Consider the following 288,358-nt stretch of genomic DNA (forward strand, 5'->3'; position numbering starts at 1 on the left):
TGGGCACGTATCCCCCCCCCCCCCCCCCCCCAATCCCCGCACTTGACCGTGGTTAGCATGGTAAGTTCCATGCTAGGTGTACTTTGCCACGATTTAAAAAAACAAATTGTTCCTGTGATTCTTAGCAGGTATCAGGCTAAAACGGGTGCCACGGTGAACATGTCCCCTGTTTCCCAGTTGTGTCCCCTCCCCTCAGAGAAATCCTATGGTTTTATTCCTGCTGAAAGATAATACAGGTGAACTGTCGCAGCAGAAAAATGAGGATCCTTGTACTTAAGAATTGAAGGGAAGGACGTAGTCCCTGTCCTCAAGGAACCTAGAAGTTATCAGAGACGAGAGAGAGGTTTAGGAATTGACACAAAAACATACATTTATAAACAGCTTTTCACAGCAGTGAGGGAAAACTTAATAGGTTAATATGAGAAGCACAAGTGTAGGGCAAAGTTAAAGCATCCTTTTCGCTCATTCCGGAACAGCAGGTAAGTGGCACAAGCCCAGGCTTAGGGGTAGGGGCTGATGAGCCTTCCAGAACCTGCCATAAGCAAGTCTGTTAGAATGGAGAACCTAAGCCAGGGCCCATTAGAAGGAAACGTGGGCAAGGCGAGCGTCTGTGTGTGTGCGTGTGTGTGAGGACGTTTATTTCCCACGGTGCCAGACGTTGATGTATTTTCTTTTTTAGTGCTCACGTTTTGTGCTGTGAGGTACGCAGAACGAAGCTTAGGTAGAGTAGATAATTCGATGGAAGTTTTTCAGTAGGAAGTGACATCGCACAAGTACAGGCCTGCGTCTGTGTTAATAGTTGGCCTCCTGCTGGCCTCCTTTATGACCGTCAATCCCGTGCTGCTCCACGGTGCCAAGTGACCTACCGTGGTGGGAACGACAGATGACGTCAGAAGGTAAAGCGAGGGGACGGGGGTGTTGAGTAAAGATCATGACACTAACACGCAGGTAAGCTTTGCTCCAGGATGTACCCTCAGGGAGGAACGTGGAGTAAAGTCACAGCTGGCTCGAGAGAAGGCTCAGCGTGTCTGGGACGGACTCTGGGCGCCTGTCGTTTTGGGGTCGTTTTCACTTCCTGAATTCTTATTTATTGTGGTAAAACATACATTTACCATTTTAACCATTTTTTAGGTGTACAGTTCAGAATATTGTAAAAATCGAAGTACAGTTGACCCGTCTCAGGTTGTCAGCAGGGCTCGACAATTCTGTGCGTGAGGAAGCGCCCGCTGGGGTACATGGCGTTACCGGCCTCCAGGCACCCGGTTCTCACGGTGCCGTTGCCCGTGTTCCCTGTGCTCTTCCCTCCATCCCCGTCACTGATGTTATGCCTACACGTTGGAACTCCCAGTCCTGCTACCTGTTTGCCTCTCCCGTCCCCCTCCCTTCTCTGTGCGTTTCTCTTTTCTGTTCACTTGTTTTATGTGTTAGATCCACATACACGTGGCACCATATGGTATCTGTCCCTGGCTCAGGCCACCTCGCAGAATACCCTCTGGGTCCCTAGATTTCCTTCTTTTTACGGCTGAGTAATATTCCTGTGTGAGTGTGAGTGTATGAGTGTGTGTGAGTGTGTGAGACGGATTCTTTATCCATTCGTCCATCCATGGATCCGTAGTTCCCTCCGTGGCTCAGCCGTCGTGGAGAATGCTGCAGTAAGCAGAGGTACATACGTTACTTCACAGGAGTGTCTTAGTTTTCCTTGGCTAAGTGGCAGCGCTGCAATTACTGGATCAGGCTACCTCTCGGTGTAGTTGTTGCAGGAGCCCGCACACCGCCTTCCGCGGCGGCTGCGCCGGTCTGCATCCCCACCAACAGAGCACAGGGGTCCTTTTCTCCCCACCTCCTCGCCAGCATTTGCTGTTTCTTGTCTCTCCGGTACTCGCCATTGTCACAGGTGTCAGGTGACGCCTCCTGGTCAGGTGATACCTCCGACTTGCATTTCCCTGATGCCGAGTACGTTTTCATGCGTTGTTGGCCATCTGTTTGTCATCTTTGGAAAAATGTCTGTGCAGGTCGTTAGCCCATTTTTTTCTTCAGAGTATGACTTTCTGGTGTTGGGTTGTATGGTCCCTCATTGATCTTGGATGTTAACCCCTTATCAGAGATGTCATTTGCATTGCAAGTATCTTCCTCATTCAGTAGTTTTCCCTTTGCTGATGGTTTCCTTTGCAAAGTGCAAAAGCTTCTTAGTCTGATACAGTCTCATTAGTTTATTTTTGCCTTTGTTTCCCTTGCCCAAGGAGACCCCTCCAGAAAAATGATGTCCCAGAGATGACTGCCTGTGTCCTCTTCTCGGAGTTTTGTGTTTCCTGGTGTCATTTAGGTCTTGAATCCATTTTGATTTTAGGCAGACGCTTGTCCCACTGACCCACCCAGGCATCCCTTGGCGTGATCCCTTCATCCTTACGTCATGACCTGTTTTCTATCTCTTGTTAGAGCCTTTGTTTTAATGTTTCTTTTATCTGATACGAGTATTCCTACCCTAGATTTTTTTTTTCACTTTCATTTACAACGTGTATATTTTTCAGTCCCTTCACCTTCTGCATGTGACTTTAGGTCTGAAGTGAGTCTTCTGTAGGCAGCATACAGATGGGTCCTGCTTTTTTTTTTAATCCATTCATTTATTCTGTGTCTTTTGATTGGAGCAGTTAGTGCATTTACATCTAAAGTAACTATTGATAGGTATGTTCATTGCCATTTTGTTAATTGTTTTCTAGTTTTTTTTTTTTCTTCTTCTCTTGCTTTTCCCATGTGGTTTGATGGCTATCTTTACTGTCATGCTGGATTCCAGTCCCTTGACCTTTTGTGTACGTTATCATAGGCTTTTGGTCTGTGGTTACCATGGGGTTCATATATAACATCCCCCGTGTATAGCTGTCTCTATGGAGTTGATGGTCAGTGAAGTTCAAATACACTGTTCAGCTTTTACTCCCTCCTCCATGTTGTATGTATGTCCTCTTGGACATGTTTTAATTTTGTGTGTCCCTTGACCAGAATGTGTGTATATACAGTTTAGCCTCCTTGCTAGTCTGGTATGTGAACACCGCACTGGGCGTACAGGGCACATGGTGCTGGGAGGTAGATGGAACGGCAGTGGACCGGCAGCGCTGGCTCCTAAAGCCTCTGGCTGCCTGAGGCCGGGGTCAGGGGCAGCAAGAAAAATAGCAGCAGCCAATACTTTTGTTCCCAGAGAACAAAAGAACTCTGCGGACTCCTGCCCCTCTGGCCCGCGTCCTAAAGTTAGTCAATAAAGCTTTACCTGTATCCCAAGTGCTTCCCAAACTCTGGCATCTGTGTGGTGTCTTGGGCCATTCTTTAGGGTGCTGGCTGTTGAAGGGCAGGGACCCCGTTTCCTTAGCTCTTTGGCTCCCCCTGAGGTGAGCCCCACTGTTGTTTTTAAAGGTTCTATTTACTTATTCCGGAGAGACCCAGAGAGAGGCCGAGACACAGGCAGAGGGAGAAGCAGCTCCCTGCGGGGAGTGGATGCGGGACTCGATCCCGGGACCCCGGGGTCAGGCCCTGGGCCCAAGGCAGCTGCTCAACCCGAGCCCCCCGGGCGCCCCTTCAGGTTGTGTTCAGAGTGAGCTGCAGCCTGTGTGTTGCTTCACCTCAGGGGAGAGGGGAGCTCAGGATGTTTTCGGCCCCCTACCTTCCTGCCCTCCATCCTGGAGTTTCTTAAATGCCCAGGTGATTCTGATGTGCGGAGGAATTTGGAAAAACAGTAGATTTAGACTTTGTCCCTCTGGTAGTGATGGTTCCAGGTGCGGTTGCCACCACAACGGGAGTGGGCCTGTTCTTTTTCAGCCGTACCGTATTCCTCCAGTGGATTTCTTGGAGGATTGTTACGTGCCAGATGCCATGCAAGGGGCTTGGGTGAGTCTCATTTTGAAATGTACCATTACTGTGAGCCAGAGTGCTGTGTTAAAAAATCAGAAATGAAACATATAAGGTTTTCAGGAATCAGACATGGTGGTGGTGCATAAAAATCCAAATTGTATATTGTTAGGATGAGAATAATCCCTTTTTTTTTTTAAAGACTTTATTTTTGGGAGAGCGAGTGAGGAAAGGGACTCTGCGCTCAGAGCAGAGCCCAACATGGGACTAGATCTCACACCCCGAGATGACCTGAAACCAGGAGTCGGCTGCTTAACCAACTGAGCCACCCTGGCACTCCCAGTTGAGAAAAATCTTTTAAGATTTTATTTATTGATTCAGGAAAGACACAGAGAGGCAGAGACACAGGCAGAGAGAGAAGCAGGCTCCCTGCGGGACTCAATCCCAGGATCCCAGTCCAAAGGCAGATGCCTAACCACTGAGCCACCCAGGTGCCCCTTGAGAAAAACCTTAATGATTCTTTTTCATTCTTGCATATTTCCACTGGTATTCAAAGAGTGGTTTTAAATTTAAATGTTGGGATCCCTGGGTGGCGCAGCGGTTTGGCGCCTGCCTTTGGCCCAGGGTGCGATCCCGCAGACCCGGGATCGAATCCCACATCAGGCTCCCGGTGCATGGAGCCTGCTTCTCCCTCTGCCTGTGTCTCTGCCTCTCTCTCTCTCTGTAACTATCATAAATAAATAAAAATTTAAAAAAATATTAAAAAAAATAAAATAAAAAATAAATTTAAATGTTTATTTTGAAGATGATGTATGTCCATATAGTGACAGCAGGTGAAAAGAAATTTAAAAAGCAGGTAAATTTGGTACAAGTGAAGTAAAAATAATCATTTATTCAATATTCAAATTTATTAGATCTGTCATCATGAGCTGGAACTAGTCTCAAAGGAGAAGAACAATTGATGCATTTATTCAACATGTACTGAGCATGCTAGGTGCTGGGAGCGTGTTGGGAACTAAACATAGGAATAGTGAGCTTTGCCCTCAGAGAGCTGATGGAAGATCGAGGGGATTACATTGGGAAGTGGTGACAGGAGAAAGAAGTACTCAGACAGAATGAGGGTGGAACTGGTGTAATGAGATCTGCAGCAGGAAAGGCAGAGAAAGGGAGAAGAGCAGTTAAGGCTTCACAGCAAGATGTGCAAAGGCCCTGGGGAGCCTTTACTTCCAGGAGCACCTTGTGTGTTACTGGAATCAACTTAGACACTGGAGTTGGGGGAAGGGTGGGCGGCGGTGCACCAGCACGAAGCTGCCCGAGGATTTTCAGTGCAGTGCAGAGGGCAGAAGAGATGGGAGGTAAGAGCCAGTGTACTTAACATTTTATTGGAGAGCAGACGTGAGATGATAATAAGAGGGAGGTGGTAAAAAAAAACACCCTGGCGGGCACGAAATGTCGACCAGCAAGAACAGGCAAGAGTTAAGGAGGATTGAAGTTTGAGGACCAGAGAGACAGGAGCAGCCTCGTCCTAACGATGTGTGGCTTGCCCAGGTCGGGTCTTCAGGGCACAGCTGCTTGGGTGCGAGCCTCATTCCTGGTTTTGGAAGGGGTAATCCTTGGACGACACAGAAGACACCGAGAGAGAACTTGACCTCGCATCTCTGTCTTTGTGAGTAAAGTACATGATGTGGTTCAGGTCCTGAAGTGCCTCGAGCTCTTCCTTCAGTTGCTGCTGCCTTTCTTCACAGCGATGGATCTTTCTCTGTATGGCTGCGGTAAGAAGAAACGCGACTGCAGTTTTACGAACAGGGTACCTCCCTAGCCCCTTCGGCCAGGAGCCTAGCACGTGTATGCCTTGCCGCCTCTTCTGGCTAGGGCAGTGCACCTCTGCATGTCTGAGAACTCAGAGCAGAGACTGTGTAAGCTTCAGGCAACACTGCCCCCCAGTTGTTGAGAGAGGGTAAGTGGAGGCAGCACGAGGTTAGAATATCAAGGATAAAGGCAAATCTTTCATTAAAATGCAGCCAATTTTTGATGTTACATAAAAGCTTTTGGTTTTATTCAGTAGCGGGAAAGCCTTTATTGTGGAAACTTAGGAAGAAGATCCTTAGGCTTTATAATAATGGTGCCACTCAGTGACAGTGTGGTTTTTTGAAGACCTCAAAGTTGAACAATATTAAATCATACATAAAATGTTCCTCTAGAATACCCGTAGTTAACTTTGTGGAACGTTGGAACGGAGCAACATTAAATTAGAAGCGTGTGTGTCAGTAGGGATGCCCCCTAGGGGTCTCAGTGTCTCCTCCTGACGCCCCACTGTGATGTGTATCTTCCTAGCTAACCTATGCACGGAGTGAAAACGCAACTTTTCACAGATGAAAGTCCCCTGCAAAGTAAGCCTTTTTAGAAAAAGACTATAAAAGTAGCTTTGAAAAAATATGTGGATGCTCCCCTCAGCAGTGTGCAGATATACTCAGGAGACTGTTAAAGGACAGGCCGTTTTTCCTGATAATAAATGTAATACAAAATCTGAATGGACAGTAGAGCACTGTGGTTGTGCAGTGCACAGCCTGTCCAGCTGTGTGGCAGCTGCATAGAGAAGCCACATCAGTCTCAGCCCTAAGTGGACATTTAGCCCGTTCTGAAAGCATCTTGGGGGCAGGACCTCCTCACTAAATGGGTGATTATTAATATACGGTGGTGTCATATTGGTTTCAGGTGAACAATGTGATGACTCAATAAAACCTTTCCATAAAATATCAACCACTTAAGTCTCTGCCCCACCAGGCTTGCTTCTGTTTCAAAATTGTCTTTAGAATCCATGAATTCCAGCCCTCCCTCCCCCAGTAAGATTTGAAGATGAATATTGGGAGAATTAAAATTTGTACACATCAAATCAAGGCGAGCAGCCATGCAGTAAGCTCCTGCTGAGTCCTGAACGTGTGGCCCAGCGACCTCCCACTTTGCAATCATTTAAAAAAAAGTAGAAACAAAAAATTGAGTCTCTTCCGATCACTAAGGTGTGATGTGTATGTAGAACATGTGGAAAATCGAAAGCAGCACTTGCAGCCACCTCCAGATAATGACCGTGTCCCCTCGGGTGTGAGGGAGGGATCTGAACATTCTTCTAAAATATGATTTCTATCACCTGAATAGTATTATATCCCTTGAGTATGTATAAATACTTGTGAACTATGCTGCTCACATACCTGCTTGAAAATTTACAAATGTGTCGTCAAACAACCTACAGTCAAAAAGTGAAGTCCCGATTTCTTCATAGTCTGTAGAGAGAAAAACATTTTGTTTTAATTTAAATGATTTACACAGGCAGATACCGCTCACAGAAAAACCCCAAATAAGGAAAAGTCACAGCACGGCACTGCGCGACCTCAGCATTAGACCGCAGGAACAGCCGTGTCCCTGGGGCCATGGTGGAAATGCAAATGCATGGCACCTCTACCCAATCAGAAGCTCCAGGGCCCGTCACAGGCTTTGACAAGCCCTCTGGGGATTCTGAGGGGCATGTTCAAGATTGAGAAGTGCTTAGTCTAACGTAAAGAAAAAATGAACATAAGAATATAATGAATGAATTTTTGGAAATGTTTGCTCTTAATTTCTCACTTTTGGGTTTTGCCCTCTAGAAAACCATCCCTTTCAAATGATCATATATTTGACCTCGTTGCCCACAGTATAGACCGTCAGGCTTTTTTCCTTGTAATGTAACTGTACTTAAACTCGTCGCGTAGGATCTACAAAGGCTAAGTGGCCACACACCTGCCTACACAAATGGAACTTCAGCTTCCCAAAGAGCTCTTTAGGAAAGGCCCCATTTAACTAAGGGAAACATCAGACCTTTTTTCTCCTGTAAACTGTGAGTTAACGTTATCAAAAAAGACATAAGGAACCGCATCTGAATCAAATCAAAACTGTAACAGAATATGCCATTCTCAGATGTTAGCGGCCAGGGGACAGGCATGTGGGTGCTAACCCTCCTGGTGTTTACTCTCAGCTCTGCACTTCTGCAAAGCACATCAAAACTTTGAGGGTGTCCGGGTGCTTTTCACTGAATTAATGAGTCTTAATTACCCACATCCTGTTGATGCGTAAGAGACTAGAGACCTGGAACAGTGAACTGTATTAAAGAATAAGATGAAAGAAATTGTATAGAAAGAGAACGTGTACTTTTGGTTTGTTTTATAAGTAGGTTTGCAAGAAGTCTCTACATGTAGGAATGTTGCTATTTCAGTACCTGAATCAGAAGCAGTGTCACCCATGAGTCTTTCCTGAATCAAATGAAGTTTGTCTAATATTTCTTCAAATAAATCATTAAGAAGCCCTGCTTCCTTACATTTCTTAAGAAAATCAATCTTCACAGTTGCATCTAAGAATTAGAAAAAAAACATTTTAGAAAGAAATGGTCTTAGGGCGGCTATCATAAATCCCTTTATGGTCACTTCTTCAGACCGTGCCTAGCGGTGGGTGGATGGACATAATCCGTAGGAAAACAAACACTGCACCTTTATCTTTTCATTGTAATTTCATCATACCTCGTGTTTTCCCAGCTGAAACAATGTTACAGAAAGTGAAAATAAAAACTTCTCGGCCTAGACTAAGTATCTGAATCAAGAGGATTCTCTAAAATGGAGCCCCCGGGATCCCTGGGTGGCGCAGCGGTTTGGCGCCTGCCTTTGGCCCAGGGCGCGGTCCTGGAGACCTGGGATCGAGTCCCACGTCAGGCTCCCGGTGCATGGAGCCTGCTTCTCCCTCTGCCTGTGTCTCTGCCTCTCTCTCTCTGTGCAACTATCATAAAAAAAAAAAAAAAAGATTTAAAATGGAGCCCCCATCGTTTTTTTCTGTCACAGTAACTGTGTGTCATTATGGAATGTACTATTTCCTTGACAGAAAGCTGGAGTTACTAGCTTCAGCTTCCTGGGGGTGGGTCATCGCCGTGTTCCGGGCTCAGGGAACCCTGGCTTCCAGGCCAGGACGTGTATCTGTCCTGGTACCAAAGGATAAGGGACTGTCCCCACCTAAAGTACCTTGATCTCCTGGGCTTAGGATAGAGTGGATAGTTAGGATAAAAGGTTTTTATTCTTATACTTACTACAAGTCTACAGGGATAAGGGGGAACCAACTTTGAAATCAATGGGTTATCATTTTTATGAGTATCGTAAGGTCATATTCAATACAAAATTTATAGCCAACCTGTGTGTCTGCCATCCTCATCCTTCATGTGTTTTAGGAGTCTATTCAGTGTCATCGCATTAGGTGGCTAGAGGGAGAGAAAAATCAAGATCACATCGGTTTTGTTGGCATTTGATATTGGGTAAAGCGAAAACAGTCTTTTGTTGCATTTGCCTGTGGTGAATATCATGCTGCGCATTTGTTTGTAGTTTACATGTAAATGTCACATTATTTTTGTATAACAAAACACCGAGAGGAATGGGCTTCTCCTGTGTAGACAGCAAGCGGAGAAGGTTGCTGGCATATATTAATTTAGCTCATATAAGCTGTGTAAAAACAGTTTCAAATCCCCAAAACATTTCATATACTTTACATACAATAGGAATGCACAAAATTTTTGAAAATCACGCATTCTGCAGGTCAGGTGTGGGCCGTGCAGCTGAGAAGCACTTGGCTGAGTCGGGATGCTCTACTGCCCCTCTGCCCCTCTTAGGGCCAGAAGCACACGGCGCTGACTTGGTACCAGGACACCCGTTACAGAGGCCACGGGACTGTCGCCTCCTGAAGGCTACGTGTTAGCACACCCAAGACACACCCAGCTTGTCTTTTACATTCATCATATTATGGTTCTGTTATCATTTCACCTGATGATCTTTAAATGGTTAAAATAAAGAAGAAACCGTGTAAATAACCAGAAAGCTGTAATAAAGTCAGATTACCTGTGCATGAATGCCTGTTGAGAGAGGTCTCTTTCCTCTTTTTCTTTTCACTCCTGAAAAATCAGTGGAAAATAGAAGTCATGTAGAAACTGGAATCCATAAAGGAAAAGACCGATTTTGACTACATAGAACAGAAAACTCTTACAGCAGACTTACACTACATGTTTGCAACATATGATAAAGCACCAGCTTCTAAAATACAAAAATCTTCTAGGTCAATATAAAAAAGACAGTTGAGTAGAAAAATTAGGAAAACAGGGAACCTTGTAGGACGAGTTGATTAGAAAAACAGGCTGGGTCACAGGACAACAAATATACCGCTTAAAAGATAGGGCAATACACTCAATTTTACTCCTAAGGAAAGACATGCAAAACAATAATTTTCACCTATCAGACTGGCAAAGATGGTGTTTAGCGTCTAATGTTGCAAGGATTGGGGTAATGGTGTGCTGCTGGTGCAGCCGCTGTGGGAGATGATGCGGTGGTTGTCATCACAACCACCTTGTGTATACTCTTGACCCAGCAATCTATAGTTTTCCAAATGGTACAGTCACATAAAGGCCCACAGACGAATGGAGAAAAGCGTGAACTCCGCTATTCAGTGCGATAGGAAAAAATGGAAATAACCTAAGTGTGCATCGTGCAGAGAGTAGTTCAGCTGTAACTCAGGCAACTGAACAGCACACAAGATGGAATGTAACGCAGCCTTTCAAAAATAAGGTAGATCCATTTGTACACGTACGGAAGGATCTCTGAGTGAAAGCAAAATGTAGTAGTAGGTCAGTTTGTATATACAGGAAATTTTTAGAAGAATTCAAATGAAACGGATAGTTTCTTCTGGGGCGAAGATTCCTAACAGTGTCATAATCTGCCTTTTAATACCAATACATTAAAAACTTTTTTTTTAATTTAAAAAGCTGGGGCACCTTGGTGGCTCAGTTGGTTGAGCGTCGAACTCCTGGTTTGAGTTCAGGTTGTGAGCTCAGGGTCATGAGACCCAGCCATATGTCAGGGCTCCTTGCTGGGTGTGGAGCCTGCTCGAGATTCTCTCCCTCCCCTTGTACCCCCACCCCTGCTTGTGTGCATGCTCCAAAAAAGAAAAAAAAATTTTTAATTAAAAAAAAATCCCTATTACATTATTGTTACCTTTCCCTATCAATAAATACTGATTGAAGCTATGTTTTTACAGTCATCCCTGATAAAAGAGTACTAAAAAAATGAGGGTAACAATATCGTTTAGAGAGTGCTATTTACCACTAAGACTGCAGTTGGCCTGATACGGAGCTAAGCCTTTTCCAGAGAGGTCCTGATTCCCGGCCCCGTGAGCCTTCCAGATTCAGTGCTGGTAAGACACTGCGGTTCAGGCAGTAAGCAGAGGCCACTCGTGGGGGACGGTCCATCCCGTAACCCCCGGTAGCAGGGCCCAGTCTCCCTTAATCAGAACCTAAGAGCTAGCCATGCGTTCTTAGGAAACATTCAGGGAACGTGTAGCAATTTATCAGTTTCTGTGCACTGGAAATCCTGATACTCTTTTAGAAGAGAGGCAGTCACAAGGCAAAGCTTTTTACCACGTCCTCGTTTGGTCCTCGGATTGTCCTGGGGATGGAAGGCAGCAGACAGAGAGTTTCCTGGGAGTAGGTCTAGTGTGCAAGGAAGAAAAATGCGTCCGTCACACGGCATAGAGAAACCAGCAATTTTCTAAGCATGTAAGAATGTGACTTGAAACTCTGTACTTAGGTCAGTGAGGCTGGTAAGTCAGACTCTCCCGTGTCAGTCCTATGCATGTGCCCAGCTCTGGACCCTCAGGACTAAACCTTGGAGACTTACCGTTAGCACTGCTCCCTGGAGCATGTTGTTGGCAGAACACTCTGAAAACAGGCAATTTCAAAGAACCGTTAAACATCTTTTACTTAGACTTTTATTTATTTCTTTAAGATTTATTTATTCATTCATGATAGACAGAGAGAGAGGCAGAGATACAGGCAGAGGGAGAAGCAGGCTCCACGCAGGGAGCCCGACGCAGGACTCGATCCCGGGACTCCAGGATCATGCCCTGGGCAAAAGGCAGGTGCTAAACCGCTAAGCCACCCAGGGATCCCCTTACTTAGACTTTTAAAATACCACACCTATGTTCTTATGATTTAAAAAGGAACTAGCCTGTTTCTCCTGATGGCTTCACCCTAGATATCTGCCCAAGGAAAATGCTGTCAACACCGCGAAGTGCCTGCCCCTCTCGCTGCCCCGGGGGCCCCCCCGCAGAGGCCTGTGGGCCCTGAGGGAGCAAGCGGTCATGTAGGGAGAGCTCAGGACCCAGCTCTAGGCCGGGTTTTCACCTGGCTGCACAAAGTCCTGCTGACTTTCAACAACGGCACACAACTGCGTGCATGGATTTCGGGGGAAGCTCATTTTCTGACTCAGCAGGCATCTCCCTGGACTGTAGAGCTGAACCGCGTGAATCCAGGATAGATCAGTGCCCTGGAACAGAAGGACGCAGCGCAGGCCAAGGAGGAGAACCGGAGACAGTGAACTCTGCAGAGCTTTTGTCCTCCTCAGGCCCAGCTACGTGCCCCTGGCTTTCCTTACGGTGCTGACCCCCAGGAGGCACAGTCCCTCTTGCCTGTGGGAATGCAGGAATGCTTTCTGTCTTACACACACACACACACACACACACACGTTTCCACCTCTCACGTGCAGTCTTCCTGGCAACCCATCCCCTGACCTGAGCAAAATTAATCTCCTCAATCTTTTGGATTCCAGGATCTGAGCACTTCTGTTTGCCAGGCACTTACTTTTTTTTTTTTTAAATTATGGAACATTTCAGACGCAAAAGTGGAGGCTCCCGACCCATCACCCAGTTCAACAGTTATCAACTCAAGACGAAGCCGGTTGTGTGTGAATCCCCTCCTGCTCCCATTATGCCATGTGCTTCTATTAGTCCCGGTCTTTCTGGTCCTTCCACATGGTGACAGGTTCCCTGAGATTCAGTCCATGTCTGTTCCTCTATATTCTTACCGCACCTAGCAAGGTATCTTGTCTGTCATGGGCACTCTTCACAAATGAATGTTTTTTTTTATTTGTTTGTTTTTTTCACAAATGAATGTTTAAGTAAATTTAAAAATGCATAGATGTTCACCTGATACCTGGTAATGACAAAAATGATTGTTTCATTGGGTCTCTATTAATTGGTTCTCCTGATTATACAAGATCAGTATTTTTGCAAACTTGGAGATGTAGCAGAAATTTGACTCCTTTTTGTTCATAGCTCTGCTAATAGTGTGTCGAGTGGGTGTTTGAGGTCATCGTGGAAGTCTTAATAAAATGAGCTCCTTGGGAAGGTAAAAAAATAAAAAATGAAAATTTTATAACCCACGAGCTTCTGAGCAAAGCAAATATAAAAAGTATGGTATAGGGATTCCTGATGGCTCAGTCAGTTGAGCGACTGCCTTTGGCTCAGATTGTGATCCCAGGATCCTGGGATCGAGTGCCGCATGGGGCTCCCTGCATGGAGCCTGCTTCTTCTCCCTCTGCCTGTGTCTCTGCCTCTTTCTGGGTCTTTCAGGAATAAATAAAATCTTAAAAAAAAAATAAAACTGTTCCATTATACATACTTATATATTCCTCGCAATCCATCAGTCTGTAGAACCGCATGGTCGTTCTTGGCACAGAAGAAGTGGTAACTCCTGTTACAGGCTTTTACGTCACATCCCACGGTAGCTCCCCTCCGATTACAGAAAGCACATGTCTACAGAAGAATGAATTTTACGAAAGTAAACACCTGCTTTTCATGATCTTTGTTAAAACATACAGACATCAAGTGTTATTTTTAAGCACAGCCACATCCTGCTGCTCATTTTGAAATTTCAGCAAAACCTCTCTTAGTAAACTGCTAGGTTGGCACTGACCTGTAATGATCTGATTAAAAGCAGAAAACCCTTCTTGCTTCAAAAAAATACAAAACCCCAAACCTTTTTACAGGAGATAACTAAAAAGAGATTTATCCTGCTGTAGGCAAGGGGTCCTATTAGGGACACTGGGGCTCACGGTGAGGGTGGTTGCTGATGGTGCCACTGAGCTGTGTGGTCCACCCGGCCCTCCCCTCTCCTAGACTCAGATCCCTCCCTGCAAATAACCCAAATAACCCTGCCTTTCAGGTCTTATAGTTTCTACTGAGGGCAGCGTGAGATTAAGCGAAACCTCTCTGGAGTCTATGTAGTAGGGCCAGGAATTTAAGATTAAAAAACAAAACCCTGAGTAGCAAATTTTTTTAAGTTCAATTTATTATTATTTTTTTAAAGATTTTGTTTATCCACGAGAGACAGAGACACAGGCAGAGGGAGAAGCAGGCTCCCTATGGGGAGCCCAATGCGGACTCGATCCCAGAACACCAAGATCATGCCCTGAGCAGATGAAGGCAGATGCTCAACTGCTGAGCCCCCAGGCGCCCCTTAAGTTCAGTTTATTTGCTTTCTCGCTTCTATATATTCGCCAATTGATCTGGTATTTTACGTATGAAGGTGGTGTGGAGATGGCTAGGACGGTGTGTGGCCACAGAAATCTAACTGGTTTAGGGGAGTCCAAGCCATGCCCAAAGTGATTTGATTTACATCATGCTCTGACTGAAGGGGAAGCTCGATGAAACCACCTTGCAGAACAGGAAGTAGCTCAAACAATATCCCAAAGTCAGCACAGGCAACCATACAAGTAAAGACAATTCAAACATGGGTAAGAAATTAGATTATGCTAAAAGTGGGATTTCAAATCAGAGCACAAAGAATGATCATTTAATTTGGAGGCCACCTGGCATTATGTGTAGAAAAAAAATAAAGTTAGTTGTATCCCTACCTCACACTGTATTCTCAAATTTCACATGGATTAAGATGTGAACTATGAGAAAAAGTTTTAAAGTTAGTAAAAATGTATAAAGTTAAAGTCAGGAAAGCTAAGCAAGGAAGGAAACTCAGAAGCCACAGAGAAAAAGACTGATGCTCTGACTACATAAAAAAATTTAAACTTCCATTTTTATGGTGACAGCTACCAGAAAAACAATGAAAATGTCTGAAAACAGAAACAGACTCATAAATACAAAGCATAAAGTGGTGGTAGGTGGAGTAGGTGAAGGGGATTAAGAGGTACAAACTTTTAGTTCTTAAAAAAGTAAAGCACAGGGATAGAATGCAGAGAATATAGTCAATAATACCAGAATTTGGTGACAGATGGTAATCAGGCTTATTGTAGTCATTTCATAATGTACATAAATGTCAAGTCATTGTGTTGGGATTCCTGAAATTAATATTGTATGTCAACCACATCAACAGAAAAAGAAAAATGTTTGCTGCGTAGTTGATAAAGGTTTAAGATGGATAAATGCAGAGAAAAATGGGAAGATGCAAACCACAGAAGAAATACAAATGGTTAATAAAATTTGATTCACTTGAAGACTACCGAGTAAGCATGATGCGGCGGGCAGTGTCCTGGGGGGACAAGGCACTCGCCCTTGTGGAGTGAACATTCAAATGGAGAGAGACCATGATCACATAAAGCAAACTCAAGAACACAGTGATAATACATGTGTGGTAAATGTCTGTACAACCTGGGGTTTGTGTCTTCTCTTTCTTTAATGATACCTCTTAATGAACATACGTTTAATTTTAACGACAACAACAAAGTAAATAAATACCTAACTCCAGTAATTATAGCAACACTAAGCCTACAGATGTCAACGTTTACCAAATGCTTAGTGCAAAGAACAAGCTAATAAAAATACATGAATTACCTTTTTTAAAAGACAGTGATGATACATGCCTTGTAAGAATTAAGGTGAGGTGACACTCACTGGGTCCCAACTTCAGATTGGGGATCCATAAAAGCCTCTCAGGAGGTGATGGAGAAGTTTAGATTTGAATAATAACCAGAGCTCCCAGTAGGCAACAACAACAACAAAAAGCAGGGGGAAGGATATTCTAGGCCGAAGGTTCTATGTTCCTATGGCAAGAGTGAGCTTCCCATTCATTGGCAAGCTGACTGGGAAGACGGGAAGGTGGGCTGATGCCTGAGAAGAGATGTGCTTCAGGGGAGAGTCAGAGGTTACAACCCAGGGGTAAGTAAGGGCTGGGTCCTGTAAGGGTTACAAACCAGGGTAAGGAGTTGGGGGTTTTGTCTTGGTACAACAGGAACATGAAGTGATCGATATTTTATTTTTTAAAAAAGATTTTATTCATCTGAAAGAGAGAATGAGCTGGGGGAGGGGCAAGGATGGAGGGAGAGGGAAAGAAGCCCAAGCAGACTCAGTGCAGAGTGTGGAGAGCAGAGCCTGGCGTGCAGCCCAGTCTCACAACCCTGACAACACGGCCTGGGATGAAATGAAGAGTCAGATGCTCAACTAGCTGAGCCACCCAGATGCCCCAAGATGGGTATTTTAAAGACACTACTGTGGCTGTGTGGAGAATGGGTGATGGTGAGGATGAGCCGGAGAGAGTGCAGAAAGAACACGCCTGGGTGACGTGAGCAACCATCCTTTACTGCCGTGGGTTAGTGACGGAAGCTGGGGGCCTGCAGGGGAGCACTGAGCGGATGCTGGGCTGGGAGCTTGACGAGAAGATGACGATGGATGAACGGTAGGCGGTTCACTGAGGTGAGGAGGGAAGCGTTTGGATGGAGTACGTGGGTGCAGGGGCTGGAACTGTGTTCTTTGGCCAATTTAATACGAGACACTAGTAGGTATTGACATACATCTGTCAGGTTGGTTATCACAGCGGGAGGAAAAGTATGGAATTGAAGCCATGGGAACTAGAAGAGGTCACACAGGAAAGAGGTTCAGGTGGAGGAAGGAGCCTGGGAGACTCCGGGGACTGCACACTTGGGAGATTCAGCAGACAAGGAAAAATAAGCCAAGGTGCCTGGGAAGAAGCAACCAGAAAGGTAAGACACACCAGCAGTGTGTGCAGTGAATCAAAGGAAGAAAGTGCTGGGGGCTGAGTTGCTTAAGCGCCTGCCTTCGGCTCAGGCCACAACCCAGGGTCCCAGGATCCAGCCCCATGTCAGGCTCCCCACCCTGCAGGGACTCTGCTTCTCCCTTCTCCCTGCCTCTCGGGCCACTTGTGCTCTCTCTTTCTGTGATAGATAGATAGATAGATAGATAGATAGATAGATAGATAGATAGATAGATAGATAGATGATAGATAGATAAAATCTTTAAAAGTAAATAATTTTTTAAAAAAGTGCAGGGCACGGACAACTGTGTGATAAATACTGATGAAAGGTCAGCTAAAGACAAAAGTGACATTGTAATGGACGGGCTTTCTGTGTACGAAGGAGGGTTTCAGATGATATATGCTGGAGGACCTAACCTGGGAGAGGGCGGCATAGGGAGGTGAATGGGGTAAAGGGAAAAATGTAAGAGGCTAGTCCTTAAGGACGGGCAGGTGATGACTTCAAAGTCATCAGTGGAGGGCAGCCCCGGTGGCTCAGTGGTTTAGCGCCACCTTCAGTCCAGGGCGTGATCCTGGATACCCGGGATCGAGTCCCACATTGGGCTCCCTGCATGGAGTCTGCTTCTCCCTCTGCCTGTGTCTCTGCCTCAGGAATAAATAAAATAAAATCTTAAAAACAAAACAAAACAAAATCCAGCCAAGTAAATCTGGCCATCTAGTTGGTTTCTTTTTTTAAAAGATTTGACTTATTTGACAGGGAGAGAGCACAAGCAGGAGAATGAGCAGGGGGAGGAGAAGCAGGCTCCCTGTTGAGCAGGGAGCCTGATAGGGGACGGGATTCTAGGTCCCACCTCTCTCCCCCCGCCCACCCCCCCCCCCCGCCTCCCCCCCTCCCCCCCGCTCTCTCTCTGTCTTTCATGAATAAATAAAAAAACAAAACAAAAAAACCCCCAAAGTCTAAGTGGAGGGTTGACTTTGACAACAGGTAGGCCCCAGAGTCTAGGAACAGAGGTGGATGGGCAGTGGTTTGGATGGTAGGACTTCCTGGCTAATGGCTTCCATTTCTCAGTAAAAATCACAAAGACAGGCACTGAGATGAACCCTGATGTAAACCACAGAGTGTGGGTGTTCTGACGACGTGCCAATGTAGGTTCGTTAGTTGTGACAAGGCACCACTCTGGTGGGGGAGGTTGATAAAAAGGTGGCCATGAACGTGTGGGTGCAGGAAGTACATGGGAATCTTTGTACTTTCCCCTCAAGTGTTCTGTGAACCTAAAACTGCTCTAAAAGAAGTCTATAAAAAAAATAAGGCACAGTCATCAACTTGGGGATGGACAGTTGAGGTCAGGAGATGTTTTAAAAAAGAGATGAGAGGATATGCAACAGTAAATGTAGACGGTGGAGGGTGACATGTGGAGATTCCTGTTGAGGTTTGTGGCCATGAATCTAAGATCAGTCAACGCATTTGTGGGGCTTTGTACAGTAGTTCGACTGTGAAAGTGCCAGTAGGACTCAGACAACAGACAGGTGCATTGCCCCGGGGCAGGGTGGTGGCAGGGGGGATTGGTTTACTAGGTGAGTAAGGAGACGTGCGCATGGACGGTGGGGACAGGGAGCCCAGGGTGTCTGCAGGACGGCGATGGTGGTGCTGGGCTGTGGCTGTGAGGTGGGGCCACTGACGGGCAAAGGCAGCACAGAGGAACCGTGGGGGCTGGGTGCGCCGGGAGGGAGGCAGGTGCCCGAGGAGAATGTTCACCCTCCTGAGCCATGAGAGAAGGCACACAGTAACAAGATTTGTGACATCGTTTCCGCCAAGGGCTGGGAAAAGCATTCCTTCATCCACAGAAGTATGAAGTGGCACAGCCTTCCTGGGCGACAGCTTACTAGCGTATTTCAGTATTATTAGGGGAACTGCCTTTGACTCAGCCGCTGCACTCCTAGCAATGGGCTTATGGCAGTGTTCAAACAAGCACACAGGACGTGTGCAAGAGGTCCGCAGCTTTAGTTGTTACAGTGAAAAATAAAAGTTGACTCATGATCTAATGAGAGCATGCTTTCATGCATTCTGGGGTATCCTGTGGAATTCCGTGCAGTCAGGAGATTGCCACAGTCATATGCCTATAGTTTTAGGAACACGGCATGTCTCTCCTGCCCTCCAAACTTCTGCACATCCTACTCCCTTTTGCTGGAGTTCCTCCTTCCCCATCTTCTTTACCCTCACTCCTCTCCAACCAGGAAGGCTTCCTGGGCCCCACCTGCACTATGGTGTTTTGTTTTTGTTTTTTTTTTAAAAAAAGATTTTATTTATTTATTCATGAAAGACACAGAGACACAGAGAGAGGCAGAGACACAGGCAGAGGGAGAAGCAGGCTCCATGCAGGGAGCCTGACGTGGGACTCGATCCTGGGACTCCAGGATCACGCCCTGGGCCAAAGGCAGAGGCTCAACCGCTGAGCCACCTGGGCATCGCAATGAAGGGCTTTTCATAGAGGAAGGCTACTGTAACAGAACCAATGGGGTAACTGCTCTATACTCTGTCTTCCCAAGGGGAGCCAACCCAGGTCCAAGGTGACTGATCCTGATTAATTATGTGCAAAAGTTTTCAGAAAGGCTCTTATTCCATGCCTGGGAAATGGACTCTTTCTCTTGCCAGACAGGAACAAGAAAGACTGACACTGCAGTTGTTGCCTGTGACCACCGTGTGAGCACAAGAGAACCAACTGATGTGGACAGGATGATAGGAAGGATGATGGGCTCCTGGGGACACCATTAAGTCACTAAATCAACTGACTCTGAAGCCAGTTTTCCCCCTGGCTAAGTGAGAAAATAAGCACCCTTTTCATTAAAACCAGTTTGAGTTGGGGGTTCCTTTTACTCACAGCCAAAAGCATTCTAACTCATATCTACTTTGCTGGCGAAGCGTGTTGTAGTTTATTTTAAAATAGTAAATGTTCATTTGAATCTAAGTTTCCAGTACAGGTCCTATGTATTTCAGCTCCCCAAGATGTGTTTCTATCCCTGGTTTACCAATCAAATCGACCTCCTTTTGGAAACATCCCCTTCAAGATCTGTTCAACTTGTAGGAGTAATAAAATCATTTATACTTACCAACTTCCTCCCTCTGTGGATTTCTTTTTTTACTGATTCCACATCAAAATTTCTATCTTGATTACGTGGATCATGATCCTCACATTCCACAAGTGCTGAAGAATATAGCTACGGATTGGGAAAAGAAAAAATTCAGAGTATGTACAAAGTACCGCTGAAAGCTACAAATCAGAAAATGGTATCATGAGGTACTTACCAGGAGTGGAAGATGGATTGGGGGTATAACAGTGACCACCTTCTGGGGTATGTAAGCAGATCACAAGCCACCCTGCTTTTCTTTGGAAGTGGCCCCGATTCCCAGACATATTTTATACTGCATAACCCTGACCCCCAGTGGTTAACTGGACCTGGTTGGGTCCCTGACCCAAAGCTGAATCAACTGGACTCCCTCTCCTGAGGGAGTGGAATAGACTCTGAGCCACAAAGTAGAGAGCAAGCCAGTATACAGAGAGGAATATGGAAACGAAGGCCAGGGAGGACAAGATGGGTCCCTGATGGCTTCCTAGCTACTGTTCTTAGACCTGCCTGCATGCCTGCCTTCAGGAGCCATGAAATGCCCCTGCAGTCTGATTAAAAATCCACTTTTATGTTTACGTTGGCTCAAGTTTCTATGTGTTACCTGAAACCAAAAGAATCCAGCCTCTCTCTGAACTGAATGTCAACATTACACAATGCAATCACAAAGCTATCTGCAGATTCAATGCAATCTCTATCAAAATGCCAATAGCAGTCTTCAGAGAACTAGAACAAATAATACTAAAATTTGTATGGAACCACAAAAGACCCCAAATAGCCAAAGTAGTCTTGAGAAAGAAGAACAAAGCTAGAAGTATCACAACCTCAGATTTAAGGATACACTATAAAGCTGTAATAAAACAGTCTGGTACTGGCACAAAAACAGACATATAGATCAATGGAACAGAACAGAAACTCCAAAAATAAACCCATGATTGTATGGCCAACTAATCTTCAACAAAGGAGACAAAAATATACAATGGGGGAAAAGACAGTCTCTTCAATAAATGGTGCTGGAGGGCAGCCCAGGTGGCTCAGCGGTTTAGCGCCGCCTTCAGTCCAGGGCGTGATCCTGGAGACCCAGGATCGAGTCCCATGTCCAGCTCCCTGCATGGGGCCTGCTTCTCCCTCTGCCTCCCCCCCGCCCTTTCTCTGTCAATCATGAATAAAAATATAAATAAATAAATAAATAAATAAATAAATAAATAAATAAATAAATAAATAAATGGTGTTGGAAAACAACACACACATGCAAAAGGATGAAACTGGACCACTTTCTTATATCATACACAAAAATGAACTTAAAATGGATTAAAGTCCTAAATGTGAGACCTGAAACCATAAAACTTCCAGAAGAAAACATAGGCAGTAACCTCTTAGACGTCAGCCATAACATTTTTCTAGATCTATCTCCTCAGACAAGGGAAACAAAAGTAAAAATACATTATTGGGACCACACCAAAATAAAGCTTTCGCACAGCAAAGGAAACCATCAATAAAATGAAAAGGCAACCTGCTGACTAGCAGAGGATATCTGCAAATGATATACCTGATAAGGGATTAATATCCCAAACAGATACAGAACTCCTGTGACTCAACACTAAAAAAACCAAATAATCTGATTAAAAATGGGCAGAAGACCTGAAAAAATATTTTTCCAAAGAAGATGTACAGATGGCCAACAGACACATGAAAAGATGCTCAGCATCACTTAACATCAGAGAAAAGTAAATCAAAACCACAATGAGATGTCACCTCACACCTGTGAGCATGGCTGGTATCCAAAAGGCGAGAAATAAGTGTTGGTGAGGATGTGGAGAAAAAGGAACTCGCATGCACTGCTGGGGGGAATGTAAATTGCTAAGCTACTGTGGAAAACACTATCAAGTTTCCTCAAACAACTAAAAATAGAAATACCATAGGATTCAGTAATTCCACCACTGGGTATTTGCCCAAAGAAAATGAAAACACTGATTCTGGGACGCCTGGGTGGCTCAGTGGTTAAGCTCTGCCTTCGGCTCAGGGTGTGATCCTGGAGTCCCGGGATCGAGTTCCGCATTGGGCTTCCTGCATGGAGCCTGCTTCTCCCTCTGCCCGTGTCTCTGCCTCTCTCTGGGTCTCTCATGAATAAATAAATAATATCTTAAAAAAAAAAAACCACATTGATTCAAAAAGATACACTACCCTGTGACACTCACTGTGTTTACTGCAGCATTATTTATATGAGCCAAGATATGGAAGCAATCCAAGTATCCATTGGTAGATGAATAGAAAAAAGAAGGTGGTGTGTGTGTGTAATATATATAGTATATATTAAAAATATAATATAATATTATAAAATATTTATAAAAATATAAAATGGAATATTACTCAGTCATAAAAAAATGATATCTTGCCATTTGCAACAACATGGATGGACCTGGAGGGAATCATGCTAAGTGAAATGACAGAGGAAGACAAATACCATATGGTTTCACTTATATGAGGAAACTAAAAATAAATGAGAAAAAAAAAAAAAAAAAAAGGAAGAAACAGACAATAAACTGGTGGTTGCCAGAGAGGAGGGTGGGAGGGTATGGGCAAAAAGGGTGAAGGGGGGCAGCCTGGGTGGCTCAGTGGTTAAGCTCTGCCTTCGGCCCAGGGCGTGATCCTGGAGACCAGGGATCGAGTCCCACATTGGGCTCCCTGCATGGAGCCTGTTTCTCCCTCTGCCTGTGTCTCTGCACCCTCCCCCCACCGTCTCTCATGAATAAATAAATAAAATCTTAAAAAAAAAAAAATGGGTGAAGGGGAATGGGCGGTATAAGCTTCCAGTCATGGGATGAGTTAGCCACAGCGTAGGGAATACAGCCAGTGGTATTGTAGGTATTGTAACTGCACTGTATGGTGACAGACAGTGACCTGGATGGTGAGCATAGCACAACTTACAGAGTAATAGAATTACTTGATATGTCTATACCTGACCCATGTAACATTGTGTGTCAACTACAATTGTTTTTATACTTCAGTTAAAAATATATATATTAGAAAAAGGTGATGAAACAAATAAACCAACAGCAACAACAACAACAACAAAACAACCCAAGAAAAAGCTTATTAATTCAAAGTTCTAGACCTCTATGGAAAAAAAATTACTGAACATTCCTGAAATCCATAAAAGATATGAATTGCTGGAGACAGACTCTGTTGATGCATAGAAGCACTCATATCATTCCCCCCCCGCCCCAATTTCACCTAAAAATTCACTGGAATTCCAGTTAAAATTCCAATAGAAATTTGTGTGAAACCTTGTGAACTGATCCTAAAATTCAAAGCACCAAAAAATAGCTATAGCTTATCATAAAATCACAGTGATTAAGACAATGTTATACCAGCTCCGGGATAGACAAAGTGATCAATGGAAGAGAATAGAGCCAGAAACAGATCTGTGCACAAATGTTATATTGTTAGCACACCGGATTAACAGCGAGTTCCAGAAGGAGACAGACAGCCTGGGTAAGAATCCTGACTCCATCACTTAGAGCTGTGTGACCATGGGCAAGTGATTTAACTTCTCTGTGCCTCAGTTGTTTCATCTTTAGCTTGGGCATAGTAACGATACCTACCTCTTAGGGTTGCTGTAAGGATTAACAGTTTAATGCAGGTTAAGCTCCCAGAACAGTACCTTACACCTGGCAAACACTAAATAATAATGGGAGTTACCATTATTATCACTATAAGTCAATGAGAAAAGAACTGATTAGTCTATAAATAATGCTGGGAAAAGTGGTTACTCATAAGAAAAAAAAAAAAGAGGTCCCTACTTTACAGAGTAGTCTAAATAAATTCCTGTTGGATTAATAAACTAAATGAGAATGCCAAATTTTAAAATTTTTGGGAAAAAAGATAGAACCTCAGTAAAGGAAAGAATTTCTTAGGGGAAAAAAAATCCTACAAATTATAAAGGAAAATAATGACAAATTTAAGTACATTATAAGTCTCTGACAGGAAACACCATAAATGAAAAGCCAACATACGTAATAAAGCATTAGAATCGATTTATATACATAAATACATGTAAGCAAAATCAGGATCTCAAAGACAAAATGCAGTCTACAAACACAAGTCACAGAAGCAAGAAACAACTGTGCAAAAGCACAGCCAAATGAGGTACAATCGCCCTAATGATCTAAGGAATTGCAAATGCAAGCAAGAGACCATTTTATTTCACATACATTCATTGGAGGAAAAAAATTAAAATTTCATCGTATTATGTACATTAAGGAGAGAAACAAATTCTGAAACAGTGCATCAGTCATACTTGCTGCGATCTTTTTGGAGAGCAATTTGGCACATGCAGTGAGGTGCAAAACGCTCCCTGTGTCCAGCAATTCTGGTTTTAGCGATGTGCCCTATACCTGAGAAATTCTCCCATGAATCAGGAGACCTATACAAAGATGTTCATGACCGCTGGTTAGTTATATGAAAAAAGGTATAGAAACCTAAAAATGCTCATTCAGATGACAATAGTTTAGTAGTGACAGTCGCAAAATGGAATTCTGTAACATTTAAAATGAAAGATGTAGGAGTTAAATTTATCACATGGATAAATCTCAACAGTCACAGAACTTGATTGAAATTATACAAAGACCAAGAACATATAAAACAGTATCATAACGCACGTAAATATGCATGGTAAGAACATAATAAGATATTAAGAAACAGCACATCGGTGATGGCAATTATATTTCAAGAGGGATCGTGGAAGGGGAACAGAGAGAATTAGAGAATCCTTAACTATCTGTGTTTTATTTCTTTAAAAAAAAACTCAAGCTAAAGCAAATACAGTAAACTTTTACAAATCTGGGTGCAATGTCTAGAGGTACTGGTTATATTTGAAATATCTCATTAAGATATCTTCAAAGAAGATAATTGTGTTTCATCATAATTGTGTTTGATCAGTTCATCATAATTGTGTTTGATCAGTTATAAATAAAGCTAAAATGGAATAAGATGGTAAGATCTGAAACAGTTTAAAAAGTTAGAAAAATATGCTCCCCAAATCCCCACTTAAAAGCCTAAATCATGGCCAACTCATCATTGTCTGCAAAGCAATTTTTATCTATTTGGGTATGTCCTTCTCTAAAAGGACTCATGAGTTTTCAAGTAACTTACCAAACAATTTTCATGAGCAGCTATATTCTCTGATTGTGCAAAGTATAGGACACTATACTCGATGTCTTTGGGGCAGAGTGCACATGTCCTTTTTTCCATCTTTTCTGCAACCTGAAAGACACCTATAAGTAACATCCCTGATGAGAAATGGAAAAGTGGAACTTCTTGGTCTCCATAACTCCTCCACCAGTCTCAAAGTAGAAGGCAGAGCACTTGTTTTTATGAGAGATTCTCAACTTTCAGAGAAAGAAAAAAAAATTGGTACCCAAGTGGAGAAGCAATTTATTGTGTATTTCTTAAATGGCTTAATGAAAGGAAGGATCATAAATTAATGAATTCATTTAAAATGTCTAAACATGTGCCTCTTTATTCAAGAAGCACAATGAGGGGCTGCCTGGCGGGCTCAGTCAGAAGAGCATGTCACTCTTGATGTGGGGAACGGGAGTTTGAACCCCGTGTTGGGTACAGAGATTACTGAAAGAAAAAGACAGACAATCTGGACTTTAAACATAGAGCTCTCAAAACACTGCCTTGGCAATACTAAGCTCTCAATAATTATTATTATTGCCAATATAAATCAAGAAAACAATGATGTGCTCAATAAATAGCACTCTGGTTAACTGCCTGTAAAAATAATTTTAGATCTCTATGTCAAACTATATTCAAAGATATATTCTGAGTGAATTAAAGAAGTAAATGAGCAATGTGCTTTAATTTAAATGCACTTTAATCTAGCATTATAAGAACTTAGGAGAGCAAGATACAAAAAGGCAGGAAATTGATTTTTTTTTTTTTTTTTAAAGAAAGGGATGGAAGAAAGGAGAGGAACCTAAGAGGAGGAGAGGTAAGAAGAATAGGGAAGAGACAGAGAGGAAGAAAGAAGCCATTGGTTTCCGAAACCCCATGGGCAGGACTGTGAAGGGTAACTTTCTCTAACCTATGAGTTTGCTATTATTTTGGCCATAAATATCCATTTAACAATTTTTTTTTTTTTTTTTTTTTTTTTGCCCTTTCCAATGCTTATCCTCTTATTGATTTGGTTTTCTGCAGGACATACTTGTTTTTAATCTTCAAGTTTTAGTTTTGAAACAAAGATTTATTTTACCATTTAATGGTGAGAATGTTAAATTTAGATGAGGTTAACCAGTTAAGGTGTTCCTAAAAATTCTTATTATTCAAACGTGTAAGACCTTAAGACCTCTTGGTGTCTCTCTGAAATTAGATCTTACATTTCACAAAGTCAGAAGATTGCACTTTGGAGAGGCATTTATCTCACATTTGGATGGGTTTCTTTTTTCTTAAGATTTTATTTACTTGAGAGAGAGAGAGCACGAGCACAAGCACAGAGAGGGAGCACTGAGGAACACAGAGGGAGAGGGGGAAGCAGACTCCCTGCTGAGCAAGGAGCCAAAAGCGGGGCTCCATCCCAGGACCCTGAGATCATGACCTGAGCCAAAGGCAGACGCTTAACCCACTGGGCCACCCAGGTGCTCCTCAGGTGAGTTTCTTTAATTAATTTATGTTTCCTAGATTTGGGTCCTAATTAGTAGGGATACACATTTATAGTACCGCTACTCCTTACCAAGAAAAAGGAGGCAGGACTAAGAGAAAAATCCTTAAATGGAATGGAACAGGCCAGCTGCCTCTTCTCATTCATTTCAAACCACCACCAATTTGGGAGCACCTTTTGTAGGAAGAGTCATTTTGCTGGGCACTCCAGACCAGTACTGTCCAACAGAAGCATAATGGGAGCCACAGCTGAAAAATTTCTAGGGGCCTTGTGAAAAGAAGCAAAAGAAACAGGTGAAATTAATTTTAATAACATGCTTTATTCAAATATATCCAAAATATTATCCTTTCAACATTTGATCAATATAAAAAATTTATTCAGGAATGCCTGGGCAGATGCTCCGGCCCCGTTGAGCATCTGCCTTCAGCTCAGGGCGTGACCCCGGGGTCTCAGGATCGAGTCCCGCATTGGGCTCCCCACAGGGAGCCTGATTCTCCCTCTGCCTGTTTCTCTGCCTCTCTTTCTGTGTCTCTCATGAATAAATAAAATCTTAAAAAAAAAAATCCATTCTTTAGTACTGGGTCTTTGAAACCCAGTGTATTTTGCAGTTATAGTGTCTTAACTGAATAAACCACATTTTAATTGCTCCACAGCCATGGGTAGGGAACAGCACAGCAGAGGATATAAAGAAATAGGTGACAGAATTGTTGCCTGCAAGAAGCTAACAAAACAAAATAACAGAACAAATGCCATAAAGTAGTATACTGCTGAGTGGAGAAACAATACATGCTATGGATCCAGGGGAGAAAGTGGTTCCTTTGTCAAGAACAATGGGCCTGGAGCTGGTACTACCTGGGGGGGGGGGGGGGGGGGGGGGGGGGCAGGCAGGAGGGCCTGGAGACAGAAGTAGCGATGTAGGGAAAAGCTGAGAGGTTTGACCAAGGAGGCAAAAAACCAGCCAGCCTGAAGGAGGTCTCTGTGCAGAGGAAGCTGGAAAAGAATTTGAGAAACAGATGGGGAAAGCCTGGCAGGAGGGATGCTTGAACAGGGAAATAACATGATGAAAGAATTGTTTTAAACAACTAAACTTCAATAAAAAAAGAAACAAAAACACAACGGGGGTGGGGTGGGGGGGGAAGGATATTACAAAGTTGCCAAACAAAGAGACAATCAATGTGAATGCTTTTCTTGGTCTGAGTAAATAATTACAATGGGGGTGGGGGGGGGAGTTGTTATAAGCTCCATCACAATGCATGGAGAGAAATACTATGCTCCTGTCAGTTGTTCCCCAAACAAGTGTTAGGTTTGATGTCATTTCAATTTAAATCCCAAGAATGTTAAAGAACTTGAGAAAAATAAAGAAAAGATTATTTGCAGGGATAGACATGGACTTGGAGAAAACTTTGAAAAAAAAACCCAAACAAGAGTAGAGTATCTGCCTACCTAATTTAAAACCATATTATAATTTTTTAAAATTTATTTTTATTTATATATGATAGTCACAGAGAGAGAGAGAGAGAGAGAGAGAGAGAGAGGCAGAGACATAGGCAGAGGGAGAAGCAGGCTCCATGCACTGGGAGCCTGATGTGGGATTCGATCCAGGGTCTCCAGGATCATGCCCTGGGCCAAAGGCAGGCGCCAAACAGCTGTGCCACCCAGGGATCCCTAAAACCATATTATAAAGATACAACTAGGACAGAAGAGTATCTGACTACATGAAAAGAAAGGACAACAAAGTGCAGAGAGAAATAGAACGTAATCTTTGTGCCTTTAATATACCATAAGGAGGGATTTGCATTTCTTCTCTGGTACTGATGTCCTCAGCCCGTTTTCTATTAGGTTATTCACTATATTCTTATTGATTTAGGAGCTTGTCATGTATTCAGTATGACCCTTTGTTATTTATGTGGTCTTTTAACTGTTTCTAAGGTTCTATGACATAAAGAATGTTTGAATGTTTTATTTGATGGAATTATATCTTTTATGGTTTCTACTTTTGCGTGCAGACATAACTTAGAAAACACCCCTACTGTCTTCTAAAATGTTAAATTATTTTTATATTACATATTAATGTGAAATTTATTATAAAGTATGAGATGGAGATCTAACTTATTTTTATAGTGGTTAGCTCTGATTTAAATCTCCTTTTCATATAATTATTACATATGTTTGGGTTGTTCTTGTATTTCTATTTTGCTCCTTTGATTTGTCACTTCCTCCTCCAATATGACACTTCATAATTTTCAATGCTTTAGAATATATTTTAATATTTAACAACATAATACCCTATCCTAGATGAAAATGGGGGGGGGGGGGGGGGAGAATTCCAATATTTTAGTCACCTCAGGCCCAAAATCTATTTTGATTAAATTCTGTATTCTTATTTAAAAAAAGGACACAAATTGGACATGAAATTTTGTAAAGCACAGGCTTAAAAAAAAAAAAAAGAAAAAAGAAAAAGCATCAAGCAGTTAGGAGGATGGAATAAAAAGCACTAATAAAATAATGTAACATGGGATCCCTGGGTGGCGCAGCGGTTTGGCGCCTGCCTTTGGCCCAGGGCGTGATCCTGAAGACCCGGGATCGAATCCCACGTCGGGCTCCCGGTGCATGGAGCCTGCTTCTCCCTCTGCCTGTGTCTCTGCCTCTCTCTCTCTCTCTCTCTCTCTCTCTCTCTGTGACTATTATAAATAAATAAAAATTAAAAAAATAAAATCTTTAAAAAAAAATAATGTAACATGATAGGCATGCAGTGCTCCTTGTTGTGTAAGAGCTAGACATTTTTTTTTTTCACTGTTACCCTTTTCTTGTGAAAAGCAGGATGTACAGACAGGGCCAATGTAATGTGGCTGAGCTGTCAGGCCATGGATACCTGAACATGGCCCCCCTGTTTGCTCTGGGGACTCTGCCCATCTGAGTTGCACTCCTAAATTCACAGGCTTCTAGGGTTTTGGCACCTGGGAAGGCCTTTTGACCTAGAGTACCCCCCCCATCCCCCATGGAAAGAACCCCAAAGTGGGACACACAGGCTCCCCCTAATGGCTTTTCCTTGGTAAAACATCTCCTCATCATAGTTTCCTAAAAGACCTTGGCTCTCACTTGTCCATGCTTCCAGACTGGAAGCATTCCAGACGTATGTAACTGTCTGCAGGTGGGGCAATCACCTGAGAGGCTTTTACATAGACAGACATCCCCCCGCTGATCTGAACACTGCTACGTGCTATCTGAAACTCCAGGACCAAATACATTTGGATCTCACCTGAATTCAGTAACTGTATAGATTCAGACAGTGAGGGATAGGTGTCTTATGGGGGCTGGGGCATTTTAGGGAAGAGTCTATTGGTCTCTAGCAGCAGCTGACACAGGAATAATGGACAGCAGGGCTCCCCAACGTCCTTCTACTGTGTCTAGCAGACCTAAGGACTCAGAGACTAATCTAACAAGAATTCTCAAAAGATGAAACTGATGGCCAAGAAAAGTTCTACTGAATGAAGTTGCAGAGAAATGATAAGCCAGGGACACATGAACTGTGACTAACTCAAACCAACACAGTGAATCTCAGTCTCTCCAGGTCCACCTCACCTGGGAAGGGATTGCTAAGCCCACAGCCTCTGCAGGAGTGTCAGGGATATCTTCTAAATGTTCCCCTTACCAGGCATGGTCTTAAAGCCCACCAGACAAAGGCAATCCAGTCAGAGGACAGAATCTGGGATAGCCAGATAGGATAGCCAAGAAACACATTTAACCATTACATGAGTGGATGATAGAATGAGAGTCACTAATCCTATTAATTCCATTTACAACCCCCTTCTGGTAGGGTATGATTTATGTTCTGGACATGCCAACAATTTATGGTGCTGGCTTGGACATTTCTTCCTCTTTTCTTCTTTTGGATCAACTTAATTTTTATTGCAGCTTACTATTTTAGTTCTTTCCATTAGATATCAGTTTTGTGGGAGAAGTCAATTTTAATCACTGAGTCCAGGGACTGCACACCTGAAGTAGATAAAGACCAAAACAGAAGAGTAAACATTACCTAGAGGCTTGGTAATGAACTTGGAAAATAAATGGCTTCATTGGATTGCCCCTGGATGATGTGACTAGATATAACTTTGGGATGAGTATGTATTTGGGAGAGCCAGAAAGCATTACTGGGGACAGCTTTAGAACGTACAAACAAGAATAAGGATGTGTGTGTTGCAGGAGAGGGGTGGTGGACAGCCAAGGAGTAGGACGTTCAGTGGACTTCTTTACAATTATCTAACTTAGTCACACACAGGGATGATCCTCAACAGACAGGTTTGTACTATGTGACTTGATTTCCCTGGGCACAGTTGACAGTCCCAGAGGACCTACCTGCCCAACTCTCAGATATACAGAATTCAGACAAGTTTTTACTTCGGATTGGGCTGGTTTCCCTCTCGTGAAAGACATTCTCTATCACCAAGAGAAGAGAAGCCAAGCTAATTCTTAGTGGTACATACAAGCCCACTCATGCCTTCAACAAAGTCTTAGTAAGAACCTATTATGCACTGTCTTAGGCACTACAAATAAAACAGAGAATGAGAGTTTCAACTTTCATGGAACTTATATGCTAGTAGTAGAGACAGCTAAGTATTTTTCCTGCTAGCAATAAGGGCTATGAAAAAAATAGAGCAGGGAAAGAGGTAGAGAGTCATGAGGGTGCTGGGGTGCTCTCTTAAACAGGAAAGGCATGCAAAGCTGCAGAGGATACACTTGAGAGAGACTTGAATTATGGTGGGGAAGTGAGAAATGGGAGACAAAAAGAAAGACACTGAAGCAGGGATGGGTTTGGCGGCTTGGAGGACCCACAGGGCAGTGAGGGGTGGCAGAGGCATCAAGATGGCCGGGGGACAGGATCAGACCAGGACATGGGGTACACTGTAGGCCACACTAAGAGATTATTCTGAAGGCAATGAGAGACTATTGAAGGCCTGGGGAGAATCACATCTGCTTTTTGTTTTTTAAAGATCCTCTTGGCTGCTGTGCAGCTTGTTTCTCTGAAAGGTTACAGTAGGAGTGAGGCCAATACTCCAGGCAGGTCAGGAGATGATGGTGCACTGGGGCTGGGATGGTTGCGCAGGTGAGAAGCAGTCAGGCTCATGATACATTCTGAAAACAGAATAGACTGGTCTGATGAATGCATTAGATGGGAAGTGAAGAAGAAAGAGTGTCACTGAGGGCAGTCTGGACCAGAAGGGGGGGAAGGCAGGCTGGTGGTTGAACAGGTTTGGAATATGTGAGTATATGCAGAGAAACAAGAATTCTCTTTGAGACATACTCAGTTTGACACCATCCTAGGCACTGATGAAGTTGGTTCTACAAATCTGGAGTTTAGGGAAAAGGTCAGGTTGGAACCTCATCTCCAAGAACATTCTATAGATAACACCAGCTGAATAAATAAATCCAACGGCTGGAGTTGTGGTTGCCACATGACCTTCTGGGCCGGTCCTTTGTTGTGTCATCACCTCTGTATGGTACACCCTTTCAACCTACCTCTGGTTGATCCTTGCCCTTTAAAACTATGGGCATCCTGGTCTCCATAAAGCTCTCCCTGAACACGGGGCTGAGTAAGGAACCCCTCATTTGGGCCTTTGTGACTGTCTACGGCAGGGTCTGCTTAACTCCTCTCTGTGTCCCAGGATCTAGCCGGCAGCCCTGCACACAGGAGGGGCGCTACACCTGAGAATGAAGGGAAGGAGCAGACTCACAAGACAAGCTGTCTTACTCACAGGGCCGCCGAGGAGCTGAACTACTAAGTGGGAAGGAGTGGCTGGTTCCAAAGAATCAAAGTCTCTGCAAGAACCTTCCCAACTGCTCCCGGAGACCCAGCTGACCACTGCTCTTCAAGGAAGGGCCCACCTCCCGCCTACTTCTAGGGCACCAGCCTTTCAGGGCTGGATGGGCTGCCCGCGGAGAGTGGCCGTTGGTCTCCCTCCAAGCCTCCTCTGTTCCCAGGGCAGCAGGGCGGTAGCAAGGGGAGGGGGAAGAGGAAGACGCACCTCCCACAGGTGGAGCTCCAGGCGGTGGACTTTGCCCCCCAGGGCCGCCTAAGAGGCGAAGAGGCGGCGGCCAGGCCTCGGAGCCCCGCGGGCGGGGGCGCAGCGCTCCGAGCAGGCCCTGGGGCCCGCCCTGCGCCGCCGGGCCTGCACCCTCCCTGCGCCGCCAGCCCGGTACTCACCGGTGGGGTGCGGGAGCTGGTCGCGGCCGTCCCGGGCCTCGGCCCTGCTGGCTCCGTGGGGTGACCTGGCCACCGCCGGGTCCATGGTGCACCGTCCGCAGCCGCCCGCCCGCTGCACGCAGCGCTTCCGGAAGTTCACGGGCAGCGCCAGAGTTTCGTTTTCGCAAAAGCTACGATGACTGATTTCCTCTGCCTAGGGGGAAATTCTGGGCGGGAGATACAAAGGGTTTTCCGCAAAGGGTTTCCCAGACGGAGTTTTCATTCAAAGGGGAACTCGCATCTTCTACAGATCCGAGTACGAATCTCTTTTTAATTTGCAGGTGAGGTGCTCCCCACCCTGCCCAGACGTTTTCCTCTTCAGATGGGGAAGAGAGGTGTCCTCCCAAACCCCCGGGATCAGCTGGAGAAGTGATTGCTCTTCTGAGGGATTATCCATTTCTTCTAGAAACTATGCAACACCAAGTTTGGCCTAAATAGATAGGTCATAAATGTAGGCACAATTAATCAATTGTAATTCCAGTTGCAAGTCAAGTCTTTATTTAGCACCCATGGGGTACACAGCACCATTCAAGAAGAGGTTTTCAGTGCATGTAACAAATACACATGTAGAGAACACAAATGTGTAAACTTAAATTACAGATTAAAAAAGTTGTTTCGGAAAAAAGCTTGTAATGGTGGCTTGCTCAGGAATTAAAGGAAAACTTCTGGAGGTCGTGCATTTTGAGGTTTTATTATATTTTTGCATTTTTGAGGTTTTAAAGAGAAGAGAGGCAAATTGGGGACAGCAGAAAATATTTAAAAAGATAACTTGGATAGTCTTGACAAATACAGAAATTACAGAAGAATAGGACTCAAAGGGGAATAAAAGCAGACTCTGGCAGCCAAGATTCTGCCCTTCAATCAGCCCAAAACAAAGCATTAAGGAGACAATTAGAGACTGATCTAGCCCAGCTAGGTCGTGATGTGGCACTTGAAGAGACCCATCCCCCACTCCAGCTTTCAATCTCAGCCTTTTAGTGTTCTCCTCTTAAGTGTGAATAGACTGCCAGGATCACAAACTGAGGAAAGCCTGTAACAGGAAAGACAAAAACCAAAGGCAATATACAGGGAAAACAAGAAATAAACCTTCAAAGTCACAAAATATGCAGGAAAAATACAGATATGAATGCATATGTGTATACACACATAAATCTATAAAATATACATCGTGGTATTTTTAAAGAAATAAGATACTGCAACCATGAAGCCAAAATAGGATACTATTTAAAGAAATCCAAAGAAAAGGGAGCTCTAGAAATTAAAAATACAACACCAGAAAAATAAAGCACAATGGACATATTGCAAGATTTAAATTGGGAAAATTTCCCAGAAAGTACAGCAAAAAGATAGCTGAAAATAAAGAGAAAAGAAAATTTGGAGCACCTGGTTGGTTCAGCTGGAGGAACATGAAACTCTTGATCTCAGGGTTTTAAGTTTGAGCCCCACATTGGGTATAAAGATTACTTACATAACTTGAAAAAAAAATCAAAAGTCTCTAAAAAAAGAGAGAAAAAATTTGAGAGCCAATCCTGGAGGTCTAACATCTGAATAACAAGAATTCTATAAAGAAAGAATAAACAGATGAGGAATCATTAAGGAAATGGTTCAAGATAATTTCCCTGAAGGACAAAGAATTCAGACTGGAAGATCCCACCAAGCACCCAGGATGAAGGATGAAAATGGACCTTACCAGAAACTGAATACTGGGATAAAGATAATTCTGTCAGCTTCAAGAGATAAAAACTGGTCATATATATAAAAGATAAGGAACAGAATGACATAGGACTTCAGTAGTCACCATGGAAGGAAGCAGCAGCTTTCAAAATTGTGAATGGAGGTTGCTCAAGAATTCTATACTCTGAAAAAATAGCAATCAAGTGTAAGAGTAAAAGAACACGTTCAAACATGCAAGGTCTCAAAATATTCACCTCTCAATTTTCCTTTCCAAAAACAACTGGAAGGTGTCCTTTCACCAATGTATGGGAATAGACCAAGGAAAAGGGAAATAATGGGAATTTAACTGGGAACAGATCTGACGTAAGAGAGACAGAGGGCATCTTTAGGACATGGATGGAAGACAACAGTTGTTAAGTAGATCAAGATGTCAGGATTTCTGCACAAAAATATTTCCCATACTTCTCAAGTATCTTCACTTTCAATGTACTGCCTGAAATTCCTACCTCTTTACTGTGAATAAATGGACTTAACTTTCCTTGTCTGTCTCCAGGATGTTAGACTGTAACTTTGCTCCTTTTCCTAGTTGCCTAGTTTTCCACTCTCAAAAACCATTTCAAGTTAAATTTTCATCTAGTTCAATGTTTTTAAGCAATTAAATTGAATCCAAACTTAAGAGTTTTATTTGAATAGTGACCAAACTAAACCCAGAATCAACTACAGGAAAAAAAGAAAAAGACATAAAACCTCTCAAAAACCAAAACTACTTTTAATTACTCCATTTTGAGCTACTATTCCTATTCTGGTTCCAAGGATAAGTTCGCGGCAGCCAAATGTACAACTTTGTTATGGATAAAATTAGTTTTGACTCTTGGAGATTCCCAGTCCCTTTCCACTCTGCAATCAGGGCTGGGTAACCAACCTGAAGAATAGCAGAATATAACCCCTTTTTCTCTACAAAAGCAATTTGCACATCACAGCCAGGAGAATCCAAGAAGCTGTTCCAGACATTACAACTCAGTAGAATTGATTTGTTTTGCTTTGTTAAGTGAAATTCTTGCCCAGCACAATCCCGTTTGGCCTAAATAAGCCAAATCTGACTAGTTTCTAAGTTTTCTTTTCTTATGGCTTTCCTCTACCTAGAACAAAAAATATACCAATTCCTCCAGGTTTTTATTCCCTTTTCTTATCTCTGTACTGAGGAGTAAAGAGAATCTATGGAAAAAAAAGTTCCATCTCAGGTTTGCTCCAAGGAGCTTTCCCCTTAGCATTCAAATGGTTTGATGAGTCAGAAGTACATGCAGCCAGAGCTTCTCCAACTAGTCTTAAAATACTTGGAAGTAATATGTGTAAAGTTCTTACATATTCCTCAGGCTGTGTTGCCCACCTTATGGCTCATACTGGTAAATTATTTGCCAAGAAATAAACATAAATTTTGTAGGTAAAGATGTGAAATTTGGCCCTTTAGGGCATGAACTCAAAGATAATAATCACAAAAGCAAATAACTGAATTCTACTGACATTTGTTTCTCTTAATATATAATTTACAAATAAGTTACAAACTGTATAATGGTATTTCATATAAAATATACACTTCCATCCCACTCGTCAAGTTGAACAGCAGAGAATAAAGAGAGAGCCTGTGCATATGAAAATGTCCTTATTTTGTTCCAAGCATTTCTAGGTCATACAAATGATTCCCCTGACAAGGGTAAACTGCATTCTTTTGATGGACCATAACCTAAGTTAATTCCACTGATGACTGAAGGTTCTCTTGCATGCCTCTCACTGCAACATGATAAGCTAATCTCATCAATAAGCATTAGCTACAGATTTATAATATTTTCTTTCTACACTTGTTAACCCCACATTGGCAGAGGATTTCTTTTTCAGGCATAGTCCCAGCTTCATACCCATAATCCCATGTTAGTTCTGTTCTTGCTTTCACATGCCTAGAAAGTAGAAATTAAAAAGTAAACATAAATTATAATCAATTTCTTATTAACATCATTAAAAATCTTCAAAAATCTGGTCTATTCTGTCACTCCAACACCTAATTAGGAATGCTTTTATTAAGAATAATCATTTGAGTTTTATTTTAAATCTACCAAAATCCTAAGTAAGAAGAAACTTGTCAATACCCATGAGAAAGGAAGTGTTTTGCAAACATGTGGAACCCAGTGACGTGATGAGGTCTGTAGTGTGATAGCTGGAGGCAATTCTGACTCACAGGAGATGTAGCATTAATACATCATTTATTCCCTAAACTGAACTGGTCAGAACTACCATCTTTAGCCCTTCAGGCATTAATTGTCACAGGAAGTAAGGATTGAAAATTTAACTGTTTAAAATTTTATTGACTAGGAACAGTTTGGGATAAATGAATATTCTAGGGTAGCAGATATTAGGGGCTATCGCACGTATTTTTATATTGTTATTTTGCACAATTTCAAAATTAAATCACATAAAAGAAATTTCAAACCTGTTGGTGAAGAACGCCACCAATGGAAAATTTCTGTCACGTGTTTCTACAAAAACATTCTGTACCAAAAGATTTGGGCAACAACTATGCTGTTAAAATAAATACATAAATAAACACAGGTTAGATAAAGAGTTTGATACCTTGTTTTTGAAGCATTAGAATACTATTGTTTCTAACAAATCTCATTTATTTTCGTTTCTTTCCCTTTCTTGCTGACCTATATGTAAAATATCATAGATTGTAATATTTTAATAGTAGGAAACCAATCAGAAAAGCCCTGTTCTGACATTCTTATCTTACTGGTAGAAATGCAAAATAGTATAAGCTTCTATAGAAGATAATTTGTCAATTTTATATTATTATAAGTGCATTTATCCTTTGATTCAGCAATCCCATATCTGGGAATGTATTCCACAGATGCATCTGTATGTATCTATGTGTATGATTATTAAGTACTGTTTTTAATAGTAAAACATTACTATTCTAAACATGGTTTAAGAACAACCCAAATATTTAAAGAAGACCAGTTAAATAAACTTTGGTATATCCATACAATGGAATTCTATGTAGCCATAAACAAAAACAAAATGAGGAGTTCTCTCTGTGTACTGATATGGAAAGATTTCCAGAGTATATTGTTAATTTAAAAAACAAGGCACAGAACAGTGAATATAATATGCTTTTATGTAAAAAAAGGGGGAAACAATATAATTTCTTATTTCCACAAAGAAACAATATAAGAACAAACAAAAAGTAGTAAAAATGATTTTACTATATAAACAAGGTCAAAAAGAAAAAAAAAGAAAAAAGAAAATAAAGTATAAGGTCAGTAAAGGCATAGTTACTTTTTAGGATTTTTTTTTTTACAGAAGAAAAAAGGTTAATAGGAAAAATGTATGTGACTGGTTTTACATCATTGTCTAACAGACCCTCTGGAAAGGGGACATATGTAAGCAATTGATGTCTGCTGAACACTATTAGTGATCCTTGTTCAAGGCTTCTAAATCTAACATGATATGATCTTATCCAATTACCACCATTCCAATACTGTTGTATTGCCCACTAGCTCCCATCTCCACACATTCATCTACTGCCAGATTCATAAAGGAACCAAATCCCTGCAATACTGCTTAGCCATGTTTGCCACTATTCAATTTCAGTGATAACTCCCTGTCTATACTTTTTTTTTCAATTGGGCTGGTAACCTTTACTCATGGTGCCTATGTGGCAGGCTTGGACCTACCCTGAAATACAATTTTGTTTGGCTGATGTATGTATTCTGTATGGCTATTTATTTATTTATTTATACAATTTTATTGCATTTATTAATTTTATTTCCATTTTTGAATCATGAATGTATTTTCTACGTAAAAAAAACTAAAGAAGAAAGGAAGGAAAGGAGAAAGAAAAGAAAGGAAGAAAGGAAGAGAAAGAAAGAAAAAGAAAGAAAGAAAGAAAGAAAGAAAGGAAGGAAGGAAGGAAGGAAGGAAGGAAGGAAGGAAGGAAGGAAAGAAAGGGAGAAAGAAAAAAGGAAGGAGGGAGGGAAGGGCAGTTCTGTTTTTTTCCTCCTCCAAATAAAACAGGAGCCCAGGTGGTGTGCTGGTTGGGAGAGTAAAACCAACCATACTGTTCTGATATACCCACTTTCAATGTAACTGATGGGAAATAAAGCCATGACAGTTCTTTGCTGCGGATCTTTCTTTAATGACTCTCCAGACATGTTTGGTATTAGTATAGAAGTAGTCAAAGTGGAATAAAGAAGAGCAGTTGGGGGACAGAGGAAGAGAGGAAAGGATTCTATTTCTTGTTAACCACGAATCCACCTAACTAGGGGAAAAGGAAACAAACCAAATAGATCATCTAGCAAGGAAAAAGTTCTTTGTTTTTAAAGCTTTTCTGACTTCAGGTAGGGAGGTGGATGAATATTGAGGGCATTGGGTGTTGTATATAAGTGATGAAACACTAAATTCTATACCTGATACTAATATTGCACTGTATGTTAACTGGGAATTTAAATAAAAACTTGAAGAAGAAAACAAGACTCTGTGACTTCAGAATCGTTTTCTCTTTTGATGGTAGGTGAATTACATGACTGCACAAAAATTTCAAACCATTCAAAGCAGCACAGAAAAATAGTTGTTTAGAAATGTGAATTTCAGCCCATATACTCACATTAAGGAAGCGGCCCACATTCCCTTCTTTTGTGGCATCCAATAAAAACACATTCCCTTTACTGAACTTCTTTAGGGAATTAGGTGAAATATTCTTGGCTTCACTTGGGAACTCTTTATCACAAAAGACCTGATGATTTCGATACGCTGGAGATCTTTCCTCTTGGGGCTTTTGCACTTGAGCTTTGAACTCCTTTATAATATTTTGTTTATCCAGTGTGGTTGCTTGGTTACATCTGCCCCCTGATGGAGATTCTTCTCTACATTTAGTTATATCTATCACATCTGATTCAATCAGCAGATTGTCTTCAGAGTCTTTAACTTGGTAGGAGCTTGAATCCTCTAATAAACATTTTGGAAGGAAGTGTCAGCAAATATACTTGGCTGATCAACAGTCCTGAGATTAACATACTAATTAAATACTAGTTGCTTTAATTATTGCTAATCCTTACAATGTACGAAGGTAGACAGTACTCCGATTTTACAAATGAAAACTTTGAGCCTCTGAGAGGGTAAGAGATTCACCTGACCTGCAATATAATGAGAAGTGGGGTAAGAAACCCAGAAGTGTCTCAAATGTTTGAGAAATGTCTGGCTCCAGGGCTGCCTTCTTTCTACCATCTTTTTACTAATGTTCTGTGGCCTCCTGTTATGACTATATTTAATCTCTCTTCATAAGCTGACTTCCCTCTCTTCAACCCTGGAATCTGCATTTAAGTATATTCTGAATACCTGTAACAGAGTGGGTGGTTAGGGAGTACTTGAGGCCTTTAGGATACCAATGAAAGGTCTGGGAAGACCCTGTTTGGCATCACCCACCACAAGTGACAAGATAACAACTGTACTGGTATGGGTTTCGCACACATTAGTGTTTGGTGGATTTGCTACAAGACCACTCAATATTTACACTTTTACAAACAGTAATACTTTAGAATAAGATGAACTGCCTTAATCATTTTTCTTATCCAGTAATGGAAATAATTTTTTTTAGAATATCCAAAAGTATGAATGCTTGTCAAATGGAATAGGTAAAATCGTTTATTTTTAAAAAGTCACTTGTGCCACCTAGCTGAGTGGTGTATTTCTCTAATGTTCTTGATTTAATCATTATTGCTATTGGCTGCTGTTCCTACATGTTCTCACATTTTAATTATGGGTTACTTGTAAAGGATAATAATATATAACTGGCATATATATATTACTGTAGCAATTAACAAGGATGCTGAGCATCCCTGCAAACACTGTTGGCTGGAGTACTGCAGAATGATGTATCTGTACTTTTAAAAGAGCCCCTAACAAAGAGTGAGAAAATGGCTGCTTTGGACAATGCTTCCAAAGCCACAGATAACACTGGACTGTTCACAGACTCAGAGTTGTCTACCCCACTTCTTCCTGCCACACCTCAGGTGACTGCTGGCATATGGATCAAGGGTTGGCAAACTTCTTCTGCAAGGGGCCAAGAAAGAAGTATTTTAAGCTTTCTGTTTGATCTCTGTGGGGACTATTCAGCTCTCCTGACAGGGTCTGAAAGCCTTCGGAGAGAATATGTAACTTAATAACTGTGGCTATGCTCTAATAAAACTTTGTTTATTGACACCAAAATATAATTTTATATAATTTTTAAGTGTCACAAAATTTACTCATCTTCTTTTTTTTAGGTACTTAAAAATGTAAAAGTTACCTTAGCTCATGGGCCATACATAAATAGATGGTGGGCCAGATTTGGTTCACAACCTAGTTTGCCAACGTCTAATCTAGACACGTAGTAACTTTTATAATGAATGCAACTTGTTTGTTCTAAATCTGACAAAATAAGCCATAGGTAGTGAGCAAGACAGACATAAAGGCAGAAGAGGCAGGCTATCACAGAGTGAAACAAAGCCTACTTTTCATTTCCTTGGTATTGGAGTTCAGATGTACTTGAGTTGGTTTAAATCCATCATTATCTTCTGAGGTGACAGACTCTGAGGAAGCAAATCCCTTAAAAGAGAACAGGTAAGATGTCTTTACTTTCTAGGTCAGGAAAAAAAATTTAATGTAGCAGTTATTTAATGTAGCAGTCTTTGGTCAAGTGTCAATCTTCATAGGCTGTAGCTTAGTTTTGGAAGCCTCAAAGCTGGTATCATAAGGAGTCTCTGGAGTGATGGAGAACTTTTTGCTGTGTTCTACTTCTAGGTTCTTTAGTAAGCCACAGCTATAAAGACTTTATTTATCAAGACCGTCAAGACATTCTTTAGGCATTAAAATTTAAAATAAAATTCAAAGACATCTGTCTGTATCTCTCTATTCTGATACCAGATTACAAATTTGGCTTCAACTAAAATATGTGCAAATACGAAAAAAAAAACAACTTTAGTTTTTACTTCAAAGAGGTTAAAGGAGTTGTCTATCTTTACGAACTGTGGACACTGCAATCACTTTATATGGTAATGATAACTTCTGAAAAGGTTATAAGCTTAACACCACACCTGGCACTCAACTAACTGCTCAATAAGTGTTGACATTATTAATATTATACAGGTTACTTAAATGGTCAATATTTTTTGAGCACTTGAGTGTAAAGCATTGTGCTACACAAAGTTTCTGAGGCTTATTTCATTTAATCCTCTTAACTCAGACAGATACCATTATCCTCGTTTTACAGATAGAGGAATGCAGACGTGGAGATGTCACCCAGGTCTAAGCAGCAGAGCCAAAGGTCAAACCCAGGTCTGTGTGGTCTAATGGCCTAACCTCTTCATCACTATGTGATCCTGAGGAGGTACTTACTATACGTACATTACTACACAGACGGCAACTATTTGCACATCACCTAGGGCAGAGTTTTTATTTCTCATCAACAAGCCCTACTGTGAACTACCTTTATGTCCTCCTCTGTTCTTTTTCCTGTATCTTTCTTTTCTTCTAAGTTAGTCTCTGCCTAGTTATTCTTAGTAAAGACTGAAAAATGCACCTTCAAAAGCTATCATGTAAAATGGTGTTTTCTGAATGATTCTTTCATTGGGATGTCTTCTCTTTCTTACATCTCACAACCTTATCTCCTCAACCTAAATTACTCCATCTTTTTTCTTATTGTGTATCACCATCAACTCTGGAATACTTTAGCTTTTCTATAAATTAGCAGAACTGGACAGCTCTCAGTCTCAGTGGAACACATTGTCAGATCAGGACCAACACTCTCTTTAGTATCAAAGCTGGGAATATGCCAATGACCATAGAGGACACTAAGTAAATAAAACATGGTCCTGACACTTAAAGAGTACACCAATTCCAAATAATAAAAGAAATCCTACACATTAAGTTACACAAACAATTGGAACTAAAAGATAGAAGTAAAAGAAAGATGAGATCACAGCTAATGTTCTCAGAAGAGCCCCATCTACATTTTGCGTTTTTTACCATCCTTTTCCCATTGCGCTGAATAATGACTGTCTTCACTTTAGGACTTCTAATGACTGAATGATATTGAATTCTTGAAATACTGTTACATTTCATATCTCTGAAAAGGAAAAAAAAATTATTCTATGTATCACTAAAAATCCTCTTTATTGGACCCTAAAATATAGATATCAGTGTTTACAAAGTATCCATTAGAAATTAATCTAACAACATCTATATCTCCCACTAAAGAAGGAAATATATTTTAAAGTCAATCATTTTCTAAATATGTTTAAAAGATAATCTGTGAAAAGCATTGTCAAAAAAAGGATGAAAAATAAAAAAGACAGCAAAATTTATGACATCCATAAAACTCTGATTAAAGTCATATGTCTTAAAGGGTAAAACTCCAGAAATGGAACATTGAGGAAATAAAGTATGTTGGCTAGATTTTAAAATATAAGCGTTCTAGATTTCTCAGTGTTAAACTTATAGCCACGAAGCAAATTGATACATAGGAGTTACACAGGAGTAGATGGGAAAGTCAGAAACAAAGAGAACCAACCATTCTTGATCAATAATACAGGTCCATCTTGACTGGGTTCCTATGATCTTACTTACGTAACAGGCTCTTTTATATTATTATTGAATACAGGTGGACACTCCTCAGTCGCAGCACTTCTATTATGTGTTTCCAGGTCTAATGGGATAACTTCAACCTCACAATCTGCAACTTCTATTTTCCTCTTTTTTGAAAACATATTTTTCATAATATAATCTTTTCCGTTTTCATCAGTAGCAGCACCAGGTTTCTCCACATTAGATCTGCTTAATAATCTTCCTAAAAGAAAAAAATAAGACTTTAGTAAGACAAAATATAATTGCTAAGCAACAAAAGAACACCTCTATTTTGCTCCATTATTAAAGAACTCTGAAATGTGCCACATTTCTAGAATAAAAATAAACACATTAACTCATCCTAGAAAACTCTTGTAAGAAACATTAAACAAAACACCAATAAGAGATTTCATATCTTCCAGTATATGAAAAAGCATGTGTCTGTTCTGGTATAACATGAAAGAGAACAGATTTAGCTACAATAATAAAAAACAAAAATATAAATCTGAAAGCATTCTAGAAAATTAGGTGAACTGATAAAATGCTTTATCAGTTAAAACTTATAAAAGTGATCTATTTAAATCTGAGTTAATATGTGCCTGTTCTCATATTAAGTTCTAGTGTAATACTGAAATCTTAAAGTTCATGCATTTTCTTTTAAGAGACTCGAAACTATAGTTACCGAGTCAAAATTAGCAGCTGAATCAGAGAGATACCTTAGATACATTTTCTAGTAATGCAGATAAAGCCAACGATATGTTCTGGACATCATGTGGCACTTTGTAAGGCAGCTGACTTTTATCAAACAGTGATCTTGAGAAATATGAGAGATGAATGTGTAGGCAAATTGTGTAGTATGTGACAAGGAATCAAATGTGGCTGTTATGAATTATACTAAAATTTTTGCCCTCACTGAAGTGACTGTGGAATTTCCGATGAGGATGGTTACTCTGGTCTCTGCTGCATTGCTGCCAAGACTTGGTCCAGCACATTTCCTTTAGACTGGCTCCAGAGCCATGCTTCCTCAACCTTTCTCATTTCATGGTACACACAGAAAGTAAGGATTTTGGTCTGATACTCTGGGGTAAATGGCTGAGACTGTGGGAGACTGATGTGTCTGGCCTAGAGGATGTGACCAAAAAAAAAAAAAAAATCAGTAATGCACAACACCGGTTGGGAAGTTTTGCTCAGAGTGAGGGCAACTCTCTGGAGTTCCTGAGATGGAGTGAGCTGCTTAAAGTCACTGCCTGAATCATCCTATGCAGGTATTTATTACCTTAACTTGTTAAATTCTAACAGTTCAAATCACTGAACAAGAGTCTTTGATAGATAATCTTTACCTTAGCAAGTCAGTCATTTAGTTTTTTTTTGTTTTTTTTTTTTAATTTTTTATTTATTTATGATAGTCACAGAGAGAGAGAGAGAGAGGCAGAGACACAGGCAGAGGGAGAAGCAGGCTCCATGCACCGGGAGCCCGACGTGGGACTCGATCCCGAGTCTCCAGGATCGCGCCCTGGGCCAAAGGCAGGCGCCAAACCGCTGCGCCACCCAGGGATCCCAGTCATTTAGTTTACTTATTCAAAAAGTCTTCTTAGCTTACCCTAAAGCGTATGTAGCCATGGAGACAAAAAAATATATGCCTCACATAATTTTATCTCTGAGCCTTTCTTTTCTGAAATATCTGGTGTTTCCTCATTTCAGCGCTCAATTTCCCAGTCACTTGCCTCACTCTAATGCTCCTCCTATATATTGTTGCTCCTGTCCTTGCTATAAGATCTAGTAAAATGGAGATTCAGAAATGCAGACCTTACTATACGATAATTTGAATAATTAACCATTGCTTTACCTGAATAAATGCAAACAAATGTCCCTCTGTCAATGTCATCTAGGCAGCGTACTCCCCATCCCTTTTTCTCAGTTTTGAACACCTGTAGCCTCACTTGAGGTCCATGCTGGACAACTCGATTTTGACATATCCGTCTATTACACTTGCACAACAGGCTGCATTCATAAATGCTGTTGATAAAATAGGCAAGAAAAAAAATCAATTAGATAGCCTAAGCTAAAAGCAAAAGCATTTTATTCTGCTACCTCACTAATAATTACCATGGGAGGCAGACTAAGTGTGAAGGCTCCTAAAGCTAGACTGCCTGGATTCTCATCACAGCTCCAGCCATTTACTAACTGTATGATGCTGGATGAGTTATTTAACCTCTCTGGGTTTAAGTTTTCCATTTTTTAAAATGGGGATATATGATAGTACCTATCTTAAAGAGTGGTTTCATGATTAAATGAGTCAGTATTTATAAGGTGCTTAAAGCAATGCCTGGCACATTGCAAATGTTAGCTTTTAAAAGATGTCTAGGAATGTCTAGGAAGAAAGCTTTTCTGTTTCTATTTCTTTTTTAACAACAACAATTTTGAAAGTTTGGAAAATCCCAATTCTTAGATGAGCTTTGCTAGTTCCATTTCCTAATGGGGAAACAGCTGCCCCAAACAGTCTAACTCTAGAGGGTAAGAGACTCAAAGCAGATAGGTGTTTAAGTATACACTCTGCATGCTATGTGTGTGCTCTCTGACTTCCATTTCTATTTTTTTTCTTTCTGACTTCCACTTCCAAGAACAATATATAAGTTTGGGGTTTTTTATTCCTTAATATAGATTTCTGGTATATAAAATTAATATTTAATGAGATATTAAGTCTACAGACCACAACAAAGTACCCACCTTCAAAAATACAAATACCCTGTAACAAATCCTCAAGGTATCTTACCCAGAAGGTATTTGTCTCTGTAGTCTTTTATATTTATATCCAGTGGTTATTTTATTACTTGACAAGGGGCAAGTCTTGGCATTCCTTGCTGTCAATTGAAGACATGCGCATTTTGTTCTAAAGGGAAAGGAATAGATGGAGAAGTTAGAATAAAAAAGCACCAACTCAAGAGAGCCTTGATAAAAGCGTAAATGATATAGTAAAGGATGCAACTGTATTTAAGAGTCACTTAGCTCATGGACAGTTGGACTTCTTCCCTAACAGCATAGGTCTCTTTACAAGACAAAAACTACCAAAAATTTTTATAAAGTGCCCTATACCTCTATTTGCTCATGAAATAAATACTTAAATGTATGAATTTTAATTTTTTAAAATGAATTCCTTTCATTTCCTATTCAGCAGAAGCTAGTTTGTGAAAATTCTCCTAGGTCCTCTCTACTACAATAAATAAATTTATGTGTGTCACACTTGAAAGGGCATAGGTAGTTTTGCAGGCATCTTAAATTCTCTTTCCTTCCAATGACATGAAAACAAATTGGGGAGATGGATACTGGCCATCTTTCATAATATTGCTAAGCAGAAGACCTGCAACCATAGATTTTTTCTCATCCAAGATGGCAATGTGTGAAGACTCTGAACTCACCTCCTCCATGGACACACTATATCTACCTATTTATAGAACAATGCTTCCTGAAGAACTGAGGGCTGACTGAATAGCTTCTGCACAAAAAATGAGCAGAGAGACAGAGACACAGTAACAAAGGGAACCACCACCTCCTCTGATGCTTTGAACTGCAGTGGGGAGGGACTGGTGAGCAGTTTTGTCTGCCCTAGGGCACAGGAAAAAAAAGCTATGGGTTAAAATGACAACTAGAATATAAAGGAACTAGCAAGGAACTAGCCCTAGAACCCTGCCAATTGACAGGGGAGCTGCTAGAACTCTGAGTCAAAGGGGCTGGTGAGCACCATGGTTGATATTCCTCCTCTACTTTGATACTGCAGCCAGGAAAAGGGTCCAGGTAGCCTTGTGGGCCTACTGCTGCCGTGAACCCTAGGCCCCTAACCCACACACCAGCCCTAGCTATCCCATCAAAGTGGCCCCAGTGCAGCCAACACCGCACACCTCTGGTCAGCACTCACTACAGTTCCAGTCATCTTGTCAAGGTGACACAGGTGCAAAGTATCCTGGAACACTCCAGGCTCACACCACTCTGGCTCCAGATGATGTTAGCCTATCCTTGGTACACAGCTTCCTAGGACCTCCTGACCCATGCCTTACCTCAGCCCCAGTCCCCAGAGCCCCCTGAATAAAGAACTATGGGGATCCCTGGACTCACCCACTTAACCTTCAACTGTACTCCCAGAGTGCCCTCTCCATAAAGAGCCTTGGGAACACCCCAATCCATGCCCACTTCAGCTTCAGCTGTCTGGCCAATGTGCCATCTACACTGAGAGCCCTAGGACTGCCCATCCCACACCAATTTCATCTTCAGGCATCCCACTAACACAGTCCCAGCACAGAGTCCCCTAGGACCTCCAGCCCACAATAGCCACAGCTCTGGGCAGCCAAGTCACCAGGCACACAGTTTCCAAAGACAAAACTATGCATAAGATCATTCCTTCTAGTTTAGAAAAAGTAGCCATTCTGTCTAATTCATAGAAACAAAGAAAGTCAAATAAATTGAGACAGGAATACCCTCCAAACAAAAACTACAAAAAACCTCAGAAAATAAACTAAATGAAATGAAGATAAGCACTATGCTTTACAGAGAGTTCAAAGTAACGATCATGAAGATGTTGACCAGATTGCAGAGAAGACTGGAGGAACTCTGAAAACTTCAACAAAGAGATAGAAAATATAAAGAAGAATCAGAGTTGAAGAATATAACTGAAATGAAAAATACACTAAAGGGGGCAGCCCTGGTGGCTCAGCGGTTTAGTGCCGCCTTCAGTCCAGGGCCTGATCCTGGAGATCCGGGATCAAGTCCCACGTCAGGCTCCCTGCATGGAGCCTGCTTCTCCCTCTGCCTGTGTCTGTGTCTCTGCCTCTCTCTCTCTCTCTCTCTCTCTCTCTCTCTCTCTCTGTGTATATCATGAATAAATAAATAAAATCTTAAAAAAAAAGTTTTTAAAAAATACACTAGAGGGAATCAACAAATTAGAGGATGTATGAAAACATATTAGCAATCTAGAGGACAGGGTGTAACAAAGCCCCCAAGCTGAATAAAGGGAAGATAACAGAATTTTTTAAAAAGAGGATAGGTTAAGGGATCTCTTGGACGATATCAAGTGAACAAACATTTGCATTATAGGGGTCCTAGAAGTAGAAGACAAAGAGAAAAGGGCAGAAAACTTATTTGAAGAATAACTGAATACTTTCCTAACCTAGGGAGGGAAAGAGACATCCAGGTTCAGAAGCATGTGAGCACAGGAGTGGGGGTGGGGTGGGGAGGAGAGATGACTGGGAGAAACAAACTCCCTGCTTAGCAGGGAGACTGACAGGTCTCAATCCCAGCACCCTGAGATCGTGACCTGAGCTGAAGGCAGACGATTAACTGATAAACCTCATGGTAACCACAAACCAAAAACCTATAATACAGACACAAAAGATAAAGAAAAGGGAAGCCAAGCCTAACACTAAAGAAAGTAATCAATCTTAAGGAAACAGAACAAGAGAAGGAATGGAAAGAACTACAAAAACATCCAGAACATAATTAACAAAATGGCAAGAAGCACATATCTATTAATAAGTATGCTAAATGTAAATGGACTAAATGCTTCAATCAAAAGACAGAGTGACTGGGGCACCTGGGTGGCTCAGTCAGTTAAGCATCCAACTCTTGATTTTGGCTCAGGGTTGTGAAATTGAGCCCCATGTCAGGCTCTGTGCTGGGCTTGGAGCCTGCTTAAGATTCTCTTTCTCCCTCCAGTCCTCCCTTCCCTCTCTAAAAAAAAACAAAAAACAGAAAACAAAAAAACCAAGACCCATCTATATGCTGCCTACAAGAGACTTGCCACAGACCTAAAGACACATACAGACTGAAAGTGAAGAGATGGAAAAAGATATTCCATGCAAATGGAAGTAAAAAAACAAACCTCTACAATAGTAATGCTTGTATCAGACAAAACAGACTTCAAAACCAAGACTGTACTGAGACAAGTAGACTATATAATGATAAAGGGATCAATCCAACAATAGGATATATAGCACTGTAAGTATCTAGGCACCCAACACTGGAGCACCTAAATGTATAACGCAAATTTTAACAGACATAAGGGGAGAAACGGACAGTAATACAATAATAGTGGAGGACTTTAACATCCTACTAATACCAATGGATAGATAGATAACCCAGCAGAAAATCACTAAAATAGTGTCTGTGAACAACACATTAGACCAGATGGACTTGAGATATATGGAGATATATAGAGAACATTCTAGCCAGAAACAACAGAATACACATTCTTTTAAAACGCACATGGAGGGGATCCGGGGTGGCTCAGCGGTTTAGTGCCCTGCCTTCGGCCCAGGGCATGATCCTGGAGTCCTGGGATCAAGTCCCGCATCAGGCTCCCTACATGGAGCCTGCTTCTCCCTCTGCCTGTGTTTCTGCCTCTCTGTGTGTCTCTCACGAGTAAATAAATTAAAAAGAAAATCTTTAAAATAGATCTTGATCACAGAGTCATAAGTTCAGACCCCACATTAGGCTCCAGCATGGAGCCTACTTTAAATAAATAAATAAACAAACAAACAAATGTTTCTTAAAACACTAGTAAAAATCAAAAGCAAAAAAAAAAAAAAACAAAAAACAAAAAAAAATCAAAAGCAAAGGAAACATAGTATTTCATGTAATGGATCTGCCTCTCTCTGTCTCTCACGAATAAAAACAAATAAAAAAAATGAATAAATAAATAAATAATGCACATGGAACATTCTACAGGATGGATCACATATCCCAATAAACAAGTCTCAATAAATTTAAGAAAACTGAAATCATATCAAGCATCTTTTCTGACTACAACAGAATGAAATTAGAAATCAATTAATTACAAGAAAAAAAGTGGAAAAGCTATAAACATGTGGAGGCTGAACAATATGCTACTAAACAACCAATGGGCCAATGAAGAAATCAAACAGAAAATTAAAAAATAACTCGAAACAAAGGAAACCAGATGGTCTAAAATTTTTGGGATGCGGCAAAAGCGGATCTAAGAGGTAAATGTATTGTGACCTCAAGAAACAAGAAAAATCTCAAACAATATAAGCTTACACCTAAAGGAACTAGAAAAAGACCCAAAACTAGTAGAGGAAAGGAAATAATAAAGATCAAAGCAGAAATAATATAATAGAGACTAAGAAAAAAATAGAAAACGTCAACGAAACCAAGAACCAGATCTTTGAAAAGAAAAACAAAATTGGTAAACCTTTAGTCAGATTCATCAAGAGAGGATCCAAATAAATAAAATCAGAAATGAAGGGGGTAAGTAACCACTGACACCACAGAAATAGAAAGAATTACTATGAAAAATTACATGCCAATAAATTAGTGCAGAAGAAATAGATAAATTAACAGAAACATATAATCTTCCAAAAATATGTCAAGAAAAAGTAGAAAAACTGAATAAGGTGATTTCTAGTAACAAAACTGAATTGGTAATAAACAGAAGACATGAACAGACATTTCTCCAAAAAATAAATACAGATGGCCGACAGATACATGAAAAAATGCTCGTCATCATTTATCAGCAGGGAAACAAAATCAAAACAATAAGATATCACCTCACACCTGTCAGAATGGCTAAAATCAACGACACAAGAAACAACAAGTACTAGTGAGGATGTGGAGAAAAAGGAACCCCCTTGCACTGTTAGTGGGAATGCAAACTGGTGCAGTCAGTGAGGAAAACCATATGGAGTTTCCTCATAAAGTTAAAAATAGAACTAACCCCTCCCCAAAAAAGAACTATTTAGTAATTACCCAGCTGGGTATTTACCAAAATAGTAAAAAAAGTATCAATTTGAAAGGATATATGCACCCCTATGTTTATTTCAGCATTATATACAATACACAAATTATTGAAGCAATCCAAGTGTCCAATGATAGATGAATAAAGAAGAAGGTGGCATATATATACAATGGAATATTATTCAGCCATAAGAAAGAATAAAATCTTGCCTTTTTTTTTTTTTAAGATTCATTTATTTATCTGAGAGAGAGAGAGAGAAAACTCATGGTGGGGGATGGGAAGGGCAGAGGGACAGGGAGAGGGAGTTCCTAAGTGCACACTGCACTGAGCGCAGAACCCAAGGCTGGGCTTGATCTCACAACCCCGAGATCATAACCTGAGCCAAAACCAAGGGTCACTCAACCAACTATACCCACCCAAGTGTTCCCCCCTCTTTTAAAGATTTGTTTACTTAGGAGAAAGAGAGCATGGGGGGGGGAGGGATCTTGCCATTTATAACAACATGGATGGAGTTAAGAGAAATATAATGGTAAGTGAAATAAGTCAAAGAAAAGCAAATACCATACGATTTCAGTCACATGTGGAATTTAAGAAACAAAACAAATGAGCAAAGGAATAAAAAAAAGAGAGACAAATCAATAAAGAGACTTTACAGAGAACACACTGATGGTTACTACAGGGGAGGTGGGTGGGGGGAATGGGTCAAACAGCTGATGGGAATTAATAGTACACTTATCATGATAAGCACTGAGAAATGTGTAGAACTGTTGAATCACTATGCTGTATACCTGAAACTAACACTGTAAACTTTTAATTTACTGGAATTAAAATAAAAATCTTAATAATAAAACACAAAACAAAAAAACCCCACCCAAAATCTCTTGCATTTCTATACATTAACAAAGTAATACAGAAATTAACAAAAAACCCACCTATTTACAATTGCACCAAAAGGAATAAAATACCTAGGAATAAACTTAACCAAGAAGATAAAAAAACTTATACTCTGAAAACTATAAAACACTCATGAAAGGGGCACCTGGGTGCCTCAGTCAGTTAAGTGTCCAACTTTTGATCTCAGCTCAGGTCTTGATCTCAGGGCTGTGCATTCAGACCCCACAGTGGGCTCCATGTTGGGTGTGGGGCCTACTTAAAATAAAAAATAAAAAATAAAACCGTATCTGGGGGCATCACAATGCCAGATTTCAGGTTGTACTACAAAGCTGTGGTCATCAAGACAGTGTGGTACTGGCACAAAAACAGACACACAGATCAATGGAACAGAATAGAGAATCCAGAAGTGGACCCTCAACTTTATGGTCAGCTAATATTCGATAAAGGAGGAAAGACTATCCACTGGAGAAAGACAGTCCCTTCAATAAATGGTGCTGGGAAAATTGGACATCCACATGCAGAAGAATGAAACTAGACCACTCTCTTTCACCAGACACAAAGATAAACTCAAAATGGATGAAAGATCTAAATGTGAGACAAGATTCCATCAAAATCCTAGAGGAGAACACAGGCAACACCCTTTTTGACCTTGGCCACAGCAACTTCTTGCAAGATACATCCATGAAGGCAAGAGAAACAAAAGCAAAAATGAACTATTGGGACTTCATCAAGATAAGAAGCTTTTGCACAGCAAAGGATACAGTCAACAAAACTAAAAGACAACCTACAGAATGGGAGAAGATATTTGCAAATGACGTATCAGATAAAGGGCTAGTTTCCAAGATCTATAAAGAACTTATTCAACTCAACACCAAAGAAACAAACAATCCAATCATGAAATGGGCAAAAGACATGAAGAGAAATCTCACAGAGGAAGACACAGGCATGGCCAACATGCACATGAGAAAATGCTCTGCATCACTTGCCATCAGGGAAATACAAATCAAAACCACAATGAGATACCACCTCACTCCAGTGAGAATGGGGAAAACTAACAAGGCAGGAAACCAAAAATGTTGGAGAGGATGCGGAGAAAAGGGAACCCTCTTACACTGTCGGTGGGAATGTGAACTGGTGCAGCCACTCTGGAAAACTGTGTGGAGGTTCCTCAGAGAGTTAAAAATAGACCTGCCCTACGACCTAGCAATTACACTGCTGGGGATTTACCCCAAAGATACAGATGCAATGAAAAGCCGGGACACCTGCACCCCGATATTTCTAGCAGCAATGGCCACAATAGCCAAACTGTGGAAGGAGCTTCGGTGTCCATCGAAAGATGAATAGATAAAGAAGATGTGGTTTATGTATACAATGGAATATTACTCAGTCATTAGAAATGAAAATACCCACCATTTGCTTCAACGTGGATGGAACTGGATGGTATTAGCTGAGTGAAATGAATCAATTGGAGAACGACAAACATTATATGGTCTCATTCATTTGGGGAATATAAATAATAGTGAAAGGGAATAGAAAGAAAGGGAGAAGAAATGGGTAGGAAATATCAGAAAGGGAGACAGAACATAAAGACTCCTAACTCTGGGAAACGAACTAGGGGTGGTGGAAGGGGAGGAGGGCGGGGGGTGAGGGTGAATGGGTGACGGGCACTGAGGGGGGCACTTGATGGGATGAGCACTGGGTGTTATTCTGTATGTTGGCAAACTGAACACCAATAAAAAATAAATTTATTATTTAAAAAAACGTTGCTTCTAGTTTTCAATATTACAAACAATACTGCAGTGAACAGCTTATTCTTATGTGTATGTGTTAGCACCTCTAGAGTAGGATGTCTCAAATATTTTTGACTATGACCCACAGTAAGAAATACATTTTCTTTATGACCCTATATAGGCATACATATTTCTCTATGTATATGTATAAACTGAAACCCTTATCATGTATGATATACTTGGGCATTTTTTAAAAAGATTTTATTGCTTTTATTTTTTTAAAATTTGAGAGCGAGTGCGTGCATGAGCAACAGGGGCAGAGGGAGAGAGAGAGGGAGAGAGAATTTCCAGCAGATCCTGTGCTGAGCGTGGAGCCTAATGCAGGGCTTGATCCATGACCCCAAGATCAAGACCTGAGCTGATACCAAGAATTAGACACTTGACTGTGCCAACCAGGCACCCCTGAAGATTTTATAAATTTTTTATTTATTTTTTTTTATTTAGGATAGTCACAGAGAGAGAGAGAGAGACATAGGCAGAGGGAGAAGCAGACTCCATGCACCGAGAGCCCGATGTGGGATTCGATCCCGGGTCTGCCAGGATCGCTCCCTGGGCCTAAGGCAGGCGCTAAACCGCTGCACCACCCAGGGATCCCACCCCTGAAGATTTTAAGTAATTTCTATACCAAATATGGGGCTCAAACTTAACCCTGAGATTAAGAGTCACATGCTCTACTAAGTGAGCCAGCCAGGTGCCCCGTGGGTATTTTACTCTTTATTTTTAAAATTCTAGTTACAACCACTTTAATGATTTTACATCCCATTAAATCTGTAGCTTGGAAAACCATGCTCTACATATACTTAAAAGCAGAGCACTTGGGTGGCTCAGTAGTTGAGCATCTGCCTTTGGCTCAGGTCATGATCCCAGGGTCCTGGGATCAAGGCCTGCAACACCTGGGTTCCCTGCAGGGAGCCTGCTCCTCTCTGCCTGGATCTCTCAGGAATAAATAAATAATCTTTAAATAAATAAATAAAGTTAAAAGTACTATTGCTACAAAGTATGTATGAATGTCCTCAATTGCTATGTAATTGTTTGAATTTGTCAAATGACTGGTCTGGCCTGGTATAGAATTCCAGTTTTACATTTATTTTCCTTTGACATTTTAAGCTAATATGCTTCTTTTGTCTTCTTTATTTCTGATGAGAACTGTGTTGTTAATCTTTTTTCTGATAGTGTTTGAGATTTATTCTCTACCTTAGATACTTTATAAATTTTTAGCTATTAGCTCTTTGACTATTGCTCTTCTCTCCTCAGATACATTCTGGTGTTTCTCATTTTATCTTCTGTAGTTTTTAACCTATAAATTATTTTCTCCATGTGTTTATCTCTTTTCATTCTGGAAGATCTCTTTCATTTTGCCTTGCAATTGACTAATACTGTTTCCAGCTGTATGAACTCTACCATTAAGTTCATCTATTCAATTTTTATTTCAATCACACAGGTTTTATTTCCATGTTTCCAAATGTTTTTTTTCCATATATACACCCCCTCCCCCCAATATCCTTTTCTTATTTCACGGATGCTAATATCTTAATCTCTCTGAACATTTTAAACATTTTAAAGTCTCTTTTTGGGGCATCCGGGTGCCTGGGTCAGTTGAGTGTCTGACTCTTGAATTCAGCTTGCGTCAGGCTCCGCACTCAGTTCAGAGTCTGTTTGTCCTTCTCCTGCTCCTCCAGGCCCTCCCCTATGCTCTCTCTTCCTCTCTTCAATCAATCAATCAATCTTTTATTTTTTTTTAATTTTTTTTTTAAAGATTTTATTTATTCATGAGAAACACAGAGAGAGAGAGAGAGGCAGAGACACAGGCAGAGGGAGAAGCAGATTCCCCTCAGGGAGCCTGATGTGGGACTGGATCCCCTGACTCCAGGATCATGCCCTGGGCCAAAGGCAGGTGCTATACCACTAGACCACCTGGGATTCCCTCAATCAATCTTTTAAAAAAATAAAGGCTCTTAATCGGATTCTGTATTTATCTATGATTCTTCAGGTGTGAATTCTCCCATTTATTAGGACTCATGCTGTCTTCATGGCTCCTAAACATTTTTGTGTGCTTTGACTGACATCGTACCTTTCTGTGGGGTTTACTCCTGGGTGGTCCTTTATGTCGACTCTTTTCCTTATTGCTCTGGCTGTGACTATGAGTTTCATTGCTCTAAAACAAGTTGTTAATCCCATTCCAGGCTGTGTGACATAATTAGCCTACTTCTCAGTCCTGTAGAAGTCCTGGTTTCTATTCTCTAGAGAACTCAGTGCCTACTCTACTATGCATGGGACATGTTTAATTCTCATTCTTCTAAGAGTTAAAATCCCTAGCCACAATGCCTGTATTCATTTCCAGATCCTAGTGGGTTTCAGCTTCTGCTTTTGTGATTTCTCTTATAATTTCTGACCAACAGATGAAAATATGTATATTGGTGGTATATATTATATAAAGGTTAGTGCCTACAGTGTTAAAGTGAAAATCATATATAGTTGGGGTGCCTGAGTGTTCCAGTGGGCTAATCATCTGACTCTTGATTTTGGTTCTAACCCTAAGTTTTCGATCTTAGGGTCATGAGATTGAGCCCAGCACTGGGTTCCATGCAGGATGCGGAGGCTGCTTGAGATTCTTTCTCTCTCCCCCTCTCAAAAAAAAAAAAAAAAAAAAATCATTTATAGTCAAGATTCAAAAAAAAAAAAATCTTATAAATTGACCATTAAGCAAACATTGTCCATTTTTTTCCTCCAGCACTGACAGACTAGACTTTGCCACATGTAAATTATATATAGACAAAATGTTAAAAAAAAAAAAAAAACAATCCAAACCTTTATTTTTAAAGAGAAAAAACCTGACACTGTGAGAGATTTCCTCTATGACAGGCCTAAAAGAACTGAGCCAAATTGACATAACGGTAGATTTAAGTCCTCTCATACTTCAACGGAGAAGATGGTGAAACTATTTAAATTCTTTCTTTCTTTCTTTTTCCTTTGCCTAGTACAGGTAGATAAATCTACACTAAATTAAATGTATATAATGCAAATCCACTCTACATATGCCTACCTACAAGTATATATATCTTATATATCCTTAAAATTTTTAAATTCTTAATGTATTAGAACAAGTTTTTTTAATGGAATGTCAACATTATGAGAATATGAATTATAAGCACCTTTAATTTTATAAAGAAGTAGCAAGGAAAATTTATAAAAGTAAAACAAGACATATAACATAATAGTAAAGAACACGAATTCAAACCCTGACTCTTCAATTTGTCTGCCCTGTGACCTTAAAATTGGCTTCTTGGCTTCCTCATTTCTAACACAGAAGTAATATTACCGACCTCATGGGGGGTTTTGTGAGGATTAAATTTAAAAAGTGTACATAAAGCACATGTTACAATGTCTGGCACTGTTACATGACACTAGCTGGACTTGTTGCTATTATGATTGTGATACTAGATTAAAGGAAATACTCATCTTCAGAAGAAATAATTTTCAAATCATTATAATATTTGGGAAAGATTTTCCTTTCTATTGCTAGTGAGAGAGTATATCTTTCCACTGTTGATTTTTGGTGAACAGAGTTTAGACAGACAAATTGATACATAGCAGGACTTCCTGACAAGAACCCTTTTGTTCAGAAGATTTTTTTAAATGCCATATTTTCTACTCACATGTCTATGCAGCCCTCAGAACAGTCACATGAATCAGTAAACATGTTGGAAAAGCTGGTTAGATAATATGCACGTGGCCACACAGTCCTTCTGTACTTAAAATGTGGAAGCTTTCTATTGTCAATTTCATTACAGAAAGAAATGGGTACCGATTCCACTCCATTGCTTATATCCACATCAGAAACAATTTCTTCTTGTTTTGGGTAATTCCGAGTCAACTGAACATAGGTATTGAAAGAAAAATTATCTGTAAATAAATAGTTGCACTCTGTCTCAAGCAGGTAACGAAAAACTTCTTCCACGTTTCGTAGACTCCTTCCACAAGGGGTTTTATAACTCACATGGAGTGCTGAAGAATGAGAGTTTGTCTTTGCATGTCGTCTTTGGAAGTGGCATTTGATTGGTAGCTGCAGAGGGTTTTCTCCCTTGAAGGTCAGTGGTGTTTTCATCAGACAAGTTCGAGAGCAGTCATGACTTCGGTAAGGTAGATTAAAAAATGATTTCTTTTCTCTAATGTAGGCAACTTTATTTTCCAAAGGAGGAATTTCCTTATTTTTTGCAGATCTGCTTAAAATTAAGAATTCATTAGTATCTCAACATATACAATTCCCCATTTTTAAAAAACACTGCACACTAATGTGTAAATTAGTTCCCATTAATTTCTTTCTAGACATCACTAAAATAAGCCAAACTCTGAAATAAGCATTTTACTTATTATATTCTATAACGATATAAAAGTCATACTTTAAAGGATTTTTTTCCCCTCTGGACACCAAAAACATGGTGTTTTTCTCCTAGTTCCACATCTTCAACTGGGTGCCCAATAATTCAGTTCAATTCTGACACTACCTACCTGGAGTTAGCATCAGATACGAGAAGTTAAAAGGTCTCATCCCACAAGACTGTCCCCACTTCACGTGTCAAACACAAGTTCCAGGCCACCCAAACTTCTGACCAACCTAGGGGTTTCCACATGCCCTCCTCAGGCTTGTGAATTTGCTAGAAAGACTCACTTTAATTACTACTACAGTAATATTACTAATTATCACTTTAATCACTATTACCAGTTTAAATAAAAGATACAACTCAGAGATGGCCAAACGTAGGGCAAGGTAAGTGCGAAAGGGCACGGAGTTGGCCTGCCACCCTCCCAGCACCTCAAAACCTTCACCAACCAGGAAGCGGACAGAAAGAACCCTGTCCACTTAGAGGTTTTTATGGATACTTCACTATGTAAACATGATTGATTAAATCATTTGCCATTGGAGATGATCTCAATTTCCAGCCCTTCTCCCCTCCCTTCAAGCTTCTAATGGAGGTTTAATCTTTGGTGACCAGCATCCACCCTGAAACTAACTGGCAGTCCTTCACCCAAGTCATTTCATTAGCAGGTTGAAGACACACATTCTTCAGGAAACTCCACAGGTTTTAGAAGCTAAATGAAGGACCAGGACAAAGACCAAGTATTCCTCCTATTGTACCACAACCTAATTTCAGAATATCCCAGAAAGTAGTGATTATACCTTTAACTCTGTGCTACAGCACCTACCAACTTTAGAGTTGATTTAGAGCATGCACTTTGAGGAATGTTACTTCTTCAGGCATGTTTGGTTCAAAATTTTTGCTTGTAAGAAACAAGAAAGACTACTGAAAAAAAAAAAAACTAATTCATCAAGAATCCTTCAATAATTATACTAACTGGACTTTTTCTGTAATATGTATTCCACGTGGCACATTGACATATATTAAAACAATGAGCTGACAGGAGAAAATGGAGAGGTTACTGATTTTAAGGAAAAAAAAAAAAAAAAAAAACCATGAACTAACTCTGCTTCTGTGTGTGTCTCTCATGAACAAATAAAATCTTAAAAAAAAAAAGGGCAGCCCCAGTGGCACAGTGATTTGGCGCTGCCGGCCCAGGGTGTGATCCTGGAAACCCGGGATCAAGTCCCATGTCGGGCTCCCTGCATGGAGCCTGCTTCTCCCCCTGCCTGTGTCTCTGCCTTTCTCTCTCTCTCTGTGTGTCTCTCATGAATAAGGAAATGAAATCTTAAAAAAAAAAAAAAAAAAAAATTCCATGAAAAGATTCCATGTGTATAGATAGAACTTGGGTTTTAATCTTTCACAAAGTACCTAGACTTTGTTTTACCTAATATTTTCTATTTATCTAGGTACCTGTTATTTATTTTATGCAAGTTATATAGGTATTCTGGGGATATTTTTATGCTCACTATATAAAGCAGCACTATATTGATAGAAATAGTCCATATCTGTCCTGCTCAGTTTGGTAGCTCCACTGGCCACATGTGGCTATTGAGCACTTTTAAACATATAGTAGAACACCCAGTGCTCATCCCATCAAGTGCCCTCCTCAGTGCCCATCACTCAGTTACCCCATCCCCCTGCCCACCTCCCCTTTTGCCTCCTTTTGTTTCCTAGAATTAGGAGTCTCTCATAATTTGTCTCCCTCTCTAATTTTTCCCACTCAGTTCCCCTCCTTTCCCTTATAATCCCTTTCACTATTTCTTATATCCCACATATGAGTGAAACCATATGATGTTTGTCCTTCTCCAACTGATTTATTTCATTCAGGATAATACCCTCCAGTTCCATCCACACTGAAAAAAACCCTGAATTTTAAACTAAATTTAATTTTGATCGATTCAAATTTAATTTTAATTCAAATAATTCAAACATAAATAGTCACATGTAGTACGTGGATGCTATACTGAATGCACAGATATGAGGTTCCCCATTCCTTTTCCAGCTATAAAGCACTCCTCTGCATAAATTCCACATTTTAGGGCAGCCCAGGTGGCTCAGCGGTTTAGCGCCACCTTCAGTCCAGGGCATGATCCTGGAGACCAGGGATTGAGTCCCGCGTCAGGCTCCCTGCATTGGAGCCTGCTTCTTCCCCTCTGTGTCTCTGCCTCTCTCTCTCTCTCTGTGTATGTGTCTCTCTCATGAATAAACAAAATCTTAAAAAAAAAAAAAATCCACATTTTACTAGTCTTCTACTGTTTCCAATCTTTTGCTATCACAATCATGATGTAACAAGTAACTTTGTGCATAACAATTTCATACAATTAGTGTTTCACTTTGGAATAGGTTTCCAGAAGTGGGAGTCCTAGTTCACAGGTAAATGAATCAGTAACTCTGTTAAGACTGCCAAACTCTTCTCCATGGGGGTCAGTCATTCCAGCAATTTATGAGAGTGCTTGCTTTTGCAGCAGAGCCTCATCAATGGCTCTTGATGCTTTGTAATTTCTGACAATGTAATAGATTAAAGGATGTACTATAATTTATTTATAAATCTATTAACATTGAAAACATTTGTTTCCAATTTTCCAGTAGGTTACTGCTTTGATGAACATCCTCATACATAAATCCTTGACCAAATTCCTGATTACCTTAGGATACATGCCTTTAAGACAAATTACTAGGTAACAAGAATACACACTTCAAAATAATCTTATTAATAAAACTTGCATACTTAACACATACTTGTGTATTTTTTTTTTCATTAAAAAATCTGCTATATTGGACCCCCACATACTTTTAAGGACTGTAGCACTCTCAGCACATGACGACTCCATCCAAACCTATGCACTAAAACCAAACTCTGGCAAGGCTTTTAGCAGCCTATGGCCATGTCTCTGGGAGGACCCAAGTCCCCCAGTAAAGTGCCTGCCTGCAAAAGCCCAAGGCAGTCAGCAAGTTTAAGGTTACCCCTAGCCAACACCCAAAGATGAACCCCTCACCTTCCTTTCTTAGAGCATTTACTAAAAAGGGCTTACAATTGTGAATCTTGTCCTCCATTCATCAAAGATGTGTATTTAATTCCTACAACCCTCAGGAGCACCTTTCTCTAGGTCCTAAAGGCCCTTCCCTTGAAAGTTAATCATCAGGAAACATAGGGCCTCTGTCTTACCATCTCTGTTGGAGGAGAGATTCTAACTTTGACAATTTCTGGCTAGCCCCCACAGCTGGTCTCAGAGGCATTCACATGGACTCTGTAATTTCTCACTTGGGTTCCCCTCTTCCTTTATCTCTTTTCTCTCATTCACCTTTAAAATATCAGTTACTCCAGCACAAATTGGAATGGAGCTCAGCTTTTCCTCCTCCTGTCAGTAGTTACTGAATAAAATCAGTTTTCATCACTTAATGTCTGGTGTAATCTTTGACACTTGTTACCAATCAATTTAGGCGAGGGGGAAGGGTGTTCTATATCTTCCTTTCACTTAATAGTTTTGTTATTCATTCATGATCATTGTCTAGGCCAGTGCTACTCAAGGTGTGGTGGCTGTCAGCCCCCAGTGGTTTGTTACCAATTCATAAGAAGTACAAAAATATAAAGATGCAGAAGTTTATAAACTTTTACATCAGTTTAATATTGCTGCAACATCTCACTGCATTTTATAAGTGTATTCCTCCTCAATAAATTTGAAATTTAAAACAAAACACAGCACCTGTTCTTAACCACCATTAGTTTGACAGCACTGGCCTAAGGCCACGGTTTCTTTGGGAATGGGGGAAGTTGTAAAAATAACAATCTTCCAATTCTACCATTTCTACTGCATTTTCTGGCTGGAATTCTTTGATAAAGAAGAAATTTTCCGCATCAACTCTTGGGTTATCTGAAATACAGTTAATATAGGAAAGAGAAGATAAATACTTGATTCTTTCTCTTTATTTACTAGAATTCAGAATGGTGAGTTGTATCCCAACATCTACCACAGTCACTGATTCTTAAAATGTTATCGTGAACCCATGGATTTTTATATATTTAATGTGATTTAATCAATCACAGTGATTATTCCTTTAGATGTTCAAATTGTGCCATTTTTGGCCAGTGGGAACTTCTTCAAGTTTGCTCCTATATTTAACACATTTGGCAGTCTATTTTGATAGCTTTCTTGCTTTTTGTCTTGAGAAGTCACAGATCTAGAATCAGCCATTCCTCTAAAGGTCTATGGTTCATTCTGCTTAATGAGAAATAACTTTTAGAGATCATAATCATGATGCTAGGAGGTACACACATTATTAACCAATATGGACTACCAAATTGCTTTCCAAAAAGGCTAGACTAATTTACACCATATGAATGTTGATATAATTATCAATTAAAAAATTTTTAACCAGTTTGATAAATGAAAACCAGTACTTTATTATCTCCTTAATGTTTTTCTCTAAGAGAGAGTTTGAACATAATTTCATGTTTACTGGTCTTTTTTTTCCTTTGGTTACCTATCTGTTCATATGTTTTGTTCAACTTCCTATTTGTTCGTTCATTCATTCATATTTCTTGAGTGCCTGCTATATACCAGGTGCTATGAAAACAATGAGAGCTCCTTGATCTCAAGGAGCTTAGGTTCTAGACAGACAATTAAGTATCTACAATAAAATGTAAGTAATGCTATGAATAAAGCCACGATGCATAGTGTCATGGAAAAACATCTAATCTTTATTAATATTTTTATTAGGGCTCTAAATTTATAATTAATTGTTTCATGAGTTGGGAGTGCAATTTCATCTGGAATTTATTCAGATGTACCATGAAGATCTAAACTCAAATTTTCCAAATGATATCCAGTTCTTCCAGAGTCAATTACTGAATAAGTCTTTTACTGTGTAACTTTTGACTCGCTAGTTTAATCATGTTCTTGCAAATACATAAAATGTTCTATTATTTTCTAGCCTTATTCTGTCTGGATGCAACTGTTACCAGTTGATATGAACCAACACCAATGTGGTTTTTTTCCCACAGGTTGATGATATATATTGAGATTTATCAGGGCAAGTCCTCTGTCACTATTTTTCCTTTTGAACATGTTCTGTTTTCTTTGCCTTTTGAAATTAAATTTATAGTATTTGCCAACTTAAAAAATCCAAGTGCCTGGATCTCATATTAAATTAAATCTACACATTTATTTGCAAAGAATTACATTTTTATAATATATAGCTTTCCCATCAAGGAACACAGTACATTTACCCATTTATTAAAAGATTTAAGTTTAATTATCTTCATGTATACATTTCTTGTGATTATTTACTTTTTAGTACTGTGAATGGGGACTTTATTCTGTATTTTCTAACGGTATAGATTTCCACATTTTTATTTTATATGACTATTATTTAACCCTCTTTTTAACTTATTAATTTTACACATGGCTCTTAATTTACACATTTTCTAGGTAGATAAGATCATCTACAACTAATTTTACAGTGTGCATTTCAATAAGCATATTTTCTTTGATATTCAACTATACTATCTAGAATTTCTAGGAAAATATTGAATAATTATGATAGCAGGCATTTCTGATTAATCTTAAAGAAAATACATCTAGAGTTTCATCAATACATAAGATATAAAAAAATACATAAGATATAGATGTTAGAGAAATATATCCTCCCTCTATCACATTAAAGACAATTTTTTTTTTAATTTTTATTTTTATTTATGATAGTCACAGAGAGAGAGAGAGAGAGAGAGAGAGAGGCAGAGACACAGGCAGAGGGAGAAGCAGGCTCCATGCACCGGGAGCCCGACATGGGATTCGATCCCAGGTCTCCAGGATCGCGCCCTGGGCCAAAGGCAGGCGCCAAACCGCTGCGCCACCCAGGGATCCCAAAGACAATTCTTCTATTGGTAATTGTTGGCATTGAATTTTTAAGGTCTTTTGGCACCTGTTAAGTTTTTCTTCCTATGCTCTACTTTGGTAAAATAATGAATTTTCTAATACTAAATCATTCTTGCTTGACTAGTATAAATTCCACTTGGTCATCTCACTCTTTTAATATGTCTCTGGATTAAAAATTCTAAAATTGTAAGATCCATATATCCCTAATAGTGGCATTTAAACTTTTAGGACCATGAATCCTTTTTGCAATCTCATGAAAACTATGAACTCTCTCCCTAGAAATAACCATTAACATAAAATTTTGCATACCATCAAGGGACTCCATGGCCCCGAGTTTAAGGACTCCTATTTATTATAGTTAACTTCATATTTAGATAGTTTCCATGCCACTGACATATCTTAAATACTATGTTCTCCCCAATCCTAATTTCTACATTCGGATTCATCTTTTGGTCAACAAGAGGATATATGAGAAAATTTTCCAGAAGGCATATGGTTGGCATGTTTTCTGAGCATCTGCAGGGATTAAGTCTGGTGCTAACCTGATTATTTTGTTTTTTTGCTTTTGTCTCAATACTTCCAACATACTTATATTTTAATAAATACTAAAACTTCTTTTTTAATGAGTATCTATCTTGGTAAAGTCTTTTACCTCAAGACTTGATATTTTCTTTTCTTTCTTTTTAAAGATTTTATTTATTTATTCATGAGAGACATGGAGAGAGAGGCAGAGACCCAGGAAGGGGGAGGAGAAGCAGGCTCCATGCAGAGAGAGCCTGATGTGGGACTCGATCCTGGGACTCCTGGGACTCGGGATCACGCCCTTAGCCAAAGGCAGATGCTCAACTGCTGAGCCACCCAGGAGTCCTAAGACTAGATATTTTCTTATACTCAGAAGTTATCTCCTTTGTTGTTTTTGTTTATTCTAGTTTCTGTTTTAGTTCACAACAAAATACGGTAGATTTTTCCATAAGCAATGCTTTTGTAATGTAGATTGACATTAACTATCTTTTAGTATACTGAAAATATCTACATTTCATATTTTTATAATTACCAAATTTATAAATGGAAAAGGCATGCATTTTTATTTTCAGAGTTGTCAGAGAAATTCTGAGTTCTAGTTTACATGGGATTTTCTTCGCCATGAGCAGCAGCACATTGACCCTAATCCTACCACTTTGGCTTGAAATGCATACATTTTCTAAAGAACACTGCAACATAGGGATAATCCTGAAAGCATTTCTATGGCATTAACTGGAGTTACTGGTTTTCTGTTAGTAGGACAGAAATTTTTAGGACAGTAATTATTCGTCATTCTCTTTGTTTTCTCATCCATTTGACCTTTTCTCTTACATTCTGTATAATCTTACACGTTCCAGATCACATCTTTGATCTCCTTAATAAGAGATTTTTATAATGAATACTTTCTTAAAAGAAAGACTAGCATAAAACTGATCACACTATTTATAAATAGGAAATATCTGAAACCAATCGAATTACCCATCCTTGAAGGAATAAATAAAATTTATATTTCACATTATGAAAAAACAAGAGTTAAAAAGGAATGAATCAGATCTATACACAGCAATACGACTAGCTCTCAATGCTGAGAAAATCAAGATGATACATGTATGAGTATTTCCATGATATTTTAAAACTACAATAGTACTATATATCGTTTGTGGCTATATAAATATTAAAAAATTAACTAGAGAAATAACTGATGATAGTGATGCTCCTGGGAAGGTAGAAAGGGGAATAAAACTTGTCACTGCAAGAAGTTAGGTAAGGTTCAAAGAGGCCCCACCCTCATATATACATACCTATACCTATACATTTATTTATTTGTTTAAGGAAACTGGAAGCAAATACAATGAAATGTTAATAGCTGTTAATTCTAAATTGTGCTTGGGTTTTGCTGTATTCCTTTATGTTGTTAATCTTTTAAACTTCTTGAAAAGATAGTAAAAAAAATACCGGATGAGAATATAGCTAGAATAAGGCAAATCCAACGAGGAGGAAAAGAACAGAAGAATCTTGAGGAAACAACTAATTTCAATCTGTTTTAGTATTTTTGAATAATGCTGGGGGCATATTCTATAGCAAGAAATAAATTCTATAATACACCTTTTGCTTTACTCCTCTGTTTAACTTGTATCTTCTTTAGCCTAGTCTACACCTTAGTTTTGCTTTTATTCATTTATTTATTTTGGTATCCAATATTTTCTTGTTTTTTAAAGCATGTGCCTGGAATTGCTTCTCTCTTATTAAGTGCCACCTTCCTTCCTATCACTCTTTCTTACAAAGCATAGTACACTCCAAACTCTGAGCACTTCTATTTGTCTACCTGAGAACCTTCATTCCTCTTATTTCATTCAGTGTTCACTGTAATAAATTCTCTTAGCCTCTCATGGCTTTCTTCTTTACAGGTTATAACCTATACTGGGTAACGGATAGAGGTTACCCACTCTCAAGTGACTTTATTTATATGCCTACAGAGTTGTATAACCAGTAAACCAAATATTTCATTTTCCTTTTCAACTTGCCTTAACCAAATAAATTATGTTTCAGATTCTCTTCTGTGGCATCCTTTTCTCCAAATCTTTTTATTTGATTTCCTCTATTTCAACTATGATCTTCTTTTGTTCCTGTTTTGCTTCTTTGGGGAAAGGGAGATATGGAATACTAACTTGATGACTCAAAAGGTTCTTCTCTGAATATGAAATTGATTAATTCAGGGTATATGTGAGAGAGAAAGTCTCTGGGTTACCCTGAGTTCTTAAATAATAACTAATGTTTGTACCGTAGTTTATAGTTTACAGTGTACTTTTACATAATCTCCTCATGTGGCAATAAGTACAGTTCCAAGTTAGTCATTATAGGAACAATACACAATTAGACCTACTTAGGACTAATATTCATAATAGTAAACATGCTAGTAAAACTGATAATTTGGAATTTAAGATTTCAAAAACATTAGCCAACCTGGCTTAAAAGTTCTCTCCTGGTGATTAATAAATACTAAGAGGTAGAAGGCTTGAGTTATTAGGCAATTAACAAAGGGAGAAGTACCATTTATACTGAAGCAGAGCTAGGAAACAAGAAGCAGAAAAACATGAAAATGAAACACTGATAAGAACCTCAGAAATTATTCTTTTCTTATCTGTGCCTCATTTCATATAGTAAGTGAAAGCAAACCAATTTACTACAAAGCTCCAGAAGTAACCAGCTCAATCCCATTTTATGGGGAGAAAGGTTAACTTTCTTATACATATAAAGATACATTACTAGAAAAAAACAAAAACAAAAATTAAAAGACCCAATCCTATAGTGTTGTGAACCTAGTTATAGACCGCCCGGCCCCTCCCCCCAAACAGGAAAACACTGGAGGTAAACAAAGGATAAATAGGTAAGTACGGTATTGTCTGCGCCTGTTTGCTAGGTTCTGGATAAGGAATGCTCAGTTTGGATGTGGATTGAGAACTGTTTTGTTATTAGACACCTTAAGCTACAAGGCCCCAGGGACTTGTCAACAAACTCCCTGGCTTTTGGCAAGCCTGAGGTAAAAAGTCATTCTATCCTTGATGGCCACTGAAGGAGCATATTTTTTAAAAAAAAACCTATGTAAACTACATTTATCTTAAAGACTATAAGATACATTTGTTTTCTGCTCAGTCCTTTCTTTGGACATCCTCTTCTAAAAGGTGGCCCTTTTAATTTCACTGTACTCAAAGCTATTGGGTCATGTATTCACACTGGGCTATTCATCGTCTCTCTCAAGAATTTGTATCAATACGTAAAAAAATATACCATGACCTGACACTAGCACTAGCAGGTCATACATACAGTGCTTAGCTGGGACAGCTATGTGGGAACAGAAGAACCAGTTGAGAACAGATGAAGAGAAGCAGAGCTAAAAAATGCCAACCTTGACCTCAGGTACTGACTCCCCAGTTTCAATTCTAGTCCCTATATACCATGCTGTGTTGTGTTTTCTGTTCTTGGACAGCTCACTTTATTTATGTGTGTGTATGTGTAGATTAGGGGTGTGTGTGTCTGCATGTGCATCCAGTTAAAAAACCTCTTTGGGTGTTTGTATGCATGTCATGTGAAAAGCCAAATGACTTAAATTCACATCTCTGTCTTTCACAGTGGAACAAGCCTACTTCTACCATGTTAGTCAAAGCTCTATGTCTGGCATATCTCTAATAAATTCTACTACTTAAACTGGCTTGAGTAGGTTTGTGTTCCTGACACACCAAAGTACCTACCTAAGAAAAAAAATTAAGCCAGGTTTCCTAACATCACAAAAATAGATACCTTTTAATTATCACCAGAATTTTTGTTTTTACGTTTACCTGTCATAGCTCAATTATAAGAAGAAATTCAATTCAACTGTAGAATAAAATATAGAAGGCCAGTTTTTTATTAGACCTAAGATTTTCACTCTGGTTTTGCCACTGACAAACTGTATGACCTTGAGCAATTCAGCTGGGAGTGAGAATCCTTGGCTTAAGTTATTCCCCATTAAGTTTGCCTGTCTCCCTATGTAACTAATGGCGTGCTAGAGGTTTAATTACTGAAAGCAAAACAAGTAATAAGCTAATGATCTACAGAGGAAAAACAAAAGGAATTATTTAAACACAATTTTGATCATGGATGAAACATGGCCTTGAAATTCTTAATGGCAAAGAAAGAAAACTCTGAGCTAATTAGAAATGTCCTTTCACATTTGAAAAGACCTCACAAAGTTCAACTCAAAGTTAAGTATGATCTCATAGACAAAACCTCTAAGTGGAAATATAGCACAAGAAGAGTTACAGGTTCTAAGGAAATGAAATTCTGATTATGTAATCACAAATAATCCTAATGAGATGAGAAAACAGAGAAACTAGTTTCTTTGGGAAGCTCAGATTTTTTTTTTATTTTTTAAAATCTTATTTAAATTCAACTCAGATTTTTAAAAGAACATGTACAAAAGAAAAAAAGAAGACCAATTATCAATACAAATCTTGATGTGAACGTATAAGGAAAGTCTCACAAAGGTTCAAGCCTACTTAGAACTTAGGTTCCCCAAAATGCTAGTAAAACAGCAACAAAAACTTTAAAGCTATGTTTGTAACAAGTAGTTTGTTAGGGGAAAGAGCACAAGGCTGATAACAGAAAGAAGAGCTCAAAAACAATTGTGCCTTCATCTTTTCCATCTGTAAGTACTGCCCCAACTTGCAAAGACCAGACAAAAATAAAGAAACTAAAGTCTGTGATAATTTAAAAGGAGTCCTACAACGCCAGTTCATTTAAACATATTTAAAATTCTAGGCCCAAACAAATTATATCTCAAGGTCTTGAAAAAACTTAATATGAATAAAAAATGAGTAAATGCTGCCCTGATTTTTAAAAATAGGTAAAAAGGGAACATTCCAGACAGCAAAGAATGATTAGCTTAAAAATGATCTCGAAACAATTTCTAGAAGAGAGAATCAAGCATGTGACTTTTAAGTACGTAGAATTTGAAAAGCCAAAATGGATTAAGAAAAGTACAAATTAAACTAATTTTATTTTTTTTCAAGATTTTATTGTGGGGCGCCTGGGTGGCTCAGCAGATTAAGCATCTGTCTTCTGTCAAACAGAGAGCACACACACAAGCAGGCAGGCAAAGGAGAAGGGAGATGCAGGCTGGATCACAGGACCCCAGGATCATGACCTGGCAGACACCTGGCTGAGCCACCCAGGTGCCCCTGATTTTCCTTTTTAATCGAGGCTTGATAATGTCTGGCAATTATATAGAATGCTATTTCAGTGAATCTTGATTTCCTCTAATAGTCTTGTCAGTTAAGATAGAGAAATGGAGGTGGGATAATCGTAGAGATAAGTAAATTCAGTTAGGCCAACAATTCTTTCTGAAGAGTAATGAAGGGACAGTGAGCCAGCAAGGTTTTTTTGTTTTTTTTTTTTTAATAAATTTTTATTTATTTATGATAGTCACACAGAGAGAGAGAGAGAGAGGCAGAGACACAGGCAGAGGGAGAAGCAGGCTCCATGCACCGGGAGCCCGACGTGGGATTCGATCCCGGGTCTCCAGGATCGCGCCCTGGGCCAAAGGCAGGTGCCAAACCGCTGCGCCACCCAGGGATCCCCAGCAAGGGTTTTATCTTTGGTCCTGTCCTATCCGATATCGTTTTCAGTGAATATATTAAAGACTAGAAAACTCATTTAATATATTGTGGAAGAAAAAAAACTAAAAGGGAAAGAAAATATAAAAGGAGATTCAAAATTCAAAAAGATTCTGATAAGCTAGGAAAATGAAAAAAAAAAAAGAGATACTTAATAAATCCACTTCTGCATTCAGGCTTAAAATTTTTAGTAAAATAAATAGAAGATGGAAGACTGGTGGTAATTTACATGAAAACGAATCTTATATTTGTGATTTAAAGTGATTTTGTGATTTAAAATGATTAAATTTGTTTTTAGAAGGTAATGAAATTTTGTTATATATCAAAAGACCAGAATTTCTAGATTTCTGAAAATATTATGTTTTATGAATCATTTAGACTCAAACTGTAATAACACCTCTAATATGTGCAAATGCATATCATATGTAAAATAGGGTCTATCTAAAACTCTCATAAAACAACAAATAGAATTCTACATTGACAATTTTTCAATATATTGCTGAAAAGACAAAATAAGGCAACTGACATAAGAACTCCCTCTATAAAGACACTTTTTGTTTCTGAAATTCTGTTCCTTGGCCTAGCTCAAAATACTTTCAGAAACTTCCTTTACACTAGTTCTTGAAAGTTTTAGTAATGCTATTACCTACTAAAATTAAAGACCATGTGTCAGAATGTCATATTTCCTTTTATACAATTTTACTTTATGCTAAGGAATCTACAAAATGGTACTGAAATGGTAAAAGGAGAAAGAAAAGGTCAGAAAAAATTAGCCTATTCTCATAAGCTTTCTGGTACTAATTTAGAACTGTTAAACTATTTGAAAAGCTGAACTGATAGTGAAAGAAATACTGTTTACACCTTTCCAATACTCTAAATGAAATAATCCAGGGGTACCTGGCTGGCTCAGTTGGTACAGCATCTGACTCTTAATCTCAGGGGGTGTAAGTTTAAGCCCCACATTGGGTGTAGAGATTACTTAAAAAATAAAATTTTAAAAAATAATGAAAAATAAAGAAGTAATCAAGGAAAAATAATTTTTTAGTTAAATTGCCAGTTTGATAGATTTCAGTACATTAACTAATTTATACAATTTTTTTTCAAAGGTTTATTTATTTGAGAGAGTACACCCACATGCAAGTGGAGGGAGGGGCAGACGAAAAGAAGACAGAGAATTGCAAGTAGACTCCTCGCTGAGAGCAGAGCTCAACATTCTGATTCCACAACCCATGAGATCATGACCTGAGTTGAAATGAAGAGTTGGATACTCAATTGAATGAGCCACTCATGCACCCCTATACAAAGAAAACTTTTTTTTTAAGGATTTTATTTATTTACTCATGAGAGACACAGAGAGAGAGAGAGAGAGAGAGAGAGGCAGACACACAGGCAGAGAGAGAAGCAGGCTCCATGCAGGGAGCCTGATTGGCACTTGATCCTCAGACTCCAGGATTGCGCCCTGGGCCCAAGGCAGGCACCAAACCACTGAGCCACCCAGGGATCCCCTACACAAAGAAATCTTAAACTAAATTTTATTGAAAGACTTGATTACCTAGAGATATTAATAAGTAAACAGCTTGTTAAATGACATATGTATGAAACTTTATCCTACATAAAATCTACAACTTTTAAAGCTTTGGACGGGGAAAAAAATTTTTATATATTCTATCTATTCTTACATCAAATGATTAAAAAGAGTAAATCTCTTCCTAGTAGCAAAAGTATTAACAACAAATAAATGTAACCTGTATACATACAGAGATGTACAGTCTTCTGGAAAGGAGTCTTCATATGATGTAGAGGGCAATGAACCTGATTTATTTTCCTGTTCATTCTGAGTCACAGATATATGATCTACGTGAAGAAAATACAAATGTTTGAGTAACAAGTATACCAAGTTAAAAATCATTTACTGTAAAATCTAAATAATATCTTTAGTGATTAGAGGTATCTGGAGCCCTTCAATCTACAAATATAGTAAGACTTTAAAATTAAGCCAAAAAATTAGGTGTCAATATTTTCAAAAACACTAAGAAAATAAGATAGGATAAAGTAAAAGACTTAGGATAGAGAGACTTCTATCGGAGAAAATCTAGTTTGGCCTGAACTTAATCTGAATTTTAATCAACCTTTATTTATTTATCTTAAACGTTTTATAAAAAAATTTTATTTATTTATTAATGAGAGAGAGAAGCAGGCTCCCTACAGGGAGCCTGATGTGAGACTCGATCCCGGGACTCCAGAATCACACCCTGGGCCAAAGGCAGGCGCTAAACTGCTGAGCCACCCAGGGATCCCCTTAATCAACTTTAAGGTGATCATTTACTATCCTTATCTGTTTGCATTTTAAAAAAAATAACATAACTCTTGCTAAAAGGTCACAAAATGGAAAGTTTATGTATCTCTTACTTTTCTCATTTTTCAACTGCTACCTTCATTTTTGGAGGGTGGGGTATCTGGTTACCTCTTTTAATATTTCCATTTGACTTTTCATATTACTCATTCTATCTCTCTGTGCTTAATTTTATGTCTTGTCTCTTCTTTTTCCATGTCACCTAGTCTTACTAACACGACTACAATAAACTGTGTATTTAACGAGAAGTTACAGATTTCCTGTTTTTATTTTGAAAAATGGATGTATGAAATATTCTATGGTTTAAAGACATATGTGTATATATACACACATATACGTATGTCTTCCCCCACCCTCGTTTTTTAGGGAAAGCATGCTTGTGAGGGGTGAGGGCAGGGGGAGGAAGAGAGGACCTTAAGCAGACTCCTTACCCTGTGTAGAGCCTGACACGGGGCTCAACCTCATGACCTGAGATGATGGCCTGAGCTAAAATCAAAAGTCAGATGCTTAACTGACTAAGCCACTCAGGTGCCCCTAAAGGTATTTTTTAAATGTGTTCTTTTCTATGCATTAATGGACTTTAAGAAAAAAAGTGATTCTCATCCTGCCTTAGATTATTAACTTGCAAATGTCCTTTAGTGCAGAAAAAAAAAGTGTTTGAAAAGTTTAAGTAAATAAAAGAATAGCTTAAGTTATAAAAAGAGAACACTATTTGGCTACTTGGAAAATAATTATTCCTCTTTAATTATCAAGGTAAAGAAAACTTTAAAATCTGATAGTTGATAAGGACTATAATTCTGGATTAAAAATTAAGTTTTACAAATTAAGAATTTGATTTTTCCTAATTTCTTTGTATGAGTCACATAAAACCAAACTAACAAATATGAATAAATGTATATAAACATAATTAGAAATAAGACTTACTGAAAAAAATGATTTTAAAATTAATCATTAGATAAAGGAGGAAAGGGGAAATAATAATTCCTCTCAAGAAAACAGTATCCAATCCTTTGGGGACACAGCACATATTTACAGTTATACACAAGCAAGGAAAATAAAGGTAATTACTGGTTTGGGCAATCCAGGTTCTATCTGGGACAGCTTGTTTTGACACCAAGTCTTTTTGTTTCTCTCAGTCTCACTATTCTTTTTTTTTTCCCCCACTATTCTTTTTAAAATAAATACTAACATGAAATTTTATTCCTAGGAAGTTCTTAATCCTTGTATTTGTCAATAATATTAATTATACAACTCCCCAGTTACTTAGTTACAAATATTGCTCTACATTGGCAAACATATACTTGTATTTTGATAAATTCATATTTCAAATGAACTATATAAAAATAGGAAATTACAAAAAAAACCCTAAACCAAAACCCAATTTACTTTCATATAGTAAGAAATAATTTGTTTCAGAAAAAAAAAAAAAAACCCACTTATTTCCTCTTACCTCCTCTCACATTTTAAAGCCCCTCTTGCAAAACTAGTGTAATCTCTTGAGTATGTTGATTCCAAGTGCTACTGAAAGATACTGACAAAAGCTGTTTTCTTAAAGAATCCACCCTTCTAAAACTATACATTAACTACTGAAATAGAGAGTACTTTTGAATACCATAAAGTTTTTTAAAAAATAGACTGATGATGCTAGTTATATTTTCAGAGATTTAAAACCTTAATGCTACAAATTATGCAGTTAAAATTACTCTAATTTGTTAACAATATTTAGCAATATTAATTAAAATTCAGTAAAGCACTTTCTTAAGATTTTAGATAATTAGACACAAAGATTTATAGGAGAGTGATTCTGATAAAAAAAACTTTTTAATTTTTCTTTTCTCAGTTCTGGGATATTATCTTTGATCAATCCCTTCTAAAATGAATTTGTTTACAGTTTGCAAGACTAATGGTCTAATAATAATCTAGAAATAAAAAATCCTTACACTAACTTATATCTATGCTGGAATATACCTTTCTAGTACTGTTTTTCTCACAAAGTGGGTTTATAATAGTTTGCAGTCTTAGAATGTTCTGAAGAAGAGATACATTTGCTTACTCTTTCCCTAGGACATTCAGAAGAATGTGCATTTCCTATCTCTGGATGGGTAGGACTTTTCATTTAATAGGGAAATTGACTTATATAATTTGCCAATATAGATCTTATATTTCTTTTTTTTTTTTTTTTTTAAATCTTACCAATTTATTCATGACAGACAGAGAGGCAGAGACACAGGCAGAGAGAGAAGCAGGCTCCATGCAGCGAGCCGGATGTGGGACCTGATCCCGGTCCCCAGGATCACACCCTAGGCCAAAAGCGGCACTAAACCGCTGGGCCACCGCGGATGCCCTAGATCTTACATTTCATTTTAACTTATCTTTAGGTAATCTGACATACTTAAGTCAATTAAGCCTGCTTCGAGTCAAGAAAATAAAAGAAAACTCAAGGTTAGGATTAGAAATGCACATACCCTTTATCAATGTGGAATTGTTACTTATGGTTGCTTCATTCACTAGAATCATTGCTTGAATATATTCTGTTAAGGAAAATAAAAAAGTATGAAAACAATCAGCAGCAGCATCACTTTCATTCATGGTGGCAGCTACTGTGCTAAACAATTTACAAACTATCTTATTTAATCTTCATTAACTCCTCTAAGAGGTTCTTATGACAATTACCAGCATTAGAAACAAAAACTGAGTCTTAGGTTAAACTATTTATACCAAGGTGCCTAGGTGGCTAAGCCAGCTAAGCACCCAACTCTTGATTTCAGCTCAGGTCATCATCTCAGGGTTGTGAGATCGAGCCCTGTGTTAGGCTCTGCATTGGGTGTGAGGCCTGCTTACAATTCTCTTCCTCCTGTTCCCTCTGCCCCCCTCTCTCCCTCTCTAAACAAAACAAAAAAACAAAAACAACCCCCCAAAACATTATATATTCCAGGTCAAATCAGCAAGGAAGTGGTAGAACTAGATTCAAAACTAGATCTGACTCCTGAAAGGAATGAAAAAGAATATTAAAATGAAAAACAATGGGATGCCCCGGTGGCTCAGGGGTTGAGTTCGGCCCAGGGCATTGATTAAAAGTCCTGGGTTCGAGTCCCACCTCAGGCTCCCTGCAGGGAGCCTGCATCTCCCTCTGCTGTGTCTCTGCCTCTTTCTCTGTGTCTCTAATGAATAAGTAAATAAAAAATAATAAAATAAAACAAAATGAAAAACAATACTATTTTTGGACAAGCAAACAAAATATTAATGTCTATAAGAATATCCAAAAAATATTAAGAATGGTCTAAAAGACAATTTGCTTGAAAATCTTACATCCTGAGGCAAAGAAGGAGGTTTCTACATAAAAGTCTAAGGCTCTCCAACCAGGGTTGAAAACTAAGAGACAGGAAAAATAAAAATTTGGCTGACTGAGCTAGCTGTCTATGTAGAGTGCAGTTCTGCTTTCAGAAGACTAGTAAGGCAAATTCTGTTTAAAGCAGGCAAAATATAGTCAAATGTGCTTTCATATTTTAAAAGACACTAGGTGTCTGAGTGATGCAGTGATGGGTAATTTGTCATATTTTTCCAAATGTACTAAATGTTGTATAATGAGCAGATACTACTCCTGCAATGCCCACCCCGCCTCAAAAAGAATTACAGAGAAAAAGAAAACATGGACAGCAAAGTAGCCTGAGAGAAAAAGAGATAAATTCACAGCAGCTGTTGTTCAAAGTAATCATCTTTACCCATTTTTACTAAGTGTCTATAATATATGGTAAAATCAAGTGTTTACAGAAGCAGAGCACAAACACAAAAGAAACAGAATGCATGGTAGGCTCTTAGAAAACAAAAAAAAAATTTTGACTTTTAAAATGAATAATAGTGGACATAGAATTGTACTATATTGCCATTGGTTAATATTTAGCATTAAATGTATTTAATGTTTTTTGTACTCCATACCTTTATTTGTGGCAGACCCATCTTTGATCTTTTGTTTCAGTGATTGCAGCACATTTTGCACTTGTTCAAATATGAAGTCCACTTTTCCATCATCTTCCAGATCCATCCAGAAAGTTTTTGCATCACCTAAAATAAAAATAAGTGAATAGCTTGAGTGCTCAATAGAAATGTACTATAATTTCCCTAAGGCACATGTTACATAGAATCCACTTGGTTTCTAAATAATATTAAAATTTAATTGGTCTTCATTTACCTTGAGGGAAAAAAATTTTGATCATTATTTCCTTATAAGAACTATAAACAAAGAATATGACCTAAGTATTTCACTTATTTCTGCCAACAAAAATACGTTAAAAATTTCAGTGATACTATTTCTGGTGTCCCTGGAAAACAAAAGGAACAGCTTCATTTTAAGGTGGTGGTAGACATATATAAACACATAAGCATTTTAAAAGTTTCAGGGATATAATCTCCACTGAATATGGAAGTGGACAGTTATAGAATGAAACATCTCAACAGGGACGCCTGGGTGGCTCAGTGGCTGAGCATCTGCCTTCAGCTCAGGGCTTGATCCCAAGGTCCTGGGATCGAGTCCCACATCGGGCTCCCTGCAGGGAGCCCGCTTCTCCCTTTGCCTGTGTCGATGCCTCTCTCTGTGTTTCTCATGAGTAAATAAATAAAATCTTTTAAAAAAAGAAAAAAAAAAAAAAAAGAAACATCTCAACAATTGCTGTGTATGTCCAACAATGTTTTTAAAAATCTTTATATTTTTAAAATAATTATATGAAGCAAAATAATGTTTAAACTTTTTATAGGTAGCTATATAGATGAGGCAATATTTCAGATGCTCAGCAAGTGAACACCTTCATCAAAAATTCCTAAAGATAAGTGCCTTGCTGGCTGAGTCAGCAGCGCATGCAACTCTTGAGTTCAACCTGCATGCTGGGGGTAGAGCTTACTTAAAAAAATTTTCCTGGAAGAAATAATTCAAAGTTGAAAACAAATATGAGAAAGACAATTAAACTGGAAAAAGCAAATCTCACATTTCTACCATGTTTAAAAGTAACAAAAATACCTAAAATGTTAAAATTCATTTATATGTTAAAGTGTTAAAATACATAAGATGTTCAAAACTAATGAATAGAGCTTTAAACAAAAGAGGGACATAACAACTATTGTACTTCAGAAAGATCACTTGAGTAGCCACTGGGACAATTAATAAGCAGAGAGCCTAGTAAGTTCACAAAAACATACATTTTTCTTAATAAAAATTAAACCCTGAACCTCTTAAGTTTGGCAGCAAGGTGAGAATCTTTATAAAAGGCTTGGGTATAGTTCTAAGTCTCCCTGACAAAGTCACCTTACCCAAAAGGGATCTCTCACTAATTAGGGATGATGCCGCCACAGCAGCCTCAGAAGGGGTGTTGGTTCCCTGTTGACACCTTGGCTTGATGCCTACATGAGACCAAGCCTACTTTTAAACTCCCCATAGCACATCTCAGACAAGGTTTCAAGGTCTGAAATAAGCACAATATAAGAGGACAAAAGGGATAAGGAATGATGCTTCAGAAGTAGAGGGACCGGGACACCTGGGTGGCTCAGCGGTTGAGAGTCTGCCTTCAGCTCAGGGAGTGATCCTGGAGTCCGGGGATCGAGTCCCACATTGGGCTCCCTGCATGGAGCCTGCTTCTCCCTCTGCCTGTGTCTCTGCCTCTCTCTGGGTCTTTCATAAATAAATGAATAAAATCTTTAAAAAAAAAAAAAAAAAAAAAAGTAGAGGAACCATGACATGGAGAGCTTTTCATGCCATGCTAAGCAACTCCATTTTTAAGTTTTATTTATTTTTAGTATTTTACTTAAGTTCAATTTGCCAACATATAGTATAACACCCAGTGCTCATCCCATCAGGTGCCCTCCTCGGTGCCCATCACCCAGTTACTCCAACCGCCATACCCTCCTCTTCTGCAACCCTTTGTCTTCCAATTAGAGGAGTATCTTATGGTTTGTCTTCCTCTCTAAGTTTTCCCCAGTTTCCGTCCCTTCCACTATTTCTTATATCCCTCATATGAGTGAAAACATGTATTTGTCTTTCTCCAATTGACTTATTTCACTCAGCAGAAGAGAGCAACTCTCTTTTTATATGAAAGACTATGGGATCCACTCAAAAAGTTTAAGCATCTTCTGATGTGGTTAGTTTTTTAGAAAGGTTATTAAGTTTCTGACTTGGGCATAGTAATGGTACTCATAGAGATAAGGAATAAAGATGGGACAAGTGAGAAATTTAAGTAGTGTTAAGTACACTGGATACACAGGCTCCAGAGTAAGATCTGGTCCAATTACATGGATTTTGGAGTCAATGGCACACAAATGCTTGCTTAAATCACAGAGTAGATGTGATTAGGGAGAATGTATACAATGAGAAGAGGGTCTCCGATATACGAGCAATGAATGTAAGAAAAGAGAATCATGGAAACCAAGAAGGAGCAAACAGGTGGAAAGAAAACCAGGAGGGTAGCCCAGGTGGCTCAGCGGTTTAGCGCCGCCTTCGGCCAAGGGCGTGATCCTGGAGACCCGGGATCAAGTCCTGCGTCGGGCTCCCTGCACGGAGCCTGCTTCTCCCTCTGCCTGTGTCTCTGCCTCTCTCTCTCTCCTCTCTGTGTATTCTCATGAATAAATAAATAAAATATTAAAAAAAAAAAAAAGAATGAAAACCAGGAGTCAGCACAAAAACAGAAGTGGTGATTAACAACCTAGACTTTGGAGTTCAGATGCATTTGTGTTTGAATCCCAGCACTGCTAGTCGTTAAGCTGTTGGACCATATCTATGAAATGGGAATAACATCTACTTAATGGAGTTGGATGTGTGGATAAGCATGTGGCTTTTAGCATAAAATTACTACATAGAGTAAATATATATGTAGTATATATGTATACGTACATATATATACACACACAGTACACACTAAATACAAATTTTAAAGATGTAAAAGTAAAATTTACCATATACAATTAAACAGGGAATACAGTCTTCAGTGAAAGAAATTAATTTCTAATTGTGGAATTTTAGATATCATTCAGCTAAGTGGGCAAGTATTTTTTGAAGGACCTTCCAGAATCCTTAAAATCATTAAGTTTTTCACTGACAGGTAATGAATAAAAATCACTGGTTTTAGATAAAACTATTTGTGAAAGCACTTAAATGGTTGTTAACATGTTTCTTGAATCAATGTTCCATACTAGGGATTTATCTTTATTTGAGGTAGATATCTAGATGGGAAGATTTTGAAAAGCACCAAGTGAACCTACCATCTGAAGTTCAATATCGACAGCATTTGTTGCTAATGATAAAATTTACATTACCAAGCTAAAATTGGAAATTTGTAAACCTTGCATATACCATAGTAAGCCTCATAGCTTCTCTATAATTAATCACTTTTTGATGATATTGGTAGCAATATTAACAAATGTGACTTTTAAATATTATATGATGGGAACCCTGGGTGGCGCAGCGGTTTAGCGCCTGCTTTTGGCCCAGGGCGCGATCCTGGAGACCCGGGATCGAATCCCACGTCGGGCTCCCGGTGCATGGAGCCTGCTTCTCCCTCTGCCTATGTCTCTGCCTCTCTCTCTCTGTGTGTGACTATCATAAATAAATAAAAATTTAAAAAAATAAAAATAAATAAATAAATAAATAAATAAATAAATAAATATTATATGATGAAATGTGTCAACATCTGGAAAATCTGCGTAATTTACTGATCCAATTATTTTCCAAGTGGCTAATGTATATTATAAAATCATAAAAGATCTATTCAATGTGCAAGAAGGACCAATGGACCTTAACGTAAGAGTGTAATAAAACTCAGATATGCATTCAGATTTCACACTACAATTGACTCTGATCCACAAGAGAGAAATGTTATGTTGATAACAAATACCTTTGATGTGATTACCTCTATGCTCTTCTTCCCAAAAACCTATAACCTTGCTCTAATCATGAGAAAAAAAAATCAATTAATAATTCCAATAAGAGGGGCATCCTACAAAATACTTGGCTACAAAATACTACAAAATAAAACACAAGTCTGAGAAACTATTATACCCAAGAGAACCCTTTGGAGACATGACAAATAAATATAATGTGACATCCTGGAACAGAAAAAGACATCAGGTACGAACTACAAAAATATGAATAAACTATGCACTTTAATTATGCATATTATGGTTCATGAATTGCAAAAAATGTACCAGCCAAATGTAAGATGTTAATCATAAGTAAAACTGGATGTAGAAGATAGGGGAATTTTCTGTACTGTCAACTTTTCTTTAAAAAGTGAATCTAAAGGTTTTCTAAAAGAATAAAGTGTATTTTGTAAAAAGTAAAAAAGTACATTAAAGAACTTAGGTTTATATATACAATTAATTATAAAGACTCAAAATTGTTGACTACATGAGAATAAGTCCTAAATTCCTTCAAATGTTTAACAGTCACTTGCAGCGAAAAACCTTGGAAGTTCCACAATTCAGCTTCATTAAGTAGTCTATACACTTTAAAATATAATGTTTAACAATGGTTTCCAAACTTACCATTTTTTTCTCCCATCTTCTGGCGTCGTCCATAAACATAAAACTCTTCAAAATTAACTTTCAAAGGACTGAATCACTTTGATTGAAGAATATAATTGGAATCCAACTGGCATCCAACTATGGTCTCTATGAAATTTGCAGTCCTCAGAGAAAATACATCATTATGCCAATTCTAAACCCAATATTCTTGGACGCTTGAATTTTCAAATAGTAACTGTGGTTGAAGAAACTTTAAAAAATGACCACTAGTCCCATCTGATGCCAAGTCCATGCAACTTCAGATCATTGATAATATCTTTTTAAAAATAAAAACCAACTCCATCTTTTGGTCCATGGATGCATGAAACATTCTGTAAAGAAAACAATAAAGATTGGTAAGTATATGCAAAGAATAAAATACATAAGAAAAAAAGATTATTTTAACAACAGCTTTATCTTTTAAAATAACATACACTGTTATAGAAACAAGAATACATATTAAATGGAAAAATGTGTAAAATATCAAAATTACAAAGTTACAGAGAAATTAAGAATCATCCATATTTAAAATATTAATTCACATAAACTATCCCCATTTTATAAATATTTTTAAGCTTTTCTTATTTTTTATAAATACTTTACAACAACTTTTACAATGGGGATGGTAACGCTAACTACCTCAAAGGGTTGTTGTGAAGATTTAATTACTTAGAACAGTGGCTGGCACATACAAAAGACTCCATAAATATTAGCAATTATTATAGTTCTTTCAGTATATATACTTTTATTTTATTTTTTTAAAAGATTTTATTTATTCATTCATAGAGACACAGAGAGAGAGAGAGGCAGAGACACAGGCAGAGGGAGAAGCAGGCTCCATGCAGGGAAAACGACGTGGGACTCGATCCCGGGTCTCCAGGATCACACCTCGGGCTGCAAGCGGGGCTAAACCGCTAAGCTACCAGGGTTGCCCTCAGTATATATACTTTAAAATAAAATTTGGATTTTAGTGTACACAATTTTTTAATAATCTTTTATTGGTAACGTATCTTGCACTTTCCACCCTCATTAATATTTTTCTATAATATGACTTTTAAGTGGCTGTTATAATGTACTTTGTTCAATAATCAATCCATGTATTAAAGTACACCAAAGAATCTTAATTAAATTTTCATAAATTATTAATTAGTATTGTAAATAAACCTCTATATTGGACATTTAAATTATCTCTATTTTTTTCAATATAATGAATAATGCTGGAATATATTTTATGCATATGTCTGATTATTTCCATAAGATATACACTTAGAGGTGGAACTATACGTCACAAATATCAAGAATTCTCAGTCTCAAGATGTTAGCCAACATATGATAAATTCTTCTCCCAATCACACACCAAACCACAGAAACATTAGAAGATTTTTTTTAATTAAAAAATATAGTCATGTTAAAAACAAAAAGGGAACTCTCTATGGACCAAGCTGTGAGACCTCTCTAGGGAAAGGACACAGATGGGAAGCTGAAGACATAATGCCAACCACAATCAGAACACAGCAAAAGAAAGAGCAAATTTTCTCACAGAAGATGAGCACACAACTCAAAGTCATTAAATATCTGAGGAAAGCTACACCATAAAAGAAAGAGACTTAAGCAAGCCCACCAAAGGATGGACTTACAGTCAACAGAACAGAACATCCTGAAAATAATTTTAAAACAAATGTTATTGTATTTAATATCCTCAAAGAGCTAAAGAAGGAAACATCCATACAATAACATGATTTTGAAAAACAATCATTAAGGCATCTTGGATATAAAAATAGTTGTTAAATAAACTCAATAGATGACTGAATTAATGAATGGCATAAACTCAGATGAAGAGCCAGCAGTAAGCTAGAAGACTGAGCTGAGTAATTCATTAGAACACAGAAGAAAGAAATAAGAATAGAATGAAAAAGAGGCAATAAATACCAAGAATTTCTCAAAACTGTAAAACACATAAACCAATTAAGGGTCACTGAGTACCAAGCAAGATAAAGATACATGCTACTAGACAAATTGTGTATAAGCTTTAAAATATAAAAAATATGAAGTCTTAGAAGCTTCCAGAAAATCTAGATTATCTAAAAGAAACACATATCGGACTAGTAATCAGACTTCTCATCAGAAATACCAGATGCAGCAAGTTAAGGCAAAAAGTAAGTCTGACCCCAGAATGCCATTTCAGCCGAGCTATCTTTCAATAGTGGAAGGGAAGAGACTTTGAGACATTCAAAAAGCCACTTAGGGACTCTCTGAAAGAAGAAAGTACCCAAAACTTTGTGAAAAAAACTAACACACACAGAAGTACTCAGATATAAGAAGCAAAAATGAGAAAATGACTAAAACACATTAATGCTAAAGACTGATTAAAAATGGGTTTTAATAACAAATGAACAAAAATAATACAAATAAATGTGGGAAATTATACAAGGGAAATGGAAGGGGATTATTGCTAGATTGGTATAAGTTAAGTAGAAGCAGGTCAAGTTCTTCATAGGGAGGATATCAACACTAAATTTAGATTGTTAAGAAAACAAATTTAAGAACTACGTTGAAAATGCAAAGGTGGGATCCCTGGGTGGCACAGCGGTTTAGCGCCTGCCTTTGGCCCAGGGCACGATCCTGGAGACCCGGGATCGAGTCCCACGTCGGGCTCCCTGCATGGAGCCTGCTTCTCCCTCTGCCTATGTCTCTGCCTCTCTCTCTGTGTGTGACTATCATAAATAAATAAAAATTAAAAAAAAAAAAAAAAAAAAAGAAAATGCAAAGGTATTATATTTTTTAAAATATGGAGAACAAAGAAAACTTGGGGCCAACCTCAATTAAAAAGAGAAATGGAGGGGCGCCTGGGGGGGGCTCAGTGGTTGAACGTCTGCCTTCAGCTCAGGGCGTGATCCTGGAATCCTGAGATTGAGTCCTTCATCGGCACTCCCTGCATGGAGCCTGCTTCTCCCTCTGCCTGTGTCTCTGCCTCTCTCTCTCTCTGTGTCTCTCATGAATAAATGAAATCTTAAAAAAAAAAAAAAAAAGAGAGAGAGAAATGGAAAAATAAAAGATACAAGAGAAAAGCACAGTAAATAAGAGGACAAAAGGACACACTGTTAATAATCACAAAAAAGGTGAATGTGTTAATCTAACTTCGTAAAGGACTCTCAAAAAACTGGATTGCAAGCAAAATCTAGCTATGACATTTTAATGTAAAATACCCACTTAAATCACACAAAATGTCATCAAAAGGTTGAAATTACAGTACGTGAAAAAGACATACCAGCAAATAGAAACATTCATATCAAACAAAATAGAATTTTATATGAAAACCAATAGAAGAAGCAAAGAGAAACACTTTACAGAATAATTCACATGAACTTCAAATTGAAAAGCAAAGGTATTATATTTTTTAAAATATCGAGAACAAAGAAAACTTGTGGCGAACCTCAATTAAAAAGAGAAAATGGAGGGGCACCTGGGGGGCTCAGTGGTTGAACGTCTGCCTTCAGCTCAGGGCGTGAAGCTGTAACACTTCATCTGTAAACACTTTACAGAACAATTCACATGAATTTCAAATTGAAATTATTGACTTAATATCAGAGAGGCTCAAGTAGTAGAAATCCCAATTAAAGGCAAAAGTATAAAAAAAAATGTCTAAACAAAAGTTAGACTCGGGGCTGTGAGATCAAGCTCCTTGTCAGGCTCTGTGCTCAGGAGTCAGCTTGAGATCCTCTCTCCCTCATCCTCTGCCTCATCTGCTCGTGCTATTTCTCTCTCAAGTAAATAAATAAATTAAAAAAAAATAACGTTCATAACTTAAAACCAACCTATCCCACTTTCTGGTATCTATCCCTGAGAATTGCACATGTGCACAATAAAATACATACCAGGATTTCCCTGCAGCATGGTCTAGAAGTTGAAAAACTGGTAATATCAGAGAGGCTCAAGTAGTAGAAATCCCAATTAAAGGCAAAAGTATAAAAAAAAAGTTTAAACAAAAGTTAGACTCGGGGCTGTGAGATCAAGCTCCTTGTCAGGCTCTGTGCTCAGGAGTCAGCTTGAGATCCTCTCTCCCTCATCCTCTGCCTCATCTGCTCGTGCTATTTCTCTCTCAAGTAAATAAATAAATTAAAAAAAATAACGTTCATAACTTAAAACCAACCTATCCCACTTTCTGGTATCTATCTCTGAGAATCGCACATGTGCACAATAAAATACATACCAGGATTTCCCTGCAGCATTGTCTAGAAGTTGAAAAACTGGGAACAACCAACGTCCATCAAAAAGAGAATCGCAAATAAAATGCACTATATAGTACCTATCAAACAAGAAAGAATTTAATATAAAACCAATAAAAGAGACAAAAATAAATGTTTTACATTAGCAGAACTCAGCCATACACTGGAACACTATCCAGCAGGTATAAAAAAAAAAGAGAGCCATAAATACATATGCAGCTATAAATTAACTTGTATATACTTCAAAAACACTGTCAAATAGAATTAGAAAATTATACAGTATGATACTGGTCACCATTTTTTTTAAGATTATTTATTTATTTATTCATGAGAGACAGAGACAGAGAGAGAGAGAGAGAGAGAGAGAGAGAAGCAGGCTCCATGCAGGGAGCCTGATGCGGGACTCGATCCTGGGACTCCAGGATCGCGTCCTGGGCCAAAGGCAGGCGCTCAACTGCTGAGCCACCCAGGGATTCCCCTGGTCACCATTTTTAAAAATTACAAATGCATATATGAACCCATTGAGAATATGTAAGTGTAAAAAAAAAAAAGATTTAAAGGTTCTGCAGCAAGATCTTTAGTGTGGGTTTGGGGGGAACAAGGGGGGGGGACTCAGGGACTGAATTGTGCGTGGTATCTGCAGGGTTCTTTTTTTTTTTTTTTTTTAATTTATTCACAAGAGACACACAGAGAGAGGCAGAGACACAGGCAGAGGGAGAAGCAGACTCCATGCAGGGAGCCCCATGCGGGACTCGATCCTAGGACCCCAGAGTCACACCCTGGGCTGAAAGCAGGCGCCAAACCGCTGAGCCACCCAGGGATCCCCTATCTGCAGGTTCTAAGTGTGTAAAAAGGGAATGTAATAGTGCACTTAGTTTAAGACTTAAGTGTATAATTTTCAAAAAAAAAAAAAAAAAGCATTGACCATTTTGAAGGCTTGTGGAGCACACCCCCAAAGTGCTTTTCTAGAAAGATTCTACCAATGCGTATTTCCACCTACAGCAGGCCAGCCTATACTAATCACTTTTTAAAGAAAACGCTCACAGGGGTTATTCCTATCTTCCGAAACTTTACAAGTAAGGGAACGGTACCCCCATGTTTACTGAAGACACTCTGCAAAATAACAGCCAAGCCTAAGGAAGAAAAGTTACACCTCTCATAGCCTCATCATCCATCCAGAGACAACGGGCTTAATATTTTGGAATGAAACAGCATTTTTTCAATTTGTTCCTATCCCACCAACCTACCCACCCTCCCTCGCCCTCAACTCTCCAAACCCCCACACTTTTTCACTTTGGAGAAGAGCAGCTGGTGTGTGTGGAGCTTCCATTTACGGTTGCTTTCGTTTTTTTTTTTTTTGGAAAACTGGCTCTTTATGAGACTGACCATCACTTACTTCTCATGTTTTTGTTTTTTTTAAGATTTTATTTATTCCTGAGAGACACACACACAGAAAGAGAGGGAGAGAGAAAGAGAGAGAGGCAGAGACACAGGCAGAGGGAGAAGCAGGCTCCATGCGGGGAGCCCGACGCGCTGAGAGCAACGAACGTTTCCGGAGTACCCATCACGTGTCGGGCACGCTCCGGCCGGTTCGGAAGCGGAACCGGCCCGTTCTTACCGATCTGTGTGGCAATCATGAGAGGAAATTAGCATTCCCGTTTTTCTGAGAAGGAAGCTCCGAGGGGGGGAGAGTGTCACACCGTTAAGTGCCAGTGACCAAAAAAAAAAAAAAAAAAAAAATCAGGAAGGAACCAGGTAGGATGATTTCAGGGACACCCCGTCTTTAATAATAATAAAATTAAAAAAAAAAAAAGAAAGAAAAAGAAAAAAAAAAAACTCCACCTTTTCAAAAACCCCCTCTCCGCCTCACAGGGAACTCCCGGCAGGTGTGCACTTACCTCAGAGCACAGCCCCCTACACCCGGACCGGGCCGCGGTCCACGGGGGTCCGGTGCCCTCACTGTCGCCTCCCGGCTCCGCCACCTCGGGACAAACGTTTTTTACTTTACTTAGGACTCGTGTTAAGTCTTACCTGAGACACGGGTCAGCGGCTACACCTCCCAGTTGTGCTTCGGGATTGTTACGCCGCAGTCCCCTTCCCGCAGCTCCCTTGACAGCCTCGGGTTCCCGGCTGCTGAGGAAATCATCCCCTCCCGTTACGTGGACGCGCCCCCCTCCCTTCCCTCCCCCCTCCCCGAGACCGGAAGTGAGACGCGGGGCTGGGACCTCGGGACGCCCGCGGGCCCTCCTACAGCCACCTGGGGCTGCAGGTGCGTCAAAGGGAAAGGGCGGGGGGCGTGAAGCGCTGGGGTCCGCGCGGCCCAGGGCGCTAGGAAGCGTCAGGCGGCCGCACCACGGCTCTTCCCACGCCGCCCGCCTACCTCGCTCCGTCAGCGAGGCTGGGTTCCCCCCCCCGCGGGTCGGCTCCTCTCCGACTCCACGCCACGGGACCTCACGGCCGCAGACGACCCCCCGGCCGGGAAGCCCCTCAGCATTTGCCTAGACCCGGCCCCAGCTCCCCCGTCCAGGCCTACCTAACGCCAATCCTGCGGGGGACAGCTGGACGCCCGCCGATCCCACTACTTGGCCGGGAGCCCATTGGTTGGACGCCTCACCAGGTCCACGCCTCAGAGGCTCCGCGCGCGTCGCGCCGGCAGCGCGGCGGCGCCGGATCGGCGCGCCGCCTCCCGATTGGCTGGTGGCGCTCTCGCCTAGTCTCGCGCTCTCTGGCCGGGCCAATGGGGACCCTCGCAGTCGTCAGAGGCCGGCATCGCTGGAGTGGTGGCGCCGCTGTTTCCTCTGGTAGGTGTTGCGCTGCCATCTTGTGTGTGGCCGGGACCGGGGTTCTCGGCGGTGGGACCCTGCTCAGGGGGCTCCCCGCTCGGAGGAGTCCTGCGGGGGGCGGGGGCGGGGACACACACCTGCACCTGGTGCCTTCTTGCTTACCGGGCGCGGGAGGTTTTCTTGGGCTGAGACGGCCCTGGCTAGAGAGGGTGATGGATGGCGGGGAGGAGGACCCCCGGTGGTTTCGGTTCGTCGGGGTTGTGAGGGCTCAGTGGGGGCTCTGACGGACGCCCCGGAACTCGGCCTCGGGACGTCGGGCGGCAGCCCCGCTGGGGAGGCGGTCCGGTGGACAGCCGGATGCGGAAGGGAGCAAGGTGGCGGCTGTCGATGCAGCGGCAGCGGGGGGTGCGTCGCCGCGGCCTCGGGTCGCACGGGACCGTCGTTTGCCGCCGTGGGCGACGGGCAGGCCGCTGCGGGGCTGGCTCCCCACCCAGCCGAGCACCTGATGAGCGCGGGGACTGGCTCTGCGCGGGGAGCGCGCCTGTGCGTTAGGATGCAGCCCGCGTGCCGGCGGTGGTCTCACCACCCCCCCCCCCCGCCCCCGTTCTCCCAAGCGGTGGTGTCTGCAGAAACGGTGCAGGGAGGACGGACGTTGGCAGAAGCGTTTGTTTCCCTGGTGACGACCTGTTGAAGATGGAGAAGTTTCTGTGTCCGTCCCGACTTGCTCGGTGGCTTCCTCAGGGCCCAGGGGAGGCACTTGTAAGGGAAAGTTCTCCTGAGCTCTCTCTGGGATGGAGGGAGGAAGGAATTACCTCCTGTTCTTACTCCTCGGGTTTGTGTTTTATTATTTTATTATTTTAATTTTATTTTATTGCTATTATTTTATTTATTATTTTAATTTTTTAAAATTTTTATTTTAATTTATTTTTAGATTTATTTTTAATTTTATTTTAATTTAATTTTTATTTTTAATTTATTATATTATTTTATTTTTATTTACTTATTTTTATTTCGTATTTTTAATATTTATATTACTTATATTTTACGTTTAGTTTACTTATTTTTTTTTTTATTTTTATTTTTAAATTTTATTTTTTGTTTTTTTTTTATTTTATTTTTTTTTTAATTTATTATTTTTTTTTTTTTTATTTTTATTTTTTTATTTTTCCTTTAAGTTTTCTTTATCTTTCTTTATTTTATTTATTTTTATTTTATTTTATTTATTTAACTTATTTAATTTTTTTATTTTTATTTTATTTTTTATTTATTTTTTATTTTTTATTTTTAAATTTTATTTTTAATTATTATTTATTTATTTATTTATTTTTAATTTTATATCGAAGGAGACGGCACGCTTTCTTTCATTTGGTAGGAGATTGTATCGGATCTGAAAACCCAGCAGATAAAAGGCCGATATTTTGTGATTAGGATTTTTGATACGCATTGGACGAAAGCACAGATAAAGATACTTGCCTCGAGTTGAGTTTTTAGCTATCCAGGTTGTTAACCGACAGCTCGACCTGGTCCGGAGGACCATGTGTTCTGTGGCAGGAGTGTCAGAGAAACAGCAGGAATCGAACGATTACAAATTTAATTTTCTTTTTAAAATTTGCCTTCTGAATCATTGAGCCTTAGAAGGCCTAAGTTGCAAGAGTTCAAGTATCAATATAACTCAGCGTTGAGTTGATTGGCGAAGGTGTCTGTGACCTTCGTAAAGGAAGAGATCTTTGGTTAAGAAAGCACATAATAGCTCAGGAGACGTTCGCCAAAACGTTTGTGTAGCATTCTGTAATGATGCTTGGCATATGTTTGAAAGTGCAACTGTTGAACGAATAAATAAAATGACGCAGTGATTGGAAGGTGTGGCTCTCATTTCTTTCTCGCGAAACTGAATAAAAAGAATTTTTTGAAACCTGCTTTCTAGAAACCTAGGCTTTCATTTCCTTTGCACCAAGTTTATTTGTTGCTTCCAGTTTCTACATACACATAATGTTCTAGATAGGTTCATAATCCCCCCCCCCCTTTTTTTGGGTAAGGTCTTTTTATGAAATCATCATACAGAAAAACTGAGATAATGAAGGTGAACCCTCAAGTAATAATGCTGTATTTGCCATATTTTCCTTGAAAGCATACAGTTTCAGTAAATGAATACCAAACTTGTCAATGCCTTGCATCTCTTCTGAAGAAAAATTTATCACTTTTCTAGTTTCTTTTTAACCCTGCTTAAAGTCAAAATACTGCAACTTTAAGTTTACTATATTGCATAAATATCTTCTGTAATTTTAAATAACTAATATTTAAATAATAGGCTAGGTAAACCCGAGATTTTTTCCTTTGAAAAATACTGTTCTCTAGATTTCATAATGTATAATCTGAAGATCCTTACAGAATATTTAAATATTACTTTTGCATGAACAATGTTAAGTGACTAAATAAAAATGATTTAACATTGGTCTGTTAAGGATTATTTTTCATTGCAGTCTCATAATACAGAAGTTTAGATTTTTTTCCCCTTATCAATTGATGTATGCTGTTTAAAATTAGAAAAAATTTGATGACACCTTTGAATTGAATGTGGTATTTTGTGGCCGAATGTCGATTAAAATCTATTTACCTTCATAAAAAATAAAAAATGCTCTCATCTTACTTGCAGTTCTTTATCTGATATTTTAAGACTCTAAATGATTTTATTAGTGAAGATTTTAATGAAGCATTTTTTAATTAAAAAACACGTTTAATAGCTGATAGGTGTTTCCCACCTCATGAACTGAAAAACCAAATTTGTGTATAATAATCATTCCCTTTTTTAAAATTATTTTTGAAGTACTAGGAATATCTCCTCACCTTGCTTTGCTTTGTAGTAATTTTGATCATATAAATGTTACTTTGGGGGAACATTTTGAAATTAATAGGAATATTTCTGTATTCCTCATTAATTAGTGCATTTTGCCATCACTTTTCCAGTCTTTAACAAATACAGTTCATCATAGGGATAAATTAAATAATATGACTAAAGATAAAAAATGATTTAAAACTATGAAGACCAAAATTACCATTGGCCGTTTGTGGTGTTCTGTTAATCAATGAAATTGATTGAATGCCTGAGTCATGAGAGTGTCCGTTAACTACAGAAAATTCTTGTGAGATAAACATGTGGGACATTCAGATTATTTCACTTAAAGAGAAAATGTCTGAGGTATTATATATTAAGCTTTTTTTTTAAAGACAGATATCGAAAAACTAATTTTCCCTTTACTATGACTTCTCCCTTTGTAATGATCTCATTTGTTCTTGCCACTTAAACTATACCTTTTGTGCAAATAAGCCCTAATTTTATGTCAAGTTCTGCTCTTGTAAGCCCTTAACACTCGTTTCTCACAGTCTTTGGGACAGTTGGATCCACTCAATTTGTATGCAACTCTCCATCTTTTACGTTTCCTATGTTGATTAACAGTATAGGTATCTTCTGAGTGGCTCAGATTTATAACTTCAAACTCTTACTTCTCCCATTTGCCCAACTGTATAATATGTAGCTTCAGCCTCCAAAACGGCTTTCCTTTTCATTTTTCTGTGTTCATTGCCACCGCCTGACTTAAGCCCTCTTTTTCATTTTCTTGACGTTTTATATGCCACTGTATTGTTGACAAAACCCCCATTTCTCTCACCTTTGACTTTTTGGTAAAGATACAGGTTTGGCAACTGTGATAACTAAAAAAATAATTGCCATCTCCTCAATTTAAAAAAATGTACTTATTTATTTTGAGAGAGAGAGAGGGTACACACAAGCCTGAAGGGCAGAGGGGGAAAGAGAATCCCAAGCGGACTCCGTGCGGAGCTTGGAGCCGGATGTGGGGCTCTGGCTCATAACCGACTGTGCCACCCAGGTGCCCCACGGCTTCCCCTTCCCAATTTTTTCAAATAAAATTTAAAAACTCCTTCCTAAGTAAAAATATGAACCAATTAGGTAGTTTTGCTGCAAAACGTTGTCAGCAGCCCCCAGGCTCCTAACGTGTTTCTCTGCCATCGCAGCACCAGCCGCCTGTTACCGGCGGAGCTGGCTGCTTCACCTCCTGCCAGTGTTTATGCCTCGTGCTCAAGTTAAAGGCCCAAATACATCATGGTAGGAAGCGCTTGCAAGTGGTGGTAGGAGTAGGGTTCTATTCTCTACCTTAATTTTTAAAAAGTTGTATTATCACAAAAAAGATCTTTAACAATTTCATTTCTGTGAGGTTGTCATGAACTTTTGATGATTCTATTAGGTTACTACAGTTAGATTTGGGAGGAGTAAGGTGCATAGCTTGTGACCCTCAAATACTATGTTTGTGGCCTATATTACTTGCAGACCTAGGGACTACCTTGTTTTATGCTTTTCGCTCTATAGTGGTTCTCACTGCCCACAGTTAACTTTGAAAGTAATTGATGCCTAGCTCAACTTCCTCTTTGAAGTATAGACAAGTTTAACTTAATCACAACCTCCTCTTGCCCTATACTCAGATTTCTTCATTTAAGCATATCTTATGTTACCTTGTTTCTCGCAGGCTATGACAAACAAAATAATTCCCTGGAAGGCAAGATGCCTTCCTGAGTCCTGAACAAGTTTGCATGCAGTTGGTATTGGATGCATGTTTGCTCATTTGAAATACATTTCATATTTCAAGTTAGATCTATACCTTTGGAGAGCGTATTTGTCTCTTATAAATCAAGTAAGAACAGCAGTACCCTAACAGAAAATGAGCAAAGAACATGATCTCATGATCACAAAAAGAACAGGCACAATGATTTAAGTGAAAAGTATTTAACTTGTGATTAAAGAAATAAACATTTAATCAGGCAATTTATCTCAGAATGCAGCAAGAGACAAAACTATGTATACTCTTTGACCCTTTGTAAGGAAACTTCTATTGAAATGGGAGATGGGAGTCAAAGCTTTATGATCACAGTGTAATTTTATATTTAGGAATAATTGGCAATAAAAAATAACCAATGGTAGAAGAATGATTTTATAAATTATTACACATGCATCATAATAGACTATATTTCAGCCTGTTAAAAGGAATATTTTCAAAAGCTGTTCAGTGATACAGCTATAAATGAAACTGGGGAAAGGTCACCATTATGTGTTAAACGAGAAAAATATAGAATAGTAATTGAAATGAAATGAGATACCACCATACACAACCTCTTAGAATGCGCCGTGCCCCCCCCCCCCCCAAAAAAAAAGAAAGGAGGAAAAAAATATGAAGTTCTGGCCGCTATGCAAAGCTACTGGATTCATGTCTTGCTGGTGGGAATGCAAATACCACAGGCCTTTGGCAGACAGTTTGATGGTTTTTTATAAAATTAAACATAACCTTTATCATGTGACCTAACAATCTCACTCCTAGGTTGAAGTTTACTAGCAAGGTAAGAGAGCTCCACTAGCTTCTCTTTTATGCCAGTTGTTTTTGTTTTAGTTTTAGCCATTAAATGGGATATGTAATGGCATCTCATTGTGATTTTAATTTGCATTTTCCCAAGGACTATTACATGCTTTTCTCATGAAAAGTGAAATGAAACCTATAATCACTTCCCTGTAGATATTTATAGCAGTTGTATTTGTAATCACCAAAAACTGGAAACAACCGAGATGTCTTTTAATTGGGGGATGAGTTTTTTAAAACTGCAGTCCATCCATGCAATGTAAAACAAAACAAGTCTCTTCCTAGTCAAGGAGAGCATAAATACTTGGTGAAATGGACGATGATATAACTACATACTAAGTTGTTGTAAGGAAAAAAACCATAAAAATGAGCCATGCAACATTACATTACATAATGGAAACACAGCAGAAAAAATGTGACCATAAAGCAGATGAAAATGCTAATCTAAATATTTAAAAGTAAGTCAAGGGACAATAAGGAAAAGACACCTTTGAAAGAACCACACAAATCAGAAATAAAAGGAGTTCAGAAATGAGATGACTAGGCTGTACAGGGATGTGAAGTGAGAGCTGACAACTCAAGAAAGAATTGGGGGGATCTCTGGGTGGCTCAGCTGTTAAGTGCCTGCCTTTGGCCCCGGTGCGTGATCCTGGGGTCCCGGGATCCAGTCCCATGTCGGGCTCCCTGCATGGAGCCTGCTTTCCCTCTGCCTTTGTCTCTGCCTATGTGTGTGTGTGTGTGTGTCGTGAGTGAATAAATAAAATCTTTTAAAAAAAATCAAGAAAGAATTAGGAGAAAGAATATTTTTAAATGATGATTAAGTGAAAGAAAACAAGAGTGACCATACATCACAGAAAGCAGTAAGTGAATAGAAAGGAGAAAATTAAAGGAAATCAAACATTTTCAAGGAGTGAAGAGAAAGCAACAAGATAGGCAGAGAACCAAAATGTATATATAAGTAAATGTAAACCAAAGTACAGTGGTGATGATTATGTAACATTTGAATATACTTTATGCCATTTGGTTGTATACTTGAAAATGATTAAAATGGCAAATTTTATGTTGTTTGTTTTACCACCATAAAAAATATGAACTGTGGCAATGGAACAGAGAACTATTAGAATTGAATTCAAGAGCACTTAACCAATAAATAATGTTTAAGTCTATATATATTGAAAGGCATACTGTGAATCTGGGGAATTCAACCCAGAACAGTTAACACAAAAATGTACTCATACAGAAATTGTTAGATTTTAAAAATAAGGTAAAAAAAATTTTTTTTGCTTCCATGGAAACAAAGACGGGGTCCACTTGGAAAGAAAATCAAATTGGATTAGTTTTTTTCTTTTTTTTTTTTAGCAGCAACCTTTTATGGCAGATAAAAACAAAACATTTTTTATAAATATCCAAGGAAATAAATATTTCGTATCTCACAAAACTATCTTTCAAGAAGTCAGGACATCAACAAACCTTTATAAACATGAAACAACTCAAGGAAGGTTGTTTCTATGAATCCTTCCTGAAGAATATTCCAGAAAACAAATTTCAGACAACCAAGAAATGATTGGAGAAACTTCAACATCAGGTCAGGTGGTAAGCATTGAATATATTTCACGTAGGGCTACAGTTAGAAGATGGGAATAATGGTGATAGAATGGTATGTAAATGTTATATAGTCTGACAGTGTAGAAATATATAACCCACAAAAAAAAATGGGGGAAGAAAGGAAGAGTAAATAGAAAGTAGAATAAGGTGATTGTTTGCCCTGTTGGAATTAGCTATGAAGAAAGGATAGCACAGGAAGCTGAGTGATGGAAGTTTAAACATATAGGTAAATATACATACTTAGATGTATGAAACACTAATAATAATACCTGTGATCAAAACTAGATGGTAGAGGAGAAGGACGAGTAGAGGAAATTGCTAATTTTGTTACTACTAATAGGGAATTAATATCTTTAAAATAAGGGAGGAGAATAAAGAGTGTTATATAAAGATAATACTACAGAGTTAACCCCAAAAACAAAATATAGAAAAGTTTCCTAAATACTAAAATATGTTCTTTAAAAAGAACAAACAGACCACATAGTGATATGCACACATTTTCTATATGTATTTGCGTGTACAAATATACAAAATGTATAAAGCATGAAAAGTTACCAATAACACCAAAAATAATCAGCTATATTAGTCAATATATGGGCTCAATCTGATGAAAAAGATTTTCAGATTACTGTATACAAAGGTACACCTATATAAATTATTAAAAATGGAATTAATGAATAATTTAAGGGAAGATCGAAATATTTCAGATAAATGCAAATTTTAAAAACAATTAAAAAAAATAAAAATAAAAAAATAAAAACAGAATTATCTTGGTATCAGACAAGGCAGCATTTAGTTCAAGAAGCACTAAAATAAAGGATATTTTTAAGCTAAGGGCTACACTCACAATCAAGATTTTTAAAAAATGTCAAACAGCAGCTTTCATGAAGTAAAAACTACAAGGGATGTGACAAAAAATAGAAACCTGCTAATAGAGAACTTTAACACACATCTCTCAACATAAGTACTATTAAGTATATTGTAAGGTAGATTTTCTAGATTTATATCAAAGTTTGAGTTCACTAATGGAGAATACATCTTTTCAAGTGCACAGGGGACAGTGTAAAAAATCTGTTCTATATTAGACCACGAAGAAAACCTCAGATCCAAAAAATGAAGGTCAAACTTTTGATCAGATGCAGTAAAGCTAGAAAATAATTCTTAAAAAATAACTGAAAAACCTGACTTCAGGTGTTCATAGGACTATGGTAACTGTCTAAATCCAGATCTCACCATACGTTCTTTTAAAAACCATATAGATCTGTAAAGAAAGCAAATTAAACTACTGCCAACCTTGTCTAACTAAGATAATTTCAAATTATGGGTGTGTAGGGAAGTAAACCCTGAAATGCAGGAGAGTGAGCTCTGGACCCCGTGCTAAAGTGGCAAGTGAGATTGAGACTCTTAAAACGAGAGTGGGAAGCAGGACGTTGAGTGAAGAGAATGCAGATAAAATAATTCCAGAAAGTGAAAGCCCCACCCTAAGAAGGGAAATACTAAGAAGTTTGAGACCTGTTAGATAGAAGGAAGGGACTTGAAAGTGCATGGGACCAAAGAGCAGTCTGAGAAAGGTACTGCTTTTGAGATAAGAGGATGACTTGGAAGGGACACCATTTACCTGCAGGCTTGGTGATAAGAGAAAGAGGAAATAGTAGAAATTAGGTATCTTGGTGTGAAAGAATGGAAGGTACATCAACCACTCTTACCCAAAAAGGAATAATTGAGGGATTCCTGGGTGGCGCAGCGGTTTAGCGCCTGCCTCTGGCCCAGGGCGTGATCCTGGAGACCCGGGATCGAATCCTGGTGCATGGAGCCTGCTTCTCCCTCTGCCTATGTCTCTGCTTCTCTCTCTCTCTCTCTGTGACTATCATAAGTAAATTTTAAAAATTTAAAAAAAAAAGGAGTAATTGATTTAAAAAAAACTGTAACTTATTAAACTGATTGAACTTCTGTTGAACTAAGAAATCCAGTGAATTTTCAAAATCCCTCATTCCTGTCTATATGCTTTTGGTATCTGGTTTAGGAAAATTAAGACACTTCAAAATGAGCAGATACCGCCACACCACACCCATATAAAATTACTATAAGTAGAAAACATAAAATGAGAGTCAAAATAGTTCAGTTCATGAAAAGTCTCCCCCAAAACATTCAACTACAGAGCTAAAGAAAACCACAGCATAATATCTTTAAACAAGCATTTGCAGAAATAAGGTCTCAAATACAAATTCAGAACCCAAAGTAAATGAACAAAAAGAAGGTATGAAAAGAAAATTCACCAAACTCAGGAAATAAAATGAAAAATCATCTTTGAAAATGAAGCTAACATCCAAGATACCTAAGGGAGAATAAATTTACTGAATGTAAGAGATAACAAGGAAAGACTTGAAGATAGCCAAAACAAAGGAAATTAAGAAAAGGTAAAAGAGAGAAGAAGCAAATGACACAGATGATATGTAAAAATTAGAGTTCCTGAGAAGAGAAAAACAATAGCCAAGCTAGTATTTAAATGTAATCCATGAAAACATTCTGGAAATAAAAGACTCAAATCTGTACTTTGAAAAGGCTCATTATGTACTGTAAAAATTGATCTAGAATGGTCCAGTTCAAGTCCTATCTTAGTAAAACTACTAGACATCCAAGATAATGAGAAATTCCTCTGGGTTGTCAGGTAGGCAGACAGACAATTGGGAACAAATTTCTCAACAGCAACACACAAAGCAGAGCAGCCGTGGAACAACATATTTAAAGCCCAAGAAATTGTAAGCCAAGGATTTTAGCACTATGACTCCATCCCAGAAAAAAACTGAAACCATGACGCATTCCAATATAGTAAAAAAAAGTTTACATGATGAGAAGTGCCATGAGCAAAGCAAAAAGACCAAGGACAAGGGAGGAAAGAAATATTTGAACTTCTTTCATGAAGAGCTAATCTCCTTAATGAAAATAACCTAGAAGTCAAAGCAAATGACCCAATAGAAAACCAAATGACCAAAGCAACCCAATAGAAAAATAGGACAAAGAAATGAGAGTTCACAGAAAAAAAAATGCAGATAGACGTATGAAAATATGTTTAACTTAAGTCACACAAAGAGAAACACAAAGCTATCCTAAAGGGACACCTGGGTGGCTCAATCAGTTAAGCATCTGCCTTCCCTTCAAGTCATGATCCTCGTGTTGGGCTCCCCGCTCAGTAGGGAGTCTGCTTCTCCCTCTACCCTTTGCCCCTGCTTGTGATCGCTTTCTCTCATGCTCTCTCTTTCAAATAAATACAATCTTTAAAAAAATAATAAAGCTATACTAAAAATTATAGCCACACTCAAACTTTCTAGCCAAAATCCAAAATTACATGATATACTCTGTGGACTATGGGGAAACAGGCACTTTGATGCATTGGTGGCAGGGATACAAAAGCACAAAGCTTGAGAGAGAATTTGGTAGTATCCAACAAGTTAGTTATGTGTTTACTTTTTGACCTAGGCACCTAACTTCTAGGAATCTGTTCTAAAGACATATTGAGATAAAAAGATAAACTAGCATTTCTATGAAGTTACTCACAGCAGCATTACTTGTATTAGCAGACGATTGGCAACAACCTAGGGGACGAGTTAACCGAAGTACATCCAACAGTGACATAATCTCCATTCCGCTTCCAAGTCACTCTTTTCCCCAGAAATCATGAAAGAAAATGTAGAAAGTTTGCATGTACCAACGACATTGAATGATCTGCAGACTATATTATGAAGTGGGAGAAAACCAAAAACATGGAATGACACATAGAATAATCTATAGTTAGAAGGAGGGAAAGGTGCCAACAGTTGAAGAGAGATTTCTCTGTAACTTATTAATATTGTTTTGACCTTTGAATCATGTATGTTTACTTATTCAAAAGTCAAATTTAAAAAGTAGAATAAGGGAACCCTGGGTGGCGCAGCGGTTTAGCGCCTGCCTTTGGCCCAGGGCGCGATCCTGGAGACCCGGGATCGAATCCCACATCGGGCTCCCGGTGCATGGAGCCTGCTTCTCCCTCTGCCTGTGTCTCTGCCTCTCTCTCTCTCTGTGTGTGTGACTATCATAAATAAATAAAAATTTAAAAAATAAATAAATAAAAAGTAGAATAAAAAGAAAAATCTAAAAAGGAACGGAAACAAATTTACATAAGTGAATATAGCATTTTGGTGTCATAACCATACAAGAAAAGGAATAATTTCTGGTAACGCTGAAACCTAGATTTGGGACTGTATTTTCTTAGCAGGGTGTATTCAGCATTATTGTTGTTAGACTAATATATTTAAAGTATTTTATGTATATAGCTGGGCAAAATAGATGTTACAAAGTGTTGATAATTGTTGAACAAAAGCACAGAAGTTCATCAAGTCTATAAATTAAGAAAATACAGCTTGGAAAATTCTTTGACAGAGTGAAGTCGAAGTGAAGTACAAAAATACACAGGACAGCTGTATAACAGTGCATGTTATATGGCACTGTGTCAGGCATTGTATATATAAATATCATTTAACTCTTGCAGGTACCCATTGAGACTCTGATATTTTATTCTTGAGAGGTTAAGTAATTTGCTTCAGATTAGACAGTCATTGAGTGGGAGGTTGAGATTTAAACCCAGATCTACGGGATTCCAGAGCCTGTCCTTTTTCTACTACGTTACTGCAGGATTTACATCAATATTGAGAAGAAAGAACATCAAGAGTTAAGTGTTCTATTTAAGCCAGTAGTTGCTCCTCAGAAAATACATAAATATACAGACCCTAAGTCAGTGGTTTATATTTTCTTCATGTAAGAGCAAGGCACTAAAGGAGAGAAGTATAAATTTTCTCTTATTTCTGATGGGGAAATGGAAACACACATACACAAATATCCTTATATGGATGTTGGAGATAAAAATTTCACCAAGTTGCCACTGATGACGGAAATTCATAAAAGATACAAACTGAAAGTATGGCAAAACAGGAAAGAAAATCTGGTAGGCATGGGTTTTCATGATGCTGTGAAAAGCAAAAACAAAAACAAAAGTACCTTCAAAGCTTCCATTTATGATACTTAAAAGCTCTTCTAAGCTTTGCATAGCCTTTTTATAAAAATTGGCCTTTAAGATACTAGTTTAAATAAGCTGAGGGCTTATGGAGATTCTGGGGGTGCTAGGGCTCCCCTCACTCAAGCCATCCCTTCACTCTGCTACTGGTTTTCCCAGTGATAGAATATTTTCATTCAGTTCACTACTCTCTAAAAGTTCTGGTACTTGAAGTAACTGGCGTAGAGGGATTTTCCTGTTTTAATTTGGTTTATCTATATATGATTATGATAGAGATTTAATTTTTAATTCTATGTACCTGATAGTAAAAAAAATATATTGGATTTGCTATAAAATTTTTAAAAATTAATTTTGAAGCTTTTCTTTTTGTCAGAAGCTGTGTTTATCAGGGACTTTGGTGAAGGCTAAGAAAGTTGAAATAAATTTGCAGATGATGTACAACTTCTAAGGTAAGCTAATAAAACAACTCAAGGAAGAATATAAATGTTCTTGATAGACTCGTAGGTTACAGTAGTAACACACTAAAATAAAACTTACCGGGAATAAATACAATATCCTGATTAAAATTTCACAAAGCCATTGCAGAAATATTAAATAGACTTTCATTTCTGGCAGCATGGTAGGTAAGAGTTCTTGAATCCCTCCCTCCACCAAATATCTCAAACACTAGATTTAGCATTTAAAGAATTCTATTATAGGGATCCCTGGGTGGCGCAGCAGTTTAGCGCCTGCCTTTGGCCCAGGGCGCGATCCTGGAGACCCAGGATCGAATCCCACGTCAGGCTCCTGGTGCATGAAGCCTGCTTCTCCCTCTGCCTATGTCTCTGCCTCTCTCTCTCACTGTGTGCCTATCATAAATAAATAAAATTAAAAAAAAAAAAGAATTCTATTATGAACGGATAAATCTGTAAGAAAATAAAGGAGACTTTTGGGGACTTGAAACAGAACAAGTACATCCTGTGGGGTAAGCAAGTGCTGAAGGCACGGAGTACTTTGGGGGTAGTACGCACGGCTTTCTGTTGGCATAGAAACTTGGGTAGGGAGGGGTATCGGGACTGGCAAAATTCTTGGGTTTGCAAAAGGTAGAGAGCCTGATCGGAGACCGGAGACCCTCTCGGAGAGGCAGATGGCTCTGGGTGGAGCTAAAATCTCTTCCACTGGAGTGCCTGGTGGGCTCAGTCAGAAGAGCATGCAGCTCTTGATCTTGGGGTTGTGAGTTCAAGTCCCATGTTGGGCATAGCGATTACTAAATAAAATAAATAAAGTAGACTTAACAAAATAAATAAGTAAACTTAACAAAAATAAAATAAAGTCTCTACTAATTCCTGGTTACCAGCTCACATTCACTTGGGTTTGAGGCCTTAATTTACACTATTTTCCTGGTCCCTAAGTACCTATTTTCGTGGTTTCCCACAAATGGAGAATTTTAATTTAAAATGGACCAGGGTCTCCAACACTTTTTAGTACTGGGCAGAAACCATTAAAAACCATCCATGGAGGGAGTTACCAACCCAGTTGTCAAAGTATCGTTGTTAAAATTCTTTTTCTTTTTTTTTCTTTTTTTTTTTTTAAGATTTTATTTATTCATTCATGACAAACACAGAGAGAGAGAGGGAAAGGCAGAGACATAGGCAGAGGGAGAAGCAGGCTCCATGCAGGGAGCCCGACATGGGACTCGATCCCGGGTCTCCAGGATCACATCCTGGGCCAAAGGTAGCGCTAAACTGCTGGACCACCAGGGCTGCCCTCGTTGTTAAAATTCTAACAAATAACCTCCTAATCATTTTTTAAAAATCACAGAACATAACAAGGGGAAAAAATCAAAATGTTATGAGCAAAGAGCAGAAATTATAAACAACTAAAAACAGATCTACAGAGGTTTCTGCTATTAGAAATATCCAATACATAAAATAAATATTTAATATTTAATAAATACGAGAGGGATTCTAAAACATAAGGAATAATAGAACTTAAAAGTGACCAGGAACGTTAAAATAAGAACCAGTTACAATATCAGAAATGAAAGTATGGCAAAGCAGGAAAGAAAATCTGGTGGATATGGGTTTTCATGATACTGTGAAAATTGTAACAGAACTTAAAGATTAAATGGTGTGTTAAACCACTATATGAGGCACAGTTAAAAAGAGAATACGATAGAAAACCATCCATGGAGAAAAAAGTTATTGAAAATAAAAGATTGTGAGGTGGTCTAATCAAGAGTTCCAAAAATAAAACTTAGAATAGGATTGAGGCAATATTCATAATTGCCATTAAAATTCTGCCATAATTGATGAAAGACTCAATTGTCAGATTTAAGGAACCCAGCGAATTGCAGTCAGGGTACATAAAGAGAGCTACATCTTACTAATGTTCAGCTGTAGAATGCCAAGCATGGAGAAACCAGTAGGTCGCAACCTACACTTTAAAAAATATTGTTCTGAAAGGGATACCCCGAGAAGGAAAACACTCCTAAAAGGAAGGTATGAAATAAAAGAAGAAATAGAGCGTAAAGAAAACATGAGTAAATCTAAGCCAACACTGGTGAAAGGAAACAGCAATGATAATGTAGTAGTCCCCCTCTCTCTTTTTTAAGATTTTTATTTTCAGTAAATCTCTACATCCAGCATGGGGCTCAAACTCACGACAGCATGATCAAGAGTTGCACACTGCGCTGACTGAGCCTGCCAGGTGCCCCTACTCTAGTTCCCTCTTACCTGTGGTTCTACTTCCATGGGTTCAGTTCCCTCTGGTCAGCTACAGTCCAAAAGCAGATGGTCCTCCTCCTGATTTATCCTCAGAAGGTCATTAGTGGTGTAATTACGTCACAATACCTACATCATTCACCTCTCTTCATCTGATCATGTAGGCATTTCATTATCTCACATCATTGCAAGAAGGAAAATAAGATATTTTGAGAGAGAAAGAGAGTGAGAGAGACATCACATTGATGTAGCTTTTTAATACAGTATATTGTTATAATTATTCTATTTTATTAGTATTCTTATTAATCTTACTGTGGCTAATATCATCGGTAGGTATGTATGTAGAGACAAAAGATAGTGTGTTGACCCCTGAACAGCATAGGTCTAAAGTGTGTAGGTTCACTCAGTATACAGATTTTATACAATACTGTAAATGTGTTTTCTCTAACTTTACAGTTTTCTTAATGTCTTTTTCTAGCTCACTTTATTGTAAGAATGCGGTATGTAATATATATGTGTTGATCGACTTTATGTTATCAGTAAAGCTTCCAGTCAAAAATAGGCTATTCGTAGTTAAGTTTTTAGCAAGTCAAAAGTTACACGTGGATTTTCGACTGCATGGGTTGCTGGCACTCCCCAAACCCCCCATGGTTCAAGGGTACCCTCTTCTACAGTGGTTATCGGCGGTAAGATGAATAACCAGGTTGGGGTGTATCTATACAGTGGAATACTACTCAGCGTGTACTTCCAACAAAATGGATGAATCTCAGAACAACCGTGCTGCATAAAAGAAGCCAGACAAAAGAATACACGTTATTTGATTCTACTTATTAAAAATGTAGAAAATGTAACTAACGTATAGGGGCAGAATGTCCATCAAACGTGGTGGATTGCAGAAAGGGACTCTATGAAAACGGGGTGAACACATATGACATTCTAAATATTAAACAACAGGATTGGGACACCCGGGGGGCTCAGTGGTGGAGCGCCTGCCTTCGACTCAGGGTGTGATCCTGGGTCCTGGGATCGAGTCCCGCGTCGGGCTCCCGTGAGGAGCCTGCCTGCTTCTCCCTCTGCCTGTGTCTCTGCCTCTCTCTGGGTCTCTCATGAATGAATAAATAAAATCTTTCCTAAAAAAACGCCCCAGGATTTATTAATTAGCATTAAGCTATTTCATAGCATCAGGCAAAGATAGCCCTGGGCAGCCATCTCTACACTAACCTCCTTTGTATAGTAGAAATACACCGGCCCCCTGCTACCAGACTGTTCTCCTCAACTGTACGCAAATAGGCCTTGCCAAATATAACCTTTTCCTCTCACGGTACATCCCAGTGGCTAACCAGTGTCTCTTCTGAATGATGTGTTCATCTTTTAAAATATTTACGTTAACAGTTTCAGTTGGGCTATAGCCAAGTTATGTGGGCCTCGAAGCCATTTTGTCTTTTTAGGTAACGTTATACATGTCTACTGGTTTTCTGGGGTAGATTTTACAGTTGAATTTGTTGTATACAGACTATGTACAGTATCTCCACAGTATTTGAGTTACCTTACTCTCTTCTGCCCCTGACTATGTGTACCATAAAAAATCCAATCTTATTTCCCATCAGTTAGCAGTGTGAGACAGGGCATGTCTAGCTTAGTACGAATTACTAATTCAACAATGAGATACCACCTCACACCAGTGAGAATGGTGAAAATTAACAAATTACTAATTCTATAACTAAATTTAAATTGATATCCTAAGGGTGCCTGGGTGGTTCTGTTGATTAAACATATGACTCTTGATCTTAGCCCAGGTCTTGATCTCAGGGTCATGAGTTCAAGCCCCGCATTGGGCACCATGCGGCATTCCTACTTAAAAAAAATTAACATCATAGATGAAAATAAACTCCAGACCAATTAAAAAGAAAATAAGCATTACAGTCAGTACCATATTTATCAACTTTGTGGGCAACTAGTAGCTTTCTCAGCTTTAGAATTAAAAATAATAATAAAACTGAAGAGCAATTTATAGATTTTAATAACTGTATAAGATTTTTTGTACAAATGAATGTTAGTAAAACCAAAATGAAAGAAACAAAGAGATTAGGAGAAATATTTGAGCCAAGTAACAAAGATCAATATTTATAACAAATTTAAAGACCTTATTAAATTTTATTACAGAAATCTCAGTATCCTGGTGAATAAATGAAATACCAGTATGAACTTAAAGTTCTCATAAGAAGAAATTAAAAACACAAATATTCAATCTCGCAAGTGATCAAACAAATGCAAATTAAAGGTATGAGAGAACATTGTATATCTCTCTAAATAAGGATTCAGAAAGGTAGTTGGAGATGGTGAGGTTTGTGTGAATCTCATATTGGCAGCATTTTTAATTGGCTTAATGCTTTCAGAAATTACTAATATATACCAAAGCCCTTAAATTACATATTTTGACTGAGTAGAACTACATGAGAGACTTTGTCCTGAGAAAATAACACAAACAAGAAAGGGGAAAAAATCGCAAGAAACATTTTTGACAGGATTAACCATAAGAGCCTAAATGTCAGCATTGGTGGGTAAATTATAAAATTTAATTTAAATTATAAAATTTATAAATTATAGGTTAATACTGTGGTATTAAAAATAACTTTTCCCAAAATGTCTATATAGAAATATGGTTAATGTTTTATATAGTTAACAAAACATTGGCAAAATGTTTTTTGGCAAAATTTTATACTATTACTACAGTTATATGAAATGTATGTGTATACATATGTATATATATGAAACAAAACATTAGGAAATATTCGGAAATAAAAATAGCTTTTGAAAAAAAATAGCTTTTGTGTTAACAGGTTGAGATTTTATGTGTGTTATTTTCCCTAAATTTTTAAAAATGAATTTTCAGTGGGAAAAAATACAACTTAAAAGAATTAAGTGAATGAATACTTACTAACTTAGAACTGGGGTGGGGGGGTATATAATTTTCTTAGAATTAATTGCAGTCCCAAGTTAAATTAATTCTCAGATATTCAACAGTTTTAAAATGAGATCACATTTTACTTTGCCTGTTCTAGTTTTCTATCACTAGTATTTAGGAATGTCATTAATTTGATTGGGATAGGTGCTATATTTTGTTAATTTGCTGAGCAAATTGTATTTAAATCAAAGAGCCTGTTTATTTGAGTTCTCATTAAGCCACATGAGATCACTTACCATAATTTGGTTAAGTACAAGTCTTTTAGAGAGCTGAAAGTCCTCTCTTTAGGGTTTTTTTTTTTTTTTTTAAGATTTATTATTTATTTTTGACAGACAGAGAGAGAGAGAGAGAGAGAGAGAGAGAGGCAGACACAGGCAGAGGGAGAAGCAGGCTCCATGCAGGGAGCCCAATGTGGGACTCCATCCCAGGTCTCCAGGATGACACCCTGGGCTGAAGGCGGCGTTAAACTGCTGGGCCACCGGGGCTGCCCTTTCTTTAGGGTTTTTGAGTTCTTTTTATCTCAGTTATTAGAACTGTGTGTCTTCTTTTGAAAAATATCGATTCAGATCCTCTGTTCCATTGTTTTTCTAAGTAGGCTCCACACCCAACATGGAGCCCAACACAAGCCTTGAACTCATGACCTCAAGATGGAGACCTGAGCTGAGATCAAGAGACAGATGCTTAACCAACTGAGCCACCTAGGCACCCCTGTCCATTTTTTAATTGATTGATTGGGGGTTTTATTTGCTATTGAGTTGAATGGGTTCTTTATATTTTTGGGACTTAACCTCTGTCAGATATAAAAAGTTTTTAAAATTGTAGCCAAGAGGGGCTTAGGATATTCAAATAAAAAATAGAACTTTTTAATGGAGAAACATGTCTCTTTGAAAACACTAAATATTTAATAAAAGAATTAAATGATGACCCTAAATGACCTTTATTTTTGCCATAACTTACCATCCCTCTATTTTGCAATAAAAGTATTTTGCAGACTTCTGAATTGTGCTTTTGAAATGGAAAATCAGAAAGTATTACGAGTTTAGTTGTAATTATAACTCTTTTTTTCATAATTTTTTCTCGTACCATTTTTACCCTCTGCTAAGTAATTTAGAACTAGAGCTACGTATCACATTCTTAGCTTGAAATCGGCTTTCTCATGATACTGGACTTAATAGTAATTTAAAAAAAAAGATTTACTTATTTATTTATTTGACACAGATAGAGCAAGCATATGTATGAGGAGGGACAGAGGGAGAGGGGAGAAGCAGACTCCCTGAAGAGCCGGGAGCCAGACTCCCAGGTCCCAGGGATCATGACCTGAACTGAAAGCAGATGCTTACCTGACTGACCCCCCCAGACTCTCCAATTTAATAGTAATTAATCCCATCTTAAATTATACCATGTTGCCTTTCTAGGTTTTCTGTCAAAAGATTTAGGGTAGGAGAAACTGAGGCAAGAAGCCATGGATTGTGACCACAGGAGTGACAGCAAGACAGTGCAGGTTAGATGAAGAGAAGTATTGAAAACTGAACTGGGAACTGATGCCCAGAACAGAGTGGGTGATGGTGTTTGGGATATGAACCAGTAACGTCTCACATTAAAGACATGGAAGGAAGAAAATAAACACGAGTGGTCTTTAAGGCCAAACTTACCATGTAATCTATATTAAGAAAATTTTTAGAAATGAGCACAAAGATTTACTTAGAGGATAATGTGTGGCATTATTTGCGGTAGAGAGAAAGGAAACTATCGAAACTATAATAGTAGCTTTATTAAATGTGATACATTTATTTAGTGGAATGGTATGCATCCATTAAGATGCAGACTTCATAATGAGAAACAGAAAGAAGTAATGGGGAGATTGATTTTATTTTAATGGGACTGTCTCTGGCTAGAATGGTGTCTTTCAGCATTCAGGGGAATTGATAATGTAGTTGAAAGTACCTAGCATGGTACCTGGGACATAGAAAACATTTGGGAAATGGTAATTGCTTTGGGATGTCGGCTAAGTACTCAAGAACTGGATTTGTTGTCAAGTGTGTCTCAAGGGACTTGAAAAAGAAAAAGACTTGGAGAATGGTGGGAAACCCAGGCAGCCTCAGTCCTGGACACGTAGCCCTGGCTACTTCAGATAAATGGAGGCCTTTTGTGTTTTAGCAAGTGGGAGAGGAAGGTTGACAGAAGTATGAGGAAAGAAGAAAGAACTGAACATTAAATCGTACACATTACCCTTGATGCTGTGAATTTTTTTAAAAGATTTTATTTATTTATTCATGAGAGACACAGAGAGAGAGGCAGAGACCCAGGCAGAGGGAGAAGCAGGTTCCATGCGGGGAGCCCGACGTGGGACTGGATCCTGGGTCTCCGGGGTCACGCCCTGGGCTGAAGGTGGTGCTAAACTGCTGAGCCACCTGGGCTGCCCTGATGCTGTGAATTGATGCTAGTATAACCAAATATCAACATAATGCATGTATTTTGCAATTTAAAAGAATTTGCAAAATCTTCTGTTGGTTGTATAAACTGGTTATATTCATGACACCATGTGTATTTCATAATGTGAATATCAATAAATACTGTTTAAAGTATTGTTATTTGGGTTTATTTTTTAGCTCTTTATTTGACAATAATTTATGGCTTATTTAATATTACCTGCTTATATCCAAAAAGTTAAAGGAACATTTCAAAATATTCGTTTTATCCCTGTATTTATCAATAGAAACAAGAGTAATTTGAGGAGGAAAATTTTGTGAAAGATTATTTTTTCCATGAAATATCCCTGGCTCCCTTTTACCCTAAATTGAATCAAAGATGTTGTCATCTTATAGAAATATCATTTGCATCTAATTTACTAAGCAGCTAAGAAAGAAAACAAATTGTAAGAAATAAGAGAAAATAGATGTGGGGCCTCATGCTCCCAGAGCTGGGCCAGGCCACGTGACCACAGGACTTCTCTCTCCCGCCTCTCAAGCAGACACTGGTGGCGCAACAGTCCTTTCCAAAACTTTGCCCATCTTTCAGTGTGGAATGGAACCTTTGAAACTCAAATATGGCATCAACAAAGTCAAATATAGCGGCATCGGTCGGGGATAACAGGAATGCCCGTATACTCCTCCTAACTCCACACAGGAAAAGGCAAAAGGAAGAGAGTGGAGATGTGTCCATAAGAACAGACCCAGATGCTATGAAGAAAGAAAAGTATATCAGAGAAATGAGGAAAATGATTGGCATTTCAGTTATTTTCCTCTCCATTAGTACAGAACCTAATTGCCTTTCAGTCATTCCTCAACTATGAAGAATTACAAGCTTTCCATCTAAAAACCCAGAAGATTCCAAATCACTAGATTTCTGCTAACATTTGTTGCTAGAAAGGCCCAATGATTTGCAGTATATGAAGAGGATCGTGAGAGAATATGACAGTTAATAGGTTGTGGAGCCAACGCAGACTAAGATCAAGCAACTTTCCGAAAGAGGCAAGTATAACTAAGAGAATTATTAAATGATAACTATTATAAATGGAAAATGGAAAAAAAATAGCACTTGTTAGATAATATCACCATTCAGTCCAACCAGTCACCCAGCAAAAACATTCAGCCCATTCAGGTAGTTGTGTGATATCTCAAAATAAATTCCATGTACTTGTCAGAAAAAGGAAAAAAAATGGAAGGAGAAATAATATCCAAAATATGAAGAATTGTGAGGATTTCATTTTATAACAGTGCACAATTAACAATGTTGAGCATATATGGGGGATCCCTGGGTGGCTCAGCGGTTTGGTGCCGCCTTCAGCCCAGGGTGTGATCCTGGAGTTTCAGGATCGAGTCCCACGTCGGGCTCCCTGCATGGAGCCTGCTTCTCCCTCTGCCTGGGTCTCTGCCTCTCTCTCTCTCTCTCTCTGTCTCTCATGAATAAATAAAATCTTAAAAAAAGAAAAGAAAAAAGAAGTCTAAAAAAAGAACTTTGATTTGTGGGAGGGAAAGAATTCCTTTTTGTTGTCAGAGAAATGGTTATTAAAAATAACTTTTAAAGCAATCTTTATGCCAAAATACTTGATAATTCTTGATTGTGGGAGTTAACCAAAAATGAATTAAAGCTATTCATAGACTCATCTATTCAGAAAATGTCTTGTAGTGCACATATCTTCACAAAATAATCTCTTCTAGTAATGGGATTTTTTAAGTACAAAAGATCAAAATTGCAGGAATTTTGAAATCACAATTAACCAAATGTTATTTCAAATATAATGCTGTGCAAAGCCAAATAGCTGATATTAGTAGAAATGCCACAGGGATTTGAACTTTGGGTATACCACTGACAAGCTGGCTGCCCAAGTCAAACATTTTAACCTTTCAGTTTCAGTTTTTTTGGTCTGAATCTGCTGTAGTCATAACATTGGTTTTATATTTCTTGTCTGTAAAGTAGAGCTACTATAATAATATTTCCTTCAAGGGATCCCTGGGTGGCTCAACAGTTTGGCGCCTGCCTCCAGCCCAGGGTGTGACCCCGGGGTCCCCGGATCGAGTCCCATGTCGGGCTCCCTGCAGGGAGCCTGCTTCTCCCTCTGCCTGTGTCTCTGCCTCTCTCTCCCTCTCTCTGTGTATCTCATGAGTAAATAAATAAAATCTTTTTTAAAAAAGTTTTAAAATATTTCCTTCGTGTTCTTTTCAAAGCTTATGTAAAGAACATATATATATGAACATTTTTTGAAATTATAAAATGCTGTGTAGATAATGATGAATATTAATTTCAAAGGTTTGTTTATTTTTTTCAAGGGTTTATTTAAACTTAAAAACAACTGTGCAAACATCTTTGAGGCAAGCCATTTAATTTCTGATATTTAGGAATATGTATTTCTAAAGCATAGTTGTAATCAGTAATTTATATATCTTTACTATGCTTTTTCCTTAACTTTTTGTAGTTAACGTCATACCAAACCTCCCACTTTCATGCCTTCTTCCCATGATTGAGGCTGAAAATGCCAGATACTCATTTTTTCTAGCCTCCTTTGCACATAGGGGCAGAGGGGGTCAGGTGGGCAGATACTTCATTTTAGCCTTTTCAGGCCGAAATGTGGAAATTTGGGAGGGGGGATTTCCTGAACAATGTTTTCCTCTTAACCATGATTTTTTTCTCCCTTTTTCCTAGTTCTCTTTCCAATTCCTTCCTTCCTTCCTTCCTTCCTTCCTTCCTTCCTTCCTTCCTTCCTTCCTTCCTTCCTTCCTCCCTCCCTCCCTCCCTCCCTCCCTCTTTCTGTCTGTCTTCAAGTTTTTGCTAAAACATTTCCTCTTGCTGGAAATACCCTCCCTCCCCCACTATCTATCTTACTATCCAAATCCTAGTACTTTTTGAAAGTGCATCTAAATTCTCATTTCTTCCATTAACCCTTTACCTTTTCTCTTCTCACTAGGTAATATCTATATTTTACCTTATGATACTTGGTCCCATGATTATTTCCTCTTCCTTTTACATTTTCTTCAGTCTTTATATTTTGGTATAATTATTTCATACAGATAACTATATTTTTTTTCCCCAAAAGTTGTAAGCTCCTCAAAGGCAGTGATTTTGTTACAGACTTCTTTTGAATTCTTTGGAGAACTTGGTACTACAGTAGGCTTGTAAAAATATCGATAAAGACTTGTTAAATGGGGATGGCCCAGGGCGCGATCCTGGAGACCCGGGATCGAATCCCACGTCTGGCTCCCGGTGCTTGGAGCCTGTTTCTCTCTCTGCCTGTGTCTCTGCCTCTCTCTCTGTGTGTGACTATCATAAATAAATAAAAATTAAAAAAAAAAGACTTGTTAAATGTAATTGCATAGTAGAGAATTAGGCTATAAATATGTAGTTGGTTTGAAAACCAGTTATGTGTCTAAGTCTTCAGAATTACCAATAACATTGTATCGAAGATGGTGACCACCTTTTTGTGTATGTTTACCAGCTATGAAAAGCCAAGATCTTTATTTAAAGTGAAAAAAAAAGTTCATTATTATTAGATGGTCATTTTATAGCTTCCTTCAAAGGAGAACTAGCATCATGATTTTTTTTAAGATTTTTTTTTTTTTAAATTCATGATAGACACACACAGAGAGAGAGAGAGAGAGGCAGAGACACAGGCAGAGGGAGAAGCAGGCTCCACGCCGGGAGCCCGACACAGGACTCGATCCCGGGACTCCAGGACCACGCCCTGGGCCAAAGGCAGGCGCCAAACCACCAAGCCACCCAGGGATCCCCCCGCACCCATCCTGATTTTTTAATCCTAATTTATGTTTACATTATCCCTGAATAAGTTTTAAAAAGAGTATAAAATAGGAGAGGAAAAAAATGAAGCAGCATCAACCTGTCTACATATAGAGAAATGGTTAAATAAACTGTGGTGCACCAATATTAAGAAACACCACACAGCTTCTCAAAAAGAATGAAGTTCTGCTAAATCTGTCATGTAAGGAAAACAGGATCTACTACTAAGAAGCAAAAATAACTTGTAAAGCAGAATGTGTGATATGAAACTAGTTTTTAAAACCAGGTATGTATTTAAACAAATTATGTTTGTGTATATATGGAAAAAGTGAAAGAACAGAAATAAACTGTTAACAGTGGTTAACTTTGGCGAGTGGAATTAGAGACAAGGAAGGCAGGAGATTTTCAAGCAATAGAGAAACATGTAAAATAAAAAAATATTTTTTTCTTCAATGAGCACTTGTTTTTTTTCAAATAGTATATTTCCTTTTTTAAATTTATTCCTTTTTTAAAAAAGATATTTATTCTTGAGAGAGACAGAGAGAGAGGCAGAGACACAGGCAGAGGGAGAAGCAGGCTCCATCCTGGGAGCCCGACGTGGGACTCGATCCCAGGGTCCCCGGGATCACTCCCCGGCCGAAGGCAGGTGCTAAACCCCTGAGCCTCCTGGGCTGCCCAATGAGCACTTATTTTGAAATCAAAATGCAAAAAGATAAATTTTGAAAGAAAAAAAAAGGCAAGAAAAGCACACATTTGTGAAACAAGATGCAATTTTGTGTTTGTATTTCTTAAAGATTTTTTTTTTATTCTTAGTTGTTAATAGACCATAATAGATCCTACTCCAGGTCATGTTTTATTAGTCTTCAGAGTAATGGCAATGGAATCCAACTATAATTACTGAACTAATTCCATCGATATTGTTCCATTCAATAAATTACCTGAATATGCTTTAGTATAAATGCTATATGTTTGTTTGCCATAAATGGCTGTGTTTGAATCTGAAAATTAAATATCTTGTCTAAAAGTACTTTCCATCATTAACAAGCTTCGTAAGCACGTAGAGATACTTAGAGACTAGTTACCCTTGATATTTTAAACTGAATAATTTATAACTCAAGGTTTTCTGTTCCTCTACTCAGTCTACTTCTTTCTTTGTACTTTTTGGCGTTCTTTTTAGATCTTGTTTTTCTTGTTGGCTCCAGAGCATTAGCTCATGAATTGTACTTTTAAAGACTTATAACAGGTATATAAAGCGATTTTCCAACAGAACATTTTTGTTAGTTGATTTCAATAATTTGTAAAAAAGTGAGAGTTTGTAAAAAAAATGGGAAAATTGGAAGATGACATACCTTATAAATAGAGGATGTGCTTTATTTCTCAAAGGGATGAAGGTTGTTCTTTTAATAGAAGGTATATTGTGTTCTTAACTTATTCAAGCAAGAACTTTTCACAGAAGTATCAACTATTGTGATACAGCAAAAAAGAGAAACAGATCCAGCAAAAAAGGACAGAGTAATACGAGAATTATTACTATCTAACTGTGGTGATAGCACTAAGCCCATTTTTGTTGGTTATGATGCTAGTTATATATTGACTCTTAAGATTCCATTAATTCTTTCTTATCTCATTCTTTGTTATGCCTTAAATTGAGAAGTTGGAAGAAAATCATAGCATGTATTTGATTTAGTGCAGTTATATCTTTTTGAAAGAAGTGAAATTGTAACTTTTTTTTAAGATTTTATTTATTTATTCATTCTTGAGATACACAGAGAGAGAGAGGCAGAGACCCAGGCAGGAGAAGCAGGCTCCATGTAGGGAGCCCCATGTGGGACTCGATCCCAGGTCTCCAGGAGCAGGCCCTGGGCTGAAAGCGGTGTTAAACCGCTGAGCCACCAGGGCTGCCCTGGAATTGTAACTCTTAAACTTAGAATTTGGAATACATAAATTATAGCCTTTAGCTTTTATTCTTACTGTAATTATGTGGGGTTTTTGATAAGGTCAATTTTTACTCTGCTCAAAGGCACATTTTATTACTCTACCTTCATTCTCGAAAGATGACCTTGAGTCCTTTCCTGAGAAAATTAAAGCAAATTTGTGCTCCCTAACATCATTCCTCTTTACTTTGACAGTTTCTTTATTCAAACTTTATCTTTCCTTCTCATTTTAGAAAAATATGTATCATTCTTCTTGGACATTCAACTTTTCACTTTCATTCCTGATCCTTTCTTCCATTGTGAGCTCAAAAATCTCACCCCATTGAAGCCAGGCTGGAACCACCATAGCCTACCGCAGTACTGCAGACATAAAGCAGGGAGAGGACTCTAGGGCAGTCGTCCCTGGGAAACTGGTAATATTGGTTCTGATCCAGGTAGCATGGCTCAACTACCATGCCTTGAAGACTGAATGAGAGGTTGCAGTCTTAGTAGTGCAATCAAGGACAAAATTAGGAATGTAGGAGGTTAAGGATTGAAGGCACAAGCATATAATACTGTTTCCAGGTGTCTGATAAGGAATGGAAGGAGAACCTAAGGGCTAAAAAAGGGGGGTTTTGTTTGCTTTTTTTAAATTTTAAATTCTCAGTAGATTGAGTGGGACAGATACGAGGAAGATGTAAGATGAGAAGGGGATAATCAATGGGGTGAGATTACTATTATTCACGTAGCATTTGCGTCTGAAAACTAAATTGTTTGGTATTTATATCTTGCACTTCTAATCCCGTTTCTATTTCCACATGACCAAACCATACCCGTCATTCACGACTGACTTCTAGTGCCACCTTCTCTATGGAACATTCTTCTGAATTTTTAGGGTATTTCATTAATCTTTTCCTTTGTGATTCATAACTTTTTGTCTAACATTATAGTTATTTTTGGTACCTGTCTTATATCCCCTATTAGAATATAAATTGCTTATTCTGACCTCTGTCCCCATAGAGCATATTGCCCTCAGCTGGCTGAATGAATGAATCTTGTACATTATTTTTAAAGCTTTTATTTTTAAGTAGTCTCTATACCCAGCATGGGGCTCAAACTCATAACCCTGAGATCAAGAGTCAATGCTCTATCGACTGAGCCAGCCACGTGCCCCTGAATCCCATACCTTTAAGTGATAGAAAGTTGTAATAGAGCCTTGCCATTATAAAGTATTTAGGGCTATTCCACTTAATTGTATGGTTTGTGTACTGTCCAAAGACTCCTGCCAAGGATGCGAGTGAGGCCTGAAATCCAGCTCACATTCCCCTCTCCCCATACCAAAATATGTGCCAGACGGGTGCAGGGCTGCATCTGCCTGGAGGATGAAGTTACTTGTTCCTTACATGAAGGTTCTATTTGCTGGTTAATCTGTGCATCTGCTTGATTGCAGCTGTCCCTTTCTCCAGCTCTTACCAAAACATCATATAAGCTAAAAGCAACCCTGAAAGTAATGACAGTATTAACTGAAGTTCATTATGAAAATTACTTTGAGTTGTATAGAAACTATCCAAAAATGATTTGTTGAAAGAAAAGTTATGGATCAATCAAATTTGAAATGAAGCATTATTATAGAGCCATCTCCCTGGTAATTTACTATTAATTTCAGATTTACACTTCTAGAAAGTTTGAGATTGCTTGTAAGTTTTAACTGAGGTCAGTTCGCTAATAGTCCCATTTCCCTTGCCACCACTTCAACTCTATCTTTTGGTTAGGATAATCTGATATGAGGTAGACATTTTTTTGCCTTTATTCCTTTAGTACTGTTGGTGGTGGAACTCATGATAGTGACTTCTGGAAGTTTTTCTAGTTTGATTTGAGGGTTAAGCCATAGAAAAAAAGAATATATTTATTTTTTAAACCCATTCCATTTCACTAGTTTTCTGGTTTACTGATTTGTCTAGTTATTTATTTATGTGTCTGTGTAATATATAATTTCCATAGTCCTGTGAGAGATAGATGGAGTGTTCCTACCTAAATATATAGGACAAAGCTTAGAGATGTTAATTGACTTGGGCACAGGGCAAGCAAATGATGAAGCTAGGCTATTATCCCTAAGCTATGCTTTTATAAAATGCTGCATCCAGAATTCTTTTAGTAGAATTATTTTAGTCTGGTTGGTGTATAAGGCAAATTAAAAAGTCCTTGAACACATATCTAATGGCTTATTGGTATGTGGGTGTGTGTATCTCTGGAGCACCTAGTATAGCACTTTGTATGTACTAAGTGTTTAATAAATAGAGTCAGTTACACACTGCTTGTGAGTCTTCCAGTGGTTTTGCCTCATTCCAGAGTAGTGACAGGACAACTACAAGTGGACTGACGTACTTTTCACACATTCTAGAGTTTGTTTTTTATTAGATAAGTAGAGAAATGTCTAGCACCTAACTAAATGCCAGGCACACATGCAGACTACTTCACTTGACCCTCACAGCCAGTCCTGGGACTGTATATTGTTCTCTCTAATTTAAAGATATGGTCCTTAACGCCCAGTTTTCCTTATATCTAGGTCTACCTAATACCAAAGAGACTGTGACTTCTGAAACCACCCGCTTAGTATCTGAAGAGTATTCCAAATAGCTTATCACACAAAGGCCTTCATAGGCTGTGTATATATGTTTATTTACTGCTAAATAGATACAGCTGTGGATTGTACCATTTTAGCATTAGGGAAGCAAATGCTGGCATGGGAAGATCTTAATCCTGGGGCTAAATATTGCAGCTGCCGCTGCAGCTCAATACCAGCAGGGGGCCAGAGTAGTGCTGGAAAAGTGCGACAAACCGACAAACCGAACATTCCCAGCTCTAAGAGACTACTCTGGTGTTTTGGAAATAAAGCCAATAGGAGCAAGGGTGTCACCTAATTTTTGTTATTCAGCTTCCTCCTTCCTAAAAAAAACAAACACAAAACAGGAGATGGGCAGCATAGTATAAGAGAGAAACCAGAATAATTCAGATAATCTATTACCTTACTGAAGTTAATTACAGGATCTTTCAAAGATTTCCAGATTTGGCCTAGGATTAGCAATTAGCAGACAATTAGAAACATAGGTGTGGTTTAAAAAAAATCTTTATCATTGAAATATAGTTTGACATAGTGTTATGTTAGTTTCAAGTGCACAACAGGAAATGTGTTTTCCACCCTATCGACTACACTTCATTTCTGTGCAACCTCTAAAGCATTTCTCCTGTAGCACTTCTTCTATATATTCTGCTTGTATGAGGCAATTTGAATATCTTTAAGCAACTTGCAAGGCCACAATGTTAATAAAGTTCAAAATGGAAATGATGAAGAGGAAGAGCTAGGGTTATCTATGGCATGGGTCGCATGACAAGCCCCTAAAGACTTTAAACAGGTTCTTTTCTTTGGGGTCCCTTAACTGGCTGATGAAGGCCAAAGGCTATTAAAGAATAAATCAAATGTAATTTCTAGGCTGTGTGCAGATGTAGTTGTGATACTTGGTATTTATACTGTGGTCTTTACAAATAGAGCAAAACGGAAACAAAAGTATGAATGAGAAGTGAAGAAGTGAGAATAAGAGAGAAGTAAATGCCACTAAAAAACCCAAAGACCAGTAGTTACTCAAATTAGCAAAATTGCAACCATAGGTGTGCAGTACATTTTAGCATACTCCAACACATGCATATGCATGTACGTATACATACATCTTACAATGGTAAAAGTAATAGTCATTTCTGTAATAACACTTGTTTTGAAACAAGTGTGTTCCAACATGACTGATCTGTAGGGAACAATTGGGCATAATGCACATTTCTTGTTTGCTTTTGTCATGTATGAGAAGTACTACATGAATGCAGAAATTGCCCTGCTGAACCAAACCACATAGGAATACAGAAAATGTACACATGCACACACTTAAAACACCTACTAGCAATCTCACTGTACCATGTGTTATGAGACATTCAACACATTTGGTGTTAGAACCTTCCAGCTAATATCAGATGGCCCTATTTCCACTATTTCACAATAACTCACAAGCTACAACTCTTCTAACACCCACCTTCATTAGCAAGTGCCAGTCTTTTTCAAGGTAAAGTGTCATATTTATTGTAGTATTTATGTACTTTTTAGCCATTTAACATACGTAAAGCTGCTGTTTTTATTAGGTTCCTACCTTTTCTCAAAAAAAGAAAAAAATGGCTCTGATGAAATTTTTGAGTATTGAGTTTCAATACTGCTGTACTTTGCTTTTTGTCTCTCCAGTGTGATCACAGGCCTCAGCTAAATTAGTATGAGCAAAAGCAGGGAGGCATAAAGTGAGAAAGATACAAAAGAACCTAGAAGATACAATTAGAAGGTAAGAGAGACAGGATTAGAAAGAAAAGATATGATCAGAACCTAGGAGGAGCCTGAGGACCCAAGCATCTTTGACTTCTCCCTTGGGCAAAGATAACAGTCAACCCCAGAACACAAAGGACCCTATTGAGATGCATCCTCGGTGAAAGAGACCAGATTTACCCTTATTTGTTTGGAAGAAGCAGTTTAACCCGGGGGCTTAAGTGATACACAAAGCAATGAAGCCTGTTAGAGACAAAATCACAACAGCAAGTCCAGATTCACTAATTTCTGACTTTGCTTAGTAGACAACAAGAAGTAAAATTATTAAAGCCAAAGAGAACCTAAAATATAAGATAGGTAGTTGTACTGTCAAAGATATTCGAGTCTGAGAAATCAGGGCTTGTGATTTCCCATCTCCTGGACACTCCCAGCCTCCTGAATATGATTCCCAAACAAGTGGACTGTGTCAGCAGGAAAGCTCTCAATCAGGAACCATCCACAATGACCTTCTCAGTGTGATTTGGGGGGGATGGGTGATAGGAGAGATTCTCCCAGAGATTAGAGACTAGACTCTGGGGCAACCAATTTGGTGACTAAAGAACTCATTTCCCTTCCCAGACAGGGAAGCTTGCTCTTCCTGTCCAGCAAAATATCATATACATTATAGACTGATGTTTCCTTACTTCCCTTTTTTCATGCAGGAGTATTTATTGCTGGTGTCCATTTCTTTTTACTTTGCCCTGTTTATTAGATGTCTTGGAGTAGGGGGTTTAAACTTACAGTTGAGCCGTAGGGATGGTTGACCATAAGGAGCTGCCTCAAACTTGATTGAGAAGCATATAATCAATAGAGATATTGGAGCGGGAAGCAGTAAACAAGTTAGAGCGAGGGTGAGTGTACTGTTAGTCACATTTGGAAACCTTGCCCAATGTTAGGCAGAGCCATTGTTGAAAGTGTAGATGTAGGAAAAGGGTAGATGTAGATACTAAACAACCAGGTTGAACTTTTTTATAGGATAGTTTTATATAATGCACGAATGTAACTGAGTGACTCCAACTGCGTATGCTTTGAAGGTCAATCATAGTGCAGATAATTTCACCCAGCATTTCACGTCATTTTCAAAAGAAGAGAAAGGCTTATCTCACCAAAAATAATCTTTTATTTGCCACCATTGGAAGTGACTGTTACCAGCTTTTTACTCTCAAATTGGTAATTAAAGGAAGCCATTATCATTCTTTTTCAATTCATAGTGGAAGAGAAGCTCTTCTCTACAAAACAAGTCAGCCAAGATAGCAGAAAGAAGAATCAAAAATTTTTAAAGACCAGTTTTCTACCCCTGATGAAATGATTGATTTAGGCAAGGATCATCAGTGAAGACTGAAATTTTTGGAGGAAGCATTGGTGGAGAGCTTCATCTTTGCATCTTATAAATGATGTCTCTATCTTACTAGCTAGTCAAAAAGGAAAACAAGTCTTTTCAATAAATTTGCTATTATTTTCTTTTATTACCTTAACTCATAGAAATATCTTATTTATTATTTTAGAGGCTTATTGTATTTTCCTGGTTTTTTGTATGCCTAGTAATTTTTGACTGGATGCCAGACATTATGAGTTTTATGCTGTATGCTAGATTTCTTTTTTTTTTTAAAGATTTTATTTATTTATTCATGAGAGACAGAGAGAGAGAGTGAGAGAGAGAGAGAGGCAGAGCACACGGCAGAGAGAGAAGCAGGCTCCCCAGGGAACCCGATGTGGGACTCAATCCCAGGACTCCAGGATCATACCTTGGGCTGCAGGCGACGCTAAATCACTGGCCACCTGGGTGCCCCTGTGTGCTAGATTTCTAAAAATGTCTTCAGATATTTTTAATTCTACTCTAAGATGCAGTTAATTTATTTATAAAGAATTTTTATCCTTCCTGGATGTGCTTGTAAGTTCGATAAGGAAGAACCAGAACAAGTTTTGATCTAGGACTAATTTAGTCCCACTGCCAAGGCAGTGTCTTTCAGAGTTTCCTACCCAATTTCCCATACATTTTGAGATTTCTTCACTCTAGCTGTAGGGAACAAGAACTACTTCTAGTCCCTGTGTGAATACTGTGAATTCTTCAGCCCGATTCTTTCTATTGGTTCTTTTCCTGTCCTTGGAGAGTTTTCTCACAGACGTGCTAATCAGTTTGCAGATGAAGATTTGAAGAGAAGCCTCTGCAGACCTGTGGGACTCTCTTTGCAAAGCTCTCCTCTGTATTCTGCTCTGTGAATTGTGGTCACACAGGCCTTCTTGAATTCCCAACCCTTGTCTCTTTAACTCAGGAAGCCTGCCACGCTCTATTTGGGTTCCCCTTCCTGCTCCGCAGCCTGAGGCAATAATTACCTTGTTTCCCTTCTCTCAGGGATTACTGGGCTGAGCTGCCTGGTGTCCAGTGTCTAAAAACCATTGTCTTACATATTTTGCCCAGTTTTTAAGTTATGTAAGGCAGAAGAGCAAATTCAGTGCCTATTCATCATATCCTGAAACAGAATTACAGTCCACTATAGTTGTACTTTTTAATTTATCTGTTCAAATAATTTTTAGAAGAATGTACTTTTAAATTTTCAAGTGTTGATACTGTTGGTTCAAAGCCTATTTGCTTATCTGTTAAAAATTTTTAAAATAACTTTTAGTTTTATCATCTTGTTTTCAGAGAATGAAGCTTGTACCATTTCTCCTTTGGAAACCTTTATTGGTGTGTGTGTGTGTGTGTGTGTGTGTGTGTGTGTGTGTATTAATATATGGTCACTTTTTGTGATTTCTTTGTGTGCATTTTAAAAAATGGTGTTTGGTAGGAATCAAATATAAACTCACAATCCTATTAGTCTTGGTGTGTATTTTGAATACTTTGTTTTTATTTTGTGCCTTAGAATCATAGATTGATATAATGTCTCCCAATATTAAAGTGATTTTTAAATAATTAACCTCATAGTCATTCTAAGCACTATCCTTACTAATTCTGAATTTCTTAGGTATACTAGAACTCTTTGAGTATAATCTTGGACTCAGGAAGATACAAGGCACTTACTATCCCCTGGTGATTTTAGGATAATATCCATTTAACATTTTTTAAAAAGATTTTATTTATTTATTCATGAGAAACACACAGAGAGAGGCAGAGACATAGGCAGAGAGAGAAACAGGCTCCATGTAGGAAGCCTGATGTGGAACTCGATCCCGGGACTCCGAGATCATACCCTGAGCAGGCATATGCTCAACTGCTGAGCCACTCAGGCATCCCTAACATTTTGTTTAAAGTAGGAAATAAAACTCTTAAGTTTAACAAAACTACAAATTAAAAGAATTATTGGCAGACTAATTTCTAGTCTTCTTTGGTGCCTATTTCTTAAGTGTTAACCAAATTGCCTTATAATATATTTAAATTTTAAAAGTCTACTGTAGGGACACCTGAGTGGCTTAGTAGGCTCAGGTCATGATTTTCGGTCAAGAGATCTAACCCTGCATCCAGCTCCAGGCTCTGGACTCTGGTCACCAGTGATGATGCAGTGTCTGCTTGAGATTCCACTTGAGATTCCCTTTGCCCCTCTCCCCCCACTTGTGATATCTCTCTATCTCAGAAAATAAATAAAATAGTTTAAAATAAATAAAAGTCACTTTAAATGAACCACCTTAAGAAATATCCCTGGGTATTTATTTATTTATCCCTTAAGGGTATCCCTGGGTGGCTCAGCGATTGAGTGCCTGCCTTTTACCCAGGGTGTGATCCTGGAGTCCCAGGATTGAGTCCCGTGTGGGGCTCCTGGCATATGTTTCCAATCAAAATTCTTGGGCTCTTCTTCTGATGACAGATCACTCAATTAGAGAATTGACAGTAGTTAGTAGACCTGTTATGTTTTAATCTTTATTCTCTGCAGAACTAGAGTATCTCTAAGAATATGAGCTTAAATAAAGTGCAAGGCAAAAATCTATAAATAGCTGGTTATTACCCTTAAGAAAAACAAGCAAATAAAGCTTGGCTTTATTTCTTAAATTATATATCATGTGTTTAATATATATTCCCTAATATACACATATATTTATTTAAAGATACATATTTCTTTTTTTTTAAGATTTTATTTATTTATTCATGATAGACATAGAGAGAGAGACAGAGACAGAGACACAGGCAGAGGGAGAAGCAGGCTCCATGCCAGGAGTCCCACACGGGACTCAATCCTGGGACTCCAGGATTGCGCCCTGGGCCAAAGGCAGGCGCCAAATGGCTGAGCCACCCAGGGATCCCCGGGAGGGGGACATCTAAACAAAGTAATTATATTTGGTTTGCACATAAATAGTATAAGCTGTTCTACTTAATTTTTTTGGTGTCAAAATTATTCTGTGTCCTTTGTAATTTTCTCTTTTATAAGTGCAAATGTTGGATCTCGGTTTCAAAGTATGCCCCTATTTTATTTTATTTTTAGTTTTTTTTTTTTTTATTGGAGTTCAATTTGCCAACATATAGCATGACACCCAGTGCTCATCCCACCAAGTGCCCCCCCCAGTGACCATCACCCAGTCGCCCCCAACCACCCACCCACCTTCCCTTCCACCACCCCTTGTTCATTTCCCAGAGTTAGGAGTCTCTCATGTTCTGTCTCCGTCACTGATATTTTCGCTCATTTTCCTATTTTAAAATACGTTAAACTTTTACACACTTAAATGATAAATACTCTAATTCTAAAATCGTCCTTGCTTTTTAAAGTCTGAGATTAAATTCATGATACTTGAGTATCTCCTTGCTACACTTTTATTATCAGGATTGGGAATTCAGCATCTTCTTCTCTGGAAAACTTAACAGATCAGCAAATGACTCTGTTATTATCTCTATCAACACACCTTTGTCGGAAACTTGCCTTTACGATTTTCAGCAGCATTGTCAGGCCATTTTAATCTGTGGACAAAATGCCACACATGAGCAACCATGGGATTTAGAGAAAAATACTTTGCTTATCCCTCTTTGGGGGGGGGGGGTAGGGAGGGAGCAGGTTTTAAATTTGCCTGCGCTTAACTGCTCCACACACATTCTTGCACACATTGTGGTGCCGCACAGCTGGGGGGAGGAAGAGCAGGGGGAGGCCGAGGCAGGCTGGTCAGACCAGAAACAGAGCCTCCCGTGACAGATGAAGAGAGGAGCGGGGCCTGGAATCCGAGAGCCACAGGGAGTGGAAATTTACAGCCGCCCTGTGCAGCGAGCGCTCCAGTGATCACTTTCTGCTAACGTTTTCCGGTGGTGACTGTTACTCTTCAAAGACAGAGAGAGAGAGAGAAAGTCAAGACGGGACTGTGGAAACTCCTCTCCCTGTGCCTCTTTTGGTCTGAGGAGCCCCCCTCTATTAAATGGAAGAGAAAGCGGCCCCGTGCAAAGTGCTGTGAGCCCGGGAAGAGCTGTCTTCAGCACCTCACCATGTGTCCTCTTGCAGCTTAGCCGAGCCTGGACATTGCTGTGACATTCCGTGAGTATCAGCTGGGGCATCTCCACCAGCCCCTAGGAATGGAATTGATAAGGTAAACTTCAGTGTCAGTTGAGGTCTTACAGCTTGTTGCTTTTGCATTCGTTTTAAACCCTGTTGTTACCTTGTTCCTTTGTGCTTGAAGAACTGCTGTTACTAGGAGAGGTTTTAAAAAAAAAAAAAACGACAACAACCACAAAACAATACTTCTCTGTTGCCTAAGGCGCTTGAACCATTACCAACTATTCTGTGTCCATGGAATATCTTATTTTGGAAATGGGTTTTTATTTACAAAGAGTCTCTAAAAATAAAACAGTGGCAGTATTACCACTTTCCCCGTTTCCTTTTCCATTGCATGAAAATTCAAAAGTTATCTCTTTCTGCTCTATTGTCAGTATATTTCAAATCATCGTTGTGATGTTTGGCACTTTCCATTATTATAAATTACACCATTTCTACCCTAATTTGAATGGAAGTGTTAATGATACCATTAACTAAAAGGACATGTGATTTAAATGTTGAATGCTTCTGCTAGACCTGATGAGTGACACATGATTTTTTTTCAAAGTTCTGTGATGAATATAAAAATTAGATCCATTTACATATCAAATTTACTATTTGATACAAAACGAATGTACATGGATTTCAAATTAAGGATTAAAACAGTTATTTTGTTCTTTCTTTTAAGATTATTTATTTATTCATGAGAGACAGAGAGAGAGAGAGGCAGAGACACAGGCAGAGGGAGAAGCAGGCTCCATGCAGGGAGCCCGATGTGGGACTCGATCCCAGGACCCCAGGATCATGCCACGGGAGGAAGGCAGACACTCAACCACTGAGCCACCCAGGCATCCCAGTTATTTTGTTCTTAAAGCTGATACCAAGCTCTCATATAACATTGTTACTCTGCTAAAGAACTGTTACAGCCAGATGCATATACCTATACAAGCAATGCAGCAGAAAGAAGAAAAAAGAAAAATAGTCTCGTAAAATATGTATCACATCCAAGAGAAACTTGATTTGTACAACCTTAACACAGGACACTGTATATTAATTTTTTATATGTCTTTTTAAAGTATCAGTGGAAGACACGTAATCATTCCTCTGTGGGAGGAAGGAAATGTATATTGTTAGCTGCTAACCTGAGTCATTGCATACAGATGCACCATTCTAAGCAAAGTTTCTAATTTACTCTCTGCCAGCCTCAGAAAATATGTCCATCATTAATGATTCAAGTGCGTCCCTTAAGTTTCAGAACAGCTTAGCTGAAATGAAAACTTGAATAGTGCCAGTAAGCATATCAAAAGGGTTTATACCCTAGACATAATATATAAAATGGCTGTATTTCCTCTATGTGTACAGAAGCCTGTAGAACAGGTTTGGCTTTGTGGCTTTTTTTTTTTTTTTTTTTTTTTTTTTATTGCCTTCACCTATGTATAAGAAGAAACTCAGCTGGTGTTGGGAAGATTTTTCCAGACCAGTATCTAGTACTTAAAGTCAAAAGCAAGTAAAATAAAGATATTATCACAAACCAACTTTTCTTCTTTACAGAAATTCCCATCCTCAGCCTTCTTAAACAATGGAAGATCTGCACACAGCTTCACAATTGTCAGAATAATTTTTTATTTTGAACTGTTAAGTCGTTGGTATTATCTTAGTGGTTTCATCGTTTCGTAAGCCCATAGGAATGTCAATATGACAATAAAGAACAAATCATTCCCAGTTTGCAAATGTTTTGACTTCAGAAGTTTATTATAAGTGGGTTGTTAGGAATTTGAGACCCATCTTCCCTGGAAAATAATTTAACAAATGATTATTTGACTTTTATTATAGCCTAAGAATGTATTTTAGTCACACTATAGAAAAACTATTTCCATCCTGAAAAACAGTAGAAAATCAATTCTAGTAATGAAACTAAATGTAAAAAACAATTATGTTGAATAAGACATTATTTTTATTTATCCTAGATATCAATGCTTGAAGAAAAGCAAATTTAATGAGATGGATGGGTTTCTGGAAGGATGCTTATAAACAGCATTTCTAGGTACTTTTGAGAGCTCCCAAGGTTGATTGCACACCTTGTATGAGATCTAATCTCATATTACAATTTGTGATTTTTATTTTCCTTGCTATTAGCATATTTCTAGCCATTGCTTTCATGCTTATCACCCATTTCTGAAGTGTAGCTCAGTGGCACGTAAGTAGGTACCTAATAAATAGTTACTAGATGAGGACTAAACCTTTTCTTCAGTTCACAAAAATGGAAACTGAGTAATTTTTCTAAGATGTCTAAAAAAGGAAAGGGATTTAGGGGCATATGATTTTCATTATGAGAAAGATATGGCCTGACAAGCATTGACTGAGTTGTGAGACACAAATCAATACTAGTGCAGAATAGGCCTAACCAGTAAGAGCAAAAGGGAAGACTTTGGTGTGACTTGGTGGCAGCCCTGAATAAGTAGGGATGGTAATGAGGGAAGGGTTTACAAGCTTGGTATCTTGCGTACATGGGACATTCTGAAGTAAGGTGTCAACTTTATGTATTTGCATAAGCATACTTGGACCCATATGAAGAAATGAGGCCTATTTAGAAAGCTCAAAGTAGGTCTATCCAAATTAAGTTTAGTTGCACTGGTCCTACAAGTTCCTCTAAAGTATTCGAGTACAAAATTTAAAAGTTGGTAATGTAATAAAGGTATTATAATGAAATAAGCAATACAATGAATGCAGAGTACACTTAGATTATTTTTAATGGCAGAAAACCTTTTTCCTTTTGATCAAGAAATACTTTCTTTGTTCTACTTCAAAACTATAAACCTTGTCTTGATAACTAACAGTATCTAACCAAAATTTGATGACTGTTATACATAATGTGTATGTGCTTACAGGAAAGACTAAAAAAAGAAAAAGTGAACTTTGTGCTTCCCTTGATAATTCTGTTGTGAAATATAACCACTTGTGAATTTATTTTTTTTAATTTTTTATTTATTTATGATAGTCACAGAGAGAGAGAGAGAGAGGCAGAGACCTAGGCAGAGGGAGAAGCAGGCTCCATGCACCAGGAGCCTGATGTGGGATTCGATCCCAGGTCTCCAGGATCGCACCCTGGGCCAAAGGCAGGCGCCAAACCACTGCGCCACCCAGGGATCCCCGACTTGTGAATTTAAATAAGATCTGATGCTTTAATTACAAGTACTAGTTTTTGAGAACACTGAACTAGTTTCAGACCTCTGCTATAAATGAGATTGTGATATTCTAATATAGAATTATCACTCATTGGCAGTCACTAATAGTTAGTAGATAAAGAAAATTTGGGCAGCCCAGGTGGCACAGCGGTTTAGCGCTGCCTTCAGCCTGGGGCATGATCCTGGAGTCCCAGGATCGAGTCCCACGTCAAACTCCCTGCATGGGGCCTGTTTCTCCCTCTGCCTGTGTCTCTGCCTCTCTCTCTCTCTCTCTCTATGTCTTTCATGAATAAATAAATAAAATCTTAAAAAAAAAGATAAAGAAAATTTTAGCTCTGACAAATGACTGGGGCTATCAACAGAATCACTGTGAACTTAATGAGTGAGGTTACTGGTGGTTTTTCCTGGAATAGTAGTCTAGTAGGTTATTATTTATAACAACGAATAAATTAGCAGTTGTACGTCTTCCTAGTAACTTCATGTACTAATTTTATTTTTAAATTATTTCACTGGTTACAATACATTAGAATTCAGAAGTGGTTCCCAATGGACATGGGTTTCTCTTCTTATTAAAGAGTTTTTAGTCTGATGTCTGACCAAGGCTTCCAGATAAATGAGGGTGCATTAAAACTTCTCACGAGTTTTCCATTTCTATATAAATTGTCCATTTTTAGTAAAGATCTTCAAACTGTGTTAATAAAACTTGTAAAAACAAAATCGTTAATAGTCATTTTGAACTGAGAAAAAGAATGATCAGTGAAAGTCCTTATTTATACTTTATTGTCTACAGATTTTCACTCATTTCTGTAGGTTTTCATGTGAACTATTTAATCGTGGTGCCTTCTAATTACATTTAGCCTATATATTTAAAAATAGAATCATTAAAGGACAGAAGACATTGATTGAATGATACTTTGACATATATGCTGTAATGGGTTTGGTGTCATAACATGTATTACTAGAATAATATGCATTGTCATTTATTATCTCTGTGAAGGCATTTCTAAATTATGACATTGTCAGTGGAGGAAGAAGGGACTACTTGGATACAGCAAATACAATAGAACCTGTAGGTATATTTTTTCAGTTTTAAAATATACCTTAAATCAAATGCACCCATTTAAAGAGAACAGTCTTAATGAATATTGACAAATGTATACACTCCTGTAACCTCCATTTCATTAATTTAAAAAAAATGGATCCTACAAGCCCAGTTACCTGCCACACATGTACTTTGATTATATCATTTCTATCTGTGAGTTCTGTTTGGAATGCAGATAAAAGAATGGGGATTCTTGAACTTCAGTGATTTTTTTTTTAATGTAGTGATAAGCTTATTTTAATTTTTTCAGTTTAAGAGAAGGTACTTATGTCTAAAGTTTAAATTAGCAAGCTCTAAGAAAGAATTTTGGAAATGTTCCTCTCTCACTCATTGTTGATTGTAGCATAAACTTATGTGAAAGGAAAGAAGGCTCATTTTGGAGTTGGCTTTGTTACAGTGAGTTAGGAGTTTGGTTACTTTTTATAGTTTTACCTATGGAAATCTTGAGATTTTTCTTGGCCTCAGAGATAAATTTCTCAGTTTCTTAAACTTTTGTGGGAAACCTTTGAAATTAGAACTATTTTTGAACAATACAATTGGAGGTTAAACTTAAAGGACTGGAGATACTCATTAGCCACTTACAGATAGATGTTTATTTTCCTTTAAATATTTTAAGGAATAAAAACAAGGGAATTCAGTGTTCCAAATGACCTTTTCTCTTAGCTTCCCCATCTCTCTTCCCCCGTAAACACTCCTCTGCACTTATGTCACTGAACATAGTCAGATGACTCACTCGAGTGATTGACTTTGGGCCATCTTTAATGACGCTCACACATAAGTTAGGAATATGAAATATTTTACTGTGTATTAGAAAAGGGAATGCTGCCAAATCTACTACAAAGTCTGCAGGGCCCGAGTTCCCTGGGAGCAGAGCTGAATAATTTTTTTTGGCTTTCTCTCCGGAATCTGAGCCAAGTTCTACCCTTTATGAAATTTCATAGCCAAAGTAACAGAAATCATATTTGTTTGACTAATCCTTTGAAAAGACATGGTGATCAGATATTCCACAGTTAGAACTTTAAAACACAGTTGTTTAGTCATTAAAATATCATGTATGGGAAGGTGTTTCCATTATAAAAGAATTTGCATGACCTATTAAACGAAGTTCAGGGGAAAAATCCCAGAAAATTTGAAAGAAAAAGAAGAATTTAGCATCCGTAAGCCAATTACCCAGAGACAATCACCATTAACTTTTGTAAATTATTTTTTCTTTGCATAGATTTTGTGGACTTGTGTTTTGTTTGCTCTTAAATCTATAAAAGGGGGATACTGTTTTCAAACAACATTTACATTTTATTTCACATTCTTTGCAAAATATTTTCATAGCCAGAGACCACATTTCATCAAACCTAAGAAGTCACTGGCTGTAAGTCATATACTCTATATACCTCTAAGAAAGAAAGAAAAAAACCCTGCTAACTAGGATAAAGTCCCCTTTGTAAGAATCGCCTAAATCACCTAAATTTCTGAGATATTAAGATGTTTTTTAAAATGTTACAAAGATAACCATTATTTTAGTTTAATTTTGTTAAGACAGATTGCCAGAAGCAGAGTTACTACTAAATCAGAGGTTGTGAACATTTAAGGGTTCTGGATCCATATTGCTAAATTACTGTCCAAGTAATATTCCCATCAGCATGAGCCAGAGGAGGATGGGATCAAGGAGATGTACCAAGGAGAGGACTTCCGTTGTTTTTCTGTTTTTAGAGCCGTGTAGTCAATTACATAGGAACTTGTGATATTGTTCTCTATTTCTTCTATATGCCCCATGTATTTTAATTAAAATACCCAAGGGAAAAGTCCTGCTAAAGCATTTTGATTAGCTTGATGGTGTCACAATCCATTTGTGAGCCAACTGCCTTAGCCAGGGCAGTGGAAGGAACACTCTGACTACGCCTGGGTCATGTTCCCACCCTTTGGGGAGGGTGGGATGGGAAGTAGAGCAGACAGGTCTATCACCAGGAGAAACAGAGACCAAACAGCTACCAGAGATTTTTTCTTTTTTCTTTTACTTTTCTGATTCAGTTAATTTCTGCTTCTATTGCTATTATTTTCATCCTTCTTTTCTTGGAGATTTTTGGGGTGGTGGTTTCCTTTTTAACTTGAATTCTTATTTTTATTCCCCTATGAATTAATTATAATTGTAGATTCGTAACCTCCCACATGTCCTACCAACAATATCAAGGCTTCCTTTCAAGAATTATTTCTGATTTTCAGCATTTATTTTGTTGAACTCTCGTGGGCTTGGTTCCATCTCATCTTTTTATAAAATTTTTAGTAAGTATGCACAATCTGTTCACACATAAATATGTTGGCTAGAGATTTAATTATGAGGCTATATAGACCTTCCCTTTCAGAACTCTGTAGGTTTTCTCTTTGTTCTGATGACATTTAGTTTTATGGAAGTTCAAAGGCAACTTGATTTTTATCCTTTGTTGTTGTTAAGGTCATTTTATAGGAATGAGCTTTGAGAGTATAATATTTGTTTCTTTTAAAGCCACAAGACATTGAATTTGGGGTGTTACTATTAATCTCAACTGGAAGAGTTCTTTAAGTGACTAGGTTTAGATCTTTTTTCTGCTTAAGCTGTTACATCGTTGTTGCTTCTGCTTCATTTTTTAGATTTATTTTTCTTGTTGGCTTCCTCCCCCTCCCCATAATAATACCTGTTTTTATAGGATAACCTTTATGTTTTCCATATCTCTGTAATATACATATTACACATAGGTGCTAAGTAAATATATTGAGTGAATAAATGTAGCCTGACTCATGTTTTACCTTTCAGTTCACAGTCAATTTTCCATGGGGTCATTTCTACTCCATGCAAATTTGGATTACTGTGCTGTATTTGGGGTGTTACCTGTGTATGTGTGTATATGTATGTGTTTTTTATCTTTCATCTTGGCCAGCTTTTATTTTATTTTTTAAAGGTTTTATTTATTTATTCATGAGAGACACAGTAAGAGAGGCAAAGACACAGGCAGAGGGAGAAGCAGGCTCCATGCAGGGAGCTCGATGTGGGACTCGATCCCAGGACCCCGGGATCATGGCCTGAGCCAAAGGCAGACACTCAACCACTGAGCCACCCAGGGGTCCTGGCCAGCTTTTAGTTTAAGACCTTTTTTTGGAGAGGGAAGTCAGTTTTGTCTGTCTCCTACAGAGAATTAATTTTGGAAGCAACCTTTCCTAACTCCACAGGGCATTTCTCTTCTTTCTTGGGCTACTCTTTTTTTTTTTTTTTAAATAGAGCCTACATTATTTGTTGTTTATTCTGTTTGCTCACTCTTGAAAATGGAAAAATACAACAGGGCCAGTGTCAGTCCACGGATATTTGTTTGCTGCATGGCCCTCCGTCAGCACTATGCTCGAGGGCATGTTGATGTGCACAGCCTACATGGTTTTCAGTCCCCAAGAGGCATTCCTCTAGTGTCAGGCTGTTGGACTTATATGGCATCTTCTCCTGTGCCTGATTCCTGCTTTGCTGAAATATAAAGTATATTCTAAAAACTCTGAGGTAGACTTTATGGGAAAATTACTACTACTCTTTTATCCCCAGAAGGCTCCATTTTCAGGACTCTGCCATTCCTTCTCTCTCTACCTTAAGCATTTTATCTTTGGCCATGATAAATAGTAGGAGTTAAAGATTTAAAATGGATATGGACCAGTGCTGAATCACCTGGAGCTCACTGTATACAGCTTAGCTAATTTCAAAGGGCGATGCTCTCTCTTTAAGAACCGTCTCTTACAATATGGAGGTTCCTCAAAAGAATTAAAAATAGAACTATCATGTGATCCAGCAGCTCTGCTTCTGGATATTTATCAAAAGAAAACAAAAATAGTGATGTGAAAAGATATATGCACCTGCATGTTCACTGCAGCATTATTTCCCAAGAAATGGAAACAACCCAAATGCCAATCAGTAGATGAATGGGTAACGAAAATGTGCTTGTATATGTATAATTCACCCATAAATACAATTAACCCATAAAAGAAAGGATGAAATATTGCCATTTGTCAATATGGATGGACCTTGAGGGCATTATGCTCAGTGAAATAAGTCAGAGAGGGTAGTCCGGGTGGCTCAGGGGTTGTGCGTCTGCCTCCAGCTCAGGGCGAGATTCCAGGATCCAGGGATCCAGTCCTGCGTCGGGCTCCCTGCATGGAGCCTGCTTCTCCCTCTGCCTGTGTCTCTGCCTCTCTCTCTCTCTCATGAATAAATAAATAAAATCTTAAAAAAAATGTCAGAGAAAGACAAATATTTGTATAAGCTTACTTATAAGTGGAATAAAAAAAAAACCTCATAGATACAGAGGTCAGATTGGTGGTTGCCAGAGGTGTAGGGGTGGGGGTGGATGAAATGTGTGTGGGGGGTGTCAAAAAGTTCAAAGTTCCAGTTATAAAAAATAAGTCATGGGGATGCAATAAATAAAATGAGATAACTAAACTACTATTAACATAAATATGAGATATCTGGATTTTCCCAAAGCATTTGGCAAATTTGTTTTTGTATCTTCAGAAATGAAATGGAAAAAAAACGTGTTAAATGATATGACTAGGTGAATTCACAGTTAAATTTTTTTTAAAAAGAACCTCCTCATTTTATAGATAGAACAAATGACCCCCAGACAAGGGTGATACTTTCTGAATCATAGTGGATCAGTTAACAACTCAGAACTAGACAGGGGTTTTAAGTACCTTGTATTTTTTTAGCAGGTAGTACTGAGTGCCAGTTGGCTCATTTTTTAAATGACCAGTAGAGTAAATGATGTGATTGGGGTGGATGCACATGCAAGTGACCAGCATGGTTGCCGAAGGAGTAGGAAGCCGAAGGGCAGCCCTGAGTTTGAGGGTGATGAAGGAAGGTGTTCAGTCTGGGGGGTCGGGGTGGGGCTGGTTATGGTGTGAGGAAAACAGAACAGTTAGAAGAGTTTCACCGTAATTTATAGGGGATTGAGGCCTGGAAGTGCATAGTTTGAGATGTAGGTCTTGATTTCCCTTGTAACATGGACCCCAGAATTGAGTAATAATGATCCTATGAAATTTTAAAATATTATTAAACTAATTTTATATTACAGTTATTATAGTAAATAAGTTCACTTAAAATGTGAAAATAACAAATTCAAAAAAGGAGTACTATATTGAAAAGGCATTATACTGTGTGTCTTTCCTCTATTATATAATTCCATTACTCCTGAAATTTTTACTTTCTGTGTTTAATAGTAAACTCCAAAAAAAAAAAAAAATAGTAAACTCCAAAAACCAAGGATTATATTTTTCTTGTTCATGGCTCTATCCCAAGTATTTAGGATGGTGCCCGTGCTTAGGACTTAACTCAGATTGTTCAATGAATAAGTGAATGAATAAATGAACAAGTTAACAGGCAAATAAAAAGTTGGGAGACAGCAAATCAGAAATGGTGGCTAATACCATGTTAACATGGGAGTCCTGAAAACATTTGTAGTACTACCAGAATTAGCATTAGAATTAGCTCAATACATTGAGAACTGAGAGAGCAATAGGTAATGGACAAAAATCATGTCATCTCATATATATGATGCCATACTCTTATTAGTACTCTAATTTGATGTCAGGGAGCATTTAGTTGAAATTATCACAGTCGATTATCTTTTCCTTAGTGCAGTAGAACTACATGAAGAAATAGAACACAAAACATGTAGCCTTAAAAAAACAACAACTAAGTGTTCTAACTTTAAGTATTTAACCTTCAAAGAATAAACATATGTATTTTTTAAAAGGCAAAAGGTGTAGGTGATTCAAGGAGACAGAAGTGTCTAGGACACTTAATTAAGACAATATCATGTCTCACTATGCCTTTCTGTTTTGTGTAATAATCCATTTATTATATCACAGAACTTTCTGTAATAATAGCAGCTAAACAGTATAGAGTACTTTACTTATACAAGGCCCTGTGCAAGGTGCTCTGCTTACCTTTAATCCTCACAACCCATTTGTGATGTTATCATCTCCATTTACAGGTGAGAACACAGAGCCTTAAGAGGATCACATCCTGTTTGCAAGATCATTCAGGGAGGAAGCAACAGTTGGCTTGCTCTGTCCGACTACCTAATGATTGTTTCGGTACCCACCCTATTACCATAGTATATATGCTTTTAAATATGCCCCCAATTTCATTTATTTATGTGTAGGGCTGATTAATAAAGAAAAGTTCTAGGGAACCAGAATTGAGAAACAGGAATCTAGGGGAATTAGGAATTTAGAACTATAGCCATGGTTATGCCACTGATTAATTGCATCATTGTTAATAAGAAAAATATTAAGAAAAATGAAATTAACCCAAATGTCCATCAATAAGGTATTAGTAAATTATATAGTAATTTAATAAATTGCCACATAATAAAAATTATATGATGTATCTATATAATAAAATACTATATAAAATTATTGTAGTAGATCTAAATGTATACTCATAGAATGATATTCAAGATATTAAAACATGGGGAAAAGTTACAAAATACTGTTTTCTATTTTTGTTTTAAAATATATTTATTTTTACATGTATGAAAAAATTCAGAAAGCACCTGGGAAGCTCAGTCAGTTAAGCATCTGCCTTCAGCTCAGTTCATGATCTCGGGGTCTTGAGATCAAGACCCACATTGGGCTCCCTGCTCAGCGGGGAGCCTATTTCTCCCTCTCTCTCCGCAGCTCCCCCTGCTTGTACTCTCTCTCTCTCTGTTAGATTAATAAATAAAATATTTTTTAAAAAAAAGGAAAAAATTCAGGAGGAACATATACCAAACTGATATATTTGTTATCTCTGAGCTGTTGGTTAATGGTAGACTTTGATTTATTGTATCATGTTTCTGTAATATTTGAAATATTTTTGCCAATAACTGTAAAATACATGAATATGCCTCTCCTAACTGGAGGCTTCAATTATAATTTTCTCCCTAAATACTTACATTACAGTAGGGCAATGACAGCTATATTCAGCTTTCTCAGTTCTATGTAAATAGATGTTCTCAAAAAAAAAAGAATTAGTACTCCTTTCCCTCATTCTCCTTAACCCTCCACCATGGTAATCTTCATTTCTTCAGTGAGTATGGCCAGCTGAATATTTGAAGAGTAAATAAATAACATTCTAAGTAATTTTATATCTCAATTTTGTGATTGTCATGGGTAGCATTAAATATTGTCTTACCACGGTATGTGGATCCCAATCCCAATTTTGTTTTACATGTTTTATTTTATCTGTCACTGTCGTTGTTGTCATCAGCAGCAACAGCAGCATCACTCTCATTAGTTAATTTTTAAAAATCTAGTTTTAAATATCAACTTATTCTCTACTTCTTTTCCTGTTGGGGATTCTTTCCCTAATCCTTGTATTTGCATCATAGAAAAAGTTTTAAACTTCAAGTAAAAACTTGTAGGCAAAGGTTTTAAAATCTTTATCTTAAAATATTGACATATATTTAAATTTGGTTTTTTTTTACATATATTTAAATTTGATGTGAAACTTGATGAAACTCATTTTAGTTTGATCAGTATTGATGTTTCAAATTACTGAATTAAGCTTATTGAAAACACCTAAGACATTTTGGTTTAACAGTTCAATTACATTAAGAGTTGAATTAATTGCAAACTGTATATATCCAGTATAGTCACAGTGGAAAACAGATTGGAGGTTCCTCACAAAGGTAAAAATAGAACTACCCGGGATCCCTGGGTGGCGCAGCGGTCTGGCGCCTGCCTTTGGCCCAGGGCGCGATCCTGGAGACCTGGGATCGAATCCCATGTTGGGCTCCCGGTGCATGGAGCCTGCTTCTCCCTCTGCCTGTGTCTCTGCCTCTCTCTCTCTCTCTCTTTCTCTCTGTATGACTATCGTAGATTAAAAAAAAAAATAAAAAAAAATATTAAAAAAAAAAATAGAACTACCCTCCAGCAATTGCACTACTGGTTATTTACCCAAAGAATACAAAACAACTAATTCAAAGGGATACATGCACCTAGATGTTTATAGCAACATTATCTACAATAGCCAAATTATGGAAGTAGCCTAAGTGATGTCCATTGATTGATGAATAAATAAATATATTTTATATATAAATATATGTAGTGTATTATATTATATATATATAAATATAGTGTACACACACACAATGGAGTATTGTTCAGCTATAAAGAATGAGATCTTACCTTCTGCAATATGGATAGATCCAGACAGTATTATGCTAAGTGAAATAAGTCAGTCTGACAAAGACAAATACAAATACAGTATGATTTCACTCATATGCGGAATTTAAGAAACAATACAAATGAGCAAAGGAGAAAAAAAGAGAGCAGGAGAGAGGCAAGCCAAAGAACAGATACTTTTTTTTTTAAGACATTGTTTATTCATGAGAGACAGAGAAAGTCAGAGACACAGGCAGAGGGAGAAGCAGGCTCCTGCGGGGAGCCTGATGCGGGACTCGATCCCAGGACCCCAGGATCACACCCTGAGCCGAATGCAGATGCTCAGCCGCTCAACCGCTGAGCCACCCAGGCATCCCAAAGAAACAAATTCTTAACTATAGAGAAGAAACTGATGGGTACCAGAGGGGTGGTGGATGTGAGAATGGGCGAAATAGGTGATGGGGATTAAGAAGGGTGCTTGTGAGGAGCAACGAGTGTTATAGGGAAGTGTTGAGTCACTATATTGTACACTGGGAACTAACATTACACTGTATGTTAACTAACTGGAATTTAAATAAAAACTTCGGGAAAAATTTTAAGAAGTTAGATTCATGATTTTTATTTGCTTATTTGTTTGTTTTAGCATTCTATATTGGAAGAAGAGATTTCTATAGATGAAAAAAATGCCTTTGTTTAGTAAATCACCCAAAAATCCAGCAGAAATTGTGAAAGTTCTGAAAGACAACTTGGCCATTTTGGAAAAGCAAGACAAGAAAACAGACAAGGTACGAACTAAAATGACAATATTATTATTTAAGTGCATATATTCCAAAACCAAAAACCCATGTAAAAACTTGTTAAAGGATCCCAAATATGGTCTGTGATGTGCACATGAGGTCCCAATAAATACATTTAAATTGATTTCAGGTTTTATTCAGTTGTTGAGCCTGTTGCCTTGAACTCTTGGCTCACTATCTTGAGCCTCTGATCAAACTTGGATCCCTCTAGACTACAGAACTTAAAAATCTAAGGCGTTACACTGGTACATAATGTTATACTGACCTGAAGGATAGAACATTCTTATTTATAGATCACCTGATAGTATCTATGATGGTAAAACCTCATTATAACATTTTTTTAAAGGTCCCACTAAACAGGCTTTCCTCATGGGTAAAATTTTTTCCTAGTATTTTATTCCTTCAAAGGGATGTTGGATCCTTCATACTCAATTTCTCTCTAAAGTGACTGGTTAGTTTATGGCAAGACAAGAGATCTATAAAATAAATATTATTTAGTATCTTTCCATCCAAGTGTATAAATGATCTTGTATTCTTTAGTGAGGCAGAAATATATTTTTTGTCCTACATCTTGTAAGAGATGTAGAATGTATTTTTAATTTTTGCATACTTATAATATTGAATTACAATTATACAATATTTGTATTGGCTCAATTAGAAAGAAGATATGACCTTCATAAAAGAGTAAATATAAATGGCAAAAGACAGAAAAAAAACAAAAAGATACTCATTCTCATTAGTCAGGAAAAGGCCAATTAAAGCCACATACATTCATATTACACACCTGCTGTCTTGGCAAAAATGAAGACTATCTGGTGATATTAAGTGTTGGCGAGGGTGGAGAGCAATGAGAACTTTCATCCATGGTGAAGGATAAAGCATACATTGTTGTCACTGCCTTAGAAACCAGCTAGTATCATCTGTCAAATATGAAGATGTGCCTGTGCCAAAACCCCGCAGTTCTCCTCGTAGGTATTAACTCTAGAAATAGTCTTACACTAGTGTACCAGGATGCATGTACAAGAGTGTTCATACATTGATTGCTGTTCATAATAACCCCTCAATGGAGGCAACCCGAACGTCCATCAGAGGTAGCACTGATGAACTGTAGTCCAGCCATCAGTGGAATACTTGAGAGCAATGAAAATTAAAGCACTGCTGCCTGGGTGCAGCTGTCTGGATGGATCTCACATTTATAATACTGAGTGAAAAAAGCACCTCATAAAAGGGCACAGGTGCTATTCCAAAAAGTTCAAAACCATCAGAGTTGAACTATATTATTTCAGGATGCAAACAGTTGAGAAAACTATAAAGCACAGTAAAGAAACGATTGTCCTAAAAAACATAAACATACTTCTAGTTTGGAAAGGTTGCATTCAGGTGACTTCAGGGTTTCTGAAAGTATTCTGTTCTTTACCTATGTAATGGTCACACAGATGTTTGGTTTGTAATTACTCTTAACCACATGTAATTTAAAGTACTCTTCTGTGAAAAAATAAATAAATAAAGTACTCTTCTGTGGATAAATCTCACACTCAAAGAAATTTGCAACCCTTAATGAATTAATGATTGTTTCAGTCAGATCGTAAGATGTATCTGGAAATTGTTTTTTTTTTAAGTAGTGTCATGCTACTATGAATTCTTTTTATTTAATATGTCTTATTCTCTTTATTCCCATATTTAGTTATAATGATTACAGATCTATACTTGAAAGTAATAAAACTGTATTTCTTTAAAAATATTCAGCAGATTAAATTGTAAACCTTTTGGCCTGTTCTCTTTTGCTCACCTGTATTAATTTGAAAAAGATTTATTGAGTAAATAAATCTTGAGTAAGTAAATAAGATCACCTGATAGATAGTAAAATTGAGTAAGTAAATACCATAGAATTTGCCTCTTTAAAGTGTACAATTCAGTGATTTTTAGTATTCTCACAAGGTTTTACCACCATCACCAGTATCTAATCCAAGAATATTTTCACCACCCCCAAAAGAAATTCTATAGCCGTTAGGAGTCATTCCTCATCGTCCCCTCCCCAGGCCTTAGTACCCACTAATCTACTTTCTACTTCTGTGGATGTCCTTATTACTCTTTACAATATAAAGAAGTTTTTTGTTGTTGTTGTTTTTAAGTTTCATAGAGAGCAAAAAAAAGTAATGATCATGTGGGAGAGACAAGTAGATTAACAAAGTTTAGTGGGTTTTGATAATTTGTGTGTTTGACAATTCAGTTTGATTACATAGTCCGTTAAAAAATCAGTCATAGGAATTTGTTGAAAAACCTTAACAAATGCTTTTAATAAACAGTAGCTACTGATAAGTCTTCAAAACAGTCATTTTGATTTTTTTTAAGATTTTATTTATTCATGAGAGACACAGAGAGAGAGAGAGAGAGAGAAGCAGAGACATAGGCAGAGGGAGAAGCAGGCTCCATGCAGGGAGCCTGACGTGAGACTCAATCCTGGAACTCCAGGACCACGCCCTGGGCAGAAGGCAGGCGCTAAACCGCTGAGCCATCCAGGGATCCCCTCATTTTGATTTTTAAGAGTAAAATTTATAATGACTAGATTAGACTATGTCTAAGTGTGTTTTAAAGAGTGTTTCAATTATGTTGACCAATAGAACGACTAGAGATTTTTTATATAAATAAATTTTTGCAACATTTTTCCAAAATAAGAAAAGCAATGTCTGCAAAACAGGTTTTTTTGTTTGCTTGTAACTGTACAGTGTTCCTTGTTCATAAAAAAGCAATCCATGAGGTGGGGTTTTTTTGTTTGTTTGTTTGTTTGTCTGTGGCTTGAAAATTTTCATTCCTCTTAACTGTGAGCCTATTTTCTGGTCACCAGGCTTCAGAGGAAGTGTCGAAATCCCTGCAAGCAATGAAAGAGATTCTATGTGGCACAAATGACAAGGAGCCCCCCACAGAAGCTGTGGCCCAGCTTGCACAAGAGCTCTACAATAGTGGGCTGCTGGTGACGCTCATTGCTGACCTACAGCTCATAGACTTCGAGGTAACCCATCTGTAAAAGGATGACACTTCTGTTCAAGCTTAGTGCTTATAATCATAAATAGTTGACTTTGACTTTCTATTATTACTGTTCATATACTATATAAAGGCCCAGTATTTTTCTAAAAATTCTTAAATTTCCTTAATAAAGTAAGAAGAAATCTTATAGGTTAAGTTTTCTGGAGCAAGGTTGGTGGCAATAAGAAGAGATAACATTGAGTGCTTACTCCATGTCGTACAGTTCCACGCACTCATCTCTGAGTTTCTTTCTTTGAACCACCTGTGTGATTGGTCCTATGTGATCAGCCTCATTTTATAGATGAAGAACCTAAAGATCCAAGATATGAAGTAATTTGCAGTCAAGTTACTCAGAGCCTAAGCTGGGATTCAAACTCAGTATCTCTCAGGCCTGTTCATTTAATTCAAATATTATACCAATGATTTCAGAAGTTTGTCAAATGCTAGCAATGTAGGATACTTACCTCATTTTGAAAGCAGTTATGCCCGATTTACCTGAATAATAAGTGAAGTAAATAAAACAAAAACTTAGAAACGTGAGTGGTGAATAGGTGTAGGCATTTTATTAATCTGGTATATTTGAGAACAATGGTTTTCCAGTAAACAGCATGTACATAAGGGAAGTTTGGCCATTGGCCATTTCAGCAATGGAAGTCTTGGTTTTGATTTGTTTGTTGTTTTGTTACTACCGTCATACCAAGTGCTTGGGTTTTCATTGATTCTCAGAGATGCAAGAAAATGCAGATTTCTAAAACAGCTTTTAGTTTCATCACCAACAAAGCGAAAGGAAAACTAATTATGGTGATTACAGTGATTAGACCAAGATAAGGTCAGGGATCTGGGGCATCTGTTGAAATACTAGCCCACAGCTCTTTGGACAGCTTAAATGGAGGAAGATTTGTGGCTGCCTCGAGCCAAGGACAAGGAATGCAGTGCAAGACCACTCTGGAGATGTGTAGCCAGGTGTGTTGGCTGGACACAGCACTGAGCGGAGGACCCCAGGTGGTCCAGACTTCAACTCATCCTTCCTCTCAGGCACACCTGTTTTTTTCTTTCTTTCCCTCTCTTACCTGTTTCTATCTTTGACAATTTCTACTCAATAATCTCTTTTCCAATTCTTTCCCCTTGCCTGGCTTGCTGACTCTCCCTCCCCATCTTACTCCTTACTTTTTAAACTGGCCATATGCAGAATGAAGTGTAGTTTTATCCTTTCATCTGTGTATTTTCAAGTTTCTTTTATTTGGTTTCAAATGAGATATCATGAACTCTTGCAAGATTTGTGCATAGTGGAAAAATACTTGGCATTAGAATTGTTCAGAGTCCCTGCTGTGCTGTTTGATAGTAATGTAACCTCTTGGAGACTAACTTTTGTTCTCTCTAAAATAGGAAAAGCATGAACCTAACAGCACTGTTTTAAATATTAAACTGAATACAAAATATGTATATATATAGCTATGTAAGAACAATAAATACTTGTGCAGGCTGTACACAAATGTCAGGTAGTATATTCTCATTTTCCTCCTTTTTTCAAACTAAAATGTAAACTGGTTTATTTTTGTTATAACCCTTGGTTTTTTGTTTGTTTGTTTATTACATTAATTTTATATTTGGTTGGTCAGTAACCATAAATGGGAAAAATACTCCCTATTCTTGGATTACAGTCTTATATTTCTATAAATCTTCTTGTTTTGCACATTTCCCTTAAAGCAGAAATGTATTAAGCTATTATTATCATTAATTAATATATTAGCCTGAGTTGGTTTATGAGATTAGCCCAATTTGCAGATGGATGCTAGAAGGAATATGACCAAGGATGGTTATGTTTTGAAGAATGAGTCAGGAATGAGATGTCATCAGGCCCAGTGAACTAGGGAAGTCTTGAGCAGCCACAGAACAGTGTAGGTTCAAAGTGCTGCCCAAGAATTAGGGAGGTAGGAGTACATCAAGACAGACTTTGGGCACCTTACAACTTTACTTAACATTGGCTTAGATAACAAAAGAGGAACAATAGGAAATACTTGTGCAAGTTTCCCTTATTTTACACAGATACTGAAAGTAAGTAAATTTAGAGAGTAAATTTACTTTAATAGTTATTTTTGAATTAAGACATTCAATTGCCAGGGCAGCCCAGGTGGCTCAGTGGTTTAGCGCCACCTTCAACCCAGGGCGTGATCCTAGAGACCCGGGATCGAGTCCCACGTCAGGCTCCCTGTGTGGAGCCTGCTCCTCCCTCTGCCTGTGTCTCTGCTTTTCTCTCTCTGTGTGTTTCTCATGAATAAATAAATAAATAAATCTTAAATAAAAAAAGGCATTCAATTGCCTAAAAGTTGACTTATATGTTATTAAGTAAACTTTTACTCTCTGGAATCCTCAGGGAAAGAACTATCTTTCTGAATATTTTCATTTTCTATGTAACTGAAGATTAATTCTTCAAAAGTAGAAAGTCAAATAAATTACTTTTGTGGATTACTTTCCATTTTCTATATAAAATGCATTATATACGTGTCCCTCTCCAAAATAATATTCTGGATATAATTTTTTACCGTTGACTCAAAACTATCATTATGAAGATCTGTTATTGTGGTAATAAAAAAGCAGACAGTTCTTTCTGTTTTTGACCTTATTGAAGTATAATTGATCAGACAATTCTTGACTTTGTTCTTTGATCTAACATGATGCCTCGAACATAGTTATAAGTGAATGTGATATTCATTAGATGCAACTGTCCTTCTCAAGCCCCTAAAAAGTAGACACTTATAAATACTTCATAGTTGAATGAATAAATGAAAAACAGTTAAAATTGAGGACAACTCTGTTCCCCTGGCTACATACAGTATTTTCAGAAACGAGGCAGTATTATTAGCCTCCTTGTAGAAATGGGCTGTGTATCTCTGTGGACTGGAGGACCTAATGGTTAGCCTGCTAATAGCAACTTTCCATCTCAAGCCTAAAATATCCATGGAAGCTATGACAACCTGATAAAATTCATCCAAACTTTAAAACTCAGCCTAATCACACAGAACTCTGCCCTCCTTGTGTCTTGGTAGAACTGGTTACAGCCCCCTCTGGATTGAAATTATCTTGAATACTAGGATCCACTTTCCCACATCTAGTGCCATGTACATTGGTTGGTTGAGTGAGTGAATGAATGAATGAATGAGAATGAGAGATTGAAGCAGAAGTAAGGAAATTAGACCAAAAGAAAGTATTCTGAGCACAGCAGTAAGCCACTTTTCTTGAGGAATTAGTAAATTGTATACAGATAGTTCAAGAGTGATAATAATCATTTTGTAAGTGAATAGGCTCTCCTGGGGGTTTGTTGGAAAGTACAAGAGTCATTTGACTGTAAAATTTCTGGTATGTGTTTATAACAGGAAGAAAAGAAAATATTATTTAGGGATGGGCTGTAGCTTTTGCTGGATAACCTAAAAGGATGGAGAATTCCTTACAGAGAAAAATTGATTTTTGTTTAGAGGACACCTAGATGGGATTTTTGTTAGTTGTAGGTTAGGTCTCTAGGCAGTGTCTGGAAGGAAAAGAATGAAAGAGAAGAGCTTAGATTCCCTTTGCAGAATAAAGTAACAGAAATTTGAGAGATGTCCTCTCCTTGACTAAGATTGGTAGGAGTAGGAAATAGAAGAGAAGTAGGAGAAAGTTTTGGGGTGAGGGAAAGACTCCAGAACCATGATAGAGGATGGGGTTTAAGGAGAAAGATGATCAGGAATGCTGAAAACCGGGGGCACCTGGTTGGCTCAGTTGGTTGAGCGTCCGACTTTTGATTTCGGCTCAGATCATGATCTCAAGGTCCTAGAAGGGAGTCTACTTGTCCTCCTCTTCCGCTGCCCTTCCCCCTGCTCACACTGGCTCTCCCTCTCTCTCTTAAATGAATAAATAAATCTTCTCTAAAAAAAAAGAGAGAGAGAGAAACCACTGATAAGCCTTTAATGATAGCAATTCATAGAATTCGAGATTGTTTCTGCACTCTACTATAATTACCCTTTGTTACCCTTAAACCATTGATAAAAGAACTAAGTACTAATAGTATATGTTGCGTGAAGGAAAAGGGGCAGTTTTCTAGACTTGGGGTAAACAGTGTTGAGGAAATAACTAGTTTTGGGAGGCAAGACCATCAACAGGCTTGAGAGGAGCTTGGAGCAGGGGTTTATCCAGAGTGGACAGCAGTGATGGTGGCCATGGCAGTGGCTTAGATTGGGTAGCAGGGACTGCTTTGGGAACCTATGCGACAAACCCATTTCTCCTTCAGAACCCAGAGCAAAGTGGCCCATCGGGATGCAGAAAGTGCTAGAGGATCCTACTGTTATGTGACTAAGGGCTAGTTAGGAGGGAGATCTTGGAGTTAAAATTGAGAAAATCTCATTCCTTTATAGCCATAAAATTTTAACCTAATCCTTTAAACCTTAATATTGCTGACAAAAAAGAACCACTTCTGCATATTATTATGAAGTTAAAAAAAAAAAAAAAGACTTGTGGCTGAGATTGCAAGTCTTCAGATTTTATGGGCTCAGGATCAAACTCAGAGCTGTGTTTTTTGAGGTTTGGCCACTATTCAAGACACAGCTTCAGACTCTTGATGTTTTGAAACACAATGTGATAAGAGATCAAAGGATGAAATTTATTGATGCATTCATTTTAAGGGCAGGTGTGCTTTGCAAAACGAGGGTGGATGCAAAGTCATCTGTTCAGGCTGAATTAGAAAGCAGTTCAGAGAAGCAAAAAACTTTCTGCTGTGATAATTTAATGCCTAATGATGATTTCTTGCTACTTAAAAAAAAAAAGTCAGCAAAATTAGTGCTGCAGTATCAGTTTCTCATGTGCCCATATTATAGCCCTAAATTTTTTGAAAATTTCTGTCCCTTTTAAAAAATCCTTTTCAATTCCTTGGCCCTCTTTAAAGTGGTTCTTCATCTTTGGTTTTATTACTGTAAAAATGAAAAATCATAAAGCCATAAGACATAAGCTCTGACTGTATTCCACTCATTTCACAATTTGAAATGCTGACTGTGTAGGGCACTGATTCTAGTTGGTTTTGAGTCTTATTTGGTTGTTCATATACTTTGTACCCATCATTAGACAAATTAAGTTACAGAATTTTATTTTAAAGATTTATTTATTTATTCATGAGAAACACAGAGACAGAGAGGCAGAGACACAGGCAGAGGGAGAAGCAGGCTCCCTGCGGGGAGCCTGATGTGGGACTCGATCCTGGGTCTCCAGGATCACGTCCCGAGGTGAAGGCACTCAACCACTGAGCTACCCAGGCGTCCCAGAATTTACAATTACAGATGAGGAAATACTGTATCATATTATTTTTTAAATTTATTTTTATTTATGATAGACAGAGAGAGAGAGAGAGACAGGCAGAGGGAGAAGCAGGCTCCATGCACCGGGAGCCCGACGTGGGACTTGATCCCGGGACTCCAGGATCACGCCCTGGGCCAAAGGCAGGCGCAAAACTGCTTAGCCACCCAGGGATCCCCTACTGTATCATATTAAACGAAATTTTATGTACTCATTACCCTCTTAAACTAATGAATATTAACTTTAGAGACATTTATCCTATAAAGATACATAATTTATGGATGATTGAAATGGTATTTGGCATCAGGCTCTTAATCAGAAATGTAACGTGTTAATTGGTTGTAGTCCCTCTATAAAAATGAAGACTATGACCATTTTATTTATTTATTTATTTATTTTATTTATTTTTTTTTTTATTTTTTTACAATGACCATTTTAGTTTGACCCCACCATACTTTTTAAAGAATGTAACCTGGGATCCCTGGGTGGCGCAGCGGTTTGGCGCCTGCCTTTGGCCCAGGGCGCGATCCTGGAGACCCAGGATCGAGTCCCACATCGGGCTACCGGTGCATGGAGCCTGCTTCTCCCTCTGCCTGTGTCTCTGCCTCTCTCTCTCTCTCTCTCTCTCTCTCTCTCTCTGTGACTATCATAAATAAATAAAAATTAAAAAAAAATTAAAAAAAAAAATAAAGAATGTAACCTGCCATAAGGATAAAGACTCCTCACGCCATGTAGAATGTACAAAATATTTTATCCCCTCTACTTTCTGAGAAGTGGTTCCCCCTTCCCCACTCACATGGTTACAGTGGCAGCAAGATTTTTGTGCAGCACCACACCTTGGCCAGCTGATTGGCCTAGTAATGGACAGCTGATCAAAGGGCCAGAGTATTCTGCAGGATTCTGGAACTGAAACTGGGATAGAACCTCACCTCTGGGGCAGCCTGGGTGGCTCAGGGGTTTAGCACCGCCTTCAACCCAGGGCGTGATCCTGGAGACCCTGGATCGAGTCCCAAGACGGGCTCCCTGCATGAGGCCTGCTTCTCCCTCCGCCTGTGTCTCTGCCCCCCGCCCCCCCCCCGTCTCTCATGAATAAATAAATAAAATCTTAAAAAAAAAAAAAAGAACCTTACCTGTAACTAGGAACTAACACTATTCCATGTAATTTCTGCATCAGTGGTCAGGTTTCCTGCCATGGAAACTACAAACATAGAGGAAGCCAGCCTGCAAGAAAGACAGACAGAAGAATGAAGATGGGGGGTGGGGAGGGAGATAGGGAGGGCCAGGGCTTTGGAAGGAGCTCTGTGTTGGAACTCTTGTAACGTGTAAATATAATTATACTGAAAACAATTTGAGAGCAACTAATTCTGAGCTGGCCTGTGCTTGGGTTCTCTGGAATGTTCCCAGTATCTGTAAATTGGTTTAGTTTGAGTTTTGGTCCCCTGCAAAAGCACTCATCCAGACGATGAAACCTCCCCACCCCAAACCCCTAGCAGGTGGCTCTGCCTGTCTAGTTGTGCTACTGAAATTCCAGCACAAACATTTGCCTTCCCCGCCTTAGCTCTCCCTGCCGCTGTGCCCCAAGCCAACACATACAGGAGCAGAAGAGAGAGCGGAAAGCAGAAGAAAGAGGTCCATGACTTCGATGGCTACAATTATGTTTCATTTTTTAAAAATTAAGGTGTCATTTGCAAACAGCAACATTCTCTCCTTTTATTTATTTTTTTAAAGATTTTATTTATTTATTCATGAGAGACACAGAGAGAGGCAGAGACACAGGCAGAGGGAGAAGCAGGCTCCATGCAGGGAGCCGGGCGTGGGACTCAATCCTGGGTCCCCAGGATCACACCCTGGGCTGAAGGCAGTGCTAAACCGCTGAGCCACCGGGGCTGCCCCTGTATCGTGATTTTAATGTGTATTCTCTTAATGACTGATGATGTTGAGCATCTTTTCATGTGTTTATTTGCCATCATCTCTCTTCTTTCGTGAACTGTCTTTATAGACTGTCTTTATAGATCTTTTGGCTTCTTTTTATTTGGTGGTTGAATTTTGAGAATTCTTTATATATTGTTTATACATGTCAAAGGCTGCAATTTTATTTTATTTTATTTATTTATTTTTTAAAGATTTTATTATTTATTCATGAGAGAGAGAGAGAGAGAGAGAGAGGCAGAGACACAGGCAGAGGGAGAAGCAGGCTCCATGCAGGGAGCCCGACGCGGGACTCAATCCCGGGTCTCCAGGATCAGGCCCTGGGCTGAAGGCGGCGCTAAACCGCTGAGCCACCCGGGCTGCCCAAAGGCTGCAATTTTAAAGTAACTGTTCTCTTTTGCAGTGCTGCTCTCTGTCACTCCTTTATTTGCCTTCTCTCACTTCTATTATCGTGAAGGATGCTGTTTATCAGCAGCTACTTCTTTTTTTTTAGTATTTTATTTATTCATTCATGAAAGACAGAGAGAGAGAGAGAGAGAGAGACACAGGCAGAGGGAGAAGCAGGCTCCATGCAGGGAACCTGATATGGGACTCGATCCCGGGTCTCCAGAATCATGCCCCAGGCCGAAGGCAGGCACCAAACTGCTGAGCCACCCAGGGATTCCCATCAGCAGCTACTTCTAATTGCTGTGCCTGCTGTTCATTGCTTCTTTCTTCTCTCTTTTTCTCTTTCTTTTTTAAATTCTAGTTGATACCTCCATATGTATCATTCATTCTGCAGATAATCATTGACTATCTCATGTCAGGGCTGACCTTTTCGAGTTTGTCGGCTTAATGCAAGTGCTACCTCAGGTTTGGCATCTGTTCAGTTACATTATATATAATCTTAGAATTACTGGCTAATTTCAGACATTTTGGGTCATTTCTAGATATGGCTTCAATATCATCAAAGATTTCTTTTCTTTTCTTTTTTTTTTTTTTTTTCCTGGCAACTTCTAAATGCAGAACCTGAAATCTAGCAGTCGGAGGGTTGCTGAAGACTGGTTTTGAAATAGCTAAGGTTTTACTCTAGTTAGTTATAGCATGATGAATGGACATCTGCGACGGTTCTGTATTATGGCAGGACCATCATTAATCATCTGATACCTGTTTAAGTTTTCTCTAATCCTTTCCTTTGATTTGAGAAACTGTTCCTGGTATCAGAGCTTGTTTTTGTTATCCGTGGGGGGCTTCCTTTGCCTTTGCACATTATTTGCTAATGAACCAGAAGAATGTTTTCCTCTGTGTAAAAGTTGGATAGAGTTCTGTGGAGCTTCGTTTCTCCTGCTCACAGGAATGCCGTATGGAAATGTCCTTGTGGCATTTCACTGGGAAGTATGAAAAACATGCTCTCATGACTTTTCAAAGAGGATTGATATTGTGCAGGATTACTGTGGAATCTAGAAAAGTGTGAACAAAGCAGATGACTTCTTTCATTTTAAATTTTATTTATATTTACAGCTTATACCCCTTATACAAGTATATCATTTAACATCTGGGAAATGAAACTCCTCTAGTATGAAGCAGTATGAACGTTTTCAGTATTTCAAAATTATGAGAGCAACTGATCCTAAAGCATCCTTTTAAAATGAAGACTCAGCTCCTAATTTTCTGTTAAAATTTGGATTTTGTATAGTGTGTTTTTCTTAAAGGAAGATAAAATTTGCTTTCCTGTGTGTCTTTTTTTTTTAAATCTGTCTCCCCCTTTTTAAAACTCTTCTTTCTTCTTCCCTGGCTCCCTTTCCTTTCTTTCTTCTTAATTCTTTTCTCTCTTTCTCCCTTATTCCTAGCCTTCTCTGTTTCTCTCCATGGAATAAACTGAAAGCAAAGGCTAGCCAGAGATTTTTCTTCTATGTAATCGTTACTAACATTTTGATGTCCTTATTTCTGCCCATTACATATACCATAATTTATGTAACCATGCCTAATTCTGGACATATTATTTTTAACTCTTTATTATCACCACTATGATAAAGATTTCTTTGCTGGCTAAGTTAGTCTGACTCTTGATTTTGGCTCAGATCATGATCTCAAGGTTGTGATATCAAGACCCACATCAGGTTCCGTGCTGGATGTGGAACCTGCTTAGGATTCTCTCTCTCCTCCTCCTTCTGCCCCTCTCCTCATCCTACCCCACCCTCACCCCTCACACGCATACATGGGCATTTGTTCTCTCTCTCAAAAAAAAAGTCTCTGCACCTGAAACTTTTCTTCTGTATTTAAGATTGTTATTTAGGATTATTTTCTTAGACTAGATTTCCCAATTTGAGATTCTAGGACATTGGTCAGGTATTGTTAAATTGTTTTATATCCTTACCAGCAATATATGAGAACTGACATTGACTTTTACCATTTATTTATTTTTTTTTTTTTAGTTTTTTTGTTTTTTATTTATTTATGATAGTCACACAGAGAGAGAGAGAGAGAGAGGCAGAGACATAGGCAGAGGGAGAAGCAGGCTCCATGCACCGGGAGCCCGACGTGGGATTCGATCCCGGGTCTCCAGGATCGCGCCCCGGGCCAAAGGCAGGCGCTAAACCGCTGCGCCACCCAGGGATCCCTGACTTTTACCATTTAAAAAAATTCTGGGACTCTGGACATAGGTGGTAACATAGGAGGCTCCTGAATTTCCCTCCTCCTGTGGATGAACAGAATGTAGTTACACACGCAGGAATTCCCTCTAAGAGAAATCTAGAAATTAGCTGATTTACTCCTACTCATCGGGCAATTGAGAAAATACCCACATGAAAATGGGGAGGAAAGGCTGAGACACACTCTGGCCTTAAACCCCAGCCCCTGGCATAGCACCGTACAGTCAGAGGGGGGAACCCCAACGCCTAGCTTCTCTTTGAGGAGCAGAGGGTTTGGACTGTGCCTCTAGTGCCCCAGCTTTTAAGGCTGTCAGTTGAGGGATGGTCCCCTAAATCACCTATGCATGAAAGCTAACAGGGCTTGCATTCATGAGCCCCACGGGACTAGAGCAAACAAAGGAGCAGTTGTTCATGGGTGTAAGAGCATTTGTTGCAACCATCCCCACCTCTCCCAGACTAGCACAGAGGAAGCGTGACAAAAACACCCATCTCCCAGTCTGTCTCTGGAAGGGGTTTGATCGTGCTTTACAGCTGCCCTCTGAGGTTCTGGCTTTTAATTCGCATGCAACTGCTTGCTGGCTATCATTTTCCCAAGGGCCCTGAAGAGCTAGTGGGCACTTGCCCTGCTTTCTTCCTCCAACTTGCTCCAACAAGACAACCAATAAATAATACAGAGAGATCTCATGTTAACTTGCCCAGTTTCCCTGACGGCAATAGCTTGCAAAACCATAGCACAGTGGCATGACCAGGATATTGGTATTGATAAAATCAAGATATAGAAAATTTCCATCACCACAAAGATGCCTCCCCTTGCCCTTCTATAGCCAGTCACCTCCCTTACCCCATCCTCAACTTCTAGCAACCACTAATCAGCTCTCCATTCTGTAATCTGAATATAAATGGAACCATATACTGTGTAATCTTTTCATTTTTTTTATTTGAGCTGACATACAAGGATGCATTGGTTTCAAGTGTACAGCGCAGTGATTCTGTAAGTTCGTACATTATATGCTCACTGCAAGTGTAGCTACCGTCCGTTTCCCATACATCACTATTATGACATCATTGACGATATTCATTATGCTGTTTGACTAATTTATTCCATAGTGGAAGCCTGTATCTCCTCGTCCCTTTCACCCATTTTACCCAATCCCCCCCCCACACACACACACTTTTCTCCCCTCTGGCAACTGTCAGTTTGTTCTCTGTATTTATAGGTCAAATTCTGCATTTTATTTGCTTATTCATTTATGGGTTTTTTGTTTTTGTTTTTTTGTTTTGTTTTGTTTTGTTTTTTAGATTCCACACATGAGTAAAATCATGCGGTGTATTTGTCTTTCTCAATCTGACTTATTTCACTTAGCCTAATACTCGTTCTGTTCATCCACATCTCAAATGGCACATCTTCTCCTTTTTACGGCTGTGTAATATTTGTTGCAGGAATATACGACATCTTCCTTGTCCATTTGTCGATGGACAATTAGGTTGTGGAACCTTTTGTTGCTGGCATTTTCATTCAGCATAATTCCTTAAGATTCATCCAAGTTGTTGCATGTTTCAAGGTTCATTCCTTTTTATTGCTGAGTCCCTGGTATGTGTATATAGTGCAGTTTGTTTAACCATTTACCCGTGCAAGGATTTCCATGTTGTTTCCTGCTTTTGGTTATTTACGAATAAAGCCACTATGAACATTGATGGCCAAGTTTCATTTCTCTGCGAAGAATAACAGGAGTGCAACTTGCTAGTATAGTAGTTGCATGTTAAGTTTTTGTTTTATTTTTTAAAAGATTTATGTATTTACTTCACAGAGGGGGAGAGGAAGGGAGTGCAAGGGGAGGGGCAGAAGGAGAGAATCCTTCAGCAGGCTTCACCCCAAAGCAAAACTCCCCTCAGGGCCTAATCCCAGGCCTCCGAGGTCGTGACCTGAGCCAAAACTAGGAGTCAGACACTCAATTGAGTGAGCCACCCAGCTGCCCCACATGTTAAGTTTTTAAAGAAATTGCTAAATAGTTTCCCAGACTGACTGTATATGTTTGATCTCCACCCACAATATACATGAGTAGTTTCTTTGCATTTTTGTCAGCATCTGGTGTTGTCACTATTTAGCCCTTTGATAAGTATGTGTATTAATATCTCCTGGTCATCTAATTTGCATTTCCCAAATGGCTAATTATGTTGAACATCTTTTATGTGCTTCTAGCCATCTGTAGATCCTCTTTGGTGAAATATCTCTTCGTGTCTTTTGCCCATTTTTTGATTGGTTACTATTTCCTACTACTAAGTTTGGAAGCTTCTTTACATATTCTAGACACTAGTTTTTTTGTCACATATATGGTTTGAAGTATTTTCTCCCTGTCTATAGCTTGCCTTTTCATCCTTATTAACCAGATCTTTTCTAAAACAAAAGTGCTGAATTTTGTTGAAGACCAATTTATTAGTTTCTGTTTTCTAGGTTGTGTTTTAATGTCAGATTTAAGAACTATTTGCCCAACTCTAGATCCTGAGGACTTTTCTCTATTTTTTTTCTAGAAGTTTTTTAGTTTTATGTTTTATGTTTAAGTCTGTGATCCATTTCAAGCCAATGTTTGATAAAGTGAATCCTTTAAGACTATTTCATCCTTGCAGATATCCTTTAAGAATGTTTTTTGTACATATTAATTAGTGTTCTTAGTACTTAGTCCATATTTTTTATGAGTAGTAGCTTTAAGATTGAGTAATTAGGGCAGCCCAGGTGGCTCAGAGGTTTGGCGCCTGCCTTCAGCCCAGGGCGTGATCCTGGAGACCGAGGATGGAGTCCCACATCCGGCTCCATGTATGGAGCCTGCTTCTCCCTCTGTCTTTGTCTCTGTCTCTCATGAATGAATAAACAAAATCTTAAAAAAAAAAAGATTGAGTAATTAATTGAATAATGTTAGTGTCTTTTCATTTTGAGCCTTGTTCTCTTGATGGTAAGAAAGTGCCACACTCACGATGTGATGAGCACTGGGTGTTAGATGCAACTGATAAATTACTGAACTCTACATCTGAAACTAAAGGTGTACTATATGTTGGCCAACTGATGTAAATAAAATAAATAAATAAAATATATTTTTTAAAAAACCAAAAAAATTTTAAAGCGCCACATTAACATATACATGAGATTCAGTGTTCCGGGTTTGTGATAAAGAGTTTATGGGATGACCACTCCTCTAACATGATAAATCAGTCCAATAAATATTGAATGCCCACTATATCTGGGCCCTACTATGGGTGTTGAAATATGGCTTCTCCTTGGGAGCTAACAGTGTGATGAGGGAGTTAGAGACAAAATTCATTCATTTCAGTGTACCGTTCAGTGTTGGAATCAGTTTAGTATGATGGCTAAGAACTCAGGCTCTGGATTCCATCAGTTTTCGATGGAGTCCTGGCTTCTTGCACATCCCACCTGGATAAGGCCACCTCGCTTGTCCTTACTTTCCTTACTTACAGTATGGACATTACAAGGTTGTTATGAGGATTGGAAAATACATGTAAAGTTCTTAGTGTAAAGTACCTGGCACAGAGTGAGTACTTTTAATAAATGTTAGCTGCAATGACCGAGGTAGAGATGAAGGTATGAGTAGACAGGGAAGCAGGGGTACTGGTCTATGTGGGGCAAGGAGTTTTGGTCACATAGAGAGAGGGGCAGTTATCCTAGAGGTGAATACTTCTGAACTGAACCTGCAGGATTGAAAGAGGACGTCAGCTACCTCCATTTTGGCCTGTCGGTGTCTTAGAGTTGATTAAGTTCTTTCCAGTTTATCTCTTAGCTCAGGCCAAACACCCCTGCAAGCAAAGCATCCCGTGATGGGAACCAGAACTGCCCCCTCGAGCAAAAAGGTATGCCCTGGCGTCAGCAAGACCCCACGTGATGGACCCCAAGACAATGATCTTTACTGCTTACTTACATATACCCACCAGACTTTGTCCCACATTTTCCTTATATAAACCTAGAAGTATTTTCAGCACTTTGGAGATAGTCTTTGAGACACTAGTCTGCTGTCTTCTTGGTGTTGGCCTTGCCGAAATAAATTCCTTTCTTGTTACACCACCACTCTCTGCCTTTGGATTTTGTCAGCAGTAAGTGGCTGAACCTAGTATGTTAGGGAACCCTGGAGCCGGGGGGCCCTTGCACCCCTGCACCCCCAGTTACAGGATGGCTAAGATTTAGCCAGAAAAAGAAAGGAAGGAAAAGCATTCAGGAAAAACAGAATAATGTGGACAAAGGTATAGGAATGAAAGATTGTGTACAAGTATATATAGTACAGCAAGCAGTTATTAATAGAACTTGAAGTAGGAATTGGAAAGCAAGACGTGGCTAGAGAGGGAGGCAAGGACCAGGTCATGAAAGATGTTGGATTTTTTCCTAAGCAAAAGGAAGGCATTGAAGAGCTTAGGAGAAGAAAATGTCATAATCAAATTTGCATTTCTAGCTGGTTCACTCTGCAGAGTGAAGACTGCTTTGAAGTGGAGGACATAACTGGAAGATGCTCTTTAACAGTTCAGTTGAGAGGTGAAGGCCAAAATCAGGGCCATAGTAACTGAGAATGGAATGTCATCCTTGTCCTTTTTTGTTTTGTTTTGTTTTTGGTCATCTGAAAAACTACTGTTCCAGGTGCCTGGCTGCTTCAGTCCGAAGAGCATGCAACTCTTGATCTCTGGGTTTATGAGTTCAATCCCCACACTGGTGTGGAGATTACTTAAAGTCTTAAGAAACAAACAAACAAAAATCCCGTTCAATTCAGAGCTTCAGTTGGAGAAGCAGATAAGCCTCAGGTTGTAGGGTGTGTGAGAGTGGAAGTCTTGTAAATGAGAACTCTAAAAAGTCGTATCCAAGACCGGCTATAGTTCCTCTGGATCAGGCTACTACGACTGAGTGGTCCTTTCTATTCCTCTAGGTTACATAGGATTTCTTACAATCACCCAAATCATATAGATCCACCTAATAAAACACTCACTTTTTTTTTAATGCACGAACTTGGAATGAAAATTGATAAAGGGGAGGGAAAAAATTAATAAAACGTACATCTAAGAGAAAGAAATTTGATTCCAACCTACATTTGCTAAAATCTTTATATCTTTATTTCCCTCCTCATTTAAGAAGGTTTAACAATGTTAACCATAATTTTCTTCTTATATAAAGCTAAAAGGTAAAAAAGCCTAAGGAATTCAATTGTATCCTATTCACTACTATTTTATATTCTTCTGTGCCATTTCATTTACTACTGTGAGAAATATTCTAATAGTTCAAATTAGCCATAGTGCAAATCCTGTGGAACAGAGCTGCATCCGTTTCGTAGACTCTGAATGTGTGAAAGCATAGCTGACTAAAGATATACAACCAGAATAAATTAATGGTTTGGGATATTACAAAGAACAGTGCTATTTTTCTTTCGTGTGTGTATGCGTAAACAGCTTTTGAGTTATAACTTATACTACACATATATAATTCACCTATTTCAAGTGCGCAATTTAATGGTTGTTCATTTCTTTGACAGGGAAAAAAAGATGTGACCCAGATATTTAACAACATCCTGAGAAGACAGATAGGCACTCGGAGTCCAACTGTGGAGTACATTAGTGCTCATCCTCATATCCTGTTTATGCTCCTCAAGGGGTAGGTACATGGTTCCCTTTAAAGTAGGCTTGAGTATAGAATAGTTGTTAAAAGTACACAGCACTGGGTCGCCTGCGTGGCTCAGTTGGGTAATAAGCATCTGACGACTCTTGATCTCAGCCCAGGTCTTGATCTCAAGGTTGTGAGTTCAAGTCTTGTGTTGGGCTCCATGCTGAGTGTGGAGCCTACTTACAAAAAAAAAAAAAAAAGAGTTATTAGCCTCATTTGAGGTGTGATGGGTTCTCTTTTGGAATCACGGTGAACTGTTTGCCGTGCTTGAGGTCAGCCCTCCAAATCTCCATCTCTGTGATTACTTAGGTTACAGCAAATTCTTTTCTTTGCATCTTCGTGTCTAAATAGAATTCCTATAAATAAATAAATAAATAAATAAATAAACAAATAAATAAATAAATAAATAAAATTCCTTCCATTTACTGTTTCTTTGTCCTCTAGTTTCCTGTTATCTCTATCTCTGCCTATTATTACCCGTGCTTCCCAATCTTCCCTTTTCCTAGCTACTCAGTTCCCTTTTTGCTGTTTGCCTGAGGCCAAATCCCCTGACTCTGATCCTCATTACACACACACATACACACACACACACACACACACACCTTCCAGTGGCTAGCATCTGCCAAGGCGACATGCTTCCATGTGGGGATAGACTAATATATAGGGGATCCAGAAAACTAAAATCTAGTCAAATAATAGAATCTTTGGGGTTTTTTTGTTTTTGTTTTTGTGTATATACTCATTTACAAATGTTTCTTAGGCATTCTGAGGCCTTTCTAACTCCTGAAGATCGGAGATCTAAATATCGGAAGGCTTGGGGAGAGCAGACTGCCCTCTTCCTCCCCTGCCCTGTCTTTCTACTCCACAGTCTCAAACCTAGCATGCTGTTCCATACCTAGTCCATCTCATCTCTGTTCAGTTCCCATTTCCTCTCTCACACATTTTAAAGTATTTAACTGTATAAGGTCATACATAACACCTAGTTTAAAAATAAGGTATATCAACCCACGGCAGCTTTTTGCGTCTTCTTTCTCCATTCCTTAGTCCCATTGCCCAGAGACAACCACTTTCATCTCTTTTGTTTGTTCATCTGGTATTTACCTCTAAATTTCAAAGAATGAACTTAATACTAATCTTTCAGTTTGTCAGTTTTAAAAACAATCTTTTGATTTTCTCATAGACTAAGATAGTCTTTTTCTTTATTTTCCTTCCTCTTTTCCTCCCAGTGTCCTTTATCATAACTTTTTATTTTATTAAAACTCACATTTAAATTATCATGGCTATATAATTATTATTTGTTCCTGTGATTACTTTTTTTTTTTATTTTGGTACAAAATATTGTTTCTACTGGAGAGTTGTGTCTTTCAATTCTGGAAAGGGAAATATGCTAATATGTATTAGAGTAGGCTAACCTCATAACAAGCATTAAAACTTTATAGCAAATAGGCCTGCAAATGGAGTGGCTTCCCCATAAGATTATTTCTCATATAACAGGGCAGAGCAGATGTTCTAGGTCAGCGGGATCTTCTGCCTTCCTCAGCATATGGTTCCTAAGATCATTTTGTTCAGCTTTGTCATTTCCCCTCACAGGAAGGCGAAAATACACGGGAGAAATTATCAGCCATGCCTGGAAATGGCTCATATTACTCCCATTCATATTCCATTTGAGAGCACTTGGTCATTTGGCCCCTTAGTTCTTTAGGAAATCTGAGAAGTGTTGTCTAGCATCTAGGAAGAAGAGGACAGTGGATTTTGGTACACTGCTGTTATTCTCTGTCACCTGTTTTTTCTTTGAAACTTTCTTCCCTTCCATTTTCTGCTTCCTAGATTTCCTGTTAGAGTTGAATCTCCAGGATTGATTTCTTAGTTCTTCTGTTTTCCATTTCTTATCTTTGTATGTGTTGGAAGATGTTAATTTTACATGTAATTGGAGATAAACTCTATTGAATTTTCCTTCCAGCTACTCTATTTTTAATTTATAAGAACTCTTTTTTGTTCTCTGATTATTCCTTCTTCTCATCTCTTGTACTTCCTGGTTCTGTGACCTTAGACAAGATATTACACATTTCCAAACCTCAGTTTTCTTATCTGTAAAATAAAAATAAAATTTGTAATATTACCTTCATACTAAAATAATGTTGCATTATATGCCATTGACTCTGCATCATCAGAAAGATTTGTGTTTTCAGCCAGGGTTCTGCCGATTACTTACTATAAGATCGTGGGTGGGTTATCTAACTTCCTTATGTCTTGGTTTCCTCATTGCAGTATGGAGTCAATAGTAATACCTACATCAGTGAGATAATGAGATAATGCTTATGAAGCACAGCATGTAGCACATGGGACTCAGGAACTACTAATCTAAGAAATTATTATCTGTATTCCTCTTAAGAGCTGCAGTTCCCATGGAAACATGTAAACAATTTAAAACAAATATAATAAAGGTCATATACAAGTGTCAGAATAACATTATAAAGTGCTCGTTTGCAGCTCACATGGATCTGCAAGTCTTAATGGACCCACAAGGATATGATTTGCACAGCTGGTCCTTGGTGAATAAGGCCAAGGTGATCAATTTATACCCACTTCTGGAGATTCTAAAATGTTAAGCTCTAAAGCACTAGACATTATCCTCAAGGGGATGGGAAGCCACTGAAGAGTTTTGGAGAGAGAAAGAGCGTCAGATTTGTGTTTCAGGAAATGAGATAAATTAATAGTAGTTTTGAAAAGTGAGCTTATAAAGAAATGATCCCTTGAGAATGCCGAAATGTGTTGTCCTGGAGATTGTGTTGACTGATGTAGAAGAGCAGGGGTATGGATGATCTAAAGCAATACCTTCTACGCGATGCCTGGGTGGATCAATCTGTTAAACATCTCTTGATGTTTAACTCTTGATTTCAGCTCAAGTCAGGGCCATGAGATTGAACCCCGTATTGGGCTTTGCGCTGAGTGGGGCCTCTTGAGATGATCTCTCTCACTCTCCCTCTGCCCCTCCTTCTTGCTCAGGCTCTCTCTTGCTCTCTCTCTAAAAATGAATTACTTACTTAATAATTAATTAATAGCAATAAGTAAATTAATTTAATTAACTTCATTTCTTTTCTGCATGGTAAAATGTATATACATTTGATACATTTACATATCATATATGCTTTATGAAAGATATAAAAACAGCATAATTGGATATTTATTTAGAAAATTAAGTTGATGAAAAATTATGTTACATTGAAGAAAACAACTTCTCTTCCATTTCTGTATATAATACAGAAGATAAGCAGCTAATTCTAAGTGTTATTTATTAATAATTTAACTGCTGGAACATATTACAGATCTATAGTGAGCCTTTTGATCTGTGGTGTGCATGGGATGCATTAATGTGTAATTGTGTGCCATGGCTCCCACCCTTTCTCCTACAGAAGGGGAGTTACAAACCATAAAAAAAATTGGTGCAAGGAAGCCAGGCAGGGGAACTAGACTAAGGTAGACGTGATGTCCACTTGCAAACGAGGCATGGAGATGAGCAGGAAGGAGTCAGATGGAGGAGACCCACCTACTTCATGAGAGTATTGGGAGGCTTAACAGGCGGAAGCTCCAAAGCAGCTACACAGTGAATTGGAGGAGGGAAGGGAGTTTAAGAAATGATGCTGTAGGTTTTAAGTGAATATTTTTGTAATTTATTTTACAGAAAGAGAGCAGACACATGAGTGGGGGGAAGGGCAGAGGGAGAGGAAGAGTGAGAGAGTGAGAACCTCAAACAGACTCCATGTTGAGCCCGGTGTGAGGCTTGATCTCACAATCCTGAGATCATGACTTGAGTTGAAAACAAGAGTCGGCCGGTCACTTAATCAATTGAGCCACCTAGGCACCCCGATTGGAATCTCTTTAAATGGCTTTTTTTAGATGACTTTTTACTGTTGGATTATGTTTATATGTGACTCTAAAATTTGTGGGACCTTGGCTTTTTAATAATTGGGATTACATATAAAGTTTACTGAGTATGAATAATCGGTAAATCTTTATTATACTTTATTTGAAAATGTGTTTATGTCCCATTTGATGGTGTGTTTTCTGATTAATTCATATGACTACAATTCATATACAAATTATTTGATGCAACAAGTCATTCAGTTTATAAACGAATTATTAAGTTGATTTAAGTAAAAGTATTCATTATATTTGAAATATAAACTCTCTATTTATTAGTCACCTGTATCTACCAGTGATCCTATTTTAATGTATAAGTCTTAATAGATAATTGTATGTCATTTTTTTCGGTATTTACGAAGAAAAACTTAAATAGCTTTCATTCATTTTTTCTAGTAGGTGGAGAAAATAATTTTTAATTGCTTAATTATTGGCTACTTTGTTAATATACAGATTTCTAAGACTCCATTTTCATGTAATTATAGCACACAATAGAAAAATAGGAATTATTTAAGAATAACTTCTCCACTTTTGATCACTAGAAAAGCTTTATAAAATGTCTTACCATTTCTTCTAGAAAGTTAATATCTAGTTTAGTCTATAAGGTTAAAACTGCTCCTTAGTTCATTTATGAAGGGCCTTCAATAATAACAGTACTAGTAATAATAACACTAATAATAGCAATAGTCATGGTAGAAGTTTAGATCATATTTATGAAATGTTAGGCCTTGCTTTATGTATATACATATATATATATAATAGTGCTATAGGTAGTTATTATTGCTGTTGTTATTGTTAGTTTGTTATAACCTATATTATACATGAGGATACTGCAGCCCAGAGAGGTTAACTAACTTATCCAAAGGCACATAGCTAGTATGATATAAACCCAAGCAGTCTGGCTCCAGAATCTGTGCTCTCAGAATACTATCCAGCTCTCCATTCCTCAAGCAGTCACAGTCTACAGTGAGAAGAGACAACTCACTATTGTTACTTTATGGTACATCCAAAAAGGAGCAGGTTTTAAAGTAGAAAATTGCCAAATAGGCACAAAGAGGAGAAGGATTGAGTGCCTCCTGGGCAAAGACATGGAGGCATCGAAGTGCATAACTGTTTTGGAGGATGACAGGATTTCTGGAGTAGCTGGAGTCCAGTGTGACTGAGAGAGAAGGTTGGGGGATAAAACTGGAAAGGCTGAGAACATATTGTGAAGAGCTCTCTATGCCCCACCAAGGAGTCTGGATGTCATTCTGTAGGTAAAGTGGAACCACCCAGAGACTGGAGGCGATGGGTTCTGGTGGCAGTGTAGAAAATTGCTTGCACTGTGAAGGTGCTGAGGTTCCAGCTTGGAAGAATTCAAATGTTAGCAGTGATATTAGGGATGAAGAAAGCAGATATTTAAAAAATATCTTAATTTTTTTGACTCAAAGTAGTACATATTTATTATTTTAAACTTCAAATATTTTAGAAATGTCTAATATAGAAGGGGAGTACAAACCATAATCTCTCCCAAAGAAACCATTATCAACAATTTGGTGATGATACCTCTGGGCTTTAATCTCTGGTATAATGATTCTTCTTTTATTCTTTAAACCAGACTTTAAATTCATTCCTTCACATCCTGTTGTTAGATGTTGAGTTCATGCTCTGTGCCAAGTATTGCATTCAACATCTTTACTTATGTTATTTCATGTAATTCTTTTAATAATATTGCAAAGACTGGGTATTCTTACTATTTTACAGATGAGGCTGTTGAAACTCAGAGTAAGTCTATTGCTTAAGGTTACACAGCTAATAAATGACAAAGCCAAGTTTTCAATCCAGATCTGTCTCTAAATTCCATGTTCTTTACCATTACTATATCTTTAATAGATTTGTGAACCATTCAGGTGTGAAGGGAAAGGAAATTACAGAGGATCCTGAGTACAGGGTAGACAAAAAGTCCTAAACAGTTTAGGACAGTTTTGTTAGAATCAACTCTACCCATCATCATTGTTTAGTTTAGCTTAAAATGCTAAATCCTTTGTTAACAATTTCTACTGAATTATCTCTTGTAAAATTGCTTAAAAACTCGGGACAAAACTTGATTGGTTCCTTTACAAGTCCAACTGATGTTACTTAATGATGGTAACATCCGTTATCAAATGATGGTATCATTCTGTATTGAACCTAATTCTAACCAGGAAGGAATTGATACTTGCTCATCAAAGATAATTATCTGAATATAGGGAATGAAATATGAAGGATTTGGAACCCCAAACTTTATGAAAAGATTTTAAGTAAAGACTTTCTCTAAATGAACTTTTCTCTTGGACCAGGCAAGTGACATTCCAAGTTACTGAGAGAACTTGAGGATGAAGTCACCTAAACTCCTCTCAGTGACCCATAAAAAAATCATAGCCAATGGAAGATGTTCCAGAAGTCTAATATTGAAATCATAAATTTCTCCAAATACTATTTAAAAAATTTTTAATAATAATTTTCAACCATATACAAAAATAGAAAGTAGAAAGAAACCCTTTGTATCTGTATCCATCACCCAATCTTAACAACCATCAGCATTTCACTGTGTTTGATTCCTCTATCTCCCCAACTGCTACCCCCCTCTTTTTTGGCTGGAGTATTTTAAAGCAAATCTCAAACCTCATGTAATCTCATTGTGTCAACCCTAAATAATTTACTTTCTAAAGCTTTTCAAAAAATAAAAAAATAAATTTTACAAAATCACAATGTAATTATTATGCTTAAAAAGTAACACTGATTCTATAGTAACTAACACTTAACCCATACTCAAATTTCCTTGATTGCCCCCTCCCCAAAATTTCCATATTGGTTTGTTCAGTTGAGGATCCTAACAAGATCCACTTACTGTATTTGGTTGTAATATAGGTCTTTTTAAAGTCTCTTTTCATTGAGAACAGCACCCGGTCCCCTTTTCATCTCATTGACTTTTTGAAAAACTGAGTTCATTATGCTACAGAATTTCCTCCATTCTGGATTTGTCATACTGTTTGCTAATGGTGTCACTTAACTTGTTCCTCTGTCCCCTGTATTTCTGTCCTGGAGGTTATATTTAAAGACTTTATTAGATTCAGATTCCATTTATATTTTGGCAGTCCTATTTTGTAGGTGATGCTGCGTAGTTCATATTTCATCTCATCAGGCGACATGCATTTTGTAATGCAGGGTGCATGCAGGTGGAGACAGCTTAATCCAACGTAAAGTTCCTCACCAACCTTACACTTAATTGTTTTACCATTCATTGACAAACACTGTATGATTCAGTCATTTCATTAGCAGTTACAAAAAGATGATTTTCTAATCCTGTCACTTCTCATGTATTTATAAACTAGAGTAGTTTTATAGAGAATAATGTTCCCTCATCTACCACAATTTAACTACTCTAAAATACAGTTCATACCATAGAGGTAGAATAAATAGAATAAATGCCTAATTCTTTTCCTAACACTATCAATTTAGAGAGAAATAAGTCGTTACCTCAGGAACTTCCATTGGCCTCTAGTGAGTTTCTTCTCTCTCTCTCTCCCCCTCCTCCATCCCTCCCTCTGCCTTCCCCTTCCCTGCCACCTTCCCTCTTCCCTCATCCTTTTATTATCATTATGAATTTATGGGTTTAATTTTTTCCATATGTTTCATTTGTCTTGCTAGTGCTCTCAGGTGTCTATCTGTGGCCCCTTCAAGTTGCCCCCATTAGTGTGTGAGAGATTTCTTGCTTTCTGGCGCAAGATATGCCAAGCCCATCTTGTACATTTCCTAACAGACTTGGAATCAGCCATTTCTACCAAGGACTCTTGTTCTTTTTAGTGAGAAATAGTTCTTAGAGACTGTAATCTGGATGCTAGGGCTTCTCATTGACATTGAATTGTTACTACTTCTAAGTGTTTTTAGTGGACAGTTATCTCATTTTTTTAAAGTAAGCAAATATATCTAGATTAAAAGCAAAACCTCTTGTCTGTATTGAGGAAAATGACATTTTACAAAATTTTTCCAACTACTGCCTGACATTGTTTGCTTCCAGCAATAACAAAAGTCATTTTCCCCCTTATAGATATTTTTTCACAAGATCTTCTGACTATTGTATAATTTGTGTAATGTTTACTGTAGCTCACTGCTAGATGAGACAATTGCTCTTATATTTGAGCTTTTATTAAATTAGAAAGAGAATCTTATACAGTGTGATTATTTGAAAAACATGCATATATAGTGTTGTGCCTTCTCCATACTAACATAGAGGCCAGACTATACGATCCAAACTACAAATCAAAAAGGAAGATATAATTCAGTTCTATCAAATAATCATTCAACATTTATTGGATTAATCTTTATTAGCAACCTGACATAAATTAGTCATTGTGGAGGCGCAGTGATTCATCATGGTCCCTGCCCTTGGGAACCTTTTTCATAAGTGGACTAGAATAGAATAGATATGATATTTACTCTGAACCAAGAATAAGGGTATTAATGTTATTGGGATTTGAAACTTAAGATAGGCTTAATTTGTGGAGCACATCTTTATATAGTAGGCAATAAACTATCAGAAGCCAATATCCAAGAAAGTAGAAAGTTCGAAATGATATATATAAATTACAGATCCCTTAAGTGATACTGAGGAAAACTAAGAATTTCTTTACATATCCCAGAGTATTCCTAATTCTAACATGCTGTCATCTCAGAGAATGACATTTCCACTGTTAGGCACAAACTAGTGGGATGCAACATGTGTTCTGACCCAGAGGAGTATTTTAAAAAATATTTCCTTAGTTTTCAAGAATAAATAGTATATCACAGATGCTTCCAATAAACTTTACGAAATGAAAGGAAAAAGTGAACTAATTACACACAAAAGCTTGGAGTATAAACTTTTTATAGATAGTCTCGGTTTGGAAATTGAATTAAGAAATGAGAAAATGTTGGCTGGAGATCATACAACATTCTGTGTAAGCCAGAGTTTGAGTTTCATTAAAGTTCTAGTATTAAGATTTTCAGTTGGAATTTGAAATTCATTGACTTCAGGGGTGCCAAGTTGGTTAAGCATCTGACTCTCGATTTCTGCTAAGGTCACAATCTCAGGGTTGTGAAATTGAGCCACACTGGGCATGGAGCCTGCTTAAGATTCTCTCTTTTTCTCTGCCTTTTCTTCCCCCACCTACTCAGGCACCTCTCTCTCTCCCTCTCTCTCTCTCTCTCAAAAAAGAAGAAGAAGAAGAAGAAGAAGAAGAAGAAGAAGAAGAAGAAGAAGAAGAAGAAGAAGAAGAAGAAGAAGAGAAGAAGAAGAAGAAGAAGAAGAAGAAGAAGAAGAAGAAGAAGAAGAAGAAGAAGAAGAAGAAGAAGAAGAGAAGAAGAAGAAGAAGAAGAAGAAGAAGAAAGAAGAAGAAGAAGAAAGAAGAAGAAGAAAGAAATTCACTAATTTCATTATATGCCTACTTCATGCAAAACATTATGCTAAGCACTCTTTGGAGATTGAAGTAGGGATAGGGAAAAGTAACAAATAAGATCCAGAAACCCTATAGAGAGAGTGGAGGAGGACAGGAGAAGGTAAGAAGTAAAACCTGTCACATGAAGTTGTTTGAAATGAGGTGATCTAGACAGATGTCTAACAATTCATTGGTGATGTAACACAGTGCAGTTTGAAAAAAAAAGTGCTAAACTGGAATTACAGACAAACTGTTGTAAGAATATGAAGGAGAGAGAGAATAATCTGAGTGGTAGGTTATTAGGAAAGACTTCAAGGAGGTGGTATCATTTAAACGAAGCCTTGAAAGATAAGAGAGGATCTTAAAGGTAGAAATGAAAGAAGGACATTCTAGATGGAGAGAATGGCAGACAGACCCCAAGGACGTAAGGAATGGGATGAGAAATGAAACTGAAAAGTTGAGTTCAGAGGCAACTTACAAAAGTCTGTAAATAACTCACTAAGTCTGGATTTTAATGATCATAAGTTCTTTATTTCATACTGTCTAACGTACTCTACCAATGAACAGCGTTGTTTTTCTCCTTCACAGTTTAGAAAATATACCCCTCTTTATCACATTTTAATATTTTCCCATATGTAACTCTTCCATGTGTACCAGCAGACTGATATTCAAGTTCTTCTGGTAAGAGAAATTATTAACACTATAGACATTTTCTTAATATTCTGCAAATAATCATGTCTATCTGAATAGATTAGCACCTAATGTTAATCTGAATTATTCAGGGAAAACTCAAAGGCTATTTGTAGATAGGATTCAGCATAAAACAGGACAAAATGATAAATACTACCCTAGTTTAATGAATCCTCTCAAATATCCGTTTACCATTTTCCCTACCGTATATATAGATTTGATTTTGTAAAGTAGTGGGTTTCCTAAGTTTTAGGAGGGAAACTATTCTTGAATCAAATTTCGTGTAGATGTTATAAAGAATAATGCATGATTTTTTTATTGCCCAACTCATATTTGGCAAGTTATATCTTGAAACTTTGTGTAGGAGTCGTTTTGTTTCGATTTTCATCCATCGAGTTTTCTTTCTTATCTGTTCATTTCAGTTCTCATGTGTTCAGTGGCCTTTTTTGCTTTTAAAAGTATTTTTTTGCTGGACTCTTTCTAACTTGCAAAATTCATGGTAAGTTTGAAAGATTATGTAGGGCCTTTATGTATGTCATTTTTCTTCTATTCTCAACATTATAGGAAAGTACTTTTTCAAGAATTGAGATAATTGAATTTTTTCCCCAGTAGGCTTTGTATGAGAACCATAAAAACTAATATTGTATTTAAACTGAGATGAAATGAGATTTTTTTAATCCTATGCACACTTCCCAGTCTTTTACAACTATCTCTTCCTTTGTTCTATTCTACTATTTATCTACAATGGTCAACTGTATCTTTTTTTTTTTAATATTTTATTCATTTGAGAGAGAGAGAGAGCACGAGATCACAGGGGAGGGAGCGGCAGAGGAGGAGGGGGAAGCAGGCTCTCTACTGAGCAGGGAGCCTGATCCGGGACTCCATCCCACTGCCCCAGGGTCATGATCCAAGCTGAAGGCAGGTGCCTAGCCATCTGAGCCACACAGGCACCCTCAACTGTTTCATTTTAATACTGAGTTTGTTTTACTTGAGCTGAGTACTGTTGATTTTCTTGCACCCTTACCATACACTGGAATATAACTCAAACCTACATTTATTTCAGGTTGAATTTGACCCTGGAGGCATTGCCATTAAATCAGGGATGGAACAGATCTAATGTGCCAGTCCTGAGTTGTTTCCTACAGTAGACATTGTGTTTTTCTAGTGCAGTTTTCACCTTGAGCTGTAATTCATGACTTCAGTGAGTCCATCAATACACAGCTACTTAGTATTGGTCATCTATGACATACAAATCATATATATCTGAGTGCATGTAATATCTATCCTTATCCTATCTTCTCCCTGAATTCCAGGTAGATACGTTCTATTGCCTGGGAGACACCTCTGCTTAGATATGGGGCATCTCAAACTTAACATGGTCTTTCAATTTCTTCAATGAACTGTTCCTCTACTAGTTTCATTCATCTTTATTTTTATTTTATTATTTTATTTTTTTTTATTTTTATTTGAGATTTTATTTATTCATGAGAGACACAGAGAAGTAGAGAGAGAGAGAGAGAGAGAGGCAGAGACACAGGTAGAGGGAGAAGCAAGCTCCATGCAGGGAGCCCAACGGGGGACTCAATCCCAGGTCTCCAGGATCAGGCCCTGGGCTGAAGGCGGAGCTAAACCGCTGAGCCACCTGGGCTGCCCTTCATTCATCTTTAAAATTGGCACCACCATCTACCCAATTATTCAGGCCAAAAATAGGGGGAATCGTTGAATCCTCAATTTCCTTCACTCCAAATTTGTTCCCCACCCTCCTCCAGCAAGGCCTGTTGACTCTGCCTCCAGACAATGTGCACCATCTGCCCACGGTCCTCTATCGTACTATGGCCACCTCAGCCCAGGCCACCATCGTCTCTAGCTGGGCACCCACTCCTCCTCCTGCCACTCCCCCGTTTTATAATAGATTCTCCACAGATGCCCAGAGCAATCTTTTAATTTTATTTATTTTAAAGATTTTATTTATTTATTCATGAGAAACAGACTGAGAGGTAGAGACACAGGCAGAGGGAGAAGCAGGCTCCATGCAGGGAGCCCGATGCAGGACTCGATCCCGGGTCTCCAGGATCATAACCAGGGCCGAAGGCGGCGCTAAACCACTGAGCCACCCAGGCTGCCCTAGAGCAATCTTTTTAAAGCATTCATTAGGCCATATGCTTTAAACTTGCTTTAAACTCTCCAGAGGCTTCCTACCACACTTTAAAACCACCCTCCTTATCTTAGATTGTGGAGCGGGAACCCTCTGTGATGTGGCCCCTGCCCTTCTCCACTCTTGCCTTGTTTCACCCTTCTCACCACTCCTGCCCTACATTCCAGCCATGCTGGCCTTGCTTATCTCTGACTCACCAAGCTGGTTCTTGCCTCGGAGCCTTTGCGGTTAGTTCCCTTTGCCTGGAACGCTTTGCTCTCTCCCTGACCCCTCAGTCTAAACTAAAGTAAGGTAAGTAGTCACACTCTGTAGTATAGGTATTTTAATGTCTTCTGTTTCATAGCACTTCTCAGAACATGAAATTTCTTTTCATTGTTTGTAATCTGTCTCTTACCCCCACTAACTAGTATTCTTTTTTTAATAATAAATTTATTTTTTATTGCTGTTCAATTTGCCAACATACAGAATAACACACAGTGCTCATCCCATCAAGTGCCCCCCTCAGTGCCTGTCATCACCCATTCACCCCCACCCCCCGCCCTCCTTCCTTTCCACCACCCCTAGTTCGTTTCCCAGAGACTAACTAGTATTCTTACTAAAAAACATGAACTCTAGGAAGGCAGTGACCTGCTGTGCTTACTGTTGTGTCCTCAGCATCTGGAATAGTGCCAGGCACGTCAGAGATAGTCAGTGGATATTGAAGGAATGGTGTCTGAATGAACTGTGACAAATGGCGACTATGGTTCCATTAACCGGAGTATCAAAATGGGTCTTTTGATACCATTAATATTACTTTGTTAGGATAACAGAGTTCTCTGTTTGTCTCTTGTTTATTATGCTTTAGATATGAAGCCCCACAGATTGCCTTACGTTGTGGGATTATGCTGAGAGAATGTATTCGACATGAACCACTTGCCAAAATCATCCTGTTTTCTAGTCAGTTCCGAGACTTCTTTAAGTATGTGGAGTTGTCAACATTCGATATCGCTTCAGATGCCTTTGCTACTTTTAAGGTAATTTTTTTTTTCCTGAATCAGTTCAGTCATTTAGTTTCAGCATCTAGTTAAAGTCAGTTGGCCCCTGAGGAGGCAGTTTAATTTTAAAAAGCAGAAAAGGCTATCCCTTACACCTGAGCACAACCAACTGAGATTTATGATGTCAATCATAAAGAGCCTCATCAGTAATGCATTCTAGAAGGCCAGTCTATCACATTGTGGAAAAAACAATTCAAAATACTTGTCACAGGCTCCTACAGAATGAATTGCAATACAGAAGCGCACATGTGGTATTCTGTGCAAAGCATGCCTTCATTTATGTTAAAAACAAAGGGCATCAGCTGCCACTTAAAGTGCATCTGGGCTGAATACCTGTGGAAGATTACCAGGGAAGCAGGAACAGCGGTCATCTGCAAGGAAGGGAACTGGGCATCAAAGGGAGCTGAAGATCCTTCATATGATGGATACGATCTTTGCACATGAAGGACATCCTTTATCAATGCAATCATAAATTCCCACACACTGAAACAAATTGCTCATAAATAAATTGTGGGTTTTTTTCATAACCATCTATATTCTTGTAAACGTACTATCTACTCTGTTACTAAATGGGAAATAAATTTAATCTTAGTTTTATATTAAAAAATTCTTAATTGGTATAAAATAACATAACATAAAGTTGCCATCTTACCATGTTTTAGTGCACAGTTTCCTAAGGTCAAGTTATCTTCTCGCTGTGGTGCAACAACGCTGCTCCATTTCCCCCTCCCCGAGCCCTGCAACCACCAGTCTGCTTTCTGAGTTTGACCATCACAAAGATGTTCAGAAAGCATATTAGAAAATAATGTAGCTAATTTGCAGGCTAAAATACTAGAACTTACACATCTGGTGAATGATGTCACCTTAAAGATTTCTGTCTTTGGAAATCATTTACTTCTTCTTACTATCCTGCCATTATTTAATATATTTTGAAACTGGTATCATTGTCTGTGGCATGTTCATTTTTCAGTAATGGCAAATCGTCATCCTTGGAGGGCGCATAAAAGTTTTGGAAATAGCACAAAGCTGTCTGACATTCAGGTTAATGGGTAAAGTGGGTGATCGTGGTAGCTAGAACTGTTTTTGGTTTTGGTGATAATAATGGTAATGATAATAAAAAGAAATTTTAAAATGACTAAAACAGAGTCTGACTTCCTTCAGAGTATACCACATTGGCTCTGAAGATGATTTTAGAAGAGGAATTCTGAAAATATTTTAAGCTGATGCTGTAATAGCATCATTGACAAAAAAAAAAAGTCAATTACAAAAGGGGCAAGATTCATTTAAATGTATATATTCAGATTCATTTTTTTAAAAGCATTTCAGCAATGTACTTGTTCCATTTATGTCATTCCAAATTTACTTCTACTCTTTTTTTAGGATATAAATATACATTGTTACTTAATAGTAATCCATGTATGACTTTTTATTTTTCATATATTATCTTAAAGACGTATTTCAGCGATATTGACATTAGTCCATACACCAGTATTAGTAAATACTTTAATCCTATTACTTTATGTGAACGACTTGAAAGTTGCCTATGGCCCAGCTGATAAATAGTTCTGTTTAGCAGCTCTCCAGAGATCAAGAAAGGTAAACGTGGTCGCTTGTTACACTGAAAACCACATGTGGTCCGTACACTGGGGTTTCCTCAGCCTCTCTGAGAAGGTGCCCTGGCTCTGAGAGAAGATCCAGACACACCCGTGGTGGCAGCCAGGGTGGGAGAGCGTCAGGGAGCAGAGGCCGGAGGGGGCGCCGAGGGGAGGGCCCCGCCGGGGACACACCCTGCCTCGACATTTGCACCATCTCTCTAGAAATGCCTCTAAATAAGGACAATTGAACTGATGAGACCTGTCAGAGAGAAGATCCCGGCGGGGAGCACAGTGTCCTGGGCACATCAGTTCGCACAAACGGGAGGTGGGGGGGTGGGGGCAGGTGCAGGTGGGGGCCCAGGGTCGAAGTGCCTGGAGGGAGAGGAAAGGAGCCCTGGGCAGGCCTGGGGCAGGTGAGGAGCCAGTGTGGGGGCTGCGTGGGGGGGAGCCGGTCTCCAGGCCTGCTGTGCCCCGGGCCTCCCCGAGAGGGCCCACCCAGGGAGACGGCAAAGGGGGGTGCCTTGGGCACGGAGACGGCAAGGCCTGGGAGGAGAAGTAGCCAGAGCGCCGAGGGTGAGGGGAGGGGGGGACAGGGAGGGACAGGCTGAGGGCGCACAGCCCCCAGGGGCACCTGCTGGGCTCCTGCAGGGAAGGCCCCGCAGGCCCCCCAGCCGCACCCCGCAGAGCAGAGGTTGTGCAGCCGCCACAGACGAGCACCCCCGGGGCCGCTCGAGGCCACACGGTGACAGAGGGTGACTTCACACACAAGACAACTCCAGTGCTGTCTAGCGAGCTGTCTGTGCCTGAAGAGCTGAGGAGATGTTTTCTATTAATAGACACGACGACTCTGCTGTCATGGAAACAAACTTGGTTCCTTTTTTAAAAAGACTGTAAGCAAAGCTTCACAAATAACTATAAACAAAGAACAAACCCTCACGGAGGCAAAAAAGCAAATAGAAATGAATATGTGCTGTTCAAGATGTTCCCCCAAAGCTTTTTCAACATTTAAGAACTTTATGCTTGATAATGGAATGTTCAGCCCAATTTAATTTGCTGCACAATATTGAATATCAAAGATAAATTGGTGTTTTACTTGATAGCTCAGCATATGTTCCATCAAACTTAAGTCTCTGAAAAATCTAAATAACTGTAAATGTCTCCAAAAAGAAGAAGGCAGAAAAAAAAAAAAAAAAAAAGAAGAAGAAGGCAGGATGGGGCACCTGAGTGGCTCTATTAAGTGCCTGACTCTTGATTTCAGCTCCGGTCATGATCTCAGGGTCCTGGGATCAAGCCCTGCATCAGGCTCCACACTCAGCACGGAGCCTGCTTAAGATTCTCTCTCTACCCTCCTTCTCTCTCTCAAATAAACAAATCTTTTTTTTTTTAAAGTTCTCCAGTATGCTAACAATATCAGAAATGCCAATTTCTATATTTTTCCAAAATGCTGTGGTTAATATAATAGAACAGTGACCATAGATCACTGTTTCTTTTTAAGTAAATGGCTTTGAGGGCTTCTGGTTGTTTGGTAGGCTTGTTTTTCAGTTTGATTTTAGTTTGGTTTTTGTCTTTTGTTTTTAACCTCTTAGACGTACCTTTTTTGTTGGCTCTTGCCCAGTTTAATCATTACTGTTTTAACATTGTTTATAGTTTTTCCACAGCATTGTCTACGAATTGTCATTTCCCCCCCCAAAAAAGCATTCCTAACAACCAGAATTTCTTTCATCTCTCCTTCCAAGAATCGAAGGGGTTTGAACTTGCCTCCCCCTGCCACCTGACTAGCTGGATGTCCTTGAGCAAGTAGTGAACTTCGTAGTTTCATTTTCCTCATCTGTGAGATGAAGAAAATAACCCCTGCTTTATGGAGTTGTTGTGAAGAGTAGAAGTAACGTGTGTCAAGCACTCTGCATGCTCCCGACACACAGTAAATCCTCCATAAATGGCAGATAGAAGAGCACACTGTTTTAAATAATTTTTAAATTATTTAAAATTTGTTTTTTTTTAAGATTTTATTTATTTATTCATAGACACAGAGGGAGAGAGGCAGAGGGAGAAGCAGGCTCCATGCAGGGAGCCCGATGTGGGACTCGATCCCAGGTCTCCAGGATCACAACCCAGGCTGCAGGCGGCGCCAAACCGCTGCGCCACCAGGGCTGCCCAAATTATTTAAAATTTGAAGTTTATTTTTCTTTGCACCTTTCTGCTCTTTCCTTTTTGGGTAGGATTTTAGCTATTTTTCCCCCCACCGTTACATGATCTATAACGATGCAGCAGTTTGTGTTATGTGTGTATGTGCACGGACGTGTGTATGTGGTCAATTCCTCCAGTTTTGTGCATGCATTTACGACGTACAGAAATTTGAGGGTAGAGCTGTGCATATATACACACAAGTATGTGTAAGAGAGAGAGAGAGAATCGCTTATTGGCTGTACTCGCCATGTACTCGTCCTTCAGCGATCCTATCCCACCAAATTTTATTTTTCTGTTCCTGGATGTGTAAGTTATTTCAAGTATTTTCCCTTGAAATTTGAAGATGCTGCTACTAAAGAGGACTCCCTCCGGATTCCCCTTTCTTTGGAGTAACGCTCAGGTACAGGAATGGAACCTTCCAGGCAACGCTCATCGGCCGGCGCTCCTGCTGGGCTCTCGCCGCGTGTGCAGGCCTGCAGCCCCGGGAGCACACGCATGGCCCCACACGCAGACCTGCCAGCCCGTGCAACACGCCGATCCAGGGGCTGCTGCAGCCCTTGGAGGCTTATTAGCTGACCCCTTTCTAACCGGGGTCAGCTCAGAAAAAATCACTGATCCTGCTAAAGACAATAGGGAAGCGGGTGTCTGAAAACGAGAGGCCCCGCGGAATGCCGCGGAGCCCACACCTCCTTTCCGAGGTCCCCTGATGGAGAAACTTGTTTGAATTTTGACCTCGGGCAGGCCAGGAATGAGTTCCTTTAGAGGGGTTTTCCCATTTTAAAATTCTAGTTCCAGAATCTAGTACTGAATGTTCTACTGGGGGGAAAAGAACAAAAGTACCAGTTTCCACTGATAGGCACGGTGGTCAAACAAGATTTGATGATGAGTAATGACAGGATATCAATAGCCAGTCTTGTTGTTCCTGAACTTGAAAATTTTAGTGCAAAACGCATTAAATATCTCACTAAAATAGAGATAGGGGAGTTTTGCCATCCACAGCTGCTTTTTCGTTCTGTGTGAGTTGATGTTGTGGATCTTCTCTATGTTTTTAGGGAATTTTAATTAAATGTGTATTAAAGTACAAGAACTTACTTTGGAAAACTTAAAAATTCTTGTTATGTTTTTAATTAAATCCTACGTGCTACCCAGACAGGGTATTTGGCCTCTAAGCATATAAAAGGGATTAATTAGGTGAGGCTTGTTTTCTTTCAACACCAAGGTGAATTAAGGATATAACTTAGATGCGAGTAGAAGACAGTCAAACGTCCCTTTATTCTTTTGTTCCGTTTTCTGAGAGTTATGCCTGTAATAAGATCGGTCTACTTGTCTTTAGCTTTGAAAGGGTGCATTGTATGACTTAGTCACTGCACAACACCACGCAGTCCATTACCCCAGGGGCAGGATGGTCCTGCGACGGCACAGTCAAGTGTCATTTTTGTGATTCCCAGCGTCCTAGGTACCTCTGTTTTAAAGGTGGTTAAGTGGAAAAAAAAAAAAAAAACTAAAAGTTGAGATCCTTGAAAATCTTTCAAGGTTAACCTGTGAGATGCAGTTTTAAGCCATTCAGAATTCTTTTTTTTTTTTTAATAATTACTAACAACATTTTGAATAGATCATCATAAACTTTATTTGGATACTTATTATTAACGTCACAATCACCATGTAGTCATGGCTTGAAGAGAGATGCTGTAAATCCTGTCTCTTGGGTGCCATTTGTTTCACTGGTTAAATTATCCCCTTTCATACATGTGACAATGATATATGAGTCAAAGCACGTTACTGTTTTTAACAAGAAACAAACATGCATTCCACATCTTTAAGAGTGGAAATAATGCTGTGTATATAAGGAAAACACTCTTCGGGAACTTACGAAATTCTTAGAAGGAAAAGCCAGACTTATAAAGTTTATTAGCTATAATAGTTTTGTTTCACTCAACTGTTCTTTTTCTAGGATTTGCTAACCAGACATAAAGTGTTGGTCGCAGACTTCTTAGAACAAAACTATGACACTGTGAGTATAGAAGTCCTTTTTAAGGTTGTATGGCGTCGTCCCTTCTCTCCTCTCTCTCCCTCTTAGATCTGTGGACACTGGCTCCTGTTTATGATGCACAGCAAACACCAGCCTTACTTTTTCCATGCACCCAGTTTGTCCATTTACCTGGAAGCCAGGTCATCAGGAAACTTTGTGGGAAAGGGAAGGTGGCAGGAGATCAGGGCGTTCTCATTGTTCACATCTGTGCCTGTTGCTTTATCTGGGAGCTCCCCACAATGACCGGCACCCGTTTACTTTGATCCCAATGTAAGAGCATCCACGTTGCCCTTAAGAGGCAATAGGTGCCCCTAGAGGAGCACTCCACCCTCACTAAAAGAGGTCATCTTACTTGCTTGGTAATAGTTATACTTACTAGTGGAAATGCCAAAATACTCTGCCTTCCACCTCCCTTCCCAAGTGGTGAATCCAGCCCATCCTTTTGAGAGTCAGCTGAAACGGGACTCGTCTAGACAGCTCTCCCAAGTCCCACCCGGCCGCATACACGCTCGGGTCCTCCCTCCCCACCGCCACTGCCACGGGTTACCACATTGTACTATGGTGTGTCTGTACCCGCCCAGCTGGCCCTGAGCTCCCCCAGAGTCAGGAACCTGATCAGAAACTATTGATGCCGGATGAGGGGTTAAAGACACATTAGACGTACATTTACAACAAGTGAAAATAAGGGCAGCCCCGGTGGCCCAGCCGTTTAGGGCCACCTTCAGCCCGGGGTGTGATCCTGGAGACCCGGGATCAAGTCCCACGTCAGGCTCCCTGCGTGGAGCCTGCTTCTCCCTCTGCCTCTCTTTCTCTCTCTCTGTCATGAATAAATAAAATCTTTAAAAAAAAAAAAAAAGTGAAAATAAGGGAGCTGAGCTAGTTTATGACCAAGCCCGTGGTGTCAGCTCCACATGTTTCTACAGAGTGAGTGATGTCAACGTGTTGTGCAAGAATGCCCTGCATTCGGGAAACAGCGCACGACAATTGGGAAGACCATGAACTCGTTCCCTTCGATCCCTTATTTACCCGACTCTGTGCCTATGGTCACGTCTTGTGTAAATTGGTGACTTCACGGGCACTGGGCCTGCTGTGCTGACCTGACAGCAGCCGAGGACTCCTGCTCCCTGTGACATCTCATGCTTTCTGAGGCTCCTGTGTCTTTAGTGGTAGCCTGGGAAATGGGACACCAATCCAGGACCCTCACATAATGAAGCTGGCATCTGTGGGCCCGCTCATTCCTTACACACGTATGTGGGGGTTCCGGTTACATGTGATTGCGCTCACCTGTGGAATTTAAGAAACAAACGAGCAAAGGAAAAAGGACACAGAGAGACAGAGGAGAGACAAACCAAGAAGGACTCTTAACTGTAGAGAACACACTGATGGTGCGCAGAGGGGAGGGGTGGGGGCAGGGGGGAAACAGGTGAGGGGGTTAAGGAGGGCGCTGGGGGTGATGAGCCCCGGGCGCTATAGGAAAGTGCTGAATCCCCACATGTTGTACACCCGGAACTAATATAAGGCTGTGTGTTGACTATGCTGGAATTAAAATTAAAAAAAAAAAAACTTACCGCAACATTAGATCCATCTCCTGTCCACAGAATCCTGACAATAAACAGTAAGGCCTTCATATAAAAGGGTGTAATTAATGAGCTACGTGGTTGGTTTTCACCTGCGCTTTGCACTTTCTCGCTTGCCCGCCCGCGCACTCAGTCCCCTCGAGGACCAGCACCACTGCCACCCTCCGCAGGCCCCAGCCCGGCCTCTCTTGCCTTCAGTTCTCCGCTGGGCTTGCCCCCCCCACTCCCCCCACCCCCGTGGCCTCCAAAGCTTGTCCTGGGGGGCAGGAGGTTGATCCTTAGCTTCCCCAGCCCCTGGCTGTCTGAAGGGCCCGGGCAGGGGTCCTCCCAGCCACGTTGGGACCGGGGCCCCAAACACCAGTGTCCCCCAGCCTCCGGGGAGGCGAGTGAGCTACGGTCAGCACGGCCACTGTGCAGCAGAGTCACCCCCCCACCCACCGTTCCTCTTCGGGGTCTCACTGCGATCTCGACAGTGTGATTCTTCGTGGGGTCCCGTGCGAAGCCCTTGTGCTGCTTGACCTCTTTCTAAAATCATTCGCGCGCTAATAGCTACCAGCGAGGCTGCATGATCTAAATTTCTCTAAAATGGCATGAAATGTGTTACTTCACTACTCACTTAATAGATGGGTTGATAGACGTTCTCTCCAAAAGGATTTATTGAGAGGACTCAACTACTCCATTTTTCTACTCAATTGTTAATTTGAGGGACGAGAGTAAAATGGAGAAGGCCGTCTGTGGCATCACTGGGCCTTCCTACCCTCCGGTGAGCATGATGCAGTGGGGGAAAGCCGCCTTGGGACAGTGGCGTCGGCATGGGGCCAAGCGGTCGCCAGGCTGCACTGGCCTGGGGCTCGGGGGTTACTTTTGAAGCAAGGCAGCAAGCAAACCTAATGCAGAGAAACCACGGCTGGTCTTAAACTCTCACATTTGTTTTCTTTTCCTTAGATTTTTGAAGACTATGAGAAATTGCTTCTGTCTGAGAATTATGTGACTAAGAGACAATCTTTAAAGGTAATATCAGATTTCTTTAAGTTATGAGCTTCTATCAGTTGGTACCTTGTTAGTAAGTGGTGGCTCTTAGTGGATAAGTACATAGAGAAGAATTAAAGGGCCCTTTTTTGTTTTTGTTGTAGTTTGGAAAGTATGTCTCATGTTATGAGTGTGCTTTGTAGCAAGACCATGTTTAAGTGCCCTGCCTCAAATACTTTTTGGAAGTAACAATATAAATAATAAGTACATGATGAAGTAGAATGTAGTATATCTCAGCTCAGAAAGAAAAATCAAGAAATTTAATTTAAATAACATTTAAATTATTAATTTAAATAAAACCACACTTGTCTCCTAGGATGTATTTCCTGGAGATGAAAAGAAATCACTCTTGGCTTGAAATTAAGATCTGAATTACTGTTTACAAGGAGGAATCAGCAAAGTCCTCCTGTGGCTCTCTTTCAGTGCATCTGAAACAGAAAACTAGTGACTATATTTCTCTTGTACATCTCTCTGTAAATGACTTAGTGACCTGTTTTGGAAAGAAAGGGAGAAGAAACGGTTATGTGATGGGGCTTCTGAGACACACTTACCTCTATTTGTAATATATTTTTCTAAAGATTTTTCTTTTTTTTTTTGCACCATATAGCATTTCTGGGTTCCATCCTCTGAGCATTCTTGTAATGTTTTACTGCAGGTCCTTTTTAATGCCTCCACCGTTTAACATTGACACCTTCAAATTGTATTTCCAGCCAAGATTCTGAGCTATGAAAATAGTCGTTCTTTAAAAAGAATAATCTTTAATAAATCTGGGTACTTAATCACATACCCCCAAACTGTGCTTTTCTAAAAATGCCAGTTATTAACAGTGAAACAGACTCTGGAAAGCGGTTAAAAGACGGTATCACCAGCTGGAAAAGAAAATAAAGTCAACTCTCAGTTATCTGCTGATAGCTTCGTTGGATTAGGTTCGGAGGTGGGGGCGGCGAGGAGGGTAATAACAGGGCATTCCGTCTGGTCAGCAAGCATCTATGTGTTCCTGTTGCTAACATTACGGCGACAGCCAACAACAAAATGAAGTTGCACCTCTATGGACCTACATTCTGTTGGGGGAGAACAGACAATAGACAAACAGGGGCACCTGGTGGCTCCGTGGGTTACACATCTGCCTTCAGCTCGGGTCAGGATCCCAGGGCCCCAGGATCGAGCCCCACACGGGGCTCCCTGCTCAGCAGGAAGCCTGCCTCTCCCTCTCCCCCTGCCCCTCCTTCCCGGCTTGTGCAATCTCTCTCTCTCTCTCTCTCTCTCTCTCTCTCTCTCTCTCTCTCTGTCTCTCAGATAAATAAATAAAATATCTAAGAAAAAATAGATAAACATACATAAATATATAACTTTCCGGTGATTTTAGAACAGTTAAGGAGGGCACGAGGACAGGAGGTGATGACTGGGGTGATGGGGTTGTGCGTGTGACCGAGGGGCACTTGCTGTCGGGGGTCATATCACCTATGAAATGCCCGTGGGAGGTCCCGCCTCCCCCATGAGTCAGGCAGCCCAGCAGGGTAGGGCCACATAGTCAGCGGGCTGCCTTCCCTCCTTGAGAAAAGGTGCCTGGGGGGGCCTCAGGGGGCCTGGGGGGTGGCTGGGTGGCACAGTCAGTTGAGCATCCGAGAGATCGAGCCCCACATCAGGCTCCACGCTCAGCATGGAGTCGGCTTGGGACCCTCTCCTTTCTGCCCTCCCCTCCCTCCCCCCTTCCTCCGTCTCAAGCAGCCATTTGGTCAAGAGGAGGTTGGACTGCTCCTCCGGGAGGGGGACGTCAGTGAGAGCTGCATCCCTGCCCTTCACATCCCATCCCACTCCGATATCCCAAAGAAACTGAGAGGACGGCGCCCCGAGGGGCCCGCATATGACTGATCAAATCACTCATACATTTTCCAAGTCCTTCCTCTTTTTAGTGGGAATCTGTAAGATCTTGAGCCAAAGTAGCAGCATTGGTGTAAACTAAGGTGATTGCACTAAGTTGGGAATTTATCCTTGGACCATTTTTCCAGCAGTGACGGGAATTCGTGATAGAAATCTTCCCATGATCGACTGTGTCTAGGGCATTGAGCGCCGTTACAAAGCTTACATTGCTCCCCCCCCCCCCAACACCTCCCTCTTGGGCCTTCTCCCTGCTTTTTCCTTCCTGCCACCCTGTTGTCCCCTCCCGCCCTTGTGCCCATTGCCCCCCTTGCCTTCTCAAGGTGTCACCAGCCCCCACCTTGTCCTGTGCCCTAGCAGGAGGCATTTGCATTTGAAGACAGAAGCCTGTTGGTGGAAAGGGTGTGTGATCGCCACCCTAATACAATTTTGGTGGGTAGTGAAGGGGAGCGGGAAGGATCCCCCTTTGCTGCCGGCAGCGCCTCCGTCTGCACTGTGCAGCCCCCTGCCGCGGGGCTCGGCGCTAGACACCTGCGCTGGACACCTGCGCTCGTCCCCGGGCCACAGCGAGCAGCAGCTGAGTCTGCATGTGGCCTTGAAACTCCTCCTTTTCCGCTTGATGGCGCTTCCTGGGTATTCACAGATGCCCCACCCTCCCACAAGGCTTCCTGCCTGTTCTTTATTAATCCTAACCCAGATGTACCACCTTGCTGCCACTCTTGCCTAAAATCTTCGATAGTGGAGTGTCTCACAAATATTTTATTTACGGGATGGTAAAGCCAAGCGCCGGTTGGACACTAAAAGAAAAAAAAGAGAACTAGTAAAAGACAGAGAAAGCGTATCTCAGGATGCAGAAGCTGTTAGAATGAGTATGAAAGATTTGCCCTTTTTTTTTTTGAATGCTAGATTACAGGCGGAGACATCACTAAAATGGTCTTATCTCACTGTATTCCAGGAGAGAGCTCATTAAATTCCACGTATTCTTGTCTTTATCAGAAAAACGTTGTTTAGGAGAGCCCTGCTGGTGCACTGTTGGTTTTTCCTTCTGAGAATTAGGTCCGTGGTAGCAATATGTTCTGTCTTGGCACAGCTATGTTTACATCTCCACATTCTGTAATATTTCGTACATAGATGCTTCATTGTTTTAGAAAATAAGAGAGTTTATTAGATTATTGTTATTATTATTACCATTATTAAAAGATTATTAGAAGAGTATACGGACAGTATCCTGTAAGTGATTAACTGTCTTAAAGCCAGGCTGCTTTCTGGCTCCAAAGTACTTGCTGCCAGCTGTCTTTTGTTAATCATGCTCCAAGTTTTTCTGAACTACCTTGGGGTGCTTAGATGCCTGATGTCAATAAAAAATAATTAACAGAGAAATTCCTTCCCCTCACATGACAGAGCTTAGGGAATTTATTTCTTATCTTCTTTGGAGCCATTTAATTACTAGCAAGAAAGATTATAATTCAAAAGAAGCTTGGTAGAATTTTCGGGGGGTTGTTTTTGGCTCTGGTCAATTTCATTAACACACAAGTTTTTTTAAAAAGTCATTATTTCTGTTTGCTGTGCTTGGCTTTATTCTGTAATACAGAGGCCTATAAAATCTGACATAGAGAACCAAAAACAAAGATCTCTCCATTTTACCTGTTACAGTATCGTGTTAAGCACTTTGTATCATGGTTAAATGCAGCATTTTGTCATTGTCAGTATTAATTAAAATAGACGAACACTTCTTGGCTAAAAGAGTCAGTGTTGTTGGCCAGATGATTTAATACAATTGATTGTTTCAGAAAAGTAGTGGGATTATGTTAGCAGAGGATAGATTGGGTAAAATTTACATGTAGGCATCCCCAAGTAATAAAAATTAAAATGACTTAATCTGAATTTAACTTATGTCACTTGAAATTGAGTGTGTGTGAGTGCAAACTTTAAGGGTAAATTTTAATGAAATGTCTTTATTGTTGAAGAGACCTTTTGATATGTGTGTGTACTCTCTGTATATGTATCTGTATTTTGTGATATGTATTATATTCGATTTTTATGTGCATTTTATATAGATCTTTATATCAGTATAGAATCTATAGATGGCTCTATATCTGTGTCTGTAAGGAAGCATAGCTGCATATGCCTATGTATATCTTCAGTGGGTATATTTTATGTACAAATATAAATCGTGCCAGCTTTACAACCCAGAAGTGGTTGGGTTTTTTTTAGAGAGTCTGGGAGCCACCTGCTGGCACGTGAACACAGGAAGATAGCATGTCTCCCTTCCCAACATCGGGGAAATTAACCTCAGTGCTGCTCTCCAAGCTGTAACCATTTGCTCGTCAGATAAAAGTTCTGTTATTCTCTTTATCAGCTGAATAAAGGCAATTAGCTAAAGCAAGTAGCTAGCTCCGGCCAGGTGGGTTCAGAGTGAGCTGTGAAGGGTGCATAGTGCAAGGCAGCTGTCAAGTCCGCTTCCAAGGGACAGGTTCCCCTTCATCTTGAGAAGATACAGACATAATGGATTGTAGCTGCATGGCCGGATAAACAAGGAGGAATTTTACCTGTCTTTCCTAGTGTCTTTGCCACAGAAATGTATAATGTTGTGCTGTGGATATATCTATTCAATAATCAAACTGCTCGCTTTCTTTTCTGCAGTTTGTGGACCTTATTTCCCCAACAGCACCCACGCACATCACATAGTTAAGTTATAAAGGGTATAAACAGAAACACAGCTGGATACGTGCCCATACAGACCTAATGTTCTCAAGAGGCAAGTGGGTCTGTACGGCAGGGCAAAGTGAGTGCAGCTGGGGAGAAACAGGGCCCAGAGCAACAGGTGGCGTGGTGGTTCCCAGGCGCTGGGGTCGGGGCTGGGAGGTGTTGGTCACCGGGTACAAACTTTCAGTTACGAGAAGGCTCAGGGCTGAGGCTCCGATGCACAGCATGGGGACTGTAGTTGACTGTGCTGCGCTAAGGCCTTGAAATTTCTGAGAGTAGATCTAAGCATTCTCAGCACACAGCAAGCCCAAGGGTAGCTCTGAGGCGACGGGTGCGTTCATTAGCTTGATGCTGGTAAGTGTTTCATTAGCTTGATGCTGGTAAATGTTTCACAATGTGAACATATTTCAAACCAGGATGATGTGCACTTCAAATATGTCTATTTATCAATTACCTCTAAGTAAAGCTGGGGAAGGCATTGGGAGCAAGAAGAGGGACGCCGCAGAGGCAGGAGATTGAGGAGCCATCGGGGCTCGAGAGGATAAAGCAGAATGAAGCAGAAGCGACTCCACAGCACAGAGGGCTTTGAACGCCATCCTGAGGAGTTTGTTTTCCCCCTAAATCCACAGGCATCCAGGGATCCGTTTGTTTATTCTTTCACTCTCTTGGTGGAATTAGTGACACGAATAGGGCTGATGCTCAGGAAGGTGCATCTGGCACACGGTGCAGGATGGACTCGATTGGGTCTACACTGAAGAAGGGACCGTGCTGTGGGCTGCCACAGGAGCCGGGTGACAGGTGGTGAGGGTTGGAAAGAGGATACGGGCAGTGAAAGTGGAACGAAGGATGTCCGAGACATTTACAGACGGAAAATTGGCAGACCTTGGACGTGGATTTGACGCGAGGGGCGAGGGGAGGAAGGAGCCGAGGAGGGTTTGAGCTCTTCCTGAGGTGGTGTCATTGACAAAGAGGAAAAGGAACTGGTTTCAGGGACACCGGTAAAGGGTCCGCTGGTATAGAGCTCAGGAAAAAGAAACTTTGAGGGGATCCCTGGGTGGCGCAGCGGTTTGGCGCCTGCCTTTGGCCCAGGGCGCGATCCTGGAGACCCGGGATCGAATCCCACATCAGGCTCCCGGTGCATGGAGCCTGCTTCTCCCTCTGCCTATGTCTCTGCCTCTCTCTCTCTCTCTCTCTCTGTGACTATCATAAATAAATAAAAATTAAAAAAAAAAAAAAGAAACTTTGAGACTCGAAATGTAGGTTTGGGAGACCTCTTCCCAGATGCTCCAGTGGAAGCCATGGGCATAGATGAGCCTAGGAGGAGAAGAAAGAGCAGAGATTCACATAGAGCACTTGGGAAATTCCTCCATGTCTAGAGCAGAAGGAAGGGGAGCAGGAACACAGAAGCAAAGGAACAATGTGCAGGAGGTTAAGAGACCAGAAGAATGCAGTGGTCTTGAAACCAAGAGCAAGGAAGTTTCCAGAAGAATGTTAGTTAGCTTTTAGGTGCTGCAGAGAAATTAAGGAAAATGAAGACGAACAGTTTCCAGGACCGCGGTCCCACGATTGAGGCAACCAGCTAACGTCTAACAGTGGTCATCACTTGGTACGTTCAACAAACACTATTTTCATGCACCAAAGTAAACTGAAGATTCATAGTTCTTTTTTGTTAAGTAGACAAACAATACATCACAGGCAAGGTGGTTTGTTTACTGCAGCCAGACACACACTCACACTCACAGGCACACACACACACCTGCACCGTTGCGTACACACCCCGGTGGTTCTGCTGCTAGACTGGATTGTGATGGACAGCTTTCTCCCGCCTTCCCCTCCCACCCAGGACTTCTGTAACCACCTGTACGGTGGATTACCATCCCGAAGCATCCAGAAAAAGCCCAGTGGATAGGAGAATCCGAAAATAAGTAGATCATATATAAAACTATGTGGGGGCACATTTCAGCTGCCTGGCTGCTGGAGTTTTAGGAATTGCTACCAGTACATGAGAATAATAGTTCACGAGGTAGAGAATGGTCAACTGTTGCTGCTAGAGGGTCAACTATTCTCACTTGGGGCATTTTCTTTTTGTAAAGATTTTATTTATGTATTTTGAGAGAGAGGAGTGCGCACAAGCAAGGGAGAGAGGCAGAGGGAGGGAGAGGAGCAGGCTCCCCGCTGAGCAGGGAAGGGAGCCCGATGTGGGACTCGATCCTGGGACCCCAGGATCACGACCAGAGCTGAAGGCAGACGCTCAACCGACAGAGCCCCCCAGACATTCCACTCCTTGGGTTTTTTTTTAAGGTTTTATTTATTTATTCATGAGACACACACACACACACACAGAGGCAAAGACACAGACAGAGGGAGAAGCAGGCTCCATGTGGGAGCCCGACATGGGGCTCGATCCCAGGACTCCAGAATCATGCCCTGGGCTGAAGGCGGTGCTAAACCGCTGGGCCAGCCGGGCTGCCCACCTTGGGATATTTTTGTTTTGTTTTGAAGTGTCTCAGTCTGGGCTGCTATGACAAAAATACCACAGACTGGGTGGCTTCCGCAATATTCATTTCTCATAGTTTTGGAGGCTGGGCAGTCCAAGATCAGGGTGCCCTCAGTGAGAGAGCCTCTGGGGTCTGTTTGAGAAGAGCACCTGTCCCCTTCCTGCGATCCTACTTCCCGAAAGTCCTACCTCCTGGTACCATCACACTTGGGGTTAGGGTTTCAACATGTAGGTTTTACAGAGGCACGGGATGTTACATATTCAGTTCATAATATGGAATAATTGTGCATTTGCGGGGAGCTATTAATTTGTCATCAAAAAAACGTTTTGTTTTACTTTTCCTTAAAAACTTGCTGTGTATATTAAACTTTGTATGGACTCAGCCAATGATTTCTCCCACCCCCCAACCAGCTCTCTAGCAGGTTTTGTAATAAAAGTTAGAGGGAAGGTAAGACTCACTTGGCATGACCTACTTTCCCAGGAAGCTACTAGAGTACATTTATTCAGGGAAAGGAGGTGTAACTGTAGAGTCAGTTTCGTTATTCTTATTCCACCATAAGGCCTAAGAGGCAATGCAGTACCGGGAAGCAAGATTAAAGTGAGCAGTGAAAATAATGAACTCGCTTCTGGCTGGCTCTAGATGACAGCTACAGAGAGAGCTTTTTTAAGCTGCAGCAATGACTGGCTTTAAAAAAAAAAAAAAGATTCAGAAATGTATTAATCACCGACTTGAGCCAAACTGTGTGAAAAGCTTAAAATAACTTAATAACAACTACTCCTTTCATGCCTGTGCTAAATGTAAGATGCACTTTAGGGACTCTCAATTTCTTTTTTTATATCAACATTCCTAACCACACTTAAGAGTTTGTTCTTCAGGAAGAAGTGTGATACATTTTGAATCCGATGACTCCCAGGCAGATTGTATTGCTTTAATTTTGTGGGCTTTTGTCTTTGTTTCTGTTTTGTAGCTGCTGGGTGAACTGATCCTGGACCGACACAACTTTGCCATCATGACAAAGTACATCAGCAAGCCAGAGAACCTCAAACTGATGATGAACCTCCTTCGAGACAAAAGCCCCAACATTCAGTTTGAAGCCTTCCATGTCTTTAAGGTAAAGTGCGACAAAAGTAACGCGGGCATTTCTCACTTTCAAATGGCAAACTCTCCCTGCTGTTCACCCTCCTTTATACTCGAGAGAGAGAATGAAATAGGCAGTCTTTCCATTTTTTTGCATGACTTGGACGAAATTCTAGAGTTATTCTAGAATGAATGCCCGTTTGTTTCTAATCCCTATCTCTAAATGTTTTCATTTTTTCCACTGAGAAAATAGGTGGATACTGTTTCCCAAAAGTCACCAAAATAATCAGCTGACAAAGCCAAAATCCAAATCCCGAGTGTCGGAATTTGAACGCTTTGCTCCCGGCCCTAAGTGTTTCTTTGAGCCTTAAATGAAGCCCTGAAGAAATTCTGGGGTACAACTCACTTGCATTACTTGTTTAGAGATATTTTTTTAAATGCATTTCGCAACAGATGCAAACTAGTTGGCAGGAGAAATCTGTCATCTGCAATCCCTGTTTCTAACCAAACTGTTGTAAAGATTTTAGTAGGTCTTATTTTCCTATGCAGATTATTTGAAGGTTTTTTCCTGCAGCTGTAATCACATGGTATGCAAAATTGATATCCTAATTTTATCACTTAATGCTTTTCCAGAAGTGAACACTAAGTCATTGTTGTTCTCTATGAGTCTTAGAGCCACGAGTTTTATTGGCATAGTCCATCATTGGGTTTGTTTACTCTGGCTTAATCATGCCTCTGTTTTTTATATTTAGGTTATTTCCATTTTTTCCTACTGGGAGAAATGCTGCAATGAGCATTTTCTATATCCAGCTAGGATCCCCCCGCCCCCCACGTTTACGATTATTTTCTTAGGATAGATATCTGGAGCAGAATTAAGAGTCAGGAGAACTCCAGGCTTTTTTAGGTCTTTATAATGTATATTCACCAATTGAATTTATAAGTCTGTAAATGGGAGAGACATGGCAGTTTATAAGGTATCATTTCTTTGAGGGGTAAAAAAAATTTTTTTTTTTTTAGTCCATCTTTCAGCCACCAGGTCTTTAAAATTGTCCAAAAAGCCACTAGAGCAATTCAATTACCAAATTAATTTATAAATTCCGTTCAGGTTATGTTCAAAATCCCAACAGGACTTCTGGAACTTGACAAGCTGAATCTAAAATTTATGTGGTAAAACAATGGCTGTGGCAATTTTGAAAAAGAGCAACGTAGGGGAATCCACTCTACCAGATATTTAGACTAATGGATTTATAGTAAATGAAGACATCTTTTAATTTTTAGAAGAGACAATGAGAGCTGTCTTTGTGATATTAAGGAAGGCAGAATTCCTTTAAAAAGAAAGAGGGCAGCCCCGGTGGCACAGTGGTTTGGCGCCGCCTGCAGCCTGGGGTGTGATCCTGGAGACCCGGGATCAAGTCCCACATCAGGCTCCCCTCCCTGCATGGAGCCTGCTTCTCCCTCTGCCTGTGTCTCTGCCTCTTTCTCTCTCTGTGTCTATGAATAAATAAATAAAATCTTTAAAAAAAAATAGAATCACAAGACATAATAGAAGTGTCTAGTTAACTACATCAAAAAAATTTTTTTAAGATTTTATTTATTTATGCATGAGAGACACACAGAGAGAGGCAGAGACACAGGCAGAGGGAGAAGTAGGCTCCCTGCAGGGAGCTCGATGCAGGACTCAATCCTGGGACCCCAGGGTCACGGCCTGGGCAGAAGGCAGACACTCAACCGCTGAGCCACCCAGGCGTCCCAACGACATCCAAATTTAGAACTTCTGTTCAAAAAGACAATAAGCAAAGTTAAAAGGCAGGATAGAATGTGATACATACAATGACAAGTCACTTAGAGAAAGAATTCAATAGAAAAATGGGCAAAGGATGCAAGTTGAAGAATTACAGATGAGAGAACCCGATTGGTCAATAAATAGGTGAAGACGATCATCTTACTAAGTAACATTGGAAATGGCCATTGAAATATCGATGCAGTATCGTTTCACATTCTTCAGAATGGTAAAATACTTAAGTCTTACAAATCAGATATTGGTAAGGTTGGAGGGCAATAGAAGCTGTACAACCACTTTGAAGAGCAATTTAGTCAAAGAACCGACCGCATGCATATTCTTCAATCCTGAAATCTCATCTTTCAGCAATCTTTATTTATTTATTTTTTTAGCAATCTCTTTTTAAGTAGGCTCCACACCCAGCGGGTAGCCCAACACGGGGCTCGAACTCACGACCCTGAGACTAAGACCTGAGCGGAGATGGAGAGTCGGATACTTAACCGACTGAGCCACCTAGGCACCCCACCCCCTCAGCAGTTTTTTAGACACATTCTTGCACATGTGCATAAGGAACCGTGTACAAAAATGTTTATCACATTGTTTAGAATGGTACAAAATGAGAAAAACACACAAATGGGCATCAACTGGAGATGGGGAAAATAAATGGTGCTGTATCCATACAGTAGCACAAAGTAATGGATTAAAATTCATTGAGTTATATTCACATCCGTGTGGGTAAATCCCAGACCTTGAGTGGAATAAACAAATGTTAAAAGGATGTTACTGATTGAAAGGTCGAAAACATGCACAACAGCACTGTATATGGACTCAGACTGGTGCAGTTAATAGTCTAAAAACCTGTATGGGGGTGACAAATACCAAATTCAGGAGAGCAGTCACCTCAGCAGGGACAAGTAGGGGGGAGGATGGTATCATGAAGAGGTGACCAACAGCTTCCAATTATATATATTGTATATATGTATTTGTATTTTATCAAAGAATCTGAAGGCAATTCAGAAATTTCAGATTTTGATAGCACACACAGTGGGAACATGAGCCCGATACGTTACTGCTGTACTCTGCTCCATGTTAGAATTATTCAATAAAAAATATTAAACGCAAATACCAAGAAGCGCAAATCAACGGCTGTAGCACTAGAAGATGCCCACACAGTACAAACGATAGACCCTCCCAAGACCCCTCTGACTGCCGACATCGTAGGTGGCATGAGCCATGTCCTCAGCTCCCACGGGATCTTAATGTATCATCTGAGACGAGAACAAGCTTCACAGAATGTTGTTCAAAAGTGCAGTATTATGGAAGTATTCAGTGGGTGGCCAAATAGAAATAACCTACTTCCGTCCTTGGAATCTGGATCATCCCATCATTGGCCAGAGTAGGTGCATATAAACACAGCTGACCTCTTGTTTACTGTACGTGTATGAACGGGGCCTACCCTGTACCCTATGTTTCTGCCGCTGAAGTATGAACCGAATCGTTCACTTGCCAAATACACCATTTTGTTATTTAGAAGAAGGAACAGCTGAGTCCTAGAGGTTTTTTTTTTTTTTTTTTCTCACAGTTCTGTATTAATAGCTCCTCCCCAAAGCACCTTCTAGGAGGTGCAGAAAATGTGGAACACACTGCTCAAAATGCCTTTGCCAGATTATTTTCATTAGCTTGCTGGTAAGTTCAAGGAATTGAAGGAGATACCATTTCACGTGATTTTCTGCTGTGGACAAGCGGGAGGTTGTGGTGGGAAAGCGCTGGATGAAGTCAGGAGACCCGGGTGTTGGTTCTGGCTTAGTTGCCACCAGTGACTTTGGGCAGCGCCATCTGGATCTGTTTCCTCGCTTGTAAAATGCAAGCGTTAAAGTGGAATCTAAGTCGAAGTCTAGTTCTAAGATACCAGCTCGGTTCCGGAAACCTTTGCGGCCCTCTCTGCTTTCCCAGGGATGGGCCCAAGATGAACGTAGGTATCAGCTCTGAGCCGAGCTCCCTTTCCTTTCCCTGGTTACTGCCTTATAGCAAAGGACCATGATACCGTTTCCCACGAAACCGTATCGGGGACAGGGGTCGTCTCTACCTTCTGACCCACTTCTTAGAACTGCTGGAACTCAGGCGATGGCCTGGTGACAAAAATGCTCCTGAGTGTACAGCTCCGTCACTCAGATCCTAGCAGTTGGCTGCAATTGCCATTTCCACGAAACCAAGAAGCTCCACCCTCACTTGTTCCGACAACAGCCGGTTTGACAATTCACCTAAAAAAAAGTACCCAAGAAATACCCGTTTCTTGTGGCCTTACTGAAAACAATGCAGAATTACGGATTAATTTGGTGAAAGCCTAACCATCAATTACCCACTTCCTTAGGGACTCGGGTTTTTTTAGCAGGCCAGCCTCTCTGGTCTCGACGTACCAAATCTACGTCTGCTGATGGAGAGAACAGTGGGGCCAGGTGAATTCAGGAATCAGCTATAAGCTGATGTGATACTAATAATTCTTCTAAAAATGTTAACAGTACAGTCAGAAGGTGTTTATACCAACTTAATGTTTCATCGACTACCTTAGTGCAGAACGCTTAACTGTATCCTGCCTTCGTTGGAACACATTGCGCTCGTTTTGCTTATTTCATGGAGCAGCAGAGGAGAAAAAGGGAGAGGCTGTAAATAAGGCTTCCCCTCTTTTAAAATACTTTCTTTAAAAATTCATAAAATAACCAATTCTGTGTTTGTTTATAGAAAGGTTTGCAGTGGGCACTTGCGACCAACGTTAGCAACATCACCCAAAAATATCTAACTGTATTACTCAGTTCGATAATCCTGGTGCCGAGTATTGATAATATTTTCAGCTACTTTAAAGTACATGGTTGCAGTAGAATGTAAGAAAAGTGGAGACTGGTAATATTTATAATAGGAAGTGTGAATGCTCTTAGGATAAGGAATTTTTAAAAGTGGCTTTTCCATGTCATTTTGGAATAAACATGTCATTTCCTACGTAATTTGCACAGTTACGTGCAATTTGTAGATCCCAAAGACTTGGATTCCAGATTGCCAAAGCCGTTGTCTGTAGCCCTGACTATACTTTAAATGGTGGTTGGCTTGCTTAACATAAGAAGCTGTAAATATTAAAAACATTAAACAGGGTGCCTGGGGTGGCTCGGTCAGTTAAGCATCTGCCTTCGGGCCCAGGTCATGACCCCTGGGGTCCTGGGATCGAGCCCCACGTCGGGGCTCCCCGCTTAGCAGGGAGCCTGCTTCTCCCTCCCCCTCCGCCCCTCCTCCTGCTTGTGCTCCCTCTCTCTGTCTCTCTCTCTATTTAAAAAATAAAAAAAAAACATTAAGCAGAAAAGCAGTTTACAAACCACCACATACAGATTGCAAGCCCAGTTTTGTGTAGACTATATTTACATACGGCTGTATGCACAGAAAAAAAAATGCATACAAAGGGGATATACACCAAATAATCAGTTATCTTTGGGTGGAGGAACTATTTAAGAGATTCTTTTCTTACTTTTTTGTGTCTTCTTTTCTCCATTTTCCTAGTTTTCCACATGTATCAGTTTCATAATCAGACTGATGACAAGGGTGGTGACAGTGAGGAGGAGGATCTCTGGAGATTTTGGAGATTTTTAGAGCTTCCAGAACTTCCAAGCTGCTCTCCTCCTCTATCCCCACTTCCTTCCCAGGGTTCTTTTGTTTTGTTTTGTTTGTTCCTCCCTGCACATATGGCGGGGCTCTGTCCGGCCCGTGGAGGGCTCACGGGTGCTCATCGTCCTCAGCCAGCCCGCGGACGCAGGGATGAGGTTTTTTTTTCTTAAACAGGAAAGAAAAGGTTACTGTCTCTGATCAATATTAGCAAGAATTGGGTCAAAATATTCTAAACATTTTATTGCTCAGGTTTGTATTTATTTGAGGTGATGAGTCTTGAGACTGAGACGGCCTCGTTTTACGCTTCAGTGGAAGGAAGGCTCCTTGGGGTTACTTGCGTGACTATAACGGGAGCCGCGGTTTCAGGTCCACGCACAGAGCAACCTCACAGATGGCGAGGTCGGCAGAGCAGAAAGCTCACCTTCCCAGGCCTTGTCTCGTGCAAATCCTTTGTGACGAAATAGAATTTGAATGAAACGGACGCATGTGTGTGTGTAAGAAGTACACTTTTTTTTTTTTTTTTTACACTTTGCATGAAAAGCATTCAGGCCTAAAATGGACAGCAGAGTATGCTTAGTTTTCTGAGTCAAAAATATTTGAGTTGTGGTCATGCTATTTGCCCTTCTCTAACGAGGGCTTGAGAACTCCATAAATCACATTTCTGAAATATGTGTAAATTAAGGGACGCAGCCAGTTAAGACCGACCGCACTGTAAAAAGAGAAGCCACAGGTAGTTCCGTTTGTTTAACTTGCTTGGGGATGGTCTGAGAGTAGCATTTAAGAAGAAAATAGGTGCAGCAGACAGAGAACCAAGAAACTCCCTATTCAGCACATAATACTCCGAAGATTTGGCTCACTGTACCCTGATTTAGAAGTGGGTTCCCTGGGGGCACCTGGGGGGCTCCGTGGGGTGAGCATCTGCCTTGGGCTCAGGTTATGGTCCTGGGTCCTGGGATCGAGTCCTGCATCGGGCTCCCTGCTCAGTGGGGAGCTCGCTTCTCCCTCCCCTCCCTCTGCTCCCCCCCATACTCTCTCTCTCTCAAGTAAATAAATATTTTTTTAAACTGCGTTCCTGGGGATCCCTGGGTGGCTCAGCGGTTGAGCACCTGCCTTCAGCTCAGGGCGTGACCCTGGGGTCCCGGGATCAAGTCTCCCATTGGGCTCCCCGCAAGGAGCCTGCTTCTTCCTCTGCTTATGTCTCTGCCTCTCTCTCTCTCTGTGTGTCTCATGAATGAATAAATAAAATCTTTAAAAATTTTTTTTAAAAAACAAACTGCATTCCTGATGGTACTGGCTCACCTCTAGCCCTCACTGGGGCCTTCAGGGTCCCGGCCCTGCCGGGGGGAGCCATGCATGGTTGTGTCACCTGCCTCTAATCAGCAGCCACCTATGCAGGCAGCAGCATTCATGAGCCATAAAAAGTCAAAATAGGGAAAATTTTAAAACTTGAAAACAAATTTGGCATTTTTTAGGTGTATGGTGTGTGGATTCAGTGTCGTTAATCCAGGGATGCCTGACTACAAATTCCTCTACATTTCACATTTATATATATATTTTTTTTAAGATGTTATTTATTTATCTGACACAGAGAGAGCAAGAGCACAAGCAGGGGGAGCCGCAGGGGGAGAGGAAGAAGCAGTTTACAAACTGAGGCGGGCCCCATCCCAGGACCCTGGGCCGCCACCTGAGCCCAAGGCAGATGCTTCACCTCCTGAGCCACCCAGGCGCCCCTATTTCACCTTTATTTTGGATTGAAACAGAGAAGCTTAGTTTGTCCAAAATATTTAAATTTCTTTTTTAGAAAGACTGTTACGAGTTATTTATGTAGTTAACCACAAAATGCCAGACCATTTCTAGCTAACACTTGGCAGCAACTCCCTTGTAAACAAGTGGCAACCACGCGAGCCACACGTGTGGCTTCAGTGTGTGATTTTCGGACACGCTGCCGCGAACAGGTGTTACATACGGTGTGAACCAGTCGAGGGTCCTTGCTCCAATATGTGTGAGTGACAGTTCGACTTGATCGTCGTCACGTAACCTCAGCACTGTGACCATCTGAACGTGTACAGTTGGGTGGCGTTTGCCGTATTTCCAGTGCTGCCCGACTGCGCTACTGAGTTCTGGAACATCACACCCCAAAAGGACCCATCGGGCAGTTGCTGCTCATTGTCCCGGACCCCTCGCCCTCGGCCTCCCTCCCCTGCTTCGGCTCTCGACGGCTTCCCTATTCCAGATGCTTCCTATAAGCAGGATGATTCCGCATGGCCCTCTGAGTGCTTTCTCTCCTCAGCGTGGTTTTGAGGTTCGTCCGTGTTGTAGGATGATCGCTCTTCCCGTTGCGTGGCTGCCGTGTGTGCATCGTACGGATGTGCCACACGTTCCCCATTGATGGACGTGGGGCTGTTGTGAATCGTGCTGCTAGGAACCCTCGCGTATGAGTGTTATGGGAACGGTGTTTCTTTAATTCTCTCGATCCGCACTTAGGAGTGGAATTTTGGCCTCGTGGTCATTGGCTGGTGACCTCCTGGTACTTCCTGCCAAGCTGCTGGCTGCCGAGGCCGCGCCTCACACCTGCCCACCAGCACCGCCGCCGTCCGGCCTCTCCCCTTCCTTACCTACGCCTGCTTTCAGATCTGTTGTATCATAGCCATCCTAGTGCGTGTGAAGTGACACCCCATTGTGGTTTGGGTTTGCATTTCCCCGATGACTGGTGATCTGATGATGTTGAGCATCTGTCTGTTCATGTGCTTATTGGCCATTTGTGTATATTTTTTAAAGATTTTATTTACTCATGAGAGAGAGAGAGAGGCAGAGACACAGGCAGAGGGAGAAGTAGGCTCCACGCAGGGAGCCCGACGTGGGACTTGATCCCGGGACCCCGGGATCACGCCCTGGGTTGAAGGCAGCGCTAAACCGCTGAGCCACCAGGGCTGCCCTATTCATGTGTCTTCTTTGGAGAAACGTCTGTTCCATTCCTTTGCCCCTTTTAGAAAAGGCTTGTTTTTTTGTTGTTGTCAAATTGCACAGAGTCTTCATGTCTTCTGGATACCAGACATGGATCATACATAAGATTTGCAATAATCCTCTCCGGTGCTGTGTGTCGTCTTTTCAGTCTCTTTGATAATATCCTTTGATACACAAAAGTCGTACATTTTGATGAGGTTCAGTTTATCCCTTTTCTCTTTTGTTTCTCATGCTTTTGGTGGCAGAGCTAAGAAACCGCTGCCCAATCCAAGGTCATGATTTTCCCTTAAAAGTCTTATGAGTTCTTGTATCAAGGTCTTTCATTGATTTTGATTTAATTTTCGTTTTCAGTGTGAGGTAGGGGCCCAACTTCATTCTCTTGCCAAATACTTTCTGCTTCAACTGCAGTGATGGTGTGACTTCTTCTCATTTTATTAATGTGGTATATTGGGATCCCTGGCTGGGTCAGCGGTTTAGCGTCTGCCTTTGGCCCAGGGCGTGACTCCGGGGTCCCGGGATCGAGTCCCGCATCGGGCTCCCTGCATGGAGCCTGCTTCTCCCTCTGCCTGTCTCTCTCTCTCTCTCTCTCTCTCTCTGTGTCTATCATAAATAAATAAATAAATAAATAAATAAATAAATAAATAAATAAATAAATAAATAAATCTTTTTTAAAAAATGTGGTATATTGGTTGCCTAGCGCTGCAGGGTCTTTTGGGAGAGGTTCTCTGGGATAATCTGTTCTATGCTTGTCCTCTAGCTTCTGGTGATTGCCAGTAATCCTTGGCATTCCTTGGCTTATAAATGAATAATTGCAATATCTATCTTCATCTTTACATGACCTTTTCCTCTGTTTAACCCCATGTGCCTCTTTGTCCTAATTTTCTTCTTCTTATAAGGATACAGACCCTTGGATTAGGACCCTCCCTAATCCAGGATGACCCCACCTGGATTGGATCGTATCTGTAATAAGGTCACATTTATAAGTACTGAGGGTTAGGACTTACTCATATTTTGAAGGGACACAGTTCAACCCCGTATATGTGGTATATGACATCGATCGGTTTTATTATGTTGAACTTCCACTGTATTTCTAGAATAAATTCCACTGGTTGATGGCAGGTAATCCTTTTGGTATGATGCTAGCTCAGGTTGCTTATATCTTCTGGAGGATTTTTACATATTTACTCATAAAGGATATTGGTCTGCAGTTTTCTCATAATGTGTTTGTCTAGCCTTGCGATCAGGGTAAGTCTAGCCTCATAGAGCCAATTAGGAAGTGTTCCTTTCTCTTTTATTTTTTTGGGAAGAATTTGAAATGGACCCGTATTAATTCTTCTTTAAAAGTTTTTAGAACTTACCAGTGAACTCATTTGGTCCTGGGCTTCTCTCTTTGTTGGGAGGTTTTTGATTCCCAATTCAATCCCCTTATAGCAATGTTTAAAAAAATCATTAAGAGAATACTACGAGTCATCGTAGCCTACTCTAACAAATTAGATAATGTAAATGAAGTGGACAAATCCCTAGGAATTTACAGACCAAAACTGACTCAAGAGGAGATAGAAAACTCTGATCCATGGACTAGCTCATGTCACATGATAACTCCACATAATCTAATGTTACCTTCACTCCTTTGAGCCTCCACAGCCCTTCCTTCCCTCCTCATAGGGCCCCTACACCCCTGTGTATTTTTCCCCGTGGAGGCAGGGAACCCAGCAGGTCCCCGGCCCGCGCCCTGCCTCACGCGGGTTCCTTGGCCCACAGGTGTTCGTGGCCAGTCCTCACAAAGCACAGCCCGTCGTGGAGATTCTGCTCAAGAATCAGCCCAAACTCCTTGAGTTTCTGAGCAGCTTCCAGAAGGAAAGGACGGACGACGAGCAGTTCAGCGACGAGAAGAACTACCTGATGCGGCAGATCCGCGACCTGAAGAGGAGCAGCCCTTGACCTGCGCTCCCGGCGGCTGCGTGGACGCGGCCAGGGAGACCCGGGGCGACAGCGGCAGTGCGGCCGCCTCCCAGCAGAGCCCGCCGGCCCGGTGTGCGGATGGCTGGCCGGCCACTCCACCTGGGTGCGCGACCCGGGCTCCCACGGGGTGGCCCCCGGTCCCTGCCCCCTGCCTGCCCTCTGCCCCTGCCCCCTTCCCTCCTGACCCCTAGCCCTGCCCTCGGCCCCCTGCCCCCCTGCCCCCTGCCTCCTAGCCCTGGCCCGGACCCGGACCCCCTTGCCCCCTGCCTCCCTACCCCCCTGCCCTCTGCCTCCTAGCCCTGGCCTTATCCCCTGCCCCTGGCCCCCTGCCCCTGCCCCCTGGCCTCCTAGCCCTGGCCCTGCCCCTGGTCCCTGGTCCCTGCCTCCTAGCCCTGGCCCTGCCCCCCTGCCCCCTGCATCCTAGCCCTGGCCCTGGCCCCTGCTCCCCTGCCTCTGCCTCCTAGCCCTGGCCCTGCCCCCCTACCCCCCTACCCCCCTGCCTCCTAGCCCTGGCCCTACCCCCTGCCCCTGCCCCCTGCCTCCTAGCCCTGCCCCTGCCCCTGCCTCCTAGCCCTGGCCCTGCCCCCCTACCCCCCTGCCCTCTGCCTCCTAGCCCTGGCCCTACCCCCTGCCTCCTAGCCCTGCCCCTCCCTCCTAGCCCTGGCCCTACCCCCTGCCCCTGCCCCTGCCTCCTAGCCCTGGCCCTGGCCCCTGCTCCCTTGCCCCTGCCCCCATGCCCCTGCCCCAGAGGAGCCCCCCCGGAGCCCCCCCCCCCCCCCCCCGTGACCCCGAGCGCAGCCCATACACCGACGGCGGCCGGTGATCGAACGTGGGCAAGAATTCTCATGTGACCAAAAGCCCGCTCTGCGGCCTAATCTAATTAGCAGCCACTCGGTCGGCTTCGATGGCGGCAGAGGGACCAACCTCCCTTCCCCACCGGCGCGATGGGACGCTGGCGTGGGGCAGCAGGGCCGACAGCAGGAGGGCACGGTGGGTGTGAGCAGACGGCAGGTGTGTAACGTGAAGGGTAGGGTCCCAGCCGGGCCTTCTCACACTTACCCGAGGCCGCTCCCTCCACGCGGGGCCCTGGAGAGAGCTGCCTGCGGCCCGCCCGGCAGGTGTTCTGTGCGCCCCTGCCCGGTGAGGACCTCTGGCCCTCGGCCCCCGGAGTCGGGTCTTCATGATATTCCGACAGCCCAGAGTGGTTCAGAATTGGACTTTCCAGGTTCTGCTGCTTTGATTGCTGTAAATATTTAAAAAAAAAAACAAAACGAGAAGGCTCAGTGGCGGTGGGACACTCATTTGGTTGCTAACACTGTTTTCCAACATCGTAGGACACGTGTTTCCATCTGGAAAGCAAGGCCTTGTCACAGTTCTTTTTTTTTTTTTTTTTTGATGAATAAAACATCTTGTTTCCGCCCCAGCCTCAACTAGTTCTTTGGGGACAGGCCCTTATTCCAGCTCTGTGCCCATCAAAACAGAAAACTCTAGAAGCCTAAGAGGCAGTCCACGAGGTAGCTGGGGGTTTGCGTGATACAAATTTGTGAATTATTAACGCGAGAGGGGGGTTGGGGGAGCAAGACGCCCGCCGTCAAAATACGTTTGCACAAGATTCACCGTAAATGTTGTGAGAATGGAAATTTGAGAAGATCCCGGTTAATACGCGATTGCAAAACACACGTTTCAATACAGACTCACCCAGGAGGTGCCGCACGCTGGGTGCTCAGTGTCCTTCCTCTTCAGGTGGCCGCCCTGCGCACCCACACGCGGGCGCCCAGCCCCCCAGGGGCACCCCACTTCGCATTCGAGGAAACTGAGGCTCCGAGCGGTTCCACCCCCCAGGCAGCGTGGACTAGACCCGGGGATGCAGACCCACGGGGGCCTGACGCCAACTGCGCTCCTCCTGCGCCCCCCGACCTCGGGGTGGGAGCCCGGGGGGGGTCCAGGGCCCCGGGAGGTCCTCCGTGCCCCCCCCCCCCGCGGCCTGGGACCCCCGGGGTCGGGGTGAGGGCGTGATGCTCGGGGACGAGAGGGCGGCAGAAGAGGCGACGGGCCACCCCGGGCACCTGCCTCCGGGCGCCCCATCCCCGGCCCCGAAAGCTCGGAGCTCACAGGGGCTCCCCGAGAGGCCGCCGGAACCAACAGAACCTGCAACTGGAAAGTCGCTCCAGCTTGTTTTTTTAATGTGAAAAACTTTGTAGTCTACTCGAATGAGAGGAAATTGGGATTTTTTGCATCTTCCCTTTTGAATTCCCGGGGGTGGGGGGATGGGGGGATGGGGGGATGGGGGGATGGGGGCTCCCTCCCCGCGGACCTGGTTTTCAGCCTTCCCCGGGGGCGGCGACCGGCCTCCAAGGGCGCCCCGCCCCGCCCCGCCCCGCCCCGCCCCGCCCCGCCCCGCGCGAGCCCCGGCCCTGCCCTGCGGCTGTTTCCCGCCTCCCGGGGCGGCCGCACGTGTCCCTCCGCCGGGGTCACCGACCCCCCCCAGGGGCTGTGCCACGACCCACCCCGCAAAATAAATCACGAAGCCGCAGGAAACTTGCCAGCACGACGCGCTGCTGCTTGCAGGCCGCTGGGGGGGGGGGGGGGGGGGGGCTCGGGGCCGGGCTGGCGCGTTCGTCCTTCAGGGAAGGCCTTAGACCTGCAGTCCCTGAGGTTTAGCGCGGACGGCCGAAGGCGGGAGCCACCAAGCCGCGGACTGGCCCCGGGTTGACTCCCTCCACCGACGTGCGCTGAACCGACTGGCGGCGCCTTAGGGGTCGGCCCGGGGACAGCAGCCCCGGGGACGGCCGCCGTGGCCCCCCGGAGGCCGGGGGCGCTGACCCCCGCTCGGCCCCGGGGCTGCCCCAGGACGCTGGCCTCGGCACCCGTCCCCGGGGCGGCCCGCGCGACCCGCACCCACACGCGCCGCGGCGCCCCGGTGCTGCCCCTCACATGCCGGGGGGCCCGCGAGGCCGTGGAGCCCGACGACGGGGCCGCCACACCTGGCCTCGGCCCCCGCTCCGCCACGCAGTTTCCGGCCCCAAAAAGTGGGGCAGAAAGAAGCCCCGGGGCCGGGCCCGCGTGGAGGGACTCACCGCGCGCACCTGGCAGCAGGGCCGCAGGCCGTGACCCGGGGACACGCGGGGGCGCCGCAGCGGCAGGCGCGGGGGCGCGCGGGGAGGGGCCTTGAACGCCGTCCCAGCGGCGGAATAACCGCCATCAAGGCCGCTGCCGCTGACTCGGTGCCTGCTTGGGGCCGGCGCCGCTCCAGATGCTTCACGAGCCCCCAACTCCGTCCTCAGAACCACCGGAGGGCCACGTGCTCGTCACCCTGACTCTGCAGATGGAGAAACAGAGGCACAAAGGCTCGCTTGCCCACGAGAGCCACCGGGAGCACGTGGCTGAGCAGGATTCAAACCCAGAGCCCAGAGGCGGGAGCTGCGGAACTTGCGAGACGTCCAGGACTTAATATTGACCACGGCCGGCTGTGCGGCGTCGCCTGGAAGGGAAGGGGGAGGAGGGCGCCTGCCAGGCCCGGGGCTGGGGGACCTGCCCGGCGGGGGGCGCAGGGGTGAGGGCCCGGAGGGCAGCGCGGGGGTGACAGGTGCACGCGGGCTCTGGGGCCCAGGCAAGTCCTAAGGGCCGGGCGGGGAGGGGGCCTGGGTGGAGGGGGGAGGGCCCCTGCACGGGGGAGCCTGGGTGCCTCCGGGTGCGGAGGCGGAGGCGAGGCCGAGCAGGAGGCAGTCCTTGCGGCAGCGCCGTCCTGCCCTCCCCTGCGCGGGACGTTCCCCCAGGCCCCGAGCTCAGGTGCAGGTGCTGGGCCGTCTACACCCGCAGGCCCGGGGCCAGAGGAGGCGGGGAAGGGGCGCCCAGGACCGTGCAGGCCCCGCAGCCAGGAAGGGCTGGGGTCCTGCCGGGGCCTCGGTGTGCGCGGCCTGTGGGGTGACCTGCAGGGCCCCGGGCTCCTCCCCGCGGCCCGTCCCGGGTCCCCGCAGCCCTTCCATCCCCCCTACCCTGGGGGTCGTGTCCACTCACCGAGGAAGGGCCTCAGGCCGCCCAGGCCGCAGGGAGCAGGAGCCTCCCCGCCGACAGCCCCCGATCCCCAGGAACCAGGGTCAGTGACAAGGACGCACGACCTGCGGGTGGGAGAGGCTGCAGATCACCAGGCCACCCCGCCTGCTGCCCGGGCACAGCCTCTGCCCCGTGCCCCCCTCAGGGCTCCTGGGCGGCTTCCCCTGGGGGCCCGGGGCCACTTCCAGGGAGCCCCTTGGGTCGGTACCCTGAAGCTCCTGCTCAAGTGGGGCCACCCGCAGCCGGTCGCAGTCCCCCTGACTCCCTTGTCTGTCCCCCATCACCTCCTCTCCTGCTGGCCACCCCCCCCATGCTCTCCTGAATCTCCTCCAAGCCCCACCACGGCTGACACCCTAACTCATCGGAAAGCCGTCCCTTCTCCTGGCTCAGGACGACCCAACTCTGCAAGGGCTCCGAGGGCCTTGGGCCAGCGCGGGCCTCTTCCACTGCAAGAAAGAAATAGGCCTCTAATATGCTTGGGCAGAAAAAAGAAAAGGAATAAAAGGAAAAAGGAAGTTCACATACCTGGGAGCTCCAGAGTGTCTCCAGTTTCAGGCGTGGCTGGATCCAGGAGCCCAGACCACATCACCGGGCCCTGTCTCCCCTTGCGTGTGATTTCGTCCCCAGGCGGGAGGCGTCCGCACGGCGGGAAAGCAGCCACTGGTGTTCCCAAACCCGCGTGCTCACTGCACATGATTCCAAAGGAGGGGGAACACTCCTCCGTCCCTGTGTCCCTCGGCGGCGTCTCCCAGCAGCGCTGACAGGCCGCCTGGGTCTCAGGCTCAGCCCTGGGCCGTTTTTAGTCCCACATTTCTAGAATTTCTATTTCTAGATGTGCCTGGTCACATGCCCCCCCTCGGGGGTGCACAGCGGGGCACCGCAGGCACAGGCTTGAGTCGGGGCGGGACGGGTCCCCCACGGATGGCCCCGGACGGGACGAGGCAATCCTTGAGTGGTGAGAACACGGGCCGCTCATTGGAGTGGCCGAGCTGTCTACACCGCTGACCGCTTCCTCTTTCTTCACATCCAGTCGCACCTGCGGGGTCTCCGGCGCCCACCTTCCCGTGTCCACGAGGTTTCAGGGTCGCAGGATGGTCCGGGAGGACGTGTGGCCACACGACTCCTGGGCCATCAGGCTTCCCGGCGGCACCTGTCCCCCGTCCCCCCCCCCCCGCCCCCGTAGCGTCCATCAGCCCTTTACCCGTTGCTCCTGAAGTGGATCGCCCCAGGTTCCTTCTGAAACATCTGGGAGCCGCAGGGCAGGGCGGCCAACAGTGAATGATCCAGCAGCGTGTGTCTGCGGCCCAGACGCTCTACACGCGTGGCCGCCGCTCACCTGCCCCCACCCCGCCCGGTGCCCCCACCCCATGCCCAGTCCCTGGAAACACTCCTCCCAGGGCCAACCGAGTCGTCAGCATCGCCCACCCGGGCCGGGCCAATTCTCTGTCCTCACCGACTCCTCCCGGGGCTGCAGGTGACAGGCGGCCTCTCCGCAAAGCCCTGTCCCCCCCCGGGGCTCCAGGACCCCGACCCCCATTTTCTCCCTCGTGTGTCCTTGGCGTGCAGGGCCCTGTCCCCCGCCATCTGTCCTCTCTGCTGTCCTGAGCGGCCCTCTGGGCGCTCCTCCGGCTCTCCAGCTGTGCAGTGGCCCCAGGGCCCTGTCCTCGTCTCCAGGCCGCAGATGCGACCCTGCTGCCAGTACCCGTAAGGGGCCTGACGCAGACCTGTCAACCCAGCATCGTCCCAAGTGCCCCCAGCTAACTATGTGCCCTGGGCTTCCCTCCTACCCACACTCGGGGCGGCTGCCCACAGCACAGGGCAGCCTCCTGGGGCCAGGTTGGGGTCCTCGCAGACGCACCCCGGGGGCCTGGCCGGGAACCTCACAGACGCACCCCGGGGGGCCAGGTCGGGGTCCTCACAGATGCACCCCTGGGGGCCGGGTTAGGGTCCTCGCAGACGCACCCTGGGGGCCGGGTCGGGGTCCTCGCAGATGCACCCCGGGGGCCGGGTCGGGGACCCAGGAAGTGCTGATACTTTTGCATGAGCCGCCGACTCCCCTATGAGCCCTCATTCCGGCCCCGCCTGTCACCCCCCCAATCCGCCACCCCTGTCCCCCCCTCCCCCCACAAATGTCACCGTGGCTCATACCCTCATCATCTCGCATCCAGATCCCGCAGATGGGCTCTCCACCCGAGGCTGCAGCGACGGCTCAAGGGCACCCACGACTGTGTCAGTCCTCTGCCAACCACCCTCTGTGGCTCCAGACTGTGCCTCCGGGGGGTTCTGATCACCCTTCCTGGTTTCAGCCGCCCCCCCCCCCCCCCCCCCCCCGCCGACCGCAGGCAGCTCCAGTGAGCCGGAGTCTCCTTCCGTGTCCTCTCCAGCCCCCCCACCCCCCAAACACCAGGCGCCCAGTGACAGCCGAGTCCTGGGTCCACGTACGAGCCGCAGCAGCACCGCTTTCCGGGGTGCAGCTGCCTGGTGGCTGAGGGGAGCCAGCCGCCCTTCTCCCCAGTGCCCCCAGTACGCCTGGGGTGGCACAGCCGTGCCCCGCATCCCCAAAGACTGGAGGGACTCCAGCCCGGGGAGGACGCCCAGCTAGGGAGGTGTGACGAGGTCGCCAAGGCTGTGACAGGTGGCGGCAACGGGCTTGGTGGAATGACCATTTGAGGATGAGTATGAAGTGCTAGGCTCCGGGGCAAAACGCGAAACTCCCTCTGCAGGCGGAAGCACAGGTGCTCAAGCAGGGGCGTCCGTGACCCTGACCCCCGCAACCGCCGCTGAGTCTGGCTGCATCACCGCTGGCCTGGAGTCCTGGGCGCGGAGCCCTCCCCGTGCAGGGCCCTCTGGCCCTGGGCCTGCGATCACTGCCTGCGGGGCGCCCTCTGCACACCCCAGGGAGCCACCCCGCACACCCAAGAGCCACGGGGCTGCAGACGGCTGTCACCCCCCTGCGGGTCCTTGACTTTGCGGGAGAGGCCTGGGTGCCCAGGGGAGGGAAGCCACGCGGGCGGCAAAGAGGGCAGAGAGGGAGGCCCTGGGGGCGGGAGGGCACCAGGAACGGGGACGCGCCACGAGCGCCGATGCAGGCGCTGGGAAGGGCTGCGGGGACCAAGGGTGCTTGGCGGGGAGGCGCTGGGGCCCCTTCCCACAGGGTGGGTGACGCACAAGGGGGCGAGACCCAGGTGTGTGCTAGGGCCGAGGGCTAAGGGTGGAGATCGGGGGGCAGTTAGGTCATAAAAAATCACCCTTCACTAGTGCGCAGAGCTCCAGGGTGGCTTTGGGGGGTGATCTCATCGTCACTGGGGGTGTGGGGCCCGGAAGCAGAGCCTGGCTACCCGTTATCAGCATTTTATATATATTTTTTGTTTTTGTTTTGTTTTTTTTCATGACAGACACAGAGAGAGAGAGAAAGAGAGAGGCAGAGACAGGCAGAGGGAGAAGCAGGCTCCATGCTGGGAGCCCGACGTGGAACTCGATCCTGGGACTCCAGGATCACACTCCAGGCCGCAGGCGGCGCTAAACTGCTGGGCTACCAGGGCTGCCCTGCATTTTATATATATATTTTTAAAAGATTTTTAAAAAAGACTTTTTATTCCTGAGAGACAGAGAGGCAGAGACACAGGCAGAGGGAGAAGCAGGCTCCTGCAGGGACTCGATCCCGGGACCCAGGGTCACATCCTAGGCCCAAGGCAGACGCTCCACTGCTGAGCCCCCCAGGCGCCCCCGGACCGGTTGTCTTTAGAAGACAGTGGAAGGGGATGTGAGGCCCTTTGTGGGTCACCACCACCCCCAGGGGACGTTTGTTGTGCAGATTTCTGGAGGATTCCAGTGGCTCTGGTGGGTATGCGCGAGTGTGTGTGTGGGGGGGGGTGCTCGGCGTCCCAGGGGATGCTCACGACCCACCCAGAGGATGAAAACCCATTGCCCTTGACGTGCCAGCAGGGCCCCTCTGGTCCCCACCGGGGCAGGTGCCTTCTGGGTGCCAACGTCGCGAGGCCCAACACACGCATGTCCCCTTCGTAGCAGGTGTCCCCCAGCAGGACCCCCCCCCACGGTGCCGCGGCCCTCACTGCCTGGAGGGGCACTGGCCTTCCCATGGATTCGATGTGCGGCTGGACAGCACAGTCCCTTTCTACAGTAAAATTGTGCTGAAAAGGGTTTTTTTTAGGACAGGTCAGTCTGCCCAGTCATGTAAAGGGCTGTGAAGATGATGTCAGGTACACAGATCATGGATTACTGTCCCCTGCAAGGGCCAGCTGCCCTGCTTGGCGAGACCCCTGACGACGGGGTCAGCGCCCGGCTAAGAGCCAAAGGCCACAGTGAAGCTAGTGGCACGTGGCTTTGGCCACTTAGAACACAGAAGTCTCTCTGGGGATGTCTGCTTTCAAAGTTGGGGCCCCTGGGGGGCTCGGTGGTGGAGCGTCTGCCTTCCACTCAGGGCGTGACCCCGGGGTCCCAGGATCGAGTCCTGCATCTGGTCCCCTGCAGGGAGCCTGCTTCTCCCTCTGCCTGTGTCTCTTCCTCTCTCTCTCTGTGTCTCATGAATAAATTAATAAAATATTTATTTAAACAAAAGCCTCCAGGCAATTTGAACTAGAACCTTCTGTGCTGCACCCCCCAGCATTCATGCTTTCTCGGTTTGGGGGCTTCGAGCAAAGCCACAGATTCAGGAAACATTTGTTTGTGCTGTTGATGGCGCTGCCCCCGCCCAGGCGTCCTGTAACCAGGCCTGTCCTGCACAGGAAACCTGCAGCAGGATGATCCAGAACCTTCCCAGATTCGCCAGCTACAATTTAGGTTTAGATCTGAGCTACTGAGGATTCGGCTTGAGTCTTTCCGCCTCTCCCCGACCCTCTCCCCATGCGCCTCTTTCTCTCTAATAAAAAAAAAATCTTAAAAAAAATGAAGATCTCTCCCTTGCTCCCCCGCCCCCGTCAAAATCCCTTTGCTCCCCAGGTGCTTGACTCTGTCGTCATTGCGCTGGAAGCTGCCGGAGGTCAAGGCCCCGGTTCAGACGGTGGCCTTGGGGGCAGCGCCGCCCAGAGCCCGGGACACGGGCCCCAGCTGGCGTCGGCGGAGACTGTCACCGGCTTCCCTGCCCCGGGTTGACCCCTTTCAGCGGGCCTCTGGGCCGTGGGCCGGGCGCTGCTCGGTGACACTTGGCGCCACTAACGCCGGGGCCCTGGCTGAGCAGGTGCAGGGGCGCGGCCTCCCGGGCCTCAGCCTCAGAGCCCCGGGCCGCGGGGAGTGAGGCCCGACCACCCTGCGGGAGCCACCGCTGCACGGGCCCCGGCCGCGTCTGCCACCTAAGCCGAGGCAGCGGGACGCTGAATGAAGCTGCCCCAGCCTCCCCCGCCCCAGGGTCTGGCTGTGCCGGCTCAGGGCTGGCCCACCGGGTGGCACCACGAGGACTTCAGCCAGCTCCCCGGGGCGGAGCCGCCCGGCTGTGGGTCTCCCAGACTCCTGGCCCGCAGCAAACGTCTTTTTTTAATGAAAGAAAACGCCTCTTCCCCGGTGCTCCCCCGGCGGGAGACTTTGCCCCCGAGGGCACCAGCGTGTCCCCTCGGTGGAGGGACTCCACCTTGAGCCCCGGGGTCATCCCAAGCTGAGCATCTTTTTTCTTTTCTTTTTTCTTAAGATTTATTTATTTGAGGGAGAGTGAGAGAGCGAGGGGATCCTAAAGCTGACTTCCACACCATCAGGAGGCCCGACGGGGGCCTCAGTCCCCGGAACCCAGACCATGACCCCAGCAAACCCAAGCCAGCTGCCCAAGTGGCTGAGTACCGCAGGCCCCGTCCCGGCCCCCCAGGCCTGGGTGTTAGCTGGGACGGACCGGAGCTCCTCGGGGCTCACAACTGCCTTAACGCCCGAAGCGGCTGGAAGGGGGTGGGGGGCTCCCGTCCCTCTGGACCCCGCGCAGCTTTCCCCACCGCGGCCCACGCCTACTCGCCGAAGGGCTTCTGCACCAACACGGATGCCCCCCCCACCGACTGCTTTGTCCCCCAGAGCTGCACGGCCTTAGCAGCAACATTCGGGGAATTACCAGCGCAGCCACATACCTTTAGGGTCACCAAAGCCAGAGCCCAGGCTTCCCAGGAAAAGCGTGGGCCCAGGAGCCAGGCTGGCCACGGGCCGAGAGGGGCAGACAGAGGCGGGCGGGGAGGGTGCAGGCGGTGACCCCGGCCACAGCGGCCGCAGGGCTGAGCTGTAACTTAGGTACCTGCGTCTGCTCATCGGCAGGGACTCGGGCCGGAAGCTGCTGCCTGAAGGGACACCGCAGCCTTTCCCTGGCGCCATGGTCACCACAAGTCACGGAAACCGGTGGCCGTGCCACATACTGACCCTTCGCTCAGAGACCACACAGAGACCTCCAGAAGACCTCATTCTCCTTAGCACATCGAGGGGTTGCTGTCTAAAGTGTTCATAGAGCAGGTGCTCGGGCTTCACGGGACGTTCAGCGCCCGGGGGTGGGAGGTGCCGGTGAGCCCACCGGGCTCCGCATTCGCTGCACTCCTGGGTTTCTTCACCCCAATCACTGGAATGAAAGTAAAGGATTTTTACTTTATCTTAAGCCTGAACGTGTGGGACAGAGGGAACAGGGGCATCAAGGGCAACGTTTTGGAAGCTGTGCCTGTGCAGGTGGGGCCCACAGCCTGCCTCCCTGCACGAGGCCCTACTTGCCCCTCTACACGGTCCCAGAATATCTGGTGCAGGGTAACCCTAGTCTATTAAGGTTTCCAGCCCAGACCTTGGATCTGAAAAGGATCATGAAACAATGCCTTCCAGTTTTTCAGAGAAAATGATTGCCAATCTATGATTCTGTACCTAACCAAACTCTCCATTCAATGTGAGGGTAGAGAATAGAGACCTAGGCAGATAGTCCCTCACGGCATCAAAACTGCTCTGTGTAAACTGGCTTATCTGACAGTCATCCTACCACCACTCAGGAATCTTCTGGAAACTATGCCTCGCCAAATAGAGAAAGAGACGGGTCCCCAGAAAGGGGATCCTTGGGGGTAGCTGTGAAGCATGGGCCCCCGAAGATGCCTACACGGCATGTCGAGCGAGCAACTGGTCCACACTGCAGGTGGACAGAAGGCTTTAGGACAGATTTCTTCAATGCAAAGAATTTCTTTAGGATACCCCAAAGTGGGATCCCTGGGTGGCGCAGCGGTTTAGCGCCTGCCTTTGGCCCAGGGCGCGATCCTGGAGACCCGGGATCGAATCCCATGTTGGGCTCCCAGTGCATGGAGCCTGCTTCTCCCTCTGCCTGTGTCTCTGCCTCTGTGTGTGTGTGTGTGACTATCATAAATAAAGAAAAATTAAAAAAAAAGGATACCCCAAAGTGTTTGTATTGAGAGAAGGTTGGACAACTGTGAGACAAGTTTGGCTACAGATTAATAGTAAAAATAGAAAACCAAGCCAGAGAAAGGGCAATTTTTTTTTTTTTTGAGACCGTGCAAGTAGGGTGGGGAAGGGCAGGGGGAGACAGAGAACCTTAGGCAGACTCCATGGCTTGCGTGGAGCCCAATGTGGGGCTGGATCTCATGATCGTAAGATCATGATCTGAACCAAAACCAGGAGGCGGTTGCTTCACCAAGTGAGCCACCTAAGTGCCCCACAAGGCAATTTTTAAATTCAGGGAAATTCAATAAGGGAAGGAAAAGGAATGCTGGTACACCATTGGCGGGCTGTGATGAGCCCCGGCGTACTCATCATAATATGCAGCAAATACCTACCAATGGGGCTTGTTTTACTTGGGGACAAGATAGTAAAAAAATCAGCCTAAATGACAGAAAAGTTCTATATGGTATTAAGTAGTTGCATTTTATTTTTAATGGTCAGCAGTACTTGCATGGAAAATATCAATGACTCTAGGGGCACGTGGCCGGCTCGGTGGTTGGAGCATGCAACTCTCGGTCTCAAGAGTTGGGTTGTGAGTTCAAGCCACACCTTGGGGGGTGCGGAGCCTCCCTAAAAGAAAAAAAAGGAGTAAAAAAATTTTTTATCAGTGACTTTAAGATGCTGATACAAGAACGGAAGGGCCTACCTGCATCAACTGGTGAGAGGAAAACTTGATCACGCGGAAGCGTGCTCTGTCCTTGCAAAACAATCCACAGTGTCATGCCAACTGGGGCCGCGCAGCAGGCATATCACTTTTCTACGTGGCGGGGGGGGGGGGGGTGGGGAGCAATTATAATAGACTCGATTTTGTGCTCATCTCTGCTCCTGAGCGAAGTCAGTTTGGTTCTGTGGGACATCCAGCTATGAGCAAACCCCACCCACAGGTGAACTTTTGATTGATGGGTAGCTCAGCTAGGGTGACTCTCTAGATTTTCCAACACCTTTTGGAAACAAGCGGAAAAACCTATTGCAGGTGGAGGCTGTTTACAAAATGGCCTTGGCTGATTCAAAAAATGAACAAACAGAACCAAGCAGACGCTTGGGTTGTGACATTTTCCCCTGTACGTTAAAGCTGGAGAAGTGAGGTCGCACCTGCGTTTGCCTTACCCACCCTACGCCTATGTTCTTTAAGATTTGAAGGCGGTACAGTGGGATGTGTCATCCTTAAATGTTGATACCTGGCCGTAAAAGTCACCGTCGGCGTCGTGGCTGTGCTAGCGACGTGGCCCTCACAGCTGAAGCAGTGAGGCATGTGTATAAAATACACACTTGCACCGACTTGATGGTTTATGTCGCGGCTTTGAGCAGGGGGTGACTTCATCCCCTTAGCACTTTGGGCTGTCTTCCGGATGGGGAGCTGCTGCTGTCGCCGAGTGGGTGGAGGCCGGGCTGCAGCTAAGTGTCTACAGCGCAGGGGACAACCCTGCCCGCAATCACCTGGCTCAAGGTGCCCTGGCACGGGGGTCTGGGAGGCCCCCACCCATGCGGATCTTCTGGCGTTGGAAAAACAAAAAGACGAAAATCTAGCAAAGCTAGCACAACTGCTCTAAGATGTCGGTAAAGGGTTTTCTGGCCCGTTTTCTGGGTAGGATTTTGCATAACTCACAGCTTTAAACTCGTGCTTAGAGGTAAAGTATGCTGTTGACTCTGGAAAAGAAAGATTATGCCTTCAGTCTGCTGCTGAACAAATTCCGGAAACTTCTCAAAATTCGATTTTATGATTTTTGACAGTGAAAAATGAATTTCTTCAGCGTCCAAAGCAAATGACACTGTTTCCGTGGGGGGTGGAGAAGCAGCGCACGGCGTCTGGCACGCAGGTGCTCAGGAGTGTCCATGAGCGGCCGCACACATCCACGTGCTGGCCCGGGCTCCAGGTCAGCAAGCTATGCAGGCGGCCCCTTCGCAGGGTGGAGGAGGCAGCCGCCCATCACCCGGGCAGCACACCTCCTTCACCAGTTAGCACGGGCCGCAGAGCAACTGGTCGACCAGTCTACTCAACTACAAAGAAGTTAGGACCCCACACAGACGCTGGCCCCGGGAGCCTGCTCTGCTAACCAGAACCGGGTCACCCGGGTTAGAGCAGCGAGTATCACCGGCTACGGAGAATGAAGACATCTGATAAAAGGTCATCAAATAAATGAACGAGCCCGGCTGCCGGTCTCCCTTGGAAGCAGGTAATCACAGCTCTCCTGGGAAGGGTCCGAGAGGCTCTCTGGTTGGCCTTCAAGACACGGCCGGCCTGGCAGGAAGCGTGAATGTTCCTTCAGGAACCCGCACTGTGCCCTTGGCGGCGCATGTAGAAGAGATGTGTAAGGAAGGAAAAATGTTCCCTCCTAGGTTCTTTGGCTGGTTGAAGAATTAAATTGACATAAGACAAATTGATAGAAAAAACCCCACAAATTTAATTCCATACATACAGGAGCGCATAGAAATGTGAGACTCGAAGAAGTGAGCAGGCAGCTTTTAGACCTCTCAGAAAACAAAGAAACAGTTATTTGTGATGAACTGACAAAGGGGTTTGGCTTGGGGTCGCAAATGAACGGAGAAGTAAGAAAGTTGTTGATAAAAGCCTTCTGGGTCCTGAACTGCCCCTCTCTGGTGATGAGGCCGCTGTTAGCCTGCAGGCGCACAGAGGGTGCCCTTCCCACAGGAATTTATTTCTTGCATTCAGGGGGACAAAGGGGTGTCCTTCTTGTAAAGGCTATTTCTTAAATAATTTCTTAAAAGATTTTATTTATTCATGAGAGACACACAGAGAGAGGCAGAGACACAGGCAGAGGGAGAAGCAGGCTCCATGCAGGGAGCCCGACGCGGGACTCGATCCGGGGACCCCAGGGTCACGCCCTGGGCCAAAGGCAGATGCTCCACCGCTGAGCCACACAGGCATCCCTATTTCTTAAATGATTTTAATTGAACAGAATCCATACACCAAAGTGGCATATTTTGCTCCCCTTTAGACCCACCTTGAAACTGCAAGAAGCTTCATAATCCAGAAGCTGAGTTGGTAGCCTGTTTTACTATTTCACTGAATTAATCTCTAAGTTTTGAAAATAGCTTGGTTCAGTTACACAGTTACGTCTCGTTTTAGGAGGTGGTGATGTAACTGGGCTCCCCAAATTAGGCCTACTATTGTGCGAGAAATTAGGTGTTTAATAAGGCATTTCTATGGAAATGAAAGAAAAACAAAAGTTAACAATTAGAACAAATTATAAACCAGCTTCAGAACCCGGGGGCACCCCGTCAAGAACCTTTCTAGCTGTCGGGGTCAAAGCATCCTATGCAGTTTGAACTTTCTGAGTGGCACGCACAGCAGCAGGCACGAAGGCTGTTGAAACCTGTGTTATTGTGGCATGTTCTTTGAAGTTTGTATCAAATCGCTCACAATCCGTTTGCAAGGCTTTGAGAAACGGGCAGCTTTTGTTCTTCATGATTCCGAGTCAAAAGTGGGAGAAAATTGGAAAGGTTAGCTTGGACAGCTACAGGCAAATACTGGGGGAAACTAGAATTCCAGATCCAGGAGACTTTCCAGTGGGTCTTTCCATCTTACAGGTGTAAGACAAAAAAAAAAAGCCTGCAAAAAATAAACAAAAAACAAAAACAAACCCCATCCAAGCTAATTACCAGCACTAGAAGCTGATATTTACATAGGTGTATTCCTGAAACATTTTTCTATCAAAGATAATCACAGCAAGACTAATTTGTTTGCAAATTAGATCTAGTTTCAGTAAATTTGGCCTATTTACATAAGTGTAGCACGAATACTCATTTGATGAGCTAGGCTCTTCTAAATCTGCTTTGCTGGAACTTTCTAGAAGGAATCTCAGATTGAACTCTTAAAAGCCTCTCAAGGCTGGGAAGCCAAGCCAAGGATTTGCCATCAGACTTCATTTGCGATACCTATACATCCGGGTTGAATTCCTCTCTTCTCAAGGTCCCCAAAATATCCTGACGGTCCTGAACCTGCCAGGAAGTGACCTTCCTCACTCACTGTCCTAAGGCCGCTAGGACCCCTGGAAGCCAGGTACTAGGCCGATTTTCCCAAGGGGCTTTATTGTTTATTGGCTCCATAAAGTCAACCTTACCTTCTTCAAGTTGTCTGGCCGAATCTGAGGCTACGTGTACCTCTCATATGTGGCATTCCAGTCCAAGCCCCGGGAGGGCTGATGTTCCCACTCAGGCTCATTATATGAACAGATTCTTACTGAACTTATGCAAATAACTGTCTCACCGTGAAAATACGATTACTCATTCAGTTTTAAAATTCTGGAGGTATGAGGTAGAGAAAAAATGTAACTGTTTCAATTCTGCTTATAAAGGAATAATTTAACAAACTGCTGTAAATCCATAGGTAACTTAAGAGAAAAGAGAAAAAGTTTTTCTTAAATCTGGAAAAACCGAACATTAAAAAAAAAAAAAAAACACAAAAGTAACGTTCAAACAAAAATGTAAAAAAAAAAATTAGGCTCATCTATCTCAGTTCATTCAGCCCCGTGTTCATTCAGTCCCATGTGATTAATATTCGTTCTGTTTGAATCCAGTTTTTCTGTTGGTTGTGGAAATTCTTTCCCAGTTCAGTTGGATGCTCTTAAAGTTATCAGAAACCTGTATTCTACAGTACTTGCTAGAGTCCATTCATGAATTTCCTTGAAGATGAAACACGTTTGCAGGAAAACTTTTAAAAAGCACCAGAGTAAAACAGTAACTGTAAATGATAAAAGACTTAAAAATGGCCATAGTTAAAGGTCTGATGGAGTTTGTTACAGTGTAGCTGACCAGAAAATCTGTTGTATATCTGGGACATACAACATTTAAAGATAATGACTAGAATTACAGTGATGACATTATCCTGGGACATCTGGTTTCTAGGAATTTCATTACTTTCTGGAACACTTTGAACAGGTACCTATACAAATAGGACATCAAGAAAGCTTGATATTTCTTATTTGACAACACTTCCCATGTAACTTAGCATATCCCATAAACCAATTCATTTGGTATGTCTCTCTTTTATAAAGAAAGAAAACAAATCTTTTGGAGCTATTTCAGGGAACCTCTGGAAAATCCCAGCTTACTTTCCTGGTCAAAAAACTTTATTTAGAAATTGATTTTCGAAAGTTGGTCAAAAATATCAAGAGTCTGCAACACTTAACTAAATGGGAACATAGATTATTTGAAACAATACTTAATTATCTATTTAACCAAGTAACAAGATTTTAAAGGCAAATTTAGAAGGTTACATATTTTTAAGTAAAATTCAGCTCTTAAGGATAAGACGCGGTTAAGTAATCAAGGACCCAATAAAGACAACATGAAACACAGGAAGTTACTTTAGTAACATATAACATCTCTGCTTTCCAGGCAGATTACTTAAAAAGTAAAGAAAACCATAATATCTTATTGAGAGCAGACCAACAGTCCGAGGAAACTTTTTCTTTTTAGCAAATGAAAGAAAATTATATAAGCAAGCTATTAAAACAAAAAACAAGTTTATTATTTTTAAAAACCCTTATAACAATTCAATTTATAGCCAACATGACTACAAAAGGTAAAGTTTTCTTTCTTTTCCTTCCCTCCTTCCTTCCTCTTTCTTTTTTCTTTTCCCAAACTTCTGTGTTCTTAGCTTGTCCTTTATTTTTCTCTTTTTCATTCTGTAATGACCATTCTGAAATAACCAGCTTTACTTTAGGACAAAATTTACTTTCTTTTCCCTTAACTAAAATACATCTCCATGCCTCATACCTTTTCTCAGCTAAAAACACATCCTAGTTTCTTTGCAATACAGAGTCATCCTTCTTATTTCTATTAGTTTTAATTACATATTTCAGAAGCTTCCTATAGTTACATTCACAAGGTGGTTCTCAACCTGCAAGGTCAACCAGAAGCACCTGCAGAACTGTGAGAACAGCTTGCTGGGCCCCACACCCAGTTTCTGATTCAATAGATCTCAGTGGACATTAAGAATCTCATGTCTAACAAGCTCCCAGGTGATGCCAATGCTGCCGGTCCAGGACCCCCACTCTGAGAGTCAGTCTCAATTACTCCATTCCACATTCCACGAGACTGTGAGCTCCTTGAGATGAGGGAGCATTTCTTATACATCTCATTTCCAGGGTCTAGCCAGTGTCCAGCAGTCATTTACTCAATCAACAAATACTCATTGAATGTGTTATGTGCCTGGCACTATTGTAGGCACTGGATTCATCAGCTTAAAAAATTTATATATTTTATACATAAAAAATTTATAAACATACAATTATATGTATATGCGTATATAAATATATGTATGTAAATATGCATGTGTGTGAATATATGTATATGTACATATGTTATATATATATTCCTGCCCTCATAGAGCTTTCCTCTGGTATTACATAGGAAATTCTCAATAAATGCAGAAAACTGACCAGTTGTAAAGAAGGAAATATGGCATCATCATGAAAATTTTTATAGTGCTTAGAAATATAAATTTTCCCATTTCCTAATCCTAGTTTTTCCTATTTTGTTTCTCCCTTCTGATACCCCCCTCAACATCCAACACACAAATCCATAAACCTGACAGTACACCAGGCTTTTGGGTCTTTACAAAATATTTGCTGATTGATTTATAAAATATTTGATGTGGATGACATATTAGTAAAAAAACAATGATTCTAATATGAATCTAAGCTTGTATATATTATATATCAAAGCATTTGGGAGGATGTGAGCAAATCTCAGTTATTTACATCCTGATAAAGATTTTAGAATACCTTAACTACAAGTTTTCAAATTAGCCTTAGATCTATCTAAGGGTATCTTTCCTCCTCTCTCAATATTTATGGCAATTCTCAACTGCCTGGTATGATGACCTCGAACTCCCAGCGGACCTAAGCAGGCTGCTGTACAAATAGGGACATGGGTCAATATTTGGATTGTCCTGTGTACAATTCTGAGACACTGGTGGGGGACCTTGTGAGGCCACGGGGTGCTGTGGAAGAGTTGGGGACAACAGCAGATCTCTCTACAGCCAAGTCAGGTGCTCCTCGGGATGTCACACCCTGTCCTGTGGGCCATGGGCTGTGCATTCCCTCCCTAATTCTAGGAAAGTGCAAAACACATACCTTCATCTTTGGACTATTCTCTGAAAGTTTCTCAGCGAATGAAAATGAGAGGCCTCACAAAGAGCAATTTGGGAATGTAAGTGAACTGACCATATGTTTACTGTCAAGATCTTCAGTATTCTTAAGGTTCACGGATATTTTTTTTTTTTTTTTTTGTTCAAGGATATTTTTAAAAGATCTTCCACTGAAAGCTACAAGACACTCTGTTAACTGTATGGAGGGGAAAATGGGCAGCATTTATGAATGGAATTCAACAAAGGCTGGTTTCAATATTCCAGACTGAAATATTTCTTCACTCTTAATAATATTCTCTTCCTACTGCTGCCTAAATCAGTGACTTAACACGCCAGTTCAACAAATCATTGTGACTTCTACATACTGGAAGGTTTTTTAAAAAATCAGTAACATTGTCAGGAATATACTTTAATAATGGGGACTGGCTATGCCACCTTCATTTTTTTACAATTCAATCCTAATTAAATTCTGATTATTAAAAAGCTCAAGGTATAAATGTGAACTTTTGGTGAGCCATACAATGACTTAAAAATGGCCAGGTCATCATTTATTTCTTTGGAGCAGGTTACTAATTATCACCTTCAAAATCTGAAGGAATTAATATTTTTTAAAAGGTGTTTAATTCTCTGCTGGGAGGTGACCTCCAGTGAACCAGCCCCTTTCAAGAAACTGGCTAATATAAAGCTATGACAAGGAGAAATTAACCTCTACAAGTTGATCAAATTTGTCTCATTAAATCATTGCTACCTCATTTAATGTAATAAAAGAACACACCACTATATTCTGAAAAACACACAAATCTAAAAGAAAAATATTCTCATTAACATCATTCATAGGGTAGTAATAAATTAGCTTCTTTACAATGTTTTTTTTTTTCAGTTATTCACAAAATCCATCCTTATTTTCTGAGTTAACAAGGCTGAATTTTAAAAGTGCAATAAAAATTCTTGAGGCCTCACTCCAGTTTCAACAGGACTTGTTAGTGGTTTCCAAGACACAGCTTTTTGTTTTGGTGTTGTTCTTCACCGGGCGGTAAGGGTCTCATCACACCATCTAGTGTTCAAGAATAACTTAGTATCAGGAAAACTGTACTTCAGATAGATAGGTCTGAAAGTCATATGGGTTGTAAGATCAAAATAATGCTTCAGTTAAAAAGGAACATGCATTTTATCTTAAAATTCCCAACTGCTGAAGAACAGATTCTAGATAACTCAGGCTGCACAGTATCTACTTTATTAAAAAGCGGATTCACTCAACTCTGAAATCTATACTTTAAAAGGGCAAATTAATGATAGGTGGAACCTATCACAATAAAGCTGTTACAAAATTGGAAAAGAGATAAGATTCTGTTGATATAAAACATTTGTTCAAAAATGTGTACAAAACATGACCTTACAGTTCAGTCAACAGTCACAAAGCAAACCTACATTTGGCCATCACCCAGTCAATAATTAAAACATGGCCAGCAAAGCAGAAGCCTTTCTCTTGCCCTCCCACCCGATGGCAACCTCTCCTTCCCATCTCAGGACTGCCAAGGGCAGCAGGCACACCTTCCCTTCCTTAGTGATCTAGGATACGAGTCCTTTATTGATGGTAAGTGGGAAATATCTCCTATTCTATGGCTTGCCTTTGTACTCTTTCAATGATATCTTTTGATGACCAGATGTTCTTAATTTTAACATAAATTAATTCATCCCCTTTTGGTTACTGCTCGTTGTGTCCTTTCCCTAACAGCAGGGAATTATTAACTGACCCCCTCAAACACTGTTCATGAAGTCATATTCTTTAATCAGATCCATATTTTTTTCCACTTATTTTCCCTGATTAATTTTTTCAAAAGATAGAGTGGATAGGTATTTTTTTTCCAGACTGCAAATAAAAACACACTACTTGAATAAATAAAGCTAAGTTCATAACACAAAAAAATCAAGGTATTTACACAGAAACTATAGAATAGGAATTATTTTCATAAAGACCTCTTCCTTTCCTTACAAATCAAAACCACAATGAGATACCACCTCACACCAGTCAGAAAGGCTAAAATTAACAAGTCAGGAAACAACAGATGTTGGCGAGGATGTGGAGAAAGGGGAACCGTCTAACACTGTTGGCGGTAATGCAAGCTGGTACAGCCACTCTGGGGAACAGTGTGGAGGCTCCTCAAAAAGTAGAAAATAGAGGAAACTACCCTATGACCCAGCAATTGTTGCATGACTGAGTATTTACCCCAAAGATATAAATGTAGTGATCTGAAGGGGCACCTGCCCCCCAATGTTTATAGCGGCAGTATCCACAATAGCCAAACTGTGGAAAGAGCCCAGATGTCCATCGACAGATGAATGGATAAAGAAGATGTGGGATATATATGCAATGGGATATTACTCAGCTGTCAAATCTTGCCATTTGCGATGACGTGGACAGAGCTAGAGGTTATTTTGCTAAGTGAAGTAAGTCAATCAGAGAAAGACAATTACCACATGATCTCACTCATATGTGGAATTTAAGAAACAAAACAGAGGACCATAGGGGAAGAGAGGAAAAAATAAAACAAGATGAAATCAGAGAGGGAGACAAACCATGAGAGATTCTTAACCATAGGAAATAAACTGAGGGTCGCTGGAGGGGAACTGGGATGGGGGGACGGGGTCACTGGGTGACGGGCACTAAGGAGGGCATGCGAGGTAACGAGCACTGGGTGTTATGTAAGACTGATGAATCACTGACCTCTACTTCTGAAACTAATAATACATTATATGTTAATTAAGTGAATTTAAATTTTTAAAAAATCTCTTCATTTCCTGATTTTTCAAGGTAATCAAATCATTGTTATCTTCAAAAAATTTTTTATTTATTATACAAAATTTCCATTTACCTGGAATCCAAACAGATAGATAACATAGTTTATATTTAAATATGATACCATGGGGGTGCCTGGATGGCGCAACCATTTAAGCCACGGTTCTGCTCAGGTCATAACCTCAGGGTCATGAGACTGAGCCCCAAGCACGGTCTGCACTCAGCACGGAGTCTGCTTAAGACTCTCCCTCTGCCTCCTCAATCCCTTCCCTCTCCCCACCATCACACACTCTCTCTCAAATAAATACATCAATTTTGAAAAATAATACTGTATAGCAATAACTAATGTTCAAAATTATATACCTAAGGAATTGCAAGATCTCCCTAAGGTGACATTATATTAAAAAAAAATCTGTGTTAATATGCAAATAATAAAGCTTTGAAGACTAATCATTCATTTACAGTAGTGGTGATGACTTTAGATTATTCAAATAACCAGAGGATTTCTATTCTCTGATCAATCTCTACAAATGTGCCTTTACTCAAATAAAAATGTGTACACCCTCTAATTTGGCCCTACAGCCAGGTATGTATTTTTTATTTTTAAGATTTTATTTATTTATTCATGAGAGACACGCACAGAGAGGCAGAGACACAGGCAGAGGGAGAAGCAGGCTCCATGCAGGGAGCCTGATGCGGGACTTGATCCCGGGACTCGATCCTGGGACTCCAGGATCATGCCCTAGGCCAAAGGCATGTGATAAACTGCTGAGCCACCCAGGGATCCCTGGGTATGTATTAATTATATACATTTTTCCTTCTTAACTGCCCAGCAAGCTTCAGTTCATTATAGGAGAGCACTGTAGTTTACGTTTCATATAAATCTAATTTATATATTCAATTTGTACATAATTATTTGTATTAAACTGCAGATTCCATAGAATTGATTATAAACAGCACTTTCCATTGAACCTAGCATATAGTAGATAGACAGATGCTTGTGAACAAACTGAATGGCAAACATCTAACCTGCAAAAGGAATATGCTCTACCACCACAATTTCCAATTTCCAACCCTTAATACTCGCTATGTATCCTTTCTTTTCAGCAACAAAGTTAAGCTTAATAAAAGACTTTTAAATACTTACTCTCTTTGCTTCCAGGCTCATTTTGTTCACTGACACAAGCTCCTGATGGATTCAGCTGCCACTGTAAGAGGGCACAAACCTTTTATATGTATGTTTAGGGAGGATTTAATAAATAGCAGTTCAGCACCCTGCTGTCAAATATCAAAACATTTTTTTTTTTTAAATGTAGGAAAAAAGAGTGAGCATGTTCCTACCAACCAGGCCCTAATATTGATCCTGAATGATCTGACTTCTGGGATCAGAATCAATATTCTTCGAGAAGGAAGGAACTTTAAAATCCTTTACCTTCATTTTAGAGGTAAGGAAGTGGAAGACCAGCGAAGCATAGTGACTTGCCTGGGATTTACACACTCAGGGCAGCAAGAGAATTAAAACCAGAGTCTGCTCTTGCTCAACACGATAGGATTTCCACCACACATTCTATCTCCAGGTCCTACAGTATCTTATAACAGCCAGGGCCTAGATATTAGAGAATGAAAACACCACCAAGGTTATCTTGCCTTTGAATATAGTTATATCACATCACCAACATATCATATCTCCTCTACTGTCAGTTTTCCATCTCAGCCATTCAGAAGGAAACAGGGGAGCCTGAGAGTTCGCAGATAGTGCTGAACAGCCTGGAGCTGCTGAGAAGAGAAACCGAGTGTAATTGGTACCTCATGGCACAGTCCTTTCTCCCTCACTTGGCCAGAAGTCCCCAGCATCAGGTCACCACTGACTTGACTGAAAAGGCCTCACTAGGGCACCATCTCTAGAGAGGCACAATACAGTGTGCAGTACCCGGGAACCTCCTCCATAAGCATCGGTGAGCTCAACAGATAAGCTCGCTAATACCATGATCCTTGGGGGGAGTGAGATACAGGACGAATATTTCGCCATGTATATAAAAAAAGTCTTTGGAAAGGGAGGGTTATCTAGAAATGGGATGGTTAGGGTTAGCACCCGGAAAAAGAGGATTTATAAGGGGTGGGAAATTATGTATGAAAAAAAATAGGCATGTTTCAAAATGTGCCCAAACCACTAACATCTACTAATTTGGGCCAAGTAAAACTAATAACCCTGAATGTATATTTAAGGATAATCACAAAAAGACTATTTCAACTGTAAGAAACTTAGAAGCCATTTAGGTGCCTCACAGCAGGGGAATGGTTAGATAACTTATATCTCTAAGTTGAAATATTGTTGAATCATTAAACATTATTTTTGAAGAATTATCAATGACACAGAAAATACAGCAATGCACTAACAGTATCTATGAGGTGTCAGAGAATATCTGCTCTTTTTTACTTGCCTAGTCCTTTACAATGAGCATATATTACTTCCATAATTTTTTTTAAAAGGTAGTATGATCTAATAGAGAAAAATCCACATGTAGTAAATAGAAAAAAAAGTTTCTGAATAAATGGACATGGGCCCACACTGGTAAAATCTATTTTTGAAAATACGGTTGCTCGGGCCTAGCCTTGTCTGCAACGATCCCACAGAACAGAACCAGTTATCTCAAGGGCATATGGTAACACCTCAAAGAGAAAAGCAAAACTTTTTCAAACAAAATTGATTTTAAGTTGCTTTAATCTTAAAAGTAATCGCTTCTTAGACATCCCTGGAAAATCTACTACTCTGGACAATCTAAAAATAAGTATAAACATTATGTTCCAATGTAGAATGAATACTAGTTTGTGTTAGTCACTGGTATTTACAACACTAGGCATTTAGCTAGGCAGGCAGTTTATTTTATTTATTTTTTTAAAGATTTTATTTATTTACTCATGAGAGACACACACACAGAGAGAGAGAGGCAGAGACACAGGCAGAGGGAGAAGCAGGCTCCATGCAAACAGCCCGACGTGGGACTCGATCCTGGGTCTCCAGGACCACGCCCTGGGCTGAAGGCAGCGTTAAGCCGCCGCGCCACCAGGGCCGCCCCTAGGCAGGCAGTTTAAATCACTTACATAATATTGCAAACCAGGCCAGATGAGGGTAAGGATGGGAAGGTGCAGAGAGCTGTCACTGGAATGAGCACAGAGAGGAGCCACGTGCACCCGAATGGGGTGCTCCTGGCAGGTCTTGGCCCATCTCTGCCGAGGGGACTCACTCCCTCTGTTCCTGTCACCGTGTCTTGCCTTCTTTATGCTCTTTACAGCGGCACAGCTACTCAAATCCGCCACTAAGCAATGTATTTTGGAATTCACTTAATCTGTCAGTCACAGTCCTGAAGAGCTAGGTCATTTAATCTTTATGGACAGAATGTGAAAGACCTATTTCTTCCCACTCCTCAGCAGGAATGAGGACACAGGAAACAACACCCAGCTGAAGATTTCCCTTTGACTAGCTGGGTGTAAGCTTCTGTTTACTTTTACAAAAGAGGCACCTTTCCCATCTCTCCGTTCTTTCAGGGCCCTCCTGTTCTTTTAAAAATCATGATGAGCTTTAAATAAAACTGGGAATAAAAAACTAAAAATAAATGACCAAAATAAAAAGGGTAAATATGTAAGACACTTCATGCACACACAGAAATTAGACAATGTTTTATAGTTTTAAATATAAGTTATACACCTAAATATATAAGTGTATATATACATATATATATATAGTTTAAAAAATACATTTTCCAGGCACTCTGGACTCAAAACAGGAATGTAAACTTGACTTTTTTTTTTTTTTTTAAGATTTATTTATTTATTTTATAGAGAGAGAGCGGCAAGGGCCAGAGGGAGAGAATCTTCAGGCAGATGCCCCGCTGGGGGCAGAGCCCAATGTGGGGCTCAGTCTCATGACCCTGAGATCATACCTGAGCCAAAATCAAGAGTTGGACACTTAACCAGCTGAGCCGCCCAGGAGCCTCTGGACACTTGAAATTCATAAGGCAGTTATAGTATATGCCTTTTATAACCACTGAAAATTCTTATATAGAAGTGTTCCATTAAATGCCAGAATTATCGTTAAAAAGCAGCATATGATTCTGGGCAGGATCCTTTTGCTCTACAGGACACTGGGACAACTGGTGAACTTTGATTGGCAGCCATGGATGAACTGGCAGTAATGTGTCAAGGATGATTTCCTGAGTTTTGTGGCTGATTCGTGGTTTTGTAGGAGAATCTACTGTTTGAGGAAATATGTAATAAACTACTTGAGAGTGATCTGGTCATCATGTCAACTTTCAAAGGTTTCTGGGGCGGGGGGAAGCTCTTTGTAGTAGTTTTTGTAACTTTTCTGGAGGTTTGTGATTGCTTCTTAAAAGAGGTTAAAAAAAAAAAAAAAAACACTATGCAGTGAAATAGCTAGAGGTCTAAGTTTTCCATAAACTATTTTGGTACTTTTTTGGAGACATCAAATCCCTTCTTTTTCTGATTTTTCCCATGAGAAATGTGTGTCATGACTGCACATGTGTGTGCGTGTGTATGTGTGTGTGTGTGTGTGTGTGCCTGTCTCAGGTAATCCTAAACTGTTTTCACCGCTGTTTACCACCCAAACCGGAAGGGCAAGGAAGAGGTGGGTCAGTGATTTTCTTCTGTTTGCCACCAGATAGCACCAAAGGGCCTGGCCGTTCAAGACCTGGAAGGGCCATAGTAGGCAGCTCTCCAGAGACCTATAAATTCTTAAGACAGAGGTTTTAAGCTGAGCATTTTCAATTATCATGTGAGTGCTTGCACATGATAATAGCTTGCTGGAACTCTGTACACGTGTGGGAATCACTAATTTAAAATATTCAGCAGGGTACCTAACAATATAATAGAAAGTATACTTGGAAAAAAAAGGCATCTCTACTTACTGTAAACTTACTAACACCCTCAAGTTCCCCAAATCTCATGTAAGAGATGTCTGCCTTCTTCTTTCCAACATCTACATCCCCGGCATAGATTTGTTTTATGCCGGCACCTTTAATTAAAGGCACACACTCATCACACGGGCACTTGGTGACAAAAATCATGCTTCTTTCTTCTGGTTTTATTTCTTGACATCTATAAAAAAAAATTTTATGAACATTAGAAAGGTCTAAACTGCTAAAAGGGTAGTTATAGTTTAGAGAAATCTGTAAAACACTAAAATCAAGCTGCTTTTAAAAGAGATTTCCAACATGATAAGCAATAAATTTTGTTCTTGCTGAATTAGTAAATGTGCTAAATATATAAACTCATAAGATGTTAACACACACTCTGAACATGACAATTATTATAATTAGTAGTTGGTAAGATGTTCAGTAGTAGATTATAAATAAAAACAAAAAAAAGACAGACAATGAAAGAGAGGGGAGGAGGGAGGAGCTCTCCACTGAGGACTTGGTGATGCCACAGGTAGGGGCTGGAACTGACATCTGCCTTACGGCTTTACCGTGAGAGATTAGACATTAGCTCATCACGGGAGCCGAAAGATCTCTTATCTAGCACCTACTGAATATTTAATAAATGAATGCTTGTTAAATTGATAAATTAATATTAAAATTCTGCTTCGAGTTACAGTTCCTTCACCTCCTCCCTGAGACAGGATGCTCTAGTTTAACAGACTTTCAGCTTTGACACATTCATGCCTCCAGGCAAATGAAGCAAGTACACCTGTAATGAAGAGCACAAGGGAAGGGAGAGAGGAATTGTGTGCTGGGGGAGCTGAGCACTCAGCATCTTGTCTGAGGCTCCAGGGGTTCCGCTCCCTGGTCTGTGGTTTATACTGCTCTCAGCTGGCTATCTATACCACTGGCAGCCTCCCGCATCCGTCTCTCTAGTTCAGACTCCTTCTGTTTGCCAATGCTAGGGCAACAGAACTTTAGGCATCTGGTCTATTGAAAAAATATACCCGCAGCCCAAGTAATTGGTAGGGTGGCCACTTCCCCACTGCCTATAAAACAGACTTATACACTCACAGTCTTCCCCAGTCCGACCCCAGCTACTCGCATGAGCTCCAGGGTCCAGACTAATCAGACGGCTCATGTCCCTATACACATGAGCATTTCCCGGCCTCAGGACCATTGCTATGCCTGAAGCAAGAGGGGCTTCCCGTCACTTAAGCGCCTCCAACTGCCACAATCCTACTAGACCTTCAAAGCTCAGCTCAGATGTCAGTTCCTCCTTACAGCTTTCCCGCCCCACTCTCCCTCCCTCTGGAGTAGTTCCTGAATCCCCACAGGACTTTGTGTTGGCCTTTCCCAGAGAACCCATCATGGGAGCCTGAGTGCAGTCTGACACCAGGGAACACTATAAGCTCCTCAAGGACAAAAGCCATGTCTTTCTTAGTTCTGAATCCCCTAAGATCACTCCCTACATGCTAAGTGATGAGAAATGTTTGTGGAAATGACCTAGAGTAACACCAGAATGAGGTAACGCCAGTTACAATCCCTAACAAAAAGCATGTTAAAGCCATTTGGTTCATTACAAAAATCTATATATTCATATATCTATGTGCTCTCGGTTTAGAAAATAAAGGACACCTTACACTTCAGAAAGATGGAAGACCCTAACAACAACTTCAAGCAGTTTTATATCGGAGACGAGGAAGACCAGAAAAAGAATAGGCTCGCGCAACAAATGCGAAGGCCTGGAGGACCTCCCACAGTAGCCTCAGGTCAGGCAGCAGATACCGGGTATCACCAAAATTATACTTCTGAAAAGAATTTTTCTTAGAATTAAGAAAAAAAATTATAGCTAAAAGAAAACTAAATTTAACTAACCCTTGCTACATTTTTTATTTTTAACCCTTGCTATGTTTTAAAGAAAAGACATGCAAACGGAATTTCATACCTGAATGTCAAGGCATTCTGCTCCGCGTGTACAATGTATCTGAATTTCCTTATTTCCCTGTCTTTCTGCTTGTCATCCATGTGGGGGAAGTCGGCATACTCGGACCCAACAGGGAAAGCATTATAGCCACATCCTATGAAGTACATCGAGCCTGTTCCATCACAACTTCTCTGTGATAGTGAGCAAACCAACAAAGGCGAATTGTCAACATTCTAAAAGAAGGTGCCTGGCGGTGTATTTCAAAACCTAGGATCACACTTTATAGTACTAATTCCATTTTCTGTGACCAAAAAAATACAATCTTACATCCTCCCACTGCAGTATGGTCTTGCCAAAGCCAAATTTCAGGAAGGCGGATCATTTCTAACATATGATCTCAAGGCAGTCCTTGGTTTTAGCTGTTAATTAACACTAGCTTGTTTAATTCACAAATTGTTTCACTTGACTCAGACATCTCTCTCCAAATTGGTTATAAGACCCTAGAGATAGAAACCATGTTTTATACCTCTTTGCTATGCCCTAAAATACACATATTGGAGTGCTCCACACGTAACAGGTACTCAAATAATTGTAGTTTGTATATATGCTGTTCTATTGGTTAATAAGTCAGAAATTCTAAAAATATTCCAGACAGAAATTTCTACTATTGGACTAAAAATATGCTATTGTGATAGTTAAAGAATTAAAAATGTACTTTCCTTTTGAGAGAGGTAGAGAAAGCGAGAGAGAGAGAGCACGAGCAGGGGGAGGGGCAAAGGGAGAGGGAGAAGGAGACTCCCACCCTGACGTGGGGCTCAATCCCAGGACCCTGGGATCATGACCCAAGCCAATGCTCAACTGACTGAGCCACCCAAGTGCCCCTTCTAAAAATGTACTTTCCTCTAATCTTCATATTTATTGAGCCTCTAATGTGTGTGTGTGTGTGTATACTTATATTTATATGGGACTTTTTACTTAAGTTGCTCTTTTTTTTCTCATAGCCAATGGCACAGTACATGTAATATGAATGCTTTATCAGTTACTAGAGTTAAATATTTGATAAATCATTAGTGTTTATAATAATTTGGAATATGCTACAAACCTCAGTAAATTTTAATTATTCATGTGATAACATCAACAGACTCATTAGGATGGCAGCTTGATAAAGATTATTGTTATGATGAGCCAATAAAAGCTTACACATAATATGTTATCTCACTAGTAATAGTAATAAATTGTTCTTGAGCATTTACTGAATGTCAAATACCATGCTGAGTCTTATAGGTATTATTTCATTTAATTAATCCTCCCAACAACCTTGACAGTAGTACTAATTAGTTTTTCCATTTTACAGATAAGGAAACTGAGGCCCAGAGAGATTAAACCTGTCCAGGGTCACAATGTTAACAACATAGCCAGAATTCAAGCCCAGGTTGCTGGACTCCAAAACCATGTCTTTCCACTTTACCATGCTGCCCACTGTAGATAACTTGAGTGGAAACTTAAATTCTTACAAGTGCTTGAGAACCAGAGGTTGAGCCAAAGGCTGCTGAGCATTTACACGGACCCAAAGGAGAGATCCAACCACAGGCCAGGCACTGTGCTAGGGGCCCAGAATACAGCTATAAACAAAACAGAGAATCTCTGTCCTTATGAACCTTCTAATCTGCAGATAAGAAACTGCACATAATTTCAACTGCGAGGGTCAGGAATCAGTTGCACAGAATGCTATGGGAGCTTGTGGCTGAGGAACCTATTCTAGTAAGTGGTAATAGTTGAGGCAGAGATAAATAGAGTCAAGAGATCTTTTGAAGATGGAAGTCATAGCACTTGGTAGTTGATTAAATGTATGGAGTAACAGGGGACATTCAGGGAAAGAGTCAAATTACTTGCTATCTTGTCTAGTGAAGCAAACCTAGGCTCCCTATTCATCTCGGAGTCAACCTTAAAGTCACTAAGTGTTTCTTGATTCCATGCCATTCAACCCACCCCAACGCCAAGTCCTCATCACTTCCTTTTTATTAACTCCCCATTTCTTCTTATAATGTAAATCTGATCAAATCATTTTCCCACTTAAAATATTCTTGGATTGCACCATCCATTAGAGTAGCCATTAGCCACAGGTGGTTAGTCTGAATTGGGAGGTGCTGTTAAGTCTGAATACACACAGGATTATGGAAAGTTAATACTCCCCCCAAATGCAGAATATTTTATTTTTTAAAAGATTTTATTTATTTATTTACTTGTTCATTCATTCATTCATTCATTCATGAGAGACATAGAAAGAGAAGCAGATCATAGGCAGAGGGAGAAGCAGGCTCCCTGTGGGGAGCCCGATACAGGACTCAATCTCAGGGCCCCGGGATCACAACCTTAGTCAAAAGCAGATGCTCAACCATGGAGCCACTCAGGTGCCTCCAGAATATTTTATTAATAGCTCTTAAATTGATTACAGGTTGAAATAATATTTCTGGACATTTTATTAAATAAAATATATTCTTAAAATCAATCCATCTATTTCTATGTATTTATTTATTTAAAGATTTATTTATTCACAAGAGACAGAGAGAGAGAGAGAGAGAGAGAGAGAGAGAGGGAGGCAGAGACACAGGCAGAGGAAGAAGCAGGCTCCATGCAGGGAGCCCGATGTGGGACTTGATCCGGGTCTCGGGGGATCCCGAGATTACTATTTACTAGTAAATAGTAATAAAATATTTTTAAATTAAAAAAACTAATAAATAGCACCTTACCTCCTCCAAGAATATTGTACTCATTTCTCTAAGCAGCATAGAGATTTCTCCTCCATGCCATCCAGTGTCATGTTATCATCATATATACGTCTTTTTTTTTATTTTTTCGCTCCTGTCTCCAGTATAGAGTATTTAAGGCCACAGCACAATGCCTATGCTGTGGAAGATGTTTAATAAATGTCTGCTAAATAAATTAACCTACCTAGACAATCATTGAAGGAATGATCAAATGTTTATAGAATTCAGTAAATGCACCAATAACAAAATATTAACCCCAGTGGGTCAATATAATGTAATGCACTTAAGATCATACTGTGTTTATACAAAATCAAAGTTAAATGTTGAATTATTTTCAGGGGCACCTGGCTGCCTCAGTCGGAAGAGTACACGACTCTCGAACTTGGGGTCATGAGTTTGAGCCCCATGTTAGGTGTAGAGATCTCTTAAATAAAAACTTTAAAAAAAATTATTTTCATACTCACAGATTTTCCTTCAGCCCAAATGACTGCTCCAACTCCAGTTTTATGATCCTCTGAAAGATAAATGTCATTTAACTCAGTAAAGGTCAATAATTTATTAGTTTAAGAAACATGTTTCCCCAAATAATACACATTACTGAAACATAATTCATAATATAGCAGCAATCCTTGACATCTTTGCTGATTATAAAAATACTTTTTTATTACTAAATACATTTATTTAATAAAAGTTTACCACTAAAATACTCTTCAGTACGGAATATGAGAACTAGATACTGAATAACTGGACAGTGTCACAATCAACCCAGTCGAACATGATCTGTGTACAGAGCCCACAGTCAGATCAGTTCAAAGTGTAACCAGAACTGAGTGTAATTTTATAGACTCTCCACCAAATCAGTTTCTAAAAGACTATTTCTCAGAAATGATGATGAAATCGATTTAAAAGGAAATTTCTGAACTAGTGGATTTAATGTCACAACAATTTGCAACACTCCAATCTGTCTTCTATCCTTTATTTACACGCTAGTTATGGAAAACACATTTCATGGAAATGTTCTTGCTAAGAAGAGTTCAAACTTAGAATACCAACAAATACAAGTTTTTATGGGCTTTCCTTTATATTTGAAAGTCCTTTCCCTGACCTTCAGAGTTTACTTGAAGGGGAAAAGAATGCCGACTTAGTGAATGATGCCCATTTCTAAATCCAAGTGGCAGAGTTATGAACATAAGATTACAATTTCCCTACAGAGCCAGAACCTCTGTAAAAATAAAGCTGCATTTCTTAAAATCACTGATCGGCAACAGAAAGTTTTAAAAAACCAAATTACAAATTCTGTATATTAAGGATTGACTTTTTCTTCTACTAATACAAGGGTAACTTTCAAATCTCTAAGACAATTATACACTAGTTATGAAAACATAGCACTTATCAAAATCTTAATAAGGGACCAAAGTCGTTAAGGAGGTGCAGTTACCCAGAGACAGGACCAATCATCTGTGAACTTACTCTAGGGTATTTTCATATTGGTAAGGATTAAATGAAACTCTAGTTTCTTCCTACCATTTCCTAAAAGTTAATCCCCTCATATGATAACCTTATCCTACGTAGGCATTAAAAACTAGCTTGCCTTATAAATAAGTCCATCTTTATAAGTTACGATAATATAATGAAATTCCCCATCTTCAAGTAAGCTCGAGTTTTCAAAATTGAAAAAGCAACTGTATAATTTAAACACTTTCTACCCATCACCTCATTTTTACCCTAAGGGTAAAGCAGATACTTCCTTTTCTAGATGAGAAAAAAGGCAAAGAAATTAAGTGACTAAAATTAAGCCCTCCAGATGAAACCTACCCCCTTTCTTTGATGGTAAGAATTTCATAACAAAGACTTCCCTTTATTGAATCCCCAAGCAGACCCTGGTGAGGGAATTCCCCGCATTCATGAGATTTATAGTCCGAGGTGGGAGGGAGACCGGGAGAAGCAAACACACAAGCACCTGTGTCCGTGCTGTGCTAGGACGGAAATGAACACGATGCTGGGGAACAGAGGGTAGGGGAAGGCTTGTTCTAGAGTGGAGATTCATTAAAGAGATTTCGGTGTAAACGAAATTTTGTTCCTTCCAAGACCTTCAGAATATAACACAAGGGGGGAAGAATACAATTATGGCTTTACGCTCATTTCTAGGCAAGTGGCAGCAGTTATACACTTAAGATTATATTTGCCTGAAAAACCAAAACCTTTAAGTAAAATTATCCTTAATCCATGTATAAGCCTGAAACAAAAAATGAGAGACTAAAATAGAAATTCTTCATATTAAGAGTCTATTTTTTCCTACCATTGACACTAAGTATTTTTCATGTGATTTTTTTTTTTTTTTCTAGTCTCAGGAGCCACTTTTTCTGTTTCAGTCTGGGGACAGACGGAAGGAGGGGTAAAATGTGATTTTCCACCAGTATGCAGCTCTACTGCCTAGCTAAGTTTAGTTATACCAGCAGAATATTCTTTACTATGTCTTTTAAAACCAGAATAAAATTTAATCCACGTTAGGTGTAGATTTCACACAGCTCCAAGGTTGGATGACAAATGAAGTGATTTCTCAAGAATCTTTTCATTTCTGCAATTTTCACACAAATCGCTCCCCATGATCTGCTCATTCGGAAGGTTTTCTCTGTGTACCTTTGAGGGAAAGGTCGACTTATAATTGCTGAGCCAAATTCCTGAGACTCGGATCACTGAAAGTCAGGGAGCTCTTTTAGCCCATGGTTCCAGAACACGGGTGTGGTTATTTAGCTCCTGATTCTGTGGCCATGTCAGATTTGTCCGAGTGTGATCCACAGCCCACTTCATCAGAATCACTGGATGCTTGTTAAAAGGCGGCCTCCTGGCCCCCATGGAAATCTCCTAAGCAACCTCTCCAACAAGTCAGGCAGGGCTCACAAACCTGCATTTTTCGTGAGCATCAGCTCGGTTCAAAGGCGTACTGCAAGTTGAGAACCACCAAGTTATGATTTGAAACAGCTAACTTCCGTGGCTACTCCAACCTGCATTCACCACCACTGTTGTGTTTTAGGAGGAAAGCATAATCTTCAGCTTTGGGAAACACTTTGTCTAAGGGAAAACAGGACCCTGTTCAGAAATCACACTTGAATCGGGTAAGATGCAATGCCCTCCTAAACTCTTTTTTTTCCCCTCTAGGGTCTAAAGGAACGTTGTCACTCTTTTGGTACCTCAAAATGTCCTTTAATGACATCTCTGTGGATTCTATTTATCCATCATTCAAAAAGCAATCATCAAGCACCTACTTCTCAGTTGCTTTTAGAATTCTGTTGTTAGATGTTTGGGAATTCATTTTACTCGTTATGTGTATTTTTAAATGGTGTCTTTGTCTCTAAAGTGAAATAAAGTCGTCAGAGCAAACTGAACAGAGTGAAACTAAAAGTCTGAGTTATTAGGAGCATGCTCTATCAGGGGGATATCTACCCAGGTGGATTGTTAAAGGAGACACATATATAAACTGCCTGGCTCTGTGCCTGGCACCTTCTAAGTGCTCAATAAATTGTTATTCTTATAATTTATCACCAATGAAGAATATAGGTCTAGATTTTCTTATCTGAAATCCCTTATATCAAGGTTTTTTTTTGACAGCTTGATTATACTTATTTTGTGACCACACCTGACCACACTTTTAGTGCAAATATTCATACATTTTACTCCATATGGATGTGCTTGATTACAATGTACTGCCTCAGGCCCCTCCCTGGAATGCTGGGTGAGATACAATATATATAACCATATTACCTTTCTAAAATCTGAAAAATTCTGGACTCCTTTTCATCTGGCTCCAAGAATTTTGGATAAGGGATTGTGGACCGTTTACCTTTGGATATAAAAAAGATTTCCTTTATCCATTCAGCACATTGCGCTTAGCGCTAAGGGAAAAATGATGACGAGCACATGGTTCTCTTCCCTGGATGAGCTGACAGTGGAGTGGAGTGCATGACCCAGAGTTGCATCCTATTCAAGATTTGGGCTCCAGGCAAAAAAAAAAAAAAAAAAAAAAAAAAAAAAATCATACACAATCAAAAAATTAACCTTGCAAAAATTTTTAAGTTACCCATCACGTGCAGAAGCACATCTTTATGCACAAAACTCTGCACAGAAAGAGTGGATAACTTTAGAATTAGAGTATCTTCTAAAGAATGTAGATGCAAATTTGTATCTATACATTACTGCATCTTGAAACACTGGAATCATACATCGTATGATGGAATATTCTCCTAGGAGAAGCAGGATGTACTGAGATAAGTAAAAGAACAGCACATTCCTATCTCCCAGTTTACCATCACTCTGGAATCAGCTGAATTCTAATTAGCAAATGGGAATTAGTGATGTAGAGCTGTGACAGCTGTTCCCACTGATGTTTCTGTCTTTCCAGAATGGCTTAGAGAAGAGTTCTTTATAAAGCTGGTTTTGGCTAAGATGCTAATGCAGAGCCCATGATACAATAACATAATTATATTAAATCAGACTTTTACACAACATTTGTTTGGAGCTATATGGTTTGTGCCTGTAGGAGAACCAAGTTCTTTAATAAAGAATTGAGTGATTATTAACATCAGAATCCTTTGCAGAACCTTAAAAATTCATAAGCTTAGGCCACATCCTTACAGACTTGGTTCAGTAGGTCTGGGTTGGAATTTACGCATTTGTACTTTTAATGAAAGTTTTGATGGCGACTCTGACATGCTGTCAGTTGAGAATTTCTATTCTACTCCAAAGTACTTTGTGGTCTTTAGAATTAGAATATACTGCAAACCAGTGGCATTTGTATGGACCTCTTCTTAAGATTTTCTTTCTTCCCTTCTTTCTTGGGATAAGCTTAAATAAATAAATAAATAAATAAATAAATAAATAAATAAATTCCTCCATTCACCAAATCTTATTCTACTGTTCCTCCTGCCTATATTTTCCCCCCTTTATTTCAAAGTTGCATTTAAAAAAGTGATCAAATCATGATTCTACTTTGAAAAATCTTATGTCTGGCAAGATGTGAAAATATTGTTCTATAATTGGCAATATAGATCTTTTATCTATCTTTTATCACAATAAAGAAAATCCCCAAGTGACATTTTCCTTTTTTCATATATACACTCATGTACAACTTAAAGTAAAAACATTTGATTTCTTAACTTGCTGATTAAAGATATACCAGCAATTGGAAGAAGTTGTCAATATTCCTTTACTTTAATTCTGTTAGTTATTTTGAATTCACATTTTTATTGTAAAGATTTTCAAAGTTTTATTAAATACTGAATACACACAAAATATTGAAGAGTTAACTAAAAATGAATAATTTTGGTCTCTCTCCTTTCTCTTTTTTGTCCCATCTCTAGTAGAGGGCTCCATGAACAAGACGACAAAGGCAGGAAGCAGGAGGGTCTAGATAATCAGTTCCTGATTTACAAATGTAGCACTGAATATAAGGCCACAGGAATCCTAAACCTTCTCTAAGAGTTGTCTATTCAAGGGTGTCACTTGCTTCTATACATATAATGACCAGCAAAACTTCAGTATCTAAGAGTAAATGAACTCTGTGATAGAGGAGATGAAAACCGTTTTACTTCTGAGACAAATACAACCCAGTCAGCCCCAATTTATGCACTAAGCAAGTAACTCACCAGTTCGATATGCCAATAACCTGGCCTGAACCATGCAGTGCCTTGCAATTTCTTGTGGCAAACTTTGATTGTGAGTTTCATTAATCTGTTCGGTATTACCACAATAAAATCCGTAGTGCTTAAAGTTGGGCACACTGGAAGCTACTGTGGCCAAGAGTAGGATAAGGTCTTTCATGTTTTGCCTCAGATTGCTAAAGTATGGATTTTCACATAGGTTCTCCAAACCTATTGTCATCAGTATTTGCTTATGCATTTCTTCATTTGAAACCAAAAATAACATTTCATATTCTTTTATTCTTTCTTGTTTACATTCAGAATAAAAGTCAACGTTAGCATCCGGCAATGTTTTTGCAATTTTTTGAATAAAGTCACATTTGTAAGAGGTCTCCTCTACAAACTGCACCATATAACACACCAAAGGCTGAAGTAAGACACACACATGGGCCCGACTGTTTGACTTCAATCTTTCCACCGCTTTGGCATCTAACTTTGCATCTTCAGAACTAGAAGGCTCAGTAAGCAAACTTATTTCTGGATCAGCTGGCCAGTATGAAATTCGGTTAACTCCAGCTGAAATACAAAATATGAAAGGTAGTTATCAGACATATGTTGAAATTAAGAGTTTTCTTAATAAACCCTCCATATCATTGTGGTAGACCCAGAGGTCCCAATATGATAAATGTCTATCATGAAGTCATCTATAATGTCTTGGCAAACTCTGGCCCACAGGTCAAATTTGTCCCATTGCCTGTTTTTGTACAGTGTGCAGGTTAAGAATGGATTTTATAGTTTTAAGTAGTTGGAAAAATTGAAAGAATACTATTTTGTGATACATGAAGATTTTATGAAATTCAAACTTTGAGTGTCATTTATATAAATAACATTTTATTGGAACACAGAGTCACTCATTCATTGACCTAGTCTCTGGTTGCCTTTGTACTACAATGGAGCAGCAGACTGGTACAGACACCATAGGGCCTGCAAAGCCTAAAATATTTGCTATCTAGCCCTGTATGGGAAAAGATGGCTGACCCCTAACACAGCTCATGGAAGTTATTTGTGGAATCCCTGGCTTTACTAAGTGTGGTCCCGAAGCCTAGTTCCAGGACTATATAACCAGAGTCCTGTAAGTAATCAAATGGCTGCTTCTAGAAATATTGTAGCTGACAACTGGTAGTGTCTAGACTTTTGTATTTGAAATAAACAATTCATCCATACATTAAAAATGTATCTACACTCTGAAATCTTCCTCTGGGAAGCTATTCTAAAAAAAAAAAAAAAAAAAAAATTCACACATGCATATATCTAATGCAGCACTGTTTAAAATAATAAAAATAGAGGAGCATCTGGGTGGCTCAGTCAGTTAAGTGTCTGCCTTTGGCTCAGGTCATGATCTCAGGGTTTGGGGATTGAGGGCCCCCCCACCCAACCTCGTTGGGCTCTTTGGTCAGCGGGGAATCTGCTTCTCCCTCTCCTTTTGCTCCTCCCCTAGCTCATACTCTCTCTCTCTTTCTCTCAAGTAAATAAATAATTAAAACAGTAAAAACAGAAAAAACCTAAATGGCCAAAACAATGTGAGGGCAGCAATGTATGTGTGTTGGGTGGGGGGAAGGGGAGCAATATTATTTTTTTTAAGCCCACAAAATTAAAGACAAAACAATAAACTAGAATTTTCAAGTAATGTGACAGGTTAGTAATCTTTTTTTTTTTTAATATTTTATTTATTTATTCATGACAGACACAGAGAGAGAGGCAGAGACACAGGCAGAGGGAGAAGCAGGCTCCATGCAGGGAGCCCGACGTGGGACTCCATCCCAGGTCTCCAGGACCACACCCCGGGCTGAAGGCGGCGCTAAACCGCTGAGCCACCAGGGCTGCCCGGTTAGTTATCTTTGATATACAGAGATTTTAATTCATTAACAGCACATATGAATTGACAAGAACAGTAAGGCCTCAAGACCAACAAAATGATATGATCAGACAATTTATAAAACAAAACTAGATAACAAACAGATGAAAAATATTTTGTATTCGAGAGGGAACAATGAGATGCCTTATACAGGGTTAAGCACCCAAATGTTCATCAGTTAATTAGTATTTTACAAAGAGACCCCTTTGTTAGTATCTCATGCAATTTCAGCTAGGAAAGATTCTTATGATTGTGCCCAGAAGTGAAGAGACAGATGGCTCACAGGGTGTCCTGCATTCAAAGTAACAGATGAACTAAAAAGTCTTAGCTGAACAAGCACACATTTCTATCTACTCCCTGCTCCTCCTGACTCTTATTGTAGCTTGCATTATAAATCAATTTTGAAGGCCTTGGAGCTGACATCAGAATGTTTCCTCTGGCTACCTCTCACCTTGCTTCCTTCTGTTGGGGTTCTCATAATCCATTTCCTACTCAGTAGCAATAGTCAATCTTTCATCTAAGCATCTGGCTTGCTTCTAGCAATCCTGATTTAAGGAGAAGAGGGGATGGCTAGCTAGGCTTTGAACAAATGTTCATGTACCAGTGGCAAATGCTACAGCAGGGACTTTCAAATTTTCAGACCTTGCTACACTCTTAAAAATTAACGAGAGCCCCACAGAGCTCTGCCTATGTAGATTATATACCTACTGATACGTACTATATTAGAAACTTAAAACAAATTTCAAAAAATTGCAATTCATTAAAAATAACAAGAGAACCTACTACACATTAATATAAATAACACAGTTTAATAAAAAAATAACTGTATTTTCCAAAACAGTAATGAAAACTAGTTGAGAAGAATGGCATTGTTTTAAATGTTTACAAATCTCTTTATTATCTGGCTTAATAGAAGACAGCTGGATTCTCGAATCTGCTCCTGCTTTCAATCTGTTGTGATAGGTTGTTTCCACTGAAGTATATGGAAAGCATCCAGCCTCATACATATGTCTGGTTGAAAAAAAGAGTACTTTAACAGACATTTCAGGTAACTGAATATTCTTGACACTACATAAAAATTTGACAAGGGATAATTTCTTAAAAGTTAGTTACAATGTGGAATCTGAAATATATCAACAAACTTTTTTACAATTATGTTAAACTCCATTGGCTTATTGTGCACTTAGAATGGCTCTTTCACTCATGCATGATGTCGTAGCATCATATGTTGGTCTTCTGGAAAATACTGGTTTACTGATTTTACAATATTACAAAAGAAGTCCTATTCATTAGTATCACCATTATTAATATCACATCATTAGAGTCTTTAAGTGTTGGGAAAGTGTAAGCTCATGATGGTGGATGTGACTTTTCCAAAATTCTAATTTTCATCTGAAGACTCAAATTTTATCACTAGCAACAAATACTGTCAGATTTCCTGGGAGTTACCGGTTCACTTCATTTATTTCTGAGAGTATCTGTCAATTGGCCAAGTCTAAAAAACTATATAGTTTGTGTGTTGACAGTGTTCCATGAAAAAAAAGTGAGTAATTCAGTTCATAACATAAGCATAAAGACTAAGAAAGAGAAGCCATTTCAGGCCCCCAGCCATGTTCTGTGACCTACACCTTCCTTACTGGCTCTACTTGCCCTAGCACACGGTCTTGCAGAACCTTCCAGGAAATGTCAGAATTGCAAAGAAATGCAAAAGGATTTTAAGGGAACAAAGGTAATGCAAAAACTAACGGTGGCTACCAGGCTTGGAAACAGCCCAGTCCTATCAGTCACATAAATCAGTGGTAAAAACTCCCAGTGCTGTTTCAAAAGTTAACAAAGCCCTGCATTCCTTGCAAGAGATAAGGAGCTCAAGACCTCATCCTGTTTATACAAGCTCTAGGGGTATGCCCATAGCCCCTTCCCTTGTCTGACAGGGACTTGTAAGGTTACCTCTGCCGCATTACATTAAAATTTCTGCCCAAGGAAGAGCACAACCCTCACTGACATGATATACAATGTAAGTAAACGCATGTTGCCTTAAAACCAATGCACATCCTTATGCCCGCCTTTGTACATGATGACATAACTCTCCTTTCTAAATATTTATCGTAACCCCCAAAAAAGAAATCCGCAACCAGCTCAGGGAGTCATGGATTTGGAAGTTACTCCCCGTGACCTCCTTATTTGCTGCAAGTAAAGTTTCCTTCCTTGTGGAGTGACAACTCCACCTGGTGCAGTTTCTGTCTACAACTCACCAAGGAGCCAACTCAGGAACTCCTGTTAGTTCAGTTACAATAACTCAAACAACTGCACATGTAGATGGCTTTCCTTAAGGCAACTTTCATACTTAGTTGGGTTTGTAGCAAAAGTGCTCCTATTTTTTCAGACAGAATATTAAAAAGATGTCTACCTAAGGGCTGGGATTTAATAAAATTAATAATGTTAACTGTTTCATCAAGGACATTCTTACATGAAACCCTCTTTTTAAACTCCAAGTTCGTGGCCATGGAGAGTACAAGGACTATCACTGCCTTGCTTCATTCTACAGCAACAGTAGTTTTACTCACTATTCTTTTGGTACTATTGGTATAAATGTAGTGTTATTATGAAAACAGTATGACCTTGTGGACCATCAGAAAGCCACAGACTGCACTTTGAGAACCACTGTGCTTTAGCAAGGTTTTCCTTGTAATTGGCCTAATAGGAACTGTAGCATGGGGTTAAACCATGACCCTTCCCCCAAGATCAAATGTATAAGCCTAAAGTAACAGCAATTTCATTTATATATGGGTCCAGCACTAATATAAAAGCATTTCTATTGTAGGTTCTTCCTGATTTTCCACACTTCATTATTTGCTTTGTGAAGTTCAAACGTCTTAAGGACATCAAGCAGTGGTGAGTTAACTGCACTCCCTTATTTTTCTAATTTTTCTTTCTAATTCTGATTCTCTAATAGGTCGGAGGCTAGTAAGACTACTTTCAGCATAGTCAGGTCAGTACAAAACACAACTATGTTTTATTCATTTTTCTCTCTTGACTCTAGAAGAGATTAATCAACAGTGTTTTGGTCTTGTCACATTCTTTTTATCAATGCCATCTCAACCCTATTTCACACCCTGCCTAATATAAGAGTCTGCTCATCAAGCTCTTAACCTCTTATCTTTCCAGGTTCCAATTTGATAACAAAAAATTAAGAAGTAATAATAATAAGTTTAATCATGTTACAACCTGCTCAAAAAGCTTCGGTGGCTCCATATTATCTGTAATAGGATTTATAGGTCAACTAACACAAGTGATAAATGAATATCCAATCTGTACAATTGGTCAAAAAAAAAGAAAAAGTCCCTACCATTCTCAAATCTACCTTCTCTATTCATAATGGCAGGGGAAAGACTATAGAACCCAAGAGTATCTGTGCTCTACCTGCCTGAAATACTTGCTGCAGGCCAGGAGGCTCTAGCCACATGACCATTTCTTTTGGAAGTGCCTCCACTGTAGCTCAAGGGCACTGCCTTCACTATGGATCTGATCACTACTCTGAAGACTTTCATATAAATAAAAATCACCCTTTCTCTAAGTTTAGGAATTCTGTTTTATGAGATAAAGCTCAAAGGCCATACAGTTTTTCAAAGTTCTCCACTGAAGTCCCAACCGATCATTATCATCCATCTGCCACTATTCTTTCCAAGAGTATTTCTCCATCTCAAACACCAACCCCCAGCAGCTTGCTTCTCACAAACTGACGAACCCACACATGCTGGCCCCCTGACCAGGAATGTGGTCTTCGTCCTCTTCATCTGACCCATCAAGATCCAGCTTAAGCCCCAGCCTTTCATTACATGCCAACCTGCATGGATCACTCTGAATTCATAGATCACCTAACAGCCTTTATCACTCATTCGGTACTAGATGATGTGTTATAGTGCTCGCTTCGGCAGCACATATACTAGATGATGTGTTATAGTAAATGGTAACACAGATAACCCAAGGAGCAAATTGAGGGAATGGATTAAAAGTATATAAACCTTATTTTCCCCCAGAATCTCTCCAAACCCCTTTTCTGGGGGGGGGGGTTTTAAGGACACCTCATTACACAGGCATGATCGACTACATTATTGGCCACTGGTAACTGAACTCAAACTCCTGTCCCACTCTCTTTCCCCAGAGGTCTGAGTGAGTTTAAAAGCTCTAACCCTCTAATGACCTAGTTGGTTCCACTGGCAACCAGGCCCTCATCTATGGGGTTTCCCAAAAGTCACTTCACTAACAAACTCAGGTGTGGCTGAAGCGGGTGTGTTAAGAATAGTGTTAAGAATAATAAAAGACACCTCTATCACTCTCAACACTTTTTTTTTTTTTTTGCCAGGACTGGGATGAAGACCAATACATAATTCATGTTCTAAGTCACAATACCACAGTGCCTATGTAAAAGAGGTCATATGTTTAAAATGGGAAAATGGTCTGCATACTTACCTGGGTACAAAATAGAATCATAAGCATAAAGAGCTTTAGTGAGTAGCCTGGCGTAGCAGAGGATAGTTAAACATTTATAATCTGAGCTGCTTCTTCCGAAGTACGGAGCGGTGACTGGGAGACCACTGCTCAGCCAGGAACTACAGAGCTCAGCGTGGATGTGAACAGAAATGATGCATGGGACTTCCAGGCCAGCGTTTTCAGGAACAGGTAAGCCTTCTCTAGCCTCTGTCTCAGTCTGCCTCTGGATGCAGAGGACTCAAGGCTCTAGAAGACGACAGCAGCAAATATGACAGAAGGTGCCTATGCCCATGAATCAGCCACATGGAGAAAAACAGCCTGCTGTTCAGCAACACCTACGTTGGACTAGTACATGAGTGATAAAGGTTTAATATGTTGAGCCACTGAAATTTTAGTGTTTGTTATGGCAGCTAGCATCAGTCTATAATACATGAAGGGTTCTCTAAATAGTTAGTGACAGGGCTGAGACCAGAACCCACGTTTTTTTTTTTTTACTCTTCTCACAATGTATCAGACTGTATTCTGATATGTATTTATATTTCTAAATGATCTCAGTGGTGTTTAGGCAATTTATCTTGGTTATTCTTAGCTAAATACTATTAATCCCCAACCAAGCCTTATCTACACTTACCATTAACAATCATTTTCAGACAAGCAGAACATGGTTTCCTGGAAAAATAAAGATCACAGTTTTTCAGCCTTGCCCCATGTTTTATGAGAGCAATTTTCCCAGCGTGTAAATCTTCACTAGAACAGTGGAGACCAACAATTTTCGTGTTTTTCACCACCACAAGACCAGTTCTCTTCACCTACATTAAAATACAAAATAATAATGTATTAGTTACAACATTCGTTAAAAAAGACACAAGAGGCCCAAAATAGGACTCATTTCCACATCACCAGCCTGAGACCTACTACCTAACTGCAGTTCTGGCCTCTCCCAGGAATATAGCCTCAATCAATCAGAACTGGAATTTCCTAGTCAGCTAGCAAGGATATCCACCTGGTAAACTCCTGCAGTCCCCCAAAAGAAGGAGCCTTACCTGAAACAATCCACTTTTTGCTAGCAACTTCTTTTTCCTGTCCCTCCTACCTTACAAATCTCCTTTTTGCATTGCTTCAGAGCCCCTCAATATTTACTAGATGGGATGCTGCCCAATCCATGAATCATTGAATAAAGCAATTAGATCTTTCAGTTTACTCAGCTGAATTGTGGGTTTTTTTTTTTTTTAAGATTTTATTTATTTATTCATGAGAGAGAGAGAGAGAGAGAGAGACAGGTAGAGGGAGAAGCAGGCTCCATGCAGGGAGCCTGATGTGGGATTTGATCCTGGGTCTCCAGAATCACACCCCAGCCTGAAGGTGGCGCTAAACCGCTGGGCCACCGGGGCTGCCCTGAATTGTGTTTTTTAACAGATTTGGTGGGAGCATTTGGATCCAAGGAAAAACTCCTGATGGCTCCAGGGACAACAAGAAACACAAGCATGGTACCTGCAAACCCTCTGAGCTCTCTGTCATTTTTGCCATATCTAAGGGCCATGGGTAAGTTGGTTCTGAGCTCTGCTCACTTTGCACTGAGCCCCTAATCTGATTGACTTTCCAGTCCAAAATTCCCCCATTTAATTGGAACCACCAGCCCTTGATTTAGCCCCCAGATACCACATTGGGAAATCCTGGTAATTCAGTCGACTGCTCCCCATTGTGTGGAATCCCAGACTACAGTCCCCGTTTGTTGAGGTCTGCTGGTTCAGTCCTTTACCCAGGCCCAGATTCCATGTTGGTAGTGGTATGCACAAGACCTTCCCTTGGCCTGTGCATCTCTTGATTACTGCTGGTGTGTTAAGGTGAACATGTTTGTCTTATTTTGTGGAAGTAAAGGCTATTGCTAATGGAATCTTGGGAGACCAAAAGCTGCAAATTGGTGGACACGGGTTGAGCACTTAAAAACTGTTAGAGTGTTTGCCACTTAACTCTAACAGTCCTGTGTTAGGGTAAGTTAGTCATAGAAGGGGTTATATTGACACTAGGTCACCCACCAACCTCAAGAAAATTTCGATGCAACTAGGTACAAGGCAAAACATCATACAACCCCCAACTCCAACCCAGTAGCATGTCCCTCTTAGGTATTAGTTTGGCTCTGAGAAACTCACTTAGCTTTAAAAAAAAAAAAAAAAAAAAGAGGGGAGCCTGGGTGGCTTAGCTGGTTAAGCATTCAACTCTTGGTTTCAGCTCAGGGTCCTGAGATTGAGCCCTTTGTTGGGTCCATGCTGAGTGTGGAGTCTGCTTGTCCTTCTCCCTTTGCTCCTCCCCCTGCTCTCTCTTTTTAGAATAAATAAATAAAATCTTAAAAAGAGAGCAAGAGAGAGAGAGATCCTTAAGTTCTAAAGCATACCACTTTTTGGTACACTTAACTTATTTTGAGCCTAAAAATTATATCCTGGAAGCTATAAATATCTACAAAATGACAAAATCTTACAAAGTTTTTCTGTGCCCCAAGAAGTTGGCTTGGTAACAACCATCAGGTTGAGGGCTCCAAAATATGACCAGACAGAAATGTGGGTTGTACCTCATTTACCACTAGCTACAGCTGGACAGAAAATATGGGTTAAACTCACTTTCTAGCTAGGGTTCTACCAAACTGCTATAAGTCCTCAGATAAATAACAGCCTAGAATGTAATAGACATTATATGAGGAATGGTCCAATTAGATAAGATCATTCAAAAAGTAAGGGTTCCCAAATCAAACAGAGTGGTATATACCTGTTTTAACCAGTATGCAGAAGCCTCCAAAAAACTTCAAAATTCCAAAATGCCTTCATTGAAAAATTTGTTGCAAATTGCTTGTGAAAAATTAAAAACACAAGAGGTACATAAAACAGGACTCTAAGACTGAGGTAACTCCTACCTTTACCCTCTATCCTCCTTTAATTGAGTGTTCATCCTAGTTATCCTCCGTCTGAATCTTCTTTCCACTCTGAGAAGACTATAAGACCATAAACAAAACTCCACCAAATTAGAGGGTTTACAGATACGCCCATATACCCTTGAAGGAGGGCTAAGATGCTACTTGACACCCTTAAGTGACGAAGGGAAAGTCCACCTATTCTTTTTACCAATCCTCAAACCTCCTGTATTTATCTCAAAAGGCTTATAAGTAGTTTTGGAGGAACTTACGTTCTTTCCCTGTACCTGTACATGTTTTATCAGGTCTTCCCCAGGAATGCTAATCTAAACCATCCCCAATTCTTAAGACTGAAGAAAAAAAGTGTGTGTGTGGGGGGGGGGGGCACTTTTTATAAATACAAATTGATACAGAAGATCCCTTGCCCAAAATTTAGTTCACAGCTTTCATAAAACTGCTTGTGTCAAGGACAAATACCAATCTTAAAAGTCTTCTCCACAGATGTTATAGAAAAAGCTTTAGCCATCTGAACAGGTAAGTTTAACTTATTCCAACTATTCTTTTATAAGTCAGTGAGCTTTGCATCTCATGGCTAAAATCTTAAAATGAAAGCTATAAGGCTTCTGTTTGCATCCGTCATGTGTTTATGTGAATCTATGTATATGTGTTGTAGATGTGGTATTTTCTACCTCAGGATTGTATTGCCAAAATTAATTTGTAAAAAAGCTCCATTTAATTGGCTTAAAGAAAATTAAGCACTTAAATGGATTATTCGCAAAATTCTCCACAATATTATAGAAACGATCCCAAATGTATTTCAGGTTCACATGATCTGGAAAAATATTCAGTATTAAGGCTAATTTAAGCTTGTTGGTTTAATTAAAATAGACATGTCTTTAAAGTTATCAGCACTGAATATAATGCAGTCATACAAGTTTTTTCTACGTGGCTTTACTAGTCAAAAAAGTTCATGGTTCTGTTACAAAATCTGTCAGGTAGGGAAATAACTTGGAATGATGAAATTTAATAAGCAACCTAAACAATTGCTCAAAATAAGTGAACTAAGTAGATGTGAGATAAAAGTTTTTAGGCAAACTTTTAAAATAATTCCCCCCAATTTTTTTGTAACCTGAAACCTTAAAGTTTTGCTAAGTTAAATTAAATGATGGATAGTCCCTGAACACAGGTTTATCTACTTTTTGGCTTCCTGTTACAGAGGAACTAAAGATTTTAGGGTTTGTTAGTGAATATGTTTTGTGCCACACTGAAAAATTTACTGAGAAGGCAAATGTTTCTAGAAATTATGAAAAGTATTTATAAATTTGCCAAACCACAGAATGCTAATGTAAAAGAAAATTCACAGTTGTCTACTTCTTTATTTTTATTAGAAATTAAGGTTTTTAAAGGTTGCAAATTCTAATATATTTAATTAAAGCTACTAGAAATAATTTTTAAAATAACCTCCATATGCAAGGAAAGTAGGATATGTGTTTTCAGGAAAAGAAAGCATGAGGAATACATTTTTTTGTTGAGGGAAAAGAAAGTAATTTTGTCCTAAAGTGAGGCTGGTTATTTCAGAATGGGAAAGAGGAAAAACATGGGACAAAATCTGAAGGGATACTAAAGAGGTTACAGAAGATTTGTGGAAAAGGAATATTGTGTGTGATGAAGCTGGCTAAGATTAGAATAAATTAAATTAAGGGTTTTTTTAAAAAAATGAATGTATTTTTAAAGATTTATTTATTTATTAATGAGAGACACACACAGGCAGAGACGCAGGCAGAGGGAGAAGCAGGCTCCATTCAGGGAGCCCAATGCGGGACGTGATCCCAGGACCCCGGGGTCATACCCTGAGCCGAAGGCAGATGCTCAACCGGTGAGCTACCCAGGCGTAAATAAATGTATTTTAATACCAAAAGTAAGGTGGTACAAAATTAAAGTTTGGTTCTCTCTGTTAAAAGAATAAAGTTTTCTTGGACTATTGGTCAGTTCTTGATAAGAGATTGTAAAAGGTCTTTCTTTACCTTTTAAGTAATCTGCCCATAAAACAAAGATTTTGTGTTTTCTCAAAATGATCTTATGTGTTTCATGTTGTCTTCATCAGGTGTTTGATTACTTAAAAAAAAAAACAGATTTTTCACTATTAAAAGAGCTGTTTTTTTGTTTGTTTTTTGTTTTACAATGATTTAAGTTTCTCTATCTGCTTTTGAAGTCTTTGTCACTTGGTTAAAATAGATAACTAGGTATTGTTTCACCCTGACCTATGGATCCTACTTGACCAAGTGTTTTAAAAACCTTCTGATATTTTTGCCAAACCCGGAGACCTCAAAATCAAATTCACTACGAAGAGAAAGAGCCAATGTTGAGGTTACTGCTTTCTCCTAAGATGTCAGTTCAAGAACATTTTTTTCCATCCCTCTTTCCCTAACCATCCTTCTTCCTAATTCTTACAGCATGAAAGTAGGATTCTTTTGTCCACATTTTGCCTTTCCCTGCCTTGAAAGATTATGAAATCTCAGGCCGTTACAAAGGGGTTAATGAACTTCCAAATGACTGTTGGACTTGCCTTGATGCTGGGATTCTGCAGTTCTGCCCATCACAAATTTCACCCTGATTTCCAAAGCCTCAGTTTCTCCAGAACCCTATCTCTTGTTAACAACCCCAAACCCAGGGAAACGTGCACCCAAGCTCTGCACAGAGAAAAGGACATGAGGCAAGAGTAACCGGAATAAAAACTGCCTGTACAGTCCACAGACCCTTAAATTTTACTGGCTTCCAGGCTGTCACCTTTCCAGCTCTGAGCCACAGACTCAAATAGGAATTACCAGGAGGCATATGTGATTAAAAATTGGCTCCCTTTGGCAGATTCATACTTCTCTGCTTAGGAGGGAGTATGAATGAGCCAAGATCAGGAACCTCTCCTTAACTCTTTAAATATTACCAAATCTGCTGCTTAAAAAAACAGCTGCCCAATAATAATCTTTAGAGCTTCTGACCAAAGTTGTTCTTGGGGAAAATGGTCCTTATTTTTTGGCTGAACGAGAAGGTGTCTGTGCTGCGACCAACACCACTTGCTGCACAGGGATTCAGACTTGTGGGAAAGTTGAAACAAGGGGCAGCCCCAGTGGCGCAGTGGTTTAGTGCCACCTGCAGCCCAGGGCGTGATCCTGGAGACCCGGGATCGAGTCCCACGTTGGGCTCCCTGCATAGAGCCTGTTTCTCCCTCTGCCTGTGTCTCTGCCTCTCTCTCTCTCTCTCTGTGTGTCTCTATGAATAAATAAATAAATAAAATATTAAAAAAAAATACCACCAGCATTTAAAAAAGAAAGAAAGAAAGAAAGTTGAAACAAGCTACGTGGCTCAAGAAAGTTTAACAAGGTCTTCCTTTAACTTATTTAATTTTGACTGGTTTGGGTGTTGGGGACCACAGTTCCAAATGCCCTCCAGGTATTGGGGGTTACCCTGCTTGTAATAATCATAGTAGTCTTCCCACATGCTGTATTCTCTCAAATACAGCTTTAAGTGTATGTTTGCAGCCACTAACCACCAAACGAGTCATCTTCCTAAGACTGGAACATCAGAAAAAAGGAATGAAGAGAATGACTGACTTGAAAAATGTGCACCTGAAGTCATGCAGTCTGTGAATACCATAAAGATTCAGCAAAACAACCACCAGAAACAAAAACAAAACTCATGACCTGTGAAAACCACCACAGAGGATCAGCAAAAACCATAAGAACTTCAGAGCAACAGCCGGGGATGACGCTAATGCCTTGTTTTGATCACCTCTCTCAGGTAGAGGGGTCTGAGCAACAGACGAGTGGCCCCAAATAGAATCACTCGGGCTAAGCCCACATCATCAGACTGAGACTTTAATGCCTAACCCAATTGAGGTTTTTGCCTTTCCCTGGAATAAAACCTTAACCAGTGAGAACTGTAGTTTCCTAGTCAGCTAGTGAGGAAATCCACCTAGTAAATTCTTGCAATCCCCCAAAGGAAGGGGACCTTGCCTGAAACAACTCACTTTTGGCTAGCAACTTCCTTTTCCCGCCCCTTCTGCCTGTAGAAGTCTCTCCTTCCTGCAGAGCTTCAGAGCCCCTCTCTATGTAGTAGATGGGAGGTCGCCCAATTCATGAATCATTGAACAAAGCAATCGGATCTTTACATTTATGCAGTTGAACTTTGTTTTCTAACTTATCTAATGATTGTATCACAGATTATACTTGATTTATTACTAAAATCAAAGTTTTATTTAGTTCTTTATCTGAACATGTTTTGAACAAAAGCACGTTTCTCATTAGGTCCAAAAACTGTTCTGAAAGTTTTATTTTGGCTTTATACCAAAAATTTTCTAAGTCTAGGCTTTCTTAACCAAACAAAGCATTTAATTACCCATTAATTTGTCCAACTGAAAAATAAATACACTTTAATCTAGGGAAGGGCAAGAACCAAGTTGATTTGACTTGTTTCTACAGCATCCAGTCTATAAACATTTAATATTAAGCTTCTATGTGGTAATAAGGAAAAATATAGAAAACCTTGTGGTTTTATACATGGATAAGTGAAGCCCAAAGAGATTATGTGACTTTCTGAAAGACTCACAGATGGAAAAAGGCAGAACTAAAGCAGAGGTCATCTTAAATTTTAAAATATTTTAAATATTGACTAAATAAAGATAATCTCGGGGATCCCTGGGTGGCGCAGCGGTTTAGCGCCTGCCTTTGGCCCAGGGTGCGATCCTGGAGACCCGGGATCGAGTCCCACATCAGGCTCCCGGTGCATGGAGCCTGCTTCTCCCTCTGCCTATGTCTCTGCCTCTCTCTCTCTCTGTGTATGACTCTCATAAATAAAAAAAAAAAATAAATTAAATTAAAAAAAAATAAAATAAAGATAATCTCAATTTTTTCCTAAAAACTCACTCTACCAATTTTTTGCATGATGGCAGTCTAGACTAATGTGGTTATGTCCCACCTCCTACAAATATATAGGCTATATGCAATTTAAAAAAAAGTTTTAAATGCATAGTTAAGCTCAAAAGGAAGGAAGGCACATGCTCAGGTATTAAAAACAAAGAGAGAACTAAAAGCCAGAGCAGTAAGCCTGAGCCACCTCAGCAGTATCCCACCCACAGGCAGGGGATTGGGCTGACTCTGCTTCCAAGCCCTGGAGACTGGGGATGGGCTGGGATTCTAAAGACATGCTGCTTTAAACCTAGTGTCCTAACTTACATGGATACTAATAGAAAAAGTTCGTGTGACAATATTAATATCAGATAAAATGGACGAAGTTAAAAATCAGTTCAATGTAAGGCACAAAATAGTCTATGCCATCTTCACAGGAAAGGATTCTGAACTAAGGAATGTAAACCTGATATTTGGGTTTGGGACTAGTTGTCACAGTATGTGGGGGAACTTGGGCTCTGAGATTAGGGTACCTGTTATTCCCTACTTCCTTTCAAAGGGATTTTATTCTACAGTAATCCCCAAGAGGGCACATCTTGAAGATCAGACCAGAGCTTTATTAACTAAAACAGTCAAGTTTCAGTTTCAGTTATAAGTGTTTGCAGCTATGGAGAATATTTTGTGAAATGCCTAGAAAGAAAAAACAGAGAAAATTTTATAGAATTCCCTTTCTGAGTTACCATTTCCTAAACTTTAAGGACATTTAAAAGGAATACAAAAATCTTTCCCTTACAAAATATACTTCTAAAAATAAATCTAAAACATGAAAGATCTATATTGGCTTTTAGAAGAAGACTTAGGAGATCCCTGGGTGGCGCCGCGGTTTGGCGCCTGCCTTTGGCCCAGGGCGCGATCCTGGAGACCCGGGATCGAATCCCACATCGGGATGCAGGTGCATGGAGCCTGCTTCTCCGCCTCTCTCTCTCTCTGACTATCATAAGTTAAAAAATAAATAAATAAATAAATAAGATTTAAATTTACTGTGATTTTATGAACCCTTTCCCCTTCCCATTCCAAATTACTTAAGAGTGTTATGTTCCCCAAATCCAAAGTATATGCTACTATCTACTTCTGAATAGTTCCAGTGAGTTTTTCTTTTTAAGCTGTAACTTCGGATAAGAACTGAAAAGACTTATCAGGAGATCTCAGCACGCTAGAGTTCATTTTATTAAAATGAACCAATTGTGGGATGTGTGGCTGGCTCATTTGATGGAGCATGCAACTCTTGATCTTGGAGCCATGGGTTCAACCCCATGTTAGGTGTAGATGTTAACTTAAAAAAAAAAAACAAACCTTTAAAAAATAAAATAAAATGAAATGAAACGAACCAATCGTGACAAATGGAAAAGGCTGCAATTGAATGATTTTAGCTTTAGATTTTCTCAGTAGTTAAGCAGACAGAAATAAAGCCAGAAACCTGGACCAGAAAGGACTTTTAAGAAAACTATTCCAAAAAACAAAAACAAAAACAAAAACCAAAACCAAACCCAAAACTATTCCTAATAAGTGGCAAGCATACTCATCATTTTATTATTTAAGCAATCTTTTATCCCTCCCCCATCCCTCAGCATAGGCACAGAGACAAAACAAACAAAAATGAACAATCTTTTAGGCTAGGCTTATTTGTCACTTTTTTGTCTAGAGTCTTTTTTACCTTGGAATATATCTTTTGTTTTTTCATTTCGTTTTTAGCTAAGGCCAAAATATCAAATCTGAAACCAAGATTTTTTTCCATCCCAAACTTAAAACAAAGCAAATAAAAGCCTACGTTGCATTCCATTTTGTACTTCCACTTACTGCAATTCCTAGAAGACTAAATCTTTTTTAGTGAATCATTGCTCTGAATCCGACTGCTTCACTTTGCTAACATCTTGGCAAGTTGTCTGTTATCTTGGTTAGTTTTATATTAAAACATAAGCAAAACAGGACAATCTGTTTTGATAAGCAAACGAGTATATTAAACTATATTTTTTGCCTTGCCTTTCTTATAACTAAAAATATGTAAATACTCAGAGACAAATTATTTCTATATCCTTGTTGGGCATTTTAAGAGACTCACTCTCAGAACTTACCAGATCTCCAGGAATGTACATCAGAATCATCAAGCTAATTTTTTTTTCAAAATATACATGTTTTATCTCCACTAGATACCCAATAAATCAGAATTTCTCTGGAAAACTTGAAAGCTTAAAATAACAAGGGAATGCTATGCAATATTAAAAAGAACAGAGTTCATCTTATCAGGTCTGGGCTTTAATTTTACCCTTCCTACAAGCTAGTAAATTAGCCTGCTTCTGTTTCATGGATGCTGGTAGAATGGTTATGAAGCTCCTGGGTCAGAGACAGAGAAGGTGATCATTCACAACACAGCAAGTAGTATGAACATCATGTTTGTGATGTTTCCCTTGCCCACAAGTCCCACAGGGGTCATGCAGATGGGCCCAGATGGATTCCTGGACAGGAAGTGGGTTGTTACAGGAGAAGAACACCAGCCCAGGGATTGCTGTTTTATCACAGACAGTAAGCAAACCATCTCTCTGTCCCAGAGGGAGACATTAGCTAAACCCTCAAGCTTGCTTGCTGCAAACACAAGTCTGAGAAATGGCCTCCGTAAAGAGCAGTTAGGGCCTTGCATTCTTAAAACCAGCAATATGTGCTGGAGTATGAGAGAACCACGTAAGGAAGGGTGTTTCTCAACACATGTATGTAAACTAATATGGAAATTTTTCAAGAATTAAATTTGAAAATTAAAAAAAAAGATGTAGGAGCATATTATAAAATAACCTGGGTTTGTTTTGTTTTTTATAAGAGAGACATGTATAGTCTTGTAAATGCATAGAAAACTTATAGAAAGATATGAAGGGTACATAAGAATCTGCTCTGGATATGGAAATGGGAAAGTTGAGTATAAGCACTTTTATTCTACTTTATACTACTGTTTTTGCTTTGTTATTACAAACACATGTCTTTTAAAAAAATTTAAAAAAAATGCACCTGTTTTTTGTCAGTAGGTATTCTGGACATCTCTTCATTATCTCCTAAGGGTCCATGCTTTTCCTCTTCCTTTTCCTAATTAAAAGCAGATTAAGGAGGAAAAAAAAGATCAGTTTAACATTTCCGAGTTGAAGGCAGGTTTTCTTGGTTTTGAATCATTCATCTTTTTTTCCTGATGAAAGTCTGCACTGACTTCATGCTTTGTTCAGGTTCAAGTTCAGATTACATAACCTAGTAAATAAGGCCTTTACGATCAGCCCCCTATACACTTTCCCAAAATACAGAAGGACTGAAAATTGTGGTCAGAAAATAAAATTCTGTAGTTTAAGACTTCGGAGTTGGGGCAGTTTTAAGGAACAGACTAGAGTGTGGCTGTAGCTAAAAAGGGCTAAAGGTGACTAGAGGTAAATTAACTGGAACTGGGAAGTTTGGAACTACGCAGCAAAAGCATTAGATAATGGACTGTGGTAGGCAGAATAATGGGCCCCCAAAGGCCTGCCTGTTCCAATCCCTGGAGACTGTGGCTCTGTTACATCACCATGGCAAGGCTGTAGGTAGAGTTAGGGCTGCTAATCATCTGACCTTAAGATGGAGGATTATCTGGGTGGACCCAATATTATCACAAGGGTCCTACAGTAGAGAGAGAGAAGCAAAGCAGTGCCACTGTGATGCAACATGAGACAGTCTCCACCGCTGGCTTTAAAGATGGAGGAAGAGGGGATCCCTGGGTGGCGTAGCGGTTTAGCGCCTGCCTTTGGCCCAGGGTGCGATCCTGGAGACCCGGGATCGAATCCCACGTCGGGCTCCCGGTGCATGGAGCCTGCTTCTCCCTCTGCCTAAGTCTCTGCCTCTCTCTCTCTCTCTGTGTGTGACTATCATAAATAAATTTTTAAAAAATTAAAAAAAAAAAAAAAAAAGATGGAGGAAGAGGTTCCTGGTCCAAGACAACTGGGCAGCCTCTAGAAGCTGTAAAAGGCAAGGAAATGGGAGTCTCCCCTGAGCCTCCAGAAGGAAGACAGCCCTGCTGACACTTTTAGTCCAGTGAGACCCATTTCAGGGTGCTAATTCCAGAACTGTAGGATAAGTATGTGTTTTAAGCCACCAACTCAAAAAAAAGCCACCAACTCTAAGGTGATTTGTTGCAGAAACAATAAGACACTGATAAATGGATGTCCACAAGTCTTTTGTAAAAGTAAAACTTCGCAGTTTGAAGGACCAAACTCCTTCATTTATTAATTCAACAAATATTACTGAATCCTTGCGAAGTGCCAGCCACAGATCTAGTTGCTCAGGATGTAGCCCTTATAGAGCTTATGACACAGGAAAGTGACTATGAAGTGGGATTCTGTGTGCCCCAGGGTAGAGGGGCTATGTAATAAACTGGACAAAGTCTGAATGTGGGAATGGTAAACCTGGTGAATGCTGACCGCTCAGTCTTATGAAACAAATGCTGGATGCTAGAAAAGGAATAACCTCTAAAAAAGTTTACAGGAAAAGCCACATTCTGGGAATAATGTGTCTATTTCAGTAGAACGGGAAGTAGAGGCAACGATGAAGTTGGTAGTGGGATGGTGGGAGTGCAGATAGATGGTAGTGGTGGTGATGCCTACATGAGTGATAATAAAGTACCTATCAAGCACAAACTATCTCATTTAATCCTCACAAGTTTACAAAGTAGCCTCTATTGTTTCTATTTAACAAATGAAGTAACTGTGGCTGAGAGGGATTAAACAACTCCACAGCTAAAAAATGGAAAAGGCAGGATCTGAGCCCCAAGTCCATTGTGTTAACCATTATGCTACCCTGTTACTGTTCTGGAAAAGTACAGTGAGTACACAATGGGAAGAGCTGGGAGAGGGAGACAATACATGATGTGTAGATCAAACTGAGGCAACAAAACAGTTATTCGAATTCTTATACTAAAGTAACATTTAGGCAATTTAGATATGTTTAACTCAACTAGAATGAAAAACTATGAACCAATAGGAGAGATTACTATTTTTTTTTTAAGATTACTATTTTAAAACAGTAGCCATTTCAGTAGGTCTGATTTCTGTTCTAAAACTTTTAGTTAACTTTCCTTTTCCCAAGCAGTCTCATAAACAGTTTCTTTCCCACTCGTTTATCTCGTTTGGGGCAGGATTCTTAAAAATTATTGTATTTTATACTTCATGTAAACTTTGCTGGGCAATGCTCAAAGAGCACTCATACAGTGTAAATATATAACAACATAGAAAATCTCAGGTATCAGTCATATTTAGAAGTGGCTGTAAGTTAAAATACACTGAGGCTGATAAAAATGAATGACAATCTAAATGTCCAGTACTAAAGGAATACACGTGGAACATCAATGTGATGGACACTCAGGTCAACATTAAAATGGTAACAACAAACACACATAGTACATAGTATATGCCAAGCACTATCTAAGAGCTTTACAAATACTAACTCATCTACTTTTCATAAAAGCCCCCTGCAGTACGTACCAATAACATTCTATTTCATGGATGAGGAAGTTGAGAGAGGGCAAGTAACTTACTCAAGATTACACAACTAAAGAGGTGGAGCCTGAGTTTCACTAACTACAAAATGAGTGGCTACTCTTAAACCATTAGACTACGTTGCTGCTTCAGTGTGTACAATAGTATTACAGCAAAAATATTTTCCTACGGTTAAGTGAAAAAGGCTGGATCCAGAAGTAAATGATCTCAAATAACTGAAGAGAGAGAGAGAGAGACAGAGACAGAGAGATAGAGACAGAGACAGAGGGAAAAGATTGAGAAACAGCACAAAAATGTCAGTAGTCTCTAGAAAGTGGAATTTTTTTTCTTCAGCCCATTTTATAAATAATAACATCTAACTTCAGTAACATAAAAATATTTTATGAAGACAAAAGGTTGGCAAAGTGTCAAAGGGAGTATTTCCAATATAATTATATGTCGAATTGCAGCTTAAAGTTTCTGACTTACTTTGTATAGCAAAAGCAGAATAAAGAATTTAAGTGAAACAAACTTATTATCTTAAAGAATATTTTTCTTCTTTTAATAGGAAAAAGATCTTATTCAGCCCTATGAACATAATGTGCAATTAATAGTAAATTCATTTAATGTGCATTTCTGTTGAAAAAGAACTTAATTTCAGCAGAGGATTTATTCTTGATAAACACACACACACACACACAAATACATATGTGTGCGTATGTATGTGAATTAAAATGAGATCAAATCTTCATATTAAAAAAAGTCTTCAAAAGTAGTACTCAATCTGTAACAAGCCAGCTTTTTAAATGTGCTTTTTAAAAAGTCTTCAATCGGGCAGCCCCGGTGGCGCAGCAGTTTAGCGCCGCCTGCAGCCCGGGGTGTGATCCTGGAGACTCAGGATCAAGTCCCGCATAGGGCTTCCTGCATGGAGCCTGCTTCTCCCTCTGCCTGTGTCTCTGCCTCTCTATTCGCTCTCTCTGAATGAATAAATAAATAAATCTTAAAAAAAAAAAAAAAAAAGTCTTAAATCTTGGGGCCCCTGGGTGGCTCAGTCAGGTAAGCAACTGACTCTTGATTTTGGCTCAGGTCATGATCTCAGGGTCGTGAGACTGAGCCCCATGTCCACCCTGGGTCAAACCACGTGACAGGCTCCGTGCTCAGTGGGGGAGGGAGGTCTGCTTGAGATTCTCTTTATCCTTCTCCCTCTGCCCTTCCCCCACCTCACATGCATGGGCACTCTCAAACAAATAAAATCTTTAAAAAAATTAAGTCTTAAATCTCTAAGCATTTGCTCCTAATCTGTCTCTTTGAGACAATTTTATCTGCAAAAAAAAAAAAAAACCCAAAAACAAATGAAAAATACCCCAACAGTTTAAAAATCTTCTATTTTCATAAAATAATAGTAAGCTACTAAGAGGCAGAAAGAATAAAAGACTCCAAAATCATGAAGGAAATGAAGAGCTTTCCCAAAGCCATTAATAATATATGGAGCCAGGGTGGGGGTTGAGGAAGTGATTAATAGAGAGTAAAACTGCACAACATTTTTAATAATGTTTACTATTTCTGAAACATTTCACATAGTAGTTGCAAGACAAAACTACTCCAGGAGATATTCATCAGGAAAAGTGAACTCCCTATACACACACAGACTTTACACCCTCACAAAAATCAACTCAAAAATGGATCATAGATCTAAATGTAAAACACAAAAAAACTCCTCCCCCCAATAGGAGAAAACCTAGATAACAATGGATATGGTGATGGCATTTCAGATACACAAAGGCACAATCCATGAAGAAATTAGTGATAAATTGCACTTTATTAAAATTTAAAACCTGTCCTCCGTGAAAGACACTATCTGGGATGCCGGGGTGGCTCAGCGGTTGAGCATCTGCCTTCAGCTCAGGGCATGATCCTGGGATCTGGGATTGATTTCCACATAGGCTCCCTGTGAGGAGCCTCTTCTCCCTCTGCCTGTGTGTTTCTCTCTCTCTCTGTGTGTGTCTCTCATGAATAAATAAATAAATCTTAAAAAAAAAAAAAAAAAGACCCTGTCAAAAGAATGAGAAGACAAGCCACAGGCTGGGAGAAAATATTTGCAAAAGACACATCTGATATAAGACTGTTATCCAAAATATACAAAGAAGTCTGAAAACTTAATAAGAAAATAACTGGACTAAAGTATGGGCCAAAGACCTTAATGGACACCTCACCAAAGAGGATATACAGATGACAACTAAGCATATGAAAATGCTCCACATCATGGGTCATTAAAACAACATATCACTACATGCCTATGAGAATGCCCCAAATCCAGAACACTGACAACACCAAATACTGGCGAGGACGTGAAGCAACAGGAATTCTCATTCCTTGCTGGTGGGAATGCAAAATGGTACAGCCACTCTGGAAGGCAGTTTGGTAGTTTCTGAGAAATCTCTATCATACAATCTAGCAATCATGCTCCTTGGTATTTACCCAAAGGAGATGAAAACTTACGTCCACACAAAAATCTGCATACAGTTATTTAGAGCAGCTTCATTCAGAATTGCAGTAACTTGGAAGCAACCAAGATATCCTTCAGCAGGTGAATGGAAAAATTACGTGTGACATATCCAGGCGATGAATCTTAGCCCTTAAAAAAAGTGAGCGATCAAGCCGTGAAAGGACACGGAAGAACTTTAAATGCATATTGCTAAGTGAGAGAAGCCAATCCCACAAGGCTACATAGTACTGTATGATTCCAACTACATGATGTTCTGTGAAAAGGCAAAATTATGGAGACTCTTAAAAAAAAAATCAGTAGTCGGTGGGGGGGTGAAGATAAATAGGTAAAACACAGCATTTTTAGGGCAATGAAAATCTTCTGTATGAAAGCGTAACGATGGATACATGCCATTCTACATTTGTCTGAACCCACAGGATGTACACCACCAACCTTGAACGATAATGTAAACTACAGACTGGGTGATCATGATGTGCCAATGTTGGTTTACCAACTATAGCAAATGTATCACTGTGGAGAGGATGTGGTTAATGGTGGAGGCTATTCATGCAGGGGGAAGCAGGGAGGGTACAGGAAATCTGTGTACTTTCCCGGAAATTTTGCTGTGACCCTCTAAGTGCTCTACAAAGATGAAGTCCTAATTATTAAAAAGCTACTTCCTTAATTCCCTGTGAAAATTCCTCATAAGTCCCTACTTATAAAATCTAAACTCCCTTGCAAGGCATATATTATTTTTTATTATCTGGTTCCTGTATGCCTTTCCCAGCTCATCTTCAGTCTTCCCTTCACCCAACTTCACCATCCCCCACAAGGACCATACGTTCTCTCCCTCCTCCAAGCTTTTCCACGTGGAGTCCCTTGGCTTGGTAAATATCTCCTCATTCTTCACGTCTCAGTGCAAACACAGCCTCCCCCGTACATCCTTCCCTTACTTCCCCTGGGAGCGCCCGGCCTTCAGTCTTCAGTGTTGCTAGCATCTCTGCTTACACTGGCTACTTGACTGCCACCTAATTGCATCTTGTTCAAGTGCCTAATTTTTGTCTCCATCAGAAAGTAAGAACCAAGTCTTTCTTTTTGGATCTCCAATGCCAACCACACAACCTCATCCACTGTAACGAAGACACCAAAAAGAAAAGAGAAAAAGAGAATGGTTATGAAGGGCCTCACAAGAGTACTCCTGTACTTAAGGATTTACAAAGATAATTATTTGAGGGAAAATGTGAAGCAACCTCAAGTTGGAAATGTCCGTAAGCATATGCAGAATACAAGTACAACTCTGTAAGCGAAAAACAAATTCTATGTTTCAAAAAAATGCTGAAGGAAAGTACCAAAACATTAAAAGTGATGATGTGAGAATGGCGAGAAGCCCTGGGTAATTTTTCCCCCTTTCCTTTTTCCCAAAAATGTATTTTTTTCACGAGAGACTAAGAGGCAGAGACACAGGCAGAGGGAGAAGCAGGCTCCACACAGGGAGCCCGACGTGGGACTCGATCCCAAGGCAGACACTCAACCACTGAGCCACCCAGGCGTCCCTCAAAAGTGTCTTAAATGTTTAACAACCTAATACTGTTTTCCATATATGGCCTTGGCCCCCTAAAACATTCTAAACTTCTCAATCTACCAAACCAAATGGTGGGAACCTAGCACCATGCCACTCCAAGCACGGAGGAAAATGATGAGAAGGTAGTGAGCTCCTTGCTGCTTGAGGGCTGGAGAAAATAAAGATGTAGAATGTACATACTTCTAATCCACTGGCTTTTATGATTATTCTATTTACTCCTAACCTATTTTGATCACCTCCCTGAAATCCAAAACAAAACAAAACAAAACAAAAAAAACCCTAAGAGACTATTTACATGGAACAAGAAACCAGTTAGCATGCATAATTCCTTATTACAAAAGGAGATGCTAAAGTGGCATGAGTTAGACGTGGTAAAAGAAGATACAGTACCAAAAATAAGATAAAATAAGACATGATCTCCATCTTCATGCAATTTACAGTTCAGTAAATTGGGGAGAAGGGGAAACCACTCACTGGAAACATCAAGAGTCTACAAACGGGTGATAAAAGTCAATCTAATCGTCCAAACTAACATATGAACACGCTTTCATACCTGATAAACATTGGCACAGTCTCGGAGGATGACAATTCTATTTTTAGATTAGAAAGATGAGCTATCACGGTTCTGAGTTGCAAGTATCACGCTAAGGCACAGAGGTATTTTTTTTTGCAGATCCTAAGGTTTTGAGCTTGCTTTTAATGAGCGTGACAGAGGCCAGGGCGGAGATTAGATTTTAGACCATTACTTTTTCTTTTCATTTTTTTAAGATTGTATTTATTTATTCACGAGAGACACACAGAGAGAGGCAGAGACACAGGCAGAGGGAGAGGCAGGCTCCGTGCAGGGAGCCGGATGTGGGACTCGATTCCCGGTCTCCAGGATCACACCCTGGGCCAAAGGCAGTTGCTAAACCGCTGAGCCACCTGGGCTGCCCACCACTGCTTTTTCTAAGTGAGGGGGGGAGGCGGACGGACTAAGGAAACACAACGTACCTGAGATTTCTGTCGTTGGGCTTTCGCTGTTGGGAAGAGCTCCATCCAGAGACTGAGTAGAGTGAAAAGGTTCACTTTAGAAAGCCTTGGTATTTGACCTACGAAAGAGAGAGGGAAGACACTTTATAAAAAAAATCTTAACTAATGATGACAACAAGGAAGTAACTAGCGATCCCCGGTGCCGTTTGGGAGCCGCAGCCCTAAGTCCGCCGCTTTGGTGGAGGCGGCGGGGGAGGAGGAGAGGAGGACCGGGTAACCGCAGGGCAGGAGCCTGGCTGCGGCCTCACCTTCTCGGCGACCTCTGCGGGCACTTTACGAAGTTGGGCCCCTTCTCCAGCCCTCACGTGGCAAGGGAAGAAAAAAAAAATAAAAAAGTGTGGGGGAGGAGCGGCACAGGTGATGCATGCAAAGCCCCCGGTCGGAGGCCACCGCGGAGCACGCCTCCCTCTACACTGCGGCGCGGCCACAAGGGCAGCGCGGTGACCTTCGCGGGGAAGGTTCACCGTCGCGTGGCGGTTCATTCGGAAACCGCAAGTCCAAGGCACGGAATCGTCCATCCCGGAGATGCCGGCTCCGGGGCCCGGCGGGGAGCGCGAAGCGGGCGGGCGTGGGGGACGGGACGGGGACTGAGCGCGGCTTCGGAAGCGGGTGCTCGGCGGGGCCCGGGGGCTCCCGGGGGCCGCGCGGGAACCGGACGTCGCGGGGGCGGCGGCTCGGGGCGGCCCGGGGCACTCACCCGTCATGCTGCCAGTCTGCGTGCTGACTGAGCGCCCGGCCCCCGCGCTCTCCAGACTTTGCATCTGCCCTGCTTCTTTCATCCCCAGCCCAGCGGCCTCTGCTGCCCAGAATACCTCTCGCGGGCTGGCATGATCCCGGCCCCGGCGGCTCCACCTCCCGCCTCCTCCCAGCCGCAACCGCAACCGGCAGGGCGGCGCAGCGCGCTGACGTGAGAGGGAGCGCGCCCGCCGCTTCCGGCCGCCGCGTGTGTCGTCATCAGGTGGGGACGCGGCTCCCGCAGGGGCGGCCGCCTGAGGGATGGCGTCCGCTCGAGGCCCGAACTTCGCCGCGCGTGTTTTGGCTGCACGACGCGGGGCGCGCCGACTCCGACAGCGGGACGAGGCCTGCGCGGACTCCAGAGTTTGGGTGAGAGGGGGAGGGGAGGGCTGCCGGGTGGGCCGACACGCGCGGGTGCCGCTTAACCCTCGGAGGTGGGCCGGCCCTTGGGAGCTCCCCAGCCGTGGGACCCCGGAGGCCCCGTGCTAGGGCACCGGGGCGGCTCCGTCGCGCTCCGGCTGGCAGCGGAGGCCCTGCCGCTCCGCCCCCGCGCCCGCGCCGCCGCCCCCGTCGGGACCTGCGCTCGGCGTGCAGTCGGTTTCAGATTCTCTCTCAAATAAAGTAAAAAAAAAAAAAAAAAAAAAAAGTCGAACTGTAATCATGAGAAAGATGGGGGTAGGAGGAAGTAGCAAGTGGCCCCTGGAAAATATGGCAAGTACCGAATTGACGTCGTAGGTTCGTGCACAGTGCATCTTATCTGATTTTTTTTAAAGATTTTATTTATTTATTCATGACAGACGGAGAGAGAGAGAGAGGCAGAGACACAGGCAGAGGGAGAAGCAGGCTCCATGCAGGGAGCCTGATGTGGGACTCGATCCCGGGGCCCCAGGACCACGCCCTGAGCTGAAGGCAGGCACTAAACCGCTGAGCCATCCAGGGATCCCTTATTTTTTTAAGTTTTATTTATTTACTTATTCATGATAGACCCACAGAGAGAGAGGCAGAGACACAGGCAGAGGGAGAAGCAGGCTCCCAGCAAGGAGCCCGACACAGAACTCGATCCCAGGACCCCGGGGTCACACCTGAGCTGAAGGCAGGTACTAAACCGCTGGGCCACCCGCGGCTGCCCCTTATGTGATTATTTTTATAAGTGTCCCCCAGGCATGACTGGAAAGGAAGCTGCCTCCTCAGCGACCGGGCCCATTTTCCATCACCAACCTGGTCTGTCATCACCACTTGAAATACTGACCAACATTAAGACGTGGAAACTGCTTTTTGAAAGCAAAAGCCAAACGTCATTAAAAGCATCATTTTGTAAAGGCCTGAAGTGGGAATCTTCAGTGATGATGGGTCTGGCTGCAGTTCCTGGACTTGCACCGCTGTAGAGCACTTAACTGGAGCTCTGTGACACCATCCATGTTTGAGCCAAGAAACCTTTGGACTCTATCCAGTTGTCTGCTCTTCAAATAACGCTCCTAGAAGCATTTTTGTGTGCCTCCTTATGTTTAGGAACTACGATTGTTGGGTTGCTGTCCTCACGTTTCACAGATAATGCTGAAAATTTTTACAAAGAAATTGTGCCAATTGCTATAGCTTTACATCACCACTAATTCTTGATATTGTCAAACTTTTAATGTTTGCCAGTCGGATGGGTATAAAGTGATATCCTGTGGTTTTGATTTTCCCTTTTCCCTGATTTGCACCTCAGTTGAACATCGAATAGGTTGGTGGGCCCTATGCACATCCTCTATGAAATACCTGTTAACCAGGTTTCTATTTTGTTCTTTCTTATTTCTTATTCATTTGTAAGCATTCTTTTTTTTTTTTTTTTTTTTTAAGATTTTATTTATTCATGAGAGGCCCAGAGAGAGAGAGACACAGGCAGAGGGAGAAGCAGGCTCCATGCAGGGAGCCCGACGTGGAACTCGATCCCGGGTCTCCAGGATCACACCCTGGGCTGTAGGCAGTGATAAACCGCTGAGCCACCCGGGCTGCCCAGTAAGCATTCTTTATAAAGTCTGGAAATTCGTTCTCAGTTGGGAGCGTGTATGATAAATATCTTCTCCCACTTGCTACTTGCTTTTTCACTTACTTTATGTCTTTCAGTGTGCAGTTCTTTATTTTAAAGTGCCAAACATACCAATAGTTCTCCTTAATGGGTTTTGTGTATTAGTGTCTTTATAAAATGTCTTTCCTTCTCAACTGAGCTTCAAAGTGGGAGACATCAGAGACTTTTAAAATACTAGTGAAGCCTCTTGTGTTTGTGTGCAGAGAAGTATATGATCCTCTACGCTAATGACACTTGCATTTATTTCAACCATTAAGGCTTTAAGAACGTGGAATAAGTTGGTTAGCTGCTAATGACAAAACAAATCCTTTAACTACCCAGCCAGCAGGTATATAGCACAGAACACTGTGTGTTGCTACAAGGGCTTAGTGACTGGAAAAAGGTGGTTCCTACTTGACTGTTCCAAAGAGCAGCTTCTCAGATCTTCAGTGTTCACTGGTAAATTTCTAACAGTATTTGTGTAAAGTTTGTCGTTTCATACTTTATACACTACAGTTGCCATCACCGATCCCTGTTTTGCTGGCCTTTAAGCTATGTGGTCCAAAATCCTGCTTCCTTAAAACATAGAGAGTTAATGAGCATCTCAAGCTTTTTTTCCTTTTTAATGATGCCTGCACTATCAGAGAACACTATTCTAGTGTTCTCTCTTTTGTTTGGCACATAATCATGTACAACCTTTTTATTTCTTTGAGGTGGGAGTATATTTTTAGTTCCTAAACGCCATACTATAAAGATCAAATTCTTAAGCGTGTTTGAGTAGCTCAAAAGTAAAGATATATTAAGGGGGGAAAAAAAAACACTGGTCTAGATGCAAGGCACACTTAAAGCAAGTTTTACTTTTGGTTGTATTTTCTTTGTATATTATAAACATTTATTTAACTTGTTGCAGTTTGAAGTAAAAAATTTCCAAAATGTATACTCAACAATAATCATTAAAATGTTTGCAGCGTAAAAATATAAATAAATAAAATAAACTGTCTTTCCTACCCAAGGTATAAAAATATTCTTTTATATTTCCTCTAAATGTCCCAAGTTTTTCCTTTGAGATTTATAGCCTCATGCATGTAGAATTCATTTTTGTCCGTGTTGTGAGGAAGGGATCCAATTTTATTTTCCACTTGGATAGTCAGTTAATACCAACACTGTTTCCTCATTGATATGTAATTTCATCTGTGTCATCTAGCAAATTTCCATACACATATGAGTCTGTTTTTGGGCTTTGTCTTGCATATCATTTATTTACCTCTCTCCTCCCTAAAAAAGACCTTATTTTCTTCGGGTATATCTTGGCTATTCTTGGACCTTTAATCTTCTATGTAAATTTAGAATCATTATCACATTCCTCAAAAATGGCACTTGAGTACTGATTGGAAGTACGTTAAATTTATAAATCAAATTGAGATATATAGGCCCCCTGTCAAACATAGTACACGTGTATGAACATGTATATTGATTAGGTTTTCAGAAGATTTCAAAAGGATTTATGGTTTTTTCCACAAAGATTTTATATGTTTTTTATGATTTAATCCAATATTTTTGGTTGGTTTTATAAATGAAATCTTTTTTTTTTTTACTTTATTTATTTTATTTATTTTTCAAATAAACTCTTCCCTCCAATGTGGGGCTTGAACTCATGACCCAAGATCAAGAGTTACATGCTCTACGAATTGACAGCTAGGCACCTTCTATATGAAATCATTTTAAAAATTATATTTGTAAGTATTTATGGCTAATCTACAGAAATGCAAGTAATTTTTATATATTTTTCTTATACTGAGCCATCTTACTAAAATTTCTTATTTTAATATATTTTAGTTTCTTGGTGAAAATTATATCATCTACAAATAATGACAATTTTATTTATAGCTTTCTAATATTCAAAAATACTGCACTCTAGGATATCAGGGAAACATTGAATAGAAGTAATGGTAACAGGCATCCTTCCTTGTTCCTGATAAAGGAAATTATGTTAAACTTTAAAGTGTGGTTTTGCGGGCACCTGGGTGGCTCAGTGGTTGGGCGTCTGCCTTCAGCTCAGGTCATCATCCCGGGGTCCTGGAATCAAGTCCCATATCAGGCTCCCTGCATGAAGCCTGCTTCTCCCTCTGCTTGTGTCTCTTCCTCTCTCTGTGTCTCTCATGAATAAATAAAGAAAATCTTAAACCAAAAAAAAATGTGGTTTTGCTACAGCTCTTGGTAGCTGTCCTTTATGAGATGATACAGATTCCCTTCTATTTCTGTTTTTGTTTTTGTTGTTGTTGTTGTTGAACTTTATTAAAATGCTCCTGGTAGGTGTCTTTTATCAGTTTATGAAAGCCCTTTCTCTACTGGCTTGCTGAGAGTTATTATCATGATGGATGTTGAGTTTTATCAAACCTATCTTAGGTCTCTTAAGATGACCCTATAGTTTTTCTCCCTTAGTTAATATGAATTATACTAATAGTTTGCTTAATCAGCCTTGTCTTCCTTCTTGACCTATCATGATCATTTTGTGCTTTCTTATTTAATCTATGTTCATGAGTGAGTTTAGTGTATAATTTGTCATAGTCTTTTTGTTTTGTTTTGATGTCTTGATTAGGCTACTCATAAATGAGTTAGGTAGTAGTTCCTATTTTTCTTTTCTCAGGAAGAGTTCGTATAAGATTGAAATTACCATAAGCTGCTCAATAAAAAGCTGAACTCCTGAAAAAAAAAAGATTGAAATTACCTGTTCTTTGAATGTTCACTAAAACTTACTTGGAAAAGCATTTGAGCCTAGTACTTTGTAAAGCAGAATGACGTTTCACTAATTCAATTCCTTTATAGGTTAAGGGACTATTCAGACTATTATTTCTCAGTCAGTTTTTGGTAAACTATATTTTCCTTGAATTTTGTTCATTTTATATAAGTTTTAAAATTAATTGGCATAAATGTATAAACCTTATAACAAGATAAACTTTCTAAATAGGGCAGTCCGGGTGGCTCAGCGGTTCAGTGCCGCCTTCAGCCCAGGGTATGATCCTGTAGACCTGGGATCGAGTGTCATATCAGGCTCCCTGTATGGAGCCTGCTTCTCCCTCTGCCTGTGTCTGTCTCCCCCCCCCCCCCCCGTCTCTCTCATGAATAAATAAAATCATTAAAAAGAAATTTTCTAAATATATGAATTTATGAAATGTTATCTCACTGTGTTAATTTTAAGGACTTTCTAAACTCAATAAGTAAATGGGTGCCTGGGTGGCAGTGGTTGAGCGTCTGCCTTTGGCTCAGGGTGTGATCGTGGGGTCCTGGGATCCAGTCCCGCATCAGGCTCCCCAGAGGGAGCCTGCTTCTCCTCCCCCTGCCTGTGTCTCTGCCTCTCTCTGTGTGTCTTTCATGAATAAATAAATAAAATCTTAAAAAAAAAAAAAAGTAAACAATCCAATTAGAAAATGGGCAAAACCCCGCATGGAGCCTGCTTCTCCCTCTGCCTGTGTCTCTGCCTCTCTCTCTCTGTGTATCTCTCATGAATAAATAAATAAAATCTTTAAAAAAAAATGGGCAATAGACTTGAATAGTCCCTTTGTCAAAGAGGATATAAAATGACAAGCACATGAAAAGATGTTCACCATCATTAGCCATTATGGAAGTACAAATTAAAACCACAATGGAAAGAAAAAACCATAATGAGATACCCCTGCCTGCATACTAGAATGGCTAAAATAAAAAGTACCGACAGAACCAGCTGTTGGCAAGCATGCAGACAGCTGGATATCTCTTACATTGCTGCGGGGGAAGATAAAGTGGCACAGCCACTCTGGAACAGTTTGTCAGTTTCTTATAAACGTGCACTTACCGTATCACCAGGCAGTCATACTCCCAAGTACTTATGCTAGAAACATTAAAACAGACTTACACAAAATTCTGTACACGAGTGTTCATAAGAGCTTTATTTGTAATAGTCAAAAACTGGAAACAAGCCAGACGAACATCCTTGCAATGGAATACCATTCAATAAAATATAAGGATACATGTGTCAACCTGGATGAATCTCTAAGACGTTGTGTTGAGCAGAGGAAAATAACAAGTCTTAAAGGACTATGTACTGTATGATTACATACCATTCTCAAAGTGAAAACATTGATGGAGAGCCCGTCAGTGGTTGCCAAGCATTATGGTTGGGAGAAGGGTACCACTGTTAAGAAGTAACACGAGGAGGGGCTCCGGCTTGGGCAGTGGGCAGAGCCTGTGACTCTTGATCTCAGGTGGTGAGTTGAAGCCCCACATTGGGCACTCCAGATAACTTAAAAAAAAAACCAAAGGAATTTCTTTGTGCTAATAGTCACTCCTGTCTAAACATGTGATAAAATTTCATAGAACATACAACTAAAACCAGAAATCGTGCGTTAAGGATTAGTGAAATCCAAAAAAGGTCTTTACATGAATTAATAGAACTGCACCAATGTCAGTTTCCGGGTTTTCCCAACGGACCATGATAATGTGAGATATTACCATTGCGGAAGCTGGGAGAAAAGTGCATAGGAATTCTATTATTTCTGTGACTTTTTTGAGTTTTAAATTCTTTCAAAATTAAAAGATATGTATATATGTGATTATTTAGTATATACAATATATTAACTATCTTTAGTCTCTGAGTAAAATCTACCCTTAGAACAACCATTAGCTTTGTTGCTCACATCCTTTTTGGATTGCTGTTTTTATTCCATTTTCAGTCGTGTAGTATTTCAGAGTTTTTTAAATGCTCTATTTCCGTTACTTTCTTGCCAGTTTAGCCATATTTTATCTAGCATTTTTGGGTGCTTTGCAACAAATTAGTTTGTTTGGGCTATCTAATCTGCAGTACTGCTGGAAATACTGCTTCTGCTGCAAAGAAGAATAAGGACTAAAAAGGAGTAGAAGACAAATGTGACCTAAAGGCTAAGAAATGGGCAAGCTCAGTTTAGGTGAGCACAACAAAGGCTCACCAGTTCACTCATGCTAACCAGTTCATGAGTAAAATGGTTTTAAAATCTTTAAGTGCTTTCCAGTGCCAGCATGACTGCCATGGAACAAGATCAACGGGAACACTTGGGAACCTCTCTTGGAAAACCTGACTAGCGAGTATGCCTTGGATCTTTTCTGAAGAGCACAAGCCCCGGCTTCAGAGGATTTGGAGAAGTTAGGCTGCAAGGCCAAAATCACTGAGGGGAGCAACATGATTAAAACCATTGCTTTTGGTCATTATGAGCTCAACATTTGGTACCATTCTCCTTATCCGGAAGAATATGCATGACTGGGATGGCTCTACATGTGCGAATTCTATTTAAAATACATGAAGAGCCAAACGATACTATGCTGACACATGGCTAAGTGTGTGTGGACACACCCACCTGGTGGTGAGATCTATTGCAAAGGCTCCATCTCCGTGTTTAAAGTGGGTCTCTGTGTTTAAAGTGGATGGCAAGAGAAACCAGAGCTACTGCCAAAACCTGTGCCTGCTGGCCAAGCTTTTTCTGGACCACAAGACATTATATTATGATGTGGAACCCTTCCTGTTTTATGGTATGACAGAAGTGGACAATACCAGCTGTCACTTGATTGGATATTTTTCCAAGGAAAAGAATTCATTCCTTGACTACAGTGTGTCGTGTATCCTCACCATGCCTCGGTACATGAGACAGGGCTATGGCAAGATGCTCATCGATTTCAGTTACTTGCTTTACAAAGTGGAAGAAAAAGTTGGCTCCCCGGAGTGTCCCCTCTCTGAACTGGGGCTCATAAGCAGTTACTGGAAAGAAGTGCTTCTCCATTACGTGCATAATTTCCAAGGCAAAGAGATTTCTATCAAAGAAATTAGTCAGTTGACAGCTTTGAATCCTGTGGACATTGTCAGTACTCTGCAAGCCCTTCAAATGCTCAAGTACTGGAAAGGAAAACACCTAGTTCTAAAGAGGCAGGACCTGATTGATGAGTGGATAGCCAAAGAGGCCAAAAGATCTAACTCCAATAAAACCATGGATCCAAGCTGTTTCAAATGGACCCCTCCCAGGGGCACTTACAGTGACCTGTTACTCTGAGCCAGCGAACCCCCGCAGTAGGAGTCCGTACCCTAGGGATCTGTCATTTCTGTTGCTCTTGTGATTGGCAAGCACAGTATCCATTGGGAAGGTCGTCCCCCTCAGGACTGTCCTGCTCCGACCCTCGGGTACACTGCAGACGCTGGCTCTGAGGAACTGTTGTTTTGGCCTCGGTGAGGTTGCCTGGATGGGATCGCTGTTAGACTTGAGTGCAGATCCCTCGTAGCACTGACCCAAGGTGTTCTGTTTGGTACTGTACCCGTCCAGTCACTGGTGCTCCTCATGTTCTCTAGCCCCGTAAGGTTGGGTTGTGTCTTCTAAACTTCGTACTAGTGCTTCCTGCTGCCCTGGTACGAGACTTCAAACCATGGTTGCCACCACCAGGACCCTTCCAGTTACTCCTTACATGTGGCTTTTTTTGGAAGAGCAGGGAAGCGGTAACATTTCTGAGTGTGTGTACTAGGAGGGGTCCATTCCCTTTGGATTTTATCTCACTTGAATTTTTTTCTGCCATTTTTAGTGAAAGGCCAGTTTCCGATCCATGTCAGGCTGACAAGAGACCAGTATTTTTTAAAACGCGCCCAGGGATTCGTCTTGGTAACTGCACATACTTTATCAGAATGAAATGGGAGAGAATTGACAGGTGGTGATTCTATAATTTGATTTGCGTTCACCTGTGGGCATCGTGCGTCAGTGGAAGGAAACCAGTCCTTTTGCCTCTCTAGAGAGTGCGCAGCCCTACATGTTTTCCTCTCTCATAACCCCTTGCTCCTTTGTACATTGGCAGGGGCTAGACGGTGTCCGGTTCTCCCTCTCATGCTGCATGCTGACCGGTTCATCAGACTGCAGAAACCTTCCCCCCTGAACCTGCCGGTCTGGTCTGGCACAGCTGTACTTTTGCATTGATTTTTGCCTGAACCTCTTTGGAGATGTAGGAAATGACTGCACATGCTTCCAGATCTCCTCTCAGCCCCCATGACTCAGCAAGGCAGGGCGCCACCTGCACCCCTGTCCCCGCCCCCTCCCAGTGTTTGCTTCCCTGACAGTGCCTCGCCCTCCCTCCCGAACTGAAGTGCTCCTGGCCTTCCAAGAACTCCTCCTCCATTTCCTTTTTGGGATTTGCCACCATTCCCCCTGTTCTCTGCTCTCCTATTTTTGGTTTCAAGCAAAGGAAAAAATGCTCCCTCTAATTTCTCTCCAGCCCATTATAACCTGCTATCCTGGGGCAGCATTTGATGTATGACGTGCCACCCTTCCCAGCGTGGACTCCTCCAAAACCGCTGTCTCCGTGTGGGGCCCTTCCCATAATCCCGACTGGTCATTTGTGCCTTTCTCTTGTCATCTCTGTACACTACTTACACTCACTGCGGGTTGGGGGAGCAAATCTTAAGTGTGTTCAGTGACAGCTCCCTGCCAGTTTCAGTGTCACTGTTAAAGTTTATCCCAAAACAACTTCACTGGGGCTTTTCTTAAGGGGTAAAGGATACTTTACCAAAGCTAATCCTTCCTGTTCTATATCTACTCTTCAATAATAAAGCATGTTCTCTGCTCAAAAAAAAAAAAAAAAAAAAAAAGTCATCGATGGAAAGAACATGGACTTTGATGTCAGATAAACTGTATTCACACTCTAACCACCCAAGTTATTTCCTAGTTGACTGCGAGTTAGCTGCGGGTGATAAATACCCACCAGATATCAGCGGCTTGTCAACAGCAGAGGTTTTGCTCTAGCTCACATTCTATGCTGCAGCGCTGCTCCTGTGGATTGGCTCTGGGATCCAGGCTAAAGGAGCAGCCTTTGGATATTTTCTCTTGACAGGAGAAAAAGAGATAGCAGAACTACATGATGACCCTTAGAGCAAGTCTCACATCAGGCCCAACAGCCATGCGATGATGCTGTTCAGGGACACGCCAAAAAGGCAGGTACAGCAAATATCCCGACAATAATGCGGTATTAGTAAGTTGGCCTTACCAGTAACGGATCTTTTGCCTGCTACTTCATGTCTTGTCAGAACAAAGAACTCCCATATCCCCTTTTCCAGAGTCTGCAGCTTTCAACATTTTACTACATTTGTACCATTTTTTGTTGTTGTTGTTACTCTTTCTGTTACATTTGCACACCTCTCCACCCCATTCTTTCTCTGAATCATTTCAGAGCAGATTACAGACACTGTGCATACTCTCCTCCCTAAAAACTCCAGTATGCATTTCTCCAAAACCAGGACACTCGCACATGCTAATCCAGTAGTTCAAAACAGGAAGTCAGTGTTGATTGGTCCCTACAAGGCAATCCACAGATGCCATTCAAATTTTGAAAAGTGTTTCAACATGTCATCTCCATTCTGGTTTAGCAACCCTCACTATTGTTCTTCAACCTGGAACATTTCCTTGGTCCTTCCCTCTGTCTCACATTAACAGTTTTAAAGGATATAGGATTTTCATTCTGTAAGATTCCTCTCCACCAGGATCATCCTGATGTCCTGATGTTTCCTCACAACCAGACTCAGGCCATCCATTCTTGGTAGGAATGCTACAGAAGCGATCCTCAGCTCTTTCCCTTGGGTCACATCAGGAGCAACTCAGTGTTTCGCATCCCAGCCAATGGTGATGCCAGCCTTGTTCATCTGGCAGGTTAGTGCCTATCAGGTTTCTAAAGTCACTATCGAAGTCATTGTTTTCCCTTCTATGATTGGTCAGTATTTTGTGGAGAGAAATTCCCCAAACCACTCCAGAGTCCCATACCCACTGAACCTCCACTTACCGTCTTTAGTATCTCTTGATTCCCACCTGAGTCAACCACTACTGTGATGGCTGTCCAGATTTCTTATTTCTATCACTCCTCCTGCAGATAGTGGTTGTCATTCTAAAACAAGGAAGACCTTTTCCCTCTTCCTCATTCATTCATGCATTCATTCATTCACATCTATGGACTTGTGAGTCCTATTTTATTCAGTGAGCTGTAATCTGTTATTTATTTTAGGACTCAAATGGTCTCATATTCGATGAAGTCCTCAGGTTGTTTCTTTCATCCCTTTGACACATTCCCTGTCAATCTTTGAACACTTCCTTACATTCTAGTGGAACAAGATGCTCCGGACTCATTTTCTACATCCCCTGTGCCAGACTCAGAGCCGACCCATTTCCCCAAGGAGTCCCGGTTCCTCGTAGTGTTTAAAAACTGAGATTTAGGCAGTGAGTGTGCTGTGTCATTACTTCTAGACCTTCTGAGAAGCTAGATCTAGAAGCTATATTAATATTCATATCCGCATGCACGCTTACTCATGTAGCTCTTCCGGTAGCTAGCCATCTCTCAGAGTTCACATCCACACTTTCAGTTCCAAAGTCCAGCACATCAGGGTTATTTCTGGCCTTTCCCTTTGTTGTATTTGTAAATCTCTTTTCGAATAGCAAGAAACCTGGCTCCCATTATTCTCAAAATAGCTTTTTGTCCTTTCCCTTCCTGCTCCCTTGCCCCCAATCCCCTTAATCTAATTTCCCTAGTACATAGGTTGCCTCTTTGGCTGCCCCACCGCTGTTGCTTCTGCGTCCACAACCTCTTTGGCCTCCAAGGGAAGGAAGGAGAGAGAGGAGGGGTGAGGCTGTAAAATGGCTTTATGACTGAATTATTCAGAGGGACGAGAGAAGACAGGAAGGGAAGGAGGGAGGGAGGGAAGTACAGTGGTAATTGGTTTATCACAAACGTTCTTGAAGATCAAATGATCCCAAGTAGCCCTGTGCCTTTAGCAAAGAATAGGCTAAATACCACTAATTACTGTCCTTCCCTGCTTTGTCTTTCATTTGCTTATTCTCTATAGAAAACCTGAAACTGGGACAGCCGGGTGGCTCAGTGGTTGAGTGTCTGCCTTCAGCTCAGGGCGTGACCCCAGGGTCACGGGATCGCCTGCTTCTCCCTCTGCCTGTGTCTCTGCCTGTGTCTCTGCCTCTCTCAGGAATAAATAACTAAAATATTAAAAAAAAAAAAAGGGGAAGAAGAAAACCTGAAATTTCTCCTTTTATCCTCAGTCCTCTGTTAGAAGATTAGTCCTAGCAGTGTGTTTATCTGGGCAGAATCTTCTGACGACAAAACAAGTGCCATGGAGCTGGTCGGACGGACGTGGTATCTCTACTGGACTCGTAATTACAGAGGTGTTGGCAGAGGCCCCGTGCCCAACTTGTAGAAGAGAATATGCCTTAGAGCCCATGCTGCTCTCCTGTGGGGAAGGCACGTTGCGACCAGCGACTGTCTTCTGTGGGCCTGAAGATAAGTGGCCACAGGACTGACAGGGCTGGCCATGCCCCCTTGTGGGTAGGATCGGCCCCAACTTGGTCGTTTCAAGCAACGATGTAACTGTAACCAGCACCCGGAATCCAGAAATGGAGGTTTCCTAAACAATTTTCAGACGGCAGTTCCTGGCAGCACTGACACCCCAAGGAAGCAACGAGAAGCCTGAAACAAAATCCAGATGCCCTTCACGGAACGTTTGCTTTGTTATGGAGGGCTGTGCTGCCAAAGAGAAATGACTTCGCAGGCTTACCACATATTGTCCCAAATGGTGTCCTCGGAAAAAATTAACTTGGTGCCACGTATATTAACGTGCTACACAATCACAATGTCCAGGAACCCTGGGAATGTCTGTGCTCCCACGAGGTGGGAAGGACTGGCAAGCCCAAGACATGAGTAACTTGCCCAAGCAGTATAGCTCGAAAGGTGGGAGCAGGGTATAAAATGTACGCTACTTCATTTAATATTCCCAGCAATTCTATGTGCAGATTTTTGTCCCCCGTTTTACAGACAAGGAAACTGAGGCCCTAGGACCACCAACATCAGCGTCCCTTGGGAGCTTGTTAGAAATGCAGACTCCTGGGCCCCACTTTGGACCTCCATAGGTCTGAACCAGAAGCCGGACAGGACCACTGGCCAGGACCAGAGGGCTCCCGCGGGTCTCAAACTTGCACCTGCGTGAAAGGCACCCGGAAACTATGTTAAAACCCTGATTCCTGGGGCCAGCCACTGGAGATTGTGAGTCCCTGGCATCTAGCACTAGTATTTTGGCCACCCGTAGAATTGCTTGTGCCAAGTGCTTTTTGGTATCACATCATCTACCATTAGCTGATGTAAAAAAGCAAGATTTGCATGCTGGTTAAGGCAGTGATACCAAAGTTTTATTTAGCTTGGGGCTGACATACTTTTCTAAAGGCCCAGAGAGTAAATACTTTAGGCTTTGGGAACTATCTTCAGTCTCTGTCATGTGTCATGAAAGCAGCCACAGGCAATAGGAATGATGGAGTGATACACCTCAATTCACTCCCCCTGCATCTGGCTCAGAAGAGAAACTCCAGTGTTGAGACCTAGTTCAGCATGTATTTGAGGACGGAAGATTTAAATACTCAGAGAGGAAGAGACTCTAAGTAAAATGACTAATACCGGGAGAGAGGGAAAACAATTTTCCTCTATCCTTCTAGGTTCTTGATAGTCGGCTGAGAACCGACTCACCCCTGTAGTAAAAGTTGGATTAACGAGAGAACACCAAACAATTTTAATCATGTGTATAAGGGAGCCCCACAAAGATAATGAGACTCGAAGCCAGCCAGGAAATTGAGACTTACATATCATCCTGAGCTAAGGAAAAGTACAGAGGCTGCAAAGGAGAGGAAGACAATTCACAGGAAGACAAGAGGAGCCAATGTTTGGTAAGCAAATGTTTGCCCTGCCAGGCAGGCCAGTTGCTCAGATGAAAAAGCTTTCTCAGTAGCTCTCTTCCTGATATGGGCCCCCTTTCTACTTTTTTTAGGAGGTAAAAAGCTTTTCCTGAGATTGCCAGGCCCTGATTATGTTGAGCTCACAATAATCCACGTGCCAGAATAGCACGGTCTGGGGTGGCTTGTCCCGAAGCCCCTCAATACAGTATTCCTGGTTGATTTTCGTCAGTAGCACCTTTTCCACTGGGCTATAAAATCCTAATCTTTTATCAGTTTCTTCAAGGTAACTGCTCACCCACAGGGCTCTAACTTGTCACCGCTTCCATCAGGTAGGTGCTATTTATTAATAAAAAAAACAAAAAACAAACAGGAACTCCGGGTGGCTCAGTGGTTGGGTGTCTGCCCCCGGCCCAGGGCGTGATCCCAGAGTCCCTGGATCAAGTCCCGTGTTGGGCTCCTGCAGGGAGCCTGCTTCTCCCTCTGCCTGTGTCTCTGCCTCTCTCTCTGGGTGTCTCATGAACAAATAAATAAAATAAAATCTTTAAGTCTTTAAATAAATTGTGAGAAGTGATCCCCATTTTATCATTTTCCAGGAGTGAAGTGATTTTTCTCATGGGCACTATAAGAAAAAGTCCCGTGAAGCTGAGGACTGTTTTCTGTAAAGATTTCTGTCGAAGACAGTTTTCTAGCTCACAAGATGTCATCTTGGAGCACCCACAGGATAAATTCTCTTGTCTGCTGTGAATCATGTAACCTTCCTAACCAGACACCGGGAATGAGTTTTGTGTCCTCACTTTCTCCCTGGTATAATCTATTTTATCTACCCTCATTTGTATTTATTTCCTACTTTCCCCATTAACTTAATTTTTATCTTATTTTGGGCATTTTTGTAAATTGCCTTATGTTCTTTTTGGAATACAAGTTTATTTAAATAAAGAGTATGTTCAGATTTGAAGATTTTTTAGTTTAATGTGCCTTGGGAAGGAAGAGGAAATGAAGCCGGTATTTGCATACTCAGAAAACAATACATATGATGTCCTTGACAACTTTAACGTAACATAACTCAGATTTACATCATCACTCGTATGACAAAGTTGTCAGTTCTTAGTTGGCGTGTGTATCACACAAACCTCAGCTAAAGGGATCTAAATCATCCAGACCTTTACTCTGCAATGTTTCTTTTTTGTTTTTGTTTTTTTCATTAAAATTTTTTTTTTTTTTTTATTCATGAGAGACACAGAGAGAGGCAGAGACACAGGCAGAGGGAGAAGCAGGCTCCCTGAGGGGAGCCCGATGTGGGACTTGATCCCAGGACCCCGGGATCACGCCCTGAGCCCAAGGCAGACGCTCAACCACTGAGCCACCCAGGTGTCCCTTTTATGTTTTTCAAACAAAATTCACATTTTATTAGATTGAAATAAACTGTGGAAAATGTCCTTACCTAAAAGCAATATTTTCTGTATTATTCCTAGATAAACCACAAAACTTATTTTTGCAATAAGACCAGTTTTCCTGGTTATGTACATAAATCAAGATGATGCCATAGATGTTGGTAATGAAAAAAAGAAAAAGAAAACAGGGAAAACCAGACAAATCAATTATCAGTGTCTGTGGACTTAGGTTCTTTTAATAGGTGTTGGTCATGAGGGAAAAAAAAAAAAAAGAAAAAAGAAAAACCAGACAAATCAATTATCAGTGTCTGTGGATTCAGGTTCTTTCGGGCCTGGAAGTTGGTGCTTACCATGCATCTGCTAAAAAGCTGATGGGCCAGCCAGGGTGTGGGCACAACAAAGGGACACAGCAACAGCAACACATGGGGGGCAAGAGTAAAAGCCACGTTTAACAGTAAAAGTAGTTTCTTTCTTTACGTCCCGTTGATGAAGACAAAATCTACACCAAAATCCTCATTAGGCGAGAGTACAGTCTCTCACACCAGATAAACAGCCATTACAGATTTTTAACAATATACTTAAAACACACTGTACTGTATTAGAGTCAGACACTTTGTTGCATTTTATAAAGTTATTTTCCTCCCCTCTTCCTCCCTACATCCTCAACATTTTTTTTTCCTTCCAAGAATTTGATGACTCAAATCCTGGTCATTAGATCAATGATAGTAAATGTCATGCCCCAAATGCCCTCAACTCTTCCATTGTGCCTGCTGCAGGAACCACGTAGGACTGAAACTCTGTATTTTTAATACTGTCTTCTTGGAGAACACAGAACATGTGTAAGTTCAGACCATGGCCGTTTCCAGGCGCATAGTCAGTGACCAACAGGTTAGGAGCCTGTAGGCCAGTGTGCCTTCCGGGATTAAGCAGCCTGGATGTGACTTAGAGCTTCACCTGCTAAACACTGACAAAAGGCATCCTAAAACATTCTCTCAGCTATTTTCAGTGATTTCTGAATTAGCTTTTACATATGTGCGCATCATGAAATTCAGGTCACATTTTGCATTGAGTTATATCCACAAAGCTGCAGGACTCGACCTCTGTTCGGTCCGTGTTCGAGGTATGTTTCCTGATGCTTATATACGTGATGCTTACATCTGTGCCCCTCAGGCTTCATCCCGGGAAGAGTCCACAGGACCGTAAGCAGAACAGAGACGTTGGGAAAAATACATACACAACAGGCAGAGACAGAGCATCATAAATTGTGAACAGAAGCCGTTTCCCTCTGTTTGCACTTGAGCCTCTGACCATGAAGCCCCACAGACAGTAAGTCGCTCTTACATGTTGGCGTGGGGTTTCCCCGCGACGTGGAGGTGGAGATCCCGCGTCTTCGTGCAGAGGCTCGGAGATCCCGGGGCGCTCTCTCGAAGTTACAGAGTAAGGTCTTCCACCAGGAGAACACGGTGTTTAGAAGAACCTCGAAGGTTAGTCAGGGTTCCAGGTTAACTTAGCAAGTCCTGGAGGACTTCCTAGGTCTCACTTTAATTTCATGCCTAGTGGCCAAATTTGTGGCTTCCTCAAACCAAAAACCATTATAAAATTCACTGTTTTCCAGTAGTTTGTTTGTGAACGTGACTCTGTAGTCAAGCCACAGGCTGCCGTGGAGATGCCGGACTTTTGCTGCTGGGTTTTTCCACCCGAGGGCTCCTGTGAAGATGGGACATTGCTGAGAATGACGAATTGAAACCGATGAACTAGAGACCAGTGCCGCACCTGCCATACAGCTGTCCTCTCAGCCATGCGTCGTCCCGCACCCTGTGGATGAGACAAATGCCTGCAAGAGCTCCACTGAAATTTCAAAAGCACCAAACCCGCCTTCCTGTTGAGGGAGGCCCATCCCCTTCTGCTGGTCCACCTTCACTTCTCTGAGAACAGCGGACGCTCCATCGTCTGATCCAAAAAGCAGTTGGAATGACTGTTGAAAAAAAAAAAAAGAACAATCTTCCCCAGTTGTTCTCAGTGTGACAGACAATAAGCCCGGACTTTCCCAGAAGAGCAGAGTGTGTGGACGCCTTGGAAATATTCTCGAAAAGTCTGGAACCGGCACAGGACTTTGATTTTGGAAAGAAAGTCCCTGGAGCCGACTGCATCGCTTCCGCGTCCACGTGCAGACGGAGGACGCCACACATCGTGGCCGGGGAAAGACGCCTTCTAAGGCCTGAGAGCTCGTAGGATGCGAACGAGGACAGCAAGGCTAGCTTAGCCTGGCTGACGGTCGCCACTAGCCCGCCTGTGCGAACCAGGTCCGTTGTATGATTGTGTGTATGATGCGGTAAGTATATAATCCGACAATCTGCTGTCACACTGCAGGGCGCCGAGGTGTTGAAGAAATCAGCCCCTCTCCTTGCCCGAAATGTGAAGTATCCTCCGCACACACACAGGGACCTCCATCAAGACCCCGTGTGTGCCAGGCAGTGTGCTGGGTGCTCGGCACCCATTAAAATACTCCTTCATTATCCTCGACGGGTTCAGTGGTCACACACAGGCACGTTTTTTCAGAATGAGAACCTCCCCACATGGTGAATGAACTGGTCCCTTGATGATTTGATTTCATCCAGTCCTTGCAGAAAAGAAAAATAAATAAAGCCGTACAAAATTGTCTCTGTCCGAGTAAACCCCCAGGAGCAGGTCACACACAAGTGAAATTTATTCGGCTCAACACATCATCATTAAGCAGCACGTCCCAGGAGGTTCTGACGCAGACGCTCAGGCCTTCGGATTTGTGATTCAAAAACCCCTCAGCGCCGGTTACAAATAGCACGGAGGTGGCAGGTGCTGGCCCACCGCAGGGAGCTTGGGGACCCCACCCACAGAGGCCCCGGGCTGGGCCCGCCCGAACCCTGCTCTCCGGCACTCGTTCCCCCTGCACCTGACCGTGTTTGGGATCTGGCCCCGACGCTTTGTTGAAGTCTCTCCAGGTTCCTCCCTTTTGCCACGTCCAGTGGCCTGTCCGTCACCCATTACCAGATTTAACAAATAAAGCGCAGTGTCCGGTTAAATCTGAATCACAGAGAAGTAACGAATGGGTCTTTAGTGTGAGTACTTCGTCCGTAGACTTATCAAACTTATACCAAAAACAAACAAAACCCAAATCCTGTTGCTGTTCATCCAAAATTCAGACTTGAACTGGGAGCCCTGTATCTTACGTGACAGCCCTACTTTGTTCCCTTCCTGTCATCCGCGACCCTGCTGCCTCGGATTCTCCTCAAACTCTCCTCTTTAGGGGAATCCCTGGGTGGCTCAGCAGTTTAGCGCCTGCCTTTGGCCCAGGGCGCGATCCTGGAGTCCCGGGATTGAGTCCCGCATCGGGCTCCCGGCATGGAGCCTGCTTCTCCCTCTCCCTGTGTCTCTGCCTCTCTCTCTCTCTCTCTCTCTCTCTCGGTCTATCATAAATGAATAAATAAATATTTTAAAAAAATATATTAAAAAAACTCTCCTCTTTGGCGATGGAGCCCATCCGTCGCTTTCCCGTTGCCGCTGCGGGGGCCTGGTTCGGGGACCTCGTGGTCCGGGCTGAGACCATAAGTAGCATCCCCACTGATCTCCATAAGCTTTCCCCTTGAGGGTGTCACCTGTTCCTGTCACTCAGGTCAGCGCTCCGCAAGGTATGACGCTGGACACCAGCAGCAGCACCACCCCCTGGAAACTGGCCCTGCTGGTTCTCAGGCTCCCACCCAGCCCGGAATCAGGCGTCCAGGAGCGGGCCCAGAGTCTGCATTTCAGGGAGCCCTTCGGCGGCCCCCGATGCTCGGTAGGGTCGGGCACGTCTGGCTGCGGACTCCCACACCTTTACCGTGGGCCCCACTTCACAGCCGAGCCTCCCTCCGGGGTGCAGGTGGAGTGTTCCGGGGAGAGGTAGGCCGCGCGGGAAAAGGCAAACCGAGCTGTATGTGGGGCTCGCGTGAGGCTGCGGGTGTCTGAGCGTCCACTGACTGTCGGGGCTCCCTCCGGGAGCTTGTGGCGACACGGTGACGGCCTCGGTGGAGGCGCAGCAATCAGGATGGACTCCCCGTGGTTGCCGCCAAGTCCCCTCCACTGCCCACGGCCCACTTCTTGCCCGGGGCGCCAGCGTCCTCCTCGGTAAGTCCTCCACTCCCCTGCGCGCAGTGAGCCTCTGAGTGTTGGGGACCCAGGCCTGGTGGTGCTGGGAGCCGGGAGGCCAGGCCTGACCCGCGAGGGGCTGTGTTGGGGCGTCTGCAGCGCCCCCGGCCCAGGGCAGGGCCAGCCGCTCCCGAGCTGCCCACAGAGCCCCGCGATGTGAGGTCAAGGCCTTGGGCCATGGAGAGCTGAGCAGGCCTGTCCTGGGGGCCCGAGGGGCAAGGCACCAGAGCAGGTACAAGGAAAACAGGACGTGCTTGCCGGAGCCGGAGACCTGGTGGAGCCCGGGGTGGCGGGACAGGCTGGGCCCCGCCGGCCTGCAGGTGGAAGGGTGGCAGCAGCGGGGGCCGGGCGCCCGCGGGCAGAGGTCCAGGGCCTGCGGACCGCGCAACAGCACAGGCTTCCGGGGGGAGCAGCACCCACCCCCACCTTTATTAGCATCCTCGCATCTCTGCCTTTATCCTGGGGTAAGTAGAGGGGAAGGCCGGGCGAGGGCGGGCAGGGGCAGCAGGATAGGGTGAGAACGGAAGACGCTGCTCATTGATGGTTCTCAGTCTCGTCTGCACCTTAGGGCCACCTGGAGAGCTTCATCCGGGTCCAATCCCCAGAGACCCTGATGCTATCTAGGGGTCTAGCCTCCGCATTAATGCTGCTCGCATTTTAATGTGCATTGGAGTCCTCTGCAGATCTTGTTAAAATGCAGATCCCGATTGAGAAGGTTTGGGGCTGGGCCTGAAGAACATGCATTTTAACAAGATCCCAAATGATGCTAATACCTCCCATCTGCGGATCACATTTTCTGGAGCACAATCCACAGCACGGGTGCTCAGAGGGTAGTCCCGGGATGGGCAATATCGGTATCACCTGGGAACCTGGGAGAGACGTAGAGTCCCGGGCCCCATCCCAAACCCAGGGAATCCGAAACTGCGGGGGGGAGGGGCCGTCTCCTGTGCCTGAACACACCCTGTGGGGATCCTGATGCGGGCTGAAGTTTGAGAAGAGAATTTGAGAGACGAATAAAAAGCCAGAGGGAAGGGGGGCCCCTGGGGGGCTCAGTGGTGGAGCATCTGCCTTCAGCTCGGGGTGTGACCCCGGGGTCCCGGGATCGAGTCTCACATCGGCTCCCCGCATGGAGCCTGCCTCTCTCTGTGTGTCTCTCATGAAAAAGAGAGAAAATCTAAAAAAAGAGAAAAAAAAAAAAAAAAAGGAGGGAAGGGAGCTGATATTGGCTCCAAGGGCAAATTAATGAATTATCATGCAAGTAAGACAGAAACACAGATCGGGGTTTGTTCTACGTATACGCTACAGTCACGAACCAGTGTAACCATTACAATAAAATGAAGACGTGACTTCGAAACCTGCTTGCATTCACTTTTCTTTTAAGTTTTTTTTTTTTTTTTAATCTCCTATCATCACAAGCCGTAGAAGTTCCTCGGGCGTCTTGGAGATGAGCCCGGTCACCGTGGGGGCATAGGGATGGGAGGGAGGCGAGGTGCAAGTGGCCGCGGGGTGACCTCCGTGGGCTGGGCTGGGCGGGGACGCGGCAAGGCCTGAGGTCGCTGGGGCGCCACCTCCCGGGCCGCTCCTCGGGACCGCAGCCCGTGTCTGCCCCGCGTTGTTCCGCGTTGTCCCAGAGCGCAGCTCCCGCCGCCCCACTGCGCTGCCTCCGCCTCCGGGTCAGGCCTCCGCCGGCCTGAGGATCCCTGTCCCCTCCCTTGCGGCCGGTGGAGCGGACAGCTGTCGTCTGCAGAGCGAGTCCTGCAAGGCTTGTCCCCCAACCCTGGGCCAGTCCTCCGCCCTCCCGCCGGCTGGCCTGACGCACAGGTGCCCGTTCTTCTCTAGCAAGTGTGGGTTAGGGACGCCGGGGGGCTCAGGGGTTGGGCCCAGGCCGCGACCCCGGGGTCCCGGCATCGAGTTCCGCATCTGCTCCCCGCATGGAGCCTGCCCCCCTCTCTCTCTCTGGGCCTTTCATGCATAAATACAATCTTTTAAGAAATAATTGTGGATTGTTTTCCTCGGAAGAGGACAAATAGCGTGCGTGTGCCCTTCCGTAGAGCTCGCCGAGCCGGGCCCCCGCGGAGCGCCAGGCCAGAGGCCTGCTCCCAGGGCGGGTGCCGACGTGTGGAGGCGGCTCCCAGCCCGTCCCGGTCTACGCTTCACCTAAGAACGTAGACCCTTCAGGAGGTTGGCTCCCAGGAACGAAGTGCCTCACACCCATGACCAAGGAGTCTTTAAACCTTGACTTAGGGACGCCTGAGGGCTCAACGGTTGGGGGGCTGCCTTCGGCCCAGGCCGTGACTCCGGGGTCCCGGGATCGAGTCCCGCCCCGGCTCCCCCCCCCCCCCCCGCCCGAGGACTTGCACGGGGACTCCAGGTTCCGCGGGGGGGGGGGGGGGGGGGGCTGTGCAGCAGCTCCTTGGGACGTTTCCCGTTTCCTGGAGTGGAAATGCCTCACACAGAAAAGGGAGGAGCGTCTGCAAGAGTGACCCCGACATGTTATCCCGCAGGCTCGTCTCCTGTGGGTTCGTCTGAATGACAGTTACACACTTCAAACGAGAAAATGCCATTAGAGAGGGGGCTGATGTGGATGCCAGGACCGGGCCTAATCCCCCAGCGGGTCCCACCTGGCGCTGTCTGGCGTGTCACACACTCAGCATCCACTGGCCGTGTCCGGCCTGCAGACAGGAGAGGCAGTCGGAGAGGCCCCTGCCCCTGCGAGGGGCACAGCCCCTGGGCCCTGGGGTGCGGGGGGGGGGGGGGTGGATCTCCGAGCAGCCCAGGACCGTACAGCTGGGGAGAGAACAACTTGGACCTGGCAACGATGTTTCAAATACTGTGGACCACGACCTGCGGTGAGGACACATTTTTATTTTGTGAACCAGGAAAGCCACCAGCCGGCCCGGGGGGGGGGGGGGGGGGCACAGTCCGCGGACCTCCTGCTCCCTCCACACTGCACCCGGCGTTCACAGGCTGCAGGAGGGGGGCTCCAGACACTCGGCATCAGGGACTTGGGGACACGCTCGGGCCACAGGAGAGCCTGACGCCAACCCCTCTTCTCTGGAATCAGACTGAAAAAGCTCAAGAGACGGGGCCCTGCCTCTGGATCTACGGCCGCCTGGGACAGCGGTCGGCTTTGGCCCGTGACCTTCTGCGGGGCAGCATCGGTGGCCCGACAGCCAGTCTGCGAGCGCCAAGGCTGCCCAGTGCCACCAGGGCTGGCCTGTCCCCGCAGTCCCCCGGTCCCCCGTGGACCTCTGCGCACAGGCTTCCCCTCCCCGGACCAGGGAGGCTCTGTGGGGAAGGAGCTGCTGCGTGAGACAACGGGCCCCGGGTGTCGACGCTGTCGTGACCGTATTTGACCGGAGTCCTTTTTGCCAGTATTCACCAAGTAGCCCCGCCACATACTGCTCGGGGATGGGTCCCGGTGGCTTCCCAGCAAGGGCAGGGCCACGCTGTTGGGACCCTTCACAGGGACTTGGCTGCGTCGCTGTGTCTGGTTCCCCGTGTGAAAGTGACAGGACGTCGCCAGCATGTTAAGGGGACAGTGCGGGGACCGGGGAGGCCCCTGGAGCTGGGGGAGTGGCAGCCCTTGCAAACAGGGCTGGGTTCTAAACCGTGAAACACAAAACGGTCACCAGGTCGTTGGCCAGAAGGCCCGCCACGCTGTCACCCGGCCCCCTGCATCCGTGGACTCCCGTCTGCGGCGACAACAGCGTCCCCGCAGCGGCCGAGAAGCCTAGACACCGGACCTCACACTCGCCCGCTCCCCCCTTCGACATCGGACACTCGGGTCTGTCACCCCTAAGACAGGAATGAGGACAGCACGTGGCCCACCACGCTGAGGCCGCTAAGGTGCAGTGACGATCTTTTAAAATGTCATCGGCTGGGGATCCCTGGGTGGCTCAGCGCTTTAGCATCTGCTTTCGGCTCGGGGTGTGACCCCGGGGTCCCGGGATCAAGTCCTGCATGGGGCTCCCTGCATGGAGCCTGCTTCTCCCTCTGCCTGGGTCTCTGCCTCTCTCGCTCTCTGTGTCTCTCATGAATAAATAAAAGTCTTAAAAAATTAAAATAAATAAAATGTCATCGGTTGTCCCTTCGCGGGGAGGCCACGCCTGGTGCTGCGGGGGGCCTGGCGCTGGGCAGCTGTGGGGGGCAGCCGGGGGCGCTTCTGGCCACTGCTCGCACTGCAGGTCCGGGAGGCGGGACTGGCCCCCAACTCTCCCACTCGCTGTGAGCCCCCCTGCACCCCGAGCACTGGCCTTTCCCCAGGAGTCCTGTCACTCGCCCCTAAGCTGTTTGCTACCTTCCACAGGCCTTCAAGGAGTCCTCCCGCCCCTCGCACAGCCTCCTCCAGAGCAGGACCCTGCGAATAGCCTTGGCTCGGAGGCGACGGTTTCCGGCGGCCTCTCTCCGCTGACTCTCGAGCCGGGACACGGGCAGTCGCCACAGCTCCCACGTGCAGGGGGCGAGCACTGAGGACCGCTCCCCCGAGCACACTTTGTGCCGTGGGGTTCCCAGGGCTGCAGTCAGCGTCCTGGAGGGGCACGGGGAGGTGCAGGGGTGTAGCTTGGCTCAAAAAAAAAAAAAAAAAAAAATCATGCTGCCCAGGCTGCTGCTGAAGCTGCTGAATGCCGACCTCTCTTCCCAATGCTTCCTGGCGGCCTCAGTTTCCCCACTGTCCGTGCCTGTTTCCCTACACACCTGTTTTCCCTGAAGTCCCAGGGTCGTGGCGGGAAGCCACTTGCCTGGCTGCGCTGGGGGACGCCGCCGTGTGCCCGTGGGGGCCGGTCTCCGCCAAGCCGGCAGCGGCCCTCCCCGGGCCCCCCTCCACGGCCCCGCTCCTGCAGACACGTCTCCGCGTGGGCCGCCGGGGCAGCAGCAGTTTCCGGGCGGCCGCCCGGTACTTCTTGGAGATGAGGTTGTAGAGGATGGGGTTGATGGACGCGCTCAGATAGAAGAGCTGCAGCGCCACGATGTTAAAGTACTGAGAGAAGTGCATCATGCGCGAGTCTTCGGTATTTATGTAGATGATCCTGCCCACGTGGAAGGGCAGCCAGCACACCAGGAACGCCAGCACCACGGCCACTGCAAAACAAGGCGGGCGCCAGCGTCAGCTCCAGCGGCCGCCAGCCCTGGGCCCCCGAGACCATCGGAAACAATACGGGACAGCAAGCGCCTTCCACAGAACTTGGACGCGGCCAAACCGCACCCCAGGAGAAGCACCAGGCCGCAGACTGCGCGACTCGGGCTTAGAGCCGCACGCGTGTTAGGGCTGCAGGGGGCCAGGAGGGACCCACCTGCTACCAGCCGCCCCCGCCGGCTTCCTCCCGCAGACCTACTCGGAGGCAGGCTCTCTGCCTTCCGTTGCAAACAGTCCCGCGACAGGTCTGTGCAAAAAATTTTTTTTTCTTTTAAATATGGGCCTGGTTGACTTCAGCCTGCAGAATAGCTTAACACTAAGTCTAAACCAGGTTAGGTTTTTTTTTTTTTTTAGCCACCCAGCTGCCTCTAGGGTAAATTTTTAATGTAAGGCAAAGTAAGCCCACAATACAAAAATGTAAAAATCCAACCCACTTTTCCTGCCTGGCATCTGGGAGGGGGGGGGCGTGAGGCTTCCTTTGCCTGCAGGGGACGCGAAGAGGGATGAAAGGACAAGGCGGGGGGGAGGCCCCACTGGAGGGATCCTGTTGCCCCTGCCCGTCTCCTGGGGCTGCCCATGCCCTCTGCCATTGCAGGCCTGTGCCCGCCTGCGCCCGCCTGCCTGGCCCTGCCTAGGGCGTGACCCCGGGGTCCCGGGTTCGAGTCCCGCGTGGGGCTCTCTGCACGGAGCCTGCTTCTCTCTCTGCCTCTCTCTGTGTGTGCCTCTTATCTTTTTTTTTAAAAAGTGGTTTGTTAAAAAAAAATAATAATAAAGCACCACCAGGTTAGCGTGCCGCAGGCCGCCTCGCCAGGGGCAGCGTACCCTCCCGCCCCGCGGACCCGCCCCCCACCCCCCGCGCCCGGGGCCGCCCGGGGCCGCAGGCGGCGCCACTTACGCAGCACGCGGACGGCCTGGCGGTGGCCCCGCTCGCGCCCCGAGGCGGCCCGGCCCCGCAGCGGCCCCCGGCGCCTCCGCAGCTCGCGGCCGATGCGCCCGTACAGGACGCAGAGGCACAGGAAGGGCAGGAAGAAGTAGGCGGTGGTGACCCAGAGCATGACGCGCAGCGCGCCCAGCTGCGACGGGCTGGGCCGGCACTCCCGGCTGAAGAGCGCCGCCTCGGGCCCCGGCGGCGGGGAGGGCGCCCGCGCCAGCCGCGCGCTGCCGTTGAGGCCGGGGCCGCCCGCGTCCTGCTCGACGCCCACCAGGAAGAAGAAGGGCGCGGCCGACAGCAGCGCCACGGCCCAGAGCGCCGCGATGAGCGCGCGGGCGCGGCGCCGGGACAGCAGCGCGCGGGCGCGGAGCGGGCGGCACACGGCCAGGTAGCGCTCGACGCTCAGCGCCGTCACGTGCAGCAGCGTGGCGTAGGTGCAGCCCTCGCCCAGGTACAGCGACAGGCGGCACAGCAGCTGCCCGAACACCCAGGGCCGCGAGCGCCACAGGCGGTACAGGTCGAGGGGCAGCCCCAGCAGGATGAGCAGGTCGGACACGGCCATGCTGCCCAGGTACAGGTTGGTGGTGGTGCGCATGTCGCGGTAGCGGCCGATCAGCAGCACCGTCACCAGGTTGCCGCTCACGCCGACGGCGAACAGGCCCAGGCACACGGCCGTCACCGGCACCAGCGCCCCCAGGGGGAAGGGCGAGCACAGGCGCTCGTCGCACGGCAGCTGCGCGCCCTCCGCGCCGTCGCTGCTGTTCCCGGGGCCGCCCATGGACGCGCAGGCCGGGCGCCCCCGCAGCCGCCCCCGCAGCCGCCGCCGCCGCCGCAGCCCCGGGGCCCAGCGCACCGCCGGCCGCACGCGCGCCTCCGCGGGGCCCGCACCACGCGGCTCGCCGCCTCCCGTCCGCAGCGCCCGGGTTCTGAGCCGCCGGGGTCGGCCCGCAGCCCTCCCCGGCCGGCCGCGCAGTCTCCGCCCCCGGGCCCGCCCCCGGGCCCGCCCCCCGCCTCCCCTCCCCCTCCCCCGCCGCCCCCCGCCCTCTCCTCGGCGCGGAGGAGGGAAACCACCGGGAACGAGGGGGCGGCCGCGGCGCTCGAGTCCTGCCCGGTCCAGGGAAGCGGCTGCCGAACCCCGGCGGGGCGGGCCAGGGACCCCGGCGGGGCGCGGGCGCCTTAGCCCCGAGGACACCGGGGGACCGCGTCGGGGACCTGGCCGCGGACTCCGGCTGGCGGCTGCGCCCCGGCGCCCCGGACAGGCTGCCCGCGCGCCCGCAGCACGGGTCCCCCACAACCCCGAGTCCCTCCCGGGCCTGGATCTGACCCTGCCCCGACGGAGCGATCTCGGGCCGCCCCCGCGTCGCCGGCCCAGGGCTCCGCTTCTGCAGGTTGGCGAGTCCCAGGGCGGACCCCGCCGGCCACCCCGGAGCCCCTGAGCCGCTGCTTGCGGAGAACCACGCCCCGGAGGACCCTCCGCGCCCTCAAGTTCTTCGTGCAAAAGATCCGCTAACCAAGAAAGCGGGGCGCTCGCCAGCCCCGTAGGAGGCGCCCCAACCCGGGGGAGGCCCACCCTGACCTCGTGGCCGCAGGTGGCCCGCGCGGGGCGCTCGTCCGCACCTCCGTGTCCCCGGAGCCTCTGGGCCCGAGCCAAGCGCGACCCTCTCGTCACTCTCCGCCCGCGGGGCCCGGGGCTGCTTCCGCGGACGAGGGGTCCTCGGGGGTGTCAGGCGGCGGCTGCCGGGACCCCTCCCCGCGCGTCGTCCCCGGGACCTGCATCTCTGCGCCCCTCACTTCCTCCCATATCCCTATCCCCACCCCTGCAATCCCCCACCCGCCCCCGCGGCCCCCACCTGCCCCCGCGGTCCCCCACCTGCCCCCGCAGCCCCCACCTGCCCCCGCGGTCCCCCACCCAGCCCCTGCAATCCCCCACCTGCTCCCTCAGTCCCCCACCTACCTCCGCAATCCCCCGCACCCCCCCGCGGTCCCACGCGGTCCCCCACCTGCCCCCGCAGCCCCCCCACCTGCCCCCGCAGCCCCCCCACCTGCCCCCACGGTCCCCCACCTGCCCCCACGGTCCCCCACCTGCCCCCACGGTCCCCCACCTGCCCCCGCAGCCCCCCACCTGCCCCCTCAGTCCCCCGCGGTCCCCCACCTGCCCCCGCAGCCCCCCACCTGCCCCCGCGGTCCCCCACCCAGCCCTTGCAATCTCCCACCTGCTCCCTTAGTCCCCCACCTACCTCCGCAGTCCCCCGCAGTCCCACCCAGGCCCCCCGCGGTCCCCCACCCGCCCCCGCAGCCCCCACCTGCCCCCTCGGTCCCCTACCTGCCCCCTCAGTCTCTCACCTGCCCCCGCGGTCCCCCACCTGCCCCCTCGGCCCCCCACCTGCTCCCTCAGTTCCCCACCTGCGTCCGCAGTCCCACCCAGCCCCCCACCCAGCCCCTCCTGCAGTCTCCTCCCAACTCGCCCCCCGCAGTGCCCCCCAGCACCCCTCCCGCAGCTCCCCCCCATCCCCCGCCGTCCCCCACCAGGTCTCCCCACCCCTGCCCCCCGCAGTCCTCCCCGACCTTCTCCCTGCCCCCCCCCCCCCGCCTCAAGGCCTCACCTCCCCGCTTCGCCCCCCAACCCCCGGAGCCGCGCACAGTCGCTCCCAGGCGACCGCCCCCCACGCCGCGCCCCTTCTAGCTGTCGTCCCGCCCCCGACGAGCACCGAGCCAGCGCCTGGCGACGGGGAGCCCCCGCCCCGCCCCGCCCCGCCCCGCCCGCAGGCAGCCGTGGGGCGCCCACCCGAGGTTCACCGCCTGCGCCGGGCCCTGCGTCGGGGGCCGCTCGCACGCACCTACTCCCCTGTCCACGCCTCCCGCCGTCCGGCCACGTCCTCCTCCGTCCTCCCTTCCCGACACCCCGTCCTTCCCCTGCTCTCAGCGGGGCCCTCGGCTCTAGGAAAGACGGCACCTGCCCCCCTCCCCGCCCCGTCCTCGGAATCCCGCCTTCCGGGGCACCGCCAGGCCCCGCAAAACTCCAGGGGCCCCAGTCAGCGACTCCGCGTCGCCGCCCCCCGCCCCCCGCCCCCCGCACGGAAGATGCAGTTTCGGCCTCCGTTGGGGGTTCCCCTGGCGCCCCCGGCTGCGGGGCGGGCACCCCTGACGCTGTCGCCCGAGCAGGGATGCGCGCCGGCCGCGCGGCGGGGCTCGGTCCTCGGTAACCCGGGCGGCGGGCGGGCGAGCGGGCGGGCGCGGCCTGGAGGTCGGTCCTCGGGGCTCCGGGGACGCCCCCCGGGTGGCCGACCCCCTCCCCGGGGCGCCCCCGCCTGCGGCCCTGGGCTTCCCCGCGCCCCGCCCACAGCGCGCTCCTCCCGCCCTGCGGGGCTCCCGTCCAGGGGGCGCCCCCTCGGCCCCGGAGCGCACCGGGCTGGGCGAACTCGGGCGCCGCGGCGTCGGCAGAGCCAGGTGCCCCGTGGTGGCCGCGTTCCGGGTTCCGGCCGCGGGCGCCCCGAAGCTGCCAGTGCCTGGGGCCACTGCGTACCTCGCCACCCGGCCGCCCAAGCCCCAAGGCTCCGCAGGTCCGCATCCGCAGCCCGCGCGACGCGAGGCGTCAGCACCGGCCCCAAGGGGGACAGGCCCGGCGGGAGGGGCCCACCTGCGGCCCGACGCCGGCTGCGGCACCTCGGGCTGCGGGCGTCGCGACAGCCGCTTCCTCGGGTGCCGACCCCGGCTCCAGACCCGGCTGCGGGGGCCCGGACCAGCTCCGCCACGGGGGACCCCGGCCACACACGGCGGGCCGGCCCCGCTGACCCTCGCCCGGGACCCCGACCTCGCCCCCCAACCCCACCCCCGCCCCGGAACCCCGGCCTCGCCCCGAACCCCAGCCCCGCCGAGGGGCGCGCGGTCCGTCGCTGGCCTCCTGGCCCGGGGTGCTCGGGTCCCGCACCCCGGGGACCAGGAGGAGCGGCCCGCGGGTCTGCGCCCCGGTCACGCCCCGGTCACGCCCCGGTCACGCCGCGCCTCCGCCCGCACCTGCGCCCTCGCCCCTCCCGGCACCTTCGGAGCCCTCGGCCGGGCCGGGGTCGGCGGGGGCGTCTGCCGGGGTGCGCAGGGGGCGCGGGGAGCGGACACCCGGCCGCAGGGTGCGGGACGCCGCCCTCGGGTGCTCGACCCGGTCTCCCGCCCCCGGGACCGCGCGGGCCCCAGATCCTGCGGCTTCACGGGCGACGGCGACCCCGGCCCCTCGGCTCTGCGCCGCGTCGATTCCTCTGGCTGTGGGCGAGCTGAGCGTCTCCTGGCACCGCGCAGTCCCCCGCCGGGCCCGCCCCGCGCAGCGGGGACTTCGTCGGCCCGTATTTAAGAATTTATTATGTTTTCGTGTATTAGAGAGATTGGTAGATTAGCCCTTTTCTGGACTACGAATTGCAATGTTTTTTCCTTAGGTTTGCTATTTGCTTGAACAACAACAACAACAAAAAAAATAAAAAAAAATAAAAAAAATAAAAAACTGCTCTGCAAAACAAACAAAATAACAACAACAACAAAAACCCCGAAAAAATAAAAAGAAAAAACAAACTGCTATGCAGTTTTTATTTATATGGCATCAAAATAATCAATGTTCCTTTTTGTGCGTTCTGCGTGCTCAGGCACGATTTGCAAGGCCGCTTCCATGCCGGGACTGTAAAGGATTTCTTTCACATTTTTTATTTAATGGTTTCATTGTTCACATTTAAATGTTTGATTCGTTTGGAATTTCATTCTTGCGTAAGGTGCTTGTGAGATACGGACCCAAATTTTAATTTTTAGGTTGTCCCAACATCATCTATTGAATTGCTCATTTTTACTCCACTGCCTTGAGGTGCCAGCTTTATCAAATACTAAATTCTTGCATATTCTTGGGACTATGGGCTTTCTGTTCTGTTCCTTCTGTGTTGTGTGTGCGTGCACAGGTCATTTCGAGGGGCTAGGCCTCTCCCACGGCTCTTTTGCAGAGTTTTTCCATTTTTATTTTCCCAAAGGAATGGCAGTGCCGTACTGTTTTATTTACAGTGGGTTTATAGTATATTTGAAACCCTTGTGGCCCTTAAAAAAATTCTTACCTATATGGTTTTACACCGTATACGCTCTTCCTGCAAGTGTGTGTACTCCCGGGTTCCTTGCGGTTGTACCCTCTTCCCCCTTTGGAGGTCATTCTGAGCCAGATTTATAGGGACTGGATACCAGTGATTATTAGACAGTAGACTTCATGCTGGTTTAAATGGGTCTGAA

At 41.9% G+C, this 288,358-nt stretch overlaps 6 protein-coding genes and 1 long non-coding RNA gene across 31 annotated transcripts; 4 read left to right on the forward strand and 3 right to left on the reverse strand.

Annotated features, from left to right (window-relative positions):
* Window positions 1–4,700: 4,700 nt before the first annotated feature.
* SETDB2 (SET domain bifurcated histone lysine methyltransferase 2) lies at window positions 4,701–87,717 on the reverse strand. 16 transcript variants are annotated; one of them, XM_038569459.1, is made up of 22 exons: window positions 87,563–87,716; window positions 87,061–87,159; window positions 80,786–81,135; window positions 76,199–76,324; window positions 74,728–74,793; window positions 71,667–71,763; window positions 57,096–57,659; window positions 45,788–45,904; window positions 44,861–45,030; window positions 43,018–43,237; window positions 42,418–42,517; window positions 40,905–40,998; window positions 24,941–25,062; window positions 19,772–19,879; window positions 13,343–13,476; window positions 11,562–11,602; window positions 11,303–11,374; window positions 9,735–9,787; window positions 9,037–9,103; window positions 8,081–8,212; window positions 7,041–7,112; window positions 4,701–5,601 (listed from the first exon to the last, which is right to left on the reverse strand). In XM_038569459.1, the coding sequence occupies exons 3-22, from the start codon at window positions 80,799–80,801 to the stop codon at window positions 5,420–5,422; spliced, it is 2,553 nt and encodes an 850-aa protein (XP_038425387.1). In that variant the 5' UTR covers window positions 80,802–81,135; window positions 87,061–87,159; window positions 87,563–87,716; the 3' UTR covers window positions 4,701–5,419. The 16 variants fall into 16 exon arrangements, with proteins under 16 accessions (XP_038425387.1, XP_038425385.1, XP_038425384.1 ...); XM_038569453.1 differs by lacking the exons at window positions 4,701–5,601; window positions 7,041–7,112; window positions 8,081–8,212; ... (5 more) ...; window positions 19,772–19,879; window positions 24,941–25,062 and adding exons at window positions 32,709–32,858; window positions 36,279–36,317; window positions 36,848–36,936; window positions 39,020–39,360 and having other exon boundaries at window positions 87,563–87,717; XM_038569452.1 differs by lacking the exons at window positions 4,701–5,601; window positions 7,041–7,112; window positions 8,081–8,212; ... (5 more) ...; window positions 19,772–19,879; window positions 24,941–25,062 and adding exons at window positions 32,879–33,121; window positions 36,279–36,317; window positions 36,848–36,936; window positions 39,020–39,360 and having other exon boundaries at window positions 87,563–87,717.
* Window positions 87,700–195,629, forward strand: CAB39L (calcium binding protein 39 like). Of its 7 annotated transcripts, none has more exons than XM_038569462.1 (10): window positions 87,761–87,830; window positions 100,258–100,333; window positions 136,614–136,755; window positions 139,613–139,777; window positions 155,186–155,304; window positions 168,359–168,527; window positions 174,282–174,341; window positions 176,882–176,947; window positions 185,015–185,158; window positions 195,278–195,627. In XM_038569462.1, exons 3-10 carry the CDS (start codon window positions 136,645–136,647, stop codon window positions 195,455–195,457), a joined length of 1,014 nt encoding a protein of 337 aa, XP_038425390.1. In that variant the 5' UTR covers window positions 87,761–87,830; window positions 100,258–100,333; window positions 136,614–136,644; the 3' UTR covers window positions 195,458–195,627. The 7 variants fall into 7 exon arrangements, with proteins under 7 accessions (XP_038425396.1, XP_038425390.1, XP_038425391.1 ...); XM_038569463.1 differs by having other exon boundaries at window positions 87,769–87,830; window positions 100,261–100,333; XM_038569466.1 differs by lacking the exons at window positions 87,761–87,830; window positions 100,258–100,333 and adding exons at window positions 123,104–123,535; window positions 133,816–133,918 and having other exon boundaries at window positions 195,278–195,628.
* A 16,778-nt stretch (window positions 195,630–212,407) lies between these two features.
* CDADC1 (cytidine and dCMP deaminase domain containing 1) lies at window positions 212,408–257,863 on the reverse strand. 4 transcript variants are annotated; one of them, XM_038569470.1, is made up of 10 exons: window positions 257,654–257,863; window positions 256,918–257,015; window positions 249,378–249,452; window positions 239,152–239,329; window positions 232,121–232,690; window positions 226,943–226,992; window positions 223,732–223,901; window positions 221,772–221,961; window positions 217,997–218,057; window positions 212,408–215,106 (listed from the first exon to the last, which is right to left on the reverse strand). In XM_038569470.1, the coding sequence occupies exons 1-10, from the start codon at window positions 257,733–257,735 to the stop codon at window positions 215,033–215,035; spliced, it is 1,548 nt and encodes a 515-aa protein (XP_038425398.1). In that variant the 5' UTR covers window positions 257,736–257,863; the 3' UTR covers window positions 212,408–215,032. The 4 variants fall into 4 exon arrangements, with proteins under 4 accessions (XP_038425398.1, XP_038425401.1, XP_038425400.1 ...); XM_038569473.1 differs by lacking the exons at window positions 212,408–215,106; window positions 217,997–218,057 and adding an exon at window positions 218,402–218,455; XM_038569472.1 differs by lacking the exons at window positions 212,408–215,106; window positions 217,997–218,057 and adding an exon at window positions 218,545–218,622.
* Window positions 234,940–238,986, forward strand: LOC119865167. The gene is made up of 3 exons (XR_005376174.1): window positions 234,940–235,077; window positions 236,851–236,921; window positions 238,393–238,986. It is a non-coding gene; the product is annotated as an uncharacterized LOC119865167 (long non-coding RNA).
* A 5,951-nt stretch (window positions 257,864–263,814) lies between the features above and the next one.
* On the forward strand, window positions 263,815–267,599 carry LOC102152970 (histone acetyltransferase KAT7-like). Its single transcript, XM_038570162.1, is given in 3 exon segments — window positions 263,815–263,868; window positions 264,789–265,136; window positions 265,138–267,599. Coding segments are annotated over 3 exon segments (1,056 nt in total). The 3' UTR covers window positions 265,792–267,599.
* Window positions 267,600–281,730: 14,131 nt separating this feature from the next.
* Window positions 281,731–283,886, reverse strand: MLNR (motilin receptor). The gene is made up of 2 exons (NM_001128064.1): window positions 283,073–283,886; window positions 281,731–282,122 (listed from the first exon to the last, which is right to left on the reverse strand). The coding sequence occupies exons 1-2, from the start codon at window positions 283,884–283,886 to the stop codon at window positions 281,731–281,733; spliced, it is 1,206 nt and encodes a 401-aa protein (NP_001121536.1).
* LOC119877413 (basic proline-rich protein-like) lies at window positions 283,885–287,450 on the forward strand. The gene is made up of 3 exons (XM_038570163.1): window positions 283,885–284,047; window positions 285,705–286,352; window positions 286,486–287,450. The coding sequence occupies exons 1-3, from the start codon at window positions 283,885–283,887 to the stop codon at window positions 287,448–287,450; spliced, it is 1,776 nt and encodes a 591-aa protein (XP_038426091.1).
* Window positions 287,451–288,358: the final 908 nt, after the last annotated feature.

This window comes from Canis lupus, chromosome 22 (genome assembly GCF_011100685.1).
Source record: "Canis lupus familiaris isolate Mischka breed German Shepherd chromosome 22, alternate assembly UU_Cfam_GSD_1.0, whole genome shotgun sequence".
NCBI lineage: Eukaryota > Metazoa > Chordata > Mammalia > Carnivora > Canidae > Canis > Canis lupus.

Coding starts and splice junctions, on each gene's coding strand:
- SETDB2 (XM_038569459.1), bottom strand. Junction 13,477..19,771: donor TCCACAGAGGGAGGAAGTTG/GTAAGTATAAAT, acceptor ATTCTTCTGTAG/ACATGTGCTTTCTGTAATCG. Junction 11,603..13,342: donor GGATTGCGAGGAATATATAA/GTATGTATAATG, acceptor GCCTGTTTTCAG/AGTGTTCTGCCAACAACATG.
- CAB39L (XM_038569468.1), top strand. CDS start 136,645: ATGAAAAAAATGCCTTTGTTTAGTAAATCACCCAAAAATCCAGCAGAA. Junction 139,778..155,185: donor TACAGCTCATAGACTTCGAG/GTAACCCATCTG, acceptor TTTCTTTGACAG/GGAAAAAAAGATGTGACCCA. Junction 185,159..195,277: donor AAGCCTTCCATGTCTTTAAG/GTAAAGTGCGAC, acceptor CTTGGCCCACAG/GTGTTCGTGGCCAGTCCTCA.
- CDADC1 (XM_038569470.1), bottom strand. CDS start 257,735: ATGAAAGAAGCAGGGCAGATGCAAAGTCTGGAGAGCGCGGGGGCCGGG. Junction 257,016..257,653: donor GCAGACTGGCAGCATGACGG/GTGAGTGCCCCG, acceptor TCTCTTTCGTAG/GTCAAATACCAAGGCTTTCT. Junction 223,902..226,942: donor TTTGGGCTGAAGGAAAATCT/GTGAGTATGAAA, acceptor TCACTATCACAG/AGAAGTTGTGATGGAACAGG.
- LOC119877413 (XM_038570163.1), top strand. CDS start 283,885: ATGGACGCGCAGGCCGGGCGCCCCCGCAGCCGCCCCCGCAGCCGCCGC. Junction 284,048..285,704: donor CCGGGTTCTGAGCCGCCGGG/GTCGGCCCGCAG, acceptor CCCCGCCTCAAG/GCCTCACCTCCCCGCTTCGC. Junction 286,353..286,485: donor CGGGCGGGCGCGGCCTGGAG/GTCGGTCCTCGG, acceptor GCTCCCGTCCAG/GGGGCGCCCCCTCGGCCCCG.
- MLNR (NM_001128064.1), bottom strand. CDS start 283,886: ATGGGCGGCCCCGGGAACAGCAGCGACGGCGCGGAGGGCGCGCAGCTG. Junction 282,123..283,072: donor CCAGGCCGTCCGCGTGCTGC/GTAAGTGGCGCC, acceptor CTTGTTTTGCAG/TGGCCGTGGTGCTGGCGTTC.